This window comes from Mustelus asterias, chromosome 2 (genome assembly GCF_964213995.1).
Source record: "Mustelus asterias chromosome 2, sMusAst1.hap1.1, whole genome shotgun sequence".
In the NCBI taxonomy this organism is placed as follows: domain Eukaryota; kingdom Metazoa; phylum Chordata; class Chondrichthyes; order Carcharhiniformes; family Triakidae; genus Mustelus; species Mustelus asterias.
The window spans coordinates 10,331,387-10,619,744 of record NC_135802.1 but is presented as its reverse complement, the minus strand read 5'-3'; the positions used below and the strand labels follow the sequence as shown (position 1 = coordinate 10,619,744).

The window sequence follows — 288,358 nt, the reverse complement described above, 5'->3', positions numbered from 1 at the left end:
GATCAGTTGCAAGATGTATTTAAAGGGCCAGTAGATTTTGTTTCACAGGATGTGGGAGTCACTGGCTAGGCAAGCATGTGTTGCACATTCCTAATTGCCCAGAGAAGGTGGTGGTGAGCTGCCTTCTTGAACTGCTGCAGTCCATGTGGTGTAGGTACACCCACAGTGCTGTTAGGGAGGGAGTTCCAGAGACCCAGCGATAGTGAAGGAACAGCCAATATATTGCCAAGTTAGGGTGGTGAGTTGTTTTTGATTTGATTTGATTTATTATTGTCACATGTATTGGTGTGCAGTGAAAAGTATTGCTTCTTGCGCGCTATACAGACAAAACATACCGTTCATAGAGTACATGGGGATAAGGAAAGGAGAGGATGCAGAATGTAGTTTTACAGTCATAGCTGGGGTGTAGAGAAAGATCAACTTAATGCGAGGTAGGTCCATTCAAAAGTCTGTGGCAGCAGGGAAGAAGCTGTTCTTGAGTTGGTTGAGTCGGGGCTAAAGGGGTCAAGGGATATGTGGGAAGGTGGGATCAGAATTTGAATTTGATGATCAGCCATGCTCATAATGAATGCTGGAGCAGGCTCGGGGGGGCGAAGTGGCCCACTGCTGCTCCTAGTCTCATTGTTTCTATGTTACGTGACCTCCGACTTTTGTATCTTTTTCCCGACAGAAGAAGGTGGAAGAGAGAATGTCCGGGGTGCGTGGGGTCCTTGATTACGCTGGCTGCTTTTCTGAGGCAGTGGGAAGTGTAGACGGAGTCAATGGATGGGAGGCTGGTTTGAGTGATGGACTGGGCTACGTTCATAACCTTGGAGGGGAACTTACAGGTGATGGTGTCCCCATGAGATGCCCTTGTCCACCTGGATGGTAGAGGTTGCAGGTTTGGAAGGTGCTATCGATGGAGTGTTGGTAAGTATATGAGGGGGAAAGAATACAACATGCTGATCGGGCTAAATGAAGATGGGTGGCAGCAGACTTGTGTGAAGCATAAATAAAGCGTGGGCTGAATTGGATCAAATGACCTTTTTCTGTGCTGTACATTCCGTCTAATTCACAGAGTGGTGAAGAACGCATTCGGCATGCTTGGTTTCATTGATCAGAACATTGAATACAGGAGTTGGGACGTCTTGTTGAAGTTGTACAAGACATTGGTAAGGCCACACTTGGAATACTGTGTGCAGTTCTGGTCACCCTATTACAGAAAGGATATTATTAAACTGGAAAGAGTGCAGAAAAGATTTACGAGGATGCTACCGGGACTTGATGGTTTAAGTTATAGGGACAGGCTGGGTAAACTGGAACTTTTTTCTCTGGAGTGTAGGAGGCTGAGGGGTGATCTTATAGAGGTCTAGAAAATAATGAGGGGCATCGATCAGCTAGATAGTCAATATATTTTCCCAAAGGTAGGGGAGTCTAAAACTAGAGGGCATAGGTTTAAGGTGAGAGGGGAGAGATACAAAAGTGTCCAGAGGGGCAATGTTTTCACACAGAGGGTGGTGAGTGTCTGGAACGAGCTGCCAGAGGCAGTAGTAGAGGCGGGTACAATTTTATCTTTTAAAAAGCATTTAGATAGTTACATGAGTAAGATGGGTATAGAGGGATATGGGCCAAATGCAGGCAATTGGGACTAGCTTAGTGGTTAAAAAACTGGGCAGCATGGACAAGTTGGGCCGAAGGGCCTGTTTCCATGCTGTAAACCTCTATGACTCTAGGTAATTATACTGTGCGGGAAAGAAAAGAGTTAAACAAACATTGTGTACATAAGAAACATTTTTTTATTAAGCTTTCCTTTGTTTACAAAGCTTCTGTGGTGCACAATTCTGTGTAACACCAACATATCAGGTAAACGCCCATAGATACCCATCCGAGGAACAATGCCACATCTAATTCGATCGTTAAGTCCACAGGTGACGGTGGACATCCTCAAACTTCTTATTCCATGGGCTAAGTTTCCACTCTGTCCACTCTAGCTGTCTGACCCAGTCGCTAAAATAAAGGAAAATACCTTGTCATTGTTTTATGTGTATTGTTTTATTAGTAAGCAACGAACTTGGTCAAACTGGAACAGAAGTTATAGATTTGAATATATTCTTCCTGCAGTTTTTCTGCGCATAAACATTATTTTTACAAGTCCTGCCTCTGAGTCTGTGTATTCCATTTCATAGACTCACACCGTTTTAGAACACAGAATTCAGCCATTTTGCCTTCAAGTCCACACTGATTTTCTTCACTGCCGGAGGGGAAAGTAATTCGGGCCAGGATTTTGGGCACCGCCACAGTGTGTCTTCACCACCACTCTCCCCTGCCAACCCCCCACCCAGAGGCCATTCAAATTGCCATTCACTTCAGGGGGACTATAATATCCCACCGGATAAGAACAAACAACAAAGAAGAGTACAGCACAGGAACAGGCCCTTCGGCCCTCCAAGCCTGTGCTGATCATGATGCCCTAACTAAACTTAAAAAAAACCTTCTGCCCTTACTCGGTCCGTATCCCTCTATTCCCTCCCTATTCATGGACCCATCCAGATGCCTCTTAAATGTTGCTAATGTGCCTGCTTCCACCACCTCCTCTGGCAGCGCGTTCCAGGCACCCAACACTCTCTGCGTGAAAAACTACCCCCGCACATCTCCCTTAAACCTTCCCCCTCTCACCTTGAACCTGTGCCCCTTGTAATTGACACTTCCACCCTGGGAAAAAGCCTCTGACCATCCACCCTGTCTGTGCCTCTCATCATTCTGTAGACCTCTATCAGGTCCCCCCTCAGCCTCTGTCTTTCCAGTGAAAACAATCCTAGTTTATTCAACCTCTGGGTTTTCGCCTCTCCCTGGAGATCACATGGTCTGGAATGGGGGGGTGGGGGTAAGTTAATAGGTTGTAATGAACAAAGCATCGTAGCTGTGAGGGACAGCTCGGTGGATAGGATATTGGTATGTAGATAGGCTGGAAAATTGGGCGGGGATCCTGGATTCAGGATTCAATCCTGGACCGGGGAGCGGCGCGGGCTTGGAGGGCCGAAGGGCCTGTTCCTGTGCTGTATTGTTCTTTGTTCTTTGTTCTTGTTCTTGTTCTTTGCTTTGTTCTCTCCTCATAGCCAACACCCTCGAGACCAGACAACATCCTGGTGAACCTTCTTTGCACTCTCTCCAAAGCTTCCATGGTCCTTCTGGCAGTGTGGTGACCAGAACTGCACGCAATACTCCAAATGCGGCCTAACCAAGGTTTTATATAGCTGCAACATGATTTCCCAACTCTTGTACTCAATGCCCCGGCTGATGAAGGCAAGCATGTCATATGCTTTCTTAATCACCTTGGCCCCTTTGTGTGCCACTTTTAGGGAACTGTGAACTTGCACGCCCAGATCCCTCTGTATGTTAATGTTCCTGAGGGTTCTGCCATTTACAGTATAATTCACACCTAAATTTGATCTTCCAAAATGCATCACCACGCATTTGTCTGGATTAAGCTCCACCTGCCATTTCTGTGCCCAAGTCTCCAATCTATCTATATCCTTGTTGCTAATGTGCCTGCTTCCACCACCTCCTCAGGCACCCACCACTCTCTGCATGAAAAACTATCCCCACACATCTCCCTTAAACTTTCCCCCTCTCACCTTTAACTTGTGCCCCCTTGTAATTGTCACTTCCACCCATGGAAAAAGCCTCTGACTATCCACCCTGTCTATGCCTCTCATAATTTCAGGGCTCCCCTCAGCCTCTGTCTTTCCAGTGAAATCCTAGTTTATTCAACTTTCCTCACAGTCAATACCCACGAGACCTTTTCTATCTGTACCCTCTGACAATACCCTGGCACCATTATCTTCCTGCCATCCACAAACTTACTAATCAGACCACCTACATTTTCCTCCAGATCATTTATATATACTAGTTTTTGTACGAGTCTGCCATGTGGAACCTTGTCATATGCCTTTCTAAAGTCCATATAAACTACATCCACAGCCCTTCCTTCATCAATGATCTTTGTCACCTCTTCAAAAAACTCAAGTTGGTGAGACATGACCTTCCCCACACAAAACCACACTGCCTGTCACGAACTAGTCCATTTTCTCCAAATGTGCATACATCCTGTCCCTCAGTATCTTCTCCAAAAGCTTCCCCACCATTGACGTCAGGCTTACCGGCCTATAATTTCCTGAATTATCCCTGGAACATAAAATCCTGGCCCATAAATACTCTTTTTTTTCTACCTTGAACTCAGAAAGCCTATTAGTGAAAATTAAGGTAATATATTGCCATTTAATCATCATCATAGAATCATAGAAACCCTACAGTGCAGAAGGAAGCCATTCGGCCCATCGAGTCTGCACCGGCAACAAGTCCACCCCACCCTATCCCCACAAATCCACACATTTACCCTGCTAATCCCTCTGACCTACACATCCCCTACACTAAGGGGCAATTTAGCATGGCAAATCAACCTAACCCGCACATCTTTGAACTATGGGAGGAAAGCGGAGCACCCGGAGGAAACCCACGCAGATGCAGGGAGAATGTACAAACTCTACATAGACAGTGACCCAAGCCAGGAATTGAACCCAGGTCCCTGGAGCTGTGAGGCAGCAGTACTAAGCGCCGTGCCACTGCACCACCCATATTCTCTTTTTTTTTTGCTTCTGTATAACTTTACTTCTCTTAAGAAATATAAATAAGTAGCCTTTAGCCTGACCTGCACATCAGCCAGTGTGATGGCCACTTTTGATTTAGAGAGGTAATGAAAGAGTGTTGGCATCCTGTACTATTTCCAATGGAAAGCAAAAAAGGTCAGTTACCTCTAGTGAACCAGGTTCCAAACGGCAGATGAGACCAAAGCGGAAACGCATACAATTATCCTCAAAGGTTATTTCTGGAAGAATCTGGAAGGAAACCATACACAGGACCTGATTTTAACTCTGAATGGGTTTTGAGTGAGTTTGAGTGAAGACCCAGAATCTTCCTTCATTAATTTCCAATGACTTGTCTAAGAATTGATCTTTGCCTATTTTAGCTGGACTGGACTTTCTCATTTATTTTTCTGCAGTGTTAAATTCAACTGGTTGCCTCAATATTAATGTCATAGAAATGAAGCCAGGCAGGTTTCCATGGTAATCCAAAGGCAGTCAGAACTGAGCTTTGTCAGCGCTAATGCTGCCAATTTAAGCCGGTTTGTGCAGCTCTAAAGCAATAAGTGACTCCAGCGTTGTCAAACAGATGAAATAACCAATCGTTAATGGGCATCCTAGGAGCATCTGACTTAGGAGCAGGAGTAGGATGGCATGGTGGCACAGTGGTTAGCACTACTACCTCACAGCGCCAGGGGCCCGGGTTCAATTCCTAGCATGGGTCACTGTCGATGTGGAGTTTGCACATTCTCCCGGCATCTGCGTGGGTTTCCTCCTGGTGCTCCAGTTTCCTCCCACAGTCCAAAAGACTGTGGGAAGAAAGTTAGGTGCATTGGCCATGCTAAATTCTGCCTCAGTGTACCCAAACAGGCGCCGGAGTGTGGCAACTGGGGGATTTTCACAGTAACTTCATTGCAGTGTGAATGTAAGCGTTATTTGTGACAATAATAAATAAACTTTAAAAACTTTAAACTTTTAGGCCATTCGGTTCTTCGAGCCTGCTCCACCATTCAACTAAGATTGACTTCACTGGAAAGATGGAAGCTGAGGGGAGACCTGATAGAGGTCTACAGAATGATGAGAGGCAGAGACAGGATGGATGGTCAGAGGTTTTTTCCCAGGGTGGAAGTGTCAATTACAAGGGGGCACAGGCTCAAGGTGAGAGGGGGAAAGTTTAAGGGAGATGTGCGGGGGAGGTTTTTCACGCAGAGAGTGGTGGGTGCCTGGAACGCGCTGCCAGAGGAGGTGGTGGAAGCAGACACATTAGCAACATTTAAGAGGCATCTGGATGAATGCTCGGGTACATGAATAGGGAGGGAATAGAGGGATACGGACCGAGTAAGGGCAGAACGTTTTGTTTAGTTTGGTTAGGGCATCATGATCGGCACAGGCTTGGAGGGCCGAAGGGCCTGTTCCTGTGTGTACCTCTGTTTGTTCTTTATTCAGTAAGATCATGTCTGATCATCTGCCCCAGCTCCACTTTCCCGGACTATCCCCTTATCCCTTCATCCCATTAATATACAAATCTCTGACTTCAACTTGCTCAACAACTGAGCGCCCAGCACACTCTGGGATGGAGAATTCCAAAGTTTCCCAACCACTTGAGTGAAGAAATTTCTCCTAATTTCAGTGCTAAATTGCCGACCCCTTATCCTGAGATCCTGCCCCCTGTGTTCTGGACACTCCAACCAGGGAAACATCAGCCTCCTGTAAAACCCTTTATGAACTTTATATGCTTCAATGAGATTGCCATGTATTCTTCCCAGCTCAAGGGAGTAGGTCCATTCTACTTCATCTCCTCATAGGATAACCTCCTTCTTCCAGGAAAATATCATTCTAAGCTTCAGTACTCCGTCTGAGGTAAATACATCTTTCTTTAGCAAGGAAACCACAATTGGACAAGGCAGGCCAAGTGTGGTTTCTATATAATTGGAGCAATTCTCCTTTACTCTCATATTCCAATCTCTTCGTGAAGGCTAACCGAGTACTGTGTACAATCCTGGGCACCACACTCTAGGAGCCAGATTATTCCAGCCCTTCCCGCCAGTGGGATCTTCCAGTCCCGCCGGTGGCGACTCCTCCCCTCACCACAGTAGATTCCCCGGTGGCGGAATGAGCAAGCCACACCAAAGGCCACAGACATTGACAGGACGGGACACTGGCGAGCCGTCTCCGCCAATGGAAATATGCCGGAGGGGGTGGAATGTTGCCCTGGGAATGAAGCAAAGGCTCCAGAGAAGGTGCAGAGGAGACCCACCAGAAGGGGACTAAGGTCTTCCTTACTCCATGTCGATGGCTAGTTATTCTGGGGTTAACTGAACAATGAAAGATATGTTTGTCTAAAATTTATTTCTGAAGAAACATTCAATGGTGCTCACCATTATTAATTTGGAAAATCATCCAGCACCTTGCCGGGAGGAAGAGAAATATCCCAGGCAGAACAAAGAACAGTACAGCACAGGAAACAGGCCCTTCGGCCCTCCAAACCTGTGCCGCTCCTTGGTCCAACTAGGCCAATCGTTTGTATCCCTCCATTCCCAGGCTGGATTTCTGCTGTTCCATCATTCATCTTGCAATGACAGCATCCAGCCATGGGTTTAAAGATATTGCTGCACATGCGTATCACTTGCGATTAAACTCACAAAGTCAGGGCTATATTTAATGTGTAAGTTTTTTTTTATTCATCCATGGGACATGGGCGTCGCTGGCTGGGCCAGCATTTATTGCCCATCCCTAGTTGCCCTTGGAGGGCAGTTGAGAGTCAACCACATTGCTGTGGTTCTGGAGTCACATGTAGGCCGGACCGGGTAGGGACGGCAGATTTCCTTCCCTAAAGAACATTAGTGAACCAGATGGGTTTTTCCGACAATCGACAATGGTTTCATGGTCATCAGTAGATTCTTAATTCCAGATTTTTTTTATTGAATTCAAATTCCACCATCTGCCGTGGCGGGATTTAGCTGAGTTTCTGGATGAATAGTCTAGTGATAATACCACTAGGCCATCGCCTGCCCTAAAGTGTCGTTTATTTAAAAGGAACTCTATGTCCTGCAATGCTGTTTGATCTCTGGCTCAATTTAAATTGTGAAGTCTCATTCCTACAGGTAATAAATTGTTGGGAACAACACATAAAATGTTAAAGTTACTAATTTCTCATTTTTGTTCTTGTTTCTGTCTCCATTTTTTCTCTCTCCCTCTCTCTCAATCCAATTTTTCTTTCCCTCTAGTTCTTCTTATACCTGATTGGAATCTAACTTGCCCACCTTCTCCTCATCTCAATCCTTAAATTTCATTCGTTAAGGAATTACGCTGCTGGTCCCATCATTCATGAAGTTCCCACATGCCCTGTCATCCTCATTATCAGCCCTCACTTCCAGAAATTTGCCGTGGAACAGGTTTTTGAGCCGAATCTGAGGGAAAGAGTGTAAATTGTGCGGCACTGCATGGATGCCTCATCTCTGTGTTCCTGTTTGTCCACAGATCTAAAGGGGAGACCCAAGTTAAAGGCCTCTGTGATGGACAGTTCAACAGGGCAAACCTCTATCCACACAGACTTAAAACAAGGAGAAGAAGAACTCTCTCTGAAGAAAGGTTTATATTAGAATAATTTAACCCCCCCCCCCCATTATCACGACATTTTTTGCACCACTCTGCAAATTCACTTCAGATTTGAACATCCATACATCTTTCTACATCAATGCAAATTGGCGTGGACTTGAGGCCCTGCTTTTTCCCTATGCTGTCCATTGCACACTGGTGGTACAGTGGTTAGCACTGCTGCCTCACAGCACTAGGGACCCGGGTTCGATTCCCGGCTTGGATCACTGTCTGTGTGAAGTTTGTGCGTTCCGATTCTGGGCGGAGGAGGCTCACAGAATTCTCCGCTGGCCTCGAGCGGGATCTTACGAGCCTCGGGTGGGCGAGGCGGTAAAATTCCGGCACTCATGTCTGCGTGGGTTTCCTCCGGGTGCTCCGGTTTCCTCCCACAGTCCGAAAGACATGCTGGTTAGGTGCATTGGCCGTGCTAAATTCCCCCTCAGTGTACCCGAACAGGCGACGGAGTGTGGCGACGGGGGGATTTTCACAGTAACTTCATTGCAGTGTTAATGTAAGCCTACTTGTGACAATAATAAATAAACTTTAAAACCTTTTTCAGGGCGTTGAACACTCGTGAAGTTTTGTTTGCGATTCTATCCTCTCCCTGTGAAGTCACAGCAGTAGGAAGTGGCTCCTGCTCCACCGGTGGAGTTTTGATAATTGGCACGGCGACCGTTACCATAACTATTCCGGCACTCAGGAGAAGAGTCACCAAGATTTCCATCTTGACCCTCCTGGCTTCCAGCTGCCGTCACTGCCTGATGCACTGGCCCAAATAGAATAACATTCATTATTGATTATACAGGTTAATTATTACAGATTGTAGTTGCACTGGGCCCACTCTATTTTTCTGCAGTGTCAGTTATCTGCAGGACTCACCAGAGATCAGTGTTGTCCTTGAGGACTGCAGTCGTCACTGTTTATTTAATTTTTTAGTGTGCGCAATCATCACCAAGCTAGGTAGCAGCTTCCACAGTGGCTGAGTGGAGCTTTCCGGGTCCTGTGCTGAATTTTATCAGGGTGTCAGTACTCAGTTTCAGTGAAGCTCAGCGCAAACTGGAGGAACAGCGTCTCATCTTCCGGCTAGATACGCTACAGCCTTCCAGTCTCAACATCGAATTCACAGAACCCCTACAATGCAGAAGGAGGCCATTCGGCCCATCAAGTCTGCGCCGACCACAATCCCCTCCCGGCCCTATCCCCATAACCCCATGCATTTACCCTCGCTAGTCCCCCTGACACTAAGGGGCAATTTAGCATGGCCAATCCGCCTAACCTGCATATCTTTGGATTGTGGGAGAAAGCCGGAGCACCCGGAGAAAACCCACGCAGACACGGGGAGTATATGCAGACTCCGCACAGACAGTGACCCAAGCCGGGAATCGAACCAGGATCCCCGGCGCTGTGAGGCAGCAGTGCCCTAAACATTGTGCCACTGTTATTCATTAGAATGTGATCTCACAAAGCATCCAATAATTTGGATATAATTCACACAAATCTACCTGAACTCCAAAAATTCTGGGCCATTTTAAGTTCTCTTTGCTCTCCTGTTCCTCTTACCAGAATTAAATGAGGTCTCTGGATTCATAGAACCATAGAATCCCTACAGTGCAGAAGGACATTCATTATTGATTATACAGGCCCATCGAGTCTGCACCGACCACAATCCCACCCAGGCTATCCCCATAACCCCACATCTTTACCCTGCTAATTCCCCTGACACTGGGGTCAATTTAGCATGGCCAATCAACCTAACCCGCACATCTTTGGACTGTGGGAGGAAACCCACGCAGACACGGGGAGAATGTGCAGACTCCACACAGACAGTGACCCAAGCCGGGAATTGAACTGGGTTCCTGGTGCTGTGAAGCAGCAGTGCTTCACTGTGGCATCATGTTGCCCCAGAGTTGAGTTTCATATTTGACTCAATGGAAAAACATTCATAGTTTATGTATAAACTATTTTTTTTATTCGTTCAATGTATGAGTGTCGCTACTTCCCCATTCTTAATTGCCCTTGAACTGAGTGGCTTGTTAGGCCATTACAGAGGGCATTTAAGAGTCAACTGCATTGCTGTGGGGTCTGGAGTCACATGTAGGCCAGACTGGGTAAGCATGGCGGATTTCCTTCCCTAAAGGGACATTAAGTGAACGAGATGGGTTTTTTACAACAATGGTTTCATTAGACTTTTAATTCCAGATTTTTATTGAATTCAAATTTCATCATCTGCCATGGTGGGATTTGAACCTTGGTCCCCAGAGCGTTACGCTGGTTACTATTCCAGCGACAATACCACTATGCCACCGTCAATTGGCTTCAATCTTTTGGGAAACAACTGATTTACTCAGAACTTGTGATACATTAGAAACACAAGTAAACCGCTTGGTGAGATGCACTGTGGGAACTCACCAAGGTTCCTTCGACAGCACCTTCCAAACCCAAGACTATTTAGAAAGACAAGGGCAGCACACACCTGGGAACACCACCACCTGCAAACTCCCCTCCAAGTCACTCACCATCCTGACTTGGAAATATGTTGACCTTTCCTTCTCTGTCGCCGGGTCAAAATCCTGGAACTCAGTTCCTAACAGCACTGTGGGTGTATCTACACCTCAGGGGACTGCAGCGATTCAAGAAGGCAGCTCACCGCCACCTTCTCAAGGGGCAATTAGGGATGGGCAATAAATGCTGCCCACACCCTGTGAATTAATTGAAAAAAATAGTCAGGCATGTGGCAAATGGAATTTAAGGCAAAGCGGTGTAAAATGATTCATTTGCAAAAAGGCAGAGTACGGGCAATATAAAATTGTGTATATACAATTTAAATAAAGCGCAAGAACAGTGGGAAGTTCACACATTATTATTTACATAATGGGCAAGATAACTTGAAAAGGCTGTTAACAGGATGCTGGGTTTTATGAATAGAGCTATCAACTATACAAGCAAACAAATTATGCTAAACCTTCGTAAATCAATTCTGATCCCAGCTGGAGGCTTCTGAGGAGAACACTCGGGGACAGTGTCAAAGCTTTAGAGAGGATGCAGAGGAGGTTTACGAGAATAGTACCAGTTTATGAAGAGGCTGGAGAAGCCAGTACATTCTCCTCAGAGAATAGAAGATTGAAGGGAGATTAGTGTTCAAAAACCACAGCAAGAAGTCGCACCACACCAGGTTAAAAGTCCAACGGGTTTATTGAATCACGGGCATTCAGAACGCTGCTCCTTCGTCAGGTGAGTGGAGGTTAGTTCACAAACATGGCAAATATAGGCAAATATATAGGTAAAGACACAATAACGAGATAATTACAGATTGGAATGTGAAGAATGGTTGGAATGCGAGTCTTTACAGGTAATCAGGTCTTTACAAGAAGACTTGTCAGACTCCTATTTATTGACTACAGCTCAGCCTTTAACACCATTATTTCCACAAAACTCATCTCCAAACTCCGTGGTCTGGGCCTCGGCACCTCCCTCAGTGACTGGATCCTGAACTTCCCAACCCACAGACCACAATCAGTAAGGTCAGCCAACAACAGCTCCTCCACGATCATCCTCAACACCAGTGCCCCACAAGGCTGTGTTCTCAGCCCCCTACTATACTCCTTATACACCAATGACTCTCCAATTCGATTTTCAGGTTTGCTGATGACACCACCATAATGGGTTGGATCTCAAACAATGACGAGACAGAGTACAGGAATGAGATAGAGAATCTGGTGAACTGGTGCGATGACAATGATCTCTCCCTCAATGTCAACAAAATGATGGAGATTGTCATCGACTTCAGGAAGCGTAGAGGAGAACATGCCCCTGTCTACATCAATGGTGATGAAGTGAAATGGGTGAGAGCTTCAAGCTTTTAGGTGTCCAGATAGAATCATAGAATCATAGAAACCCTGCGGCACAGAAAGAGGCCATTCGACCCATCGAGTCTGCAACGACCACAATCCCACCTAGGCCCTATCCCCATATCCCTACACATTTACCCGCTAATCCCTCTAACCTACGCATCTCAGGACACTAAGGGGCAATTTTAGCATGGCCAATCAACCTAACCCGCACATCTTTGGACTGTGGGAGGAAACCGGAGCACCCGGAGGAAACCCACGCAGACACGAGGAGTAACGGCAGAGGTGCTTAATGAGTATTTTGCCTCGGTTTTCACAGAGGAGAAGGACATGGGTGGGTGTACTGTGGGCTTGCAGTGGACTGAAAAGATTGAATATGTGGACTTTAACAAAGAGGTTGTGCTGGAATCTTTGAATGGCATCAAGATAGATAAGTCGCCGGGTCCGGATGGGATGTACCCCAGGTTACTGTGCGAGATGAGGGAAGAGATTGCAGAGCCTCTGGCGATGATCTTTGCGTCGTCGATGGAGACGGGAGAGGTGCCGGAGGATTGGAGGATTGCGGATGTGGTTCCTATTTTCAAGAAGGGGAATAGGGATAGCCCAGGAAATTACCGACCGGTGAGTCTAACCTCAGTGGTTGGTAAGCTGATGGAGAAGATCCTGAGGGACAAGATTAATGAGCATTTAGAGAGGTTTAGTATGCTCAGGAATACTCAGCATGGCTTTGTCAAGGGCAGATCATGTCTTACGAGCCTGGTGGAGTTCTTCGAAAATGTGACTAAACACATTGATGAAGGGAAAGTGGTAGATGTGGTTTATATGGATCTTAGCAAGGCGTTCGATAAGGTCCCCCATGCAAGGCTTCTAGAAAAAGTGAGAGGGCATGGGATCCTAGGGGCTGCTGCCCTGTGGATCCGGAACTGGCTTGCCCAAAGGAGGCAGAGAGTGGGTATAGATGGGTCTTTTTCTAAATGGGGGTTGGTCACCAGTGGTGTGCCCCAGGGATCTGTTCTGGGACCCTTGCTGTTTGTCATTTTCATAAATGACCTGGATGAGGAAGTGGAGGGATGGGTTGGTAAGTTTGCCGACGACACGAAGGTTGGTGGGGTTGTGGATAGTCTGGAGGGATGTCAGAAGTTACAGAGGGACATAGATAGGATGCAAGACTGGGCGGAGAAGTGGCAGATGGACTTCAACCCAGATAAATGCGTAGTGGTCCATTTTGGCAGGTCGAATGGGATGAAGGAGTACAATATAAAGGGAAAGACTCTTAGCACTGTGGAGGATCAGAAGGACCTTAGGGTCCGGGTCCATAGGATTCTAAAATCAGCCCCGCAGGTGGAGGAGGTGGTTAAGGAGGCGTATGGTGTGCTGGCCTTTATCAATCGAGGGATTGAGTTTAGGAGTCCGGGGATAATGATGCAGCTATATAAGACCCTCGTCAGACCCCACTTGGAGTACTGTGCTCAGTTCTGGTCGCCTCATTACAGGAAGGATGTGGAAAAGATTGAAAGGGTGCGTGCAGAGGCAATTTACAAGGATGTTGCCTGGATTGAGTGGCATGCCTTATGAGGATAGGCTGAGGGAGCTCGGTCTTTTCTCCTTGGAGAGACGTAGGATGAGAGGAGACCTAATAGAGGTATAGAAGATGTTGAGAGGCATAGATCGGGTGGACTCTCAAAGGCTTTTTCCCAGGGTGGAAATGGCTGCTACGAGAGGACACAGGTTTAGGGTGCTGGGGGGTAGGTACAGGGGAAATGTTAGGGGGAAGTTTTTCACACAGAAGGTGGTGAGCGAGTGGAATCGGCTGCCGTCAGTGGTGGTGGAGGCAAACTCAATAGGGTCTTTTAAGAGACTCCTGGATGAGTACATGGGACTTAATAGGATGGAGGGTTATAGGTAAGCCTAAAAGGTAGGGATATGTTCGGCACAACTTGTAGGGCTGAAGGGCCTGTTTTGTGCTGTAGTTTTCTATGTTTCTATGTTTCTAATGTGCAAACTCCACACAGACAGTGACCCAAGCCGGGAATCGAACCCAGGTCCCTGGAGCTGTGAAGCAGCAGTGTTAACCACTGTGCTACCGAGCCGCCCGCAACCTGTCCTGGTCCCTCCATGCCGACACTGTAGTTAAGAAAGCCCATCAATGCCTCTACTTTCTCAGGAGACGAAGGAAATTTGGCATGTCAGCTACGTCTCTCACCAACTTTTACAGATGCACCATAGAAAGCATTCTTTCTGGTTGTATCACAGCTTGGTATGGTTCCTGCTCTGCGCAAGACCGCAAGGAACTACAAAGGTTCGTGAACGAAGTCCAGTCCATCTCACAAACCAGCCTCCCATCCATTGACTCTGTCTACACTTCCCACTGCCTCGGGAAAGCAGGACCCCACGCACCCTGGACATTCTCTCTTCCACCTTCTTCCATCAGGAAAAAGATACAAAAATCTGAGGTCAAGCACCAACCGACTCAAGAACAGCTTCTTCTCTGCTGCTGTTAGGCTTTTAAATGGGGCCACCTTATATTAAACAATCCTTCTCTACACCCTAACTATGACCGAAACATTATATTCTGCACCTTCTCCTTTCCTTCTCTATGAACAGTATGCTTTGTCTATATAGCTCGCAAGAAACAATACTTTTCACTGTAGGCTAATACATGTGACAATAATAAATCAAATCAAGTCAAAATCAGGGATGTTCTGCTGAGGCTTTATAAGGCTCTGGTCAGACCATATTTGGAATATTGTCAACAATTTTGGGCCAGTATCTAAGGAAGGATGTGTTTGCCCTGGAGGATCCAGAGAAGGTTCACGAGAATGATCCCAGGAATGAAAAGCTTGATGTATGAGAAGTGTTTGAGGACTCTGGGTCTGTACTCGATGGAGTTTAGAAGGATGACGGTGGGGGAATCTCATTGAAACTTACAGAATACTGAAAGGCCTGGATAGAGTGGACATGAGGAAGATGTTTCCATTAATAGGAGAGACTAGGATTCGAGGGCACAGCTTCAGAGTAAAGGGATGACCCTTTAGAACCGAGATGTGGAGGAATTTCTTCCAGCCAGAGGGCGGTGAATCTGTGGAATTCATTGCCACAGAAGGTTGTGGAGGTCTGGTCATTGAGTGTATGTAAGAAAGAGACAGATAGGTTCTTGATTGGTAAAGGATCAAAAGTTACAGGGAAAAGGTAAGGGAATGGAGTTGAGAAACACATTAGACATGATTGAATGGCGGAGCAGACTCGATGGGCATGCCCTCCCCAATTCCGGGGGCAAGCGAGGCTCGGAGAACGGCGTTCTCTGTTGGCCTCAGGCAGGATCATACGAACCTTGGGCGGACGTGCCAGTAAAATTCCACCCACTGTGTCTGTTCCCTTTCTAGCAGGTAATAAAAGCTTAAAAGATTTGAGTACTCATCGTGCATTGTCTGGTTAATCCTCAACGCCAATCTATTCAGAGTTAAATTTGAATTGTTCAAAGGAAACATTTGTGAAGATGCAATGGAAACCAGTCGGATTAAATTATTACAATTGAATTTGTCAATTTGTACAGACAGTACTTCACATTATAGTCAGAATGAGCTTGGTCTCTGAGTTGCTCGGGCAACATGTATTTTCCTTGTCAATTAAGCCTAAATGGATTCATCTTGCATTATTTAATTTTTATGATTGATCGAGTTGCCTTGTTATTGTTGCAACACAGGAAACTAGACTGTGTCAGCTGTGACTCACCTCCGAGTAAGTTGATTGTCCCATTTCAGAAACGATAGCGTCAGTGCAGTTCTGTGGGAGTGTTGCACTGTCCCTCCGACAGCACAGTGCTCCTGAGTGCCTACGTTGCACGTCTTATACAATATCAAAATGGCAGTGATCAGCGGGTTAAAGCAAAATGCTGCAGACGCTGGAAATCTGAGGCAAAAATGGAAAGTTCTGGAAATTCTCAGCAGAATGGTGTTAATATCCAGGTCAGAAACTCCAGGGTATTTTATGAAGTTAGCCTAAACCATAGGATTTGCAATTTGAATTTGGCTAGGGTAAGCATGAGATGTTTCACTTCAGGTTGTGATTCAAACGACCCACTAGGGAGCTTTTATCAAACGAAGTTTATTTGAGAATAGAGTTAACATGTATAGAAAGAAAATTAGCAATAACTTGTACCAATTACAAACAAGAAAATAAATAACCATGATATTGTTTAAACCTTAACAACTAAATGCACTGTTCCAAACAAGCAAACCTCCCTATAAACACACACCCATCCCAGGCTTAGCACAGAAAACAAGGATGCTCGCGTGGTTTTGCGGCTCAGCGATACCTGCTGTGAATTAGTCCTTTGGATAGAGAATTGAAAGTCTGGCTTCTCTTTTCTGGAAATCCCAGCACCTCGAAGTTTGATTTGATTTATTATCGTCACATGTATACAGTGAAAAGTATTGTTTCTTGTGCACTTTACAGACAAAACATGCCATTAAGATACAAAAGTCTGAAGTCATGTTACCAACGGACTCAGGAACAGCTTCTTCCCTGCTGCCGTCAGACTTTTGAATGGACCTACCTCGCATTAAGTCGATCTTTCTCTGCACCCTAGCTATGACTGTAACACTACATTCTGCACTCTCTCCTTTCCTTCTCTATGAATGGTATGCCTTGTCTGAATTTCTTCAGCCAGAGGGTGGTGACTCTGTGGAACTCATTGCCACAGGGGGGCTGTGGAGGCCAGGTCTCTGGCTTTAAGACAGAGAAAGATACATTCTTGATCAATAAAGGGATCAAGGGTTATAGGAAGAAGGCAGGAGAGTGGGGATGAGAATCATATCAGCCATGATTGATTGGCAGAGCAGACTTGATGGACCGAATGGCCTAGTCTGCTCCTATATCTTATGGTGTAAATCAAATCAAATCCGAATTGGCTTCCCTTCCTCTTGTTCTTATACGCTGCACAGTCTCATCTTTAAGATGTCAAAGTGTGATACAGATTGATGGACAAGCTGTCGTCATGCTGAGCGATCGTTAGCAAGCTCCTCCTAGTCAATAATGCCACGCCTCAAGGAGAGCTTCCAATTGTCTTTGAAGCATTTTCTTTGTCCTCCCCTGGAATGTTTGAGAGTTGAGAGAGCAGGACCTGGCAGAGATCAGTTATCAGCCTTCTGGACACAACATCCAGTCCTTCTAAGTTGATTTTGCCTGAATGTCTGTGGGTGGACCTGACTTGAATAAAGAGGTTGAATAAACTGGGATTGTTCTCCCTGGAAAGACGGAGGCTGAGGGGCGACCTGATAGAAGTTTATAAAATTATGAGAGGTATAGATAAGGTGAACAGTTGGAAGCTTTTTCCCAGGTTAGAAATGACAATGACAAGGGGGCACAAGTTCAAGATAAGGGGGGAAAGGTTCAGTGGAGATGTGCGGGGGAAGTTTTTTACACAGAGGGTGGTGGGGGCCTGGAATGCACTGCCAAGTGAGGTGGTTGAGGCAGACACGTTAGCAACAGTTAAAACCTATCTGGATAGACACATGAACAGATGGGGAATAGAGGGATACAAAATCCTATCTAGATAGGACAACGTGATCGGCGCAGGCTTGGTGGACCAAAGGGTCTATTCCTGTGCTGTACTGTTCTCTATTGACTTCAAGAAGGCTGTTCTGGTACAGAGGCAGAGAAATGAAGAGGAGAGATAGAACACAAGAAAAGGTCTGAATTAGGGTAGAGGGCAGGAAAGACTAAACAGCAAAATAAATGATAGTGCCAAGGCAAAAGCAGATGGTGATGTGACAATTTTTTCCTTTATTTATTCTTGAGACATTGGCATCGCTGGCTGGGCCAGCATTTATTGCCCATCCATAATTGCTCTTGAAATGGTGAGTCACCTTCTCAAACTGCTGTGGTAAAGAGAAAAACCAGAATGGGTTAGAGGAGATGTAAGTGATGGCTTAAAAACATCATAGAATCCTTACAGTGGAAAAGAAGGCCACTCAGCCCATTGCGTCTGCACTGACCACAATCCTACCCATCCCCTATCCCCGTAGTACCACGTATTAACCCTGCTAGTCCCCCTGACACTAAGTGGCAATTTGGCGTGGCCAATCCACCTGGCCCATGCATCTTTGGACTGTGGGAGGAAGCCGGAGCACCCGGAGGAAACTCACGCAGACACGGGGAGAACGTGCAGACTCCGCACAGACAGTGACCCAAGCCGGGAATCGAACCCGGGTCCCTGATGCTGTGAGGCAGCAGTGCTAACCACTGTGTCACCGTGCCACTCAACAGCATTACTAGTGCCCATCGTTCGACAAAAATGGAAGCAGTAGTTATGATCTGGAGCTGTTGCAATCAATAACTGAAGATGAAAGAGCATCAACCTGAAACAGTAAACTTTTTAAATGTTTATTTATGAGTCACAAGTGAGGCTTACATTAACACTGCAATGAAGCTACTGTGAAAATCCCCTAGTCGCCACACTCCGGCGCCTGTTCAGGTCAATGCACCCTAACCAGCACGTCTTTCAGACTGTGGGAGGAAACCGGAGCACCCGGAGGAAACCCAGGCAGACACGGTGAGAACGTGCAGACTCCACACAGACAGTGACCCAAGCCGGGAATCGAACCCGGGGGTCCCTGGCACTGTGAGGCAGCAGTGCTAACCAGTGTACCACGTCTCTCTCCACTGAAGCTGCCTGCCCTGCTGTGTAGTTCCAGCATTCTTTGTTTTTATTTCAGATTCCCAGCAATGCAGAATTCTGCTTTGGCATTACTGAAATCAATGTTGAGTCCAGAAGATTGTCAAGTGTCTAATTGATGAGGAGCTGTTCCTCAAGCTGTGATTAATGATCACTCGCTGATACTGAGTTAATTTGACATGACTTTAAGTGCCTTTGTAACATTTGTCAATAATATCCATCTAATTACCTTGAATAATTTTATTATTAAGATGCTTCTAATTACGTTATCCTAATTTACGAATGAAGCAATGTAAATTCATGATTTTGTGGTCTGTTTTGTCAGGGGAGGCAATGGCCTAGGGGTATTATCGCTGGACTATTAATCCAGAAACTCAGCTGACGTTCTGGGGACCCGGGTTCGAATCCCGCCACGGCAGATGGTGGAATTTGAATTCAATAAAAAATATCTGGAATTAAGAATCTACTGCTGACCATGAAACCATTGTCGCTTGTTGGAAAAACCCAGCTGGTTCACTAATGTCCTTTAGGGAAGGAAATCTGCCATCCTTATCCGGTCTGGCCTACACGTGACTCCAGAGCCACAGCAACGTGGTTGACTCTCAATTGCCCCTCTGAAAAGGCCGAGCAAGGCACTCATGCCAGGGGCAACTAGGGATGGACAGTAAATGCTGGCCAGCCAGTGACGCCCATGTCCCACGTGTGAATAAAAAAAGGTAAGGTGAGATTAACTCATTTGTCCAAGTTGTTCCCTCGCCCTCATCGATTATAGCCCCTCACACTCTGGCAGTTTTCTCCGGCACTGCAGCTCGCTCGGACAACTGAAGATAGGAACATCAACGGAGGAAGATTCTTGGCCGCCGCTGCCTCCGGCATTGTCCCTCCATGTGCACCCAGGCCCTATCCCCACAACCTCGCTCATTTAGCATGGCCAATCCACCTAACCTGTACATCTTTCAGTCTGTGGGAGGAAACCCACGCAGACACGGGGAGAACGTGAAAACTCCACACAGTGATCCAAGCCTGTGCCGCTCCTTGGTCCAACTAGACCAATCGTTTGTATCCCTCCATTCCCGGGCTGCTCATGTGACTATCCAGGTAAGTCGTAAACGATGTCAGCGTGCCTGCCTCCACCACCCTACTTGGCAGCGCATTCCAGGCCCCCACCACCCTCTGTGTAAAAAAACATCCCTCTAATATCTGAGTTATACTTCGCCCCTCTCACCTTGAGCCCGTGACCCCTCGTGAACGTCACTTCTGATCTGGGAAAAAGCTTCCCACCGTTCACCCTATCTATCCCCTTCATAATCTTGTACACCTCTATTAGATCTCCCCTCATTCTCCGTCTTTCCAGGGAGAACAACCCCAGTTTACCCAATCTCTCCTCATAGCTAAGACCCTCCATACCAGGCAACATCCTGGTAAACCTTCTCTGCACTCTCTCTAACATCTCCACGTCCTTCTGGTAGTGTGGCGACCAGAACTGGATGTAGTATTCCAAATGTGGCCTAACCAGCGTTCTATACAGCTGCATCATCAGACTCCAGCTTTTATATTTTATACCTTGTCCTATAAAGGCAAGCATACCATATGACTTCTTCACCACCTTCTCCACCTGTGTTGCCACCTTCAAGGATTTGTGGACTTGCACACCTAGGTCCCTCTGTGTTTCTATACTCCTGATGACTCTGCCATTTATTGTATAACTCCTCCCTACATTATTTCTTCCAAAATGCATCACTTCGCATTTATCCGGATTAAACTCCATCTGCCACCTCTCCGCCCAATTTTCCAGCCTATCTATATCCTGCTGTATTGCCTGACAATGCTCTTCGCTATCCGCAAGTCCAGCCATCTTCGTGTAATCCGCAAACTTGCTGATTACACCAGTTACACCTTCTTCCAAATCATTTATATATATCACAAATAGCAGAGGTCCCAGTACAGAGCCCTGCGGAACACCACTGGTCACAGACCTCCAGCCGAAAAAAGACCCTTCGACCACTACCCTCTGTCTTCTATGGCCAAGCCAGTTCTCCACCCATCGAGCCACTTCTCCTTGTATCCCATGAGCCTTAACCTTCTTAACCAACCTGCCATGTGGGACTTTGTCAAATGCCTTACTGAAATCCATATAGACGACATCCACGGCCCTTCCTTCGTCAACCGTTTTTGTCACTTCCTCAAAAAACTCCACCAAATTTGTAAGGCACAACCTCCCTCTTACAAAACCATGCTGTCTGTCACTAATGAGATTGTTCCGTTCTAAATGCACATACATCCTGTCTCTAAGAATCCTCTCCAACAACTTCCCTACCACAGACGTCAAGCTCACGGGCCTATAATTTCCTGGGTTATCCCTGCCACCCTTCTTAAACAACGGGACCACATTCGCTATCCTCCAATCCTCAGGGACCTCACCCGTGTCCAAAGAAGCGACAAAGATTTCCGTCAGAGGCCCAGCAATTTCATCTCTCGTCTCCCTGAGCAGTCGAGGATAGATGCCATCAGGCCCTGGGGCTTTGTCAGTTTTAATGTTCCCTAAAAAACCTAACACTTCCTCTCTTGTAATGGAGATTTTCTCTAACGGGTCAACACCTCCCTCCGAGACGCTCCCGGTCAACACGCCCCTCTCCTTCGTGAATACCAATGCAAAGTATTCATTTATTTAGGATCTCCCCTATTCCCTTGGGTTCTAAGCATAAATCCCCTCCTTTGTCGAAGCCGGGTCCCAGGCACTGTGAGGCAGCAGTGTTAACCACTGTGCCGCCCATTTGCCTTTGGATGTAGCACCTGGATAGGTTGTATTTGATTTGATTTATTATCGTCACATCGAATCCCGACAGTGCAGAAGGAGGCCATTCGGCCCATCGAGTCTGTACCGACCACAATCCCACCCAGACCCTATTCCCGTAACCCCACACATTTACCCCGTTAGTCCTCCTGACACGAGGGTTAATTTAGCATGGCCAATCAACCTAACCCGCACATCTTTGGACTGTGGGAGGAAACTGGAACATCTGGAGAAAACCCATGCAGACACGGGGAGAATGTGCAGACTCCACACAGACAGTGACCCAGGCTGGGAATCGAACCCGGGGTCCCTGGCGCTGTGAGGCAGCAGTGCTAATAACTGTGCCACGCCAGGGTGCAGTGAAAAGTATTGTTTCTTGTGCGCTGTACAGACAAAGCAGAGTGTTCATTCCGTACATAGGGGAGAAGGAAAGGAGGGGGTGCAGAATATAATGTTGTAGTGACTGATTGGGTGAAGAGAAACTTCTCAATGACCCTGAGCCACAGAGCTGCTGGGGAGGGAGTTGATGCAGTCAAACCCCTCTGAAGCTCTCCAAAGCAGCACCTGCAACACCGGCGGTCCTCCAGGTTGGCGGCGCTGTGCTTGGAGGAATGGAGCTGCGCGGGGCAAGGGCCTATCGTGTTCCCCAGCACAACTCGTCGGTGTCCACCACAGTGCGCCCGATTGGGCGGTGCCGCCCCACGTGACACTCGGCCCCTGTATAAAAGCGGCTGATAGCGCGGCGCTCACTCTTTCCCCAGGGCGGCTGAGGAGGTGAGGGGGAGGGTGTGGGCCTTGGGGGGGGGGGGGGGGGTGCTGTCAGGGCACGTGGGCCTTGGGGTGCTCTCGGGCCTTGGGGTGCCGTCAGGCCACGCGGGCCGCAGGCTGAGTGTTTTCCTCCGCAGGCGGAGGGGTTTCTCCCTCACGGGGAGGCCGGGGTCGGGGCCTTGTTTCCCTCACGGGGAGGCCGGGGTCGGGGCCTTGTTCCCCCCCCCTCCCCCGCTCGCTGCCCCGGGGAGAGAGGGAGTGCGAGAGGCCGCGGGCCAGACCCCTCCTCCCCATGGCCTGGCGCCGGCTCCCAGCGCTGGGCGCCCTTACAGATTAAACATAGACGATAGGAGTAGACGGAGGCCATTCAGCCCATCGAGCCTGCTACCCCATTCATCACGATCATGGCTGATCGTCCAACTCCTAATCCTGCTTTCTCCCCATAACCTTTAATCCCATTCGCCCAAGTGCTATATCTAGCTGCCTTTTGAATACATTCAATGTTTTGGCATCAACTACTTCCTGTGGTAATGAATTCCACAGGTTCACCACTCTTTGGGTGAAGAAATGTCTCCTCACCTCCTTCCTAAATGGTCTACCCCGAATCCTCGGACTGTGACCCCTGGTTCTGGACTCCCCCACCATCGGGAACATCCTCCCTGTATCCACCCTGTCTAGTCCTGTTAGAATTTTATAAGTCTCTATGAGATCCTCCCTCATTCGTCTGAACTCCAGCGAAAATTATCCTAACCTAGTTAATCATACATTAGTCCCGGAATCAGCCTGGAAAACATCCCTCCTCAGAAAAGACGACCAAAACTGCACACAATACTCTAGGTGTGGCCTCACCAAGGCCCTGTATAATTGTAACAACAGTAAGAAATTTAACAACACCAGGTTAAAGTCCAACAGGTTTATTTGGTAGCAAAAGCCACACAAGCTTTCGGAGCTCTAAGCCCCTTCAGGTGAAGAAGGGGCTTAGAGCTCCGAAAGCTTGTGTGGCTTTTGCTACCAAATAAACCTGTTGGACTTTAACCTGGTGTTGTTAAACCTCTTACTGTGTTTACCCCAGTCCAACGCCGGCATCTCCACATCATAATTGTAACAACACATCCCTTCTCCTGTACTCAAAACCTCTCGCAGTGAAGGCCAACATACCATTTGCCGCCTTTACCGCCTGCTGCACCTGCATGCTCACCTTCAGCGACTGGTGCACAAGGACACCCAGGTCCCGCTGCACACTCCCCTCTCCCAATTTACAGCCATTCAGGTAGTAATCTGCTGCCTTTGGTTTTGCTTCCAAAGTGAATAACCTCTCACTTATCCAAATTACACTGCATCTGCCATTGATTTGCCCACTCACCTGTCCAGATCATTCTGAAGGATCTCTGCATCCTCATCACAGTTCACCCTCCCCCCGAGCGTTCCCCTGTTCGGACGGAATTCCACATTGGCCCAAAGCCTCAACCCCCCCCGTCCTCGGGTGAGGTGCCCCACAGCATGAGCCGCCTCGCAGAAATGTCCTCTGTGCCTTTTTCTGCCGCATGGAGGCGTTTCTTGTGCGTGCTGCTGCGCACCTTCCACTACCACGTCCTCACCTGTCGCTCGGATGCACCTTGGCGGGCCTTGTTGCCGCCGGGCGGTGGAGGTCCCTCTACAGAGGGATCTCCCACAATTACATCGGGGACCTGGGATGGAGGGTGATGCACGCAGCAGTTCCGCACAACCGCAGGATTCACGGGCTCCGAGGAGTGCCCGTGGCCTTTTGGAGTCCGTGGACCATGTCTATGTTGTGTGTCTTAGGCTGCACTCCCTTTTTGTTTTCCTAAAGAACCTTTTATTGATCTGTTTGCACTTCAGTCCCATGCTCCTGATCTACGGGCACCTGGTGCGGAGAGGGGCGGGTCGGGATGCCGACCTCCTCGTGAACCTGCTGGGCCTGGCGAGACGCGCCATCAATAGGTCCAGGCAGCGGGCGATTGACGGGGCCGTCCATCCTGACTGTCTGCCCCTCTATCGCGGCCAGGTGTCCCTGGAGAGGGAGCATGCGGTGTCCACGGGCGCGGTTGACGCCTTCCGTGCCCGTTGGGCGCCGCAGGGGTTGGGGTGCGTTATCGACCCTGATAATCACATTTTAATTTGATGTCTTTAAGTTTCCTTTGTACTTTGATTTTTGTTCGGGCTGTTCCCCCTCCTTTTGGGGAGCTGCCCCTTTTACTTTGTCCTGACTTAATTTGAGTTTGTTTATTTGGTTTGACCTAAAAAGAGGCCCAACTGGTATCATCTGTAAACCTTTTGTTACATTTTGTTCCCTCATCCAAATCATTAATATATATTGTGAATAGCTGGGGTCCCAGCACTGATCCCTGTGGTCCCACTAGTTACTGCCTGCCAATTTGAAAAGCACCCATTAATTCCTACTCTTTGTTTCCTCTCTGCCAACCAGTTTTCTATCCATCTCAATATACTTCCCCCAATCCCATGCACTTTAATCTTGCATGATAATCTTTTGTGCGGGACTTTGTCAAACGCTTTCTGAAAGTCCAAATATACCACATCGACTGACTCCCCCTTGTCAACTCTACGAGTTACATCTTCAAAGAATTCCAACAGATTTGTCAAGCATGATTTCCCCTTCATAAATCCATGCTGACTCTGTCTGATCCTGCCACTGCTTTCTAAATGCTCTGCTATAAACTCCTTGATAATGGATTCGAGAATTTTCCCCACTATCGATGCTTACTGGTCTACAATTCCCTGTTTTCTCTCTACCTCCCTTTTTGAACATTGGAGTGACATTCGCTACCCTCCAATCTGCAGGGACTGTTCCAGAGTATAGAATCCTGGAAGATGATCACCAATGCATCCACTATTTCTAGAGCCACTTCCTTAAGTACTCTGGGATGTCGATTATCAGGCCCTGGGGATTTATCCGCCTTCAATCCCATCAACTTTCCCAGCACCATTTCTCTACTAATATTGATCTCCCTCAGTTCTTCCCTCTGGATTGGCTGTCTGGTTACCCACTCTCTACCCTGATTGGTTGATTGTACATTCCCGCCAGAATGAACCAGCTGTATTTTCGATGCAAGTCACAGCTGGACAGCTCTGTGTGTGAGCTGTCTCTTCCTAACACTTGCTATATTAATGCTGAGGGGTTAGTTTGAGACCTTGTTCAGTTTAAAGAACAAGGTTTGTAGGACCCTCATATAATCATCCTGCTGTGTTTTCTCTATCTATTGAGAGTTTTAATGTTCTGTTTTTACCCATTTATAATTTATAAATTGTACTGTTACAGGGTTAGCTACAATGGAGTCGGCTGCAATGGCTGATTGTGTGGATGTTTCACACCTACGCTCAGAAGGAAACGGCAGGTTTGTATTCAAATCATTTTTGGCAACATTGATTCCACCATGGCGGCACGGTAGCACAGTGGTGAGCACTGCAGCCTCACAGCGCCAGGGATCCGGGTTCAATTCCCTGATTGGGTCACTGTCTGTGGAGTTGCACGTTCTCACCATGTCTGTGGGTTTCTACCAGGTGCTCCGGTTTCCCCTCACAGTCTGAAAGACGTGCTGGTTGGGTGGATTGGCCGTGCTAAATTCTCCCTCGGTGTTACCCAAACAGGTGTCGGAGTGTGGCAACTAGGGGATTTTCACAGTAACTTCATTGCAGTGTTAATGTAAGCCTACTTTGCAACACTGATAAGTAATCTTGAAACTTTCCGGTCCCTTGGGAGCTTTTACCAATTGAGGGGGCGTGCTGGTCCATTTCATGCTGTCTGGGGAATGTTATAATCAGGTACACTTGGTACAAGTCCCCTGGTGGAATGGTTGGGTTTCAGTTACATCCTTCATCGTTTGGTATGTTCATTTGTCTCTCCCCGAGATACTTCACCAATTCCTTAGATACTGAAGCAGTTCATGTACAAATGCAGCAAGACCTGGACAATACCCAGGCTTGGGCTGACAAGTAACATTCATGCCACACAAGTGCTAGGCAATGACATCTCTAACAAGAGAGGATGTAACCATCACCCCTTGATATTCAATGGCATTATCATTGCTAAATCCCCCACTATCAACAAGCTGGGGGGCTTGGTTTATCATTGACCAGCCATATAAATACTGTGGCAACCAGTTCAGGTCGAGGACTTAAGAATCCTGTAGCGAGTAACTTGCTTCCTGACTCCCCAAACCTGTCCACTATCTACAGGACAAGTTGGGAACACTTTCCATTTGCCTGGATGAGTGCAGCTCCAACAACATTTAAATTTGACGCCATCCAGGAGAGAGCTGTCCAATTCGATTGCTGCCCCATCCAGAAACATTCAGTCCCCCACCTCTGATAGGATCAGTGCCAGCCCCGTACCATCTCCAAGATGCACTGCAAGAATTCACCATCTTCCAAACCCATGCACCCACTACCCTCTTCCTTCAGTTATTCCAACCAGCACCTTCCCCCCCCACCCCCACAAAAACTTTTGCCCTCCATCCATTGCCCTGCACAAGAAAAAACTAGTATGAGTAATAATAAACGAAGGAAAAGGCCCAGGGGACAAGAAGACAACAAACCACAGTATTAGGGCAAAGCATCGCAAGGGGCAACAAGGGTTGGGTGCGAGCTGAACATAAAGAGGCAGAGCCAGAGAAGGAGGCATGTCGTCCTCTCTGTATCCAACCCCAAATACTACATTTAGATAGACGAGCAGCGGATAGCAGGGAACACCTCCACCTGGAAGTTCCCCTCCAACTCACTTGTATATTGTCATTCCTTTGCTGTCACTGGGTCCGAATCCTGGAAATGCCTCCCTAACAGCACTGTGGGTGTACCTACACTTGCGGGATTCTAGCGGTTCAAGAAGGTGGCTTGCGACCTCGTTGTTGAAGGCAGTTGGTGATGGGCAATAAATGATGGCCAATGACCCCACCCCCCACCCTCCCGTTAAATCTCGATTTAATGTTATTGCCACAGACGGAGCTGCAGGAAGAGCTGGGGAACGGGCTCTGAAGACCACGGCTTTGGCCTGCCCCTTGTTTGCAGAAAATTCTGCTTCCCCTCTTTTGCTCCCAGCCCACGCACTTCCTGGATGTTGGGCAATTGGGTGGCACTGTAGGGTCAAGCGATGGAGTGCATGGGTTTGGAAGACGGTGAATTCTTGCAGTGCATCTTGTAGATGTTACGGGGTTGGCACTGATCCTATCAGAGGTGGGGGACTGAATGTTTCTGGATGGGGCAGCAAACGAATTGGGCAGCTCTCTCCCGGATGGCGTCAAACTTAAATGTTGTTGGAGCTGCACTCATCCAGGCAAATGGATCCAGTCTAACTGTTGCCTGGCATGCAGATAGCAACAGAAGGAATTCCCACGAGCAAGTATTGGAAAGCACTGAGACCACTCTGTCCTGAGATTGGCTTTTAAAGTTTTGATTAGAGAGCAGTGCTGATGCGTTTAGAATGTGTCCCTATTTGGCTATTGGCATGATTGAAAGTACCAGCTTAAATGGAGAACATTCCTTTCTAAGACTTTTACTGTAACAAAAGCAACATGGATCAAACATTAACCAGCAACTGATGCACCAAATTCAAAAAGGTGTGTTTTGTGTTGTAATGCTTCCAGCAAACATGTAAGCTGGAATTAGATATCAGCTCGAGGGGTGGCAGTGCGGATTGGCTGACTGGGGCCCGGTGTGGAGGGGTGCGGTGTGATTGGACATCAGCCGCCAGTTACAATTGATTGTGTCCCTTTCCTCATGGATTGGTTGGTTCCCTGGGAAGGATACTGCCCATCTATTGGCCTAGATTCCTGCCTTTTCCATTCATTGGCCACCATGTTGCTTGGCTATCTGGGCTCCTGCCCTTTGTGTCTATTGGTTGGCCCCACCGAGAGAGGTGGTTTCATATTGGCTGGTTGGATTCTGGCCGCTCTTGTGGATTGGCTGTCTAGTTACCCACTCTCTACCCTGATTGGTTGATTGTACATTCCCGCCAGAATGAACCAGCTGTATTTTCGATGCAAGTCACAGCTGGACAGCTCTGTGTGTGAGCTGTCTCTTCCTAACACTTGCTATATTAATGCTGAGGGGTTAGTTTGAGACCTTGTTCAGTTTAAAGAACAAGGTTTATAGGACCCTCATACAACGTCCTGCTGTGTTTTATATCGACTGAGTTTTAATGTTCTGTTTTTACCCATTTATAATTTATAAATTGTACTGTTACAGGGTTAGCTACAATGGAGCCGGCTGCAATGGCTGATTGTGTGGATGTTTCACACCTACGCTCAGAAGGAAACGGCAGGTTTGTATTCTGAATCATTTTTGGCTACGTTTATTCCAGTCCCACTGGAGGGTTTTATGCAACAGGTTGGGGTGGGAGCTAGTCCATTTCTGAGCTGTCTGTGTGGAATGTTATAGCCAGGTATACATGGTACAGGTCCCCCATGGAATGGTTGGGTTTCAGTGACATCCTTCATAGTTTGAGATGTCTATTTGTCTCTGTCCCCTGAGTCTGCCGTGTAAACCCACCACTGGAGCTCCTGCAAACAGTAGGAGCAGAGCATGTGGCCAATAAAGCTTGCTCTGCCATGCAGTATGATCGTGGCTGGCCTCGGGTTTCAGCTCTACATTCCTGCTCCCCCTACGGCTTGATTCCCTGAAACCAAAAAACCTTAAATATATTCAACTGTGAAACATCCACAACCATCTGAGGCAGAGAAATCTTGACGATCTGCAGTCCTTTGAGTGAACAATGTCTTCTCATTCATGAATGATCGTCCTGTTGCCGAGACTGTGCCCCCCGCCCCCCGTGTTTAAGATTCACCAGCCAGTGGATAGGAATTGTCTACCCCAGCAAGCCTCTTCCAAACCCTATGTTTCAATGAGATTGTTTCTTATTTTTGGAAAATATGCTCTTATTTTCTCGGCCCCTCATCATAGGACACCTCTCCCCATCATAGGACACCCCCCTTGCCCCCCTCATCATAGGACACCCCCCCTTCCCCATCATAGGACACCCCCCCTCTTCCCCATCATAGGATCCGCCCCCCCATCCCATGGACCAATTCCGTGATCTTTGCAGTGCAGCCTCCGATGGGTTGACTGACCACGGCTCGGTGTGGAGAAGTGCTGTGATTGGACCCCAGCCACCATTTACAATTGACTGTGTCCCTCATGGATTGGCTGGTTGCTCCTGGGAAGAACACTGCCCGCCCAATGGCCTGGATTCCTGCCCTTCCCATTCATAGGCTGCCTGTGTTCCTGCCCATTACATCAATTGGCCGTCTGGGTTCTCACCCTTTGCACCCATTGGTTGGCTCTTCCTGGAGAGAACAAAGAACAATACAGCACAGGAACAGGCCCTTCGGCTCTCCAAGCCCGCGCCGCTCCCCGGTCCAAACTAGACCATTCTTTTGTATCCCTCCATTCCCACTCCGTTCATATGGCTAAATAGATAAGTCTTCAACGTTCCAGTATCTCCGCCTCCTCCACCTTGCCTGGCAGCGCATTCCAGGCCCCCACCACCCTCTGTAAAATACGTCCTTCTGATATCCGTGTTAAACCTCTCCCCCCCCCCCCCCCCCCTTCACCTTGAACCTATGACCCCTCGTGAACGTCACCACCGACCTGGGGAAAAGCTTCCCACCGTTCACCCTATCTATGCCTTTCATAATTTTATACACCTCTATTAAGTCTCCCTTCATCCTCTGTCTTTCCAGGGAGAACAACCCCAGTTTACCCAATCTCTCCTCATAACCAAGCCCCTCCATACCAGGCAACATTCTGGTAAACCTCTGTACTCTCTCCAAAGCCTCCACGTCCTTCTGGTAGTGTGGCGACCAGAACTGGACGCAGTATTCCAAATGCGGCCGAACCAACGTTCTATACATCTGAAACATCAGACCCCAACTTTTATACTCTATGCCCCGTCCTATAAAGGCAAGCATGCCATATGCCTTCTTCACCACCTTCTCCACCTGTGACGTCACCTTCAAGGATCTGTGGACTTGCACACCCAGGTCCCTCTGCGTATCTACACCCTTTATGGTTCTGCCATTTATCGTATAGCTCCTCCCTACATTATTTCTACCAAAATGCATCACTTTGCATTTATCTGGATTGAACTCCATCTGCCATTTCTTTGCCCAAATTTCCAGCCTATCTATATCTATCTGTAGCTTCTGACAATGCTCCTCACTATCTGCAAGTCCTGCCAATTTTGTGTCGTCCGCAAACTTACTGATCACCCCAGTTACACCTTTTTCCAGATCGTTTATATAAATCACAAACAGCAGAGGTCCCAATACAGAGCCCTGCGGAACACCACTAGTCACAGGCCTCCAGCCGGAAAAAGACCCTTCCACTACCACCCTCTGTCTTCTGTGACCAAGCCAGTTCTCCACCCATCTAGCCACCTCCCCTTTTATCCCATGGGATCCAACCTTTTTCACCAGCCTACCATGAGGGACTTTGTCAAACACTTTACTAAAGTCCATATAGACGACATCCACGGCCCTTCCCTCGTCAACCATTCTGGTCACTTCTTCAAAAAACTGCACCAGGTTAGTGAGGCATGACCTCCCTCTCACAAAACCATGCTGACTATCGTTAATGAGTTTATTCCTTTCTAAATGCGCATACATCCTATCTCTAAGAATCTTCAACAACTTGCCCACCACGGACGTCAAGCTCACCGACCTATAATTACTGGGGTTATCCTTCCTCCCTTCTTAAATAACAGGACCACATTAGCTATCCTCCAATCCTCTGGGACCTCACCTGCGTTCAATGACGAGACAAAGAGGGGGTTTCATATTGGCTGGTTGGATGCTGGCCGCTCTTGCGGATTGGCTGTCTGGTTACCCACTCTCTACCCTGATTGGTTGATTGTACATTCCCGCCAGAATGAACCAGCTGTATTTTTGATGCAAGTCACAGCTGGACAGCTCTGTGTGTGAGCTGTCTCTTCCTAACACTTGCTATATTAATGCTGAGGGGTTAGTTTGAGACCTTATTCAGTTTAAAGAACAAGGTTTATAGGACCCTCATACAACGTCCTGCTGTTTTATATCTACTGAGTTTTAATGTTCTGTTTTTACCCATTTATAATTTATAAATTGTACTGTTACAGGGTTATCTACAATGGAGCGGCTGCAATGTCTGATTGTGTGGATGTTTCACACCTACGCTCAGAAGGAAACGGCAGGTTTGTATTCTGAATCATTTTTGGCTACGTTTATTCCAGTCCCCCGGAGCGTTTTATGCAACGGTTGGGGTGGGAGCTAGTCCATTTCTGAGCTGTCTGTGTGGAATGTTATAGCCAGGTATACATGGTATAGGTCCCCCATGGAATGGTTGGGTTTCAGTGACATCCTTCATAGTTTGAGATGTCTATTTGTCTCTGTCCCCTGAGTCTGCCGTGTAAACCCACCACTGGAGCTCCTGCAAACTCAAAGTAGGAGTAGAGCATGTGGCCAGTAAAGCTTGCTCTGCCATTCAGTGTGATCGTGGCTGGCCTCGGGTTTAAGCTCTACATTCCTGCTCTCCCTGCAGCTTGATTCCCTGAAACCAAAAAACCTTAAATATATTCAACTGTGAAACATCCACAACCATCTGAGGCAGAGAAATCTTGACGATCTGCAGTCCTTTGAGTGAACAATGTCTTCTCAGTCATGAATGATCGTCCTGTTGCCCTGAGACTGTGCCCCCCGCCCCCCGTGTTTAAGATTCACCAGCCAGTGGATAGGAATTATCTACCCCAGCAAGCCTCTTCCAAACCCTATGTTTCAATGAGATCGTTTCTTATTTTTGGAAAATATGCTCTTATTTTCTCGGCCCCTCATGATAGGACACCCCCCTCCCCCTTCCCCATCATAGGACACCCCCCTCCCCCTTCCCCATCATAGGACGCCCCCTCCCCCTTCCCCATCATAGGACACCCCCCTCCCCCTTCCCCATCATAGGACAACCCCCTTCCCCCCCTCATCATAGGACACCTCCCTTCCCCATCATAGGACACCCCCCGCCCCCTTCCCCATCATTGGGGACACCCCCCCCCCCCCCCCCCCATCCCATGGACCAATTCTGTGATCTTTGCAGTGCAGCCTCCGATGGGTTGACTGACTGGGGCTCGCTCTGGAGAAGTGCTGTGATTGGACCCCAGCCACCATTTACAATTGACTGTGTCCCTCATGGATTGGCCCGTTGCTCCTGGGAAGAACACTGCCCACCCAATGGCCTGGATTCCTGCCCTTCCCATTCATTGGCTGCCTGTGTTCCTGCCCATTACATCAATTGGCCGTCTGGGTTCTCGCCCTTTGCGCCCATTGGTTGGCTCTGTCCGGAGAGGTGGTTTCATATTGGCTGGTTGGATACTGGCTGCTCTTGCAGATTGGCTGTCTGGTTACCTACTCTCTACCCTGATTGGTTGATTGTACATTCCCGCCAGAATGAACCAGCTGTATTTTCGATGCAAGTCACAGCTGGACAGCTCTGTGTGTGAGCTGTCTCTTCCTAACACTTGCTATATTAATGCTGAGGGGTTAGTTTGAGACCTTGTTCAGTTTAAAGAACAAGGTTTATAGGACCCTCATACATCATCCTGCTGTTTTACATCTACTGAGAGTTTTAATGTTTTGTTTTTACCCATTTATAATTTATAAATTGTATTGTTACAGGGTTAGCTACAATGGAGCCGGCTGCAATGGCTGATTGTGTGGATGTTTCACACCTACGCTCAGAAGGAAACGGCAGGTTTGTATTCCGAGTCATTTTGGCTACGTTTATTCCAGTCCCCCGGAGGGTTTTATGCAACAGGTTGGGGTGGGAGCTAGTCCATTTCACGCTGTCTGTGGAATGTTATAGTCAGGTATACATGGAATACGTCCCTTGTGGGATGGTTGGGTTTCAGTGACATCCTTCATAGTTTGAGATGTCTATTTGTCTCTGTCCCCTGAGTCTGCCGTGTAAACCCACCACTGGAGCTCCTGCGAACTCAAAGTAGGAGTAGAGCATGTGGCCAGTAAAGCTTGCTCTGCCATTCAGCGTGATCGTGGTTGGCCTCGGGTTTCAGCTCTACATTCCTGCTCTCCCTGCAGCTTGATTCCCTGAAACCAAAAAACCTTAAATATATTCTACTGTGAAACATCCACAACCATCTGAGGCAGAGAAATCTTGACGATCTGCAGTCCTTTGAGTGAACAATGTCTTCTCAGTCATGAATGATCGTCCTGTTGCCGAGACTGTGCCCCCCGCCCCCCGTGTTTAAGATTCACCAGCCAGTGGATAGGAATTATCTACCCCAGCAAGCCTCTTCCAAACCCTATGTTTCAATGAGATTGTTTCTTATTTTTGGAAAATATGCTCTTATTTTCTTGGCCCCTCGTCATAGGACCCCCCCCCCCCCCCATCATAGGACTCCCCCCTCCCATCTTAGGATTCTCCCCCCCCCATCATAGGACAGTCCCCCCTTCCCCATCATTAGGACATCCCCCCCATCCCATCATTGGACACCCCCCCCCCCCCCCATGGGCCAATTCCGTGATCTTTGCAGTGCAGCCTCCGATGGGTTGACTGACTGGGGCTCGGTCTGGAGAAGTGCTGTGATTGGACCCCAGCCACCATTTACAATTGACTGTGTCCCTCATGGATTGGCTGGTTGCTCCTGGGAAGAACACTGCCCGCCCAATGGCCTGGATTCCTGCCCTTCCCATTCATTGGCTCCCTGTGTTCCTGCCCATTACACCAATTGGCCGTCTGGGTTCCCGCCCTTTGCACCCATTGGTTGGCTCAGCCTGGAGATTTGGCTTCATATTGGCTGGTTGGATGCTGGCCGCTCTTGCGGATTGGCTGTCTGGTTACCCACTCTCTACCCTGATTGGTTGATTGTACATTCCCGCCAGAATGAACCAGCTGTATTTTCGATGCAAGTCACAGCTGGACAGCTCTGTGTGTGAGCTGTCTCTTCCTAACACTTGCTATATTAATGCTGAGGGGTTAGTTTGAGACCTTGTTCAGTTTAAGGAACAAGGTTTATAGGACCCTCATACAACGTCCTGCTGTTTTATATCTACTGAGTTTTAATGTTCTGTTTTTACCCATCTATAATTTATAAATTGTACTGTTACAGGGTTATCTACAATGGAGCGGCTGCAATGGCTGATTGTGTGGATGTTTCACACCTACGCTCAGAAGGAAACGGCAGGTTTGTATTCTGGATCATTTTTGGCTACACTTATTCTGGTCTCTAGGGGGCTTTTCGCAACTGGGGGAGCATTCTAGTCCATTTCATGCTGTCTGTGTGGAATGTTATAATGTGGAGATGCCGGCGTTGGACTGGGGTAAACACAGTAAGAAGTTTATAACAACACCAGGTTAAAGTCCAACAGGTTTATTTGGTAGCAAAAGCCGCACAAGCTTTCGAAGCTCTAAGCCCCTTCTTCAGGTGAGTGGGAATTCTGTTCACAAACAGAGCTTATAAAGACACAGACTCAATTTACATGAATAATGGTTGGAATGCGAATACTTACAACTAATCAAGTCTTTAAGAAACAAAACAATGGGAGTGGAGAGAGCATCAAGACAGGCTAAAAATATGTGTATTGTCTCCAGACAAGACAGCCAGTGAAACTCTGCAGGTCCACGCAACTGTGGGAGTTACAAATAGTGTGACATGAACCCAATATCCCGGTTGAGGCCGTCCTCGTGTGTGCGGAACTTGGCTATCAGTTTCTGCTCAGCGACTCTGCGCTGTCGTGTGTCGCGAAGGCCGCCTTGGAGAACGCTTACCCGAATATCAGAGGCCGAATGCCCGTGACCGCTGAAGTGCTCCCCAACAGGAAGAGAACAGTCTTGCCTGGTGATTGTCGAGCGGTGTTCATTCATCCGTTGTCGCAGCGTCTGCATAGTTTCCCCAATGTACCATGCCTTGGGATATCCTTTCTTGCAGCGTATCAGGTAGACAACGTTGGCCAAGTTGCAAGAGTATGTACCGTGTACCTGGTGGATGGTGTTCTCACGTGAGATGATGGCATCTGTGTCGATGATCCGGCACGTCTTGCAGAGGTTGCTGTGGCAGCGTTCGAATTGGACTCCTCCGGAAGGCTGCTGCCCTCGACTTGACATGTATGCCCAAGCCGTCAGGAGGTGCGTCAACACCAAATTCATCAGCCGCACTCACAAGACAGCCCCGAACATCACCCAAGCACAACGTAACGCCATCCACGCTCTCAAGACCAACCGCAACATTGTCATCAAACCAGCAGACAAAGGAGGGGCCATCGTCATACTGAACAGAACGGATTACTGCAAAGAAGTGTACCGACAACTAAACAACGAGGAACACTACAGACAGTTACCTGCAGATCCGACCAAAGAACACACCCGTCAACTCAACACTCTGATCAAGACCTTTGATCCGGACCTTCAGAACACCCTCCGTGCTCTCATCCCACGTTCTCCCCGCGTTGGAGATCTCTACTGCCTCCCGAAGATACACAAGGCAAACACACTCGGCCGTCCCATCGTATCGGGCAATGGGACCCCGTGCGAGAACCTCTCCGGCTATGTCGAGGGTATCTTGAAACCCATCGTACAAAGAACCCCCAGCTTTTGTCGTGACACTACAGACTTCCTACAGAAACTCAGCGCACATGGAGCAGTTGAACCAGGAGCACTCCTCCTCACAATGGATGTCTCGGCACTCTACACCAGCATCCCCCACGACGATGACATTGCTGCAACGGCCTCAGTGCTCAGCGCCGAGAACTGCCAGTTTCCAGATGCAATTTTACAACTCATCTGCTTCATCCTGGACCACAATGTCTTCACCTTCAACAACCAGTTCTTCATCCGGACTCACGGAACAGCCATGGGGACCAAATTCGCACCTCAATATGCCAACATCTTCATGCACAGGTTCGAACAAGACTTCTTCACTGCACGGGACCTTCAACCGATGCTATACGCTAGATACATCGATGACATTTTCTTCCTTTGGACTCATGGTGAACAATCACTGAAACAACTCTATGATGACATCAACAAGTTCCATCCCACCATCAGGCTCACCATGGACTACTCTCCGGAATCGGTTGCATTCTTGGACACGCGCATCTCCATTAAGGACGGTCACCTCAGCACCTCACTGTACCGCAAGCCCACGGATAACCTCACGATGCTCCACTTCTCCAGCTTCCACCCTAAACACGTTAAAGAAGCCATCCCCTACGGACAAGCCCTCCGTATACACAGGATCTGCTCGGATGAGGAGGATCGCAACAGACACCTCCAGACGCTGAAAGATGCCCTCATAAGAACAGGATATGGCGCTCGACTCATCGATCGACAGTTCCAACGCGCCACAGCGAAAAACCGCACCGACCTCCTCAGAAGACAAACACGGGACACAGTGGACAGAGTACCCTTCGTTGTCCAGTACTTCCCCGGAGCGGAGAAGCTACGGCATCTCCTCCGGAGCCTTCAACATGTCATTGATGAAGACGAACATCTCGCCAAGGCCATCTCCACACCCCCACTTCTTGCCTTCAAACAACTGCACAACCTCAAACAAACCATTGTCTGCAGCAAACTACCCAGCCTTCAGGAGAACAGTGACCATGACACCACACAACCCTGCCACAGCAACCTCTGCAAGACGTGCCGGATCATCGACACAGATGCCATCATCTCACGTGAGAACACCATCCACCAGGTACACGGTACATACTCTTGCAACTCGGCCAACGTTGTCTACCTGATACGCTGCAAGAAAGGATGTCCCGAGGCATGGTACATTGGGGAAACTATGCAGACGCTGCGACAACGGATGAATGAACACCGCTCGACAATCACCAGGCAAGACTGTTCTCTTCCTGTTGGGGAGCACTTCAGCGGTCACGGGCATTCGGCCTCTGATATTCGGGTAAGCGTTCTCCAAGGCGGCCTTCGCGACACACGACGGCGCAGAGTCGCTGAGCAGAAACTGATAGCCAAGTTCCGCACACATGAGGACGGCCTCAACCGGGATATTGGGTTCATGTCCACTTAGTAAGGAAGTTAAAACTAGAGGACACAGCCTCAAAATAAAGGGGGGTCGGTTTAAGACAGAGTTGAGGAGGAACTTCTTCTCCCAGAGGGTGGTGAATCTCTGGAATTCTCTGCCCACTGAGGTGGTGGAGGCTACCTCGCTGAATATGTTTAAAGCGCGGATGGATGGATTCCTGAGCGGTAAGGGAATTAAGGGTTATGGGGATCAGGCGGGTAAGTGGTACTGATCCACGTCCGATCAGCCATGATCTTATTGAATGGCGGGGCAGGCTCGAGGGGCTAGATGGCCTACTCCTGCTCCTATTTCTTATGTTCTTATGTCACACTATTTGTAACTCCCACAGTTGCGTGGACCTGCAGAGTTTCACTGGCTGTCTTGTCTGGAGACAATACACATATTTTTAGCCTGTCTTGATGCTCTCTCCACTCCCATTGTTTTGTTTCTTAAAGACTTGATTAGTTGTAAGTATTCGCATTCCAACCATTATTCATGTAAATTGAGTCTGTGTCTTTATAAGCTCTGTTTGTGAACAGAATTCCCACTCACCTGAAGAAGGGGCTTAGAGCTTCGAAAGCTTGTGTGGCTTTTGCTACCAAATAAACCTGTTGGACTTTAACCTGGTGTTGTTAAACTTCTTACTGTGGAATGTTATAGCCAGGTATACATGGTATAGGTCCCCCCGTGGAGTGGTTGGGTTTCAGTGACATCCTTCGTAGTTTGAGATGTCTATTTGTCTCTGTCCCCTGAGTCTGCCGTGTAAACCCAGCACTGGAGCTCCTGCAAACTCAACGTAGGATTAGAGCATGTGGCCAGTAAAGCTTGCTCTGCCATTCAGTGTGATCGTGGCTGGCCTCGGGTTTCAGCTCTACATTCCTGCTCTCCCTACAGCCTGTTTCCCTGAGTGGGCCACCAGCCCCTTCACGCCTGTCCCGCCATTCAATATGATCATGGCTGATCTATGCTGGCCTCAACTCCTTTTCTGGGCCATTCCCCCCAGCCCTCTATTCCTCGATCTATCAAATATTTATCCACCTCCACTTGAAATATTTCTGCTGATCCAACCTCCACTACCTTTTGGGACAGAGAATTCCAGAGATTCACCACCCTCTGCGAGAAGAAATTTCTACACACCAAGTTTTAAATGACCGGTCCTTTATTTTGTAGCTATGTCCCAGTGTTCGAGATTCTCCCACTAGTGAAAACATCTCACCATCTACCCTGTCAAACCCCCTCGGGATCTGATATGTTTGAATAAAGTCATCCCTCTTCTGAGCTCCAAGGAATACAGACCCAGACTTTATAGTCTCCTGATCGGACAACCCTCTTATACCAGGAAGCAACCTGATGAATGTTCTTTGGACTGTCTCTAATATTACTATATCCCTTTTTACGTAAGGGGACCAATGGACTACGCAGTATTCCAGCTGAGGCCTCACCCACACCCTGTACAATTAACAACAAAACCTCCCTGTTTTTAAACTCCAACCCCTTTGCAACAAAGACCAAAATGCCATTTGCCTTAACTACTTGTTGGACCTGCCTGCTAGCTTTTTGCGATTCATGCACATGAACACCTAGATCCCTCTGTACTTCACTCACCTGCAGTCTCTGTTTAGATAATCTGCCCATTGATTCCTCCTTGGGAAGTGCATGACCCTCACACTTCCCCATGTTAAACTCCATTTGCCAGGATTTTGCCCAGTCACCCAATCTCTCTCTACCCTTCTGCAGAATGGCAATATCCTCATCACGACATGCCCTTCCACCCATCTTCCCATCATCCTTCCTCCAGCCTGACAAATATCCAATGACCGTTACCATCTGCTTCCTGTTATTCAGCCATTTTGTGTTGACCTTGCTGCTGTCCCTTTTTATTCCGTGCGCTATAACTCGATGGTAGATTGTGAATGCATTCCATAAACCAAGCTCTGACCTGCTGTGGTGGGGCAGTTTATTTTGAGCTTCACTCAGATATGAAGTTGTATCTCCCCAGTGACAGGTTGCACAGATTTATTTTATTTTCTTCTGTTGCAGGTTGTACTGATCCTGACTCTGGAATTCTTCACACAGCATCATCGGACTTGGGAAATAAAATGGAAGAATGTCTGTGTCCGGAGTCATGAGCCCACCTCTGGGCGGGAGTAGAGGAATGGCACGAGATGTGCTCGAGTGTCAGTGAGGCGAACGCTGGGAGGAATCTGAGAATTCTCAGCTGGGAAATTAGGAACCGGAGATTGTATCCCGAGGCTGAATAAGATGAAGCAGAACTGGAAATACTCAGAAGAGCATCTATGGAGCAAGAAACAGTTCACATCGAGTTTATCATTTTTTATCAAAACTGGAAACATTAGGCATAGCAGCCAGAAGGACATTGCAGGGAAGGTTATTTACATTGGGTGGCACAGTGGTTAGCACTGCTGCCTCGCAGCGCCAGGGACCTGGGTTCGATTCCGGGCTCGGGTCACTGTCTAGGTGGAATGCACATTCTCCCCGTGTCTGCGTGGGTTTCCTCCGGGTGCTCCAGTTTCCTCCCACAGTCCAAGGTGTCCGTGTTAGGTGGATTGGCCATGCTAAATTAACCCTTAGTGTCAGGGGGACTAGCAGGGTAAATGCGTGGGGGTGGGGCCTAGGTGGGGTTATGGTTGGTGCAGACTGGATGGGCCGAATGGCCTTGTGCACTATCGGGATTCTATGATCGTTACTGATCTAAACTAACATCACCGCCAAATGCCATAAAGATCATCTTGGATATTGTTGATTTTAATGTGAAACATGTCAAATAAAGCAAACTTTGAATTTTCTACTGGAGTGTTTGTGCCTCTTCACCACGCAGACTGCAATCAGCTCCCCGACACACATACCAGTCATCAAGCAGGAGCCCCGAAGCAAGTAGGTGTTTGTAGCCCCGGGGGTGCTGGTTTTACATGGTTATGAAGAAAACATTTCTGAGCAGGAGCGGGTCAGACACAGTCTGGGGTGGCTGACGTACTGAATGGCTACTTAATAATGTAGACTTGATGAATTGTTAGAAACCTAGAGTACAAGTTCAAGGGGCAGTCTTACTTTGCAATGAGATATCAGTTGGCACAGTGGTTAGCACTGCTGCTTCACAGCGCCAGGGACCTGGGTTCAATTCCGGGCTTGGGTCACTGTGCGGAGTATGCACATTCTCCCCGTGTCTGCGTGGGTTTCCTCCCACAGTCCGAAAGACGTGCTGGTTGGGTGTATTGGCCGTGCTAAATTCTCCCTCAGTGAACCTGAACAGGCGCCGGAGTGCGGCGACTGGGGGGATTTTCACAGTAACTTCATTGCAGTGTCAATAGAACAGCACAGAACAGGCCCTTCGGCCCACGATGTTGTGCCGAGCTTTATCTGAAACCAAGATCAAGCTATCCCACTCCCTATCATCCTGGTGTGCTCCATGTGCCTATCCAATAACCGCTTAAATGTTCCTAAAGTGTCTGACTCCACTATTAATGAAGTCTCCCCTCAGCCTCCTCCGCTCCAGAGAGAACAGCCCTAGCTCCCTCAACCTTTCCTCATAAGACCTACCCTCCAAACCAGGCAGCATCCTGGTAAATCTGCACTCTTTCCAGCGCTTCCACATCCTTATGGTGAGGTGACCAGAACTGCACACAATATTCCAAATGTGGTCTCACCAAGGTCCTGTACAGTTGCAGCATAACCCCACGGCTCTTAAACTCCAACCCCCTGTTAATAAAAGCTAACACACTATAGACCGCCTTCACAGCTCTATCCACTTGAGTGGCAACCTTTAGAGATCTGTGGATATGGACCCCAAGATCTCTCTGTTCCTCCACAGTCTTCAGAACCCTACCTTTGACCCTGTAATCCACATTTAAATTAGTCTACCAAAATGAATCACCTCACATTTATCAGGGTTAAACTCCATTTGCCATTTTTCAGCCCAGCTTTGCATCCTATCTATGTCTCTTTGCAGCCTACAACAGCCCTCCACCTCATCCACTACTCCACCAATCTTGGTGTCATCAGCAATGTAAGCCTACTTGTGACACTAATAAAGGAATTTGGTTCAAGTATCTCAAAGACTCAATAAATGGCCATATAATTAACTTTAAAACCCCAACTGGTTCACTTGTCTCCTTCATGGAATGAAACCTTCCAATCTTGACTCCAAGGAGCTGATTCTGATGGCCTGGTAACTGTCCCAGCCTGTACCCAGAAAATCTGTGGTACTAATGTCCTGAGGGAATATTAATGAAGAGGATTCATAGAACATAGAACAGTACAGCACAGAACAGGCCCTTCGGCCCACGATGTTGTGCCGACCTTCATCTGAAACCAAGATCAAGCTATCCCACTCCCTACCATCCTGGTGTGCTCCATGTGCCTATCCAATAACCGCTTAAATGATCCTAAAGTGTCTGACTCCACTATCACTGCAGGCAGTCCATTCCACACCCCAACCACTCTCTGCGTGAAGAACCTACCTCTGATATCCTTCCTATATCTCCCACCATGAACCCTATAGTTATGCCCCCTTGTAATAGCTCCATCCACCCGAGGAAATAGTCTTTGAACGTTCACTCGATCTATCCCCTTCATCATTTTATAAACCTCTATTAAGTCTCCCCTCAATCTCCTCCGCTCCAGAGAGAACAGCCCCAGCTCCCTCAACCTTTCCTCATAAGACCGACACTCCAAACCAGGCAGCATCCTGGTAAATCTCCTCTGCACTCTTTCCAGCGCTTCCACATCCTTCTTATAGTGAGGTGACCAGAACTGCACGCAATATTCCAAATGCGGTCTCACCAAGGTCCTGTACAGTTGCAGCATAACCCCACGGCTCTTAAACTCCAACCCCCTGTTAATAAAAGCTAACACACTATATGCCTTCTTCACAGCTCTATCCACTTGAGTGGCAACCTTTAGAGATCTGTGGATATGGACCCCAAGATCTCTCTGTTCCTCCACAGTCTTCAGAACCCTACCTTTGACCCTGTAATCCACATTTAAATTAGTCCTACCAAAATGAATCATCTCACATTTATCAGGGTTAAACTCCATTTGCCATTTTTCAGCCCAGCTTTGCATCCTATCTATGTCTCTTTGCAGCCTACAACACCCCTCCACCTCATCCACTACTCCACCAATCTTGGTGTCATCAGCAAATTTACTGATCCACCCTTCAGCCCCCTCCTCTAAGTCATTAATAAAAATCACAAAGAGCAGAGGACCAAGCACCGATCCCTGCGGCACTCCGCTAGCAACCTGCCTCCAGTCCGAAAATTTTCCATCCACCACCACCCTCTGTCTTCGATCAGATAGCCAGTTACCTATCCAATCGGCCAACTTTCCCTCTATCCCACACCTCCTTACTTTCATCATAAGCCGACCATGGGGGACCTTATCAAACGCCTTACTAAAATCCATGTATATGACATCAACCGCCCTACCTTCATCAACACACCTAGTTACCTCCTCAAAAAATTCTATCAAATTTGTGAGGCACGATTTGCCCTTCACAAATCCGTGCTGACTATCCCGGATTAATCCGCATCTTTCTAAATGGTCGTAAATCCCATCCCTAAGGACCTTTTCCATCAATTTACCAACCACTGAAGTCAGACTAACCGGTCTATAATTACCAGGGTCATTTCTATTCCCTTTCTTAAACAGAGGAACAACATTTGCCACTCTCCAGTCCTCTGGCACCATCCCCGTGGACAGTGAGGACCCAAAGATCAAAGCCAAAGGCTCTGCAATCTCATCCCTCGCCTCCCAAAGAATCCTAGGATACATTTCATCAGGCCCAGGGGACTTATCGACCTTCAGTTTATTCAAAACTGCCAGTACATCCTCCCTCCGAACATCTATTTCCTCCAGCCTATTAGCCTGTAACACCTTCTCTTCCTGAAAAACATGGCCCCTCTCCTTGGTGAACACTGAAGAAAAGTATTCATTCATCACCTCGCCTATCTCTACTGATTCCATACACAAGTTCCCACCACTGTCCTTGACCGGCCCTAACCTCACCCTGGTCATTCTTTTATTCCTCACATAAGAGTAAAAAGCCTTGGGGTTTTCCTTGATCCGACCCGCCAAGGACTTCTCATGTCCCCTCCTAGCTCTCCTCAGCCCCTTTTTCAGCTCATTCCTTGCTAACTTGTAACCCTCAATCGAGCCATCTGAACCTTGATTCATGGTAGAGGAAGGTATGAAACCTGGTTAAAAAACACTGGTTCAGTCTTAGCTGGAGTCTTGTGTCCAGTGCAGTGCACCACACCTTGGGAAGGACATGAAGCCAGAGTGGCAATGGTTCACAGGAATGGTTCCTGGGATGAAGATCTTGGGTTAGATTGTGTTCTTGCTGAAGAAAAGATTAGGGTGAGATTTGATTGAGGTGTTCAGAACCATGTAGGGCCTAAGTTGATCTTTCTCTGCACCCTAAACTGTGACTAACATTATTCTGCACCCTCACCTTTCCTTCTCCCCTATGTACTCTGTACAATATGCTTCGTAGAGTGTGCAAGAAACAATACTTTTCGCTGTATCCCAATACACATGACAAATCAAATTAGATGGGGAGAAATTTCCCATTGGTAGAACCAGAGGACACAGATTTATGGTAATTGGCAATAGAATTGGTGAGGTGAGGAATATCTTTTTCACACAGCGAGTGGTTAGGGTCTGGAAGGCACTGGGAGTGTGGTGGAGACGGGTTCAATAGGGAATTGAACAGTTACCTGAAGAAAAGTCAATGGGGAAAGGAGGGAAGCAACACTACATTCTGCACTCCTCTATGAACGGTATACTTTGTGTAGATTTGATTTATTATTGTCACGTATTAACATACAGTGAAAAGTATTGTTTCTTGTGCGCTATACAGACAAAGCATACCGTTCATAGAGAAGGAAAGAGTGCAGAATGTAGTGTTACAGTCATAGCTAGGGTGTAGAGAAAGATCAACTTACTGTGAGGTGGGTCCATTCAAAAGTCTGACAGCAGCAGGGAAGAAGCTGTTGGTATGTGACCTCAGACTTTTGTATCTTTTTCCCCGATGGAAGAAGGTGGAAGAGAGAATGTCCGGGGTGCGTGGGGTCCTTGATTATGCTGGCTGCTTTTCTGAGGCAGCGGGAAATGTAGACATAGAGTCAATGGATGGGAGGCTGGTTTGCGTGATGGATTGGGCTACATTCATGACCTTTTGTAGTTCCTTGCAGTCTTGGGCAGAGCAGGAGCCAGACCAAGCTGTGATACAACCAGGAAGAATGCTTTCTATGGTGCATCTGTAAAAGTTGGTGAGAGTCGTAGATAGCATGCTAATTTAGCTAAGATAGCATACTAATTTCCTTAGTCTTCTGAGAAAGTGGAGATGTTGGTGGGCTTACTTAACAATAGTGTCAGCATGGGGGGACCAGGACAGGTTGTTGGTGATCTGGACACCTAAAAACTTGAAGCTCTCGACCCTTTCTACTTCGTCTCTGTTGATATAGCGTGCAAGGAACAGTACTTTTCACTGTATACTAATACATGTGACAATAATTCGATTCCCACCGCCTGTGTGGAGTTTGCACATTCTCCCCGTGTCTGCGTGGGTTTCCTCTGGGTGCTTTGGTTTCCTCCCACAGTCTGAAAGACATGCAGGTAAGGTGCATTGACCCGGACAGGCACCGGAGTGTGGTGACTGGGGGGAATTTCATTGCAGTGTTAATGTAAGCTTTACTTGTGACTAATAAATAAACTTTGACTTTAGCTTTAATAATAAATCAAATGAAATGTATTCTCTCGAGTTTAGAAGAATGAGAGGGGATATAATTGAAACAAAATTTTGACAGTGCTGGACAGACTGGATGCAGAGATATTGTTTCTGCTGCAGTGTACAGGGATATCTGTGTGTGGACAGTGTTGTACAGGAATATCTCTCTGTGGACAGTGTTGTACAGGGATATCTGTGTGGGGACAGAGGTGCACAGGGATATCTGTGTGTGGACAGTGTTGTACAGGGATATCTGTGTGGGGACAGAGGTGCACAGGGATATCTGTGTGTGGACAGTGTTGCACAGGGATATCTGTGTGGGGACAGAGGTGCACAGGGAGATCTACCTGTGAGGACAGAGTATTTGCCGGACAATTTCCGGATTTGCGCTGACTCTAATTCCGGGGTTGGACTGGAGAAGCTGTCACGTGATGGGAACATGTAGCAAAGTCGGAAGAGACACAGAAACAGAGAGAAATAGAGAATAATAGATACAGAGTGGAGGATATACAGGGAGTGTAAAACTGAGATATAGAGATACACAGAGAAAAAGAGTGAAAAATATATATAGAGTAAAACAGAGAGAGAGAGAGAGACTATTCCACACACAGTGACAGCGAGAGAGAGAGAGCAGGAGACAGATACCCAGCGCAGCAGCTCAACCAGTTTCTGCCTCAATCTCTCCAATTCCCAGTCTCTCCCACAGTCTCAGTCAGACTGTCCCCGGCTCTCCGATGCTGCGGCTCCAGTTGCTGTCCGGCCACCTGGCCCCGGGCTTGGGGCAGTGTCAGCCCCGGGGACAGAGGCAGGGGGAGGCCGGGGGGCCGGAGCAGGAAGTGGTGCTGGTTCATGGAGTGAGGACAGCGATCGGCAAAGCCAAGAGAGGAAGCTTCAAGGTAACAGGAGAGAGAGAGTGTGGAGGGAGAGGGGGAGTGTGGAAGGAGAGAGAGAGTGTGGAGGGAGAGGGAGGGAGAGGGGGAGTGTGGAATGGGATAGAGACAGAGAGGGAGTGTGGAAGGGGTTTGAGTAGGAGGAGAAGGGGAGTGTGCTGGAAATGAATGAATGGAGGAAGGGGTAAGGGGGTTGGGGAGGTTATTGGGAAGTGAGGGAGTGAAAGAGTTAATAATTTTGTGACCTTTAATCAGCAGAATCTAATCTGGATCCTGGCCAGTTTGTGCAGAATCTGAACTTTGGACAACTGAAAATGTTTCTGATCAGATAACCCCCAACCCACACCCCCAGATAACCCCCAACCCACACCCCCAGATAACCCCAATTCCTTCCGCTCTCCCCTAACCCTCATCCCCACCCCCTCAGATAACCCCCAACCCACACCCCCAGATAACTCCCAACCCACACCCCCAGATAACCCCCAACCCACACCCCCAGATAACCCCCAACCCACACCCCCAGATAACCCCCAACCCACACCCCCAGATAACCCCAATTCCCTCCGCTCTCTCCCTAAACCCCAACCCACACCCTCAGATAACCCCAATTCCCTCTGCTCTCTCCCCTAACCCTCATCCCCCACCCCCTCAGATATGCCCCCCAGCCTCTCAGATAACCCCTCCGCTCTGTCCTTATCTCCCTCAGATAACCCCCAGCCTCTCAGATAACCCCAATTCCCTTCGCTCTGTCCCTAACAAAAGGTGTTGAGAGGTCTGGATAGGGTAGACTCTCAGAGGCTATTTCCAAGGGCTGAAATGGTTGCTACGAGAGGACACAGGTTTAAGGTGCTGGGGGGTAGGTACAGAGGAGATGTCAGGGGTAAGTTTTCCACTCAGAGGGTGGTGGGTGAGTGGAATCGGCTGACGTCGGTGGTGGTGGAGGCAAACTCGTTGGGGTCTTTTAAGAGACTTCTGGATGAGTACATGGGATTTAATGGGATTGAGGGCTATAGATAGGCCTAGAGGTAGGGATATGATCAGCGCAACTTGTGGGCTGAAGGGCCTGTTTGTGCTGTGGCTTTCTATGTTCTATGTTCTAACCCCCATTCCCACCCCCTCAGTCTCTAATTCCCATTCCCACCCCCTCAGTCTCTAATTCCCATTCCCACCCCCTCACTCTCTCCTCTCACTGAGTTTATTTGGGTGAGGTCAGACAGAGGGCGGAATTGTCTAACGCGATTTCTCCATTAATCCCCCCTCGCCTCTCTCTGATCTTTTCTGTGGTTCTTACAGGACACAACACCAGATGAGCTGCTGTCCGCTGTTATGTTGGCCGTGTTAACAGATGTCCGACTTGATCCTCATCAACTCGGGGACATATGTGTCGGTAACTGAAACCTATTCTCTCTCCTTTATTGGAAAGCCCCTTTTATTTTTCAGGCATAGAGTGTGCAGCCCTTGTTCCAATATCGCTCATTCGCACACTGCACCACTCAGATAAATGACTAACAGAGCTCTGAACAAGAGCCACATGTTCGAAAGATTGGCTCTATTCTCTCTCCACAGACGCTGCCAGACCCGCTGAGTTTTTCCAGCATTTTCTGTTTTTGTTTCAGATTCCAGCATCCGCAGTATTTTGCTTTTATATTGTATTTGTCATCAATAAATAACTCTCTATGTCGAGGGATATGTGTTAGTTGCGAGACTGGGGGAGACTTTTCCTCCTTGTTATTTTGGAATTGGTTACACAGAGATAAACAGCACGGAAACAGGCCCTTCGGCCCAACTCGTCCATGCCGACCAGGTTTCCTAAACTGAACTAGTCCCATTTGCCTGCGTTTGGCCCATATCCCTCTAAACCGTTCCACCCATGTACCTGTCCAAATGTCTTTTAAATGCTGTAATTGTAACCGCCTCCACCACCTCCTCTGGCAGCTCATTCCGTACACACACCACCCTCTGTGTGAACACATTGCCCCTCAGGTCCCCTTTCCCCTCTCACCTTAAACCTATGCCCTCTCGTTTTGGACTCCCCTACCCTGGGGAAAAGACCTTGGCTATTCACCTTCTCCCAGCCCCTCATGATTTTATAAACCTCTATAAGGTCACCCTTCATCATCCTACACTCCAGGGAAAAAAATCCCAGCCTCTCCCGCCTCCTCTTATAATTCAAACCTTCCAGTCCCGGTAACGTCCTTGTAAATCGTTTTTTGCTCCCTTTCCAGTTTGATAACATCCTTCCTATAGCAGGGTGACCAGAATTATACGCAGTGCTCTAAATGTGGCCTTACCAATGTCTTGTACAGTTGTAACATAACGTCCCAACTCCTGCGCTCAATGTTCTGACTGATGAAGGCCAGTGTGCCAAACACCTTCTTCAACACCCTGTCCACTTTCAAGGAACATTAGTTTTATTTATTAGTGTCACAGGTAGGCTTGAAGGTGAAAACTGTGAAAATCCCCCAGTCACCACACTCCGGCGCCTGTTCGGGTACACTGAGGGATAATTTAGCACGGCCAATGCACCCTAACCAGCGCATTTTTCAGACTGTGGGAGGAAACCGGAGCACCCGGAGGAAACCCACGCAGACACGGGGAGAACGTGCAGACGCCACACAGACAGTGACCCAAGCCGGGGATCGAACCCAGGTCCCTGGCACTGTGAGGCAGCAGTGCTAACCACTGTGCCGCCCCGGGTCCCTGGCGCTGTGAGGCAGCAGTGCTAACCACTGTGCCGCCCCGGGTCCCTGGCGCTGTGAGGCAGCAGCGCTAACCACTGTGCCGCCGTGTGTGCACATTTTCCGTTGTACAGAAATAGCTTCAAAGGAGAGCAAGTTCCGCATTGTAAAGAACATAGAAGAGTACAGGAACAGGCCCTTCGGCCCTCCAAGCCCGTGCTGATCATGATGTCCTAACTAAACAAAATCTTCTGCTCTTACCCAGTCCGTATCCCTCTATTCCCTCCCTATTCATGCACCCATCCAGATGCCTCTTAAATGTTGCTAATGTGCCTGTTTCCACCACCCCCTCTGGCAGCGCGTTCCAGGCACCCACCACTCTCTGCGTGAAAAACTTCCCCCGGACATCTCCCTTAAACCTTCCCCCTCTCACCTTGAACCTGTGCTCCCTAGAGCAGGGGTGAGTGTGTATCACTGGCCTCTCTCTCTCTGCCACTCCTAAGGGGCAGCACTGAGACAGAATGTCTGCGGGGTTGTGAGTCATAGTCAGTGGCCCATGTGGAACAGTTGAAGCTTTTGCACCAGGGACGGGAACTGCAAATCTCCTTGGCCGTCGCACTAATCATTCTTTTGATCTTCTGCCAGGGAATGTCCTGCAGCCGGGTGCCGGAGCGCTGATGGCCAGAGTGGCTCAGTTCCTGAGGTACTGCCTCGAATTCAGTTCCATTTCTCTCCTAATTGCTTTCCCCCTCTCCAGTCGGCCTAATCCGTTTCCTCTTTCTGCCTCGCTAGCGGTATTCCCGAATCCGTCCCCGTGTACTGTGTCAACAGGCAGTGTTCCTCAGGACTTCAGGCGTTCATCAACATCGCAGGTGAGTGTTTTGCCCCCTTGCCGCCATTCTCTTTGGATAGAAACATTCTCGGCCTGTCAGTACCTGGCCTGTGGTGTCGGAACTGTTACCCCATTAATCCAGCCCTACATTTCTATCGCGTTTACACAGCCAGTGGATGTACTTTGTGAAGTACAGTCACTATTCAGGTGGCACGGTGACACAGTGGTTAGCACTGCTGCCTCACAGCGCCAGGGACCCGGGTTCGATTCCTGGCTCGGTTCACTGTCTGTGCGGGGTCTGCACATTCTCCCCGTGTCTGCATGGGTTTCCTCCGGGTGCTCCGGTTTCCTCCCACAGTCCAAAGATGTGCAGGCTAGGTGGATTGGCCGTGCTAAATTGCTCCTTAGTGTTAGGGGAATGTCAGGGGGATGAGCAGGGAAAATATATGGGGATGGGGTCTGGGTGGGATTGTTGTCGGTACAGACTCAATGGGCTGAATGGCCTCCTCCTGCACTGCAGAGATTCTATAAACTGTTTCCAATGACCAAGGCCACAGGATTCAGCTGCTTGCAAAGGAACCCAGGAGGGGGAGATGAGGAAACATTTTCTTTTTTAATGTAGAGTTTGTTAAAATTCATTTGTGGGACATGGGCATCACTGGCTGGCCAGCATTTATTGCCCATCCTTAGTTGCCCAAGGGCAGTTGAGAGGCAGCAGTGCTAACCACTGTGCCGCCCATGATCTTAATGAGTGGCGGGAACAGGCTCGAGGGGTCAAATGGCCTCCTCCTGCTCCTATTTTGTATGTTCGCATGTCTCTGTTTCCAGCGCCCTTGTCGGCAGCAGGTTCCAGGATGGCTCTTTCAAAGACAGAATGATGTCCTGTGCATTTGATGAATTTGAAGGGTTAAAGGGTAGTCACGGGAAGTATAAATTGTGGGGCTTTGTAACAAATGTATTCCCCTTGGGATTTGTACAGTGTGTGTGTGTCACTGACTGAAGCAATGCGTTTCTTCCCAGGTGGCATCAGGAACGGCTCCTACGACATTGGTCTGGCTTGTGGGTAGGTTTACTGTTGGGCGGAGTGTTCTCACGGCTTGATGCCTCTGCCTCACGGTCCCACACTTTTCAGAAGCAGTGACCGTCGCTGGGGGTGGGGCTGGAAGGTTTGCCAGTGTCCCTCAGTAACCCCACCCCCCCACCCCCCCCCCCCCCCCCCACCCCCAGTGCAAGTACAGCTTGTCGCCTGCAATCAGTCCGCCGGTTTTCTTGCTTGTAATTTGAACGGGTTTTGGGCAGAGTTTGCCAATGGGGTTGGTCGCGCGGTATCTGTGGCAGGGATTGACGGGCTGAATGGCCCTTTTGTTTTCTACGTGGGCTCGGCTGCTGGACGTTTGACCCGATGTGGGGGTTGGGGGGGGGGATTGGAGTTGAGCCGAACGGCCCCAGTAGCGAGTCACTGAAACAACCGCTGCGATTGGAGAATTGTTGGGTTTTGCCCAGCGCTAATGAACACGCTTGGCATTGTCCAAGCAGGCTGGCGTTCCGCACTGCATTGAGCCTTCACTGGTGTGTTGGTGGGACAAGTATCTCCCACACTGCCCTGGTGGAAAACTGCCGACTCTACACAGGCCTCTGCCGTGGCCCAACTTCACATAGAGCTTAGAATCATAGAATCCCTACAGTGCAGAAGGGGTCCATTCGGCCCATCGAGTCTGCACCAGCCACAATCCCACCCCAGGCCCTATCTCCGTAAGCCCATGCATTTACCCTAGCTAGTCCCCCTGATACTAAGGTGCAATTTAGCATGGCTAATCCACCTAACCCACACATCTTTGGATTGTGGGAGGAAACCCACACAGACACGGGGAGAATGTGCAGACTCCACACAGACAGTGACCCAAGTCGGACAATGCTAATGGTACCATCTCCAATACACTGGCCAAGATATAACTTCCTTCAGTTTAAAGTTTATTTATTAGTAGGCTTATATTAACACTGCAATGAAGTTACTGTGAAAATCCCTGTGTCGCCACACTCCGGTGCCTGTTTGGGTACACTGAGGGAGAATTTAGCATGGCCAATGCACCTAACCAGCACGTCTTTCAGACTGTGGGAGGAAACCCACGCAGACATGGGTAGAATGTGCCGACTCCACACAGACAGTGACCCAAGCCGAGAATCGAATCCAGGCCCCTGGCGCTGTGAGGCAGCAGTGCTAACCACTGTGCCGCAATTATTAGTCATCTTTCCTTTTGCGCCTGTGCTGTCTCTTTCAAAGAACAATCCATTTAGCGCTCCTCCCGCCTGCCCTTTCTCTGTCGCCCGGCAAATTTAAATCCTTCAATTCCCTTTTGAAGGTTTCTGCCTCCACTGCCCTTCCAGATCGTAACAACTCGCCGCGTGCAGAAAGAAAACCTTCTCTTCCTCTCTCCCTCCGGTCATTCTGCCGTTTGCCATCATTCTGTCCCCTCTGGTTACCGACCCTCCTGCCGCTCAAAGCAGTTTCTCCTTAGTTACTCCCTCAGGATCCTTCATGAGTTTGAAGGCCCCTTATTGAATCTCCCCTTGGTCACCTCAATCAACTGCAAGGCGAACACTCCCAGCTTCTCCCTCCTCCCTGTGTAAACTGAGTAAATCTCGCCATCACCTCCCCTCCCCTCCCCTCCCCCCCAAAGCCTTAACATCCTCCCTAGCGCTGGACACTGGGAACGACATTCCAGGTGGCTCCGAAGTGGAGGATGGTTTGAGTTATTCTGAGGGATGATGTGTTGTTTTGTTTGATGCAGGGTTGAGAGTATGAGTCGAAGGACTGCAGGCGATGCGGACAGCCTTGGGGACATCAGCAGTCGCATGATGGACAACGAGAAGGCCAGGGATTGCCTGATTCCCATGGGGTAACGTACTCTGTCCTCTCCGTACTACAGTGATGGCCTGGTGGTATTATCACAAGACTATTAATCCAGAAACTCAGCTAATGTCAAGGGACCCGGGTTCGAATCCCGCCACGGCAGGTGGTGGAATTTGAATTCAGTAAAAACAAATCTGGAATTAAGAATCTACAGATGACCATGAAACCATTGTCGATTGTCGGGAAAACCCATCTGGTTCACTAATGCCCTTTAGAGAAGGAAATCATAGAATCCCGAGTGCAGAAAGAGGCCATTCGGCCCATCGAGCCTGCACCAACAACCATCCCATCCCAGACCCTATCCTTGTAACCCCAATCTAATCTCTCGAACCAACACATCCCGGGACACTAGGGGGTAATTTAGCACGGCCAATGCACCGAACCAACACGCCTTTTGGACTGTGGGAGGAAACCGGGGCATCCGGAGGAAACCCACGGGGAGAACGTGTAAACTCCACACAGACAGTGACCCAAGCCGGGAATTGAACTGGTTCCCTGGAGCTGTGAGGCAGCAGTGCCAGCCACCGTGCTGCCCAACTCTGCCATCCTTACCCGGTCTGGCCTACGTGTGACTACAGAGCCACAGCAATGTGGCTGACTCTCAACTGCCCACTAGGAATGGGCAATAAATTCTGATGTGGAGATGCCGGTGTTGGACTGGGGTAAACACAGTAAGAAGTCTAACACCAGGTTAAAGTCCAACAGGTTTATTTGGTAGCACGAGCCTCAAGATTTCGGAGTGCTGCTCCTTCGTCAGGTGAGTGGGAGTTCTGTTCACAAACAGGGCATATAAAGACACAAACTCAATTTACAAAATAATGGTTGGAATGCGAGTCTTTACAGGTAATCAAGTCTTAAAGGTACAGACAATGTGAGTGGAGAGAGCGTTAAGCACAGGTTAAAGAGATGTGTATTGTCTCCAGACAGGACAGTTAGGAAGAAAATGTCATCGATGTATCTAGTGTATAGCATCGGTTGAAGGTCCTGTGCGGTGAAGAGGTCTTGTTCGAACCTGTGCATGAAGATGTTGGCATATTGAGGTGTGAATTTGGTCGATGGCATTGCTGCAACTGCCTCAGTACTCAATGCCGACAAGTGCCAGTTTCCAGATGCAATTTTACAACTCATCTGCTTCATCTTGGACCACAATGTCTTCACCTTCAACAACCAGTTCTTCATCCAGACACACGGAACAGCCATGGGGACCAAATTCGCACCTCAATATGCCAACATCTTCATGCACAGGTTCGAACAAGACCTCTTCACCGCACAGGACCTTCAACCGATGCTATACACTAGATACATCGATGACATTTTCTTCCTTTGGACTTATGATGAACAATCACTGAAACAACTATATGACATCAACAAGTTCCATCGCACCATCAGACTCACCATGGACTAGTCTCCGGAATCGGTTGCATTCTTGGACACACGCATCTCCATTAAGGACGGTCACCTCAGCACCTCACTGTACCGCAAGCCCACGGATAACCTCACGATGCTCCACTTCTCCAGCTTCCACCCTAAACACGTTAAAGAAGCCATCCCCTACGGACAAGCCCTCCGTATACACAGGATCTGCTCAGATGTGGAGGATCGCAACAGACACCTCCAGACGCTGAAAGATGCCCTCATAAGAACAGGATATGGCGCTCGACTCATCGATCGACAGTTCCGATGCGTCACAGTGAAAAACCGCACCGACCTCCTCAGAAGACAAACACGGGACACGGTGGATAGAGTATCCTTCGTCGTCCAGTACTTCCCCGGAGCGGAGAAGCTACAACATCTCCTCCGGAGCCTTCAACATGTCATTGATGAAGACGAACATCTCGCCAAGGCCATCCCCACACCCCCACTTCTTGCCTTCAAACAACCGCACAACCTCAAACAGACCATTGTCCGCAGCAAACTACCCAGCCTTCAGGAGAACAGTGACCATGACACCACACAACTCTGCCATAGCAACCTCTGCAAGAAGTGTCGGATCATCGACACGGATGCCATCATCTCACGTGTGAATACCATCCACCAGGTACACGGTACATACTCTTGCAAATCGGCCAACGTTGTCTACCTGATACGCTGCAGGAAAGGATGTCCCGAGGCATGGTACATTGGGGAGACCATGCAGACGCTACGACAACAGATGAATGAACACCGCTCGACAATCACCGGGCAAGACTGTTCTCTTCCTGTTGGGGAGCACTTCAGCGGTCACGGGCATTCGGCCTCTGATCTTCGGGTAAGCATTCTCCAAGGCGGCCTTCACGACACACGACAACGCAGAGTCGCTGAGCAGAGACTGATAGCCAAGTTCCACACACATGAGGACAGCCTCAACCGGGATCTTGGGTTCATGTCACACTATCTGTAACCCCCACGACTTGCCTGGGCTTGCAAAATCTCACTAACTGCCCTGGCTGGAGACAATACACATCTCTTTAACCTGTGCTTAACCCTCTCTCCACTCACATTGTCTGTACCTTTAAGACTTGATTACCTGTAAAGACTCGCATTCCAACCATTATTTTGTAAATTGAGTTTGTGTCTTTATATGCCCTGTTTGTGAACTGAAATCCCACTCACCTGACGAAGGAGCAGCGCTCCGAAAGCTCCTGCTACCAAATAAACCTGTTGGACTTTAACCTGGTGTTGTGAGACTTCTTGCAATAAATGCTTGGCCCAGCCAGCGACGCCCATGTCCCACGAATGAATTAAAAAAAAGCTTTGTATGTCAAACATTACGGAGTGGCTCCTTCCTCAACCACCAGCGTTCTGCTATAACACCCTGCTCGAATTTCCTGTCATTGAACCGACGCTGCACATTCTGGCATGACATCTGCCATCATTTGAATCTGCCTTTTTATTTAAGACAGAGTGTAGAAGGAGGCCATTCGGCCCATCAAGTCTGCACTGACCACAATCCCATCCAGTCCCTATCCCCTTAATCCCGATTTACCCAAGCCAGTCCCCCTGACACTAAGGTTAAAGTTTATGTATTAGTCACAAGTAGGCTTATATTAACACTGCAATGAAGTTACTGTGAAAACCCCCTAGTTGCCACACTCCGGCGCCTGTTCGGGTACACTGAGGGTTAATTTAGCATGGCCAATGCACCTAACCAGCACTTCTTTGGACTGTGGGAGGAAACCAGAGCACCCAGAGGAAACCCACACAGACATGGGGAGAATGTGCAGACTCCACACAGACAGTGACCCGAGGCTGGAATCGGGTCACTGCTGCAAAATCTGCTGCCCCAGTCTTAAGATTCTTGAGGTACCTGCTACTGCAGGCAGATGCGGGAGCTGAAACCCCTTTGAATCACTGATTAGAATTGGCAGTGCCTAATGTGACAGCAATGGGCACTGTCCCAACAATATCAACGCAGTGAACTCATTGTTGAAATGCCGAGCTCCTTTCACCATGTCCCCCAAGCACTCTACAAGCAATGAGGTGTTTCTGAAGTGTGATTATTGTTTGAACACAGGAGTTAGTTCACGTGTCGGTGATCTCTCTGCATCGAGAAGCGTGCTGTGTCCCAGCCTGACCCGAGTGCTGATTTCTTGCAGGATAACGTCGGAGAATGTGGCTGAGAGGTTTGGTATCGCCAGAGAGAAGCAGGACGCTTTCGCCGCTGCGTCCCAGCAGAAGTACGTGACCTCCTCCCCCAAACCCACCGGCTCAGTATGTACGCCAATCAGAGCCGTCAGATTTTACAGCAGTGACCCGAGACCGGAATTGAACCCGGGACCCGCGGCTGTTCGGCCCGTCCCCTTGGTGCTAGAACAATCCAAAGCCTCATCCTGCTGCTTTGTTCCCATTTCCCCCATTGGCGGTGCATCATCTTGCTGATCAGCTGAGCAATGGTCTGTCTCCCAACCACTCGGTGACAAACAGTCCACATTCCAACAATTACAATAAAACTCAGCAAACCTCTTTCTCTCTCCTCTCTGAAACATAGAAACTAGAAGCAGGAGGAGGCCATTCGGCCCTTCGAGCCTGCTCCGCCATTCATCTTGATCATGGCTGATCATCAAATTCAATATCCTGACTCCCCCCTTCCCCCCATATCCCTTGATCCCTTTAGCCCCAAGAACTATATCTAATTTCTTCTTGAAATCAGACAATGTTTTGGCCTCAACTACATTCTATGGGAGTGAATTCCACACATTCACCACCCTCTGGGTGAAGAAATTTCTCCTCACCTCAGTTCTAAAAGGTTTACCCCTTATCCTCAAACTATGACCCCTAGTTCTGGACTCCCCCACCATTGGGAACATTCTTTCTGAATCTACCTTGTCTAACCCTGTTAGAATTTTATAAGTTTCTATGAGATCCCCTCTCACTCTTCTAAATTCCAGTGAATATAACTCTAACCGACTTAGTCTGTCCTCATATTGACAGACCTGCCACCCCAGGAATCAGCCTGGTAAACCTTCGCTGCACTCCCTCTATAGCAAGGACATCATTCCTCAGATAAGGACACCAAAACTGCACACAATACTCCAGGTGTGGCCTCATCAAAACCCTATACAATTGCAGCAAAACATCCCTATGCTCAAATCCTCTCGCTATGGAGGCCAACATACCATTTGCCTTCTTTACTGCCTGCTGTACCTGCATGCTTACTTTCAGCGACTGATGCACGAGGACTTCAAGATTGTGCTAAGTACCCACCGCTCTCAATTTACACCCATTCAAGTAATAATCTGTCTTCCTATTATCGCTACCAAAGTGGATAGCCTGACATTATCTGCTATGCAGATGCCCACACACTCAGCCTGTCCATATCACGCTGAACCATCTCTGCATCCTCCTCACAGCTCACCCTCCCACCCAACTTTGTATCATCTGCAAATTTGGAGATAATACATTCAGCTCCCTCTTCCAAAGCATTAATATATATTGTGAACAGTTGGGGTCCTAGCACAGATCCCTGACTGCCAATCAGAAAAAGACTAATTATACCAACTCTTTGCTTCCTATCTGCTAACCAGATTTCTATCGATGTCAAGACATTACCTGCAATCCCATGTGCTTTAACTTTACACAGTAGTCTGTTATGTGAGACCTTGTCAAAAGCCTTCTGAAAGTCTAAATAAACCACATCCACTGGTTCTCCTCGGTCAACTCGACTCGTTACATCCTCAAAGAATTCCAATAGATTCGTCAAGCATGATTTCTCCTTTGTAAATTTAATTGAATGGGGGGAAGATGGTAGTTATAATGTCACTGGATTAGTAATCCAGAGGCCCAGGCCTCTGGGGACATTGATTCAAATCCCACCACGGTTGCTGGTGGAATTTAAATTCAAATGATGAATCTGGAATCTAAAGCTAGTCTCAGCAATGGTCACTGTGACAACTATCATTCATTGTCTGAAAAACCTATCTTTTTTGCTAATGTCCTTTAGGGAAGGAAATCTGCCATCCTTACCTGGCCTGGCCCACATGTGACTCCAGAGCCACAGCAATGTGGTTGACTCTTAACTTGCTAGGCCATTGCAAAGCTGGTTGCACGATTGCTGAGTTGATGGTGATGTGATTGGGGTGTTTAACAGGCTCCTGTTTTAGTTTTATTATCTTCTCCATACAGGCAATGGCTTCTCAATACACCTTGTCCTTGTTACCTGGAATCTACGTGTGCAAACCACATCTTTTTCTTTTTGTTTAAACCTCACAACCCCTAACATAGTTAGGACATTACAAAAAGCAGAGTTCAGGGTCAACCTCATTGGAGGAGTTAGACACAGGCCAGACCAGCTCAGGACAGCAGATTTCCTTCCCTGGAGGATATTAGAGAATCAGACATGTTGTTCTAAACATTCCAGTAATTTTATGGTCACTATTGCTGATGCTGCCTCCTTATTCCTGATGTTTTATATTTAATTAAATTTGACACGAACGGGATTTGAAACTTGTGTCTCCAGATTATTAATCTGGCTGTCTGGATCCTGAGTCCAGTAACTGTGTCCAGCTGCTGTGTTTTATTTATTAGTGTCACAAGTAGGCTTACATTAACACTGCAATGAAGTTACTGTGAAAATCCCTTCGTCGCCACATTTCAGTGCCTGTTCGGGTACACTGAGGGAGAATTTAGCATGGCCAATGCACCCTAACCAGCACATCTTTCAGACTGTGGGAGGAAACCGGAGCACCCGGAAAAAACCCACGCAGACACGGGGAGAATGTGCCGACTCCACACAGACAGTGACCCAAGTCAGGAATCGAACCTGGACCCCTGGCGCTGTGAGGCAGCAGTGCTAACCACTGTGCCACCGTGCAATATAATGTGCTATACATACCCAACTATCAATCCGATGTCCAAAATCTGGCACCCTCAGGATCGAGACTGCGGGTTTTGGATTTTCCCAGATTTTGGATAACCCGCAGATGAAACAGATAACTTTCCCTCTGGAGAGTTGGAAGGTGGTGGGGGGGGGGGGGGGGGGGGGGGTTAGTAGGCAGATCTTAAAGGGCTGCAGTGGATGTTGGGCTTGTTGTGGTGGGGCTGGAGACTTTCCTTTTCAGTGGGGGAACGGGCTGGAGCTTTGAGCAGCTCAATGCAGCAACAGACACCTCCAGCCGAACGTAAATGTATAATTTGTTGTTTGGGAGAGGCAGGGAGGTTGGGGGCGAGGTTCGTTCTTGAATGCCTTGCTGGCTATTGTGTGGAGTGTTGGTGTCCTCATCTGAGGAAGGATGTTCTTGCTCTCGAGGGAGTGCAGCGAAGGTTTACCAGGCTGATTCCGGGGATGGTGGGACTGACATACGAGGAGAAATTGTACTGTGTGCAATTTTGGTCCCCTTATTTGCGGAAGGATGTATTGGCCTTGGAGGGAGTACAGAGAAGGTTCACCAGGTTGATACCGGAGATGAGGGGGTTAGCTTATGAGGAGAGATTGGGCCTGTACTCGTTGGAGTTTAGAAGGCTGAGGGGAGATCTTATAGAGACATACAAGATAATGAAGGGGCTGGATAGGGTAGAGGCAGAGAGATTCTTTCCACTTAGAAAGGAAACAAGAACTAGAGGACACAGCCTCAAAATAAGGGGGAGTCAATTTAGAACAAAGTTGAGGAGGAACTTCTCTCAGAGGGTAGTGAATCTCTGGAATCCTCTGCCCATTGAAGCAGTGGAGGCTGCCTCGTTAAATATGTTTAAGTCACAGGTAGATAGATTTCTGATCAATAAGGAAATTAAGGTTATGGGGAGCGGGGGGGGGGGTGAGTGGAACTAAACCACTATCAGATCAGCCATGATCTTATTGAATGGCGGGGCAGGCTCGAGGGGCTAAATGGCCTACTCCTGCTCCTATTTCTTATTAAATTGAGTTGGTTAGGGTTATATTTGCTGGAGTTTAGAAGAGTGAGAGGGGATCTGATAGAAACTTATAAAATTCTAACAGGGTTAGACAGGGTAGATTCAGAAAGAATGTTCCCAATGGTGGGGGCGTCCAGAACCAGGGGTCACAGTCTGAGGAGCAGGGTAGACCATTTACGACTGAGATGCAGAGAACTTTCTTCACCAAGTAAAGCCTGTGGAATTCGCTACCACAGAAAGCAGTTGAGACTAAAATATGTTTTCAAGGAGTTTGATATAGTTCTTGGGGCTAAAGAAATCAAAGGATATGGCGGGATGCGGAAATGGGAGCAGATTACTGAGTTGGATGATCAGCCATGAGCATAATAAATGATGGAGCAGCTTGAAGGGCTGAATGGCCTCCTCCTGCTCCTATTTTCCATGTTTCTGTACAGGAAAGATGTGAACGCGTTGGAGAGAGTGCAGGAGAAGTTTATAAGAATGGTTCCAGGGTTGAGAAACTTCAGTGATGAGGATAGATTGGAGAGGTTGGGACTGTTCTCCTTGGAGAGAAGAAGGTTAAGAGGAGACTTGATAGAGATGTTCAAAATCATGAGGGGGCTGAACAGAGTAGAGAGGGAGAAACTGTTCCCGCTCATAAAAGGATCGGGAACGAGAGGGGCACGGATTGAAAGTGATTTGTGAAAGAAGCAGATGTGATGTGAGAAAGAACAGCGAGTGGTTGGGGTCTGGAATGCGCTGCCTGGAAGTGTGGTGGAGGCAGCTTCAATCGAGGCTTTGAGGAGGTTTATTAGATGATTATTGGAATAGAAACAATGTGGAAGGGTACAGGGAAAAGGCAGGGGAATGGCACCAAGTCATAATGCTCATTTGGAGAGCCAGTGCACACAGGATGGGCCGAATGGCCTCGTTCTGCACCGGAACAATGCTGCGATTCCCGTGCTCACTTTGATCTGGCACCCAGATCATAGAAACCATAGAAAATTACAGCTCAGAAACAGGCCTTTTGGCCCTTCTTGTCTGTGCCGAACCATTTTTTGCCTAGTCCCACTGACCTGCACTTGCACCATATCCCTCCACACCCCTCTCATCCATGAACCCGTCCAAGTTTTTCTTAAATGTTAAAAGTGACTCCGCATTTACCACTTTATCCGGCAGCTCATTCCACACTCCCACCACTCTCTGCGTGAAGAAGCCCCCCCTAATATTCCCTTTAAACTTTTCTCCTTTCACCCTTAACCCATGCCCTCTAGTTTTTTTCTCCCCTAGCCTCAGCGGAAAAAGCCTGCTTGCATTCACTCTATCTATACCCATCAAAATCTTATACACCTCTATCAAATCTCCCCTCAATCTTCTACGCTCCAGGGAATAAAGTCCCAACCTATTCAATCTCTCTCTGGAACTCAGCTTCTCAAGTCCCGGCAACATCCTTGTGAACCTTCTCTGCACTCTTTCAATCTTATTTACATCCTTCCTGTAACTAGGTGACCAAAACTGTACAGAATACTCCAAATTCGGCCTCACCAATGCCTTATATAACCTTACCATAACACTCCAACTTTTATACTCGATACTCCGATTTATAAAGGCCAATGTACCAAAGGCACTCTTTACGACCCTATCCACCTGTGACGTCACTTTTAGGGAATTCTGTACCTGTATTCCCAGATCCCTCTGTTCAACTGCACTCTTCAGAGTCCTACCATTTACCCTGTACGTTCTAGTTTGGTTTGTCCTTCCAATGTGCAATATCTCACACTTGTCTGCGTTAAATTCCATTTGCCATTTTTCAGCCCATTTTTCTAGTTGGTCCAAATCCCTCTGCAAGCTTTGAAAACCTTCCTCACTGTCCACTACACCTCCAATCTTTGTATCATCAGCAAACTTGCTGATCCAATTTAACACATTATCATCCAGATCATTGATATAGATGACAAACAACAATGGACCCAACACCGATCCCTGCGGCACACCACTAGTCACAGGCCTCCACTCAGAGAAGCAATCCTCCACAACCACTCTCTGGCTTCTTCCATTGAGCCAGTGTCTAATCCAATTTACTACCTCCCCATGTATACCTAGGGACTGAACCTTCCTAACTAACCTCCCAAGAGGGAACTTGTCAAAGGCCTTGCTGAAATCCAGGTAGACAACATCCACCGCCTTCCCTTCATCCACTTTCCTGGTAACCTCCTCAAAAAACTCTCATACAAAGCCATGTTGACTCTCCCTAATAAGTCCCTGTCTATCCAAATATTTGTAGATCCTATCCCTTGTCACACCTTCCAATAACTTGCCCACCACCGACGTCAAACTTACTGTCCTATAATTTCCCGGATTTCTTTTGGAACCTTTTTTAAACAACGGAACAACATGAGCCACCCTCCAATCATCCGGCACCTCCCCCGTGAATACTGACATTTTAATTATGTCTGCCAGGGCCCCTGCAAGTTCAACACTAGCTTCCCTCAAGGTCCGTGGGAATACCCTGTCTGGTCCTTCCTTCCGGACACCTTCCTCTTGAGGAAGAAAGGTGTCTGGTTTTTGGACAATTCCATGCAGCTGGATTTTGGACATGGCTTGTACCCGTATATTTTATATTGCAGAGCAGCCGAGGCCCAGAGAACGGGCGTGTTTGCCGCCGAGATCACACCGGTTAAAACGACCATCCTCGACCAAGCCGGCAATGAGAAAACCATCACCGTCACCCAGGACGACGGGATCCGAGCCAACACCACCCTGGCCGGACTCGGCAAGCTGCGGCCCGCCTTCAAGGAGAATGGCACCACAACCGCAGGTACAGGCCCCAGCACCACACCACACCAGTATTGACCAACTCCAAGGGCACGGGTTCCTGTCTGTTACTCAACAGAGCTCCCAACACCACACTGACTGGATCTTTTACACAGGTATCACTGGCAAGGCCAGCATTTGTTACCCATCCTAGTTGCCCCTTGAACCAAGTGGCTTCGAGGCTATTTCAGAGGGTAAAGAGCCTGGAGTCACATGTACACCAGACGTGTCCCTGGTAAAGGCGACAGATTTCCTATTATTACTGAATCCGATGTGTGTTTTTACGGCAGTTGGTGGCATTACTGAGATTAGCTTTATATTCCAGATTTTGTTATTTGGATTTAAATTCCACCACCTGCCCCAATGGAATTTGAACCCATGTCCCCTTGGTCTCTCATCACTGGTCCAGTGACACAATGCCATCAGAGGAGAATACTGTATGCACGTCTGGTGTTCAATTTGTTTCATTTATTCACGAGACGTGGGCATCACTGGCTGGCCAGCATTTATTGCCCATCCCTAGTTGCCCCTTGAGAAGGTGGTGGTGAGCTGCCTTCTTGAACCGCTGCAGTCCATGTGGTATAGGTACACCCACAGTGCTGTTAGGGAGGGAATTCCAGGATTTTGACCCAGCGACTGCAAAGGAACGGCGATATATTCCCAAGTCAGGATGGTGAGTGGTTGGGAGGGGAACTTGCAGGTGGTGGTGTTCCCAGGTATCTGCTGCCCTTGTCCTTCTAGATGGAACTGGTCGTGGGTTTGGAAGGTGCTGTCTAAGGATCTTTGGTGAGTTGCTGCAGTGCATCTTGTAGATAGTACACACTGCTGCTACTGAGCGTCGGTGGTGGAGGGAGTGGATGTTTGTGGATGTGGTGCCAATCAAGCGGGGCTGCTTTGTCCTGGATGGTGTTGAGCTTCTTGAGTGTTGGAGCTGCACCATCCAGGCAAGTGGCGAGTATTCCATCACACTCCTGACTTGTGCCTTGTAGATGGTGTTCACTTTGTTTAATTCATTCACGGGACATGGGTGTCACTGGCTGGCCAGCATTTATTGCCCATCCCAATTATCCCGTGAGAAGTCAAGGCTTTGGGGAGTCAAGAGGCGAGTTACTCTATGCAGAATTCCCAGCCTTTGACCTGCTCTGGTCGCCATTGTATTTATTTGGCTAATCCAGTTCAGTTTCTGGTCAATGGGAACCTCCATCCAGGATGTTGATAGTGGGGGATTCAGCAATGGTAATACCACTGAATCTCAAGAGCTGGGTGCTTGGATCCTGTATTCCTATGAAACTGACTGTGGTTAGATTTAGTTATTATGGTTCGGTCCATTATTCCTACGAAACTCATCTCCAAACTTTGTGACCTGGGCCTCGGCTCCTCCCTCTGCGACTGGATCCTGAACTTCCTAACTCACAGACCACAATCAGTAAGGATAGGCAACAACACCTCCTCCACGATCATCCTCAACACCGGTGCCCCACAAGACTGTGTTCTCAGCCCCCTACTATACTCCTTATACACCTATGACTGTGCGGCCAAATTCCCCTCCAATTCGATTTTCAAGTTTGCTGACGACACCACTGTAGTGGGTCGGAGCTCAAACAATGACGAGACAGAGTACAGGAATGAGATAGAGAATCTGGTGAACTGGTGCGGCAACAATAATCTCTCCCTCAATGTCAACAACAGGAAGGAGACAGTCATCGACTTCAGGAAGCGTAAAGGAGAACATGCCCCTGTCTAATTGTAACTTTGCAGCAGGACAGAGTAAAAAGGAAGAGTTTGTCAGACAGGTGTGATAATCATGGGGGATTTTAATCTACATATAGACTTGAAAAGTATTTCAAACTTAAATAGGGGCAGTTACGAGGCATAAATATGGAGCTAGATAAAGTAAATTGGAAAATGTGCTTAAGGAATAGATCAACACAGGTTCAGTAGCAGACATTTGAAGGGATATTTCAGAATATACAAAATAAATATATTCCAATGAGAAAGAAGAATTCCAAAGGGAGGATCCACCAACCATGGTTAACTAAAAAGTTAAAAAGTTTAATTTATTAGTGTCACAAATAGGCTTACATTAACACTGCAGTGAAGTTACTGTGAAAATCCCCTGATTGCCACATTTCCAGTGTCTGTTCGGGTACAGTGAGGGAGAATTTAGCACGACCAATGCATCTAACCTGCATATCTATGGACTGTGGGAGGAAACCAGACCACCCAGAGGAAACCCACGCAGACACGGGGAGAATGTGTAAACTCCACTCAGACAGTGACCCAAACCGGGATTTGAACCTGGGTCCCTGGCGCTGTGAGGCAGCAGCGCTAACCACTGTGCCGCCGTGCTGCCAGAACATATCAAATTTATAAACTATGTATTCGCATAAGGTTCAGTGGCAGATCAGAAGATTGGAAAGCGTATAAAGAATGCAACGAATGACAAAAAGATTAGTAAGAAGGGAAAAGGAGTGCAAGAGGAAGATAGCTAGAAATAGAGAGATGGGTAGGAAGAGTTTCTCTAGATATTAAAAGAGTTAATGAAATGAGCGTCGGTCTTGTAGAAAGTGCTTCTGAGGAATTAATAATGGAAAATAAGGAGATGGCAGATGAATGGAACAGGTATTGTACATTGGTCTTCACTATAGAGGATACAAATAACATCCCAGAATAGCTGTGAATCAGGAACTGGAGGAGAGGGAGAAACTCTGGGAGATTCCAATCACCAGGGAAGGGGTATTGAGCAAGTTATTAGAGTTGTGAGGTGACAGATCTCCAGGTCCTGATGGACCTCATCCTAGGCTCTTAAAAGAAGTGGCTCGTGAGAATTGATTGAAACATTACACTCCTGAGGGGTATTGACAGGGTGAATGGAGAGGATGTTTCCTCTGGATGGAGAACCTAGAACTCGGGGTCACTGTTCAAAAATAAGGGGTCGCCCATTTAAGACAGAGATGAGGAAGAATGTTTTCTCAGAGGGTGGTGAGTCTCTGCAAATCTCTTCCTCAGAAGGCAGTGGGAGCAGAGAGTTTGAATATTTAAAGCGGAGCTGGGTAGATTCTTGATTAACATGGGGGTGAAAGATTATTGGGGGGTTGGCAGGAATGTGGTGTTGAGGTTACAGTCAGATCAGCCACGATCTTATTACAAAGAATATAGAATCATAGAATCCCTACAGTGCACAAGGAGGCCATTCGACCCATCGAGTCTGCACCGACCCCAATCTCACCCAGGCCCTATCCCCATAACCCCAATACATTTACCCCTTGAACGCACACATCCCAGGATACTAAGTGGCAATTTAGCATGGCCATTGCACCTAACCCGCACATCTCTGGACGGAATGGAGGAGCAGGCTTGAGGGGCCGAGTGGCCTACTAATTCATGTGTTTGTAATAAATTGAGGCATAGAGTGCAGGTTAGGCCCCAGTGGAGAAGATTTATTGGAGAGGTACCAGAGATGAGGAAGTTTGGTTGTGTGGAGAGACTGGGGTTGGTTTCCTTTGGGCAGAAAAGATTAAGGCGAGAACAAAGAAATTACAGCACAGGAACAGGCCCTTCGGCCCTCCAAGCCTGCACCGACCATGCTGCCCAACTGAAATAAAACTCCCTACCCTTCCAGGGACCATATCCCTCTATTCCCATCCTATTCATGTGTTTGTCAAGATGCCCCTTAAAAGTCACTACCGTATCCGCTTCCACTACCTCCCCCGGCAGCGAGTTCCAGGCACCAACGACTCTCTGTCTAAAAAATCTGCCTCGTACATCTCCTTTAAACCTTGCCCCTCGCACCTTAAACTTATGCCCCCTAGTAATTGAATCTTCCCCCCTGGGAAAAAGCTTCTGACTATCCACTCTGTCCATGCCTCTCATAATCTTGTAGACTTCTATCAGGTCGCCCCTCAACCTCCGTCGTTCCAGTGAGAACAAACCAAGTTTCTCCAACCTCTCCTCATAGCTAATGCCCTCCATACCAGGCAACATCCTGGTAAATCTTTCCTGCACCCTCTCCAAAGCCTCCACATCCTTCTGGTAGTGTGGCGACCAGAATTGAACACTATATTCCAAGTACGGCCTAACTAAGGTTCTATAAAGTTATTACTGAATCTGCTTCCATCACCATCCTATCAGGCAGCACATTCCAGATCACCACAACCCGCTGCGTAAAAATGACTTGCCAATTTTTAAACTCAATGCCCTGGCCAATGAAGGCAAGCGTGCCGTATGCCTTCTTGACTACCTTCTCCACCTGCGTTGCCACTTTCAGTGACCTGTGTACCTGTACACCCAGATCCCTTTGCCTATCAATACTCTTAAGGGTCCTGCCATTTACTGTAAATTTCCTATCTGTGTTAGACCTTCCAAAATGCATTACCTCACATTTGTCCGGATTAAACTCCATCTGCCATCTCTCCGCCCAAGTCTCCAACTGATCTATATCCTGCTGTATCCTCTGATGGTCCTCATTGCTATCCGCAAATCCTCCAACCTTTGTATTGTCTGCAAGCTTACTAATCAATCCAGTTACATTTTCCTCCAAATCATTTATATATATTACAAACAGCAAAGGTCCCAGCACTGATCCCTGAGGAACGCCACTTGTCACAGCCCTCCATTCAGAAACGCACCCTTCCACTGTTACCCTCTGTCTTCTTTGACCGAGCCAGCATTGTATCCACCTTGCCAGCTCACCTCTGATCCCATGCGACTTCACCTTCTGCACCAGTCTGCCATGAGGGACCTTGTCAAAGGCCTTACTGAAGTCCATGTAGACAACATCCACTGCCCTACCCTCATCAATCATCTTCGCCACTTCCTCGAAAAACTCGATCAAGTTCGGGAGACACGACCTCCCCTTCACAAAACCATGTTGCCTCTCACTAATATGTCCACTTATTTCCAAGTGGGAATAAATCCTGTCTCGAAGAATCCTCTCCAATAATTTCCCTACCACTGCTGTAAGGCTCACCGGCCTGTCATTACCTGGATTATTCTTGCTACCCTTCTTAAGCAAAGGAACAACATTGGCTATTCTCCAATCCTCTGGGACCTCCCCTGTAGCCAGTGGGGATACAAAGATTTCTCTCAAGGCCCCAGATTTAATATTTAATAATATTTAAAATTAAGGGTGGTTTTCAATTGAGTAGATAGGGAGAAAGCATTTCCACAGACAGGACGGGTTAACCAGAGCAGATAGATTTAACATAATCGGCAAAATATAGTGTGGGGGAATTTGAATTTTTACGCAGCGGGTTGTGGTGATCTGGAATGTGCTGCCTGATAGGATGGTGATGGAAGCAGATTCAGTAATAACTTCCGAAAGGGAATTGGATAAAAACTTTACTATAAAATGTTTACAGGGCTATTGGAGAAAGAGCAGGGGAATGGGGCAAACTATGATAGCTCTTTCAAAGGGCTAACATAGGCAGAATGGGCCCAATGGCCTCCTCCTGTTCCCTATCCCTCTCTGGCTGTAACCTTGCAAAGCAATGTGCATCGACTGAGGGATGGAATCGCTCGGAAATAGGGAAACTCTTGATTTATCCCCTCTCTTGCTCTTTGTAACCCTGGGATCCTCCTACAATGTCAGCCCTGAGACTTTTCACCAGGGGTGGCACGGTGGTTAGCGCTGCTGCCTCACAGCACCAGGGACCCGGGTTCAATTCCGGCCTCGGGTCACTGTCTGTGCGGAGTCTGCACGTTCTCCCCGTGTCTGTGTGGGTTTCCTCCGGGTGCTCTGGTTTCCCCCCACAGTCCAAAGACGTGTGGGTTAGGAGGATTGGCAATGCTAAATTGCTCCTTAGTGTCTGGAGGATTAGCAGGGTAAAGATGTGGGGTTATGGGGATAGGGCCTGGGGTGGGATTGTTGTCAGTGCAGACTCGATGGGCTGAATGGCCTCTTTCTGCACTGTAGGGATTCTATGAAATTCTAAGTTGTTGCTAGGAGTTGATCCAGTAAAGGCCCTGGAGGTGTACACTCCCAAGGTGCTCTCTAGATTGTCAAAGTGTGCAGAGTGGGTCGGACTTTCACGGTGGAACACCTGGAATACTGTGAATGGTTTTGGTCCTCTGATCTAAGGAAAGAAATACTGACCTTGGGGACAGTCCAGAGAAGGTTCACTGGGTCGAACCCGGGTATGGATTTTTTAATCAGTAAGGGAATCGAGGGTTGTGGGGATAAGGCGGGAAAGTGGAGTTGAGGATTTTCATATCAGATCAGTCATCAAATCTCATTGAATGGCGAAGCAGACTCGATGGGCCGAATGCCCGACTTCTACACCTATGTCTTATGGTGTCTGTGCTGGCGAGTTCCTCGTGAGGTGTTGATGAGGTTAGAAGGTCACATGTTTCATTGTCCTGGAGTCGTCCTAACCCATTTTGTCTGCGACCAACCTCCCTCCTGTCCTCTGATGTCCCAGGGTTCTCTGTGTATTTTCAATGCAAACACTGACGATGTTCTTCCTGTTGCCAGGTAACTCGAGCCAGGTTAGTGACGGTGCTGCTGCGGTCCTGGTGGCGAGACGTTCCAAGGCCATCGAGCTTGGCCTCCCCATCCTGGGCGTGCTGAGATCCTACGCCGTGGTCGGAGTCCCACCTGACGTCATGGGGATCGGACCCGCCTACGCCATCCCGGCAGCACTGGAGAAAGCTGGTAAGCTGAGCTGGGTGATGGGGACGAGTCAGAGTGCACCTCAACATGGCTGCATGGCCCGAGGTATACAACAACAACTTGCATTCACATAGCCCCCGCAATTTAAATAAATGTGCCGCAGTGCTCCACAGGAACGGTCTCATAAACAAACTTTGACTCCGAGCCGCAGAAGGTATCAGATGAGACGATACAAACGGTCCAAAGCAATCCAAGAGATGTGCGGGTTAGGTTGATTGGCCATGCTAAACTGACCCAAGTGTCAGGGGATTAGCAGGGTAAATATGTGGGGTTACGGGGATAGGGCCTGGGTGGGATTGTGGTCGGTGCAGACTCAATGGGCCGAATGTACTGTCCTTCTGCACTGTAGGGATTCTATTCTATTCTAAAACTCAGGCTCTTCGAAGAGGAGAGCGATAGAAGGCAGAACCCGGGGTCCAGGCAGCTGGAGTTTTGTGTACAGTTCTGGTCACCACATCATGGGAAGGACATAATTGCTCTGGAGAGGGTGCAGAGGAGATTTGCAGGAATGTTGGCAGGGCTGGAAAATTGCAGCTATGGGGAGAAATGGGATAGGCTAGGATTGTTTTTCTTACAACAGAGGATTTTGATTTATTATTATCACATGTATTAACATACAGTGAAAAGTATTGTTTCTTGCGCGCTATACAAAGCATACCGTTCATAGAGAAGGAAAGGAGAGGGTGCAGAATGTAGTGTTACAGTCATAGCTAGGGTGTAGAGAAAGATCAACTTAATGCGAGGTAGGTCCATTCAAAAGTCTGACAGCAGCAGGGAAGAAGCTGTTCTTGAGTCGGTTGGTACGTGACCTCAGACTTTTGTATCTTTTTCCCGGCGGAAGAAGGTGGAAGAGAGAATGTCCGGGGTGCGTGGGGTCCTTAACTATGCTGGCTGCTTTGCCGAGGCAATGGGAAGTGTAGACAGAGTCAATGGATGGGAGGCTGGTTTGCGTGATGGATTGGGCTACATTCACGATCTTTTGTAGTTCCTTGCAGTCTTGGGCAGAGCAAGAGCAAGGAGGCTGAGGGGTGACCTAATTGAGGTGTGCAAAATTATTCCCACCCCCCCTCCCCCGCAACCTAGATCGCCAGTATCAGGACATTGGGGCCCACCTAGTGGGGCTCCCTTCATGACCCCTTTCATTAGAAAGGCAGCATCTCTGATGGTGGAGCGCTCCCTCAGTTCTGCACTCCAGTGATCAGCCTTTATTCTTGCGCTCAAGCTCTGAAGTAGAAATTGAACCCAAAACCTTGTGACCTTGTGACTCAAAGGTGAGACTGCTACCAACTGAGCCATGGGGTGACTCTAAGGGGTAAAATTGGTGAGGCTATGGGGATTAAGCCGGTGGGGGGATTGATGGGACTGTCCTTCCGGACAAATGTGAGGTAATACATTTTGGAAGCTCTAATACAGATAGGAAATACACAGTAAATGGCAGAACCCTTGAGAGTATTGATAGGCAGAGGGATCTGGGTGTACAGATACACAGGTCACTGAAAGTGGCAATGCAGGTGGAGAAGGTAGTCAAGAAGGCATATGGCATGCCTGCCTTCATCGGCCGGGGCATTGAGTTTAAACATTGGCAAGTCATGTTGCAGCTTTATAGAACCTTAGTTAGGCCGCACTTGAATATAGTGTTCAATTCTGGTCACCACACTACCAGAAGGATGTGGAGGCTTTGAAGAGGGTACAGAAAAGATTTACCAGGATGTTGCCTGGTATGGAGGGCATTAGCTATGAGGAGAGGTTGGAGAAACGTGGTTTCTTCTGATGGTTGCGGTCCTGGTGGCAAAACGTTCCAAGGCCTGATAAATGTTCGGGGCGACCTGATAGAAGTCTACAAGATTATGAGAGGTATGGACAGAGTGGTTAGTCGGAAGCTTTTTCCCAGGGTGGAAGAGCAAATTACTAGGGGGCACAGGTTTAAGGTGCGAGGGGCAAGGTTTAAAGGAGATGTACATGGCAGATTTTTTACACAGTGGGTGGTGGGTGCCTGGAACCCATTGCTGGGAGAGATAGTGGGAGCAGATACGATAGTGACTTTTAAGGGGCATCTGGACAAATACATGAATAGGATGGGAATAGAGAGATATGGTCCCCGGAAGGGTAGGGGATTTTAGTTATGTCGGGCAGCATGGTCGATGCAGGCTTGGAGGGCCGAAGGGCCTGTTCCTGTGCTGTAATTGTCTTTGTTCTTTGTTGGTTACATACCGCTAGCACAGACACGATGGGTGGAATGGCTTCTTGTACTCTATTATTCTGTGCACTGATCTCTGTTGACCTACACCATGGTCATGAACATTTGGAAAGCGGTGACAGGATTGGTCCAAGGCAGCATGGATTCACTAAAGGGAAATCGTGCTTGACAAATATTCTGGAATTTTTTGAGGATGTGATCAGTAGAGTGGACAAGGGTGAAGCAGTGGATGTTGTGTATCTGGACTTTCAAAAGGCTTTTGGTCCCACACAAGAGATTAGTGAGCAAAGTTAATGCTCATGGTATTGGGGCTAATCCATTGACGTGGATAGAGAATTCTTTCCTAGGGTAGAAAAGTCAAGTACTTGGGGACATCGGTTTAAGGTGTGTGAGGAAAAGTTTAGAGGAGATGTATGAGGTAAGTTTTCTTTACACAGAGGGTGGTGAGTATCTGGAACGCGCTGCCCGGGGAGGCGGTGGGAGCAGGTACAATAGCGGCATTTAAGGGGCATCTAGATGAATACATGAATAGGATGGGAATGGAAGGATACGGACTCCGGAAGTGCATACGGTTTTAGTTTAGGCAGGTATCATGATCGGGGCAGACTTGGAGGGCCGAAGGACCTGTTCCTGTGCTGTACTGTTCTTTGTTCTTTGGTTGACAGACGGAGCAGAGAGTGGGAATAAATGGGTCCTTTTCAGAGTGGAAGGCAGTAACTAGTGGGGTACCCCAGGGTTCAGTGCTGGGACACCAACTATCCACAATATACATTAATGATTTGGACGAAGGAATTGAATGCAATATCTCCAAATCTGCGGATGACACTAAGCTGGGTGGCAGTGTGTGTTGTGAGGAGGATGCTAAGAGGCTACAGGGTGACTTGGACAGGCTGGCGACATGGACAAATACTTGGCAAATGCAGTATAATGTGGATAAATGTGAGGTTATCCACTTTGGTGGCAAAAACAGGAAGGAAGATTATTATCTGAATGGTGGCAGTTTAGGAAAAGGGGGAAGTGCAACGTGACCTGGGTGTCATGGTGGAACGGTCACTGAAGGTTGGCATACAGGTACTGCAGGCAGAGAGGAAAGCTAATGGCATGCTGGCCTTCATAGCAAGAGGATTTGAGTATAGGAGTAAACATGTCTTGCTGCAGTTATACAGGGCCTTGGTGAGGCCGCACCTTGAGTAGTGTGTGCAGTTTTGGTCTCCTAGTCTGAGGAAGGGCATTCTTGCCATTGAGGGAGTCCAGCGAAGGTTCACCAGACTGAATCCCAGAATGGTAGGACTGACATATTGAAGAGAGACTGGATCGACTGGGCTTGTACTCACTGGAATTTAGAAGAATGAGAGCGGATCTCATAGAAATATAAAAGATCCCAATGGGACTGGACAGGCTAGATGTGGGAAGAATGTTCCCGATGTTGTGGAAGTCTAGAACGAGGGGTCACAGTCTAAGAATAAGGGGTAAACCATTCAGGACTGAGATGAGGAAGAATGTCTTCACTCAGAGAGTTGTGAATCTGTGGAATTCTCTACCACAGAAAGCTGTTGGGGCCAATTCATTCGATATGTTCAAGAGGGAGCTGGATGTGGCCCTTGTGGCCAAAGGGATGAAGGGGTATGGAGAGAAAGCGGGAGTGGGATACTGAGAGTGCATGATCAGCCATGTTCATATTGAATGGTGGAGCAGGATCGAAGGGCCAAATGGCCTACACCTGCTCCGGTTTTCTATGTTTCTCTGTCTTGTGTTCACTGGTATTGAGGGACTCTGTTTGATTTGATTTCTGAGCTTTGGTTTTTGTTCCCCTTCCGCCAGGGCTTACGATCAATGACATTGATGTATTTGAAATAAATGAAGCGTTCGCTAGTCAGGTGAGAAACACTCGTACTCAGCACTGAGAAAGACTGAGAATGTGGGTTGTCTACTGTGGAAACACGGGACGATCACAGCAGGCCTGTGGGTGGTGAAGGAGGAAAGACCAATGAGTTGTGTCTGGGCTTGCCGATGTTTGTTAACATCAACCTACAGAGTATCCAATGCCTTTTCATTTTAATTTCCAAACTTGGTAACTCGTAGTGAATAAATAAATGAGGATTGGAAATGAATGTTGAAAGGAGAACGTCCCTCCATCACACAGTGGCAGCAGTGTGTACAAGATGCACTGCACCAACTCACCGAGGTTCCTTAGACAGCACCTTCCAAACACCAGGCCACTACCACCTAGGACAAGGGTGTAGACACATGGGGCCACCTCACTGGCAATCACCCTAACAGGTCACACACCATCCTAACTTGGAAATATATCGCCATTCCTTCACTGTCGCTGGGTCAAAATCCTGGAACTCCCTCCCTAACGGCACACAGCCTGTAGCAGTTCAAGAGGGCGGCTCACCACCACCTTCTCAAGGGGAACGAGGGATGGGCTGTCCTCGCCAGCGACACCAAATCCTGTGAAAGAATACAAAAAGTATGGAACTGGACTAAACAGTGGCTGACTCCTCGCTCTCTCTCTCTCTCTCTTTCGTTCTCTATTTCCTCCTTTAGGCTCTGTACTGTGTTGAGAAGCTGGGAATTCCCATGGAGAAGGTGAATCCTAATGGTGGCGCTATAGCACTGGGACATCCACTGGGCTGCACTGGGACACGGCAGATTGTTACCCTACTGAATGAGCTGAAACGCAGGGGGAAGAGGTGAGTGTGTCCGTCTGTACAGCGCACCTACCTCCATGCAGCAGAAACACTGGCGTCCTTTAGGACGTTTGATCATGGGGGGAATTTAATGGTTCAATGTCTCAAGTCCCTGCCTCCCATTGGGATCTCCACCATTTTAAACATCATGTGGAGATTGGACTGGGGTGGGCACAGTAAGAAGTCTCACAACACCAGGTTAAAGTCCAACAGGTTTACTTGGAATCACGAGCTTTCAGAGCGCTATTGCTTCATCTGGTAAACATCAACACGATGTGAGAAGTTCAAGAATGGCGAAAGTCGATTCAGGTCAACAAAGCTCATCCGAGTGAGTAGTTTGTCTGGCTATGCTCTTGTGAAACCGCTTGGGATGTTTTACTATGTTAAAGGCGTTACATAAATGCAAGTTATAGTTGGAAGAAAAATAAACGATAGGTCGAGTATCTTTTATCTGAAAACGGAACACATCCAAAACCACACTTTCTTATAACCTCATCGACCTTTAGTCCTTGAACAAGTTGACAACAAAGAACAATACAGCACAGGAACAGGCCCTTCGGCCCTCCAAGCCCGCGCCGCTCCCCGGTCCAGGATTGAATCCTGAATCCAGGATCCCCGCCCAATTTTCCAGCCTATCTACATACCAATATCCTATCCACCGAGCTGTCCCTCACAGCTACGATGCTTTGTTCATTACAACCTATTAACTCACCCCCACCCCCCCATTCCAGACCATGTGATCTCCAGGGAGAGGCGAAAACCCAGAGTGAAAAACCCCAGGGCCAATATGGGGAAAAAAAAATCTGGGAAATTCCTCTCCGACCCCCTGAGGCGATCGAAACGAGTCCAGGAGATCACAATGGCCCTGATCGGAAAATGCTTCCCAACCCTAGTCATTTCCACTTCCACGAGAAACAAGGAACAATTAGCCCGCGCCGCTCCCTGGTCCAAACTAGACCACTCTTTTGTATCCCTCCATTCCCACTCCGTTCATATAGCTGTCTAGATAAGTCTTAAACGTTCCCAGTGTGTCCGCCTCCACCACCTTGCCCGGCAACACATTCCAGGCCCCCACGACCCTCTGTGTGAAATATGTCCTTCTGATATCTGTGTTAAACCTCCCCCCCTTCACCTTGAACCTATGACCCCTCGTGAACGTCACCACCGACCCGGGGAAAAGCTTCCCACCGTTCACCCTATCTATGCCTTTCATAATTTTATACACCTCTATTAAGTCTCCCCTCATCCTCCGTCTTTCCAAGGAGAACAACCCCAGTTTCCCCAATCTCTCCTCATAACCAAGCCCCTCCATACCAGGCAACATCCTGGTAAACCTCCTCTGTACTCTCTCCAAAGCCTCCACGTCCTTCTGGTAGTGTGGCGACCAGAACTGGACGCAGACCTGAACTGACCTGAACCTCACTGACTGCACCCGACCTTTAGTGTAGGTGCTCCATGACTCGAGTCAACAAGACCTTACCTGACAGGAATGTCACTGACCACATTCACATTAACATAGAAAGGAGTAGGCCATTCGGCCCTTCGAGCCTGCTCTGCCATTCATTTTGATCATGGCTGATCATCAAATTCAATATCCTGATTCCCCTTTCCTTCCCATATCCCTTGATCCCTTTAGTCCCAAGAGCTATATCTAATTTCTTCTTGAAATCAGATAACGTTTTGGCCTCAACTACATTCTGTGGGAGTGAATTCCACACATTCACCACCCTCTGGGTGAAGAAATTTCTCCTCACCTCAGTTCTAAAAGGTTTACCCCTTATCTTCAAACTGTGACCCCTAGTTCAGGACTCCCCCACCATCGGGAACATTCTTTCTGAATCTACCCTGTCTAATCCTGTTAGAATTTTATAAGTTTCTATGAGACCCCTGCTCACTCTTCTAAACTCCAGTGAATATAATCCTAACCGACTTAGTCTCTCCTCCGTTTAAGAGATCTTGATTTGAGTCAACATGATCTGAACTGACAGGAACTTCACTGGCCGCATTGACCTTTCGCATGGGCAATCTAGTTCATAGAATCTCCACAGTGCAGAAGGAGGCCATTCGGACCATCAAGTCTGCACCGAAGACAATCCCACCCAGACCCTATTCCCATAACCCCACATATTTACCCTGCTAACCCCCTGACACTAGGGGGAATTTAGCATGGCCAATCAACCTAACCTGCACATCTTTGGGACTGTGGGAGGAAACCGGAGCACCCGGAGGAAACCCACGCAGACACGGGGAGAACGTGCAAACTCCACACAGACAGTGACCCAAGCCGGGAATCGAAACCAGGTCCCTGGTGCTGTGAGGCAGCAGTGCTAACCACTGTGCTGCCCTCTTGTTTGTCTGCACATCATCGCTCTGAACCCTATCCAACTAGCAGAATCACAGATGGTGCTATGGTGGGAGCTTATTACAGCTACAACTATTCATTATTTAGTCACACATCTTGCCTTTCCAGCCACTTTACTGACTTTAGACTGTAGCTACTGTGGCTTCAGCCATTGAAATGTAAATAGGCCGAGTCCTAGAGGCCATATCCAAAAACTGACAACTGAGATCTGAAACAGGTATAGGTTGAGAGGCGGTAGATTTAAAACTGAGATGAGGAGGAACTACTTCTCGCAGAGGGTGGTGAATTTGTGGAACTCGCTGCCCCATCGCGCGGTGGAGTCTGAATCATTGAATGGTTTCAAAAAGGAGATAGATATATTTCTAATTAAAAAAAGGATATGGGGAGCAGGTGGGCAGGCGGATTTGAGACCAGGGAGAGATCAGCCATGATCTGATTGAATGGCGGAGCAGGCTCGAAGGACTGAATTTGCCTACTTCTGCTCAGCCCTGTGGGTTTTGGAAAATGGATACTGTGTGCTTGACATAAATGACATCCCAAAGACATGAGAGAAATATCCTGGGAATTATCTGGATTTTAAAAAAAAAGTAATGTTGGTTGCTTTTGCTACCAAATAAACCTGTTGGACTTTAACCTGGTGTTGTTAAACTTCTTACTGAATAAATATTGGTCAGGAAACCAGTCAGGTCCTTCAACAGGCCCTCCAATCCCGTGCCGATCATGATGCCCTAACTAAACTTAAAAAAAACCTTCTGCCCTTACTCGGTCCGTATCCCTCTATTCCCTCCCTATTCATGTACCCATCCAGATGCCTCTTAAATGTTGCTAATGTGCCTGTTTCCACCACCTCCTCTGGCGGCGCGTTCCAGGCACCCACCACCCTCTGTGTGAAAAACTTCCCCCCAAACATCTCCCTTAAACTTTCCCCCTCTCACCTTGAACCTGTGCCCCCTTGTAATTGACACTTCCACCCTAGGGAAAAAGCCTCTGACCATCCACCCTGTCCACCCTGTTCATGCACGGTGACACAGTGCTGCCTCACAGCGCCAGGGACCCGGGTTTGATCCCCGGCTTGGGTCACTGTCTGTTTGGAGTTTGCACGTTCTCTGTTTTCGTGGGTTTCCTCTGGGTTTTCACTGGTTTTTACAGTGAAAAATGGCAGAGCCATCAAGAGTATAGAAACACAGAGGGACCTAGGTGTGGAAGTCCACAAATCCTTGAAGGTGGCAGCACAGGTGGAGAAGGTGGTGAAGAAGGCATATGGTATGCTTGCCTTTATAGGACGGGGTATAGAGTATAAAAGCTGGAGTCTGATGTTGCGGCTGTATAGAACACTGGTTAGGCCACATTTGGAGTACTGCGTCCAGTTCTGGTCGCCGCACTACCAGAAGGACGTGGAGGCTTTAGAGAGAGTGCAGAGAAGGTTTACCAAGATGTTGCCTGGTTTGGAGGGTCTTAGCTATGAGGAGAGATTGGGTACACTGGGCTTGTTCTCCCTGGGAAGACGGAGAATGAGGGGAGACCTAATAGAAGTGTACAAAATTATGAAGGGTATAGATAGGAGGGACAGTGGGAAGTTTTTTCCCAGGTCGGAGGTGACGATCATGAGGGGTCACGGGCTCAAGGTGAGAGGGGCGAGGTATAACTCCGATATCAGAGGGACGTTTTTTACACAGAGGGTGGTGGGGGCCTGGAATGCGCTGCCAAGTAGGGTGGTGGAGGCAGACACGCTGACATCGTTTAAGACTTACCTGGATAGTCACATGAGCAGTCTGGGAATGGAGGGATACAAACAAATGGTCTAGTTGGACCAATGAGCGGCACAGGCTTGGAGGGCCGAAGGGCCTGTTTCCTGTGCTGTGCTGTTCTTTGTTCTTTGGGTGCTCCAGTTTCCTCCCACAGTCCAAAAGATGTGCTGGTTAGGTGCATCGGCCATGTTAAATTCTCCCTCAGTGAACCAGAACAGGTGCCAGAGTGTGGGGGCGACTAGGGGATTTTCACAGTAACTTCATAGCAGTGTTAATGTAAGCCTACTTGTGACACTAATAAATAAACTTTTTTAAACTTTTAATTCTGTAGACCTCTATCAGGTCTCCCCTCAGCCTCCGTCTTTCCAGCGAAAACAATCCGAGTTTATTCATCCTCTCCTCTGGTTCTTCTTCTTAGTTGGAGACTGCTGTGTTTTGAATGATTTTCTTGCTTGTGTTCCAGGGGCTATGGTGTTGTATCCATGTGCATTGGGACCGGAATGGGAGCTGCCGCTGTGTTCGAATACCCGGCAAACTGAGACCTTCAGCATTAAAGGCCAGAGGTGGAAAAATTACTCTTCAGCAATAATAGTGAGCACTTAACACAAGAATCACTAATTGACTCTCACTTCCTGTGCTATTCCCTGTTTATTCACAAGTATCCATAAAGACTGATACCTTTAAGGAGAAGTTTGAACTTCCAGTTATTAGCTGAAAGGCTGATGTGTTAAACTTTCATCTTTTAAAAATCATTGACTGTATCAAACAGCTAAAAAACACTAAGAACCATTTTCTTGTGCAGACAACTTACTAAATCTTCGCAGTAAACAGTTTCCTGTTACTTGTCACTCTGCCCAGAATGACCAGCCTCATAGCAAACAGTTCACCGTTGAGTCCATTCTACTTGCCCAGTTGAGTAGTTCTAATCCCGGAACTGTGTCTCGATGTGAGGATTACACTGTAGCTCTAGCTCCAAGCTAGGTAAAATGTCCAGCCTCCTTTAACTCTCATGAACTTGGTTTCAAACTGAGTGTGATATCCCATCCATTGTTGTAAGTGATGAACAATAGTCAGCATTTTCTCTTAAACTCAAGGCTTGGTTAATTTTTTTCCCTTGCTCTCTACCCCTCAGTTGGCTGCAGAATGCACAAGACAATTTCTAAGTGCTATCTGTCTGTGATGTGCCTGCATTTGTAGGGAAGCCTGTAACCTGATCTCAAAATGGCTTCATGGCCACAGGAAACACAGTAGCTTCATATTTAACTAGAAATGCTAATCAGTTATCTCTGATTCCAACTCTCCATTCATCTCAGAAGGAAATTTATAGTATCATTGTTTACAACTTAATAGCACCATGTTGGGACTTTGTGAGGCTTAGTTATGGTCTATTCATGGTATAATCAACAATGACCTGTTGGCATTGTCTCCCAACATCTCCCTCTCAACAATCCTAAGTCTTCCTCAGATCTCTACCAATCATATCACCCAGGCTTCCTGTTGGGCAGACTCCAGCATAGGTCACATGACCCCTTTCATCTCTACCCTACATTTAAAGCTACAGACCCAAAATATAGTAATATTATAAACCGAAAGATACAATCCTGAACCATAATTATCTTGTAAACCTCATAACTGTAACCCTCTCCCTAAATCAGGTTCTCCTTTTTGCTGCACTGTTCTCCCGCTCAGCATGGGAAGAGTAACCGCCCAGGTCTAATGTTAATGCTCTGGGAAATGAATGGGCTGAGTTGATTTTTCTATTGATACCCCATCTGGACATTTCCTCTTCAGGGTGGGGTGCTGCCTTGTTGGAATGAAGAACTTTTAGGGAGTTTGGAAGCCAGCGGAATAACAGCCTTCCGTTAGACTGGGATTTCCACTTTGTGACAAGGGGGAAAGTGACATTTATTTTTGTTGCAATGATTAACCTCAGTTGTTTGAAAAGGAGAAGCACAGCAGTGACAGGATGATTGCACGCTGCCCTTTTAAATTCAACAGCCTTGGCCATGTTTCGACCTCTGTTGAGACTGATAACCTTTAAGGAGAAATTTGAACTTCCAGTTATTAGCTGAAAGACCGGCGTGTTAAATTTTCATCTTTTAAAAATCATTTACTGTATCAAATAGCTGAAAAACACTAGTGACTAAAAACCATTTTATTTCTATGACCTATTAAGTCATAGAAATAACAGTTTCCTGTTTCTTGTCACTCTGCCCAGAATGACCAGCCTTATAGCAAACAGTTCATCGTTGATTCCGCTCTACTTGCCCAGTTGAATACTACTAATCCTAGAACTGTGTCACGGTGTGAGAGCCAAGCCCATTAGTCTAGCTGCATGTGCAGTGTTCCAAATAGAATCATAGAATTACACTGTGCAGAAGGAAGCCATTCGGCCCATCGAGTCTGCACCGACCACAGTCCCACCCAGGCCCTATCCTCATAACCCCATGTATTTACCCTAGCCAGTCCCCCTGACACCAAGGGTCAATTTATCATGGCCAATCCGCCTAACCTGCACATCTTTGGACTGTGGGAGGAAACCCACGCAGACACTGGGAGAACGTGCAGACTCCACACAGTCAGTGAGCCAAGCCAGGAATTGAACCCGGGTCCCTGGCGCTGTGAGGCAGCAGTGCTAACCACTGTGCTGCCCCATTGACTTTTGAAGCCTAGTTTTGTTATATTATTTCCTCACTGTGCAACTCTTCAACTGCCTCAGCCTCCCCTTCCTCTCAGTTTGCAGGCTTTGAAAATCAACATTGTCAGACCTCCTACTCAGCCATTGATCCTCCTCCCTCCTCCTCACTTTGATATTGCTGGCCTGCCCCAAGATCCCTCTGGGCAGCATGGTGGCACAGTGGTTAGCACTGCTGCCTCACAGCGCCAGGGACCCGGGTTCAATTCCACCCTTGGATGATCGTCTGTGTGGAGTCTGCACGTTCTCCCCGTGTCTGCGTGGGTTTCCTCCCACAGTCCAAAGATGTGCAGGTTAGGCGGGTTGGCCATGCTAAATTGTCCCTTAGTATCCAAAGATGTGTGTGTAGGTTAGGGGGATTAGCCATGGGAAATGAATGGGTTATGGGGATAAGGTGGAGAAGAGAGTTAAGATACTCTGACAGAGAATCGGTGCAGATGCGATGGGCCAAATGGCCTCCTTCTGCCCTGTAGAGATTGGAGCCCACTCAATGTTGCCAGCCTGGAATGGACGTGTGGGATACTTGGCAAGGCTTCTTTCCTTCCTTCCCTTCTCTTGACCCAATTGCCACATGAAGCAATTATGCCCACTCCTTCCCTGCACCAAAAGGCTGAAGGTCAGGAATGGGAGGCTATGGCCTAGCGGTATAACTGTTAGACTATTAAACCAGAAACTCAGCTACTGTTCTGGGGACCCGGTTTCGAATCCCACCATCGCAGATTGTGGAATTTGAATTTAATTTTTTTAAAATCTGGAATTAAAAGTCTAATGATGACCATGAAACGATTGTCGGAAAAACCCATCTGGTTCACAAATGTCCTTTCGGGAAGGAAATCTGTCGTCCTTACCTGGTCTGGCCGACATGTGACTCCAGAGCCACAGCAATGTGGTTGACTCTTAACTGCGCGAAAGGGCAATAAATGCTGGCCAGCCAGCGATGCCCATGTCCCCTGAATGAATAAACAAAAGTGCAGTAACAAGTTGCAGATCCCCTTCAGACAGAGCAGGAGCTCCGGCTGCTCATTCAATAACAATATGAAGCATGGACCATGAAGCGGTTTGGCCAAGTGTGCTGTAAATCACCATTACTGTCCTCCATTACAGCAACAATTTACACGATAGAGTAGTATATTAAACACAATTAAAACTGGGATATGCTTCATCATGTGTAAATGAGAGGAACATCCATCCCAAGTATTTTCTTGGCACAGAGATGGGATTGTTCTCCTCAGTGTGTTCTGCCTCATGACAAAAATACTTTCTTTTCTTAACATTAGGCTGATCTCAGTCTGCTTTCTAATAAAGATGATATTTTGGAAAATGTTTGTTTGTGTCTCCAGTCAGTGACGTGTTAATTTGTTGACCCCTTAAGTAGGATCGGAAAGTGCTGACCTCCGACTGGCACCTATGTCGACAGAAAACAACAACCCCTATTTGGATGCTCCCGCTAATGTAATGGAACATTCCCATCTGGAACAAGAGGTCATAGATATGGACTGATAGGAGGTAGGTTCAGAGTGGGATGAGGAGGAGCTACTTCTCTCAGAGGGTTGTGAATCTGTGGATCTCACTGCCCCAGAGCGCAGTGGAGGCCGAATCAATCAATAGATGCAAGAAAGAGACAGATATGTTTCTGATTAAACGCAGGATAAAGGGCTCTGGGGAGCAGGTAGGAAAGTGGAGTGGAGACCAGGATAAGATCAGCCATGATCACGTTAAATGGCAGAGCGGGCTCGAAGAGCTGAATTGCCCACTCCCGCTCCTAATTCCTATGTTCCTAAGATGCTTCACAGGACAATTATAAAAAAAAACAAAGAACAGCACAGGAACAGGCCCTTCGGCCCTCCAAGCCTGCGCCGATCATGATGCCTGCCTAAACTAAAACCGTTTGCACTTACAGAGTCCGTATCCTTCCATTCCCATCCTATTCATGTATTCGTCTAATCGCCCCTTAAATGCCGCTATCGTACCTGCTCCCGCCACCTCCCCGACCAGTGCATCCCAGACATTTACCACCCTCTGTGTAAAAAAATCTTACCTCGCACATCTCCTTTAAACTTTTCCCCAAGCACCTTAAACCGACGTCTCCGAGTACTTGACTTTTCTACCCTCGGAAAGAGCATCTGACTATCCACTCTGTCCATGACACTCATAATCTTGTAAACCTCTATCAGGTCGTCCCTCAACCTCCATTGTTCCATTGAGAACAAACCGAGTTTATCCAACCTCTGCTCATAGCTAATACCCTCCAGACCAGGCAACATCCTGGTAAATCTTTTCTGTACCCTCTCCAAAGCCTCCACATCCTTCTGGTAGTGTGGTGACCAGAATTGTAAAACTAAATAATGACACCAAAATCATATAAGGAGATAGTGCAGATGACCAAAAACTTGGTAAAGATGCGGGTTTTGAGAAGGAGGGAGATTAAGGGGGGAGCTTCCTGAGTCGAAGGGCAGCAGAAGACATGGCCACCAATAGTGGAGTGCACAAAAGGCCAGAATTGGATTACCATGGCTATCTCAAAGACTGATGTGACTTGAGGAAAGTACAGAGGTGAGACCATGAACTATGAGAATGTTGCTTAACCTGAAGCTCAGTGTATGTCAGCGTGCACACGGGATTTGGAGCAAGTTAAGTCACAGGCAGCAGAGATGTAAATGACTTTAAATTTGCTGAGGGTAGAATGTGGCAGATCAGATAGGAGTGTGTTGGAATGGACAGGCTTAGGGGTAACAGAGGCAAGTACGTTTCAGCATCAGGTGAGCAGAAACAGGGTTGAAGTTGGGCGATTTATGGAGGTGAACATAGATGGTCTTAGTGGTAACGTGAATAAGTGTTTGGAGGCTTATCTTGGGGTCAGATTTGACACGAAGATTGCAGCAGACTGGTTTGGTCTCAGACTGTTGGCAGGGAGACGGAATGGAGTTAGTAGCTCGAGAATTGAGGAAAAACTAAAAGTAATGGGATCAGTCCTTCTGACATTTAATTGGAGGAAATTTCTGCCCATCCAGTACTGGATTTCGGATGAATAGTTTGATAATTTAGCACCAGTGGTGGTGGTGGTGAAAGAGAGGTGGGTGTCGCCAATGCCCAAGTGAAATTAACGCTGTACTTTTGGAGGAAGTCACTGAGGGGCAGCATGTAGATATGAAATGTAGGTGTTCCGGTTTCCTCCCACAGTCCAAAGATGTGCGGGTTAGGTTGATTGGCCATGCTAAAAAAAAAATTGTCCTGAGATGCGTAGGTTAGAGGGGTTAGCGGGTAAATCTGTAGGGATATGGGGGTGGGGCCTGGGTGGGATTGTGGTCGGTGCAGACTCGATGGGCCGAATGGCCTCTTTCTGTACTGTAGGGTTTCTATGATTTCTATGAAATAAAGGGGGCAAAGCTAGATCCTTTGGGGATACAGGAGGCAATAGTGTGGGAAGAGTTATTAGAGAAGGAACTGGGCAAGAGTAGTCCCACCCAGCTGGATGATGTTGGGGAGCCATTGGATAAGGATGATGCAGACAGATATGTGAAAGGCTGCAGACAGGTTGAGGAGGCTTAGCTTATAGAGTCATAGAGGCTTACAGCATAGAAACAGGCCCTTCGGCCCAATGTGTCCATGCCGCCCCTTTTTTTTTTAACCACTAAACTAGTCCCAATTGCCTCCATTTGGCCCATATCCCTCTGATGAGGGAGCAGTGCTCTGAAAGCTTGTGCTACCAAATAAACCTGTTGGACTTTAACCAGTCACAGTCCAATGTCGGCAACTCCACATCATGGCAATATCAGATAACAGAAAACTGGGAGGTCAGCAGTTTAGTGGGAATAGGGGCGAGAGAGGAGAAGTGGGTTTTACCTCTCTCCCACCCATTCCCCCTCCCACACCTTCATCTGTCACAGCTTACCCTCTGATTTCAGTTTATCTGCCGTTTGCCCATTCACACCTTCTATTCTCTCTATGGACTGCCATTAGCAGTCTTTTCCCCTGGTTTCTGTGGCTATGACTCATCTTTCATTCCCTCACCCTGCAGTATAAATATCTCCCACTTTCTCTGCCTTTCAGCTTTGACAAAGGGTCATCTGGACTCGAAACGTCAGCTTTTTCTCTCCTTACAGATGCTGCCAGACCCGCTGAGATTTTCCAGCGTTTTCTCTTTGGGTTAAAGGGAGAACGATATCGGGCAGACTGTTTGAAATTGATCCTGTGGGTATCTCACCGTGCAAGTGAGAATCAAATAAACCTCCAGTATTATGAGTTAAAGAAGTCACTGCTGCATCCTCTTCACATACAGAAATAGTCTGAGTTGCCAGAAATTTTAGATTTAATAGAAAAATTATTTAAAATGTTAAGAGTTTATGAAGAGAAATTGTTAAAGTTGACAGTGTTATTAATGAGAGAGTGGCAGCGACAGGGTTGTTAGTGAGAGGGGGACAGGGTTGTTAGTGAGAGAGTGGCAGGGACAGGGTTGTTAGTGAGAGGGGGACAGATTTGTTAGTGAGAGAGTGGCAGGGACAGCGTTGTTAGTGAGAGGGGGACAGGGTTGTTAGTGAGAGAGTGGCAGGGACAGGGTTGTTAGTGAGAGAGTGGCAGGGACAGGGTTGTTAGTGAGAGAGTGGCAGGGACAGGGTTGTTAGTGAGAGGGAGGCAGCGACAGGGTTGTTAGTGAGAGAGTGGCAGAGACAGGGTTGTTAGTGAGAGGAAGGCAGAGAGAGGGTTGTTAGAGGGAGAGTGGCAGGGACAGGGTTGTTAGTGAGAGAGAGGCAGGGACAGGGTTGTTAGCGAGAGAGTGGCAGGGACAGGGTTGTTAGTGAGAGAGTGGCAGGGACAGGGTTGTTAGTGAGAGGGAGGCAGCGACAGGGTTGTTAGTGAGAGGGAGGCAGCGACAGGGTTGTTAGTGAGAGAGTGGCAGAGACAGGGTTGTTAGTGAGAGGAAGGCAGAGAGAGGGTTGTTAGAGGGAGAGTGGCAGGGACAGGGTTGTTAGTGAGAGAGTGGCAGGGACAGGGTTGTTAGTGAGAGAGTGGCAGGGACAGGGTTGTTAGTGAGAGAGTGGCAGGGACAGGGTTGTTAGTGAGAGAGTGGCAGGGACAGGGTTGTTAGTGAGAGAGTGGCAGGGACAGGGTTGTTAGTGAGAGAGTGGCAGAGACAGGGTGGTTAATGAGAGGAAGGCAGAAATAGGGTTGTTAGTGAGAGGAAGGCAGAGACAGGGTTGTTAGAGGGAGAGTGGCAGGGACAGGGTTGTTAGTGAGAGAGTGGCAGAGACAGGGTTGTTAGTGAGAGAGTGGCAGGGACAGGGTTGTTAGTGAGCAGGAGGCAGAGACAGGGTGGTTAATGAGAGGAAGGCAGAGATAGGGTTGTTAGTGAGAGAGAGGCAGAGACAGGGTTGTTAGTGAGAGAGAGGCAGAGACAGGGTTGTTAGTGAGAGAGAGGCAGAGACAGGGTTGTTAGTGAGAGAGAGGCAGGGACAGGGTTGTTAGTGAGAGAGAGGCAGAGACAGGGTTGTTAGAGGAAGGCAGAGATAGGGTTGTTAGTGAGAGCGAAGCACCGTGCGTTTCCAGTGTCTGCTATGGGATGAACATGGCTTCGTGCTTTTCATCACGTGATCCTCTTCCCTGGACTGTCAGTTTTAACGGTCTCTCTCCCAATTTTCCTTGGATGGTGATGTTTGTTTGATATGCTTTACAGTCTCTGCGGCAAAGGAAAAGAAAACTGGAGTCACTTCAGCTGCAGGTTGGCGAACCTGTAAGGACTTTTAGCAGCAACAGGAAGTTGTTGGGCTGGAAGAGACCATTCCTTGTCCAGACATTAACCCTTCAATCTCTTCTCTCTCCAAACTCATCCTACTGTTTCTCAGACTCCCAAACCCCATTCCCTTCATCACAAAATCACATCTCAGGATTACGTCACCTTATCTTGACGTTCAATGGCATTACCATCACTGAATCCCCCATTGTCAACACCCTGGGGGTTACCATTGACCAATAACTGACTGGACTAGCCATCTAAATACTGTGAATGCAAAAGCAGGTCAGAGGCTGGAAATTCTGTGGTGAGTAACTCACCTTCTGACTCCCCCAAAGCCTGTCTACCATTTACAAGGCACAAGTTGGGTGTGTAATGGAATAGTCTCCCATTGTCTGGAGGAAAGCAGCTTTAATAGTTCAAAATCACCCAGAAAAAAATGGATCATAGAACATAGAACAGTACAGCACAGAACAGGCCCTTCGGCCCACGATGTTGTGCCGAGCTTTATCTGAAACCAAGATCAAGCTATCCCACTCCCTATCATCCTGGTGTGCTCCGTGTGCCTATCCAATAACCGCTTAAATGTTCCTAAAGTGTCTGACTCCACTATCACTGCAGGCAGTCCATTCCACACCCCAACCACTCTCTGCGTAAAGAACCTACCTCTGATATCCTTCCTATATCTCCCACCATGAACCCTATAGTTATGCCCCCTTGTAATAGAACATAGAACATTACAGCGCAGAACAGGCCCTTCGGCCCACGATGTTGCACCGACCAGTTAAAAAAAAAAACTGTGACCCTCCAACCTAAACCAATTTCTTTTCGTCCATGAACCTATCTACGGATCTCTTAAACGCCCCCAAACTAGGCGCATTTACAACTGATGCTGGCAGGGCATTCCAATCCCTCACCACCCTCTGGGTAAAGAACCTATCCCTGACATCGGTTCTATAACTACCCCCCCTCAATTTAAAGCCATGCCCCCTCGTGCTGGATTTCTCCATCAGAGGAAAAAGGCTATCACTATCCACCCTATCTAAACCTCTAATCATCTTATATGTTTCAATAAGATCCCCTCTTAGCCGCCGCCTTTCCAGCGAAAACAATCCCAAATCCCTCAGCCTCTCCTCATAGGATCTCCCCTCCATACCAGGCAACATCCTGGTAAACCTCCTCTGCACCCTCTCCAAAGCCTCCACATCCTTCCTGTAATGTGGGGACCAGAACTGCACACAGTACTCCAAGTGCGGCCGCACCAGAGTTGTGTACAGTTGCAACATAACGCTACGACTCCTAAATTCAATCCCCCTACCAATAAACGCCAAGACACCATATGCCTTCTTAACAACCTTATCTACTTGATTCCCAACTTTCAGGGATCTATGCACACATACACCTAGATCCCTCTGCTCCTCCACACTATTCAAAGTCCTCCCGTTAGCCCTATACTCAACACATCTGTTATTCCTACCAAAGTGAATTACCTCACACTTCTCCGCATTAAACTCCATCCGCCACCTCTCGGCCCAACTTTGCAACCTGTCTAAGTCTTCCTGCAAACTACGACACCCTTCCCCACTGTCTACCACACCACCGACTTTGGTGTCATCAGCAAATTTGCTAATCCACCCAACTATACCCTCATCCAGATCATTAATAAATATTACAAACAGCAGTGGCCCCAAAACAGATCCCTGAGGTACACCACTTGTAACCGCACTCCATGATGAATATTTACTATCAACCACCACCCTCTGTTTCCTATCCGCTAGCCAATTCCTGATCCAATTTCCTAGATCACCCCCAATCCCATACATCTGCATTTTCTGCAGAAGCCTACCATGGTGAACCTTATCAAACGCCTTACTAAAATCCATATATACCACGTCCACTGCCTTGCCCCCATCCACCTCCTTGGTCACTTTCTCAAAAAACTCAATAAGGTTAGTAAGGCACGACCTACCTGCCACAAAACCATGCTGACTATCACCTATCAATTCATTACTCTCCAAATAACTATAAATCCTATCCCTTATAATTTTTTCCAACATCTTGCCGACAACAGAAGTGAGACTCACCGGTCTATAATTCCCGGGGAAGTCTCTGTTCCCCTTCTTAAACAATGGGACAACATTCGCTAACCTCCAATCTTCTGGTACTATACCAGAGGCCAACGACGACCTGAAGATCAGAGCCAGAGGCTCTGCAATCACTTCTCTTGCCTCCCAGAGAATCCTTGGATAAATCCCATCCGGACCAGGGGATTTATCTATTTTCAGACCCTCCAGAATATCCTGCACATCCTCCTTATCAACTGTAATACTGTCTATTCTACTCCCCTGCAACCCAGTGTCCTCCTCAGCTATATTCATGTCCCCTTGCGTGAACACCGAAGAGAAATATTGGTTCAATGCTTCACCAATCTCCTCCGGTTCCACACATAACTTCCCTCTGCCATCTATAACTGGCCCTAAACTTGCCCTAACCAACCTTCTGTTCTTGACATACCTATAGAACGCCTTAGGATTCTCTTTAACCCTATCCGCCAAAGTCTTCTCATGTCCCCTTTTAGCCCTTCTAAGCTCGCTCTTCAACTCCCTCTTAGCCAATCTAAAGCTTTCTAGTGCACTACCCGAGTGCTCACGTCTCATCCGAACATAAGCCTCCTTTTTCTTTTTAACCAACAAAGAAACTTTTTTGGTGCACCAAAAAAGCTCCATCCACCCGAGGAAATAGTCGTTGAACATTCACTCTATCTATCCCCTTCATCATTTTATAAACCTCTATTAAGTCTCCCCTCAGCCTCCTCCACTCCAGAGAGAACAGCCCTAGCTCCCTCAACCTTTCCTCATAAGACCTACCCTCCAAACCAGGCAGCATTCTGGTAAATCTCCTCTGCACTCTTTCCAGCGCTTCCACATCCTTCTTATAGTGAGGTGACCAGAACTGCACACAATATTCCAAATGTGGTCTCACCAAGGTCCTGTACAGTTGCAGCATAACCCCACGGCTCCTAAACTCCAACCCCCTGTTAATAAAAGCCAACATACCATAGACCTTCTTCACAGCTCTATCCACTTGAGTGGCAACCTTTAGAGATCTGTGGATATGGACCCCAAGATCTCTCTGTTCCTCCACAGCCTTCAGAACCCTACCTTTGACCCTGTAATCCACATTTAAATTAGTCCTACCAAAATGAATCACCTCACATTTATCAGGGTTAAACTCCATCTGCCATTTTTCAGCCCAGCTCTGCATCCTATCTATGTCTCTTTGCAGCCTACAACAGCCCTCCACCTCATCCACTACTCCACCAATCTTGGTGTCATCAGCAAATTTACTGATCCACCCTTCAGCCCCCTCCTCTAAGTCATTAATAATTATCATAACCTGCCCATAACCTGCCCATCTAAGTCATTAATCGCTTGATTGGCACCCCAACTACCACTTTAAACATTCACAGCTTCCATCACCGATGTACAGCAGTGTGGACTATATATAAGACACACATCAGCAACTCACCAAGCTTCCTTCAAAAGCACCTTCCGAACGCATGACCTCTACCTCCTAGAAGGACAAGGGAAGAAGATGCATGGGAGCACCTCCACCTGCGAGTTTCTCTGAACCATTGACATGCTCTTTGCACAGCTCTGAAGCTGTCTAGGACCTAGGCTGACAGTCTAGACTGCAGCTCAGTGCTGGGGGAGCGCTGATTGTACTGATGCCATCTTTCTTTAATCTGAGGACTTGCCCAGATGTTTCACTGGGTGTTACAGACTCTTTGGAACAATTCAGAGGACAGCAGGTACCTTTTCCTTTGCCCTGGGATCTTGCTGTGTAAAACACAGCTGCACAATTGGCTACAAAAACAACAGTGTCACAAACACTCAAAGTAATTCCACACTGTGCATACAAGCTGACTTGTTTGAGGAATGTGATAAGGCATTATATAGAAATACCAAAGTTCTCCTTTTTAATCAAATTAAACCCAGTTATAGAGTTGATGGCACCAGGACGCCACCTGTTACTGAGTGGACACAGTTTTTCTCTTTGCGCACTCTCGTGATGTGGCTCCAAGGTCAACATTTGTTTCCCTTCTCTAATTGTCCTGGAACTCTCTATCTCTTTACTAAGCCACCGCAGAGAGTAAAGAGTCCACTATTTTATTGTGATACTTAAGTTATGTCCAGGGATGGTGAGACTGGCAGGGATTTCTTTCTCGATAGTACATTCGTTGGATATTTAGAACAACCCATCAGTTGTGGAGTCACTTTCACTGAGAGCAGCTGACTTTAAAAACTGAATTCATAGAATAGAATCTCTACAGTGCTGAAGGAGGCCATTCAGCCCCTTGAGTCTGCACCGACTCTCCGACAGAGCATCTTGCCAGGTTCACCCCCCCGCTTTTTACCCGTTTCCCTGCGCATATACCCCAGTAATCTCCCTCACCTACACATTTTGGGACATAAAGGGATAATTTAGCATGGCCAATCCACTTAACCTGCCCATCTTTGGGCACTAAGGGGCAAGTTAGCATGGCCAATCCACCTAACCTGCACATCTTGGGACACTAAGGTGCAATTTAGCTTGGCCTATCCACCTAACCTGCACATCTTTGGGCATTAAGAGGCAATTTAGCATGGCCAATCCACCTAACCTGCCCACCTTGGGTTAGTAAGAAATCTCACAACAACCAGGTTAAAGTTCAACAGGTTTATTCGGTATCACAAGCTTTCATAAGAACTAGGAGCAGGAGTAGGCCATCTGGCCCCTCGAGCCTGTTCCGCCATTCAATAAGATCATGACTGATCTTTTCGTGGACTCAGTTCCACTTACCCGCCCGCTCATTATAACCCTTAATTCCTTTACTGTTCAAAAATTTATCCTTGCCTTAAAAACATTCAATGAGGTAGCCTCAACTGCTCCACTGGGCAGGGAATTCCACAGATTCACAACCCTTTGTGTGAAGAAGTTCCTCCTCAACTCAGTCCTAAATCTGCTTCCCCTTATGTTGAGGCCATGCCCCCTAGTTCTAGTTTCACCCACCAGTGGAAACAACTTCCCTGCTTCTATCTTATCTATTCCCTTCATAATCTTATATGTTTCTATAAGATCTCCCCTCATTCTTCTGAATTCCAATGAGTATAACCCCAGTCTACTCAGTCTCTCCTCATAAGCCAACCCTCTCAACTCCGGAATCAACCTAGTGAATCTCCTCTGCACCCCCTCCAGTGCCAGTATAACCTTTCTCAAGTAAGGAGACCAAATCTGTACACAGTACTCCAGGTGTGGCCTCACCAGCACCTTAAACAGCTGCAACATAATCTCGCTGTTTTCAAACTCCATCCCTCTAGCAATGAAGGACAAAATTCCATTTGCCTTCTTAATTACCTGCTGCACCTGCAAACCAACTCCTTGAGATTCCTGCACAAGGACACCCAGGTCCCTCTGCACAGCAGCATGCTGCAATTTTTTACCATTTAAATAATCGTCCATTTTGCTGTTATTCCTACCAAAATGGATGATCTCACATTTACCAACATTGTACTCCATCTGCCAGACCCTCGCCCACTCACTTAGATTATCTATATCCCTTTGCAGACTTTCAGTGTCCTCTGCACACTTTGTTCTTCCACCATCTTAGTGTCATCTGTGAATTTTGAAACACTACACTTGGTCCCCAACTCCAAATCCTCTTTGTAAATCGTAAACAATTGCGGTCTCAACACTGATCCCTGAGGTACACCACTCGTCACTGATCGCCAACCAGAAAAACACCCATTTATCCCCACTCTTTGCTTTCTGTTAGTTAACCAGTCCTCTATCCATGCTAATACATTACCCGTAACACTATGCACCCATAACACTGCACTGTGCATAGGTGAAGCTGATGAAGGAGCAGCGCTCTGAAAGCTCATGATACCAAATAAACCTGTTGGACTTTAACCTGGTGCTGTGAGATTTTTTACTCTGCCCACCCCAGTCCAATGCCAGCATCTCCATATCATCTTGGTACACTGAGGGAGAATTTAGCACGGCCAATGCACCTAACCAGCACGTCTTTCGGACTGTGGGAGAAAACCGGAGCACCCAGAGGAAACCCTCGCAGACACGGGGAGAACGTGCAGACTCCACACAGACAGTGACGCGAGCTGGGAATTGAACCTGGGTCCCTGGCGCTGTGAGGCAGCAGTGCTCACCACTGTGCCACCATGCCACCCAAATTCACGTTCTTAAATGTGATTTGAACGTGGGAATTGAACCCACCCTCCTCTCCGAGTTACCACACCAGTCCCATAACCACAACATTATTATGCCTGTACCTCTCAGTACAGATGACAGCAGCTTGACAGCTCAGCGCGGTGTAAGAGGAGTTCGAGAGTTACCTGGCGGTGAAGTTGATCTGGATTGCGACCCGGCTGACTGATAAGTAGATGGAGCGAGCCTCCAGAACCCCATGCGTGGGACAAATTTGAATCACACCTTCGTCCTCCGGGCTTTCAGCTGGAGCTGTGGAGAGGCGATAGAAGTTCAACATTGACCGAGACTATCCGTTCAACCAAAGAGGGTTCCTCATTCCTTTCGGATGGGAAGAACCCAATAGTGAGGGAGGGTGGGGAAGCACTTTCACTAATGTTGGTCACAGTGTTACCCACAGGGAAGGTGTAGAGCAGAGTTCCTGTCTGTTGCTTGTGGGGAACAGTCTGCTTTGGGCCATGTAAAAGCTCAGTAACTTCATGCTACTTAGAATCATAGAAATTTCTTTAAATGGAAGGAGACCATTGGGCCCAGTTCCCCCTCTGCTGGTTCTCTCAGCAGGTTTCCCGTTTGTATGTGCAAAGCTGCTTTCTGAACAGCTGAGCTCTTGTTTCAAGATAATGGCCCCTTGTTTGCAGCGAGGTCCAGAGGGAAGCGAGTTGTGATGGAGCCGAACTGAGGTCAGCCCAGGGTCTTGCAGGGGCCATGCTGGCAGGCCCCAGTGAGGAGGAGTGGGAGTCTTCAATGGTCAGGATAGAGGGGGAGGGGAAAATGGTGTTGTGGGGGGGGGGGGGATACCTTGAGGGAGAAGCCTCTGATGGGCACTGAGGACCTGAAAAAGGGATACCCTTCCCTTGCAGCTGGCATGTTGGACACAGGCTTCCTCTGCTGTGGGTTAGATCCCAGCGATGGCAGGAGGAGGCCTTTGAGTGGCAACTAATTGGCCATTTATGGAGATCAATTGGCCCATGGGTTGGGTGGGTCAATTGGCCCATGGATGGGCGAGTCAACTGATGCCTCCCTTACTGCTGCTGGTAGAGTAGCAGCAGATGGTGGGCCATGGTAGTAGGCACTGGGAATGCTGCCATTGGCATGGTGCCCAACTTTATGGCACCATTCCCACAATCCTTTCCTCTGAGGTATGCAAGGTTCCCATCATGAGTCCAAATCGCACTGCAGCAACCGTGAAAGTTAAGAATTTAATTATTTCAATTTTTAATAAATCTGGAGTAAAAAGCAATAATGGCGACCAAGAAATTACAGGTTATGGTAAAAACCCACCTGATTCACTAATGATCATTATGGAAGGGAATCTGCCATCTTTACCCGCTCTGGCCTACATGTGACTCCAGACCCACAGGTTGACTCTTAACTCTCTAAAAGGGAGCCACAAGCCCCATTCAGTTGTGTTCAAGAGGGCGATTCCCCACCACTTTGTTAAAGACAATCAATGTTGGTTTTGCAAGAGACATCCGTATCCAAAAAAAAGAGGTTCAGATTAAACATCTATAAGGAGAGTCACTGACATCAAAGTGGAAAATGCTGGAGAAACTCAGCAGGTCTGGCAGCATCCGTGGAGAGAGAAACAGAGTTGTATGGCTGGATTTTCCCGCCGCGCTTGCCCCAAGACTGGAAAGTCCCACCCAAGGTCAACGGACCTTGGCATGATCCTGTCCCGCTTGCTACGATTCCCATGGTGAGCGGGACAGGAAAATTCCACCCAACGTTCGGAGTCCTCTTTAGAGGAGAGACCTTCCATTGCTTCTGGTAAGTGAAGGAAATAACAAAACCCAGAATATGAACTGATCATGTGGACCATTAGGCCTCAACCACCTAGAGTCTGTGTGCATATCATAGATTTCTCTCCTACTAAACCCTTGGGTCTAATCCAACTGACAAAACTCTACATTTGTCAAGGGGCCAAAGTTTGAAATTACGACGTTCGCTATGAGTCAATGATATACAATATCAAGGTTATAGCCCCACAATATGACGGAGGCTGGGATAACACACAATGCAAAGCACCGTGCCTGGCCCATACAGTTGTAAAGTACATTGTAAAACGCATGGCTATCCTTGACTCAGCGAGTAAGGGATTTCAAGCCTCACCGATGACTGCAGTCCAGTAGCTCTTTGATCCCGTCCTGTTTAGGAGGAAGATCTCTGTTCTCCTGGTTTGTCCAACTAGGCAGGTGTTGAAGTTGACGTTATTGGTGGAGAGCTCAAAGGACGGCAGAGCGAAGGTAGCATGGAGAGGGATGAGCTGTAAGGAGGAATCAAGGTTTTCAATCACAATCTCCTTAATATTCCCTCAAAATAGATTGCAATATTTCAAATAACAAAGGAAAAAAAGTGGCAAAGCTACTTTTCCCCGCCCCAATCCAGTCAGGGATCTGAGGAGTTGGTAAGAAAGTTGGTTTTCAAAGGAGAGGCGTTTGATGGGATATAAATTGAACTCCTCAATATTCACTCCAGATGAATTGATCTAAATGGAAAAGGATTAAGATACCAAGGGCATGGCAAAATGGAAATTAAATAGACAATTCAGTTGCAATACTACATTGAAAAGCAAGTGAAGAGGACACTCAGTAGAGCGCTTACCTTCACTATGCTGTATTAACTCAATGTTATTATAATTACTCAGCTCTTCCTCGAGTCTTTCCCCTTTTCACCGCTCTGGAACTTCACTAAGCTGAAAAGAAAATCTTTTTATTAAGATCTTCGGGTGTCTGGATGTTTCTGGATGTGTTCTGGATGTGTCTGGACGGCCTCAACCGGGATCTTGGGTTCATGTCACACTATCTGTAACCCCCACAACCTGCCTGGACTTGCAAAATCTCACTGTCCTGTCTGGAGAAATACACATCACTTTAATCTGTGCTTAACCCTCTCTCCACTCACATTGTCTGTACCTTTAAGACTTGATTAGCTGTAAAGACTCACATTCCAATCATTATTCATGTAAATTGAGTTTGTGTCTTTGTGCCCTGTTTGTAATCAGAACTCGCACCCACCTGACGAAGGAACAGCCTGTTCCGAAAGCTAGTGGCTTTTGCTATCAAATAAACCTGTTGGACTTTAACCTGGTGTTGTGAGACTTCTTACTGTGTTTCTATCAAACCAGACACCACAGAGACATTTCATCTGTTGAGGTGTGTGTGTGTCTGTGTGTCTGTGTGTGTCTTTTCATTTTGGCATGTTGACAAAGCTGCATCCATTGCCATCGTTGCTCAATGCTTGGCACACTACTAAAGAGTGATAAATGTTGGGGGAGGTGGTAATTATTACAGTAAAGGAGCTACTTCAGGAGTCCTTCTCCCCATTTCCCTGGCCACTATCTCAGGCTGATCCAAACTGTTGGCAGTCTTCGCACAGGGTCAGTCGTGACACAAATGTCCATGAGCTCCCTCCAGTAGGGACGGGTGCCCAGAGTGGAGTTATTCAGAGAAGAGGGCTTAGCAGTTAGCCCCAGGGATACTGCAGAAGTGAAGCTGGGGCTTGTCTCTGTATTTCAGAGGGTTAGTGGAAGGGAGTGAGACCCGATAGCATTTGGTGTGGCCCAGCCAGATCGGGTGACGATTGGTTAAGCCAATTGTGTTGGAGATACGCTCACGTCTACAGCGCTTGGGACTGATTAAGCAAAGACGGGAAAAGACAGGATGAGGTCTTGCATGGAGCACAGTATCTCCATTTTGAAGACCTTATCCCCTGCAAAAATCTGGACAAACATATTGACAGCTCTGGAGGTGCTATGATGATGAAGCTCCAGACCTAATCCCAGGCAACTAGGTGTTTTAAAGTGCAGTTGTAAAGGCCCTGGAACAGTACTTTACTGCTGCAAACACAAAAGAATTGGGGTTGAAAGGATGGCACCATGCAAGTGAGTAGAGATAGCCTTGTCAATGGAAATTGCCTTGTCAGTGATTGAGACTGCGAGTAGTGAAGCCATAAGACCTTAAGAAATAGGAACAAGAGTAGGCCATTCAGCCCCTCGAACCGGCTCCGCCATTTAATAAGCTCTTGGCTGATCTAACACTCACTCAGTCCAATTTCCTGCTTTACCTCAGTAACTGTTAATTCCCCGACTGATTAAAAACCTAACCATCTCAGCCTTGGAAATATTCGGGGACCTGATCTCCACAGCTTCCTGGGGTAAAGAATTCCAAAGATTCACCACTTTTTGAGAGAAGAAATTCTTCCTCAAATCTCTTAAATGAGCGGCCCCTTATTCTGAGACCCTGCCCTCTGGTCCCACACTCTCCCCTGAGTGGAAATGTCCTCCCAACATTTACCCTGCCTAACCCCCGAAAAATCTCAAAAATTACACCATGGTGCAAAACCCACTATGGAAAAGCAGCACAATTCCGCTTTTATTTTTAGAGACTCTAACGAGAGGATAGAAAACGTGACGCAAAGGCTTTGAAAAGGCTCTGTGCGGGAATGCCCCTGACCTTACCTGTGTGGTCTTGTTGTTGTACTCAATCACAAGGTCCTGGTTATACTCCATTTTCTCTTGTCTCTTCAGAGACCAACCCTCCTGGGGCTTCAACAACTCCAAGGAAGTGCAAAATGCAATGGTGACCTGCAAAGACAGGCCTGGAAACATCAGCCACATACAGTACCGAGCACCTGGTAACGCATCAGTGCGCTGCAGTGATACTCGCACACAAAATGCAAAGTGCATAGCAATTCACATGTAAGGGAATAAAGAATAGGCACCCCAGGAAGCTCAAAATGCTTTACTGGAAGAACCTAGGAGGACAAAGTTTCAATTGATGTTCTGCCCGCTATACTAAGATGGACTTTTGGATGTCAATTGTATACTGAACAATGTCTTTACTTCCTCACAGTGTGCAATATTTCCCATTCTGTGGTGTAAAGAATCAGCGCTGGAGTGTGGCGACTCAGGGATTTTCACAGTAACTTCATTGCAGTGTTAACGTAAGCCTACTTGTGACACTGATAAACAAACTTTAAAACTTTACGCTGCTTCACTAGCTCTATGCACTGTTCAACCTGTAAATAAATATTACATTTAGAACATAGAACATAGAACAGTACAGCACAGAACAGGCCCTTCGGCCCACGATGTTGTGCCGAGCTTTGTCTGAAACCCAGATCAAGCTATTTCCTCCCTATCATCCCGAAGTACTCCATGTGCCTATCCAATAGCTTCTTAAATGTTCCTAAAGTTTCTGACTCCACTATCCCAGCAGGCAGTCCATTCCACACCCCAACCACTCTCTGCGTAAAGAACCTACCTCAGACATCCTTCCTATATCTCCCACCATGAACCCTATAGTTATGCCCCCTAGTTACCGCTCCATTCACCCGAGGAAATAGTCTTTGAACGTTCACTCTATCTAGCCCCCTCATCATCTTATAAACCTCTATCAAGTCTCCTCTCAACCTCCTCCGCTCCAATTTCCCTCAACCTTTCCTCATAAGACCTACCCTCCAAACCAGGCAGCATCCTGGTAAATTTATCGCATTATATTTTCAAAGGAGGCCAGGAGAATGTGGTGGGCTAGTACGTTAAATGCTGTAAGGAAGGGTAAGTATTTACCCCGGGTGTACGAATTCACACACACACAACACAAATTCTGGTATGTAGTTGTCACTGCATTTGGTGACCGTGGCTGGGAGTTACACCTATTCCTTTGTCATAATTGTGACAGAAGCTCCTTTGAACGCGTGAACAGGGTTTCTGCGACATTTCTGGTACAGTTACGACAGCAGAGTGGAAGCGAACTCCTTGAATAAAATTCTGCTATGACTTTAACGCAGAGATAATGGGGGGGAGGAAATCCCAACCATATCAGACTCCAGGGAGGGGGCGATTCTCCCAACATTCGCGGGAAAACTGGTGTAGATCACGATTGTTTTTTCAGTGGGAGTTCAGACTCGAATCTCCCACACTCTGTGCAATGCAGAGGTCACAATCGGGAATATCATTAAACGTTTGGGAGGCGGACCTATTCACGATGGAGTCTGACAGTTCCGGGCCTCTGTGCATGTGCGAATCCCGTGAATTGGCACATACGTGATTCTCCCCGCCTGACGTGCTAAACAATTAGTGCGTCGGATGGGAGTAGCGCCCCCCAGATCCTCGTTTCGAGAGAAGGATATACTTAACTCCCATTCCTCCATATCCTCTCCGACACTTACGTGCATGTGCTGTTGTGGGTGTAGCACCAACATCTTCGTATTCTCCTCCCGGTCACTGTTTGAAGATTTAAGGCTGTCTTTGGGGTCCACATTCAAAATACAGAATGGTTTATGAAGCAAAAACTGAAAGTAGAGAGGGGTCTCAGTGAAGTTCTTCAGCCTCAAGCCATGTGTTGTCAGGATTTCCCTTTGGATCTGAGTGGAGGTAAGAATGGGAAAAGAAAAGCTTTATGTAGCCAAGCCATCCAGAGGTTAAAGATAAGTATTAAATTGATATTTAAAAAACCATATTATTCTGCAAAGGTAAGGCAGTGGCTTAGTGGTATTGTCACTGGACGAGTAATCCAGAGACCCAGGGTAATGCTCTGGTGACCCAGGTTCGAATCCCACCAATTTGAATTGGAAATCAATGAAAAAAGTCTGGATTTAAAAGTCGAACGGTGACCATGAAACGATTGTCCCTTGTTGTATAACCCATCTGGTTCACTAATGCCCTTTAGGGAAGGGAATCTGCCGTCCTTCCTTGACTACATGTGACTCAGTTCCACAGCAATGTGGTTGGCTCTTAAACGTCCCCTCAAGGGCAATTAGGGATGGGCAATAAATGCTGGCCCAGCCAGCGATGCCCACAGAGAAGATTGGACAGAATATAAAGAACAGCAAAGATGAGTAAGCTTGCTCGAAATGTAGTACAGGTAGTAAATGGGTGGGATTTTCCAGCTGCGCTCACCCCAAAACTGGAGAATCCTGCCCGGGGTCAGTGGACCTTTGCATGTTCTACCCCCCGCCCACCACGATACCCATGGTGGGTGGGACGGGAGAATTCCCCCCAGAAGTTTTCACGTGTTTAATAAGGAAATAGGTTAAAAAGTAAGTGTTCATAATATAGAGTTCTACAGTGCAGAAGGAGGCCATTTGGCCCATCGAGCCTGCACTGACAACAATCCCACCCAGGCCCTATCCCCATAACCCCACATATTTACAATCCTAATCCCCCTGACACTAAGGGGCAGTTTAGCATGGCCAATCCACCTAACCTGCACATAGAACATTACAGCACAGAAACAGGCTTTGTGGCCCTTCTTGGCTGTGCCGAACCATTTTTCTGCCTAGTCCCACTGACCTGCACCTGGACCATATCCCTCCACACCCCTCTCATCCATGAACCCGTCCAAGTTTTTCTTAAATGTTAAAAGTGAACCCGCATTCACATCTTTGGACTGTGGGAGGGAACCGGAGCACCCGGAGGAAACCCACGCAAACACGGGGAGAATGTGCAAACTCCACACAGACAGTGACCCGAGGCTGGAATTGAACCCAGGTCCCTGGCACTGTGAGGCTGCAGTGCTAACCACTGTGCCACCGCGCCGTGTTGGTTCTTTAGAGAGTGAGAATGGGGAATTAATAATGGAAAATTATTACACCTCCTGCGTAGCACAGCCATTCAGAATAAATATGGATGGTGGCAGCCTCGGCTTGTCACCTCCACATCATTGGGGCCCACAACATCAGAGCTGCAGCCTCAGATTGGATCGGGATATTCAACTAAAGGAATTATGCAGAAGGAGCAAATGTCGAGGAGTGAGGTGTTGAAGGAGGTTATAATTGTGTTTTGAGATTTTGAATCTTGAGAGGCTGGTAAAGCGAGAGGGATGGATGGAGTTCATAACGGGAAAAACATGGACACTGGTATGCTAGAAGCTGAGCTATGGGAGGAGGTGACTAAAGTATGCTCCAGAGATGGACAGTCTGCTGGGTTAACTGGATAAAGCTGAGGGAAAAGTTCAGCCAAGGTTCTTCTTCTGGGAAGTGCAGGAGTCAGGATCATCTTGGCTGGTTGGCTTGGTTAAAACGGCCAATCAGTCTGGCGCCACAGAGTTTTACACGAGGCATGAGTCACAGAAAAACACTTGGCGAAGATCGTAGAGACCTTCTCCAATCATCACTCATCCCAGCAAGCAATCAGGGGATTCGATAGGAAGGGTACCAGAAGAGACTCACCCAGAGATCTGATCCATGTTGGATTACTCACCTCGCCTTCCAGTCCATCTGGGATCAGGTCACTTGCAGCTGCATAAAACGAAAGGTCTTCATCGTCATCATCCATCTCCACACTTAACCTGGACACAGAAAGCTTGTGAGTACAAGGGCCAATCCTATTATTTTCTGCAGCCCTTTAATCCCCTTCTCTGGGGCCCTTGTGTTCTGAGCTCCCTTCAAACATTGAACATCCCTCATATCCGCGTAGCCACTCCTAGTTTCAGTATTCCTTACCTTTGGTTTGATTTATTATTGTCACATGTATTAACATACAGTGAAAAGTATTGTTTCTTGCGCACTGTACAGACAAAGCATACTGTTCATAGAGAAGGAAATGAGAGTGCAGAATGTAGTGTTACAGTCATAGCTAGGGTGTAGAGAAAGATCAACTTAATGCAAGGTAGGTCCATTCAAAAGTCTGACAGCAGCAGGGAAGAAGCTGTTCTTGAGTTTGGTTGGTACGTGACCTCAAACTTTTGTATCTTTTTCCTGACGGAAGAAGGTGGAAGAGAGAATGTCCGGGGTGAGTGGGGTCCTTAATTATGCTGGCTGCTTTGCCGAGGCAGCGGGAAGTGTAGACAGAGTCAATGGATGGGAGGCTGGTTTGCGTGATGGATTGGGCTACATTCACGACCTTTTGTAGTTCCTTGCGGTCTTGAGCAGAGCAGGAGCCATACCAAGCTGTGATACAACCAGAAAGAATGCTTTCTATGGTGCAAAAAATTGGTGAGAGTCGTAGCCAAATTTCCTCCTGTGTGCCACTTGTGTTCTGTGCACCCATCCCCTTGTAATGTGTGTGTATTTTACATTCTACAACTTAAAGGGCACGCCACACACACCAAGCTTCCGATTGAAGATGCACCATTGAGTGTCAGACAGGGGCATTACTGGAAGTGAAGAGATAACAAAAAGGTCTCAACCCTACAGTTGGAGTGTTATTGAATGTGATTCTCTGTTGATGGGCTCCAGAGTTAGGGTTACAGTCAATTGAGTCAATTTGAGATGTTACCCTCAAGGACTCAGTGGTAAAGACACCAGGTGACACTGAGCCATATAGAGCATGGAGATACAAGGTCTGGGCTACCTTTATTGATCCCAGCAAGACATGAAAGGTATTTATTTTTGTATAACGTTGTGTTGTGGTTATAATTAATTTCAGTGTCCTAGGTTGGGAAGGGGAAAGGTTGGCCAAGATACCATTCCTGATCACTAACCAGGAACCTTGACTAGAGATTGAACATCAGGTGGGGAGAGGGTGCTGCTGTGATATCCCCCTGCCTTTAGCGCTCAGACATAAAGAATGGTCACCTCAGCATGGTTATACAGGAAGCTCCTACTAACTGAGGAAATAACCAGGCTAGGAGAGGAAATGGGAGATACATAGGGTGGGCTGAGGAGAAGGGAGACAGGCAAAGCTTATCCTCAGGCTCTTCACATAGGCCTCCTGAGAAGCAGATTTGGCATTCTGCCCTCTCGCCCACAGATGCTGAAAAGTTGAGGAAGACTCAATAAGCAATAGTGAAGAAGAAAGTTGGGAAAAGCCAGGTTGTTAGTACTCACAAAGCGGGCTTTACAACTGCCCTGAAGTCGAGACGCAAAGGTTCTGTGTCATATCCTCGAACACGAGAAACCTTTCCAGGTACTCCACATGCCGTCTGGGGAAAGTGCACAAGAAATATGGTAAAGTTACTTAACTGACCGAAAATGACAATCATATTTGGCGCTTTTACACTTGGGGCGATTTACTAAACTGGTCGGAGATACGTGGCACTGAGCAACAAAAGGAGATTTTAGGACAAGCGGAAGAAGAGGTAAGTTTCAAGGGGTGTAGAACAGAATTCCTACTGAGCAGAAGAGGCCAATCAGCCCATCGAGCCTGCACTGACTCTCTGACAGAGTATCTTACCCAGGCCCTCCGCCCCATTCCCGTAACACCACGCATTTACCATGGCTAATCCCCCTAACTTACACATTCTTAGACACGAAGGGGCAATTTATCATGGCCAATGCACCCTAACCAGCACATCTTTGGACTGTGGGAGGAAACCGGAGCACCCAGAGGAAACCCACGCAGACACGGGGAGAACGTGCAGACTCCGCACAGACAGTGACCCAAGGCTGGAATCCAACCTGGGTCCCTGGTGCTGTGCCACCGTGCCTAAAGGAAGAGAGAATGTTGAATTGGTTTAGGAGGAATTTGCAAGGCTAATGTCTGAAGCTGTTGAAGGCATGGCTGCCAATGATGCAGCTGTTAAAAGAAGGGTAGTATTGGATGAACGCAGCTACTTTGGAAGATTGCAAAGATAGGGAAGGGCAAGGTCAGGTGTGCATATAAGTAGTTGAATCTGAAGGTAACAAAGGTATGGATGAGGGTTTTGTTCAACCGTCCATTCCACACATGTGCTAACCTGGAGCGAGTCTTTAGCTTAGGGATAGTATTGGTACCTCTGAGCCAGAACGTGCAGCACCAGAACCTTTGTCCAGGCAGTCTAGGGAAGTGAGGAGCACAGTTTTGGCTCTGAAGTCTAGGTTAGTAGCCAACAAGATTTGTCAGGCAGCATGGTCAGTGGAGGCTTGGAGGGCTGAAGGGCCTGTTCCTGTGCTGTAATTTTCTTTATTCTTTGATACTTGCATCTGGCAGAAGTGGGTTGCAGCACCACACCCCCAACCCCAGCCACGCAACATCCAACCTCATCATGTCTGCCAGTATGCAACTGATCCTTATTCTAGGGTAGCTCCACATCTGGTTTTGTACTGGACAGTGCGGCTTTTAACTGGTCTGGCCACAGTCCAGTACTGGATGTCTCCACATCCAATTCTTTGACCCTTAGTCCGCTTACCTCCGTAGAGCACTGGCAGAGGCGTGTGCTTGATCCCACACCGTCTGCAGCACCCTCGAAGTGATGGAGAGCGCAAAAAAATAGATTTGCACTTAAACTTTATTCCTCTGCCCCAGTGTTTGCCCAACAGCACGGAATCCACAAACATAATGATGTCACTCCTACGCATTGTGGCAGTGTCTGGTTGGGTGATCTCCATCCCTGATCACCCTAACTGACTGGCTGGTGTGAGGATTACCGCCATGGAAGGAATTGCACCTGTCAGACTGTTAATCAGCCTGTGAATCCCTTGCTCGATTTAACATTATCCAGGAGAAGAGCGACCTGCTAATCGATGGGAAGAAATGTTTTTCTAGTCTTTTATACTGTCTCATAGAATCATAGAAACCCTACAGCGCAGAAAGAGGCCATTGGGCCCATCGAGTCTGCACCGACCACAATCCCACCCAGGCCCTACCCCCATATCCCTACATATTTACCCACTAATCCCTCTAACCTACGCATCTCAGGATACTAAGGGGCAATTTTAGCATGGCCAATCAACCTAACCCGCACATCTTTAGACTGTGGGAGGAAACCGGAGCACCCGGAGGAAACACACGCAGACACAAGGAGAATGTGCAAATTCTGCACAGACAGTGTGCCAAGCCGGGAATCGAACCCAGGTCCCTGGAGCTGTGAAGTAGCAGTGCTAACCACTGTGCTACCATGTTGCCCTGTGTCTCAAGTCTGAATTTTATATAAAAACAGAAAATGTTGGAACCACTCAGCAGTTTAAGTTCATTTATTAGTGTCACAAGTAGACTTACTTTAACACTGCAATGAAGTTACTGTGAAAATCCCCATGTCACCACACTCTGGCACCTGGCTTGCCTGCAGAAGGCAGAGAGTGGCTGTGGAGGGGTCTTTCTCTGCGTGGAGGTCAGTGACCAGTGGAGTGCCCCAGGGATCTGTTCTGGGACCCTTGCTGTTTGTCATTTTCATAAATGACCTGGATGAGGAAGTGGAGGGATGGGTTGGTAAGTTTGCTGACGACACCAAGGTAGGTGGTGTTGTGGATAGTTTGGAGGGATGTCAGAAGTTGCAGCGAGACATAGATAGAATGCAAGACTGGGCGGAGAAGTGGCAGATGGACTTCAACCCGGATAAGTGTGTGGTGATCCATTTTGGCAGATCCAATGGGATGAAGCAGCAGTATAATATGAAGGGTACCATTCTTAGCAGTGTAGAGGATCAGAAGGACCTTGGGGTCCGGGTCCATAGGACTCTTAAATCGGCCTCGCAGGTGGAGGATGCGGTCAAGAAGGCGTACGGCGTACTGGCCTTCATTAATCGAGGGATTGAGTTTAGGAGTCGGGAGATAATGCTGCAGCTTTATAGGACCCTGGTTAGACCCCACTTGGAGTACTGCGCGCAGTTCTGGTCACCTCATTACAGGAAAGATGTTGAAGCCATTGAAAGGGTGCAGAGGAGATTTACAAGGATGTTGCCTGGATTGGGGGGCATGCCTTATGAGGATAGGTTGAGGGAGCTTGGTCTCTTCTCCCTGGAGAGACGAAGGATGAGAGGTGACCTGATAGAGGTTTACAAGATGTTGAGAGGTCTGGATAGGGTAGACTCTCAGAGGCTATTTCCAAGGGCTGAAATGGTTGCTACGAGAGGACACAGGTTTAAGGTGCTGGGGGGTAGGTACAGAGGAGATGTCAGGGGTAAGTTTTTCACTCAGAGGGTGGTGGGTGAGTGGAATCGGCTGACGTCGGTGGTGGTGGAGGCAAACTCGTTGGGGTCTTTTAAGAGACTTCTGGATGAGTACATGGGATTTAATGGGATTGAGGGCTATAGATAGGCCTAGAGGTGGGGATGTGATCGGCGCAACTTGTGGGCCGAAGGGCCTGTTTGTGCTGTGGCTTTCTATGTTCTATGTTCTATGTACACTGAGGGAGAATTTAGCATGATCAATGCACTTAACCAGCACATCTTTCGGACCGTGGGTGGAAACCGGAGCACCCGGAGGAAACCCACGCAGGCGTGGGGAGAACGTGCAGACTCCGCACAGACGGTGACCCAAGCCGGGAATCGAACCTGGGTCCCTGGCACTCTGAGGCAGCAGTGCTAACCACTGTGCTGCCGTGCCATCAGGTGGTATTTGTAGAGATAGGAACAAAGGTAAGGTTTCAGGTTGATGACCTTTCATCAGAACTGGGAACAGTTACAAATGTACATGTTTTAAGCAAGTAAAAGAGGGAGGATCAGGGGGAAAGAATAACCTGGAAAATGTGTGATAGGGTGGAAGACAAGAGAGATGAAATAACAAAAGGGTTGGCTTATCAAAGGGAGCGGGAATGGCACTATATAAACAAAGGATGTGTCTAGAGGAGGTGTGAACGGTAGAGAAATGAACAGCTGTTTCCCAAACACAAAGAAAAAAATCATGATATAAAATCAACACCTGCAAAAAAAAGGGACACAAAAAACCCCCCGGAAGACTGCAAAATACTCAATCGAAAGATGTTGTGGAGATGCCGGCGTTGGACTGGACTGTACGAAGTCTCACAACACCAGGTTAAAGTCCAACAGGTTTATTTGGGATCACGAGCTTTCGGAGCACTGCTCCTTCCTCGGGTGAGTGAATCGAAAGATGAGGGGTGAGATTCTCCGGCTTCCCAGCCGCGTCTTTCCTGCTGGCGGGAGGTGGCGTGTTGTTTGCCAGCAGCGGGATTCTCTGGTCCCGCCGCTGTCAATGGGAATTCCCTTTGATGTCACCCCACGCCGGGGGGAAACCTGCAAGGGGGGTCGGAGGGAGGGGGCTGCCGGCAGGACTGGAGAATCTCGCCGGCATGAACGGCCAGAGAATTCCAGCCTAGGTATTGATTATGCGGCCTACATTGAACGTTAACCGAAGACTGCAAAGATCCAAATGAGAACAATGTGGAGAATTAAAATGACAGTGTCTGTAATAGGTTGGAAGAGAGGAGAGATTAACTGGCATCAGGGTTGGTGAAACGGGAGTGGGAATGGGACAAGTAAGGAAGGGATGTGAGGTAATGCATTTTGGAAGGTCTAATACAGATAGGCAGTAAATGGCAGAACCCTTAAGAGTATTGATAGGCAGAGGGATCTGGGTGTGCAGGTACACTGGTCACTGAAAGTGGCAACGCAGGTGGAGAAGGTAGTCAAGAAGGCAGACGGCATGCTTGCCTTCATCGGCCGGGGCAAGTCATGTTGCAGCTTTATAGAACCTTAGTTAGGCCGAACTTGGAATATAGTGTTCAATTCTGGTTGCCACACTACCAGAAGGATGTGGAGGCTTTGGAGAGGGTACAGAACAGATTTACCAGGATGTTGCCTGGTATGGAGGGCATTTGCTATGAGGAGAGGTTGGAAAAACTTGGTTTGTTCTCACTGGAACGACGGAGGTTGAGGGGGGACCTGATAGAAGTCTACAAGATTATGAGGGGCCTGGACAGAGTGGGTAGTCAGAAGCTTTTTCCCAGGGTGGAAGAGTCAATTACTAAGGGGCACAGGTTTAAGGTGCGAGGGGCAAGGTTTAAAGGAGATGTTCGAGGCAAGTTTTTTACACAGAGGGTGGTGGGTGCCTGGAACTCGCTGCCGGGGGTGGTAGTGGAAGTGGATACGGTAGTGAGTTTTAAAGGGCATCTGAACAAATACATGCATGGGATGGGAATAGAGGAATATGGTCCCCGGAAGGGTAGGGGGTTTTAGTTCAGTCAGGCAGCATGGTTGGTGCAGGCTTGGAGGGCCGAAGGGCCTGTTCCTGTGCTGTAATTTTCTTTGTCCTTTGTTTTGGAAGGATGTGTCTAGAGGAGGTGTGAATGGCAGAAGAATGAACAGCTGCCACCCAAAACCAAGGAAAAAGAAAAACATGGCAGTAAAGGCACAACCTGCAAAGGAAAAGGACAACCTTTACATTAGTATTCAAATTTAAATGAATGGCGCTTCCTTTCTCTGGGCAGATGTTGCCAGAGCTGCTGTGGATTCCATTATTTGCACCAGTCTTGAGATTGTATTATTGGGAGAAGACAGAACTCAGGACTCACAATGCCCAAATATCACCCCACAGATGCTCCACACTCAGTTATTTTTGAAGTGTTAAACGGGCAAAAAAAATTAGCGGCAAAAATGATTTTGCCACAAACTCTGGGAACTAATCCCGACACTGGAGGATTTCAGGCACTGTTATTCTCTCTGTTATTGTTACCGTAATTCTCGTATCTTAACAAAGATGGTACATCACCTGGTCGTCTAGACTGAGGTGTCCAAAGGCGAAGCCCTCACAATCAACATTTGTTGTCACTCCACTCAGTGTGAGTGGGGTGAAGGAGACATTGATGGTGACAAACCCGCCAGCAGGAACTACCTGCGAACCAAGACAATGAATCATTATCCTCCACAAAGATGAGCAGTCAGAGAGTCATAAGAGTTTTACAGCATGGAAACAGACCCTTCAGCCCAACCTGTCCATGCTGCCCAGTTTTTACCACTAAGCTAGTCCCAAATGCCTGCGTTTGGCCCATATCCCTCTATACCCATGGAACTGTCTAAATGTTTTTTAAAAGACAAAATTGTACCCGACACTACTACTACCTCTGGCAGCTTGTTCCAGACACTCACCACCCTCTGTGTGAAAAAACTGCCCCTCTGGACCCTTTTGTATCTCTCCCCTCTCACCCTAAACCTATGCCCTCTAGTTTTAGACTCCCCTAGCTTTGGGAAAAGATATTGACTATCTACCTTAACTATGTCCCTTATTATTTTATAGACCTCTATAAGATCACCCCTAAGCCTCCTACGCTCCAGGGAAAAAAGTCCCAGTCTATTCAGCCTCTCCTTATAACTCAAACCATCAAGTCTCGGTAGCATCCTAGTAAATCTTTCCTGCACTCTTTCTAGTTTAATAATATCCTTTCTATAATAGGGTGACCAGAACTGTACATAGTCAGTAAATCAGGCTAGCACTCTGTCTATCAGCTAACGTTCTTCCCTGTTGCTGCATTTCCTCATATACCATCGGTAAGATAGGAACATAGAAACATAGAATCTTATAGTGCAGAAGGAGGCCATTCGGCCCATCGAGTCTGCACTGACCACAATCCCACCCAGCCCCTATCCCCACAACCCCATGCATTTACCCTAGCTAGTCCCCCTGACATTAAGGGGCAAATTAGCATGGCCAATACACCTAACCTGCACATCTTCGGACTGTGGGGTAACAACTGGAGCACCTGGAGGAAACCCACACAGACACGGGGAGAATGTGCAGATTCCACACAGACAGTGACCCAAGCCGGGAATCGAATCCAGGTCATCTTGCATACCTCAATTTGATCTCCCCTCATTCGTCTAAATTCCAGAGAGTATAGGCCTAAACTGGTGAGGGTTGGGTGGTGCTTGCTGGGGAGATAGAACATATAGAACATAGAAAGCCACAGCACAAACAGGCCCTTCGGCCCACAAGTTGCGCCGATCATATCCCTACCTCTAGGCCTATCTATAGCCCTCAATCCCATTAAATCCCATGTACTCATCCAGAAGTCTCTTAAAAGACCCCAACGAGTTTGCCTCCACCACCACCGACGTCAGCCGATTCCACTCACCCACCACCCTCTGAGTGAAAAACTTACCCCTGACATCTCCTCTGTACCTACAGAGACAATGTGGCAGTTCAGGTCAGATGCCTGGTTTACACCCTCCCTGATTTCACAAACCTTATGTAGGATGTAAAATGAGCGTCACCTCCACTCCCACTGGGCGAGTTAGGTTAAAATCAGGAGTTGCTGAACGAATTGGATTAAAGTTACCCCTTTCATTCTCTCTCCCTTCTGGAGGAAGGAGTATGTTACATTGGCTACTTTCCTGTCCAAAAGCACAAGCAGTAAATTTAAGGAGTGTTGAGGAAACTGGAGCGTGAGGCCTCTGCTGTCACCTACCTGACGTCTTTCGACAGCCTCAGATGGGCGAGCAGGGCCGGTGGTGGCGGATGGAGGTCTGCTCATTTAATTTCAGAACCAGTTTCCTTTCCTGCCCCAGGTCACCTACATTCTCACTTCCAGTATCATTTGTCTTTAAGGGTGGTATGGTGGCACAGTGGTTAGCACTGCTGCCTCATAGTGCCAGGGACCTGGGTTCGATTCCCGGCTTGGGTCACTGTCTGTGTGGAGTCTGCACGTTCTCCCCGTGTCTGCGTGGGTTTCCTCCGGGTGCTCCGGTTTCCTCCCACACTCCGAAAGATGTGTGGGTTAGGTCATGCTAAATTGACCTTTAGTGTCCCGGGATGCGTAGGTTAGAGGGATTAGTGGGGTAGATATGTGGGGTTACGGGGATACGGCCTAGGTGGGATTGTTGTCAGTGCAGACTCAATGGGCCGAATGGCCTCCTTCTATAGGGATTCTTTGGTCTCTATGACTGAGGTGAGGAATCCTGAGGGGTGGGGGAATGGAGTCTCATGTGGAACCCATTACTGACAGGACACTGATGCTGCCTCCCCACCCTACGCACTGTGCCGCTCTCTTTGATGGGCCAGTAAGCCACTCACCACTTGTTTTGGGGTCACGTAATATGGATAGTCTGCCACAATGCCCTCGTGGACCCGTAGGGCCACGGAAATCAGAGCACTCGCTGGAAGCTCTTTTTCTTCTTCCTCTGATTCCTCCTCTACCACTTCCACATCCTAAAAATGTAGACAATTAAAGAAAGGAAACCATTTATTTTGGGAATTGTCCTGAAATGTAACGTTCCTACCGTATATTTGAATCAAAAGCTCCCGGCTCAGCGAAAGGAGGGCTTGGTTTCCAAGTGAAATTCTTCTGACTGTAACACGGCCATTAAGTTCAATCAAACCCCGTTTAGGAACAGGAAAAGAAAATAAAGTCAAATCTGACATAACCCAGCTCTGAAACAATGCCGCGCTGTAGTTGCCACTCAAACTGCCACCAACGCCTCTACTTTCTCAGAAGACGAAGGAAATTTGGCATGTCAGCGACAACTCTCACCAACTTTTACAGATGCACCATAGAAAACATTCTTTCTGGTTGTATCACAGCTTGGTATGGCTCCTGCTCTGACCAAGACCTCGAGGAATTACAAAAGGTCATGGATGTAGCCCAATCCATCACGCAAACCAGCCTCCCATCCATTGACTCTGTCTACACTTCCCGATGCCTCGGCAAAGCAGCCAGTATAATTAAGGACCCCACGCATCCCGGACATTCTCTCTTCCACCTTCTTCCGTCAGGAAAAAGATACAAAAGTCTGAGGTCACGTACCAACCGACTCAAGAACAGCTTCTTTTGTCAGACTTTTGAATGGACCTACGTTATATTAAGTTGATCTTTTTCTACACCCTAGCTATGACTGTAACACTACATTCTGCACTCTCTCCTTTCCTTCTCTATGAACGGTATGTTTTGTCTGTATAGAGCGCGAGAAACAATACTTTTCACTGTATGTTAATACATGTGACAATAATAAATCAAATCAAAATGGAATCTGAAACTGAGCTCGAGTTCAGAAAGGACACCAAAGATGCACACAATCTGCAGACGATGGGCCAGAAAGAGAGATCAAAGCTAAAATTTGCAAAGATTCTGTCTGGAGCAGGTGAGGATGAGTTCAGTCTTGCCAGTTATGATGCGTGATAGCATTGGTGATAGAAACAAAGAAACTAGAAACAAAGAAACTGGTTAAAGAGGAAATTAACACAATAGTGAGAAAGGATATTAGCTCTGGCAACGTGGAGTCTGTATGGGTAGAGTTGAGAAATACCAAGGGGCAAAAAACATTAGTGGGTGTCATATACAGACCCCCAAACTGCAGTGGTGATGTTGGGAATGGCATTAACCATGAAATTAGAGATGCATGTGATAAGAGAATATCGGTGATCATGGGTGATTTTAATCTGCACAAAGATTGGGCAAATCAAATTAGCCACAATGCCGTAGAGGAGGAATTCCTGGAGTGTATACGGACGGGATGGTTTTCTTGACCAATAGGTGGAGGAACCAACTAGAGAGCAGGCCATCTTAGACTGGGTACTGTGTAATGAGAAGGGAATCATTGCCAATGTAGCTGTACGAGACCCCTTGGGGATGAGCGACCATAACATGATAGAATTTTTGATCAAGATGGGGAGTGAAGTAGTTGATTCGGAGAATAGGGTGCTGAATCTTAATAAAGGAAACTGTGAGGATATGAGGCGCGAGTTGGCTTTGATAGATTGGGGAAAGTTACTTAAAGGGATGACAGTGGACAGGCAATGGCAAACATTCAAGGAACGCATGAGGGAACTGCAGTAACTGTTTATTCCTGTCTGGTACGAAAGCAAAATGGGTAAGAGGGCCAATTCACGGCTTGCAAAGGAAATTAGAGAGAGAATCCAATCTGAGGAAGAAGCATACAGATTGGCCAAGAAAAATAATAGGTCTGAGGATTGGGAGCAGTTTAGAATTCAGCAAAGGACCAAGGGATTGATTAAGAAGGAGAAAATACAGTTCGAAAGTAAGCTTGCAGGGAACATAAAGACTGACACTGAATTTCTATAGATACATGAAGAGAGAGTTTGGTGAAGACAAATGTAAGTCCCCTACAGACAGAAACGGGAGAATGTATAATAGGGGACAAAGAAACGGCTGAGCAACTGAATACACACTTTGGTTCTGTCTTCACAGAAGACGACACAAATCAGATGCCAGAAATGTTGGAGAATGCAAGATTTAGTGAGAGGGAAGAACTGAGGGAGATCAATATTAGTAGAGAAATGGAACTGGGAAAGTTGATGGGATTGAAGGCGGATAAATCTCCAGGGCCTGAAAATCTACATCCCAGAGTACTTAAGGAATTGGCTCTAAAAATAGTGGATGCATTGGTGGTCATCTTCCAGGATTCTATAGACTCTGGAACAGTCCCTGCAGATTGGAGGGTAGCCAATGTCACTCCAATATTCAGAAAGTGGGGTAGAGAGAAAACAGGGAATTGTAGACCAGTAAACTTAACATCGATAGTGGGGAAAATTCTCAAATCCATTATCAAGGACTTTACAGTGGAGCATTTAGAAAGCAGTGGCAGGATCAGACAGAGTCAGCATGGATTTATGAAGGGGGAAATCATGCTTGACAAATCTGTTGGAATTCTTTGAAGATGTAACTAGTAGAGTTGACAAGGGGGAGCCAGTCGATGTGGTATATTTGGACTTTCAAAAAGCGTTTGACAAAATCCCACATAAGAGATTATTATGCAAAATTAAAGCGCATAGGATTGGGGGAAGTGTATTGAGATGGATAGAAAACTGATCGACAGAGAGGAAACAAAGAGTAGGAATTAATGGGTCATTTTCAAATTGGTAGGCAGTAACTAGTGGGACCACAGGGATCGGTGCTGGGACCCCAGCTATTCACAATATATATTAATGATTTGGATGAGGGAACAAAACGTAACATCTCAAAGTTTGCAGATGATACCAAGTTGGGTGGGAGGGTGAACTGTGACGAGGATGCAGAGATCCTTCAGAATGATCTGGACAAGTTGAGTGAGTGGGCTAATCAATGGCAGATGCAGTATAATTTGGATGAATGTGAGGTTATTCACTTTGGAAGCAAAAACAAGGAGGCAGATTACGACCTGAATGGCTGTAAATTGGGAGAGGGGAGTGTGGCGGGACCTGGGTGTCCTTGTGCACCAGTCACTGAAGGTAAGCATGCAGGTGCATGCAGTTGTCTGAGTGTGACAGTGTCGGCACTGTGTGCTGTCTGAGTGTGAGAGTGTTGGCACTGTGTGCTGTCTGAGTGTGAGAGTGTTGGCACTGTGTGCTGTCTGAGTGTGAGAGTGTTGGCACTGTGTGCTGTCTGAGTGTGAGAGTGTTGGCACTCTGTGTTGTCTGAGTGTGAGAGTGTTGGCACTGTGTGCTGTCTGAGTGTGACAGTGTCGGCACTGTGTGTTGTCTGAGTGTGAGAGTGTTGGCACTGTGTGCTGTCTGAGTGTGACAGTGTTGGCACTGTGTGTTGTCTGAGTGTGAGAGTGTTGGCACTGTGTGCTGTCTGAGTGTGAGAGTGTTGGCACTGTGTGCTGTCTGAGTGTGAGAGTGTTGACACTGTGTGTTGTCTGAGTGTGAGAGTGTCGGCACTGTGTGTTGTCTGAGTGTGAGAGTGTCGGCACTGTGTGCTGTCTGAATGCAGCATGTCTTCCAGCATGGGTGGCATGAGAATGTACAAGATAACCCCAGGGTTGCTGCCAGCAGGGATAAGAACCAAATGTTGTGAGGCAGTGGCACCAATACCCCATTAAACCAAAAGAAAGCATCACACCACTCAGTCGAACTCATCGCAGGGATCCAGTGACTGAGCTCCAGGTAGTGAATGATCAGACGCTTACACACTCTGCTGTCTGCAGTGCCACGGAACTGCTCTCTCGACTGTTAGGAATAGCATCCCAGTCGAAGCTGTGTTCGCTCTCACTGGATGCAATGCTGGTCCCAATGACCTCGTCACCGCTCTCATCCCTCAATGGGAATTGCTGCCCGTATGAAATGATCAGATCCACCAGCTGCAAGTCATCCTTCTCGTGGTTGTACGTCTCCCAGTCCAAGCGAATGTCTGGAATATTGAAGTGAAAGAAGCATCTTTTAACCTCGAGAGAGACTTCAGTTAATTGGTCAAAAACACATCGCTCCTAATTATAAAGTTTATTTATTAGTGTCACTGTAGGGTCCATTCATTCCTTTGAATAGACAAAGACGGCACTGGTACGGAGTTTAAATTAATTTCCTTTATTGAACAGAACTTAAAATCAAATCATTACAAAAACAAAAAGAAAGGGAAAAGCTGGAGTAAGGGGCTGTCTTTTTCTGCCAGGCCCCTGTACCGATCGTGAACACAGAACTCGAAAACAGAGCAGAACTGAACTGCAAACACAGAGCTGGAACTGCAATATATGTCATTGTCGATTGTCTAAGTCTCGCCCTCCTCTTTACATGATCCTTAACGAACTGGAGCACTGGTACCACGGCTCGAGGCCCCACTCAGAAATATCTCACTTCGGCAGCATCTGTGATAAGTGAAATGGTTTGGCACGTGCTGTCTCCAACTTGGAAAGCTACCAAATAAACCTGTTGGACTTTAACCTAGTGTTGTGAGACTTCTTACTGTGTCCAACTTGGAAACACAGGCCTTGCGGATGTTGTTTGTGAAAAGCCTGTTTTGCTGGCATTGTACTTTTCAAAAATGCAGCCAATTTCCAGCTAACCCAGCATGCCCTCTGAGTTTTAAAATGTAGTCAAGTGTTAGTTAACTTTTTAAGCTTAGCATTTAAATGTAATTACATAGGCAGAAATATCTTAAATATGAAGTCTTTGCATAAATTAAACAAACCACACACAGGATCCCTCAACAATCCCTCCTTTGATTCTATATAACCATTCTGAATCAAATATATGAAACCTCTTTCAGGTGCAGGAATGGTTTATTTCCCTTTCCCTTTGCAGTCATTATCATGAGTGAGTGCCATGGAGCTGCTCACTAGACTGTTGGAAAAGCATCGCAGTCTCTCTCCAGCTTTTCCCTTTCCTTTTGTTTTTGTAATGATTTGATTTTAAGCTCTGTCCAATAAAATTAATTAATTTAAACTCCGTACCAGTGCCGTCTACGTCTATCCAAAGGAATGAATGGACCCTACATTTTCTGGCAGGATTGCTAAAGGCCTACTGGACTGTATCTACGATATCTAACCTACGTCACGACCCGCAGGTAAGGACTCCTCTTGATTAAAAGTCCTCAGTCGATTGTCTAAGTCTCGCCCTCCTCTTTACATGATCCTTAACGAACTGGTACCACGGCTCGAGGCCCCACTCAGAGATATCTCACTTCGGCAGCATCTGTGATAAGTGACTCCGACCCGGCTAGAATACCCTACGGCGCGAGGCCCATTAACCCCTTAACGGCCATCACCATGACAGAAGTGGAAAGTCAGACCAAAACTCCTCTACAGAATCAGTTCCCGATCACAGTAAAAGGAGGGCAGGCCCCACCTAATGTGTTGGAGGATGAAATTCTGCAGCAACTGAGAGTATATAGAACGGCAATTTGACTTGCCCAAAACCTGTACTGAGATTGAACAGAAGTACGGTACCTCCAAGGGACAGTGGTCCTTGGATGTGATAAAGAGATTCTGGAGTAAAACTACACGTATGAAGAATAAGGAACACATGAGATGGCTCTTAGCCGTCATGCGCCAGATCCAACAATGGAATGAAATCATAAAGAATCCCCAACATGACCGTAATCTGACCAATGCACAGAACCAACTGAAAGTGGTACACCAACAGTTGGAAAATAAAAAGCAGGAGTTAGAAAGGTTACAAACGGAAAATAAGGGACTTAAGACCGAAAACAAAAACCCTTAAAGCTGAGAACTGAGATGTGAAAAACCCATCTTGTAAAGAACCAACGCCGTCTAAAGGAGTATGTACTGGGTCCTGGCCAGGTTACCCTAGCATGCGGTAGATAGGAAAGGAACAGCGAGACGCACAGGGGCGCGAGGCTGGATTAGATGCAGACTCAGGGTCCTCTAGCGACTCTAGTGAGTGCAGAAGGGACTTCTGACATGAGACACACACCGTTAAAGAAAAAAACAGGTCAAGATCAAACCTGAGGCAACTACGGCAGGCGGTAAAACCATTAATGAAAGCCAGTAAGCCTACCATCTACTGCACCAGGCGGCAGACCCAGAGAAAAGTATGTATAAAACAATCACACCCTAAGAAAGAGGGCATGAACACCTGGAATCAATTAAACTGTCTCAAAGCTATCTACCAACTCCACCCATGAGACAGAGTTCAGATTATAACCGTAATGGTGCCCGGATGAGTGGCAAGGAGACTACAAAGGGAGGTGGAAACGGCTCTGCAACTAGTCCTGCAACTAGATGCAGGATGGGATGCCATCAAGTGGTGGCTACAGATATTCGATCCCTCCAAAGCAGACTAGGGAAAAATAGCAGTGTGTGAACAGAGAGGTACAGAAGAGGTATGGGAATATGATGAGCGGTTTAGGGCTGTGTGGACGGATAGTCAACAACGGACCCAAAGGAATGGGTGCCAGTACTATTGGGTGCCAGTACTTTACCAGACTGGGACAAAGTTAGGACAACATTCGCAATGTTGGTGGAGCGGTGAAACCAAATAGATCGGGACATGGGAGCCAAAGTCCATGCCCTGCAAGCAGGAGAGAAACCCGAGGATTCGGATGGGCCCCGCAAAGGGAGGTTACCGGGAAAATGGCACTACTGCGGAAAGGAAGGTCACTGGGCAAAAACATGCTGAGCCAAGCAACGGGCTAGTGAACATCAGGGACATCATCCGTCTCAGCATCGGACTGAAGATGAAGAATGTTTGGAGAGGTTTAAGCAGCTCACAGCACAGCAACAAGATGTGTTGCTAGACGCAGCAAAAAACCAGAAGAGCCGCCCTCGCCCTCACAGCCCTCCTTCGGATGCTGAGGGGAGATGGGATACATATATAATGATGAGAGTGGGCGATCAAGACATAGACTGTCTCCTGGACACCGGAGCGGAATTAACCTGTCTACCACTGAAATTCTTCATGGGAGACCGATTGATAACAGCACAAGGGATAAGTGAAAGGAATATAAAACTCCAGCGGACTAAACCCACTACAATTCACCTCGGTCCTCATGAAGTGACCACTCGCATTTGGGTGGGACCGGTACAACAGACCTTACTTGGAATGGACATCCTGATTCAGTTAAACTCCTCTTTGGATTTTACAGAGGTATGGTAACATGGTCTATCAATCCCTTGAAAAGGGAAGGCTGGACGAACCACCCGATATGGGCCTGAGATAAGAATGATTGCGGCCTATTCCAGATGGGACCAGCCTCATTCACCGGAACACCACCACCCTGTGGCAGACAATGCCCTATCAGCCCAACATCTATCGTCAGCATTCTATCAGTTATTCAACAACTGCAGAAACAAGACATGCTAGTCAAGACACATAGCTCGTCTAACAGCCCTGTGTGGCCAGTAAAGAAATCAAATGGAACTTAATTTTTGACCATCGACTGCAGAAAGGCCAATCAGTGTATTGATCAAAAGGCCCCTCTAGTCGCAGACCCCTCCACCATTTTGAATATCTTAACCCCAGAGCATAAGTACTTCTCAGTCCTCGACACGGCTAATGAATTTTGGTCTGTGCCGCCAGCACCTGAGGTTGAACCATGGTTTGTCTTTATGGTCCGGCAGCAACAGCATACCTGGACCCGGCTACCACAGGGGTTTCACAATGGCCCTGCGGTATTTCACATGGCCTTACAATGCCACTTGTGAGAACTCCTGACAAAAGCCTCCACAGTTATCCAATGTGTGGATGATGTGCTGTTAGCTTCCAACACTGAAGAACAAACAGCAAATGCAGGACTTAGGCACCCTGTTGGATCACCTTCACCTGGAAGGACACAAGGCTAACATCAACAAAGCACAGCTAGTCCAAAGGGACGTTGTATACGTGGGACAGAGAATTTCAGAGGGAAAAAGAGAACCTACCCAGGACAGGGCCACAGCCATTCGGACCGCTAAGCAGCCCACTACGGTCCAAGAACTGGAATCCTTTGTGGCTCTGTGCAACTTTAACAGAGGTTAGGTGGACTCTTACAGCTTACCCAGCCACTGAATAACCTTTTAATGGGAAAGCGGGACTCAAAGGAAGCTATTACTTTCATGGAAGAACAGAGAGAGGCTTTCAGGAATCTCAAAGATGCTTTGTGCTCCGCACCAGCACTAGGAATCCCCAACAACGGGAAGCCTTTCACCTGGTTTGTCCATGAACAGGAAGGGTTTATGACAGCTATATTGACACAGGAACATGGGGACCGGCAAAGGCCTATTGGCTACTATTCGGAGAAATTGGATACGGTAACCCTCGGATGGGGAAGTTGCCTGAGGGCCATAGACGCCACCTGTCGAGGTAATGGCCACTGCACCTGTTGTTCTGGATCAGAAGCTAACTGTCTTGTAACGATTTTAACCAGGCAATTGAGGTGGGCCTGCTTGAATATGAATTCCCTGATTAAGGGCCAAATTGATGGTCCAATCGGGGAGCCCCATGCTCTGTAATTAAACAAGAGTGTCAGTTCCTCTGGCACTCCAGATGTAAACTGCACATTGAGAGTGCTCTGTATACTGAGAGCACTCTGTATACTGAGAGCGCTCTGTACACTGAGAGTGCTCTGTATACTGAGAGCGCTCTGTATACTGAGAGCGCTCTGTACACTGAGAGCGCTCTGTATACTGAGAGCACTCTGTATACTGAGAGCGCTCTGTATACTGAGAGCACTCTGTATACTGAGAGCGCTCTGTATACTGAGAGCGCTCTGTATACTGAGAGCGCGCTCTGTATACTGAGAGCACTTTGTACACTGAGAGCACTTTGTATACTGAGAGCGCGCTGTATACTGAGAGCGCGCTGTATACGGAGAGCGCTCTGTATACTGAGAGCACTCTGTATACTGAGAGCGCTCTGTACACTGAGAGCGCTCTGTACACTGAGAGCACTCTGTACACTGAGAGCACTCTGTATACTGAGAGCGCTCTGTACACTGAGAGCGCTCTGTACACTGAGAGCACTCTGTACATTGAGAGCACTCTGTATACTGAGAGCACTCTGTATACTGAGAGCGCTCTGTACACTGAGAGCGCTCTGTACACTGAGAGCACTCTGTACACTGAGAGCACTCTGTACACTGAGAGCGCTCTGTACACTGAGAGCGCTCTGTACACTGAGAGCACTCTGTACACTGAGAGCACTCTGTACACTGAGAGCACTCTGTACACTGAGAGCACTCTGTACACTGAGAGCACTCTGTACACTGAGAGCACTCTGTATACGGAGAGCGCTCTGTATACGGAGAGCGCTCTGTATACTGAGAGCGCTCTGTACACTGAGAGCGCTCTGTACACTGAGAGCACTCTGTACACTGAGAGCACTCTGTACACTGAGAGCACTCTGTACACTGAGAGCGCTTTGTATACTGAGAGCGCTCTGTACACTGAGAGCACTCTGCATACTGAGAGCACTCTGTACACTGAGAGCGCTCTGTACACTGAGAGCGCTCTGCGTACTGAGAGCACTCTGCACACTGAGAGCACTCTGCACACTGAGAGCACTCTGCACACTGAGAGCACTCTGCACACTGAGAGCACTCTGCACACTGAGAGCACTCTGCACACTGAGAGCACTCTGCACACTGAGAGCACTCTGCACACTGAGAGCAATCTGTACACTGAGAGCACTCTGCACACTGAGAGCACTCTGCACACTGAGAGCACTCTGCACACTGAGAGCGCTCTGCACACTGAGAGCGCTCTGTACACTGAGAGCACTCTGTACACTGAGAGCACTCTGCACACTGAGAGCACTCTGCACACTGAGAGCACTCTGTACACTGAGAGCACTCTGTACACTGAGAGCGCTTTGTATACTGAGAGCGCTCTGTACACTGAGAGCACTCTGCATACTGAGAGCACTCTGTACACTGAGAGCGCTCTGTACACTGAGAGCGCTCTGCGTACTGAGAGCACTCTGTACACTGAGAGCAGTCTGCATACTGAGAGCACTCTGTACACTGAGAGCACTCTGTACACTGAGAGCACTCTGTACACTGAGAGCACTCTGTACACTGAGAGCACTCTGCACACTGAGAGCACTCTGCACACTGAGAGCACTCTGCACACTGAGAGCACTCTGCATACTGAGAGCACTCTGCATACTGAGAGCACTCTGCATACTGAGAGCACTCTGCATACTGAGAGCACTCTGTACAGTGATGTTGGATCTTGTACATAAAGGAGTTCTGGTGAAGGGACTTCCGCCTCCCAGGACTTATTACAGTGGCGACGAGGAAAAAGGAACGACCTGAAGGAACTTGCTTACTGTCAACCGCTACACGTTGAGGGTAAGCCATTGACTGGTAAACATGCCTCTATTCGGGGAATTGGATTCTTTTGACCCTGCCGTGGAAGACTGGACCCAATCTGTAGAATGGATGAAGTATTTCTTCAGAGCTAACGACATCGTCTCAGACAAAAACGGGTCATTCTGCTGATCGCTTGTGGACCAGCAGCTTTCGCTGGTATGCGCAGTTTAACTTTTCCGGAGGCACCGGACACAAAAACCTTTCAGGAATTGACGGACTTTGTAAAAGAATACTGTGACCCTAAGCCACCTCTGATCCTGCGAAGGTATCGGTTTTACTCAGCATTCCGAGAGACGGGGGAGTCAATCACTAATTTCCTGACGAGATTAAGACGATTATTTGCGGAAGGATGTATTGGCCTTGGAGGGAGTACAGAGAAGATTCACCAGGTTGATACCGGAGATGAGGGGTGTAGCTTATGAGGAGAGATTGAGCAGATTGGGCCTGTACTCGTTGGAGTTTAGAAGGCTGAGGGGAGATCTTATAGAGACATAGAAGATAATGAAGGGGCTAGACAGAGTAGAGGCAGAGAGATTCTTTCCACTTAGAAAGGAAACAAGAACTAGAGAACACAGCCTCAAAATAAGGGGGAGTCAGTTTAGAACAAAGTTGAGGAAGAACTTCTTCTCTCAGAGGGTAGTGAATCTCTGGAATTCTCTGCCCACTGAAGCAGTGGAGGCTACCTTGTTAAATATGTTTAAGTCACAGGTAGATAGATTTCTGATCAATAAGGGAATTAAGGGTTATGGGGAGCGGGCGGGTAAGTGGAACTAAACTACTATCAGATCAGCCATGATCTTATTGAATGGCGGGGCAGGCTCGAGGGGCTAGATGGCCTACTCCTGCTCCTAGTTTTTATGTTCTTATGTTCTTAGCAGAGGCTTGTGAATTCGGATTGACATTAAACGAGATGCTCCGAGACCAATTGGTGTGCGGAATCAATATCATGAACCATACAAAAATGGCTGTTGGCGGAGAACCAGCTGGACTGCAAACAAGCTTTAAAGCTGGCTTTGTCTTTAGAAAAAGCGGCGAGCGGAGCACATGAGTTACAGGACATTCTGATGGAGGTAGATGACCACACCAGTGCAACTGAGTTAAGGGACTACCGTTATGGGGCAGGCAACTATATAGCCACCCTCAGGAAGGATTCGGATACAAGGGAACCCAGGTCTTCCCACAGAACCGCTCCTAAACAAGGCTGGGTTAGGTCTAGAAAAGGCAGGAGAATGGGGATGAGAAAAATATCAGCCATGATTGAATGGTGGAGCAGACTCGATGGGCTGAGTGGCCTAATTCTGCTCCTATGTTTTATAGTTTTATGGTCTTAATTCCAGATTCTCACGCCTAATGGATGTTCCAGATTCATGCAACTGACTCTGTGGAAAAAACATAGCAAGTTGCAAGACTTACTGTAGGGACCGGTATTGATGAGCCGCAGGGAACGAGAGACTGTGTCACCTCCAGAAATATGGGTACCAAACCTGGAAAATGAAGCGTTAGGTCAAGACCATTGCATGATGAGGTATGAGCAGCAATGTCATAGAGAAGACACTACAGCAACACAACAGTTTATATTTATATAGTACCTTGAGCGTAACGAACTGTCTCAAAGAACTTCATAGGAGCATTGTAAATCCAAGTATGACACTGAGCCACATTTGGGCAGAGCGTGCTCAGAGAGGGGGGTGGAATCGCACCTCTTGAAGCCACTTGTGTATTTATATATCAATGATAAAATGAACTAAATAACTCTGTTAACAACCACCATGCTGTATAAGTGAGTGATTTGGTCTGGAAAGATATAACAGTGGGTTTTATGAAGTGTCCGAAGAGTAGAAAGTGAGGAAGAAGCATGGGAAGGTCGATGGAGTGTATTCCATCATGGTTGTGGAGCTGGAGGAGATTACAGAGATAGGGAGGGATGAGTCAACGGAGAGGTTTGAAAAGAGGAATTTGAATTAGCATTCAAATAATTTATCAACAATGGAGGAATTGGGAGAGGACGGAGAGCTGGTTGTTGTCAGTCTACCTGTGAAAGCTAGGACTGTGTTTTTGGATGATGTTGTCAAGAGACAGCATGTAGATGAGAAATATGGATGGGCCAAGGATAGCTCCTTGAGGGACACCAGAGCGTGGGAGCAGCAACAGAAGCCATTGTGTTACAGTTATATAAAACGTTGGTTCGGCCACATTTGGAACTCTGTGTCCAATTCTGGTCACCACACTACCAGAAGGACGTGGAGGCTTTGAAGAGTGTATAGGAAGGACGAGTGAGGAGGTTCTGAAGAGTGAGTATAGAGAGCTTGGTAGGAAGTTAAAAAGCAGGACCCCGAGGGTAGTAATCTCAGAATTGCTACCTGTGCCACGTGCCAGTGAGGGTAAGAGTAGGATGAACACGTGGCTGAGGAACTGGTGTAGGGGGCAGGGTCTTTTAAGAGACTTCTGGATGAAGTCCTGGAACTTAATAGGATTGAGGGTTATAGGCAAGCCTATATATAAGCCTAGGTAGGTAGGGACATGACCGGCGCAACCTGTGGGCCAAAGGGCCTGTTTATGCTGTATTTTTTCTATGTTCTATACCCCTCATAATTTTATAAACTTCTATCAGGTCGCCCCTCAGCCTCTGTCTTTCCAAGGAGAACAATCCCAGTTTATTCAATCTCTCCTCATAGCTAATACCCTCCATACCAGGCAACATCCTGGTAAAAAGTTCATAGAACCATAGAACATTACAGCACAGAAACAGGCCTTTTGGCCCTTCTTGGCTGTGCCGAACCATTTTTCTGCCTAGTCCCACTGACCTGCACCTGGACCATATCCCTCCACACCCATTTCTATGACCCCTCTCATCCATGTACCTGTCCAAGTTTTTCTTAAATGTTAAAAGTGAGCCCACATTCACCACTTCATCTGGCAGCATAGATAGGGTGAACAGTTGGAAGCTTTTCGCCAGGACACAAATGACAATTACAAGGGGGCACAAGTTCAAGATAAGGGGGGGAAGGTTCAGTGGAGATGTGCGGGGGAGTTTTTTACACAGAGGGTGGTGGGGGTCTGGAATGCACTGCCAAGTGAGGTGGTTCAGGCACTCACGTCAGCAACATTTAAGACTTATCTGGATAGATACATGAACAAACGGGGAATAGAGGGATACAGGCGGTTGGTTGGATAGGTAAACGTGATCATAGAATCATAGAATCCTATCGTGCAGAAGGAGGCCATTTGGCCCATTGAGTCTGCACCGACCACAATCCCACCCAGGCCCTATCCCCATAACCCCACACATTTACCCTAACTAGTCCCTCTGACACTAAGGGGCAATTTAGCATAGCCAATCCACCTAACCTGCACATCATTGGAGTGTGGGAGGAAACCGGAGCACCCGGAGGAAACCCACGCAGACACAGGGAGAATGCGCAAACTCTACACAGACAGTGACTCAAACCGGGAATTGAACCTGGGTCCCTGGCGCTGTGAGGCAGCAGTGCTAACCACTGTGCCGCCGTGATCAGCGCAGGCTTGGTGGGCCGAAGGGCCTGTTCCTATGCTGTACTGTTCTTTGTTCATTGCAATTCGTTCTGATTAGATTTTTAAGGAGGCAACCAGCTGAGAACAGTCCCATCCAGCTAAACAACAGTGGGGAGGCTTTGGAGCAAGATGGCATGGTCAAACAGGAGAGAGGTTCAGGAGGAAAAGATTACCTTTGTCACAGCCACATTGGAGAGATGGTGGTTTTAGATAATGTCACTGGACTAGTAACCCAGGGTCCAGGCTAATCCTCTGTGAATACTGGTTCAAATCCCACCACAGCAGCTGGTGAATTGAAATTAATTTTATAACATCTGGAAACTAAAGCTAGTCTCAGTATTGGTGACCATGAAACTATCATCGATTGTCGTAAAAACCCATCTGGTTCACTACTGTCCTTTTGAGAAGGAAATCTGCTGTCCTTACCCGGTCTGGCCTACATGTGACTCCAGAGCCACAACAATGTGGTTGATTCTTAATTGCTCTCTGAAATGGCCTAGCAAGCCACCCAGTTCAAAGGCAATTAGAGCTGGGAAACCAATGCCAGCCTTGCCAACGATGTCCGCATCCCATGAAAGAACATTTTATAAAATCATCAGGTGCTTCACTCTTCCCTATTTTACTATCCATTGGTGTAGTGTGAGCCAAGAAGTACCTGAAAGTTACAACACAGAGGTTGGCCATTTGGTTTAATCAGCTCATGTCAGGTTATTCCCTCCCTGTGAACGAATTAGTGTGATCACATTTACCCTCCTTATGCCTAAGGCCCTCCAGCTCCATCCACCTATCCAATATAACTTTGAATATTGGCATAGTTTTTGCCTCACTGTGAATGTGAGTTCTTGTGCCTACGGCCCTATGAGTGGGTTTCGGTCAATGAACGTGGGGCTAGGGTACTGGTAGATGAGCCATAGTCTGTCTCTGTTGCAGCCTGGCCCATCTGACAGAACCTCCATTGCTCTTTTCCTCTTCTTCCAAGAAAGAGGCAAAGGGAAATCACCATTGGAAAATCCATCGTACCAATTTAATGGAAGTACCAGAATAATACATTCAAGAACCCTTGTACCTGATCACAGGGCCTTGTGTTTGGTTGTCCTTCTGGGGTCCTAAAACCTTGAAGTAGAGTGGAACGCCTTTGACAGACAATTTCATGGGGATATAGTTCGACTCGAGTTTTCCAACCTAACAGAACAATGGATATCAATGGTACGCAGGTACATGGGATAGAAATACAAAACATATAGAAAACTCACAGTGTATCCCCCTGGATAACCATGGAGGAAAACAACCAAAGTATTAGTTAATAATAATAAAAGAAAATACACTTAAAACACAAAAGATCAAGGTTGACATTCCAGTGTGGTACCGAGGGTGTATTGCTTTGGAGCTGCTGTCTTTCTGATGGGACCCCATCTGTCAAGTGAATGTAAAAGACCCCGTGGTACTACTTTAAGAAGGGCTAGGGAATCAGCCTGGTAAACTTTCACTGTACTCTCTCTCTAGCAAGTCTATTCTTTCTTAGATAAGGAGACCAAAACTGCACACAATACTCCAGGTTTTCTCTCACTAAGGCGCTGTACAACTGCAGTAAGACATCCTTGCTCCTGTATTCAAATCTTCTTGCAACGAAGGCCAACATACCATTTTCCTTCCTAACTACTTGTTATACCGGCATGTTTGCTTTCAGTGTCTGGTGTACAAGGACACCCAGGTCCCTTTGTACATCAACATTTCCCAATCTATCACCATTTAAATAACACTCTGCCATTCTGCTTCTCCATCCAAAGTGGATAATTCCACACTCATCTGCATTACACTGCATCTACCATGCATTTGCCCACTCGTTCAACTTGTTTAAATCTCCTGAAGCCTCTTAACATCCTCCTCAGCTCTCTCGTTCCCACCAACATTTCCATCAACAAACTTGGAAACATTACTTTTGCTTCCCTCATCCAAATCATTGGTGTATATTGGGAGTAGCTGAGGTCCAAGCACTGATCCCTGTGGGACCCCACTAGTTGCTGCCTGCCACTTTGAAAAATACCCACTTATCCTACTCTCTGCTTTTTGTCTACTAACCAATTCGCAATCCATGCCAATATATTACCCCCAATAACAAGCGCTTTAATTTTGTACACTAACCTCTTATATGGGACTTTATCAAAAACTTTCTGAAGCTATAGTCTAGCAGTTATATCCTTTAGGACCCGACCAGCTCAATCAGTAGTGCTGCTGCCGAGCCACTCTTTGTGGTGGACATTGAGATCCCCCACATAGGGTACATTTTGTATTATAAGAAATATCTATAAAAGCTTTTACAGTCCACTTTTATGTTACTTGCAAGTTTACTCTCATTTTTCCATTCTTTTTCCTCCTTTGCTGAATTCTGAACTTCTCCCAATCTTCAGGCTTGCTACTTTTTCCAGCAACTTTACATGTCTTCTCTTTGGATCTAATACTATCTGCAATTTCTTTTGTGAGCCACCTTTCTTGTTGTGTTTTTGCGCTGGAAAGGAATTTATTTATTAGTCACAAGTAAGCTTGCATTAACAGTGCAATGAAGTTACTGTGAAAATCCCCTAGTCACCACGCTCCGCCGTCTGTTCAGGTACACTGAGGGAGAACTTAGCATGGCCAATGCACCTAACCTGCACATCTTTGGAGTGTGGGAGGAAACTGGAGCACCCGGAGGAAACCCACACAGACATGGGGAGAATGTGCAGACTCCACACAGGCAGTGACCCAAGCCAGGAATCGAACCCGGGTCCCTGGCGCAGTGAAGCAGCTGTGCGAACAACTGTGCCACGGTGCCGCCCTATATAACCGTTGTAATGCATTCATCCATTCCTTAAATATTAGCCAAAGATTGTCTTGACAGGATAGATATAGAGAAGATGTTTCTCTTTCTGGGAGACCAAAACTACAGACCATAAATATATGATAACGCAATTCAGGAGAAAGTTCTGTTCTCAAGAGATTGGGTAGAAAACGTGACTACAGTGATTGAGGTGAATAGCATTGGTGTACTTGAAGGGGAAGTTAGGTAAGTGCATGAGGAAGATAGGGATAGAAGGATGTTGAAGAGGCTCAAGTGAAGTGTCAAGACCAACACTGACATGTTGGGCCAAATGGCTCATTTCTGTTCTGTAAATTCAACCTAAAGGACAATAGAGAAAGGAAACACAAACTCTGCAAATGAGATGATCGCTGTAGTCTCCCCACATGTTGGCAAAGGCAGAGATTTCAATTGCCTGCCGTTGAAATGGCCCCAGGGCCCCCGCATTCGGCTGGACAACAAACGCTGCACCCTTCTTGTGACAGAGCAGTGCGTCCGCAAACTCTGTGAGAAGAGAAGAGGTGGAGAAGGAAAAGATAAAAGATCTGGTAGGAGTGTGTAACAAATTCTTTCACAACTGAGATCCATTCCAGGACCCCAACACATAATTTAGAATGGCATTCCACAGAAGCCAAATGCGGGCAACTGGGACTAGCTTACTGGTTAAAAAAAGGGGCGGAATGGACAAGTTGGGCCGAAGGGCCTGTTTCCATGCTGTAAACCTCTGTGACTCTGTAACAACTGAATCCCTACAGTACAGAAGGAGGCCATTGGGCCCATTGATCCTGCACCGACTACAATCCCACCAGGCCCTATCCCCGTACCTCCACGCATTTACCCTGCTAATCCCCCTAATTTACACATCTTGGGACACTAAGGGGCAATTTAGTATGGCCAATCCATCTAATCCGCACATCTTTGGAGTGTGGGAGGAAACCGGAGCACCCGGAGGAAACCCACGCAGACATGGGGAGAATGTGCAAACACCACACAGTGGCCCAAGGCCGGGATTGAACCCGGGTCCCTGGCACTGCGAGGCAGCAGTGCTAACCATTGTGCCACAGTGCCGCCCCGTTCCCTGTACAGGAGGGAGTGCTGCACTGTTGGAAGTGCAGTTATTCAGATAAAGCTTTGCACTGAAGGCGCAACTGTCAGCTCAGGTGGATGTAGAAGATCCCACAGTACTATATTGAGGAGAGCAGGGTTTAAAGCCTCATCTGAAAGATGGCATCTCCAGCACTACAGAACTCCCCAAGTACTTCACTGAAGTGTTGGCCCAGCTTTTTATGCTCAAGACTGTGTGGCACTTGAACCCATGAACTTCTGATCAGATAAGAGTCTGGCAGCAAGCCGTGAGACCATCAGAGCTAGGGGCTGGCTGCATGTCCCAACAAAGGAGCTGAGAGACCATCAGAGCCACAGCTCCTTCCCAATGATGGAGCCACCAGGATGAGTGATCACGACAGGGCGGCACGGTAGCACAGTGGTTAGCACTGCTGCTTCACAGCTCCAGGGACCTGGGTTCGATTCCCGGCTCGGGTCACTGTCTGTGTGGAGTTTGCACATTCTCCTCGTGTCTGCGTGGGTTTCCTCCGGGTGCTCCGGTTTCCTCCCACAGTCCAAAGATGTGCGGGTTAGGTTGATTGGCCATTCTAAAATTGCCCCTTAGTGTCCTGAGATGCGTAGGTTAGAGGGATTAGCGGGTAAATGTGTAGGGATATGGGAGTAGGGGCTGGGTGGGATTGTGGTCGGTGCAGACTCAATGGGCCGAATGGCCTGTTTCTGCACTGTAGGGTTTCTATGTCTAAAACTGACTACGCCCCCACCCTTCCACACCAATGGCCCCATCACTGACCACATACTCCCCCCACCCCCAGCACTTTGTCCAACACTTTCTGTTTTCATACACTTGAACGTATAAACTGGGCCGACACTTCAGCACAAAAATGAAGGAATCCTGCTTCACAGAAGCTGCCAAATTGAGGGTCAGTCTGCCTGTTCAGAGTTTTAAGTTTTAAATTTATTTATTAGTTCCACAAGTAGGCTTACATTAACACTGCAATGAAGTTACTGTGAAAATCCCCTCACTCCGGCGCCTGTTTGGGTACACATTTAGCGTGGCCAATGCTCATAACCAACAAGTCTTTCAGACTGTGGGAGGAAACCGGAGCACCCGGAGGAAACCCACGCAGACACGGGGAGAATGTGCAGACTCCACACAGACAGCGACCCAAGCCGGGAATCGAACCCGGGTCCCTGGCGCTGTGAGGCAGCAGTGAAGCAAGTCACAATATAAAACATTTATTTATTTTCCTATTTACAGTCTGTGGTATTTTTCTGAGCCTGGGAAGCAGGCTTTACCCCGAGACACTAATGGGCTCCTGATACTGTTTAATTGGCATGTTTGCAGTGAGGGTATAACGTCCTGTGTTCTTACCTCGCTTCAGTTGGTTCTGTGACTTGCTTGGACCTTCTGTAAGGCTCACCGTTTTCTTAAGAAGGGGTGCTCTGGAGCTTTAATAGGAGAACAGAGTACAGAGTTATCTTTCCGGTATGCTATAAATAATACACGATTGTTGGGAAATAAGTGGGAATATCTTGGTCAGTTGTCCTCATGTGGTTCAGCATCAAATTCTGTTTGATAATTGCTCATGTGAAGCATCAGGGGAGGCATTAACTCGGTTGGATAAATTCGGTTTGTTCTCTCTGGAACAATGGAGGTTGAGGGGTGACCTGATAGAGGTTTACAAGATTATGAGGGCCATGGACAGAGTGGATAGTCAGATGCTCTTTCCGAGGGTAGAAAAGTCAAGTACTCAGGGACATAGGGTTAAGGTGCGTGGGGAGAAGTTTAGAGGAGATGTGCGAGGCAAGTTTTTACTCAGTGGGTGGTGAATGTCTGGAACGCGCTGCCTGGGGAGGTGGTGGGAGCAGGTACGATAGCGACATGAATAGGATGGGAATGGAAGGATACGGACTCTGTAAGTGCATTCAGTTTTAGTTTAGGCAGGCATCATGGTCGGTGCAGGCTTGGAGGGCCGAAGGGCCTGTTCCTGTGCTGTACTGTTCTTTGTTCTTTGTAAAGGCACTATATAAATGCAAGTTGTTGTTTTTAGAGTTTGAGTCAGGAGTGGGTTTTGAAGAAGGTTCTTTAACGGAGATATAGATGGGAGATAGCTTTGGAAGGGAGCACATAGGCAGCTACTGGTATGGTTGTCACTGGTGAGGGGAAATAGAGGGTGGGTACACAAGAAGATGGAATCATAGAAAGGGAGGGTTCCAGGCAGCTAATTGTAGAACTAGAGGAGATTAGAGAGATAGGAAGCAGCGAGGCCATCAAACCATGCGATGCTGGAGGAGTAAGAGCCAATATAGGGCAGCAAGCATAAAGATAATGAGTGAGTGGGATACGGTATGCTGGCCAGTTTTGGATGAGCTAAGAAAATGGGAAGTCTGAGAATCATACAATGGTTACTGCACAGAAAGAGGCCATTCGGCCTGTCATCTCTGTGCTGGCTCTCTGTAAAAGCCTCTCAACTAGTCCCACTCCCCTGCCTTTCCCGATAGCCCTGCAATGTCATTCTCTTCAGGTAACGACCCAATGAAAGCCAAGGTAAAATCTGCCTTCACCACAGTCTCAGAGAGTGTGTTCCGGATTCACTTCATAAAAAAGCTTTTCCTCGTGTCTTCACTGCTGCTTTTGCCAAACAAATCTGTATCCTCCGTTTTAAGTCCGTAGAGTCGTATGGACCTGAAAGGTTGACTCTCTGTTTCCGCAGATACTCATGATGTGGAGATGCCGGCGTTGGACTGGGGTAAACACAGTAAGAAGTCTCACAACACCAGGTTAAAGTCCAACAGGTTTATTTGGTAGCAAATACCATAAGCTTTCGGAGAGCTGCCCCTTCGTCAGATGGAGTGCTGTATCCATCTGACGAAGGAGCTGTGCTCCGAAAGCTTATGGTATTTGCTACCAAATAAACCTGTTGGACTTTAACCTGGTGTTGTGAGACTTCTTACTCCACAGATACTGCCAGACCTGCTGCGTTTTCCAGCATTTTCTGTTTTTACTTCAGAAACTTCCAGCATTCAGGAATTTAGTGGGAATGGGGCAAGGAAACAGAGGTCTCAAAACTGATGTGAATTCGGAAAGGGCATGCATGGTTGATATTGACCCTTGACAATGGTCCTGGAATTTAAGAAATCAAAACATTAATCCGCTGTAGATGTGTTACAGGATTGGAGCAATGGAAATTGGGAATGCACAAGAATGCATTATATCGGAGGTGATAGACGAGTGCTGGAAACTCAGCTAATATTCTGGGGACCTGAGTTCAAATCCTGCCACAGCAGCTGGTGGAATTTGAATTCACTAAAATAATCTGGAATTAAGAATCTAACGATGACCATGAAACCATTGTTGGAAAAGTCCATCTGGTTCACTCATGTCCTTTAGGGAAGGAAATCTGTTGTCCTTACCCGGTCTGGCCTACATGTGACTCCAGAGCCATAGCAGTGTGGTTGACTCTCAACTGCTGGCCAGCCGGCAACACCCATGTCCCACGAATGAATATTTTAAAAAAACAAGAGACCAGGAACAAAGAGATCTTGGAGGATTATCGAAGATTTATATAAATTAAAATGTAAGAGATTTAGCATAGACAGCAGGGAATTTTATTTTTACAGCGGTGGCTTTCATCCTCAACACTGATGCCCCATCCATTGACTCTGTATACACTCCCTGCTGCCTCAGAAAAGCAGCCAACATAATTAAGGACCCCACGCACCCCGGACATTCTCTCTTCCACCTTCTTCCATCGGGAAAAAGATACAAAAATCTGAAGTCATGTTACCAACCGACTCAAGAACAGCTTCTTCCCTGCTGCTGTCAGACTTTTGAATGGACCTACCTCATATTAAGTTGATCTTTCTCTACACCCGAGCTATGACTGTAACACTACATTCTGCACTCTCTCATTTCCTTCTCTATGTACATTGTGCTTTGTCTGTATAGTGCGCAACAATACTTTTCACTGTATACTAATACAAGGGACAATAAGCAATCAAATCAAATCAATGTTGATGTTACTGCTCATGTGGAGAATAAGGACCAGCACAGGGTGACTGGGCAGGAATCTGTGTTGTGATTTCTATGCGATTCTATTTCACTAAGTAGATGTTTCCCATTCTGGATGATGTGGAGATGCCGGCGTTGGACTGGGAATGGGCACAGTAAGATTCTGGATGAGCATTGCTGGAAATATGAGCACCTTAGGGCCTGGTTCTGTGCCTGTGCTACTTTCTGACTGCTCGCCTGACTGGGCATCAGCCTGCTGCCTGTAGGAGGCACTGGAGGGCAGCTGCTGAAGTATTCCACCTCCAGGTTGAATGATGCTGGAATGGCGGTATCGTTGGTGATCAGCAACTGCCTCTTCACCGTGCCGTTCACCATCATGTCAGCGAAGTCCAGAAGCAGCTTCTCACTGTGTAAAGAAGACACTGTGGGGTTAAGATTGAAATGTACGAAAACTACACCAGTTTGGCAAACAATGGACAAAAGAGCAGTGGTTGTGGTCATGTGTATAGCGCTTACCTCTCCTGGTAGCTGTCAGCAGGAAGGCTGTACGTGACGCTCAGGTCCTTTGGTTTAGCCAATATCTCCAGTAGAAGTGGCTCTTTCATCTCCTCCACTGTGCATGGCAGCATCACACCGCACAGTTCATGCTGAAAGGAAGCATCACATAACACACAAAGGCAATGGCATTTGGTCAGATACCTGGAAACTGAACACATACTCCAGAAAAATCCACAATTGCATTAAAGCCTGACTCAATCCAATTATATATCTACCTGAAGAAGAGCAAATTGAAATCAGATTATAGAAGACCTTCATTTTAGCTTCACTATAATAAGTAGACTAGGTTAAGGGCGGCACGGTAGCACAGTGGTTAGCACTGCTGCTTCACAGCTCCAGGGTCCCAGGTTCGATTCCCGGCTCGGGTCACTGTCTGTGTGGAGTTTGCACATTCTCCTCGTGTCTGCGTGGGTTTTCTCCGGGTGATCCGGTTTCCTCCCACAGTCCAAAGATGTGCGGGTTAGGTTGATTGGCCAGGTTAAAAATTGCCCCTTAGAGTCCTAGGATGCGTAGGTTAAAGGGATTAGCGGGTAAAATATGTGGGGGTAGGGCCTGGGTGGGATTGTGGTCGGTGCAGACTCGATGGGCCGAATGGCCTCCTTCTGCACTGTAGCGTTTCTATGATAAGGTAAGTATAAAGTGCCTTATATTTAGCGAGAATTCACAATGTGCTTGGAACAATGTATGCAAAGGTATTATAAACTGTATAACCACAGTTTAACAAGGCATTACGAAATTAAACTGTATTAACATAGAAACATAGAAACCCTACAGTGCAGAAGGAGGCCATTCGGCCCATCGAGTCTGCACCGACCACAATCCCACCCAGGCCCTACCCCCACACATTTTACCCGCTAATCCCTCTAACCTACACATCCCAGGACTCTAAGGGACAATTTTTAACCTGGCCAATCAACCTAACCCACACATCTTTGGACTGTGGGAGGAAACCAGAGCACCTGGAGGAAACCCACGCAGACACGAGGAGAATGTGCAAACTCCACACAGACAGTGACCCGAGCCGGGAATCGAACCCGGGACCCTGGAGCTGTGAAGCAGCAGTGCTAACCACTGTGCTACCGTGCCGTTTTGTAAACCTTGGCCAATGGGCGATCTAGCTGCTCAGCATGATGGGAAACACAGTGGTATGCAGACCAAATTCGTTTAACGCAATGGAGTACAGAAAGGCAGCTTTTCTTGTCGGCTTGGGCTACGCGGGAGCGAGTTTAATTAGAAGTCCTGAATGTATGGTCGTATATTCACTCCTGGGTTAGCGAGGCTGGTGCAAGCTGATGAGAGAGGCCGGGTTCGGGCAAAAGAATGACTCCTTTCGCCAATTAAAATTCGCAGATGTTAGCTGTGGTCTTGGATATACTGGATGTATGTGGGTTAGGTCTCCTAGGTAACGGGTTGGGAACCTTGGGTGCAATGAGCTTATGGTCTCCTAATCCTGTTGACAGGTTAATCGAAGGTAATACTGTGTAATATTGTAACTGGACCCTCCAGTTTGAAAGACAGGCTAGGCAGGATATTGAAGTGCTCAGGACAGTATATCAATTCTACGTTTGTAATGTTAAGTCAGAGAGGATAGTCGACCCTCATTGGCTGTCTCTTTCTCCTGATGCATGCATTAGCAAATAAATTCCTTTTCATTCTTTAACTACATGCTGACTTTCGTAGTCTAGGTATTGGTTGAGTGAGATCAACTGAGTACAAGACACGCTTCCGAAGATTCCTCTGACAGGACCCTAACACCCAACAGATAGGTTGCTGTCCATCGGGGGTTTTTGGAGCCCATGAACCTGAGGTTATAAATAGGCTTGCCAATCTTCCTGGAGTCTTCAAGAATTGGAGATTATTCTCCAGGACAGTACTGGGAGCAACACCCAGGAGAAAAATCATAAAAGGTTTTAAAAAATGTCTTTCAACACATTTGGTTATTAGTTATAAAGATGACGGGAAACAAGGTTGTGAGACTAACATTCAAGAACTCCCCAATCGGCTAATGAAGAGGCTGTTGATTTTACAAGTAAAGTTTATTTATCAGTGACACAGGTAGGCTTACATTAACACTGCAATGAAGTTACTGTGAAAATCCCCTAGTCGCCACACTTCAGCGCCTGTTCGGAGGGAGGGAGAATTTAGCACGGCCAATGCACCTAACCAGCACGTCTTTCAGACTGTGGGAGAAAACCAGAGCACCCGGGGGAAACCCACGCTGACACGGGGAGAACGTACATAGAACACAGAACATTACAGCGCAGTACAGGCCCTTCGACCCTCGAAGTACAGATGCCGCACAGGCAGTGACACAAGGAATTGAACCCGGGTCCCTGGTGCTGTGAGGCAGCAGTGCCAACCACTGTGCCACCATGCCGCCCCAATTGGCTGTGGGAAGCTATGGCATTGTGTGATTGGACATGTCGGGCGACCAATGGGGGAAGTGTGAAGGGCCGAGACCATTGGAGGAAGAAGGTCATGTGGGGTTCATTGGATTGCTCTTTCAAAGAGTTAAAACAGGCATGATGGCAACATCATAAACCTCTTATCGGAACACCGCAACCTAATGGCATTTGCTAATGCTGACTCCATCATGTTCTTGTACACTCACCAAGCTAAAAGTTGTCAATTCCACACACACCTCCGCCTCTTCATTTGGTCCCAAAATGCAACTTGCTGGGTTGGCGGTGACTCTACATTGATGTGCTTCAGTTTCATGCAGCTTATTAACAAAGATAGACACACAAAATCAAACGGGTATTACTGAGGCAACAGCTAGCATTTATACCACGCCTCCCATGTTGAAGAAGATTTCAGAGTGGCTCGCTGGAAATTGCAGGGATATTGGTTGGACTGAAAATTCGGGTCAAAGAGATAGGCTGTTAAGCAAGGGAATGAGGTAATAAAGGTAACATGGTTGTGGAAAACGGTTCCAAGAAATAGGGGCTCAAACTGGCACAGACGGTGCAACCTGGAATGTAGGGTTCGGTGAAGAGTGGACAAGAAGGACGGAAACAAAGAAAGAGATCTTAAAACGAGGCAGCGAGTGGTGCTTAAAAAGGACAATTACGGGTATGTGGAAGTTTGTAAGATGTCCAAGGGTGTTTCACAGGAGTGTTATCAAACAAACATAGACCCTGAGTGGGTGTTGCTGGCTGGCCAGCATTATTGCCCATCCCTAGTTGCCCGAGGGCAGTTGAGAATCAACCACATTGCTGTGGCTCTGGAGTCACATGTCGGCCAGACCAGGTAAGGACGGCAGATTTCCTTCCCTAAAGGACATCAGTGAACCAGGTGGGTTTTTCTGACAATCGACAATGGTTTCATGGTCATCAGTAGATTCTTAATTCCAGATATTTTTTTTAATTGAACTCAAATTCCACCATCTGCCGTGGTGGGATTCGAACCCGGGCCCCCAGAGCATCAGCTGAGTTTCTAGATTAATGTAGCAACAATACCACAAAGCCATTGTTTCCCCTCGAGGCCACACATTTTAGGAGGAAAATTTGGTGATAATATGTATGATAATTGATAGCAGTGACGTGATTTAGTTTGTGTGTGAGATGGCTCAAGTCTATCAAACAGCCTCCCATAAACATGCACTGTGTAATCAATAAATGCATTGAGACATCACAAAGTATATAAGTATGGGTGCATTTTCCCAAGGATTGCACTGTTGGATTGATACTGCAATTGTTTGCCTGTCGGACCTACCTCTCCCCAGGTGTATTTTGCTGGCAGCAGTGTCTGGTTGAAGAGTTTCACCGTTTCCCGAGCTGGGATCCCAATGTAGACTTCTTTGAAAGTGACAGCACAGGACAGCAAACACACCCGTACCTCCTGGACTTCAGCTTGCACTGCAATGTAACTAGTGAGAGAAACAGTATTTATCAAACCTTTCACTGCGTATGACCACATTTCCAAATGCTGTGGTTTGGTTAGGATATTATGGCACAGTGGCACAGTGGTTAGCACTGCTGCCTTCGATTCCCACTTGGGTCACGGTCTGTTTGCACATTCTCCCCGTGTCTGCGTGGGTTTCCTCCGGGTGCTCCTGTTTCCTCCCACAGTCTAAAGATTAGGTGGAAAGGTTAGGTGGATTGGCTATGCTAAATTGCCCCCTAGTGTCAGGGGGGTTAGTAGGGTAAATAAGTAGGATTATGGGGATAAGGGCTGGGTGGGATTGTGGTCGGTGCGGACGCGATGGGCTGAATGGCCTCCTTCTGCACTGTAGAGATTCTATGATTAAACCGATATCGTGCCTGCCCTCCCAGGTGGATGTAGAAGGTCCCGTGGCTCTATCCTGAAGAAGGATAGGGCTCGGTTTCCTGGCCAATATTTATCTCTCAATCAACATCATTATCACATTGCTGTTTGTGGGAGCTTGCTGTGTACAAATTGACTGCCACATTTCCAACATTACAATAGTGACTACACGGCACAATGGCAAAATGATTAGCACTGCTATCTCACAGCACCAGGGACCCAGGTTCGATTCCAGCCTTAGGTCACTGTCTGTGCAGAATTTGCATGTTCTTCCCGTGTCTGCGTGGGTTTCCTGAACAGGCGCCGGAGTGTGGCGACTCGGGGATTTTCAGTTACTTCATTGCAGTGTTAATGTAAACCTACTTGTGACTAATAAACAAACTAAAAAAATACAACAGGCTTCACTGTCCTCTGGGTCAAGATCCCGGCGCTCCCTCTCTAACAGCACTGTGGCTGTACCTATGCCACGTGGACTGCAGTGGTTCAAGAAGGTGGCTCACTACAACCTTCTCAAGGACAATTATGGATGGGCAATAAATTCTGGTTTAGCCAATGTTGCCCCCAACCAATGAATGAATTTTTAAAAAGCGTTCCCTGGGCGGCACGGTAGCACAGTGGTTAGCACTGCTGCTTCACAGCTCCAGGGTCCCGGGTTCGATTCCGGGCTCGGGTCACTGTCTGTGTGGAGTTTGCACATTCTCCTCGTGTCTGCGTGGGTTTCCTCCGGGTGCTCCGGTTTCCTCCCACAGTCTGAAGATGTGCGGGTTAGGTTGATTGGCCAGGTTAAAAATTGCCCCTTAGAGTCCTGGGATGCATAGGTTAGAGGGATTAGCGGGTAAATATGTGGGGGTAGGGATTGTGGTCGGTGCAGACTCGATGGGCCGAATGGCCTCTTTCTATACTGTAGGGTTTCTATGGTTTCTATGATTTCTATGAGAGAGAGGCAATGGGAGGTTTTCTTGCCGGTTCTCCTGCCGACTTGCAATATCTTTGTCGCCTCCATTAAATACCACCTTTATGCCCTCCTCACAACTTGTTTTCCCACCTACCATCAACATTTTTGACACAATACAGTCATTAATGTAGATTGTAAATAGTTGAGGCCCCAGTCCCGATTCCTCTTTGCCAATGTGAAAATAACCTATTTATCTCAACTGTCTATGTGCTGTCACTTAGCAAATCCTCCATCCATGCTCACATATTACCCCCAACACCCTGAGCTCTTATGGTTACCTTTTGTGTGGCACCTTTCTGAAAGCCTTTTGGAAGTTCAAATCCACCACACCTACTGGTTCTCCTTTACCCATGCTGGAAACCGTGGAGGAAGCTGACTGGCCCTGTTTACCTTGTACTTCCATTTTCTACTTTCAACTCGAGAACGGTCTTCAGGCTTTGACACTTGGTCGGTGTAAACACGACGGTCACATGTTCCTCGGCTAGTGGCGGCAGTTCCCCACTAGATGGGTCAAAGGTAAACTGCGAGACCTGCAATCAGACAATGGGCTGTGTCACACATCTCTCAAGAAGGTTCAAGAAGGCGCCTCACCATCATCTTCTCGAGGATAATTGGGGATGGGTAACAATAGCTGGTCTCGTCAGCGACACCCACATTCCGTGAAAGATTAACAAACAGTTAGCCCCCAAACACCCTAACGGCTTGCCAGGCCACTTCAGGGAGCATTAAGAAAGAAATGAAAGATTTGAATTGATAAGAACAAAGAACAAAGAACAGTACAGCACAGGAAACAGGCCCTTCGGCCCTCCAAGCCTGTGCCGCTCCATGGTCCAACTAGATATGGCATTTTTCACGACTTCGGAATGTCCCAATACACTTCACAGCCAGTTAAGTACTTTTGCAGTTGTTACGATCCCAGTTGGTGTTACTACTGAACAGGAAGATCCCAGAATGGAACCCTGGCTCAAAAGATCGTAACTTTTACTTTTTTAGAATGCGTGGAGGATTGCCAATAGTTTTAAACAACAAGAAAAAAACATTTATTAAAGATGAAGTTTATTATAATATAATACTCCTTCACTCCACCCCTGGCTTCATAAATGTACAGAGATTTCAAGGATAACACCCCACTCTGAAACCAAATGGCTGACGCCACTCACTTGATCTTTGTGGATTACTCCTCACATTCCCCTCAGAGGATTGTCATATGAATGTTTCTAAACACCACTTGAAAGAAAACACACTTTAAAATCTTCTTTCAAACAGTGCTTTCCATCAGCTATTTTCATCAAGAATCCAGTTCCAGATTTTCCAACTATCCTTTCATACAAAGCTTCCTCTTTTCTGTTTTAATGAGGGTCCATCTTCAGGTTTTCCAATTCTCTTTCCAGGATTCCTATGTCTGGAATGCTTTTACCCAAACTCTGAGATCCAACCACCGATTGCTCCACAATTATAGTTAAGAAAGCGTTCCACTATAGCTAAGAAAACCCACTAGTGCCTCTATTTTTTAAAAGGCTAAGGAAATTGGGCATATCAGCTATGACTCTCACCAACCTTTACAGATGCACCATAGAAAGCATTCTTTCAGGTTGTATCACAGCTTGGTATGGCTCCTGCTCTGCCCAAGACTGCAAGGAACTACAAAAGGTCGTGAATGTAGCCCAATCCATTATGCAAACCAGCCTCCCATCCATTGACTCTGTCTACACTTCCCGATGCCTCGGCAAAGCAGCCAGCATAATTAAGGATTCACTCACTCCGGACATTCTCTCTTCCACCTTCTGTCGGGAAAAAGGTACAAAAGTCTGAGGTCACATACCAACCGACTCAAGAACAGCTTCTTCCCTGCTGCTGTCAGACTTTTGAATGGACCTACCTTGCATTAAATTGATCTTTCTCTACACCCTAGCTATGACTGTAACATTACATTCTGCACTCTCCTTTCCTTCTCTATGAACGGTATATGTTGTCTGTATAGCACGCAAGAAATAATATTTTTCACTGTATGCTAATACATGTGACAATATTAAATCAAATCAGATCAAATCAAATTATTTCAATAACATCTTACAAACTGTGGTCAGATATCACGAACCTTAGAGCCATTTCAGATATCTTTCTGGTTTCTGACTAGCCAACTCTTTTTCAGGTGTCTTCACTGCACGGTATCCTATTTCCTCTGTTCTTTCAACTTCAGGCTTCCTGGAAACTCCTTTTCATTTCTGTCACCAGCTTTCTTAACCATTATTCCATTGTATGGCTTTTCTTCTAGCAAAGCTGAGAGAGATGTTTCCTCTCCAGCTGGCTGTCATCAATTATTATGAATTCAGTTTTAAAAAACCCACAAGAAGCCTTCCTACCCTAAAGGTGCCCCTGGTTGCTAAGCAACCACTCTTTCTTTCTCCAAGCTTTTCAGGTTGATAGAGGCTTTTGTAATTGTAATTCATGCCTGTGGTGTTTCACACCCCATCACTTCAACCACTTTCAGATTTGCTGACCGCGTGGGATATTCACTGCTTGCTGAAGTCCAGGTCTGAGGCATTCAAGTCAGACGACCTGACCTATACAAGAAATGATGTGGAGATGCCGGCGTTGGACTGGGGTAAACACAGTAAGAAGTTTAACAACACCAGGTTAAAGTCCAACAGGTTTATTTGGTAGCAAAAGCCACACAAGCTTTCGGAGCGGCAAGCCCCTTCTTCAGGTGAGTGGGAATTCTGTTCACAAACAGAGCATATAAAGACACAACCTCAATTTACATGAATAATGGTTGGAATGCGAATACTTACAACTAATCAAGTCTTTAAGTCTTGGTGTGCATGTAGATGGTGTAGTTCCTTTGTCTCGTCTGCTTGGCAGAGTTTCGCAGCCGGTCTGCATCCTGAGCGCAAGTTGAGAATATGGACTTAAAGACTTGATTAGTTGTAAGTATTCGCATTCCAACCATTATTCATGTAAATTGAGGTTGTGTCTTTATATGCCCTGTTTGTGAACAGAATTCCCACTCACCTGAAGAAGGGGCTTGGGGCTCCGAATGCTTGTGTGGCTTTTGCTACCAACTAAACCTGTTGGACTTTAACCTGGTGTTGTTAAACTTCTTACTATACAAGAAAGCCAGATATGATCTAAGGAGATCTATCAAAGATGCCAAAAGACAGTACCAGACCAAGCTAAAGTCCCAGGCTAGTCACGCGAACCCCCGCCGACTATGGCAAGGTCTGCAAGACATAACAGGCTACAAGATGAAGGCATGCAAAATCGCCAACTCCAACGCACCCCTCCCTGATGAGCTCAATGCATTCTATGAGCAAGAGGTCAGTGAGAACACGCTCCCCACCCTTGGGTGAACCTGTCTCTGAGGTCACCATTGCCAATGTCAGAGCAGCTTTCTCGAAGGTCAACCCATGGAAAGCGACTGGCCCAGGTGCGGTACCCGGATGAGCACTCAGATCCTGCGCGGATCAGCTGGCGGGGGTATTCACAGATATCTTCAGCCTCTCTTTACAACAATCTGAGGTCCCTATCTGCTTCAAGAAGACGACCATCATCCCGGTACCTAAGAAAAGCCAAGCAGCATGCCTTAATGACTATCGGCCGGTGGCTCTGACATCCATCATTATGAAGTGCTTCGAAAGGTTAGTCATGGCACAAATCGATTCCGGCCTCCCTGATCCACTACAGTTCGCCTACCGCCGCAACAGGTCCATAGCAGACGCCATCTCCCTGGCCCTGCACTCAACCCTGGAACACCTAGATAACAAGGACACCTATATCAGACTCCTATTTATCGACTACAGCTCAGCCTTCAACACCATTATTCTTACGAAACTCATCTTCAAACTCCATGGCCTGGGGCTCGGTTCCTCCCTCTCGGACTAGATCCTGAACTTCCTAACTCACAGACCACAATCTGTAAGGATAGGCAACAACACCTCCTCCATGATCATCCTCAACACCGGTGCCCCACAAGGCTGTGTTCTCAGCCTCCAACTATACTCCTTATACACCTATTACTGTGCGGCCAAATTCCCCTCCAACTCGATTTTCAAGTTTGTTGATGACACCACCGTAGTGGGTCAGATCTCAAACAATGATGAGACAGAGTACAGGAATGAGATAGAGAATCTGGGGAACTGGTGTGGCAATAATAATCTCTCCCTCAATTTTAACAAGATGAAGGAGATTGTCATCGACTTCAGGAAACGTAGTGAAGTACATGCCCCTGTCTACATTAGGGATGAAGTGGAAATGGTTGAGTATTTCAAGTTTTTAGGTGTCCAGATCACCAACAACCTGTCCTGGTTCCCCCATGCTGACATTATAGTTAAGAAAGCCCGCCAACTTTCTCAGAAGACTAAGGAAATTTAGCATGTCGGCTACGACTCTCGCCAACTTTTACAGACGCACCATTGAAAACATTCTTTCTGGTTGTATCACAGCTTGGTCTGGCTCCTGCTCTGACCAAGACCGCAAGAAACTACAAAGGGTTGTGAACGAAGACCAGTCCATCACGCAAACCAGCCTCCCATCCATTGACTCTGTCTACACTTCCCACTGCCTCGGCAAAGCAGCCAGCATAATTAAGGACCACACGCACCCCGGACATTCTCTCTTCCACTTTCTTCCGTCAGGGAAAAAGATACAAAAGTTTGAGGTCACGTATCAACTGACTCAAGAACAGCTTCTTCCCTGCTGCTGTCAGACTTTTGAATCGACTCTACCTCGCATTAGGTTGATCTTTCTCTACACCCTAGCTATGACTGTAACACTACATTCTGCACCCTCTCCCTTCCTTCTCTATGCACGGTATGCTTTGTCTGTATAACGTGCAAGAAATAATACTTTTCACTGTATACTAATACATGTAACAATAATAAATTAAATCAAATCCTACCAGCGAAAATGGGATATGCCAGAAATGGGGATGGGACTTTGGATTTGAATCCCACCTTCCACTTTTTGAGGTCCATTGAGTTTACACAAGTACCTTACATTCCATAGCTGTTCTCACCTCTTCATCCTGTTCCCTCAGACACTCTGGACTCTCCTGGAAATGCCACAAAGCTGAAAGCTGGCAAGTGTTCTTGATCTGGATGGTGGCAATAGCCCTGGTTCCCAGCCTTGTCAGGCAAAAATCCAGAGATGGATGTTCAATGCACACCTGGGGACCCTGAAACAGCAACACAAGCATTAAATAGCAGAGTAATGCTGAAATGAAGGTGTAAATTGAAAGAGCATCAAATGGTTCAAGTGATGGGTATATTACCATCAGTCAGTCGTGACCAGCTGTGGAGCCCCGCGGTAGAAGGGAAGGGGGTCTGGGCTTGGTCACGAAGGCTGGCTGTTGGCAGCAAAGGCGGTGACAGGTCTTTGCTGCTCGCAGCACCAAAACCTGCACACGCACAATTGTGCCCTCTGCTTCTATCAGCCAGCTTTCGGGCAATTTAGGCCCACTCCCCCTGCTGGCGAATTTCAAGGTTGTTAATTTTATTTTGCCAGAGTGTAGTGAGATTCAACTTTTAAGTCACCCAAAAGAAGGCACAGATTTCTCCCATTTACACGCTTATTTGGCATTCCGAGTTTTTTGGTAAGGTTGCCCCCTACTGTTACTGCATATTCTCAGGCTTGGCCTTACCAGTGATGCCCACATCCTAATTAGAGCAGGAGGAGGTTATAGAGATTTTAAAAAATATTCATTTATGGGATGCGGGTGTCGCTGGCCGGCCAGCATTTATTGCCCTGCCCTAGTTGCCCTTGAGAAGGTGGTGGTGAGCTGCCTTGAACAACTGCAGTCCATGTGGTGTAGACACACCTACAGTGCTGTTAGGGTGGGAAATCCAGGATTTTGACCCAGCGACAGTGAAGGAACGGCGAGATAGTTCCAAGTCTTGGATGGAGAGGAGTTTGTTAGGTGTGTTCAGGAGAGTTTCCTGACACAGTATGTGGATAAGCCTACTAGAGGAGAGGCTGTACTTGATCTGGTGCTGGCTAATGAACCTGGACAGGTGGAGGATCTCTCGGTGGGTGAGCATCTTGGGGATAGCGATCATAATTCTATCTCCTTCACGATAGCATTGGAAAGAGATAGGATCAGGCAGGCTAGGAAAGTGTTTCTCTGGAGTAAAGGGAAATACAGTGTCATCAGGGAGGAAATTAGACGGGTAAATTGGAAGGAGGCATTCTTGGGGAAAAGTACCGAAGGAAAGTGGAGGATTTTCAAGGAATGTTTGTCTGGAGCTCTGCATGACAACGTTCCGATGAGACAGGGGGGTGTTGGTAGGGTACGGGAACCGTGGTGCACGAAGGTTGTGATGAACCTGGTGAATAAGAAAAGAGAGGCGTACAGAAGGTTCAGAGAGCTAGGAGGTGTTAAGGATTTAGAGGAGTATACGGGATGTAGGAAGGAGCTTAAGAAGGAAATTAGGAGAGCGAGAAGGGGTCATGAGAAGGCCTTGGCGGGTAAGATTAAGGAGAATCCCAAGGCTTTCTACAAATATGTCAAGAGTAAAAGGATGAGATGTGAAGGCATAGGACCCTTAAAAGGTGAAGGGGGAAAAGTTTGTGCGGAACCGTTAGAAATGGCGGAGCTGCTTAATGAATACTTTACCTCGGTATTCACGGTGGAAAGGGATCTGGGTGGTTGTACTGCTGGTTTGCGGTGGACAGAAAGGATCGAGCATGTGGACATAAAGAAAGAGGATGTGTTGGAACTATTGAATGGCATCAAGGTTGGTAAGTCGCCGGGACCGGATGGGATGTACCCCAGGTTACTGTGGGAGACGAGGGAGGAGATTGCGGAGCCTTTGGCGATGATCTTTGCATCGTCGATGGAGACGGGAGAGGTTCCGGAGGATTGGAGGATTGCAGATGTGGTCCCTATATTCAAGAAAGGGAACAGGGACAGCCCGGGAAATTACCGACCGGTGAGTCTAACCTCAGTGGTTGGTAAGTTGATGGAGAGGATCCTGAGAGACAGGATTTATGATCATCTAGAGAAGTTTAGTATGATCAAAAGTAGTCAGCACGGCTTTGTCAAGGGCAGGTCGTGCCTTACGAGCCTGGTTGAGTTCTTTGAAAATGTGACCAAACACATTGACGAAGGAAGAGCGGTGGATGTGGTCTATATGGACTTCAGCAAGGCGTTCGATAAGGTCCCCCATGCAAGACTTCTTGAGAAAGTGAGAGGGCATGGGATCCAAGGGGCTGTTGCCTTGTGGATCCAGAACTGGCTTGCCTGCAGAAGGCAGAGAGTGGCTGTGGAGGGGTCTTTCTCTGCATGGAGGTCAGTGACCAGTGGAGTGCCCCAGGGATCTGTTCTGGGACCCTTGCTGTTTGTCATTTTCATAAATGACCTGGATGAGGAAGTGGAGGGATGGGTTGGTAAGTTTGCTGACGACACCAAGGTAGGTGGTGTTGTGGATAGTTTGGAGGGATGTCAGAAGTTGCAGCGAGACATAGATAGAATGCAAGACTGGGCGGAGAAGTGGCAGATGGACTTCAACCCGGATAAGTGTGTGGTGATCCATTTTGGCAGATCCAATGGGATGAAGCAGCAGTATAATATGAAGGGTACCATTCTTAGCAGTGTAGAGGATCAGAAGGACCTTGGGGTCCGGGTCCATAGGACTCTTAAATCGGCCTCGCAGGTGGAGGATGCGGTCAAGAAGGCGTACGGCGTACTAGCCTTCATTAATCGAGGGATTGAGTTTAGGAGTCGGGAGATAATGCTGCAGCTTTATAGGACCCTGGTTAGACCCCACTTGGAGTACTGCGCGCAGTTCTGGTCACCTCATTACAGGAAAGATGTTGAAGCCATTGAAAGGGTGCAGAGGAGATTTACAAGGATGTTGCCTGGATTGGGGGGCATGCCTTATGAGGATAGGTTGAGGGAGCTTGGTCTCTTCTCCCTGGAGAGACGAAGGATGAGAGGTGACCTGATAGAGGTTTACAAGATGTTGAGAGGTCTGGATAGGGTAGACTCTCAGAGGCTATTTCCAAGGGCTGAAATGGTTGCTACGAGAGGACACAGGTTTAAGGTGCTGGGGGGTAGATACAGAGGAGATGTCAGGGGTAAGTTTTTCACTCAGAGGGTGGTGGGTGAGTGGAATCGGCTGACGTCGGTGGTGGTGGAGGCAAACTCGTTGGGGTCTTTTAAGAGACTTCTGGATGAGTACATGGGATTTAATGGGATTGAGGGCTATAGATAGGCCTAGAGGTGGGGATGGTGATCGGCGCAACTTGTGGGCCGAAGGGCCTGTTTGTGCTGTGGCTTTCTATGTTCTATGTTCTATGTTCTAAGTCAGGATGGTGAATGACTTGGAGGGGAACCTCCAGGTGGTGGTGTTCCCAGGTATCTGCGGCTCTCGTCCTTCTAGTTGGTAGTGGCCATGGATTTGGAAGGTGCTGCCTAAGGAACATTGGAGTTCCTGCAGTGCATCTTGTAGATGGTACACACGGCTGCCATGGCGCGTTGGTGGTGGAGGGATTGAATGTTTGTGGAAGGGTAGCAATCAAGCGGGGCTGCTTTGTCCTGGATGGTGTCGAGCTTCTTGAGTGTTGTTGGAGCTGCACCCATCCAGGCAAGTGAAGAGTATTCCATCACACTCCTGACTTGTGCCTTGTAGATGGTGGACAGACTTTGGGGAGTCAGGAGGTGAGTTACTTGTCACAGGATTCCACAGTATTTATATGGCTGGTCCAGTTCAGTTTCTGGTCAATGGTGGCCGTAAGGATGTTGATAGTGGGGGATTCAGTGATAGTAATGCCATTGAATGTCAAGGGGTGATGGTTATAAAGTTAAAGTGTATTTATTAGTCACAATTAAGGCTTATATTAACATTGCAATGAAGTTACTGTGAAATTCCCCTAGTCGCCACAGTCTGGCGCCTGTTTGGGTCAACGCACCTAACCATCACGTCTTTCAGACGAAGGAGGAAACCAGAGCACCCGGAGGAAACCCACGCAGACATGGGGAGAGCATGCAAGCTCCACACAGTGACCCAAGCCGGGTCCTCTCTTGTTGGAGATGGTCATTGCCTGGCACTTGTGTGGCGTGAATGTTACTTGCCACTTGTTAACCCAAGCCTGGTTATTGTCCAGGTCTTGCTGCATTTGGACATGGGCTGCTTCAGCATCTGAGGAGTCGCGAATGGTGCTGAACATTGTGCGGTCATCAGCGAACATCCCCACCTCTGATAAGAGAGGGAACCAGGGCATTGGAGAAATTTTAACACAAAGTTGGGAATTTTAAAGTTGAGATGTTAGGGGAACAGGAGGCAATGTAGGACAGCTGGCATAGGATGATGAGCAAGCGGAAATTGAATTAGTAAGAGTAAAAAGCTTCAGCTCATTGAGTTGGAAATACTACTGAGTGCCCCAACTTGCTTGGTGCTAAGCCCTCCTCTCCTGATAATAGTGTCTCCTGCTGTGAGAGGGTGACAGCACCACCTTGGGTTGAAACTTGGCCCATCCTTGACTGCATGGTTGAAGAACAACCATTTGCATTTATATAGCACCATTAACATGGGAACAGGGTCCCACAGGTACGATTCTCAGAACAAAGTTTACCACTGAGATACATTGAAAATATTAGGATAGACGGCCAAAGTGGTCGGCTTTAAGATGTGTCTTAGAAGAGAAAGAGAGAGGTGAAGGTGTGCAGAGCTGCCAGGGGGGGCATTCCAGAGCCTCGACAGCTAAGGCAAGAACCACCAATGGAGGGATGCGCAAGAGGCCAGCACACCAGTTCCTTCTGGTTCCACACTCAAGTAAATAAAATATCTTTAGCTCATCTCTACCTGATATGCTGCAGGAAAGGATGTCCCGAGGCATGGTACATTGGGGAGACTATGCAGACGCTACAACAACGGATGAATGAACACCGCTCGACAATCACCAGGCAGGAGTGTTCCCTTCCTGTTGGGGAACACTTCAGCAGTCGCGGGCATTCGGCCTCTGACCTTTGGGTAAGCGTTCTCCAAGGCGGCCTTCAAGACACACGACAGCGCAGAGTCGCTGAGCAGAAACTGATAACCAAGTTCCGCACACATGAGGACGGCCTCAACCGGGATCTTGGGTTCATGTCACACTATCTGTAACCCCCACAATTTGCCTGGGCTTGCAAAATCTCACTAACTGTCCTGGCTGGAGACAATACACATCTCTTTAACCTGTGCTTAACCCTCTCTCCACTCACATTGTCTGTACTTTTAAGACTTGATTACCTGTAAAGACTCACATTCCAACCATTATCTTGTAATTGAGTTTGTGTCTATATATGCCCTGTTTGTGAACCAAACTCTTCACTCACCTGATGAAGGAGCAGTGCTCCGAAAGCTCGTTCTACCAAATAAACCTGTTGGAATTTAACCTGGTGTTGTGAGACTTCTTACTGTGCTCATCTCTTGGGCATCAACCTCAAGAGCTTCCCTACTGTGACCATGGAGAAAACTGTGGCCATGTGCCAATCAACCTTGAGAATGGCCCTGAAATAGATGACATTTTTGGAACAGGCCTTTGTTCCTTCTAGACTTGATTATTCAAACTTCCAGCCGGTCTCCCACATTCGACCCCTTTTAACACGAGATCACCCAAAATTCTGCTGGTGTATCTGAGCTCACGCCAAGCTCCTTTCCCTGTACTTGCTGATCTATATTGGCCCTGATCAGGCATTGTCTTGATTTTAAAATACGCATCCTTGTTTTCAAATCCCTGCCTGGTCTCGCCCACCACCAGCTCTGCAATCTGCTCCAGCCCCACAACCCTGCGACTCCTCTGTGCTTCTCCAATTCTGGCCACTTATGCATCCCTTATTCTAATTGCTCCATCATTGGTGGCTGTGTTTTTGGTTGCTTAGGGCCTAAGCTCCGGAATACCCTCCCTAGACCTCTTTGCCTCCTCTCCACCGGGCTTCAAGAAACTCCTTAAAGCCTACCTCTTTGACCAACCCTCTGGTCAACTGATCCAATATTTGGGCTAGGTGTTGTATTTTGTTTTATAATGTGAGGAGTCTTGGAACGTTCTATTACATGAGGAATATGATATAAATATAAGCTGCTGTTATTGTGCCCCACAACACTCAGATTCTTTTGCCAATGGGGGAACGTAGAGCGTTCATCATTTGGTAACACACTGACCACAAAAGTTGCCTCCACATAAAGGACCACTGGCTCTTCCTGATATCTGATGTGGCACTGTAGACGGCAGTTCATTTTCTCGGGTTTGCCTCCAGTAAGCAACAGTTCCAGGTCAATGTAATCATTGGGCTCTGTAAAGGATGCAGGAAGCAGTCAGACATTTTGTTACAAAAAGCAGAATATTGGAACTAACAAAGAACACAGGAACAGGCCCTTCGGCCCACCAAGCCTGCGCCGATACATGGGTTCTATTCCTCTGTTTGCCTCCCGTTCATGTGTCTAGCCAGATACACCTTGAACGTTGCTAATGTGCCTACTTCCACCACCTCCACTGGTACTGTGTTCCAGGCACCCACCATCACCTGTATGAAAAACATTCCCCGCACATCTCCCCTAAACTTATCCCCTCTCACCTTAAACCTGTGCTCTCTTGTAGCTGACCCTCCCACCCTGGGAAAAAGCCTCTGACTATCCCCCTCATAATTTTGTAGACCTCTATCAGGTCAAAGTCAAAGTTTATTTATTAGTGGCAAGTAGGCTTACATTAACACTGCAGTGACGTTTCTGTGAAAATCCCCTAGTCGCCACACTCCGGCGCCTGTTCGGGTACACTGAGGGAGAATTGAGCATGGTCAATGCACCTAACTAGCACGTCTTTCAGACTATGGGAGGAAACTGGGGAGAACGTGCAAACTCCACACAAGCCGGGAATCGAACCCGGGTCCCTGGCGCTGTGAGGCAGCAGTGCTAACCACTGTGCCACCGGGCAGTGTGTAAATGATTGAGGATTTAATTGACTCAACTTAACGACATGATGTTTGAACTTTAATAAAAAATGCAAAGTGCAGCAGACATTCTGCCTAAATCTTGCTGCCGTTTATGCCGGTGATATCTTACAGTCCTGCTGACAATGCATCCCCAGGTTTCCTGGAGACGAGGGGTGTGTTTAATGGGAAACCTTGTTGACAACGGCGACAATGTAAGGTCTTACCGCCAGCGAGCGTCACGCTGTCTCCCACGAAACACGCTGCAGAGAGGGAGAAAAAACCCACCCTTGCTGCTTCACAGCACCAGGGACCCGGGTTCGATTCCCGGCTTGGGTCACTGTCTGTGGGGAGTTTGCACATTCTCCCCGTGTCCACGTGGGTTTCCTCCATAGAACCATAGAAAATTACAGCTCAGAAACAGGCCTTTTGGCCCTTCTTGTCTGTGCCGAACCATTTTATGCCTAGTCCCACTGACCTGCACTTGGACCATATCCCTCCACACCCCTCTCATCCATGAACCCGTCCAAGTGTTTTTTTAATGTTAAAAGTGACCCCGCATTTACCACTTTATCCGGCAGCTCATTCCACACTCCCACCACTCTCTCCGGGTGCTCCGGTTTCCTCCCACAGTCCGAAAGACATGCTGGTTAGGTGCATTGACCTGAACAGATGCCGGAGTGTGGCGACTAGGGGAATTTCACAGTAACTTCATTGCAGTGTTAATGTAAGTCTACTTGTGACTAATAAATAAATTTTACTTTAACTTTATTTTTGCAAATTCCGTAAATTAAGGAGACCTGCATTTTGCAACATAGTGTAATAATTTGCACACTAGTATGTTCATAATCCTCTTATCATTTTATAACTTATTTTTATTTTAATGTTTGTCTATATCTTGAACCATGATTGCTTGTTTTATCCGTATCGCCATTTGCCATAAATTAAATCAAACCAGTTACCTATTGTTCCACAAGGTGGCAGTACCTCCAAGATATGAGAATCGTGCACACTCTCCCACTCATAGTTAATGACGGACTTGCTGTTATTCCACAACTGCAGATAACAGAAAATGATTGCATTTGTTGTGAATTACATCGTACGGTATGAATAGGATTGCGTCAAGTCACTTGTGCCTTTCCTTCCAAAACACTGGCTGGGTGAACTGATGGACCATTTAGGTTACACTCAAAGCTCAGAGCTTTAAACGGCACAGAGGAGGCAACTTAATCCCATTTCTGAACTTGTCCCATGGTTACAGCACTTCAAGTTTATTTCTTCAATGCGATGAGGGATTCTACCACCCTTTCAAGCAGTGAGTTTCTGTCCCCACCACCCGTGCCTCGGCGAACAAGTTTCTCCTCAAGTCAACTCAATCTATGTCCATGTCTGTGACCTCACTGCTAAGGGAAATAAGTGCGTCCTATCCCCTTGTGCTCCTAAGACACAGAATCATAGAAACCCTACAGTGCAGAAAGAGGCCATTCGGCCCATCAAGTCTGCACCAACAACAACCCCACCCAGGCCCTATCCCCGTATCCCTACATATTTACCTGCTAATCCCTCTAACCCTCATATTTACCCACTAATCCCTCTAATCTACGCATCCCGGGACACTAAGGGGCAATTTAGCTCGGCCAATCAACCTAACAGGTTCTGTTCTCACCACTGCATGGGGGGAGATAAGTAAATCGATGAATAAAATCTGGAATAAAATGCCAGTTTCATTAACAATGACCAAGAAATTACTGGATTGTTGTAAAAACCTAGCTGGTTCACTAGTGTCCTTCAGCGGGGGAAATCATAGAATCCCTACACTGCAGAAGGAGGCCATTCAGCCCATCGAGTCTGAACCGACCACAATCCCACTCAGGCCCTACCCCATTACCCCATGCATTTACCCGAGCTAGTCCCCCTGACACTAAGGGGCAATTCAGCATGGCCAATCCACCTAACCCGCACATCTTTGGACTGTGGGAGGAAACTGGAGCACCCGGAGGAAACCCACGCAGACACGGGGAGAACGTGCAGACTCCACACAGAGAGTGACCCAAGCCGGGAATCGAACCCGGGTCTCTGGCGCTGTGAGGCAGCAGTGCTAACCACTGTGCCATCGTGCCGCCCTCAATCTGCTGTCCTTATCTGGTCTGGCCTATACGTGACCCCAGACCTATGGAGTTGACTCTTAGCAAGCAAAGAACAAAGAATAAAGAAAATTACAGCACAGGAACAGGCCCTTCGGCCCTCCAAGGCTGCACCGACCATGCTGCCCGACTGAACTAAAACCCCCTACCCTTCCGGGGACCATATCCCTCTATTCCCATCCTAAACCAAGCCTCTCCGTTGTATCTTAAGTTCTTATATTCTTACATTACACCTTTTTCCTCCTGGCTGACTTGCTGAGTTTTCCAGCATTTTCTGTTTTACCCTCACCACCAGTGGTATAACAACCACCAAGATTCTCATAAATATTTATTGCAATGCTTTATATTACATTATTTATATTATACTTTGTCCTGCACTGATCTTCAGTCCTGATCTTCAGAAGCTTCCAAAGGCAGCTCAAGTGAAAGGGTTTAAGGTTCTTAGAATGACACTGGTCACACAGTCCAAGCTTCGCATGCAGAGAGTGGGCTGCGCACTATTGCCCCACAGACTTTCAGTTTGTTGTGAATTAGCGTGGTATGAAGGGTAGACCTACCCTTCTCCATTCCCAACCTGATGTTCAAAGTCCACTGAAGGCTACACTTGCTTTGGTAATTCTTGCATGTCTCATCCTTAACGTAGACAGCTTCAGAGAGTGAGCCACCAAGATGAGTGAACTTATCCAATGCTGACAGATTCTGTTCATGGACTGAGAATGTGGACTCAAAATAGGGCTTTCCTGGAATGGGCTGATACATTAGAATCATAGGATCCTACAGTGCAGAAGGAGGCCATTCGGCCCATCGAGTCTGCATCGACCACAATCCCATGCATTTACCATAGCTAGTCCCCCTGTCACTAAAGGGCAATTTACCATGGCCAATGCACCTGACCCGCACATCTTTGGACTGCGGGAGGAAACGGAGCACCCCGAGGAAACCCATGCAGACACGGGGAGAACGTGCAAACTCCACACAGACAGTGACCCAAGCCGGGAATCGAACCTGGGTCCCTGGTGCGTGAGGCAGCAGTGCTAACCACTGTGCCATCGTGCCGCCCCTACGTCAATGCCCTTTGAACCTTGTACTGATCATAATGGTCCACCTCTGTGCGTGTACCCTGCGAACCACTTGATTTTAAAAGTCTTCATCGTAGAAACAGAGAAGCTAGGAGCAGGAGTAGGCCATTCGGCCTACGAGCCTGTTCCACCATTCAACATGATGATGGCGGCCCCTCTATCTCAACACCATTCTCCCACACTCTCCCCATAACCCTTACACCTTTAGTCGAGAAATCTATTTCACTCTTAAATATATTCAGTGACTTGGTCTCCACGGCCTTCTGCAATTCCACAGGTTCACAACCCTCTGAGCGAGGATATTTCTCCTCATCACTGCCCTAAATAGTCTAACTAATATCCTGAGGCTGTGTCCACTTGATCTGGATCCTCAGCCAGAGGAAACAACATCACTGCGTCCAGTCTGTGCGGCCCTGTCAGAATTCTATACATTTCAATGAGATCCCCTCTCATTCTTCTAAATTCCAGTCAATACAGGCCCCGTTGACCCAGCCTCTCCTCATGACAATCCTGCCATCCCAGGATTCAGTCTGCTATTAGGTTACCCTGTGCAGTTTTGGTGTCCTTATCTGAGGAAGGATGTCCTTGCTATAGAGGGAGTACTGTGAAGGTTTATCAGGCTGATTCCTGGGATGGCAGGTCTGTCATATGAGGAGAGACTAAGTCGGTTCGGATTATATTCACTGGAGTTTAGAAGAGTGAGAGGGGATCTCATGGAAACTTATAAAATTCTAACAGGGTTAGACAGGGAAGATTCAGAAAGAATGTTCCCGATGGTGGGGGAGTCCAGAACTAGGAAACAACATCCCTGCGTCCAGTCTGTGCGGCCCTGTCAGAATTCTATACCTTTCAATGAGATCCCCTCTCATTCTTCTAAATTCCAGTCAATACAGGCCCCGTTAACCCAGCCTCTCCTCATGACAGGGGCGGCACGGTAGCACAGTGGTTAGCGCTGCTGCTTCACAGCTCCAGGGACCTGGGTTCGATTCCTGGCTTGGGTCACTGTCTGTGTGGAGTTTGCACATTCTCCTCGTGTCTGCGTGGGTTTCCTCCGGGTGCTCCGGTTTCCTCCCACAGTCCAAAGATGCGCGAGTTAGGTTGATTGGCTATGCTAAAATTGCCCCTTAGTGTCCTGGGATGCGTGGATTCGCGGGTAACAAAAATATGTAGGGGGAGGGCCTGGGTGGTATTGTGGTCGGTGCAGACTCGATGGGCCGAATGGCCTCTTTCTGTACTGTAGGGTTTCTATGATTCTATGATTCTATGACAATCCTGCCATCCCAGGATTCAGTCTGCTATTAAGTTACCCTGTGCAGTTTTGGTGTCCTTATCTGAGGAAGGATGTCCTTGCTATAGAGGGAGTACTGTGAAGGTTTACCAGGCTGATTCCTGGGATGGCAGGGCTGTCATATGAGGAGAGACTAAGTCAGTTAGGATTATATTCACTGGAGTTTAGAAGAGTGAGAGGGGATCTCATAGAAACTTATAAATTTCTAACAGGATTAGACAGGGTAGATTCAGAAAGAATGTTCCCGATGGTGGGGGGAGTCCAGAACTAGGGGTCATAGTTTGAGGATAAGGGGTAAACCTTTTAGAACTGAGGTGAGGAGAAATTTCTTCACCCAGAGGGTGGTGAATGTATGGAATTCATTACCACAGAATGTAGCTGAGGCCAAAACGTTGTGTGATTTCAAGAAGAAATTAGATATAGCTCTTGGGGCTAAAGGGATCAAGGGATATGGGGGAAGGGGGGGATCAGGATATTGAATTCGATGATCAGCCATGATCAAAATGAATGGTGGAGCAGGCTGGAAGGGCCGAATGGCCTACTCCTGCTTCTAGTTTCTATGTTTGCCCCTCCTTTGTGAAAAGAGCCCCATCTTGTTAAGCCTCTCCTGACAATTATAACCACTCAGTGCTAGTATCATTCAGGAAAATTGTTTGTCCACCTTCTCCAGTGTCTTCACATCCATTTATGATCTGGGAGAGCAGAAGTGTGTACAACACTCCAGGCGTGGTCAATCCAAGTTTCTAAAGGTGTTTATTATAACTTCACGAGTTTTTAATCCTATCCCTCTAGAAATTAACCCTCGTGCATGTTTGCCTTTTCTATACATTGCCATTTAAATTCAGACCTCAAAATACTTTTTCAGAGTTGTGCCCATGTAGTTCTCGCCCGGGATGAGAATGGCATAAGGCTTCAACAATACTTGAAATGGTTCAGTGTAACCCTTGACTTCCAACTCCATGCCAATGATGTTAGTAATTGCCGTAGAAGCTGTTTTCATTGCTCTTTCCAAGCTACTTCTCCTAAAATTCATGAGGAAAGAAAAGGATTTAGTTTGGGGAGAATGTACCTTGGCACATCACAGTTTTACAGAATCCCTACAGTGCAGAAGGAGGCCATTCAGCCCATCGGGTCTGCACTGACACTCTGACAGAGTATCTTAATCAGGCCCACCTCCCTGACCTATTCCTGTAACCTCACGTATTTACCCAGCTAATCCCCCTAACCTACACATCTTGGGACACTAAGGGACAATTTAGCATGGCTAATCCACCTAATCTACACATCTTTGGACTGTGGAGCACCCGGAGGAAACCCTCGCAGACATGTTTGGTAGCACGAGCTTTCGGAGCACTGCTCTTTCATCAGGTGAAGCTAAGGTGTGCCCTACAGAGGTATTGGTGGGCCCTCTTGCAATCAATAGCTTTTGCAAGGCTACTTTTAAAGTTTATTTATTAGTGTCACAAGTAGGCTTACATTAACACTGCAATGAAGTTACTGTGAAAATCCCATAGCTGCCACACTCCGGCACCTGTTTGGGTACACTGAGGGAGAATTTAGCATGGCAAAATTCTGATCACCCTATTATAGAAAGGATATTATTAAACTGGAAAGAGTACAGAAAACATTTACTAGGATGCTATTGGGACTTGATGGTTTGAGTTATAAGGAGAGGCTGGATAGACTGGGACCTTTTTCCCTGAAGCGTAGAAGGCTGAGGGATGACCTTATAGAGGTCTATAAAATAATGAGGGGCACAGATCAGCTAGATAGTCAATATCTTTTCCCAAAGGTAGGGGAGTCTAAAACTAGAGGGCATAGGTTTAAGATGAGAGGGGAGAGATACAAAAGGATCCAGAGGGGCAATTTTTTCACACAGAGGGTGGTGAGTGGCTGGAACGAGCTGCCAGAGGTAGTAGTAGAGGCGGATACAATTTTGTCTTTTATAAAGCATTTAGATAGTTACATGGGTAAGATGGGTATAGAGGGATATGGGCCAAATGCAGGCCATTGGGATTACAAAGAACAATACAGCACAGGAACAGGCCCTTTGGCCCTCCAAGCCCATGCCGCTCCCTGGTCCAAACTAGACCATTCTTTTGTACCCCTCCATTCCCACTCCGTTCATATGGCTATCTAGATAAGTCTTAAACGTTCCCAGTGTGTCCGCCTCCACCACCTTGCCTGGCAGCGCATTCCAGGTCCCCACCACCCTCTGTGTAAAATATGTCCTTCTGATATCTGTGTTAAACCTCCCCCGCTTCACCTTGAACCTATGACCCCTCGTGAACGTCACCACCAACCTGGGGAAAAGCTTCCCACCGTTCACCCTATCTATGCCTTTCATAATTTTATACACCTCTATTAAGTCTCCCCTCATCCTCCGTCTTTCCAGGGAGAACAACCCCAGTTTACCCAATCTCTCCTCATAACTAAGCCCCTCCATACCAGGCAACATCCTGGTAAACCTCCTCTGTACTCTCTCCAAAGCCTCCACGTCCTTCTGGTAGTGTGGCGACCAGAACTGGACGCAGTATTCCAAATGCGGCCGAACCAACGTTCTATACATCTGCAACATCAGACCCCAACTTTTATACTCTATGCCCCGTCCTATAAAGGCAAGCATGCCATATGCCTTCTTCACTACCTTCTCCACCTGTGACGTCACCTTCAAGGATCTGTGGACTTGCACACCCAGGTCCTTCTGCATATCTACACTCTTTATGGTTCTGCTATTTATCGTATAGCTCCTCCCTACATTATTTCTACCAAAATGCATCACTTGGCATTTATCTGGATTGAACTCCATCTGCCATTTCCTTGCCCAAATTTCCAGCCTATCTATATCCTTCTGTAGCTTCTGACAATGCTCCTCACTATCTGCAAGTCCTGCCAATTTTGGGTCGTTCGCAAACTTACTGATCACCCCAGTTACACCTTCTTCCAGATCGTTTATATAAATCACAAACAGCAGAGGTCCCAATACAGAGCCCTGCGGAACACCACTAGTCACAGGCCTCCAGCTGGAAAAAGACCCTTCCACTACCACCCTCTGTCTTCTGTGACCAAGCCAGTTCTCCACCCATCTAGCCACCTCCCCCTTTATCCCATGAGATCCAACCTTTTTCACCAGCCTACCATGAGGGACTTTGTCAAACGCTTTACTGAAGTCCATATAGACGACATCCACAGCCCTTCCCTCGTCAACCATTCCGGTCACTTCTTCAAAAAACTCCACCAGGTTAGTGAGGCATGACCTCCCTCTCACTAAACCATGCTGACTATCGTTAATGAGTTTAGTCCTTTCTAAATGCGCATACATCCTATCTCTAAGAATCTTCTCCAACAACTTCCCCACCACGGACGTCAAGCTCACCGGCCTATAATTACCCGGGTTATCCTTCCTACCCTTCTTAAATAACGGGACCACATTAGCTATCCTCCAATCCTCTGGGACCTCACCTTAGCTTTGGGGTTTAAAAAAAAGGGCGGCATGGACAAGTTGGGCCGAAGAGCCTGTTTCCATGCTGTAAACCTCTATGACTCTATAACTCTAATGCACCTAACCAGCATGTCTTTCAGACTGTGGGAGGAAACCGGAGCACCCAGAGGAAACCCATGCAGACACGGGGAGAACATGCAAACTCCACACAGACAGGGCGGCACGGTAGCACAGTGGTTAGCGCTGCTGCTTCACAGCTCCAGCGACCTGGGTTCGATTCCCGGCTTGGGGCACTGTCTGTGTGGAGTTTGCACATTCTCCTCGTGTCTGCGTGGGTTTCCTCCGGGTGCTCCAGTTTCCTCCCACAGTCCAAAGATGTGCGGGTTAGGTTGATTGGCCATGCTAAAAAAAAATTGCCCCTTACTGTCCTGAGATGCGTAGGTTAGAGGGATTAGTGGGTAAATCTGTGGGGGTTATGGGGGTCGGGCCTGGGTGGGATTGTGGTCGGTGCAGACTCGATGGGCAGAATGGCCTCTTTCTGTACTGTATGGTTTCTATGATTTCTATGATTTCTATAACCCGAGGCCGGAATTGAACCTGGGTCCCTGGCGCTGTGAAGTAATATTGCTAACCACTGTGCCACTGTGACACCCAGCGAGTACGAAAAATGATGTGGTGTAAGTCCCAGATTCTCATTTCCAAAGACCGTTCAGTGGGTTCTTGGCAATAATCCTGCTGCTTCCGCAGTTGTCGTTTTTTTGATTCTGGTGGCATCTTGCAGAAAGGTACTTACAGCCAGAAAGGGTGGCTGAGTTCAAAAGGAACATGCACTTTAACACCCACATTGAATCGACGCCAACTCTGTCTCTCAGCCAGTGGGTGAGTGCAGCCGGTTTTGCTGGGTCTCCAGATTGTGCTGAGCCCCAGCTTCTTGATAGCCACTGCACTGTCCGATTCAGTGCAGCTGTGGTCTAACATTCTGACAAGGAGCTCTGCTGCCTGTCTTGGCCCTTCCATCCAAGAAAGACCCGATGCCCCACATGGTGGTCAGGACACAGTAGGCTGGAACTTACTGAGATGGGTCTCTGCACCCTTTGTGTGCTACAGGATTTATTGGGTGCGGATATGATTATAGGGTCTGGACTTGTGCCTGCAATACATGCACTGCCACGGTAATGAGGCAAAGGAGAGTGTTTCCAGCTACACATCACCATCTCCTGTTTGCAGCAGCCAGGCTCAGGGGGTTTCCCAGAATGCTGACAGCAGGCCTCACACTTTGGAAGGTCGAAGGGATTCCATAGCAGACTAAACACAGGCCTGAAAGTCAGTGCAACTGGCATTTTCTCTATAACTTTCAGGTCACTTATTCTTAAGGACCGGGCGTCGTCTGATGCTTCTATCTGACCCAAATCTCCTCCCACACATCACACCGTATCACCGTAGATGGTGCAGTGGCACAATGGTTGGCACTGCTGCCTCACAGAGCCAGGGATCCGGGTTCGATTCCCGGCTTGGGTCACTGTCTGTGTGGAGTTTGCACGTTCTCCCCGTGTCTGCGTGGGTTTCCTCCGGGTGCTTCGGTCTCCTCCCACAGTGTGGTGAACCATCGTTGGTTACCACTGTGGGGTTATTCCAATGTTACTGTTGGGTTAGGGTGTTGACACTGTGGGGTTGTTATAATGTTGTTGTTGGGTTAGGGTGTTTGCACTGTGGGATTAATATACCTGTGGTGGATGCTGTTATGGCACATCCCGGTCGGGCCCCGCCTCCTGGGGAGAGGTATAAGACCCTCTGCTCAGGCGGGACCCCTCCAGTCTGGAATGGTGTACTCGTGTTTAAATAGTTCCATTGTTTGTCAATAAAAGCCTTCAATCGCTGAAGCCTTGTACCTCGTGCTTGATTGTCGCGCATCACACAGTCTGAAAGATGTGCCGGTTAGGGTGCATTTACCCGAACAGGTGCCACAGTGTGGCAACTAGGGGAATTTCATAGTAATTTCATTGAAGTGTAATTGTAAGTGTTACTTGTGACTAATAAATAAACTTTAATCAGTGTAAACCTTCTCATCTTTTGCCCTCACGTGCTTATCTTGTATCCCTTTAAATACTGGAAAGATCTAGGTCATTCTTCTGAGCATCTAAGAGATGGAGATGGAAATCCACCTCGCCACCTGTCCGTTGGCAGTACGAGTACAGAAAGAGTGGCGTGAGATGGGGCAACAGCGCGTGTGTACGTTACCTGCTGATGTTACACTCATTCACATTCAGAGGTTCTGGAATATCCCGCAATACAAGGTAAAACACGCTGTGATAGTCCTTCAGCTGGAAAGGAAAACAAAGATGTCATTCAAAATGAGAAAACATCATCAGTATAAGCTTCTACAAGCTTCTGTGATAGTCGTTCAAAGTTGCTGCTTCACGTGCTTTGCGTGACTGTTGGTCTTTTCTTTCAAGATGTTGATGGGCCTGTTTGTTATTCTTACATTTTTTTAATGCCTTATCTAAACAGGCAGGCAGACAGCTCCTCAGTTTGACATCTCATCTGAAAGGGGACACTCCCTGGACTTTCCACCTCGATCATATGTCCGAGGGCTGAATGAGGCGAGCATAAAGGTAGGCTCCAATGGAACTGTGAGCCGCAGGTCAGCATTTTCCCAGAGGTGGAATGGGCAGGGCCCTCTGCCCACAAGTAGCGGTTGGCCAATTGAGCTAATTAATGGCCTATTGTCAGAGGCCATTTGGAATTTTCCAGTCAGCCTCAAAGTTGTAGGAGGCACTGGGAAACAGGCCAACTGCTTGGAGGCGGCTTCTGATGACAGACTTGGGGAGCCGGCACTCCAGGCAGGTTCAAACCCCCCCTGCCCTTCTGGCTTCACCTGCAAATACAGGCCATCGTATAGAGAGGAACCCTCTCTACAATGTTGGCCTGGCTCCTGAGTGGATTCCCTATTCAACGCTTTAAGAAGTTGCAGAGAGGTTGCCTCAATGTATGAACATATGAAATAGGAGCAGAAATAGGCCATTCAGCCCCTCAAGCCTATTCCTTTATTCAATGAGATGATGGTTAATCCATTTGTGTTTCATGTTCTACGTTCCCATCTACCCCCGATAACCTTTGATTCTCTTGTCTGTCAAGAATCTATTTACCTCCACCTTAAAATACTCAGTGATCCTGCCTCCACCAACTTCTGAGGCAGAGAGTTCCAAGTTCACCCTCTGACAGCTCTCCTCATCTCTGTCCTGAAAGGGCGAGCCCCAAACTGTCCCTAGGTTCTGGACTCACTCACAAGGGGAAATATCCTTTTCACGTCCACTTTGTCAAGACCGTTGAGGATTTTGCATACTTCAATCAAGTCACCCTCATTCTTCCAAACTCCAATGGAGCCTAACCTTTCCTCATCAGACCACCCGCTCATTCCAGGTATCAGTCTAGTAAACCTCCTCTGAACCACCTCCAACGCATTTACATCCTTCTTTCAATAAGGGGACTAATAGTGCACACAACATTCAGGATGTGGTCCCATCAATACCCTCACTTCGCTGAAAACGCATGCTGCTGCTTCTTCAGGGCTCAATAGCCTCCTGTATTTTTTTGAGTTTTTGATTTATTATTGTCACATGTATACAGTGAGAAGTATTGTTTCTCGTGTGCTATACAGACAAAACATACCAATCATAGAGTACATAGGGAGGAAGGAAAGGAGAGAGTGCAGAATGTAGTGTTACAGTCATAGCTCGGGTATAGAGAAAGATCAACTTGATATAAGGCAAGTCCATTCAAAAGTCTGATGGCAGCAGGAAAGAAACTGTTCGTGAGTCGGTTGGTACGTGATTTCAGACTTTTGTATCTTTTTCCCGACGGAAGAAGGTGGAAGAGAGAATGTCCGGGGTGCGTGGGGTCCTTGATTATGCTGGTTGCTTTTCCAAGGCAGTGGGAAGTGTAAACGGGGAGGCGATGGATGGGAGGTTGGTTTTGCGTGATGGACTGGGCTACATTCAGGACGCTTTGTAGCTTCTTGATTTGGTTTGACTTGATTTGATTTGATTTGATTTGATTTGGTTTTATTTGATTTGATTTGATTTGGTTTGATTTGGTTTTATTTGATTTGGTTTTATTTGATTTGATTTGATTTGATTTGGTTTTATTTGATTTGATTTGATTTGGTTTTATTTGATTTGATTTGATTTGATTTGATTTGGTTCGATTTGATTTGGTTTGATTTGGAAGGCCCGTTGGCTCTCCAGCTTCAAAAGCCCACTGACCATCTTTAATTGGGCAACATGCCCACCCTCTGGCCATTAATTGACCAATTTGGGGAAAATCACTGTCGAGGTAACTGTTTCCCCCCCCCCGCCCCCCCCCACTCCCCCACATGCAGGCACCAGCATTACAATACAACACAATCTTATGCTTTGACAGCTCATTCACAACCTTGGTCTGTTATCTGTGAAGAAAATAGTCGTGGTAGTCGATTTCTGGTACTGTTTATCATGTTGCTTCTTGTGCTTTTCCATCAGTGTGACCAATTCAGCAATCTTGTGCTGACATGTAGGGCGGAATTTTCCTGTCCCGCCTGTCTGCGATTCGTAGCAGGCGGGACGCGTTTTCAGAGAACTGCCGCGTTCCTCTTGTTGTGAAGTTGGGTTTGTGAAGTGTGGTCCCTTTAAACGCTAGTTTTGTGTCAGGGTATGGATGTTTGAAACACAGGGTACACAGATTGCAACAGTTGTAACAAGTACCAAGCATCGGGCTTGCCTTGGTAACAGGCTTTGCAGGCTTTTGAATTTTGACAGCCTATCAGTTGAAAGAAGACACTCAGCTATCAGGAACCTATCAAATTTGAATTTGCTGTTGTCAACAACATCAGACCAATCCTGGTGTAGGAAAATTGATAGGTCATCACAGTGATAAAGAGGAACTCAACTGCCTGCCTGCAACTGAAGGGCTGCCACCTCTCAACAAGCTAGAGAGGGAAACACAGCTCCCGGCCAGCTAAAAAATATCTCTTAACAGAACTCTCCATCTATCTAAGGGTACCAAATCAGAAAGAGCTTAAAAACAGCGGAATCGACAGAAGAACTCCAAAGGTTTTCAAAAGCCAAAACTCCTGGTTGCATAGTTTTTTGAGAGTGACCAAATTCTGTTATTATTTATTTTGGTAATGAATGATCCTTGTATTTATTTGAACAGCATTCCAGTAGTATCTTACTTTAATCTATATATTACTTGTTTAGTTAAACTTCCGGATTGGTTAAATAAATAACTTGTTAATTATTCACTTAAAGCGAGTGTCAGGTATTTCTGTTAATGAACCTCTAAACGTTCATGAAGAACAGTTCACATCTTTCCAAACACTTTTAACAGATTACGAAGCAAGTATTCCTCTTTGGGGGATTCGGCATAGCTTCTCAAAAGGGGATCGACCTCTGCGCCGTAACACTTCTGTTGTAGTTGCATCAAACTCTACTTCTACTTTTAATGGTTCTTCCTTCTTCTTGTTATACTTAATAGACAATTTTCCTGAATTGCTAACTTGTTCCATGAGTGGTGTTCTCTCTTTTGGTTTGTCTGTTGCTAAGTCCTCCTCAGCACTCTCAAACACCAGCCAGTTTCTGCCTCTCTGCAGAATGCCAATTTTGAACGTAGAATAGTACAGCACAGATGTGGAGATGCCGGTGTTGGACTGGGGCGGGCACAGTAAGAAGTCTCACAACACCAGGTTAAAGTCCAACAGGTTTATTTGTGGTGTCGGTGGTAGCCGAAAGCTCGTGCTACCAAATAAACCTGTTGGACTTCAACCTGGTGTTGTGAGACTACTTACTGTGCCCACCCCAGTCCAATGCCGGCATCTCCACAACATGGCTACCACTGACACCGCAAACTGCTGGCTCAAAGTGGAGTGGATCTCCAAGCAGATCGCACATATCGACACAGACATCAAGTTTCTCCAAAGATGCAAGAAAGCAGCCAACCATTATCTTATCATTGAGTTTGTGTCTATATATGTCCTGTTTGTGGACCAAACTCTTCACGCACCTGATGAAGGGGCAATGCTCCAAAAGCTCGTGCTACCAAATAAACCTGTTGGACTTTAAACTGGTGTTGTGAGACTACTTACTGTGTATAGCACAGAAACAGAACCTTCCGCCCGCAATGTTGTGCCGAACATGATGCCAAATTAAACTAATCCCTTCTGCCTGCCCTTGGTCCACATCCCTCTATTCCTTGCATATTCATGTGCTTATCTAAAAGCCTCTCTTTTGAACTTTCCTTCTCTCAACTAAATGCATGCCCCCTAGTATTAGACATTTCAACTCTGGGAAAAAGATTCGGACTGTCAACCCTATCCACGTCTCTCATAATTTTATAGACTTCTATTAGGTCTCCCCTCACCATCCGCCGCTCCAGAGAAAACAACCCTAGTTTGTCCAGCCTCTCCTTAATAGCTCACACCCTCTAATCCAGGCAGCATCCTGGTAAACCTCTAATGCACCCTCTCCAAAGCCTCCACATCCTTCCTGTGATGTGACGACCAGAATTGAAGGCAACACTCTCAGTGCGGTTTAGCTGCAAACCAGCTCATGTGTGTTTTCCACATGACTGGCAATTTGATCATTCAATTGGGTCTCTAAAGAATTCCTAATAATAGCTGCGGTCTAATTTCTGCTTCTACAGGATGGTGAGGCTTGCAGCAGATGATCAGGATGTTGTACATGAGCGCCTTGGATCAAATCTTTGATGCATTTCACTCTGAGAGTAGCAATTCTCTCACCCATCACAAAGCCGAGAGCATCCATTCCATGGCATTTCTATGGCTGTTCTCCAGTTCCACGCTATGACCTCTGTTGCTGAGTTCCGCTTGTGCTTTTTGTTTATACCTTCAAGCTTCCAAAACTCCAGATCTTTTACCGCTTGCTGATGAATGTTGTACTTTTTCTTACTGGCCCTAATACACTTCCTCACTATTTCCACCTTTTTCATGATACTTGTTTTTATTCTCTTAGCTATGATATAGCTGGGCCACATCTCATTTAGATCACAGGTCACAAATTCTTACCTAATTTTCTATTTACTGTGGTTCTCAGTGAAGTTTATCCAACTCTTTTCTTTTCTTCACTCTTACTTCTTCTTTTCCTGTGGCTTGTCTTACTTGGCCTGATTACGGCTTTATTGTTTGCCTGTAGTTTATTGGTAAAACTTTCAAGGAATTTCGCATTATAATAGAAACTGAGTCTTGCTTGCTTTCAGTTCTTTCCTCCTGGGGTCTTCTGTTGTCTCCTCAAGTCTTGTGGTGCCCTTCTTTTGAGATCTTGCATTGCTCCCCTGGATCTTTCATTGCCCTCCTTCTGACTCCCCCTCTCCGGGGTTTCTCAGTATTCCCTCTCAGGGAACTTTTACTGTCTAATCTGAGTTCGATGTTGCCTCTTGCTTGAGGTTTTATTATCTCCTGAGCTCCAGTGTTGCCTCTCTCTTGAGGTCTTACCTCCTCCTTTGAGGCGTTGAGTCGCTTCTGGGTCCCTTTTTAGAGCTGCCCTCTTTCAGGGGTCTTTCCTGATTTTTCTGTCCCTTGTCCTTTCTTCCTTCTTGTGGTTATTTCATTAAATATTTGTACGACTTTCAATGCATTACCGCTTTAAGACTGTCAACTTTTTAAAAAACTGCTGCAGCTGCTGTTTCTCTCTCTGAGCTTTCCCCCGTGCTTTTGGAGTTCTGGTAGGAAACTACAGCTCCTATTTTTGGAACCTTTTTAAACTGTTTTAACATCTCTCTTTATTTGGTGGGAGACTTCTTCAACGATTTCTGCAGTGTTTTTATGTTTCTTAGCGACCTACATACTCCTTGTTTTTCTTGAAGTACCGTCCTTTTGTTAATTTTGCTTACAGTTGACACTGTCCATTTCAGACCCATTATCTTCTTTTAACTTTTTAACTTATTTTCTTTTTTTTTAATAGGTAGAGGACTTCTTTCGTTCCCAAAACTATCAATCTTCACTGCCTGTAGCCCCTTAGTACAGGGATGCTTCCCTGCTGGTTCTGTTCCGGTCGGGAGATCAGCAATTTCAGCTTTTCACTTTCCTGCATTTTTGGGACAAGCTTTGCAATTCCCTGAGACTTTTTCTCTTTTCACTTCTGAACTTTTTAAACTGCAGACGAACTTTGCCTTTTTTCCAGCTTTCTCCTTTTTAAATCTGAAACACAGCTTCCTTCTCGCTGGGTATATCTTCCTTTTATTTCAAAAACTCCTGTTCCTTTTTTTTCTGTCGTGGGGCGGTACGGTGGCACAGTGGTTAGCACTGCTGCCTCACAGTGCCAGGGACCCGGGTTCGGTGCAGGTGTTGCAGCTCTAGGCTGCCCTAGAATCAGGCCCCAGTCTTTATGATGTTAACCACATGGCTGCGAGATATATTCTGCCCGAGGGACTCCACCCTGTGAGGTGATCACTCATTCTCAGTTCCCATCAGTCCCTCAAGTCTGGTGGCCCACTTATGCTATGCTGTCTTAAAGAGACAGACAGCACAGTCACAACAACCCACAGTTCGGAAAGGAGTACCAGGCTTTTGACCCAGTGACTGTGAAGGAATGGCGATGTATTTCCAAGTCAGAGTGGTCTGGAGGGGTAATTGCAGGTGGTGGTGTTCCCATGTATCTGCTGCCCTCGCCCTTCTGGGTGGTAGAACTCGAAAGTTTGGAAGGTGCTTTTGAAGAAGTCTTTTTGAGTTCCTGCGGTTCATCTTGTAGATGGTACACACTGCTGCCACTTTGATGGTCTACCCGCCAACCAGAGATGCGCAGCCAATTAAAGTATTAATTGGCTCCTTGATGGCCATTTTATGCTTTAACACGGTGAGTCTGCCAGCTATACTGTGGCAGCCTCCTAGTTAGACTGAAAGTGACCTCCTCATCCAAACTGATTGTGTGAGATAGAAACCAGAATGATAACAGATAGGGGGTGAAATGTGTGCATCTTCCATCCAGTTAGAACCAGGAGACAGTTTGATTATGGGATAAAATCCTTGGCTGGAATTATACCTCAAATGATGCAAATCCAACCGCTGGGTCCGAAAGCTCCCGCTGACAGACTACCGGGACCACTGTCCCCTTGAGGAGAGCAGACTGCCTCTCACAGCTGCCAGCCCAATCAGAGGGTCAGCCTCGTCAGCACCACCCGGTAGAGGTGGCCACTGCTCAGACTGCAAAGAGGAGAGGCCACCATGCTGAGGCAGCACGGTGACACAGTGGCTAGCGCTGCTGCCTCACAGCGCCAGGGACCCGGGTTCGATTCCCGGCTTGGGTCACCGTCTGTGTGGAGTTTGTCTTTCTCTCCGTGTCTGCGTGGGTTTCCTCCGGGTGCTCCGGTTTCCTCCCACAGTCCAAAGATGTGCGGGTTAGGTGGATTGGCCATGCTAAATTGCCCCTTAGTGTCAGGGGGATTTGCAGGGTAAATGTGTGGGGTTAAGGGAATAGGGCCTGTGTGAGATTGTGGTCGTTACAGACTCAATGGGCTGAATAGCCTCCTTCTGTGCTGTAGGGATTCTGTGATTTTCTGTTATCCATTTGTGGGACGTGGGCGTCGCTGGCTGGCCAGCGTTTATTGCCCATCCCTCGATGCCCTTTTTCAGAGGGTAGATGAGGGTCAACCACATTGCTGTGGCTCTGGAGTCACATGTAGGCCAGACCAGGTAAGGACGGCAGATTTCCTTCCCTAAAGGAGATTAGTGAACCAGATGGGTTTTTCCAACAATCAATGGTTTCATGATCATGATTCTTAATTCTAGAAAATTTTTATTGAATTCAAATTCCACCACCTGTCGTGACGGGATTCGAATCTGAGTCTGTCGAGCATTAGCTGAGTTTCTGGGTTCGCTGTCCAGTGATAATACCACTAGCCCATCATCTCTCTTAGGTTACGTGATTTGCAACTATTTCTTGATAGCGTTCCATCCCAATGGGCTGACAGGGGGAAAGGGACAATCACTGGAAAAATCTAACAAGGTGCGGTATTGTCACTGCGAGAGGTGTTCAAATTCATGAGGGGTCTGGACAGAGTAGATAGGAAAAACTGTTCCCATTGGTGGAAGGATTGGGAACGAGAGGGCAGATTGAAGGTAGTCGGCAAAAGAAGCGACGCAGACACTTGGAAAAGTGTTTTCACGCAGCAAGTGCCTAAGATCTCGACTGCAGATCACGAGAGCACGACCGGCGATTTAGAAATCTCAGCACCACAGACAGACAAACACTTCTGACCTCTTGCGGGAAGTAAGTGAGGACGAACTCGTGATCCCGGTGCGCTTCGAAAACTCCGTTATCCGGGCAGATGTGAAAGGCCGATTTCAAATCCTGATCATAGTCCAGGTTGGTGGGTTGGATAGGCTCTCCAGGAATAGCACATACCAGGTTAGGTTTTAGTATCTGCCAGCAAAAGGGAAGCTCCACGTGCCTAGAAACGAGGGCAAAAATTACAGAAATTCTCTTCACATTAGTAAACAGGACTTACTGCAGCAAGATAATTTCACTGCACCTCATGAGCCAAACATAAAAACAAATCTTTCCTCCCCTTTGGAGTTAGAATCCAAAGGCCCTGCATGAACCAGTCATACCTCACAACGTTCATTCTTTCTATATTCATTACTGGGATGTGGGCATCATTGACTAGAGCAGCATTTATTGCCCATCCCTAATTGCCCTTGAGAAGATGGTGGTGAGCTGAACCACTGTTGTTGTTAGGGAGGGAGTCCCAGGGTTTTGACCCAGTGACAATGAATTTAGAAATCCTGGGGGAATTTCACGGTAACTTCATTGCAGCGTTAATGTAAGCCCTACTTGTGACTAATAAATGGCAGGCGATATATTTCTAATTCAGGATGATGAGTGAGTTGGAGGAGATATTCCAGGTGGTGGTGTTCCCATGTATCTGTTGCCCTTGTCCCTCTAGATGGTAGTAATTGTGGATTTGGAATGTGCTGCCAAAGGAACCTTGGTGAGTTTCTGCAGTGCATCTTGTAGATGTTACACACACGGTTGCCATTTTCCATCAGTGATGGAGAAGTGAATGCGGAAGGGGTAGCAATCAAGCGGGCTGCTTTGTCCTGGATGGTGTCGAGCTTCTTGAGTGTTGTTGGAGCTGCACCCATCCAGGCAAGTGGGGAGTATTCCATCACACTCCTGAGTTGTGCCTTGTAGATGGTGGACAGGCTTTGGGGAGTCAGGAGGTGAGTTACTCGCCGCAGTATTCTTCGCCTCTGACCTGCTCTTACATAAGAAATAGGAGCAGGAGTAGGCCATCTAGCCCCTCGAGCCTGCCCCGCCATTCAATAAGATCATGGCTGATCTGACGTGGATCAGTACCACTTACCCGCCTGATCCCCATAACCCCTAATTCCCTTACCGATCAGGAATCCATCCATCCGCGCTTTAAACATATTCAGCGAGGTAGCCTCCACCACCTCAGTGGGCAGAGAATTCCAGAGATTCACCACCCTCAGGGAGAAGAAGTTCCTCCTCAACTCTGTCTTAAACCGACCCCCCTTTATTTTGAGGCTGTGTCCTCTAGTTTTAACTTCCTTACTAAGTGGAAAGAATCTCTCCGCCTCCACCCTATCCAGCCCCCGCATTATCTTATAAGTCTCCATAAGATCCCCCCTCATCCTTCTAAACTCCAACGAGTACAAACCCAATCTCCTCAGCCTCTCCTCATAATCCAAACCCCTCATCTCCGGTATCAACCTGGTGAACCTTCTCTGCACTCCCTCCAATGCCAATATATCCTTCCTCATATAAGAGGACCAATACTGCACACAGTATTCCAGCTGTGGCCTCACCAATGCCCTGTACAGGTGCATCAAGACATCCCTGCTTTTATATTCTATCCCCCTCGCGATATAGGCCAACATCCCATTTGCCTTCTTGATCACCTGTTGTACCTGCAGACTGGGCTTTTGCGTCTCATGCACAAGGACCCCCAGGTCCCTTTGCACGGTAGCATGTTTTAATTTGTTTCCATTGAGATAGTAATCCCATTTGTTATTATTTCCTCCAAAGTGTATAACCTCGCATTTCTCAACGTTATACTCCATTTGCCATATCCTCGCCCACTCACTCAGCCTGTCCAAATCTCTCTGCAGATCTTCTCCGTCCTCCACACGATTCACTTTTCCACTTATCTTTGTGTCGTCTGCAAACTTCGTTACCCTACACTCCGTCCCCTCCTCCAGATCATCTATATAAATGGTAAATAGTTGCGGCCCGAGTACCGATCCCTGCGGCACGCCACTAGTTACCTTCCTCCAACCGGAAAAACACCCATTTATTCCGACTCTTTGCTTCCTGTCGGATAGCCAGTCCCCAATCCACTTTAACACACTACCCCCAACTCCGTGTGCCCTAATCTTCTTCAGCAGCCTTTTATGGGGCACCTTATCAAACGCCTTTTGGAAATCCAAAAACACCGCATCCACCGGTTCTCCTCCATCAACCGCCCTAGTCACATCTTCATAAAAATCCAACATGTTCGTCAAGCACGACTTTCCCCTCATGAATCCATGCTGCGTCTGATTGATCGAACCATTTCTATCCAGATGCCCTGCTATCTCCTCTTTAATAATGGATTCCAGCATTTTCCCTACTACAGACGTTAAGCTGACCGGCCTATAGTTACCCGCCTTTTGTCTCCTTCCTTTTTTAAACAGCGGCGTAACATTAGCCGTTTTCCAATCAACCGGCACTACCCCAGAATGCAACGAGTTTTGATAAATAATCACTAACGCATCCACTATTACCTCTGACATTTCTTTCAATACCCTGGGATGCATTCCATCCGGACCCGGGGACTTGTCCACCTTCAGTCCCATTAGTCTACCCAGCACTGCCTCTCTGGTAACATTAATTGTATTAAGTATTTCTCCTGCTGCCAACCCTCTTGTAGTCATTGTATTTTCAGTAACCCCCAGGATGTTGGTAGTGGGAAATTCAGTGATGGTAATGCCATTGAATGTCAAAGGGCAATGTTTAGATTCCTTCTTGTGGGAGATGGCTATTGCCTGGCACTTATGTGGCACAAATGTTTCTTGCCACTTGTCAGTCCAAGCCTGGATATTGTCCAGATCTTGCTGTATTGGACATGGATTGCTTCAATATCTGAGGAGTCATGAATGGTGCTGAACATTGTGCAATCATCGGCGAACATCCCCACTTCTGACCTTATGATGGAAGGTCACCGATGAAGCAGCTGAAGGTGGTTGGGCCAGAGAATAACTCACTGCTTGACTCCCCAAAGTCTGTCCACCATCTACAAGACACAGGTCAGGAGTGAGATGGAATACTCTGCATTTGCCTGGAAGAGTGCAACTCCAACAACACTCAAGAAGTTCAGACAGACTCAACATGATTTTGTGAAGGTTTAATCAATTTGTTGGTGTTCTATGAAGGAGTCACATATGGATAAAGGGGAACCAGTGGATGTAGTGTACTTAGATTTTCAGAAGGCATTTGATAAGGTTCCACTTCCAAGGTAATTCTCAACTTGTCATAGTAACCAACACTTTCCCTGTAATAACTTGACAACCCACATGGAATTTCCTCGATTATGCTTGCTTAGAAATCATGCTGAAATTCCAGTCATTTTACAGCCAATCTTGGCAACAGGAACACGTGCCCTGGTTTATTTATCGACTCCAGAAACCCATAGCCACAAACGCAATGTTATCGAAAAGAGTAATCAATCAGGATGGTGTTTCTCGCCATAGCATTTTTCAGAGGAAATTTGTGCAAAGCACTGATACACCCACTTTACACCAAAACATGGTTACGCATTCAAATAGGCGCACCTGACAAGACGTTCAACCGCTCACTTACATAACACACCCTCAGTCCCCACCACCCCATGCAAAATGCCGGCTCTCTCTGAGCTTCTTGCCTCTGTTGCTCCTTATCGTCTCCCATTATTACGTGTTCATTGGGGAGGCAGTTCCAGCTACTTAGTCGTAGAATCCTACAGTGCAGAAGGAGGCCATGCGGGCCCATCGAGTCTGCACCGACCACAATCCCACCCAGGGCCCTATCCCCGTAACCCCAGCTCGTCTCCCTGACACTAAGGGGCAATTTATCATGGCCAACCCACCTAACCCGCACATCTTTGGACTGGGGGAGGAAAACGGAGCACCCGGAGGAAACCCACACAGACACGGGGGCAAACTCCACACAGATAGTGGCCCAAGGCCGGGAATCGAACCCGGGTCCCTGGGCCGTGAGGCAGCAGTGCTAACCAGTGTGTCACACGGGAGGTGCAATAATTTTCCATTCTTAATTCCCCATTCTAACTCATTTTATATACCTGTTTCCTGGTGCTGGCGCTGTGAGGCAGCAGTGCCAACCACTGTGCCACTCCCTTTAGACCAAACCAGTACACTTAGACTGACTGTACTTAAGAGGTTTAAGTAAGTGCTGGTCTCACAGTGACATCGCTCTCCTTAAATCACTAAGAAAATTACTATCAAGCTCCAGTTACACCACTGGGCCTAAACTTAGGGAGGTCACGTTGCTCTCGCACAGGACAATGTGGGAGCTGGTCTTTCGCACAGCTGAAGAGTTCTGTAAATGAATGGACAGAAAGTTTCTGGTGAATCTGCCTCAAAAGATGTGCAAATGATCAAGCAAGGTAGTTAATGTGCAAACTCCTCAGAATAATTCCACAATGGACCAAGCATCCAGCAATATCAGCTTCTTGCTTCTGACGTGAAGTCGCTGATAACTCAGAGGCCTTAGGGCCCAACTTTTAATTGTTTTCTTAATGAGGCTGTAGAAAAACAGAGGCCACTGTGCTTACGTTACATTGCGAAGGATGAGTATCTTTTGAGAACAAACATAAGGATTGGTAGCATCAAAGCACACAAAGTGTTCCGCTGTTATATCCCTGCATTCCCCTGGGGCAGTGACACTCTCTCCGCCAGAGATAGAGATGAAATCCAGAGCAACGTGTTGGCCAGTGCCTGGGATAATAGAGGGAAAGAAACAGAGAAGCCGTATGTTTAATTTTAATATCCACCATTGTGGCACAATGACTCAGACAAACAGCTCACTTTGACCTCCAAGTTCTACCTCTTACTGAAATAGTACCTCAATCCAGTTGCAAAGGTTGTGGAGGAGCCGTGCAAGTCATGGATTAAGATCAAATTGTCTTTCCCCTGCTTGGGGTGCTAAGCTGCACAAGTTTAATTCCACCAGTCCATTCCAAGTACTGATTTCTCCCCTTGTGACAAAGACCAACTACTGCAACTCATTACAAACGAACTAATCCACTCTTCCTTAGACCATGTACAATCAAACTCACTCCTCTATCGACTGTGTACAATCTAACCCACTCCTCTATCGACCGTGTACAATGAATCCCACTCCTCTATCGACTGTGTACAATCAAACCCACTCCTCTATCGACTGTGTACAATCAATCCCACTCCTCTATCGACTGTGTACAATCAAACCCACTCCTCTATCGACTGTGTACAATCAATCCCACTCCTCTATCGACTGTGTACAATCAAACTCACTCCTCTATCGACTGTGTACAATCAAACTCACTCCTCTATCGACTGTGTACAATCAATCCCACTCCTCTATCGACTGTGTACAATCAATCCCACTCCTCTATCGACTGTGTACAATCAAACCCACTCCTCTATCGACTGTGTACAATCAAACCCACTCCTCTATCGACTGTGTACAATCAAACTCACTCCTCTATCGACTGTGTACAATCAAACTCACTCCTCTATCGACTGTGTACAATCAAACTCACTCCTCTATCGACTGTGTACAATCAAACTCACTCCTCTATCGACTGTGTACAATCGAATCCACTCCTCTATCGACTGTGTACAATCAATCCCACTCCTCTATCGACTGTACAATCAATCCCACTCCTCTACCGACTGTACAATCAAACTCACTCCTCTATCGACTGTGTACAATCAAACCCACTCCTCTATCGACTGTGTACAATCGAACCCACTCCTCTATCGACTGTGTACAATCAAACTCACTCCTCTATCGACTGTGTACAATCAATCCCACTCCTCTATCGACTGTGTACAATCAAACCCACTCCTCTATCGACTGTGTACAATCAAACTCACTCCTCTATCGACTGTGTACAATCAAACCCACTCCTCTATCGACTGTGTACAATCAAACCCACTCCTCTATCGACTGTGTACAATCAAACTCACTCCTCTATCGACTGTGTACAATCGAACCCACTCCTCTATCAACTGTGTACAATCTAACTCACTCCTCTATCGACTGTGTACAATCAATCCCACTCCTCTATCAACTGTGTACAATCGAACCCACTCCTCTATCGACTGTGTACAATAAAACTCACTCCTCTATCGACTGTGTACAATCAATCCCACTCCTCTATCGACTGTGTACAATCAAACCCACTCCTCTATCGACTGTGTACAATCAAACCCACTCCTCTATCGACTGTGTACAATCAAACCCACTCCTCTATCGACTGTGTACAATCAAACCCACTCCTCTATCGACTGTGTACAATCAAACTCACTCCTCTATCGACTGTGTACAATCGCACCCACTCCTCTATCGACTGTGTACAATCAAACTCACTCCTCTATCGACTGTGTACAATCAATCCCACTCCTCTATCGACTGTGTACAATCGAACCCACTCCCCTATCAACTGTGTACAATCGAACCCACTCCCCTATCGACTGTGTACAATCAAATCCACTCCTCTATCGACTGTGTACAATCAAACCCACTCCTCTATCGACTGTGTACAATCAAACCCACTCCTCTATCGACTGTGTACAATCGAACCCACTCCTCTATCGACTGTGTACAATCAAACCCACTCCTCTATCGACTGTGTACAATCTAACCCATTCCTCTATCGGCTGTGTACAATCAAACCCACTCCTCTATCAACTGTGTACAATCAAACTCACTCCTCTATCGACTGTGTACAATCGAACCCACTCCTCTATCGACTGTGTACAATCGAACCCACTCCTCTATCGACTGTGTACAATCGAACCCACTCCTCTATCGGCTGTGTACAATCGAACCCACTCCTCTATCGACTGTGTACAATCGAACCCACCCCTCTATCGACTGTGTACAATCAAACCCACTCCTCTATCGACTGTGTACAATCTAACCCATTCCTCTATCGACTGTGTACAATTGAACCCACTCCTCTATTGACTGTGTACAATCGAACCCACTCCTCTATCGACTGTGTACAATCTAACCCATTCCTCTATCGACTGTGTACAATCGAACCCACTCCTCTATCGACTGTGTACAATCTAACTCACTCCTCTATCGACTGTGTACAATCTAGCTCACTCCTCTATCGACTGTGTACAATCAAACCCACTCCTCTATCGACTGTGTACAATCGAACCCACTCCTCTATCGACTGTGTACAATCGAACCCACTCCTCTATCGACTGTGTACAATTGAACTCACCCCTCTAAACACCCTGATGATACACATTATCCACTGGCACTCTCTTGTGTTTGAACATATTGGATGGTGGATTTGGAGGCTGACACATAAGCAGGTAATGTTACAGTTCACAAACTCTGATGGATTTTCAGCTTGTTACCTGTTAGTACAAAGTCTTTCACTTGACAGTTGTCACAAACCATGGTAACAGTCTGGGAGAAGGTTTCTGCAGAGGGTGGAAGGAAGGCAACCTGTGAATTTAGAAAGGAATCATATTATCAAAATGTATTTATGAAATTCTCCCCAAGAAATAAGTGAGATAAAAGCCCGTATTAGTCTCAGGCAAATAAGATAAAACTAATTTAAAATAGGACATGTGGGGTGTTAACTACTGCGGACTGAGTTATTTGATGCAGTCTCGGTCACACAACAACTTGCAATTATACAGCAATCTTTAAAATGTAATATGAACATTCCAAAGCATTTCATAGGAGGTATTTTCAAACAGGTTTGACACTGAGCCACATTACAAGAGTCCCAAAGTCAGCTGTCCAAAAGCTTGTACAATGTGCCATGCATCAACTTTAATTGAGTAGAATCATAGAATCCCTACAATGCAGAAGGAGGCCATTCAGCCCATCGAGCCTGCACCAACAACAATCCCACCCCAGGCGCTATTCCCATAACCCCATATATTTACCATACTCATGGACAATTTATCAATGCCAATCCACCTAACTCGCACATCTTTGGACTGTGGGAGGAAACCGGAGCACCCGGAGGAAACCCGGAGAATGTGCAAACTCCACACAGACAGTGACCCAAGTCGGGAATCGAACCCGGGTCCCTGGCGCTGTGAGGTAGCAATGCTAACCACTGTGCCGCCGAGCCACCCCCTTCAATCCCTTATATCTGTCTTTTCCTGAATGCTTTTGCATTGAATATATCACCTGCCAGTTTAAGTGGCTGTAATTTAATCAGCCAGTTCAAAGTGAGTGAGATTTTATTCACTGACCTCCAGGATCAGGGCCTGGCCTGGATTCAGCTCAAACACGGCCGGTCTGATTGCAAAAGGAGTTACGTCCAGAAAGCCAGCAGCTGCCACACTCTGTGGAATATAACAAAAAAGCACAAGTGAAAATCTGAGTGCAAGTAGCATGTGCTTATATCAAGTAATAATTTCTGTTTAATTTTCATACAGACAGTTGGCGACCATGATTATATCATTTCATTTGAACATGCAACTAAATCCAAGCAATGACGCGCAGTTTTACAATTGCTCATTGCAGGACTTGGGGGCATCAAGGACTCACCGGCATTACACAGTCACAGCTCAGCGTATAGGATGACATAAATAATTAGTAGAGTCACAGAGGTTTACAGCATGGAAAAGAGTCCTTCGACCCAACTTGTCCATGCCGCCCGGTTTTTACCACTAAGCTAGTCCCAATTGCCCGCATTTGGCCCATATCCCTCTATACCCATCTTACCCATGTAACTGTCTAAATGCTTTTTAAAAGACAAAATTGTACCCGCCTCTACTACTGCCTCTGGCAGCTCATTCCAGACACTCACCACCCTCTGTGCGAAAAAATTGCCCCTCTGGACACTTTTGTATCTCTCCCCTCTCACCTTAAACCCGTGCCCTCTAGTTTTAGACTTCCCTACCTTTGGGAAAAGATATTGACTATCTAGCTGATCTGTGCCCCTCATTATTTTATAGACCTCTATAAGATCACCCCTCAGCCTCCTACACTCCAGAGAAAAAAGTTCCAATCTATCCAGCCTCTCCTTATAACTCAAACCATCAAGTCCCGGTAACATCCTAGTAAATCCTTTCCGCACTCTTTCTGGTTTAATAATATCCTTTCTATAATAGGGTGACCAGAACTGCACACAGTATTCCGAGTGTGCAGTTGTGGTAACACTCTCTTTCATTGTTCATTGAAATCTGTAAGGCTCACCGTCAGTATGTAGACAGGCCAACTAGAGGTGAGGCTATATTGGATCTGGTGCTGGGAAATGAGCCAGACCAGGTGCTAGACTTGGAAGTTGGTGTGCATTTTGGTGATAGTGACCACAATTCGGTTACGTTCACCTTAGTGATGGAAAGGGATAGGCATGAACCTCGGGCCAGTGGTTTTAGCTGGGGGAAGGGTAATTATGAGGCTATTAGGAGAGAATTAGGAAACATAGGTTGGACTAGGAGATTACAGGGACTGGGAACGTCCGACATGTGGAGTTTTTTCAAGGAGCAGCTACTGCGAGTCTGTGATAGGTATGTCCCTGTCAGGCAAGGAGGAATTGGTAGGGCTAGGGAACCGTGGTGCACCAAAAAAGTTTCTTTGTTGGTTAAAAAGAAAAAGGAGGCTTATGTTCGGATGAGACGTGAGCACTCGGGTAGTGCACTAGAAAGCTTTAGATTGGCTAAGAGGGAGTTGAAGAGCGAGCTTAGAAGGGCTAAAAGGGGACATGAGAAGACTTTGGCGGATAGGGTTAAAGAGAATCCTAAGGCGTTCTATAGGTATGTCAAGAACAGAAGGTTGGTTAGGGCAAGTTTAGGGCCAGTTATAGATGGCAGAGGGAAGTTATGTGTGGAACCGGAGGAGATTGGTGAAGCATTGAACCAATATTTCTCTTCGGTGTTCACGCAAGGGGACATGAATATAGCTGAGGAGGACACTGGGTTGCAAGGGAGTAGAATAGACAGTATTACAGTTGATAAGGAGGATGTGCAGGATATTCTGGAGGGTCTGAAAATAGATAAATCCCCTGGTCCGGATGGGATTTATCCAAGGATTCTCTGGGAGGCAAGAGAAGTGATTGCAGAGCCTCTGGCTCTGATCTTCAGGTCGTCGTTGGCCTCTGGTATAGTACCAGAAGATTGGAGGTTAGCGAATGTTGTCCCATTGTTTAAGAAGGGGAACAGAGACTTCCCCGGGAATTATAGACCGGTGAGTCTCACTTCTGTTGTCGGTAAGATGTTGGAAAAAATTATAAGGGATAGGATTTATAGTTATTTGGAGAGTAATGAATTGATAGGTGATAGTCAGCATGGTTTTGTGGCAGGTAGGTCGTGCCTTACTAACCTTATTGAGTTTTTTGAGAAAGTGACCAAGGAGGTGGATGGGGGCAAGGCAGTGGACGTGGTATATATGGATTTTAGTAAGGCGTTTGATAAGGTTCACCATGGTAGGCTTCTGCAGAAAATGCAGATGTATGGGATTGGGGGTGATCTAGGAAATTGGATCAGGAATTGGCTAGCGGATAGGAAACAGAGGGTGGTGGTTGATAGTAAATATTCATCATGGAGTGCGGTTACAAGTGGTGTACCTCAGGGATCTGTTTTGGGGCCACTGCTGTTTGTAATATTTATTAATGATCTGGATGAGGGTATAGTTGGGTGGATTAGCAAATTTGCTGATGACACCAAAGTCGGTGGTGTGGTAGACAGTGAGGAAGGGTGTCGTAGTTTGCAGGAAGACTTAGACAGGTTGCAAAGTTGGGCCGAGAGGTGGCGGATGGAGTTTAATGCGGAGAAGTGTGAGGTAATTCACTTTGGTAGGAATAACAGATGTGTTGAGTATAGGGCTAACGGGAGGACTTTGAATAGTGTGGAGGAGCAGAGGGATCTAGGTGTATGTGTGCATAGATCCCTGAAAGTTGGGAATCAAGTAGATAAGGTTGTTAAGAAGGCATATGGTGTCTTGGCGTTTATTGGTAGGGGGATTGAATTTAGGAGTCGTAGCGTTATGTTGCAACTGTACACAACTCTGGTGCGGCCGCACTTGGAGTACTGTGTGCAGTTCTGGTCCCCACATTACAGGAAGGATGTGGAGGCTTTGGAGAGGGTGCAGAGGAGGTTTACCAGGATGTTGCCTGGTATGGAGGGGAGATCCTATGAGGAGAGGCTGAGGGATTTGGGATTGTTTTCGCTGGAAAGGCGGCGGCTAAGAGGGGATCTTATTGAAACATATAAGATGATTAGAGGTTTAGATAGGGTGGATAGTGATAGCCTTTTTCCTCTGATGGAGAAATCCAGCACGAGGGGGCATGGCTTTAAATTGAGGGGGGGTAGTTATAGAACCGATGTCAGGGGTAGGTTCTTTACCCAGAGGGTGGTGAGGGATTGGAATGCCCTGCCAGCATCAGTAGTAAATGCGCCTAGTTTGGGGGCGTTTAAGAGATCCGTAGATAGGTTCATGGACGAAAAGAAATTGGTTTAGGTTGGAGGGTCACAGTTTTTTTTTTAACTGGTCGGTGCAACATCGTGGGCCGAAGGGCCTGTTCTGCGCTGTAATGTTCTATGTTCTATGTTCTATAAGGATGGTTCTACTTATCACACGCAGCATCATAAGGAATTCCAATGTGTGCGGTGGGCTCGTACCCACTACAGACTGGGCAAAGCTTCTCTTCAAAATCATTTAATCAGGAACCCTGACAATCAGATTATCATAGAATCCCCTCGCTCTGGACCATGGGTACTTTCAGCCTCTCCTGGCTCTTTGAAAGAGTTATCCGATCCATCATACTTTCCTGGTCTTTCCCAATAATCCTACAATATTTTCCCCTTCATGTATTTATCCAATTCACTTTTGAAAGTCACTACTAAGTTGACTTCTAATGCTTCCCAGATCTTAACAACTTACTGTCCGAAACATCTAATCTCCATGGATGATCTTGTCTACATCAATGGGGACGAAGTAGAAATGGTTGAAGGCTTCAGGTTTTTAGGTGTCCAGATCACCAACACCTTGTCCTGGTCCCTCCACGCTGACGTTATAGTTAAGAAAGCCCACCAACGCCTCTACTTTCTCAGGAGGCTAAGGAAATTTGTCATGTCCGCTACGACTCTCACCAACTTTTACAGATGCACCATAGAAAACATTCTTTCTGGTTGTATCACAGCGTGGTATGGCTCCTGCTCTGTCCAAGACCACAAGAAACTACAAAATGTAGCCCAATCCAAAACGCAAACCAGCCTCCCATCCATTGACTCTGTCTATACTTCCTGCTGCCTCGGAAAAGCAGCCAGCATAATCAAGGATCCCACGCACCCCAACATATTCTCTTCCACCTTCTTCCGTTGGGAAAAAGATACAAAAGTCTGAGGTCACATGCCAGCCGACTCAAGAACAGCTTCTTCCCTGCTGCCATTTGAATGGACCTACCTCGCATTAAGTTGATCTCTCTCTCTACACCCTAGCTATGACTATAACACTACATTCTGCACTCTCTCCTTTCCTTCTCCCCTATGTACTCTATGAATGGTATGCTTTGTCTGTATAGCGTGCAAGAAACAATACTTTTCACTGTATCCCAATACATGTGACAATAAAAATAAATCAAATCCCCTCTGGTCTTTCTTGAAAGGCTGCATTTGAGGCCAGTGTGGAGCAGCGCTCCGAAAGCTAGTGGCGTTTGCTACCAAATAAACCTGTTGGACTTTAACCTGGTGTTGTGAGACTTCTTACTTTGCTGCCAGTGCCATACATGCATTCCAGGCTGATGGTAGAACATAGCTAATGGCCTCCATCCTTATAGGGGGCAATTTCCAACAGGGTGCACGCATTGCCCCCATTATATAGTGGCAATAAGCAGCAGGGCTCATTCACGGTCATCTCGCTTACTCTGTATTCCACCCTTTTTCCCCTTTTGCTTGTTTGCCTTTCAGCATGGTGCTCAGTTTTTATCTTTAGTTGTGTTTTGCTAACTTTGAGTAAAGCAAACCTGAGAAATCAGCAGACTAATCAACTGCCACACTAATTATTGGAAAATAACATTGGGCAACTGGAGAGCTGACACAGACTAAAAAAAAAAATCCTGCAAGAATACGTATTGCGAAATGCCACAGCTTTTCTCTTTAAGTCGCTGGTGGATCCAATGCGAGGAAGCTCACAACACAGTCAGGGTTTGCTGACACTGTGTCTCCTGCAAAGGCCACCATTGGTTTCTGTGCATGCGCGGACAAGTGCACATAACAGACTGGTATCAGCAACTATCTCGCATTGGCAGGAGACAGTGGGTGTAACTTTTCCAAAGGATGGCAAACAATCAGGTTCTGACTGAAAACCTGTGTGTTTTTCCCCAGAGAAACAGCCAGGTTTTCTCTCCAGGTCTTCGGAAACTTTGGGTGGAATTTTACCGGCACGTCCGCCCGAGGTTCGTACGATCCCACCCGAGGCCAACAGAGAATGCCGTCCTCCGAGCATCTTGTAAATTGAGTTTGTGTCTTTATATGCCCTGTTTGTGAACTGAAATCCCACTCAGCTGACGAAGGAGCGGCGCTCCAAAAGCTAGTGGCTTTTGCTACCAAATAAACCTGTTGGACTTTAACCTGGTGTTGTGAGACTTCTTACTGTGTTTACCCCAGTCCAACGCCGACATCTCCACATCAGGGTTTCCCAGGAGCAAGTTCCACTGATTGAGGAAGACAGGAAGCAGGGTAATTAAGGCCTCCAATCGAGGGCCAATTTCTGACATCAATGGAATTTTCTCACAGGTCCCTCACTGCGTCTGGGCCCCGCCACTGCTTTGGAGGTAGCCTCACAGTGGGGGGGGGGGTCAGAGGCTGAAAGAAATGCCAGAGCTGCAAGACTGAAGGTGGCCAGTTGCCTCCACAGCCAATTTTGTGGTAGGTTACACCTCTACTCTTGTTTTTCAAACAGAATTTGGAGCCGTTTCTCAGCAAATTTTTGAGGCTTCTGCGTCTCTCCCTGCTTCAGCCGCGCTCACCACTCCTGGTGAGGTTGCCAACCAGACATTCCTGCTGGCCATCCCATGTCCCTGCTCCACCTACCACTCTTAATTGAAGATCTCCCTTGCCGTTGACCTGAGTGAGGACGGGGCCTGGAAATAGTCTTGGCTCCCAAAAATGTGATGTATAGAAGATTCCACAGAGTTTCTCCCAATTAACTTTATCACACCTATGACAGTGCGGCCAAATCCCCCTCCAACTCGATTTTCAAGTTTGCTGACGACACCACCGTAGTGGGTCGGATCTCAAACAATGACGAGACAGAGTACAGGAATGAGATAGAGAATCTGGTGAACTGGTGCGGCAAAAATAACCTCTCCCTCAATGTCAACAAAACGAAAGAGATTGTCATCAACTTCAGGAAGTGTAGAGGAGAACATGCCCCTGTCTACATCAATGGGGACGAAGTAGAAATGGTCGAGAGCTTCAAGTTTTCAGGTGTCCAGATCACCAACAACCTGTCCTGGTCCCTCCATGCGGACACTATAGTTAAGAAAGCCCACCAACGCTTCTACTTTCTCAGAAGGCTAAGGAAATTTGGCATGTCAGCTACAACTCTCACCAACTTTTACAGATGCACCATAGAAAGCATTCTTTCTGGTTGTATCACAGCTTGGTCTGGCTCCTGCTCTGTCCAAGACCGCAAGAAACTACGTGAATGTAGCCCAGTCCATCACGCAAACCAGCCTCCCATCCATTGACTCTGTCTACACTTCCCGCTGCCTCGGCAAAGCAGCCAGCATAATTAAGGACCCCACTCACCCCGGACATTCTCTCTTCCACCTTCTTCCGTCGGGAAAAAGATACAAAAGTCTGAGGTCACATACCAACTGACTCAAGAACAGCTTCTTCCCTGCTGCTGTCAGACTTTTGAATGGACCTACCTCGCATTAAGTTGATCTTTCTCTACACCCTAGCTATGACTGTAACACTACATTCTGCATTCTCTCGTTTCCTTCTCTATGAATGGTATGTATTGTCTGTATAGCGCACAAGGAACAATACTTTTCACTATATGTTAATACATGTGACAATAATAAATCAAATCAAATCAAATAGTTGTCTGTAGATACTTGAAGTTAACATAAAAACAAAGAAGATAGGAGCAGGAGGAGGCCATTTGGCCCTTCGAGCCTGCTCCCCCAGTCATCACAATCATGGCTGATCCAACTCAATAGCCTATTTCTGCTTTCTCTCCATAACCTTTGATCCCATTCACCCAAGTGCTATATCCAGCCGCCTCTTGAATACATTAAAAGGGATTAATTATGTAACAGAGGAAAAGGAAGTGCTTAACACAATAGGCAGAGTACTTTAACAGAGCTCCCTGAATGTTAGACAAAGATAGATGTGGGCTAATTCCCCTGCATAATCCTAGACTTCCATCAAGACATGGATACGGAAATTATAATTTCTTGCATTATTAAAAAGTTTTGTTGACAATCACAAAAAGCTTTGGATCTTTAAACTACTTGCTGGGAATCATGGAATCATAGAACACCCACAGTGCAGAAAGAGGCCATTTGGCCCATCGAGTCTGCACCGACCACAGTCCCACACAGGCCCCACTCCTGCAATCCCACATATTTACCTTGCTAATCCCCTGACACTAAGGCACAATTTTAGCACGGCCAATCATCCCAACCCGCACATCTTTGGACTGTGGGAGGAAACCCACGCAGACACGGGGAGAATGCGCAAACTCCACACAGACGGTGACCCAATCCGGGAATCGAACCCGGGTCCCTGGCGCTGTGAGGCATGCTAAATTGCCCCTTAGTGTCAGGGGGACTAGTTAGGGTAAATGCATGGGGTTACGGGGATAGGGCCTGGGCATGATTGTGGTCGGTGCAGACTCGATGGGCTGAATGGCCTCCTTCTGCACTGTAGGATTCTATGATTCTGTGTACCCGTTCCCATTACCTCCCCGGGCAGCGGGTTCCAGACATTCACCACCCTCTGTGTAAAAACCCTGCCTCGCACATCTCCTCTAAACTTTTCCCCATATATTCAATAGTAACCTTCAAAAGGGAATTAGATAAATACTAGAAAAACAAAAATATTGCAGAAAGAACCATCAAGAGGCACTAACTGGATTGTTATTTGAAAGAGCACAGAGTGGGGGGGTGCTGACTGGCCTCCTTCTGTGCTGTTTTGTTGTACGCCACCACACAGTGTGATCATCAGTGCCTGTAACTCATCACACACTAAGGTTCGAATTCAGTTGAATTTTATAGGGTGGGGTCTTTGTCCCCAGGTCAAAAAGTCAGTCGGTCTTGCCAAATCTGCCTGCCCCACAGCAATAATATGCTGGGAGTGGCCTAAATGATTTGAGAGTGACCCTTCGAGTTAGGAAGCTCCATCCTCAAGAGTTGCTGGCCAATCAGGAGGGTGGGGTGGTGTGTGGGGGGAAGGGGGTGGTCAGGTTTTAGAGGCTGGGGGAAGGCACAAAGGAAGAGTACCGTTTTGGAAGGTGTGACCCTGGGGGCACAGGGGACTGCCTTCCTCCAAAAAAGATATCCTCCACACCCTGCACCTTCACAATCCCCCCAGACCCTTCTTCATTCTCATCTTTAACCCGTGAAGTGAAATCGGCTGGGCTGATCGTCCTTCTTCTGCTTTCCCCCAATTATACACTTCATAGTGGTAGGAGTGGAATGAGATCCTTAGGTGGCTATTGATTGGACACTGAAGGCTCTCAACAGAACTAAGGTTGGGCGGTCGGAGACCTTACCCCCCATCACAATACGGGCGACAGTCTACAGAACACCAAGAGTTTCAGTCACTTGCCTTTGCAAAGAAGTTTCCCCTCGCATTAGCTATGATGAGAGGTTGGAGAAACTTGGTTTGTTCTCACTGAAACGACAGAGGTTGAGGGGGTGACCTGATAGAAGTCTACAAGATTATGAGGGGCATGGACAGAGTGGATAGTCAGAAGCTTTTTCCCAGGGTGGAAGAGTCAATTACTGGGGGCACAGGAGGGGCAAAGTTTAAAGGAGATGTACAAGGCAGGTTTTTTTTACACAGAGGGTTATGGGTGCCTGGAACCCGTTGCCGGGGGAGGTAGTGGAGGCAGATACAATAGTGACTTTTAAGGGGCATCTTGACAAATACATGAATAGGATGGGAATAGAGGGATACGGTCCCCAGAAGGGTAGGGGGTTTTAGTTCAGTCGGGCAGCATGGTCGGTGCAGGCTTGGAGGGCCGAAGGGCCTGTTCCTGTGCTGTAATTTTCTTTGTTCTTTGGTCTAGACAGGGCAGAGTTCCTTTCGATTATTCGTGGAACAGCATGGAGTGCCTCATCCCGTGCCCTCATCCTGCGATTCCAAGCTCCTGGTTCACTGAGACCAGACACAATTCTCACCCTGAAATTTGTAGTTGGCCACATTTTCTGAGGCATCACGCAAAAACAGCCAGCGTTGTAGCCATCGTTTCTGCACAGGAATTCGGTAATCTTCACTCCACCCACCAGGCAGTGTCTGCAGTCTAAAGTGCCAGGTACTGTGGGTCACAGACAGGAAACAGCAACTTACTCTTTACGTTCATTCATCATCTGACAAAACTTTTCAATATTTATGACTTTGGGTGCGTCGTTAAAAAGGTGGGGTTTTTTTTGACTGCATCAAATCCAGGTTCTTCCTTTTCCTTGTGTTTGTGCCGTGTCTCAGAAACTTCCCAAAGCATTTCACACATACATTTAATAGTTTTGAAAAGCTGCGACTGTTTTGTAATTGGAATAGAGAAGACGGGGCGGCGCGGTGGCTCAGTGGGTTAGCTCCGCTGCCTCACAAAGCCAGGGACCCGGGTTCGATTCCCGGCTTGGGTCACTGTCTGTGCGGAGTCTGCACGTTCTCCCCGTGTCTGAGTGGGTTTCCTCCGGGTGCTCCGGTTTCCTCCCACAGTCTGAAAGATGTGCTGGTTAGGGTGCATTGGCCGTGCTAAATTCTCCCTCAGTGTACCTGAACAAGCGCCGGAGTGTGGCGACTAGGGTTTTTTTACAGTAACTTCATTGCAGTGTTAATGTAAGCCTACTTGTGGTTAATAAATAAACTTTATGTAGTGCTGGAAGACCGGTACAATGAATGCTACCCGTGTAACACTGAGTCAAATCACCATTGAAGAAAGCTTATATGACACAAATTTATCATGCAAAACATCAAACTGTTCGTGGTGTTCTGCTCTCGTGTTCGTGTGAGGTTCTTACAAGGGAAGATTAGCTGGTTGTTTCCTGTTGCCCTCCCAAAGGATTTTAACTTCAGCGTACCTGCTGCTAGGTGTACTGCAACTGAGGTCAAAGAGTCCCAATTCCTCCCAATGATGGAGGTCGGCCTGTCACATCCTAAATTGAAGTCTTCCTGCTGGACATTAATCCGGTATTAAGAGCTGGCGTTCTAGTGCCTACTACAGATGTGCGACTCCAAACCAGCCTCCTAACACAGAGCCAGACTGAGCCTTACCCAGAGACAATCCCCGCTGGATGTCAAAGCCAGCAATTGGCCAGTGTGGGTTGGATTTTTCCCTGTGGGATTCAAGCCCCCACAGTCAGGATCGAGTCAGTCAGCGGTCTGCACTGTCACCCAGTTGTGATTTTCCCTGAATTGGTCAGTTCACAACCAAAGGACAGGCTCACTTTCCAAGTAGGGACGGTGGGCGGGCAGCCTCTCAAAGCTGGAGGGCTGATTGGAGGCCTTCCAGCACTGAAGAAGCAGCATGTTGTCTTTTCAGGTCAGTGAAGCAGAAGGTGCCCCGAAGAGGGAAGCGCCCTCGCTCCAACATTTTTAACTTCAACTTAAAAACTGTACTCAGCTCCCGGGCCACCACTTGTGGAGGGGAGGAACTTCCAACTTACTGCAGCTGAAGCCAGGAACTTATACAATTCTCTAATACCCAACAGAGCAGCCTTGTGACTAGGCCAGCATTTCTCTGACAGCCAATACACTTAGAAATAGCAATTCATCTCACATGCATTTATGTGGTATTAACAGTGGCATTAACAGTGTAGAATGTTGGTAAGCTTACCTACACGATGGCAGGCACCAACCCTCAAAACAAATACAATTGTGTCAAAGAACATTGAAGTATTGCTAAGACCCTGATGAAGCTACAACTTACTGGAAAAAGGATTGAGAGCAGTGAACCTGCCTCTTGGTCATGATTAACATGGAAGAAACGAGAAAGAGGATGGGACAAAAGCCAGGATTATTAAAACAACAAGAAGTTATTTTTATTCATTCATGGGATATGGGCGTCCCTGGCTGGGCCAACATTTATTGCCCAACCCTAATTACCCCTTGTGAAGGCAATTAAGAGTCAACCTGTGGGTCTGGAGTTACATGTAGGCCAGACCAGATGAAGATGGAAGATTTCCTTCCTTAAAGGACGTTAAATGAACTAGATGGATTTTTACAATTGACAATGGAATTGGTATTTCTAAATGTATTGGTTGACCGAGAAATGCTGGCCTAGTCACAAGGCTGCCATGTTGGGTGTTAGCGAATTCTGTAAGTTCCTGGCTTCAGCTGCAGTAAGTTGGAAGTTCCTCCCCTCCACAAGTGGTGGTCCGGGAGCTGAGTACAGTCTTTAAGTTGAAGTTAAAAATGTTGGAGCGAGGACGCTTCCCTCTTCGGGGCACCTTCTGCTTCACTGACCTGAAAAGGCAACATGCTGCTTCTTCAGTGCTGGAAGGCCGTCAATCAGCCCTCCAGCTTTGAGAGGCTGCCCACTCATCATCCCTACTTGGAAAGTGAGCCTGTCCTCTGGCTGCGAACTGGCCAATTTGGGGAAAATCACAACTGGGTGACAGTGCAGACCGCTGACTGACTCGATCCTGACTGTGGGGGCTTGAATCCCACAGGGAAAAATCCAACCCACGCTGGCCAATTGCTGGCTTTGACATCCAGCGGGGATTGTCTCTGGGTAAGGCTCAGTCTGGCTCTGTGTTAGGAGGCTGGTTTGGAGGCGCACATCTGTAGTAGGCACTAGAACGCCAGCTCTTAATACCGGATTAATATCCAGCAGGAAGACTTCAATTTGATGGATGTGACAGGCCGACCTCCATCATTGGGAGGAATTGGGGCTCTTCGACCTCAGTTTCAGTACACCTAGCAGCAGGTACGCTCAAGTTAAAACCCTCTGGGAGGGCAACAGGAAACAACCAGCTAATCTTCCCTTGTAAGAACCTCACACGAACACTAGAGCAGAACACCACAAACAGTTTGATGTTTTGCATGATAAATTTGTGTCATATAATCTTTCTTCAATGGTGATTTGACTCAGTGTTACACGAGTAGCATTCATTGCACCTGTCTTCCAGCACGACATAAAATTTATTTATTAGTCACAAGTAGGCTTACATTAACACTGCAATAAAGTTATTGTGAAAATCCCCTGGTCGTCACACTCCGGCGCCTGTTCGGGTACACTGAGGGGGAATTTAGCAGGGCCAATGCGCCTAATCAGCACAGCTTTGGACTGTGGGAGGAAACCGGAGCACCCGGAGGAAACTCACACAGACACGGGGAGAGCGTGCAGACTCCACACAGACAGTGACCCGAGCTGGGAATCGAACCTGGCCCCTGGAGCTGTGAGGGAGCAATGCTAACCACTGTGCCACCCTGCCGCCCTGGGGCTGGGGGGTGGTTTTGTGGTCATCAGTAGACTTTTGATTCCAAATTAGCATTGGATTCAGACTTCACTATCGGCCTTGGTGGGATTTGAACCCGGATCCCCAGAGCGTTACCCTGGGTCTCTGGATTACTAGTCCAGTGACAATACAGCTACACCACAGCCTCCCCAGTCTTGCTTGTGAAATGAAGGGGGAAATTTCCACCAAGGTTTTCCCACCTGTCCGCTGCAACAACCACTCGGGCTGTTTTCCCGGGGTTTCTTGACAAAGTTACTGCAGAACTTCACCCACAAAGTTTTTTGTTTTTTGTTGATAGTGAATTTCCTCATATTTATCCCCCAACCCCCTCCATGCACACACACACACACGGACATGGGCACACGGGCACGGACGCACATGGACACGGACGCACACGGGCACACACGGACACACATACGGACACTCGGACATGCACACGGACACACGCAGACACACTCACACACACACACACACACACACACACACACACACACAGACACACACACACGGACACACACACACGGACACACGGACACACACACACAGACACGGACACACAGACACGGACACACAGACACGGACACACAGACACGGACACACAGACACGGACACACAGACACGGACACACAGACACGGACACACAACCACCTCAGAAAAAAGTCAATTGCGCACAGGTCAGAATAGGAGGAGATCTCCTGGCTTCGATGGGGACCACGAGTGGATATGGCGTCTGTGTCTCCACTATTAGGAAGTCCTCGTATTCAGCTGGAGAATCAGGAGCAAACCGGACTGTGTACTGGCAACTCATCCCCGGAGCGACAATTCCTCCCTCTCCTGGGAATTTACCTGTTTGGTGAAACAGAGCGAGAAACAGTGAAAGCAATGAAACTGGTGCTCCGACATAACCTATCATCACAAGGGGAAAGCTAATCGTAGAGTAATACAGCACAGGAGCAGGCTCTTTGGCCCATCATATCCCTGCTGCCTCTCTGAAAGGGCTGCCGATTAGTCCTATTGGCTGGATATTTCTTCACAAACCTTCAATCCTTTTCCTTCTCGAGTAACTTACCACTTTCTTTCTGGAAGTTATTACTAACTCTGTTTCCACCATCTTTTCAGACAATGAGCAGCAGATCATAACTCATTGAATGAAACATTTTCCTGGCCTCCCACCCTGGCTTTTTGCTAATTATTTCAGTATCTGCTCCTTGATTACCAAGCTGCCTGCGAGTGGAAACTGTTTCTCCTTCCTTACGCTATTCAATACTCGTCATGATAGTGGTGGGTCTTCTCCTAGCAATCGATTACAACAATAATAAAAACAGAAAATGCTGGAAAAACTCTGCAGGTTTGGCTGGCATCATCTGTGATGAGAGAAACAGAGTTCAGGTTTCGAGCCCGGATGACACTTCTTCTGACGCTGCTTTCAAGTTATATGGATTCGAAATATTAACCCGCTTTGTCTCTCCACAGATGCTGCCGGACCTGCTGAGCTTTTCCAGCATTTTCTGTCTCCATTTCAGACTTCCAGCACCTGCAGTATTTTGCTTTTATTATATTGATTACAGCTAAATGGTTTGCTGACAATGTTCGCTCTAAGCTCCTCGGGCCGCACAGCAACACCTGAGTTCCAGTGCTGGCTTAGAACAAGTTGGTCCCTTTAAGTTTACCACGTGACTGCAAAAGAATTTAGAAGTACTACATGCTTAAGTGAATAGGCTGCACATAACAAAAATAAACTAGAGGGGTGTTGCTTGCGAGGCCATTTCAGTCAAGCGTATAGCGTGTGCTGAAGTCACATGTCGGCCTGATTAGATGAGGTGTCAGCTTTCTTGTCCTGAGGGATGTTAATAAAGTAATTTTTTTTTTAACAATGATTCAATATCTTTCATTGCAATTATCCTGCTTCCAACCCACACAGTGCCAAACATGTTCATTAAACAATTTCATCACTTACCACAGTGCGATTCAAACCCACAACCTCCAGGTTTAAAGTCTACTAACATAGAGTCATAGAAGTTTACAGGATGGAAACAGGCCCTTTGGACCAACTTGTCCGTGCCGCCCAGTTTTTACCACTAAGCTAGTCCCAATTGTCCGTGTTTGGTCCATATCCCTTTATACCCATCTTACCCATGTAGCTGTCTAAATGCTTTTTTAAAGATAAAATTGTACCCGCCTCTACTACTACCTCTGGCAGCTTGTTCCAGACACTCACCACCCTCTGTGTGAAAAAGTTATCCCCGGGCCCTTTTGTATCTCTCCCTTCTCACCTTAAGCCTATGCCCTCTAGTTTTAGTCTCCCCTACCTTTGGGAAAAGATATTGACTATCTAGCTGATCTATGCCCCTCATTATTTTATAGACCGCGATAAGATCACCCCTCAGCCTCCTACGCTCCAGGGAAAAAAGTCCCAGTCTATCCAGCCTCTCCTTATAATTCAAACCATCAAGTCCTGGTAGCATCCTAATAAATCTTTCCTGCACTCTTTCTAGTTTAATAATATCCTTTCTATAATAAGGTGACCAGAACTGTACACAGTATTCCGAGTGTGGCCTTACCAATATCTTGTACAACTTCAACAAAACATTCCAACTCCTGTATTCAATGTTCTGACCGATGAAACCAAGCATACCTTCTTCACCACTCTGTCCATCTGTGACTCCACTTTCAAGGAGCTATGAACCAGTACCCCTAGAACTCTTTGTTCTATAATTCTCCCCAACGTCCTACCATTAACTGAGTAAGTCCTGCCCCGATTTGATCTACCAAAATGCATCACCTCACATTTATCTAAGTTAAACTCCATCTGCCATTCATCAGCCCACTGGCCCAATTGACCAGGATCCCGTTGCAATCCTGGATAACCTTCTTCACTGTCCATTATGCCACCAATCTTGGTGTCACCTGCAAACTTACTAACCAGGCTTCCTAAATTCTCATTCAACTCATTAATATAAATGACCATAACCAGTACACTACTGTACCATTTTAGGGAACATGAAAATCATTGGCTGCACATGATTTCCCTAACCGTGGGCCCACTGCTGATAAGTGGGAATGTTGGTTGTAACCATTCCAATCTGCTTTGGATAGTTTAATGGGATAGTGTTGTTACAGCACTGTGCTACTGAATTAAAATGCAGTAAATTACAATTGAATATGCTATTTGTCAGTGTTTATTGCAAGCTGTAACCAAACACTACTTAGAGGGGATTAAGTGCTCAAAATACAATAATTGGGTTTAATAAGGTATTATCTACTTACGGTTGTTCTCTATTTAGACCACCTATAGAGGTGCAAACTAGTAAGAAGTCTCAAAACACCAGGTTAAATCCAACAGGTTTATTTGGTATCACGAGCTTTCGGAGCGCTGCCCCTTCATCAGGTGAGTCTCATCAGGTAATTCACCTGATGAAGGAGCAGCGCTCCGAAAGCTCGTGATACCAAATAAACCTGTTGGACTTTAACCTGATGTTGTGAGACTTCTTATTGTGCCCACCCCAGTCCAACGCTGGCATCTCCACATCATGGCAAACTAGCAAGTGAGCGCAAGTGTGGTTGTCTAAAATTCACAGAGCACTCAGTACACTGTGGGTGACAACTTTGAAATTGGCTCAAATGCAAAAAACTTGCATTTAGATAGCATCTTTAATGCAGCGAAATGTCCCGACATAGTCATTAGAGTAATCAAACAAAGACTGAGAATGTTGGAAATACTCATCTAGTCTGGCAGCACCTGAGGTGAGAGAAACGGTTAACCTTTCAGTTGCTGTATTGGGTATTTCCAGCATTTTCTGTTTCTCTTTCAGATTTCCAGCATCTGCGGTGTTTTGCTTTGGTTTGGTCAGAGAGGTAGGTTTGAAGGAGCATCTTACAGGAGGAGGAGAGCGAGAGTGGTGGCGATGGTTAGGGGTGGGATTCGGGGCTCAACCAACTGAACATGTGGCTGTTAATAGCAGAGCAATTAAAATCATCGATTCGTAAATGGTCAGAATTGAAGGAATGCAGTGAAGTGAGAAGGGGATAGGGCTGATAATCATTAGTGATTTAAACACGGGCTTGATAATACATTGGCAAGCAAGGCTCCACAGAGTGAAGATTTTCCTTTAATTGGTAGTTTATTTTATAAATCATTCTTAAATCAGGAACAGTGAGAAACAGAGTCAGCAATTGATAAATTTATCCTCTGAGCGACTTTCTGGTTCAAGTAGTGCTTCACATCCCTGCGGGGTATCTCAACTCATCCAGATTTATAATAGGTGATAAGGTGTTAACTTCACAGCTTAACTTAGTTGAGATACAATTGTCAAAACAGCCAGTCAAGGCTCAACTTTTTGCTCAGTGCTAAGTGTGAAGCTGAGCTGCACACACCAGTACGGTCCCAGGCAGAGCCGGGTAGGACTTATGCTTCCCATGACTTTGCATGGGGTTTCGATAGCATAGCATAGAATCCCTACAGTACAGAAGGAGGCCATTAGGCCCATCGAGTCTGCACCGACCATAATCCCACCCAGGCCCTATTCCCGTAACCTCACACATTTACCCTGCTAATCCCCCTGACATTAGGGTCAATTTAGCACGGCCAATGCACCTAACCAGCACGTCTTTCAGACTGTGGGAGGAAACCGGAGCACCCAGAGGAAACCCACGCAGACACGGGGAGAACGTGCAGACATAGAAACATGGAAACATAGAAAAACTACAGCACAAACTGGCCCTTCGGCCCACAAGTTGTGCCGAACACATCCCTACCTTCTAGACCTACCTATAACCCTCCATCCTATTAAGCTCCATGTACTCATCCAGGAGTCTCTTAAAAGACCCTATTGAGTTCACCTCCACCACCACTGACGGCAGCCGATTCCACTCGCCCACCACCCTCTGTGTGAAAAACTTACCCCTAACATCTCCCCTGTACCTACCCCCCAGCACCTTAAACCTGTGTCCTCTTGTAGCAGCCATTTCCACCCCGGGAAAAAGCCTCTGAGAGTCCACCCGATCTATGCCTCTCAACATCTTATACACCTCTATTAGGTCTCCTCTCATCCTTCGTCTCCCCAAGGAGAAAAGACTGAGCTCCCTCAGCCTATCCTCATAAGGCATGCCACTCAATCCAGGCAACATCCTTGTAAATCTCTTCTGCACCCTTTCAATCTTTTCCACATCCTTCCTATAGTGAGGCGACCAGAACTGGGCACAGTACTCCAAGTGGGGTGTGACGAGGGTCTTATATAGCTGCATCATTATCCCTGGACTCCTAAACTCAATCCCTTGATTGATAAAGGCCAGCACACCATACGCCTTCTTAACCACCTCCTCCACCTGCGGGGCCGATTTCAGAGTCCTATGGACCCGGACCCCAAGGTCCTTCTGATCCTCTACAGTACTAAGAGTCTTTCCCTTTATATTGTACTCCTTCATCCCATTTGACCTCGGCACAGATAGTGACCTGAGGCCGGAATTGAATCCGGGTCCCTGGCGCTGTGAGGCAGCAGCGCTAACACTGTGCCACCGTGCTGCGGTGTTCTGGGTTTTTTGAAGACCTCAAAGATTTTTGGCTCAGATAGAGTTTCGACTAAATCATGGCTGTGAATTTGACATTTCAGAATCTGTGATGCAACAATCAACTGTGACTCAGCTGTACCAAACCTGCTGCGACTCAGAGTGAACGATACTCCAGCTCCGAGCGCCCCGCGCAAATCACATTACGGGCCAAAGAATCCCCCGAGGCGAGCCAAACACGATTCGCCTCAGCGAGGATCCCTTTTGGGATTCCCGGCATTCACCAACCTGCTGGCAGAAGCCGACGGGAATCAATACTGGTCTCCACAAATGGCACCCTGGCAGTGCAGGTCAAGGGTCGGGGGTGATTGCCATGTCAGCAGGGGGTTGCAATGTCATGGTGGGGGGGTGGGTGTGGGGGAGTTAGAATCATAGAGTCATAGAATCCCTACAGTGCAGAAGGAGGCTATTTGGCCCATCGAGTCTGCACCAACCACAATCCCACCCAGACCCTATTCCCGTAACATCACATATTTACCCTGCTAATCCTACTGATACTGGGGTCAATTTAGCTCGGCCAATCAACCTAATTCGCACATCTTTGGACTGTGGGAGGAAACCAGAGCAGCCGGAGGAAACCCACGCAGACACGGGGAGAACATGCAGACTGTGCACAGACATTGACCCGAGGCTGGAATTGAACCCGGGTCCCTGGCGCTGCGAGGCAGCTTTGCTAACCACTGTGCCACCGTAATGGGGACCTTCAACTTAACTTTGATATCGGGATATCATGATCTCTCAGCAGCTGGTCTTGCCGGTTTCTTCGACTTCTCCAGTCCCGCACATCTCTTTGCCGGTGGGAATGCCCTCAAGCTCCAAAAAAGCGGATGAATTGTGACCTGGGAATTCTCACTGCTTTTCCCACCAGAGATAACACTGAGTCTGTTTTTGAGAGAATTGCACCCACAAAGGAGGCCGTTGATTATCTTGTTTAGGGAAACTACAAATGGGAAATAAATACTGCTCTTGTTTGACAGTGCTGATTTCCCAGGCTTCTGATTGTAAGAAACAGCCGAGGGTGACCTTTGGCACAGCTCACTGCAGCATGGCTAGAATCTGCACAAGAAGAAGCTATTCGGCCCATCATGAGTCCTTGAGTTTGACTCCTCAACCCGAGGGAAACAGCTTTCCCGACTCATTCTGTCCATACCCCTCATAATCTTGTACATCTCCATCATGTCCCCCATTATGGGTGGTTATGGGCGTCACGGTGGCACGGTGGTCAGCACTGCTGCCTCACTGCGCCAGGGACCAAGGTTCAATTCCTGGCTTGGGTCACTGTCTGTGCGGAGTCTGCACGTTCTCCCCGTGTCTGCGTGGGTTTCCTCTGAGTGCTCCAGCTTCCTCCCACATTCTGAAAGACGTGCTGGTTAGGTGCATTGACCCGAACAAGCGCTGGAGTGTGGCGACTAGGGGAATTTCACAGCAACTTCATTCAAGTGTTCATAGAAAGAATCATAGAATCCTACAGTGCAGAAAGAGGCCATTCTGCCCATCGAGTCTGCACCGACCACAATCCCACCCAGGCCCTACCCCCATATCCCTACACATTTACCCACTAATCCCTCTAACCTACACATCTCAGGACACTAAGGGCAATTTTAGCATGGCCAATCAACCTAACCCGCACATCTTTGGACTGTGGGAGGAAACCGGAGTACCCGGAGAAAACCCACGCAGAACAAAGAAGAACAAAGAACAGTACAGCACAGGAAACAGGCCCTTCGGCCCTCCAAGCCTGTGCCGCTCCTTGGTCCAACTAGACCAATTGTTTGTATCCCTCCATTCCCAGGCTGCTCATGTGACTATCCAGGTAAGTCTTAAACGATGTCAGCGTGCCTGCCTCCACCACCCTACTTGGCAGCGCATTCCAGGCCCCCACCACCCTCTGTGTAAAAAACGTCCCTCTGATGTCTGAGTTATACTTCGCCCCTCTCAGCTTGAGCCCGTGACCCCTCGTGATCGTCACCTCCAACCTGGGAAAAAGCTTCCCACTGTTCACCCTATCTATACCCTTCATAATCTTGTATACCTCTATTAGATCTCCCCTCATTCTCCGTCTTTCCAAGGAGAACAACCCCAGTCTACCCAATCTCTCCTCATAGCTAAGACCCTCCATACCAGGCAACATCCTGGTAAACCTTCTCTGCACTCTCTCCAATGCCTCCACGTCCTTCTGGTAGTGCGGCGACCAGAACTGGACGCAGTACTCCAAATGTGGCCTAACCAGCGTTCTATACAGCTGCATCATCAGACTCCAGCTTTTATACTCTATACCCTGTCCTATAAAGGTAAGACACGAGGAGAATGTGCAAACTCCACACAGACAGTGACCCAAGCCGGGAATCGAACCCAGGTCCCTGGAGCTGTGAAGCAGCAGTGCTAACCACTGTGCTACCGTGCCGCCCTGTTAATGTAAGTCTTACTTGTGATTAATAAGTAAACTTTAAAACTTTACTTTATGCTGATTACTTTGGAAGAGTTTTCTAGTTAACCCTATTCCCGCCTGCTCTTTTCCCGTAAGCCCCGAAATTTTCCGTTTCAAGTTTCTGTCCGACTTGTTTGTAAGTGAATCTGATTCCACAACCCAATGCTTTCAGAGTGAAACATAATGGTTCTTGAAAAGTCATAACCGCATCCACTATGATTTTGACGGGGTCTTAACACATCATAGCAATGCCCATCAATTTGGTTTAACTTTGGAAAGGTCTAGCAGGAAAAAACTTTACTTGTCCATTAAGTTCAAATGCAACCAGCTGGAGTACGGTGTACAGTTCTGGTCACCTCACTATAGGAAGGATGTGATTGCACTAGAAGGGGTACAGAGGAGATTCACCAGGATGTTGCCTGGGATGGAGCATTTGAGCTATAAGGATAGGCTTGGATTGTTTTCTTTAGAGCAGAGAAAGGCTGAGGGGGGACATGATTGAGGTGTATAAGATTATGAGGGGTATGGACGGAGTGAGTAGGGAACAGCTGTTCCCCTTAGTTAAGAAGTCAATCACGAGGGGGCAGAGTTTTAGGGTGAGGGACAGGAGATTCAGAGGGGAATTCGAGAAAACATTTTTTCACATAGAGGGTGGTGGGAATCTGGAATGCACTGCCTGGGAAGGTAGTGGAGGCTGGAAACCTTACAACCTTTAAAGAGTATTTGGACGAGCGCTTGAAACATCGTCACATTCAAGGATATGGGACAAGGGCTAGAAAATAGGATTAGTGTAACTTTAGTGGTCGTTACTGTTGGTGCCGACTCAATGGGCCAAAGGACCCTTTCTGCGCTGTATTATTCCATGACTCTATGACAAGACATCTGGCACAAAGAAGCTTACAGGGTACAGAGTCTACTCGGTCTTGGGTTCAATGACTAGCCTGTTGTGAGTGAATTGATCTCAGGCTGGGAGTCAAACCTGCCTCTGAGCTAGGGAGTGGAGAAATCAACCACCTTTACTTGTTATGCAGTGACTTCAGCTGGCAGGTATGTGAGTCTTGGGCTCAACTTGATCTAATCGCAAGCACCAAGGTATGATATTCATATCCAACCATAATGCCAGTGATCTGATCAAAATACAAACTGTACCGATCCCCATCTGAGACTGACCACCCCAGCCAAAGTCTTGAATATCCTCCTTCCAAATCAGATTACCACTTTTACATGGAACTCGGTTACATTTGGTCAGGTCCTGAAGCCTGCAAGATGAGTGTAAAAATATCTCTGGCATCTATTTCTCGCCTGATGGATGCTCCGGCGTCTATTGCTATTATGTTTACAGTAAATAGCACCTTCTGAGGCTAATAAACAGCAAGTCTCAGCATATCAGCAGAAAAATATTTAGCATCTGATATGCCCCGTACATTGTGTCCTTGTTCCATATTCATTACATTCCTGTGCATCTTGAAGGATGATGATGAGAATGTATAACCGAGCATTCTTTCTACGTGACAGGACTTGTTTTACGGAGGTTTAGCACAGGAACACATTTACCCATTCCATAGCCTCTCACTGAGGCATCGTAAGGCTTTGTGTAACAGAATGTGCTATAATACATAGAGCAGCCATTCCTCTGTAAGCCAGGGCTGGTTGCAATATTTTACTGCTGTCATACCTCCGCAAAAGAGGACTTATGAGTGTCAAAATAAAATACTGCAAGTGCTGGAAATCTGAAATATTAGACATGCTCAAAATGCTCAGCAGGTGTGGCAGAGTGGAGAGTGAAACAGTTAGCAGCTAAAGCGACTGCCCTTTCATAGACGATCCATATACATATGCCCAACTGCCCATATACATAGACGATCTGGAGGAGGGGACCGAGTGTAGGGTAACAAAGTTTGCGGATGACACAAAGATGAGTGGGAAAGCGAATTGCGTGGAGGATGCGGAAAGTCTGCAGAGAGATTTGGATAGGCTAAGTGAGTGGGCGAGGATCTGGCAGATGGAGTATAACGTTGACAAGTGTGAGGTTATCCACTTTGGAAGGAATAATAGTAAAATGGACTATTATTTAAATGGTGAAAAATTACAACATGCTACTGTGCAGAGGGACCTGGGGGTCCTTGTGCATGAATCGCTGAAACTCAGTTTGCAGGTGCAGCAGGTGATCAAGAAGGCAAATGGAATGTTGGCCTTTATCGCGAAGGGGATGGAGTATAAAAGCAGGGAGGTCTTGCTGCAATTGTACAAGGTACTGGTGAGGCTGCAACTGGAGTACTGTGTGCAATTTTGGTCCCCTTATTTGCGGAAGGATGTATTGGCCTTGGAGGGAGTACAGAGAAGATTCACCAGGTTGATACCGGAGATGAGGGGGCTAGCTTATGAGGAGAGATTGAGTAGATTGGGCCTGTACTCGTTGGAGTTTAGAAGGCTGAGGGGAGATCTTATAGAGACATATAAGATAATGAAGGGGCTAGACAGGGTAGAGGCAGAGAGATTCTTTCCACTTAGAAAGGAAACAAGAACTAAAGGACACAGCCTCAAAATAAGGGGGAGTCAGTTTAGGACAGAGTTGAGGAAGAACTTCTTCTCTCAGAGGGTAGTGGATCTCTGGAATTCTCTGCCCATTGAAGCAGTGGAGGCTACCTCATTAAATATGTTTAAGTCACAGGTAGATAGATTTCTGATCAATAAGGGAATTAAGGGTTATGGGGACGGGGCGGGTAAGTGGAACTAAACCACTATCAGATCAGCCATGATCTTATTGAATGGTGGGGCAGGCTCGAGGGGCTAGATGGCCTACTCCTGCTCCTATTTCTTATGTTCTTATGTTCAGCAGAAGGTCGGGGAAGGTGTTACAGCTGAACAGCTATAAAGCGAGTGCAAGGTTGAGGAATGAGGGCAGTCAGGGAAAGGTGATAGGATAGGGTGGAGGAGAGCGGGAGTGATTAAATGACAAAGGTGATGGTGATAGACCTGAGGGAAGGATCGAATGTTTTTTAAAAGAAGGGATTGTTCACAGACTGAGAATAAAGCCACCCAGTGGATGAATATGTAATTACAGCGTGACATGTTTACAAAGGCATTTCCCATATTAAATACGGACACAAGAATTTATAATGGAAAAGGTGACACTAAAGAGCTGGGCGGGAATTCTCCGGCCGTCCATGCCAGGGGATTCTCCATTGGTTGCGCACCCCCCACCCATGGGTTTCCCGCCGGCGTGGGGTGACATAGAAACATGGAAGATAGGAGCAGGAGGAGGCCATTCGGCCCTTCGAGCCTGCTCCGCCATTCATCACAATCATGGCTGATCATCCAACTCAACAGCCTAATCCTCCTAATCCCCATAACCTTTGATCCCATTCGCCCCAAGTGCTATATCCAGCCACCTCTTGAATATAGGAATATAAATCTCTGCAGCGTATCCTAACCCACACGAAGCCCCATTGCCCAATCACCTCTGTTATATTCATTTGTGGGACAATGGCGTTGCAGGCTGGGCCAACATTTATTGCCCTTCCCTAATTGCCCTTGAACTGAGTGACTTGTGCGGCCATTTCAGAAGGTCCCACTCCTGTCAGTGGGAATTCCCATTGACAACGACGGGACCAGAGAATCCCACCACTAGCAAACAACGCGCCTCCTCCTGCTGGCGGGAAACATGCGGCTGGGAGGCCGGAGAATCTCGCCCCTGATATTTAACCCTGGCCACCTGGTAAAAACCATGCAGAAGGGACATATCCCCTCTCTGACCCTGCTATCTTCCAGAGGGCTACAATTTAATCCAGGTTTTTGAGACGGCAAGTAAGTAAACCCTCAGAAAAACAGTGGACACTTCTTTAAATATGCTGATTGTCAACTAGAATCTTAACCCAAACTCTGGAATCAGTTGCGCCCCGGGATGATAAATTAACTTGATCTTTTGCTTGGCATGCTTGCAGGCCTGGAGGAGCAGAAGTGCAGGCAGTGGGGGAGCTTGGTGATGACAGTGCTGATGAAGCTCGGGGAGAGGTGGTTAAGCTCTCTCTTGTGGAGATACTTTATTGCCTCTGCACTTAGGTGGCACAGCTGCTACCTTGTCGCTTGTCGTTTAAATCTTGGGCATTGTTCAAATCCTGCTAAAAGCTCAGGATTAACAAAAAAAACATTAAAACGCTGCTTAAGGTAAACGTTGTAAGAACAAACTTGCGGTCAGTTCATTCCATATACTTTAATACGTTTTATATTTGAATGGTATAGACACTCCAAGTGAGTGGTCCTGTGTGATGAATTTCATTGATGTGAAAGAACAAAGAACAAAGAAAATTACAGCACAGGAACAGGCCCTTCGGCCCTCCAAGCCTGCACCGACCATGCTGCCCGACTTAACTAAAACCCCCTACCCTTCCGGAGACCATATCCCTCTATTCCCATCCTATTATGTATTTATGTATTTGTCAAGATGCCCCTTAAAAGTCACTATCGTATCTGCTTCCACTACCTCCTCCGGCAGCGAGTTCCAGGCACCCACCACCCTCTGTGTAAAACACTTGCCTTGTACATCTCCTTTAAACCTTGCCCCACACACCTTAAACCTGTGCCCCTTAGTAATTGACTCTTCCACCCTGGGAAAAAGCTTCTGACTATCCACTCTGTCCATGCCTCTCATAATCTTGTAGACTTCTATCAGGTCGCCCCTCAACCTCCGTTGTTCCAGTGAGAACAAACCAAGTTTCTCCAACCTCTCCTCATAGCTAATGCCCTCCATACCAGGCAACATCCTGGTAAATCTTTTCTGTACCTCTCTAAAGCCTCCACATCCTTCTGGTAGTGTGGCAACCAGAATTGAACACTATATTCCAGGTGCGGCCTAACTAAGGTTCTATAAAGCGGCAACATGACTTGCCAATTTTTAAACTCAATACCCCAGCCGATGAAGGTAAGCATGCCGTATGCCTTCTTGACTATCTTCTCCACCTGCATTGCCACTTTCAGTGACCTGTGTACCTGTACACCCAGATCCCTCTGCCTTTCAATACTCTTAAGGGTTCTGCCATTTACTGTATAAAGGTGCCTTGAAAAAAGTTAGAGCTTCCTGAAGTCAAAACAGGCTCTCAGCTTGCCAGGTCTTGAAACGTTAAAACCTGTCTGTAATTTGGAGGTTACGATAATGGAAAGGCTGCATTCATTATTATCCATCCCCAGTTGCTCTGAGCTTATTCAGAATCAAGTCACATCATATTGGATAAACTTCCAATATCACACTGGCTTCCTGTAAGTTTCCTCTCAAACTTTGTAATGAACATTAGTCAACATTTTTAGCCAGCGCATATGGCAATGGCACTGACATTGAGTAACACAGCCAAACTCCACACAGACAGTGACCCAAGCCGGGAATCGAACCCGGGTCCCTGGCACTGTGAGGCAGCAGTGCTAACCACTGTGCCACCGTGCTGTCCCCAGTGTCAATGACGCTGACATTGAGTGACACAGCCAAACTGCACTATTGGAAGAAACAGCATAACCTCCAACTGATATCAGCAACACCATGGAAAATGGCTTGGAAGCAGACTTGTTTGGATCAATTAGTAAACAGGTAAGATCCTTGTTTCTCATCTGCTAAGAGCGACACGGTGGCACAGTGGGTTAGCACTGTTGCCTCACAGCGCCAGAGCCCCGGGTTCGATTTTCAGCTTGGGTCACTGTCTGTGTGGAGTCTGCACATTCTCCCCACATCTGCGTGGGTTTCCTCCGGGTGCACCGGTTTCCTCCCACAGTCCAAAGATGTGCGGGTTAGGTGGATTGGCCAGGCTAAATTGCCCCTTAGTATCAGGGGAACTAGCTAGGGTAAATAACAAAGAACAACAAAGAACAAAGAACAGTACAGCACAGGAAACAGGCCCTTCGGCCCTCCAAGCCTGTGCCGCTCCTTGGTCCAACTAGACCAATCGTTTGTATCCCTCCATTCCCAGGCTGCTCATGTGACTATCCAGGTAAGTCTTAAACGATGTCAGCGTGCCTGCCTCCACCACCCTACTTGGCAGCGCATTCCAGGCCCCCACCACCCTCTGTGTAAAAAACGTCCCTCTGATGTCTGAGTTATACTTCGCCCCTCTCAGCTTGAGCCCGTGACCCCTCGTGATCGTCACCTCCGACCTGGGAAAAAGCTTCCCACTGTTCACCCTATCTATACCCTTCATAATCTTGTATACAAGATGGGCCATTTGGCCCATCAAGTATACATGGGGTTATGGGGCTAGGACCTGGGTGGGATTGTGGTCAGTGCAGACTTGATGGGCCAAATGGCCTATGATTCTCATTTGACTTGCCCCCAGCATTCATAAAATTACCTTATTATACAACATTTAATAATACTTTCAATATAGTAAGAAATATATCAAGGACCTTCACAGGAGTTGAATTTTGACACCAATTCACACCAGCAAATAATAAATAAGCAGGTGACCAAAATCTTGGTTGAAGACATGATTTTAAGGCAGGGATTGCGGGGGTGGGTGGGGGAGGGTGGGGGGCGGGGGGGCAGAGTGGGGGAAGGCAGGGGGAGGAATGAAAGAAAGGGCAATGGAGACGTTGAGGAAGGAAGTTTAGAACTTAGGGCCTTGGCAGCATAGCCACCAGTAGTGGGAGACAAAGTGTAGTGAGGCCTGCACAAGAGGTTCATAGCTGTAATATGACTGTGTGTAAATTGACAATCACTAAAACATTAAGTAAAAGGGTCTACTTACCCAGACCAATGGAAAAAAACGAAGTACTCGGTGGGATAACTCGGAGGTGGCGACTGCTGGAAGTCAGATTCCGCAACTCAACATTGGTCTGGAACAAAATAATGGAACGTAACATGATGTACTGTTTAACCAAATATGAGAACGATAAAGAGTAAAGAAAAATAATCAAAAGTCCCCAAAAACCCATCTACCACCCACAGGTCACAAGTGTGATGGAATACTCTCCACTTGCCTGGATGAGTGCAGCTCCAACAACACTCAGGAATCACACTGATAATAAGCTCGCTTGATTGGCACCCCGTCAACCATCTTCAACATTTACCCCCTCCACCACCGACAGAAAGTGGCAGCAGTGTGTACCATCTGCAAGATGCACCACAGCAACTCACCAATGCACCTTCCACAGCATCTTCCAAACCAGTGACCTCCACCATCAAGTCAAGGGCAGCAGATGCAGTGGGAACTCCACCACCACATGCAAATTACACAACATCCTGACTTGAAACCATATCACCGTTTCACCACTGCGTCAAAATTCTGGAACCCCCTCCAAACAGCACTGTGGGTGTACTGACACCACATGGACTGCAGCGGATCAAGAAGGCGTAGACATCAGTGGTTCAAGAAGGCGGCTCACCACCACTTTCTCAGGGGCGATTAGCATTGGCCAACAAATGCTGACCTTGCCAATGATGCCCACATCCTGTGAAAGAGTAAAAGTATTTAATTGTACATTTAATGTATAGAAATTGCTATCTGCTATTGATGTGAAGGTATATTTAATGTGTTTGTCCCTTTAAGGTTTTTTTTATTCATGGGCATCGCTGGCCAACATTTATTGCCCATCCCTAGTTGCCTTTGTTCAGAGGGCAGTTGAGAGTCAACCACATTGCTGCCGCTCTGGAGTCACATGTAGGCCAGACTGGGCAGGGACAGCAGATTTCCTTCCCTAAAGGACATTAGTGACCCAGATGTGGGTTTTTCCAACAATCAACAATGGTTTCATGGTCATCAGTGGATTCTTAATTCCTGATATTTTATGTCAAATTCAAATTCATGGTGGGATTCGAACCCGGGTCCCCAGAACATTGGCTGAGTTTCTATATTAATAGTTTAGCGATAATACCACTAGGCCATCGCCTCCCCGTACAATTGTAACAAGCTGTAAGTAGATCAAGGATACTTTACACTACTGGGCAAGTTTCTCTGCAGATTGCCAGCAAGTTAAAATCCGTACTGCTGCCCGAATTGTTGTCTACTTGAGAAACCTGGTCATGGAGTTACACAGAATAAGTTGTTTGATGTTCTGGTTTCAAGGTTTGCTCAGCATTCCCAAGAGTGTTTGCAGGCATTGTACTAGAGCTTGGGTGTGGCGACTGTACAGGTAGTCTATTTGGAGAATACGTTTGAACATAGGTTGGTGGAATGCAGGGAAGTGCAAAGTGATTTCATTTTGGTAGAGAGAACATGGAGAGATAATGTAAGATAATGGGTATAATTCTAAAGGGTATGCAGGAGCAGAAAGACCAGAAGATGTCAGGACAAGTTGAGAGAGCAGTTAAGACTTTATTGTAGAGTACAAAAGCATTAAGTTTATATGTTATGATCTGCCAGGTGTTAAGCGCTGTATGAACCAAATCCCAAAAGGAAAACTTACGCATTATCACAACTATTGCAGGCCCATTTTTAACATTTAAGAAAAACTTGGACAGGTACATGGATGAGAGGGGTGTGGAGGGATATGGTCCAGGTGCAGGTCAGTGGGACTAGGCAGAAAAATGGTTCGGCACAGCCAAGAAGGGCCAAAAGGCCCGTTTCTGTGCTGTAATGTTCTATGGTTCTACTTCCTATCTGTATTTTGCCATGGGAAAATACATGTACTGAAGCCAGGAGTCACAAATTCCGGCTATGCTTTTGGATATTTTATATGTTAAGTTAAAACATTCATTGAGAAAAGAAAACTTAAACACACAAGATTACATTTACACAGTTAAAAATAATCTTACAGAACATTTCTCCATTAGGTTCTTACTTGGTTAGACTTATAAATAAACACCCCTTTAGGCAACAGTCCTTACAGATACTTAATCTATAAAACATCCAGTAATAACACCACAGTGCACAACCCACAGTTGCTGTAGTGGAGATATTTCACAGGGCTTATCTATCGCTCTCTCACACACTTGGCAGTGGAAATCCAAGGTTTTAAACAAAACACTTTTCTGGAACAAACAGACACTTCTCTGATGTGGCTGAAGGCGACTCACTCCACTTCTTCACAGCTCTGTCCCAGCACAGTACTCTAGTCAGGAGATCGTAGATGGCCATCCCAGGATAGCTTCCAATCCCTCTTTAAATATGTTTTCTCTCTTTCATTGTCTATTTCCTTCGAAATTTACCTTTCCCAGAATATAAAAACCTTTTATGTTCTCCTTATGGTCACTACTTTCCAGTAAAAATAAAATTTGATAACTTTGCCTTATCCATTTATGACCTTTTCTAAATTGTAAAGTCCTTCTTACCCCCCTTTGAAATTCAACAGTTAAAAATCCAAATCCTCACTTATTCTCTAATGCAAATTTCTACCCATGTTGTGCTTACTTGTAGAACGGGTGCTTACTTGGACGGGTTCATGGATGAGAGGGGTGTGGAGGGATATAGTCCAAGTGCAGGTCAGTGGGACTAGGCATAAAATGGTTCGGCACAGACAAGAAGGGCCAAAAGGCCTGCTTCTGAGCTGTAATTTTCTATGGTTCTATGGTTCTAACATCTAAGTTGGTTTTACTCACCTCAAATGTCTACTTTTCACATCTGGGCACTTTGATGGTCTCAATTCCATAGACACTCAATCCCAGCTTAACTAAATTAGTCACACACACAGACACATACACAGACACATACACAGACACACACACACAGACACACACAGACACACACAGACACACACAGACACACACACAGACACACATACAGACACACACACAGACACGTACACAGTCACACGCACAGTCACACACACAGTCACACACACAGACACACACACAGACACATACACAGACACATACACAGACACACACACAGACACATACACAGACACATACACAGACACAGACACATACACAGACACATATACAGACACATACACAGACACAGACACACACACAGACACATACACAGACACATACACAGACACATACACAGACACACACACAGACACACATACAGACACACACACAGACACGTACACAGTCACACGCACAGTCACACACACAGTCACACACACAGACACATACACAGACACATACACAGACACACACACAGACACATACACATACACAGACACAGACACATACTCAGACACATATACAGACACATACACAGACACAGACACACACACAGACACATACACAGACACATACACAGACACATACCCCCCACAAGGTTACTTCATTGAATATCACAGTAAACGTGGAAATATTTTTTTTAAATTCTTCACCATGTTAAACTTCTTTAAAACACTAATTTGGCCTCGACTGGAACATTGCGGCAGCACGGTAGCACAATGGTTAGCACTGCTGCCTCACAGCGCCGGGGACCCGGGTTCGATTCCTGGGAGCACGGTGGCACAATGGTTAGCACTGCTGCCTCACAGCGCCGGGGACTCGGGTTCAATTCCCGTCTTGGGGTCACTATCTGTGTGGAGTCTGCACATTCTCCCCGTGTCTGCATGGGTTTGCCCCGGGTGCTCCGGTTTCCTCCCACAGTCCAATGATGTGCGGGTTAGGTGGATTGGCCATGTTACATTGCCCCTTAGTGTCAGGGGGACTAGCTAGGGTAAATTCATGGGGTTATGGGGAGAAGACCTGGGTGGGATTGTGGTCGGTGCAGGCTCGATGGGCCGAATGGCCTCCTTCTGCACTGTAGGATTTTATGATTCTGTGATTGCGTCCAATCTTGGCACCACAGTTTAGGAAAGATGAAGGCATTAGAGAGTGCAGAAAAGATTCACAAGAACGGTTCGAGGAATGAGGAACTTCAGTTCCGTATAAAATTTGGAAAAGGTGGGATGGTTCTCCTTGGAGAAGAGAAGATGGAGAGGAGATTTGATATAGGGAGTCAAGGCCTTGAGGGGTGTGGACAATGTAGATAGGGAGAAATTTTTCCCATTGGTGGAAGGATTTAGAACTAGTGGGCTAGTGGATTTAAGTAGTATTAATGCGTTCGGGTTAATGTGGGACTTGGGAAACAGTACTGTCCACATCTTGAATCTCAAGAAAGGTAACGATATGAGGGATGAGGGATGAATTGGCCACGATGGACTGGGAAACATTACTGAAAGGAAAGACAGTGGACAGCCAATGGCAGGCATTTAAAGAACAAATAGGTGAACTGCAGAAGTTGTTTATTTTTGTTTGGTGCAAGAGTGGTAAGGGAACTGTGGCCAAATCATGGCTCACAAGGGAAATTAGAGAGAGTATCAGATTCAAGGGTCAAAACATTGTCTGATTTCAAGAAGAAATTGGAAAAAGCTCTTGAGGCTAAAGGGATGTGGGATGAAAGCGGGGGAATCAGAATATTGAATTCGATGATCAGCCATGATCAAGATGAATGGTGGTGCAGGTTTGAAGGGCCGAATGGCCTCCTCTTGCTCCTAGTTTCTATGGGGGCGATTCTCCCAAAAGTGCTGAATTGGTGGGAAAACTGGTCAAGATCACAACTGTTTTTTCAGTGCAGCTTCAGACCTGAATCTCCCACACTCCGTGCAATGCAGAGGTCACAATCGAGAATCTCATTAAAAACCTGGGGAATGGGGCCTATTTGCGCCAGAGACTGACAGTTCTGGAACTCTGCGTATGCGCAGTGGTCCCAATCTGTCAGTCTCCCTGTCTGCTGGCCAGCTCGATCGCGAGTCAGCCCGGGACCCCCGCAGTGCTGCCCCTCCAGCCCCACCCCCCACAGCCCGATTGCCACCCCCTCAACAATTCACGGGCCAGCCCTGACCACCCCCCCACCCTGGAGCACCCCGATGTCCAGCCCACGCCCCTCCCAGCCCCCTCATCCCAGCAGACCCCCCCGCTGACCCCCATCCCCAGGGTCAGACTCCCCCCCGTGGGAGACAGGCCCCCCCCCGGCAGACCACCTCCCCCAGCTCGCCCTGATCGCTGCCCTCCCTCCATCCCAGACAGGTCCCAATGCAGAGTGGCAGCGGGACCCCCCAACCCCGTCAATCGCACCTAGGCCCCGCCTAAAATAGGTCCGGCCCCCTTGGTACTGCCCGATGCCCGATGAGCAGTGCCAAGGTGCCCCCTGGGCATGGGCACTTTGCCCCTTGGGCAGTGCCAGGGTACCCATGCCATGGGGCACCATCTCCCGCTGGCCTGACCCCTGGGGGGCCCTGATTGCCCCCCTTCACTCCAGCAGGGTGTCCCGCTCGTTTCCCGAACATGGGGAGCTACTCTAAAGCCCGCCGGAATGATGGGGTGGGAGATGCTATCGGGCTCGGCAAGTTCCATGCCAGGCAATAATCGCATTTAAAATACATTTAAAATATATGTAAAACATATTCAAATAACTTACCTCTCTTCCCGCTGGACTTCTGTGCATTCCCGGCGGTGCCATTTTCTTCCGGTTGGGAGATGCGCGGGTCGTAAAAGCTTGCAGGGAACCCACAAAATGGCCGACACGCGCATCTCCTGACCTAACCCGCCAGAAAAGTTGCAGGTCACAACGGGAGAATCGGGCCCTATGTTTCTATGTTTTATCAAGATGCACAGAATCAAATTGGAGTAGTGGAATGTAGTAGTGAGTTTGGGAGAAGTCAGCATGGAAGTTGTACCTAGACAGGACTGTATCCTATATATATATGTATATAGTAATGTGTTATTAATTAAGTTATTGTTCAACCATACAAGCCTTCAGACCTCTTCATGAGACAACATGCAATCTTAGTAATTGGGGGAGGCAATGGCCTTGTATTGTCACAGGACTGGTAATCCAACAACCTAGGGTACTGCTCTGGAAACCTGGATTCAAATTCAATAAAAATCTGGAACTAAAAGTCTAATGATAACCATGAAACAATTATCGATTGATGTGAAAGTCAATCTGGTTCACGAATGTCCTTGCTGGGTCTGGCTTACATGTGACTTCAGATCCACAGCAACGTGGTTGACTCTTAAATGCCCCCTGAAATGGTCTAGCACATGCTGGCCTAGCCAGCGATACCCACACGAAAGAACAAAAAAACAAGGCAATAGCAACATGAGGAAAACCATTTAAAGGCAGTGAGTGGTTCGGATCTGGAATGCACTGACTGAGTGTGATGGAGACAAGTTCAATCAAAGCGTTCAAGAGGAAATTGGGTTATTATCTGAAAAGGAAGAGTATGCAAGTCTATGGAGAGAAGGTGGGATAGCGTCTCTGGGTGAATTGTTCCTTCAGGGTTCCAGCAAAGACATAACGGGCCGAATGGTCTCCTTCTGTACCTTAACTGTTCTACGATTTTATGATTCTAAGTTGAATCACCAAGTTCTGATGACAGGTCATCATTATTACTGTTCTCTCTGTACCAATGCTGCCTGGCTTGCTGAGTGCTTCCGCATTTTACATTTTTTGTCTCACCAAGTTCATTTTTGGGCATTGAATATGATTGATATAGATTACTGTTATCATCAGGGTTCACTCATAGTAATAAAATGCTGTGTTTGGTCATGTTTACATTTGTGTTGAAATTGTGAATCACTGACTGTCACAACCTCATGATGCATCTTTTACTTATGTAATCAATTTTTTAACCTTGATTAAGTTGTTTACCGGGGTGTAGGGCGTGGGAACATGGGGGGAGAACTATGTGCTAAAATTGAACGGTGGAGTCTCTGTAATAATTTTAAGGGGAGTGAATGAAGGAGAATTAATTCTTTCTGAATCCAGCTCCTCATCCAGGAATTTTAGAGATTTCGTCAGTCCTTGAGTCATATTCCCTGCTTTGGGTCCTTCGCAAAGATGATCAAATATTCCAGCAAAATACTTTGACTACTTTGTCATTTGTGGAATGCAACTGAGCAGGACTGAGTCATTGCTTCCAATGTTTGACTGACGCCAGTCTTTCTGGCCTCCTTAACTATTTCACAAAAGCACCTTTCAAGTTTCAGTTGTGGATTTTAATTTCCCTCGAGAGTCTAAATAGTTTGCAGTCAGCTGAAACGAGTTGGTTTGATGAGCTGAGTGGCCTCGATTAGGCACCACATTTTCTTACAAGTACCTACCTTCGACCTGAACTTCAATGTGTGGGAGAGATGGAACTGCCAAATGAATCTTTAAAATTATTTTGTGGGACTGCGCTGTAGGAATGCTTAGTATGCGTACTTGAAATTCTCAAAGAGCAAAGAAAAGTACAGCACAGGAACAGGCCCTTTGGCCCTCCAAGCCCGTGCTGGTCTAGGTGTGGTCTCACTGAGGCCCTGTATAACTGCAGTAAGACATCTCTACTTGTTTGCTGCACTTGCTTCTCCACTTTCACTGACTGGTGTACAAGGACACCCAGATCCCTCTGTACATCCACACTTCCCAATCTATCACCATTTAAATCACCATTTTCCTCACTAACGTATATAACTTCACATTTAGTTGCATTGTACAGCACCTGCCAAATGTTTGCCCACTCACTCAACTTGTCTAAAGCACCTTGCATCCTCCTCACAACTCACAATTCCGCCTAGTTTTTTGTTGTCAGAAAATTTGGAAATGTTACATTTGGTTCACTCATTCAGGTCATTTATATGTATCATGAAGAGTTGGGGCTCAAGCACTGATCAGTGTGGTACCCCACCAGTAACTGCTTGTGTTACCCCAGCAGTAACTGCCTGCGTTACCCCGTCAGTCACTGCCTGCCATTTGGAAAAAGACCCATTTATCCCCACTCTGTTTCCTGTCTGTCAACCAATTCTTGATCCATGCTAAAACATTACCCCCTATGAGGGGTATTGATAGAGTGGATTCTCAGAGGCTTTTACCCAAGGCTGAAATGGTTGCCACAAGAAGTCACAGGTTTAGGGTGCTGGGGAGTAGGTACAGAGGAGATGTTAAGGGTAAGTTTTTCACTCAGAGGGTGGTGGGTGCGTGTAATCGGCTGCCGGTAGTGGTGGTGGAGGCGGATTCGATAGGGTTTTTTAAGAGACTTTTGGATAAGTTCATGGAAGTTAGTAAGATAGAGGGTTATAGGTAAGCCTAGTAGGTAGGGACATGTTCGACACAACTTGTGGGCTGAAGGGCCTGTTTGTGCTGTAGCTTTTCTATGTTCTATGTTCTATCCTTTGTGCTTTAATTTTCACTACTAACCTCTTATCAAAAGTCCAAATACACCAGACATTGGTTCTCCCTTATCTATTCCACTAGTTACATCCTCAAAAAACTCCAGTAGATTTGTTAAGCATGATTTGCCTTTCATTAACCCATGCTGGCTTTGTCCAATCCAATGCCTCTCAAATGTTCTGTTATTACCTCTTCCATAATAGATCCAGTATCATCCCCATTTACTGATGTCAGATTCACTGGTCTGGAATTCTCCATTTTTTTCTCTCTCTCTCTTTTTAAATAGTGGGATTACATTTACCACCCTCCAATCTGTGGGGACTCCTAGAGTCTAGAGAATTTTTGATGACTACCAATGCATCCAATATTTCCAGGGCCACTTCCTTTAATACTCTGGGATATAGATTATCAGGCTCTGGTGATTTGTCAGCCTTTAACCCCATTAATTTCCTCAGCACCATTTTCTTACTAATACTGATTTCCCTCAATTTACCCTCTCACGAGATCCTTGGTTTCCTAACATTTCTGGGAAGTTATTTCTGCTCTTTTTGTGAGGACATAACCAAAGTATGTGTTCAAATCTTCTGCCATTTCTTTGCAGGACAGCCAACGTGGTACTTCTTTTTCATTCATTTGTGGGACATGGGCGTCGCTGGCTGGCCAGCATTTATTGCCCATCCCTAGTTGCCCTTGAGAAGGTGGTGATGAGCTGCTTTCTTGAATCGCTGCAGTCCCTGTGCTGTGGATTGACCCACAGTGCTGTTAGGGAGGGGGTTGTAGGATTTTGACCCAGCGACTGCGAAGGAACAGCGATATATTTCCAAGTCAGGATGGCGAATGGCTTGGAGAGGAACTTGCAGGATGGTGGTGTTCCCAGGTGTCTGCTGCCCTTGTCCTTCTAGATGGAAGTGGTCGTGGGTTTGAAAGGTTCTGTCTAAGGATCTTTGGTGAATTGCTGCAGTGCATCTTGTAGATTGTACACACTGCTGCTACTGAGCGTCGGTGGTGGAGGGATTGAATGTTTGTAGATATGGTGCCAATCAAGTGGGCTGCTTTGTCCTGGATGGTGTCAAGCTTCTTGTGTTGTTGGAGCTGCACCCATCCAGGCAAGTGGGGAATATTCCATCACACTCCTGACTTGTGCCTTGTAGATGGTGGATAGGCTCTGGGGAGTCAGGAGATGAGTTACTCGCCGCAGTATTCCGAGCCTCTGACCTGCTGTTGTAGCCACTGTGTTTATGTGGGGAGTCCAGTTGAGTTTCTGGTCAATGATAACCCCAAGGATGTTGACAGTGGGGGATTCAGTGATGGTAACACCATTGAATATCAAGGGGTGGTGGTTAGAGTGTCTCTTATTGGTGATGGTCATTGCCTGGCATTTGTATGGCCTGAATGTTATTTGCCACTTGTCAGCCCAAGCCTAGATATTGTCAGATCTTGCTGCGTTTGAACATGGACTGTTTCAGTATCTGAGGAGTTGCAAATGGTGCTGAACATTGTGCAATCATCGGCAAATATCCCCACTTCTGACCTTATGATGGAGGGAAGGCCATTGATGAAGCAGCTGAAGATGGTTGGGCCTAGGGCACTACCCTGAGGGACTCCTGCAGAGATGTCCTGGAGCTGAGATGACTGATCCTCCACAACCACAGCCATCTTCCTATGTACCAGGTATGACTCCAACCAGCAGAATGTTTGCCCCCTGATACCCATTAATTCCAGTTTGGCTAGAGCTCCTTGATGCCACACTCAGTCGAATGTGGCTTTGATGTCAAGGGCTGTCACTCTCATCTCACCTCTGGAATTCAGCTCTTTTGTCCATGTTTGAACCAAGGCTGTAATGAGGTCAGGAGCTGAGTGACCCTGGCGACACCCAAACTGGGCGTCACTGAGCAGGTTATTGCTGAGCAGGTGCTGCATGATAGCACTGTTAATAACCCCTTCCATCACTTTGCTGATGACCAAGAGTAGACTGATTGGGCGATAATTGGCTGGGTTGGATTTGTCCTGCTTTTTGTGTACAGGACATATCTAAGCAATTTTCCACATTGTTGGGTAGATGCCAGTGTTGTAACTGTACTGGAGGAGCTTGGCTAGGGGGGTGGCAAGTTCTGGAGCACAAGTCTTCAGTACTGTTGCGGAATGTTATCAGGACCCATTGCCTTTGCAGTATCCAGTGCTTCCAACCATTTCTTGATATCACGTGGAGTGAATCGAATTGGCTGGAGACTGGCATCTGAGATTCTGGGGACCACTGGAGGAGGCCGAGATGGATCATCCACTCGGCACTTCTGGCTGAAGATTGTTGCGATTGTACTGATGGGCTGGGCTCCTTCATCATTGAGGATGGGGATATTTGTGGAGCCTCCTCCTCCAGCGAGTTGTTTAATTGTCCACCACCATTCACAATTGGATGCGGAAGGACTACAGAGCTTAGATCTGATCCATTGGTGGTTGGATCGCTTAGCTCTGTCTATCACACCATAATGCAGGTGTCCTAAGGCGAGCTCAGGGAGGACAGAAATCTCCCGTGGAGCAGAAGGGCAAAAGCTCGCTTGATCTTGATTTTCAGTACGAATACAGACCGTGAAAGCGGGGCCTCACGATCCTTCTGACCTTTTGGGTTTTAAGCAGGAGATGTCTTTGACTGGTGCAGCCTGTATGAGATCGACCGTGCTCTATGTGACTTAGGCTTATTTTTCAATGGTGCCCCATGTCTGTACAGCCAGTCTTGAGGATCAGAGATCTCAGCCTTTGAAACAGGATAGATCTGTTTCTGTTTTGGTTGGGAGTGAGCAGGGAGAGGGAGGAGGGAAATAATCAACAAATTTAACTGAAGCATTTTCAAACCCTTTTGAAATGTTCTGACACCACTCGCACTTACCTCATAAACTTGTCCCACTTTGTAGTCCGTAAAGAGAATGATGGGTGGATTTGCCAGAAAAACGGGAATCGGTTCATTGGGGTCACTGCATCACAAAAATAAATAATATTATACACCCAGAAAACATGTAGATTTTTCTTCCCAATGTTATGCTTTTTGATATTGAGGGAAGGGCGGCATTTAAAATCTTAGCCCCCCTCCAGCCACTGACCTCTGTGCTAAAATAAACAGGTCCTTCCCATCCACTCTCTCCAGGCCCCTCACTGTTTTGTAAAACTCAATCTAATCTCCCCTCAGCCTCCTCTGTTCCAAGGAGAACAATCCCAGCCTCTCCAATCTTCCCTCATAACTGCAATTTTCCAGTCCTGGCAACATCCTTGTAAATCTCCTCTGAGCCCTCGCTAACACAGTGACATCCTTTCTGTAATGAGGTGACCAGAACTACACACAGTGCTCAAGTTGTGGCCTAACTAATGTTTTATACATTTCCAGCATAACCTCCCTGCTCTTCTAGTCTATTCCTTGGCTAATAAATGAAAGGATTCTCTTTGCCTTCTCAACCACCTTACCCACCTGTCCTGCTACCTTCAGGGATTTGTGGACATTCACTCCAAGGTCCCTCACTTCCTCTACACCTCTCAGTCTCCTCCCATTTATCATATAATCATTTGCCGTGTTTGACTTCCCCAAATGTACTACCTTACACTTCTCTGGATTGAATGCCAATTGCCACTTTTCTGCCCAACTAATGAGTCCATTGACGTGGATGTATTAGTAACTATTTTATATTTATGACTCCAGTACCTGTCTCGCAGCACCCACTCTACTGAATGCATTTAAAATCTTTAAAACCTCTATTCCTGAGACTCTTTTCCTGAGGAGAGAGACCCAAACTTTTCTGGTGGGTAAAAGTAAAGTTTATTTATTAGTCACAAGTAAGACTTACATTAACACTGCAATGAAGTTACTGTGAAATTCCCCGAGTCACCACACTCCGGCTCCTTTTTGGGTCAATGTACCTAACCAGCACGTCTTTCAGACTGTGGGAGGAAACCGGAGCACCCGGAGGAAACCCACACAGACACGAGGAGAATGTGCAAACTCCACACAGACAGTGACCCAAGCCGGGAATCGAATCCAGGTTCCTGGCGCTGTGTTGCAGCAGTGCTAACCACTGTGCCACCCTCTCAGGTATTCCCTCTCAGTTCTATCATCATCCTAATTTTCTCCTGAGCCTTTCAGGCTTTTTATTATATGGAAACCAAAAGGTCCTGCAGTTCTCCATGTGTAGTGTAATAAAGATTCAATATAAATTTGACATTACTTTCTGCTTCTCAGTTCTATCCCTCTAGAAATGACCCCCAGTGCTAAAATGGGCACACGTTATACCTTTGGTCTACAAATATGTGCCTTCCCGCCACTTTCTTCGGGATCTTCTTCTTTGGAATGATGAGAGATTTCCCTCCTTGCTGAGGCGGCAGGTAGCGTGGGTTTTTCAGGAAGTTATGGCATCTCTCGAACTTCTCCATATCCTGCCGTGCCTGGATTCGATCGGTCACAGGGAGGTCGTCCCTCCAGAGGTTTTTCTTGGACGCTACTTCCTTTCAAATGAATTTAAAATTGGGTAAAGATTTAGAAACTGATATCCTTGCCTGCTTACTCTACCATCATGCCGTGCCTATTGAAACTGATGGAGTTTTAACTGAGAAGGAACTGCCCACACAAGGATATCAGAAAGTATAACGTTGAAGCATGGTGTCAAAGGGTCATTCTCAGATAAGGGGGTCAGACTTCCTTCGATTAGCTAAAATGATGAAAGCAGAGCTGGTAAAACCTGATCACTTTAACTACCTGGTCTGTGAATGAGACATTGCATGTTCTTCTGAGCTACCATGTAGGATAGTCCAAAGATGTGCGGGTGAGGTTGATTGGCCAGGTTAAAAATTGCCCCTTAGAGTCCTGGGATGCGTAGGTTAGAGGGATTAGCGGGTAAATATGTGGGGGTAGGGCCTGGGTGGGATTGTGGTCGGTGCAGACTCGATGGGCCGAATGGCCTCCTTCTGCACTGTAGGGTTTCTATGATTTCTATGATTTCTATGATAGCAATCCAACTTACGCTGCAGCCAAATAAGAAAGCAGACAGCATACACTATCTGATGAGGGAAGATGAAGCTAGGAAGGTTTTGATGGTTCACAGTTTGTGTCTATGAAAGATGTTGGTCAACACATGAAGCAACATCAATAACAGGGCAGCATAGTGACACAGTGGCATAGTGGCACTGTTGCCTCACAGCGCCAGGGACCCGGGTTCGATTCCCGGTTTGGGTCACTGTTTGTGTGGAGTCTGCACGTTCTCCCCGTGTCTGTGTGGGTTTCCTCCGGGTGCTCCGGTTTCCTCCCACACTCCAAAGATTTTGATTTTATTTATTATTGATGTGGAGATGCCGGCATTGGACTGGCTGGGCACAGTACGAAGTCTCACAACACCAGAAGGAAGCCATTCGGCCCATCGAGCCTGCACCGACCACAATCCCACCCAGGCCCTATCCCCATAACCCCATGCATTTACCCTAGCTAGTCCCCCTGACACTAAGGGGCAATTTTAACATGGCCAATCCACCTAACCCACACATGTTGAGACTGTGAGAGGAAACCGGAGCACCCGGAGGAAACTCACGCAGACACGGGAAGAATGTGCAAACTCCACACAGACAGTGACCCCCAAGCCGGGGATTGAACCCGGGTCCCTGGCGCTGAGAGGCAGCAGTGCTAACCACTGTGCCGCCCCGTTATGAGGGGGATTGACAAAATAGACGTGGCGAGGATGTTTCCTCTTGTAGGGCAATCTAGAACAAGAGATCATAGTTTTAAGATGAGGGGTAGCAGATTTAAAACAGGGATGAGGAGAAGTTACTTCTCTCAAAGGGTTGAGAGTCTGTGGAATTCACTACCCCAGAGTGTGTTGGATGCTGGGGTCATTGAGTAAATTTAAGGGAGAGATGGACAGATTTTTAATTCGTAATGGTTAGAAGGACTATGGTGAACGGGCAGGTAAGAGTTAGGAGGGCTATGGTGAATGGGCAAGTAAGAGTTAGGAGGGCTATGGTGAATGGGCAAGTAAGTGGGGCCAAGACCGAGATGAGATCAGCCATGGTCGTATTAAATGGAGGACAGGCTCGAAGGGCCAAATTGCCTACTTCCGCTCCTAGTTCTTATGATTCTTACGAAGTCTTGCTGCAACTCTACAAGATACTGGTGTTGTCACATCTGGAGCATTGTGAGCAGTTTTGGTCTCCTTATTTAGGGGAAGATATTATTTCATTGGAGGCAGTTCAGAGAAGGTTCACTGGGATGATCCCTGGTTGGAGGGAATAAGCAAAGGTTAAACAGGTTGAGACTCTACTCATTGGAACTTAGAACAATGAGAGGTGATCAGATTGAAATATATCGGATTCTTAAGGGGCTTGACAGGGTTTTGTATTGAATTAATTTATTATTGTTTCTTGTGAGCTACACAGACAAAAGTACCGTTTATAGAATACATAAGGGAGAAGGAAAGGAGAGGGTGCAGAATATAGTGTTGCAGTTACAGATAGGGTAAGGAGGAAGATCAGCTTAATACGTGATAGGGCCATTCAAAAGTCTGACAGCAGCAGGGAAGAAGCTGCTCTTGAGTCGGTTGGTACGTGACCTCAGACTTTTGTATCTTTTTCCCGACGGAAGAAAGTGGAAGAGAGAATGTCCGGGGTGCGTGGGATCCTTAATTATGCTGGCTGCTTTGTCGAGGCAGCGGAAAGTGTAGGCAGAGTCAATGGATGGGAGGCTGGTTTGATTGTTGGACTGGGCTTCATTCACTACTTTTGTAATTTCTTGCGATCTTGGACTGAGCAGGAGCCATACCAAGCTGTGATACAACCAGAGAGAATGCTTTCTATGGTACATTTGTGAAAATTGGTGAGAGTCGTAGCGGACATCCAAATTTCCTTAGTCTCCTGAGAAAGTAGAGACATTAGTGGGCTTTCTTAACTATATCATTGGTGTGGAGGTTTGTTGGTGATCTGAACACCTAGAAACTTGAAGCTCTCGACCATTTCCATTTCATCAGCTTTGATAGAAGTCTCACAACACCAGGTTAAAGTCCAACAGGTGTATTTGGAATCACGAGCTTTCGGAGTGCTGCTCCTTCATCAGGTGAGTGGAGGATTGGGTTCACAAACAGGGCATATATAGACAGTCTCAATTTACAAGATAATACAAGGTTGAAATGCGAGGCTTAACAGGTAATCAAGTCTTTCCAGGTGCAGACAATGCGAGTGGAGGGAGGGTTAAGCACAGGTTAAAGAAGTGTGAACAGCATTGATGTAGACAGGAGCATGTTCTCCTCTACGCTTCCTGAAGTCGGTGACTATCCCCTTTGTTTTGTTGACATTGAGGGAGAGATTATTGTTGCCGCACCAGTTCACCAGATTCTATATCTCATTCCTGTACTCTGTCTCATCATTGTTTGAGCTCTGACCCATTCCAGTGGTGTCATCAGCAAACTTGAAAATCGAATTGGAGGGGAATTTGGCCACATATAGGTGTATAAGGAGTACAGTAGGGGCTCAGAACACAGCCTTCTGGGGCACCGGTGTTGAGGATGATCATGGAGGAGATGTTGCCTATCCTAACTGATTGTGGTTTGTGTATTAAGAAGTCTAGGATCCAATCGCAGAGGGAGGAGCCAAACCCTAGGCCATGGAGTTTAGAACATAGAACATTACAGCACAGTACAGGCCCTTCGGCCCTCGATGTTGCGCCGATCAGTGAAACCAATCTAAAGCCCATCTAACCTACACTATTCCAATGTCATCCATATGTTTATCCAATAACCATTTGAATGCTCTTAATGTTGATGAGTCCACTACTGCTGCAGGCAGGGCATTCCACGCCCTTACTACTCTCTGAGTAAAGAACCTACCTCTAACATCATGGAGATGAATTTTGTGGGAATAATGGTGTTGAAGGCTGAACTGTAGTCAATAAATAAGAGTCTGACATAGGTGACCTTGTTATCTAGGTGTTCCAGGGTTGAGTGCAGGGCCAGGGAAATGGCATCTGCTGTGGACCTGTTGCGGCAATAGGCAAACTGTAGTGGATCCAGGCCGGAATTGATGTGTGCCATGACTAACTTTTCGAAGCACTTCATAATGATGGATGTCAGAGCCACCGGCCGATAGTCATTAAGGCACGCTGCTTGGCTTTTCTTTGGTACAGAGATGATGGTCATCTTCTTGAAGCAGGTAGGGACCTCAAATTGTAGTAAGCGTAAATGCTGAGAGGATGATTCGCCTCATGGGAGAGTCTAGGAACAGAGGGCATCATCTCAGAGTAAAGGGATGAGAATTTGAGACTGAGGTGAGGAGTGTAGTAACTGGAAGCAACTCCAAGAGCAAGAAGGATTTATTAAACTATAATAACTATTTATGCCCCAAGGGTCTGATAGAACGTATGCAAGTCTACTCTCTGTTCCTCCCTGCTCCAACTGAAGTCCTCCCAGTCCCAGGACTCGGGCCCTCACTCAGGAATGGCCCACTTCCCACACCTCTGCTCCATACGGTCCAGCCCGATCACGTGATACACAAAGGGAACGCCCCTTAAAGGAGGCGTTCCCACACTCCTTCCCCCCAACTCTTGAGTCCACCTATGAGTGAAAACAAAACAGAAACATCATTATACATTGGCATACAGACACTATATCACATTAAGGATACCAAAGGAAAATCCATTCACAAAATCAGTCAGTACGGAGATTTCCAGAATGCTGCAACTCCATACAGGGTCCTTCGGCAAACAATGAATCAAGTCCTGCAGAAGCAAAAGGCAAACTCATCAGTTCAGGGTCAACATCTTCCCCGGTGGCTTCTTTCTCCTCGGCTACAGAAGCCAGAGACTGCCTTGGCTCCACAAAGGTCACGGGTATTCCTGGTTCCATAGCTGGTAGACTTGCATCTGTAGCAGAACACATCTGTTGGTCTCCTGGGTCAGGCCCAGCTCTCTTCCTCGAATGATCCACGTGTTTTTTCACACGCCGACCTTGCGCTTCTACGACGTATGAAACTGGTCCCGTTCTCTCCACAATTCTTCCTTCCACCCAGGCTGGTCAAAAGGCCAAGGTTTCTCACCGTGACTAGGTCATCAACCTCAAACGTTCTATCTCCTTTCTTCGAGTCATGGTTTTCTTTCTGGGAGGCTTGCCTACCCTCCACCCTCCCCAACAAATCTGGAAACAGCAAATCCAAGCGGGTTCATAGGCGGCAGCCCATTAATAATTCAGCTGGCATAATCCCGGCAGTAGTGTAAGGCACAGTGTTATACAATAACAAGGTACTTGCCAAACATAAAGTCAGAGGCCTCTGAGTTTGTTTCTTCATAGGAGCTTTAAATGTTTGTACAGCTCACTCTGCCAAGGGTGGGTGGTAACAATGGTGAACAAACATGGTGCATACCATTTAACCTGACAAACTGGCAGAACTCTTCAGCTGTGAATGCTGTGCCATTGTCGACACTAAGACCTCAGGGATGTCATAGGTGGCAAAGATCTGCTTCAACTTCTCAGTTGTGGCTGTGGCCATGGTAGACTTCATTAGCTGGACATCCAATCATCCAATGTGCATCAAACAGGATGAGGAACATATGTCCCATGGACGATTCTGTGAATCTATGTGAATCGTGTCCACAGCCAAGCCGGTCACTCCCATGGATGTATATTTGCCGATGGCGGAGATAACTGCTTGGTCTGACAATTCGGGTGCCGGCTGACCATTCTTTCATTCTCCTTCTCAATACCAGTATCTCCAAGCTGCTCTGCCCGGGGTCTGCATCATGCAGCTCCTGTAATAAAAGCTGTCATCCCTGGGATGACATTATACCACAAGCTCCCCCACAATAACACACCGTCCTCACATGTAATCTCCATCCAACGCTGTAGGTAGGGTCTGATTTGCTCTGACTTTAGGAGAGGCGCCAAATGAATATTTTTCGTCAGTATTCACACAGGAAAGAGACAATGTTGTCGAGGAGAATACTGAGATACAGGCTATTAGACTAGACGGGATTGAGGTTCATAAGGAGGAGGTGTTAGCAATTCTGGAAAGCGTAAAAATAGATAAGTCCCCTGGGCCGGATGGGATTTATCCTAGGATTCTCTGGGAAGCTAGGGAGGAGATTGCAGAGCCTTTGGCTTTGATGTTATGTCGTCATTGTCTACAGGAATAGTGCCAGAAGACTGGAGGATAGCAAATGTTGTCCCCTTGTTCAAGAAGGGGAGGAGAGACAACCCTGGTAATTATAGACCAGTGAGCCTTACTTCTGTTGTGGGCAAAGTTTTGGAAAGGATTATAAGAGATAGGATTTATAATCATCTAGAAAGGAATAATTTGATTAGGGATAGTCAGCACGGCTTTGTGAAGGGTAGGTCGTGCCTCACAAACCTTATTGGGTTCTTTGAGAAGGTGACCAAAGAGGTGGATGAGGGTAAAGCAGTTGATGTGGTGTATATGGATTTCAGTAAAGCATTTGATAAGGTTCCCCACGGTAGGCTATGTTGCCGGCACACTCACCCGTAAGGTCTCACCCGAGACCAACGGAGAATGCCATTCTGTGAGCCTCGCCCGCCCCGAAATGGGGGCGGGCGCGCTGGTAAAATTCCAGCCGTAGTCTCCACACACAGTGCGATCTGGGTGCAGCCCAGTCAGAAAACTGCATTGGTTTTATGACATCCAAGTCTTCCAATCTTTTTAACTCCACTTCCACTTTTTGGTGAAGTGCATAAGACACTGAGTGGGGTCCAAAGAATTTAGGCGCAGCTTCAATATTTCCCACAATAGGATTGGTCCGAGGTTGTCAAAACCATCAGATTTAAATTTGACAGGTTCTTGGTATCTAAGTGCCTGATTCAAATTGATTGGCTAAATTCAAAAGCCTGTTGTCTTGGTAAAAACTGCTGCTTGGCCTTTCGATACTAATGTTTCAGTTTGGGCTCTCTGTGTACTGGTGTTTTAAAACTCTAAGCACAAAAAGCACCACGCAATGCTTTCCCCCTTAGCATTTTTCGAGGAAGTGACGAAGATGATTGATGAGGGTAGGGCAGTGGATGTTGCCTACATGGACTTCAGTAAGGCCTTTGACAAGGTCCCTCATGGCAGACTGGTGCAGAAGATGAAGTCACATGGGATCAGAGGTGAGCTGGCAAGGTGGATACAAAACTGGCTCGGTCAAAGAAGACAGAGGGTAACAGTGGAAGGGTGCATTTCTGAATGGAGGGCTGTGACAAGTGGTGTTCCTCAGGGATCAGTGCTGGGACCTTTGCTGTTTGTAATATATATAAATGATTTGGAAGAAAATGTAACTGGTTTGATTGGTAAGTTTGCGGACGACACAAAAGTTGGTGGATTTGCGAATAGCGATGAGGACCATCAGAGGATACAGCAGGATATAGATCAGTTGGAGACTTGGGCGGATGGAGTTTAATCCAGACAAACGTGAGGGAAGGCATTTTGGAAGGTCTAATGCAGATAGGAAATATACAGTAAATGGCAGAACCCTTAAGAGTATTGATAGGGTATCAAAGGGATCTTGGTGTACTGGTACACAGGTCATTGAAAGTGGCAACGCAGGTGGAGAAGGTAGTCAAGAAGACATACGGCATGCTTGCCTTCATCAGCCGGGGCATTGAGTTTAAAAATTGGCAAGTCATGTTGCAGCTTTATAGAACCTTAGTTAGGCCGCACGTGGAATATAGTGTTCAATTCTGGTCACCACGCTACCAGAAGGATGTGGAGGCTTTGGAGAGGGTGCAGAAAAGATTTACCAGGATGTTGCCTGGTATGGAGGGCATTAGCTATGAGGAGAGGTTGGAGAAACTTGGTTTGTTCTCACTGGAGCGACGGAGGTTGAGGGGCGACCTGATGGACGTCTATAAGATTATGAGGGGCATGGACCGAGTGGATCGTCAGAAACTTTTTCCCAGGGTGGAAGAGTCAATTACTAGGGGGCACAGGTATAAGTTATGAGGGGCAAGGTTTAAAGGAGATGTACGAGGCAGATTTTTTACACAGAGAGTGGTGGGTGCCTGGAACTCGCTGCCGGGGGAGGTAGTGGAAGCGGATACGGTAGTGACTTTTAAGGGGTGTCTTGACAAATACATGAATAGGATGGGAATTGAGGGATATGGTCCCCGGAAGGGTCGGGGGTTTTAGTTAAGTCGGGCAGCATGGTCGGTGCAGGCTTGGAGGGCCGAAGGGCCTGTTCCTGCGCTGTAATTTTCTTTGTTCTTTGAAAGAGTGAGAAAGACTCAGGAAGAGTTCCCTAACACTTTGATTAGAGAGCAGAATTCTGCCACCACAGGGAACTGTATGATCCAAGATAGCACCAGAGCAAGGCAAATTCTTGCAAGTTGTGCCCAGCGTACCCTGTATTTCTATCTTTTACTCTCATTCTGTGCTTTTAAACTCTAACTCTTTTAAACTCTGTAACAATGCTTTAATTCAATCTCTTACAGATTTGGCAATCCTCAGGATTAAGTTGATCTTTCTCTGCATCCTAATTATGACTACATTCTACACCCTCTCCTTTCCTTCTTTATGTATGGTATGCTTTGCCTGTATAGCGAGCCAGAAACAATACTTTTCACTGTATCCCAATACGTCTGACAATAATGAATCAAATCAATTTACTGTCAACCATCCGTTCAAGCTCTGAGATCAGTGAATGTCACAGGTCAAATTCATTCCTTGTCTATTTAAAATGTATTTATTAGTGTCACAAGTAGGCTTACATTAACGGTGCAATGAAGTTACTGTGAAAATCTCGTCGCCTCACTCTGGTGCCACACTTTGGGTACAATAAGGGAGAATTTAGCATGGCCAAGGCACCCAAACAGCACATCTTTTGGACTGTGGGAGGAACCCAGAGCACCTGAAGGAAACCCATGCAGACACGGGGAGAACGTGCAGACTTCGCTCAGACAGTGACCCATGCCGGAAATCAAACCTGGGTCCCTGGCGCTGTGAGACAGCAGTGCTATCCACTGTGCCACCTCTACTTTAGCTAATGTATTATATCTAAACATTTATTTCTTAATAAACTGTCTTAAAATTACTTACAAATACCCAACTGCCAATCTTGGGTATACCATGGCACCCAATCGCAAAATCTTACAGCATCCATGTACATGGGCTGGGCGACATACCTGGGGTTTGGATACTTTTGGTTCCATGGATTCCTGAGAAGATGACAGTAAAGTTAAAGATGATCTGCACTCCAGCAAACCGCAGGAAGCCTTGGGTTGGCTCATATCTGTATATCCATCATCTATTGGGCTATGGGAAATCCGTGTCTTGTAGTTCTCTGTCAGTTCGGGAAGGTAGACCTGAGGTTTTCCTGAACAGAAAGAAGGGACGAAACACAAGAGAAATCATAAGCCAGTCAGTTCAACCTCTGTGGTGGGGAAGTTACGAGAAATAATGGAGGGGCATAATATGCCTGCGCCTTGATAGATACAGATTAACCAGGGATGGTCAGCATGGATTTGTCAAGGGAGGATCATCTTTGACAAAGTTAGTCAAATTTTTTGAGGGAGTAACCAGAAGTACCGATAAGGGTGGTGTACTTGATGTAGTCTATATGGACTTTCGCAAAGTTTCTAATAAGGTCCATCAGGCCAGACTGGTAAAGAAAGTAAGGGCCTATGGGGATTCATTGGATCCAAAATTGGCTGAGAGGCAGGAAACAGAAGGTCTTGGTTAAGGGATGTGCCTATGACTGGAAGTCTGTTCCAGTGGGGTTTCGCAGGGCTCGGTGCTGGGGCACTTGCTATTTGCACATTAATGATTTGGACTTAAACGTAAAGGGGTATGATCAAGAGTTCATGGCTGACATGAGAAGTTGAAGGGTGGTAGATAGCGAGGAAGATAGCCATATACTGCAGGAGGATGAACTGGTCAGGTGGGCAGAGCAATGGCACATGGAATTCAACCCAAAAACGTGGGAGGTAATGCACTTGTGAGAGGGGGCTAACAAAGCAAAGGATTACACTGTTAATGATAGGAGCCTGGATAAGTACTAAAGATCAGAGTGCATATCCACAGATCCCTAAAGGTGGCAGGGCAGGTAGATAAGGTGGTCAAGAAAGCAGATGGGATATTTGTCTTTATTAACTGAGGCATAGAATACAAAAACAGGGAGATTATGCTGGAACGTGCAGAACATCCAAAGAAGTGTGGGTTAGGTTGATTGGCCATGCTAATGTCAGGGGATTAGCAGGGTAAATATGTGGGGTTACAGGAACAGGGCCTGCATGGGATTGTGGTCGGTGCAGACTCGATGGGCCGAATGGCCTCCTTCTGCACTGTAGGGATTCGATGATTCTATGAACTGTGTAAAATGCTGGTGGTGGACAATTAAACAACTCACTGGAGGAGGAGGCTCCGCAAACATCTCCACCCTCAATGACGGAGGAGCTCAGCACATCAGTGTAAAAGATAAGGCTGAAGCATTCACAACAAGCATTCAGCCAGAAGTGCCAAGTGGATGATCCATCTCGGCCTCCCCTGGAGGTCTCCAGCATCACAAATGCCAGCCTTCAGCCAATTTGATTCACTTCACGTAATATGAAGAAATGGCTGAAGGCACTGGATACTGCAAAGACGATCGGCCCTGACAGTGTTCCAGCAATAGTACTGAAAACCTGTGTTCCAGGAACTTGTCGCGCCCCTAGCCATCATGTTCCAGTACAGCTACAACTCTGGCATCTACCCGGCAATGTGGAAAATTGCCGAGCTACGTTCTGTACACAAGAAACAGGACAAACCCAACCCGGCCAATTACCGCCCCATCAGCCGACTCTCCCATCAGTAGAATGATGGACAGGCCATCAACAGTGCTATCAAACAACACTTGCTTACCAACACTGCTCACTGACGCTCAGTTTGGATTCCACCAGGGCCACTTAGCTCCTGACCTCATTACAGCTTTAGTTCAAACATGGACAAAAAGGCTAAACGCCAGAAGTGAGATGAGAGTGACCGCCCTTGACATCACGGCAGCATTTATAATCAGATTGCAGAAGAGGCCCATCGGCTCTGCACCAGCTCACAAAAAACACCTAAACTCCCACCTAATCCCATTTACCAGTACTTGGCCCGTAGCCTTGAATGTTTTGACGTGCCAAGTGCTCATCCAGGAACTTTTTAAAGGATGTGAGGCAACCCAGGCAGCACAGTGGTTAGCACTGCTGCCTCACAGCACCAGGGACCCGGGTTGGATTCCCGGCTTGGGAAATTCCCTGTGCAGAGTTTGCATGTTCTCCCCGTGCCTGCGTGGGTTTCCTCCGGGTGCTCCAGTTTCTTCCAACAGTCCGAAAGACGTGCTGGTTAGGGTGCATTGGCCATGCTAAATTCTCCCTCAGTGTACCCGAACAGGCACCAGAGTGTGGGGACTAGGGGATTTTCACAGTAACTTCATTGCAGTGTTAATGTAAGCCTACTTGTGACAATAATAAATAATCTTTTAAACCGCCCCCCCCCCCCCCCCCCCCCCCCCCCCCCCCACACACACACACACACACACACACACACACAAAGGCAGCGCATTCCAGATCGTCACCACCCTCTGGGTAAGAAATTTGACACCATCCAGAACAAAGCAGTCCACTTAATTGGCATCCCATCCACAAACAATTAATTCCCTCCATCGCTGATGCATAGTGTGTACCTACGCACACGGACTGTAGCACTTCAAGAAAGCAGCTCACCACCACCTTCTCAAGGGGCAATTAGTGATTGGGCACATCCCTTGAATGAATAAAAAAAGTTGTTCAAACATAGTTCCCTTTTGGAATTTGCTCAAACTACTCTTTCTTCTATTTTAAGTTTCCATGTATTTTTCTATTATATCTTGTGAAAGATTCCACTATCTCTCCTACCACTGACATTAAGCTAATTGGTTTTCATTCATAGGATGTGGGCATTGCTGGCTCGGCCAGCATTTATTGTCCAGCCCTAATTACCCTCAAAGATGATGATGAGCTGCCTCCTTGAACTGCTGCGGGAGAGGCGGTGGTGCAGTGGTATTGTCACTGCACAAGTAATCGAGAGACCCTGAGAACCTGGGTTCCAAACCCAACCATGGCAGACGGTGAAATTTGAATTCAACAGATTAAAAGTTTAATGATGACAATGAAACCATTTTGTAAAAGCCCATCTGGTTCACTAATGTCCTTTGGGGAAGGAAATCTGCCATCCTTACCTACTTGTGACACTAACATGGCCTACATGTGACTCCAGAGTCACAGCAATGTTGTTGACTCTGAAATGGTTAGGTTGTATCAAACTGCTATAGAAAATTGGTCTCAGTTTCCTGAGCTTGTTCTGTCTATGGACTGCACGGTGGCACTGCTGCCTCACAGCGCCAGGGACCCAGGTTCGATTCCTGGCTTGCGTTACTGAATGTGCAGAGTCTGCACGTTCTCCCCGTGTCTGTGTGGGTTTCCTCCGGGTGCTCCAGTTTCCTCCCACAGTCCGAAAGACATGCTGGTTAGGTCGATTGGCCATGCTAAATTCTCCCTCAGTGTACCCGAACAGGCATCGGAGTGTGGCGACTAGGGGATTTTCACAGTAACTTCATTGCAGTGTGAATGCAAGCCTACTTGTGACACTAACAAAATAAACAATCTCACTTTTTATCCATAGGAGCTCTTCCCCAGTCTTGGGACTTTACCTGCAGGTAGTGGTGCTTTGGTGTTCACAGGTTTCTTAGTGATATAATCCTCGGGAACGATTAAGTTGTGCTTCTTAAGTAGCTCATTATCTATGCAGTCCCTGAAGGTAGACTTCACTGCAAGGAGATAAATGGATAAGAAAGATTATCAGCAATATATATCATGGCAACACGACTATAGAATCACAGCCAATTAAGTACTTTTGAATTATTATAGTGTAAGAAACACAGCATTCCAAATCATGCACAGCAATCTCCCACAAACAGTAAAGTAACAATCAGTTTTACTGCTGTTAATTGAGGGATAAAACATGGGCCAAGATATTGGGAAGAACTCTCCTGCTCTTGATAATAGTGCCAAGGGATCCCTTATGTCTTCAGACATGGTCTCGGTTAAATATTCTGACCCACAGATGGAATTTCCATCAGTGCAGCACTCTCTCAGTGCTGCACTGGAAGGAAAATAGTGGAATTTGTTGGACAACGGATCTCACTCCCAATAACCTTCATTTGCAACCATGCTCTTGAGGTGCGAGCATCTTCAGCCAGCATCCGGGGCTACAACAAGTCAATATGTATTGGAGAATGAGTGTAATCCTGCCGATTCTGATGCACATTCCATTCCCCAATGCCAGAACTTGCACCCAAATAGAAAAATCAGAACCTCAAACCCTTACTGGCTAGGGCGACAGATGGAGTTCTAGAGAGTTCTAGAACTTTGCAAGCATTATTACACTGCATATAATAGGGGAATTTCACAGTAACTTAATTGCAATGTTAATGTAAGCCTTACATGTGCCTAATAAATAAACTTTACTTTTATAATAGTTGCTGGCTGTGGCTCAGTGGGTAGTATTGCGACTGCAGGTGATTGACAATGAGGACATGTCTGTCTGTATCAACAGGGATGAAGTGAAAGGGTCGAGAGCTTCAAGTTTCTGGGTGTCCAGATCACCAACAACAAGTGAAAGGGTCGAGAGCTTCAAGTTTCTAGGTGTCCAGATCACCAACCACCTCTCCTGGTCCCCCTATGCCGACACTATAGTTAAGAAAGCCCACCAATGCCTCTACTTTCTCAGAAGACTAAGGAAATTTGGCATGTCAGCTACAACTCTTACCAACTTTTACAGATGCACCATAGAAAGCATTCTTTCTGGTTCTATCACAGCTTGGTATGGCTCCTGCTCTGCCCAAGACCGCAAGGAACTACAAAGGGTCGTGAATGTAGCCCAATCCATGACACAAACCAGCCTCCCATCCATTGACTCTGTCTACACTTCCCACTGCCTCGGAAAAGCAGCCGGCTTAATTAAGGACCACACGCACCTCAGACATTCTCTCTTCCACCTTCTTCCTTCGGGAAAAAGATACAAAAGTCTGAGGTCACGTACCAACCGACTCAAGAACAGCTTCTTCCCTGCTGCCATCAGACTTTTGAACGGACCTACCTCACATTAAGTTGATCTTTCTCTACACCCTAGCTATGACTGTAACACTACATTCTGCACTCTCTCCTTTCCTTCTCTATGAACGGTATGCTTTGTCTGTATAGCGCGCAAGAAACAATACTTTTCACTGTATACTAATACATGTGACAATAATAAATCAAATCTATACCTTTCTTCTCCAGTTATTTCCTGAGCCAAACCCCTCTCCTGCCTAAGAGAGATAGGGAGATAATTGTGAAGCAAAAAAAAAATCCCTTTACAGTTGGTTGCGTCACCTTGTCACCATGGTCGCTTGGTTTGATCACCTTTAAGGAGACAGAGAAGAGTTCCTGATGTTTACTTTTCCTAAACTCTGGATTTTTGCCTCCCGCAGGAATTTGTGGGGCTGCAGAGATGGGGAGCAGGCAGGTCAGGGGGCCTGGTGTGCTGAAGTTACTGCCTGTATAGGGCAGGTTTGATGAACCAGCTGATCTTTGCCTGTCCTTTTTCACACGTTGAGTGCACCCACAGTGCTGTTTTATTTCTTAGAGCAGCTTCTGAGGTTGAAATCAGTGTGGTTGTGGTTTCAATTCTATTTGAAGTTCTGATGTGGAGTTGCCGGCACTGGACTGGGATGGGCACAGTGAGTAATCTCACAACACCAGGTTAAAGTCCAACAGGTTTATTTGATAGCACAAGCTTTCAGAGTGTCGCTCCTTCTTCAGGTGAGCGAGGAGTTGTGTTCACAAACAGGGCATATACAGACACAAACTCAATTTACAAGATAATGGTTGGAATGCAAGTCTTAACAGCTTAACAGCTTCTTCCCTGCTGCTGTCAGACTTTTGAATGGACCTACCTCACATTAAGTTGATCTTTCTCTACACCCTAGCTATGACTGTAACACTACATTCTGCACTCTCTCCTTTCCTTCTCTATGAACTGTATGCTTTGTCTGTATAGCGCACAAGAAGCAATACTTTTCACTGTATACTAATACATGTGACAATAATAAATCAAATCAAATCAAACTGTTATATCTGGAAGTCAGCAGGGTCATGTCAGGTTTCGATGTCCTTCTACCCCTAATCACCCACCCCATTCCATGATCTCTAGGCACAGCTCCATATGAACTGTAGCCAAATAAACACAGAAAATACCAAGATAAAAGCCACTAACAATAGAACAGTAGAACCACAGAAATGTTACAACACAGGAGGCCATTTGGCCCATCTTGTCCATGCCAGCCAGAGGACACCCTTTCTAATCCCACCTTCCTGTACCCGGCCCATAGCCCTAAAAGAGTTTAGGGTCTCTGCCTGCACAACCAACTCAGGCAGCAAATTCCATATTATTATAGTATAAGAAACACAGCATTCCAAATTGTGCCCAGCAGTCTCCCACAAATAGCAAAGTCACAATAGCAGCGAATTCCAGACACCTGCCACCCTTTATATAAAGAAATTCTTCCTCCTGTCCCCTCTACACCTACTGCCACTTATCTTGAATCTATGTCCCCTGGTTCTAGAATTCTCCACCAAGGGGAACAATTTTATCCTGTCCACTCTAGCTCTTCCCCTCAAAACTGTGTACACCTTTACCAAGTCACCCCCTCAGCCTTCTGTGTTCCAATGTTTGATTTGTATCGCAACGTCCTTCACGGACAATCCACCAACATTCACTCCCTGGAAGAAGAAATGTTTGGTGAAGGAGCAGAAGATGATCAAAACCAATGGCATCAGTCTCGGCAAGAGTCAATCTACTGAGGGTGAGAAGGGAAGATTACGAGGCTGGGGCCAAAAGAGAAAATGCTGGAAAATCTCAGCAGGTCTGGCAGCATCTGTGAGGAGAGAAAAGAGCTGAGGTTTCAAGTTCAGATGACCCCTCGGCAAAGCTGGACCTGTCAGCTCTTTCCTCTCCTTACAGATGCTGCCAGACCTGCTGAGATTTTCCAGCATTTTCTCTTTTGGTTACAGATTCCGGCATCTGTGGTGATTTGCTTTTACAAGACTGGGGTCCTCGTTTCTGATCCCCTCCTGATTATAAAGATTCCAGCGTTATGAACTATTTCTTCCCGAACAGCACTAACGTTATGCGACCAGTGGGTTTACCTGATGGCATTCCCAGTGACTTATGATCCTGGGACTGATCGCTTCCATAACCCTTTTCCCTGTTCACGGCCTTCTCCTCTGCTGCTGTGGCTCGTGCCCGGGCCTGGATAATGTGCTTTTCCACTGTGTCAGCTTCTGTGGTTCGTTTGTCGGACTCTGTGTGAATCTATTTAGTGATCATCAAAATTCATGGATTTCAAATTGATAGCCACATTTAAAACAAACATGTCTTTAAACTGCTCTAGCAGCTGACTGTTGATGGAAGATCATTGTGTAAAATGTTAGCCTGGCTTTCTCCTTCAGGTGCCGAATGACCCATCGTGCCTTCTGTTCTAAACTGACCACGTGTGACTTATAGTTTGAGTGTAATCCACTGGCTTTGAGCGAATACTGAGCCTGTGTACACTGAGGTGCAGCGGCTTTGTGGTGGATCTTAGATATAAATTTACATCCCAGCCTTTCCCCACATTGAAATCCTCCATCTTAGAGTTCCCTAAGGAATGAGGGAAGTGTGGAATCTGCTGCTGTGAGCTCTCTTTTGATCCTTTGGTTAGATACTCGGAGACAAAATGAGTACAAGAGAAAAACTCCAAAATAGAGAGGGGAATGACTCATAATATTCAGCTTGCCAAGCCAATCTATAGCTTTAAAAAAACAACAAAAGCAAACTACTACACGCACTGGAAGTCTGAAGCAAAAACAGAACAGCTACCGGGACTTGATGGATTGAGTTATAAGGAGAGGCTGGATAGGCTGGGACTTTTTTCTCTGGAGCGTAGGAGGCTGAGGGGTGATCTTATAGAGGTCGATAAAATAATGAGGGGCACAGATCAGCTAGATAGTCAATATCTTTTCCCAAAGGTAGGGGAGTCTAAAACTAGAGGGCATAGGTTTAAGGTGAGAGGGGAGAGATACAAAAGGGTCCAGAGGGGTAATTTTCTCATACAGTGGGTGGTGGAATACAAAAGATTCTACATTTTTTTGTAGAATATAATCCCTACAGTGCAGAAGAGGCCATTCAGCCTATGGAATCTGCATCGACTCTCTGACAGAGCTTCCATCCCCTTAACCATACACGTTTCCTACCTCTGGAACAAGCTGCCAGAGGTAGTAGTAGAGGCAGGTACAATTTTGTCTTTTAAAAAGCATTTAGACAGTTACAGGTCTGATGTTGCAGATGTATAGAACGTTGGTTCGGCCGCATTTGGAATACTGCGTCCAGTTCTGGTCGCCACACTACCAGAAGGACGTGGAGGCTTTGGAGAGAGTACAGAGGAGGTTTACCAGGATGTTGCCTGGTATGGAGGGGCTTGGTTATGAGGAGAGATTGGGGAAACTGGGGTTGTTCTCCTTGGAAAGACGGAGGATGAGGGGAGACTTAATAGAGGTGTATAAAATTATGAAAGGCATGGATAGGGTGAACGGTGGGAAGCTTTTCCCCGGGTCGGTGGTGACGTTCACGAGGGGTCATAGGTTCAAGGTGAAGGGGGGGAGGTTTAACACAGATATCAGAAGGACATATTTCACACAGAGGGTCGTGGGGGCCTGGAATGTGTTGCCGGGCAAGGTGGTGGAGGCGGACACACTGGGAACGTTTAAGACTTATCTAGACAGCTATATGAACGGAGTGGGAATGGAGGGATACAAAAGAGTGGTCTAGTTTGGACCAGGGAGCGGCGCGGGCTAATTGTTCCTGGTTTCTCGTTTCAAGGCTTCATTCTATGATCATCTTGCTGGTGCCAGTACAGAGTGAGACTGCGGATAGTTGGGAACCTGTCTCGGGGGCAGGGAATTCATATGGTGTTCGTGGAAGTGGAAATGACTAGGGTTGGGAAGCATTTTCCGATCAGGGCCATTGTGATCTCCTGGACTCGTTTCGATCGCCTCAGGGGGTCGGAGAGGAATTTCCCAGATTTTTTTCCCCCATATTGGCCCTGGGGTTTTTCACTCTGGGTTTTCGCCTCTCCCTGGAGATCACATGGTCTGGAATGGGGGGGTGGGGGTGAGTTAATAGGTTGTAATGAACAAAGCATCGTAGCTGTGAGGGACAGCTCGGTGGATAGGATATTGGTATGTAGATAGGCTGGAAAATTGGGCGGGGATCCTGGATTCAGGATTCAATCCTGGACCGGGGAGCGGCGCGGGCTTGGAGGGCCGAAGGGCCTGTTCCTGTGCTGTATTGTTCTTTGTTCTTTGTACATGGGTAAGATGGGTATAGAGGGATATGGGCCAGACATGGGCAATTGGGACTACCTTAGTGGTAAAAACTGGGCATGGACAAGTTGGGCCGAAGGGTCTGTTTCCATGCTGTAAACCTCGATGACTCTATGAGCCCTGAAACACACAGCACTGCAACATCTGTTGGAGCAAGGAACAGAGTCAATGTGTCATGTCAATGACTTTCCATCAGTATTGGAAGTACAAACTCTGGGGAAAGCCAGAGCAGGAAAGCAACGAAAAGGGAATTCTCAGTGATAAAGTGGAGGGTAGGAGTGATGAATTGACCCGAGTGATTATGGTGCCAGGCAGGATTAGTTAATAATGAGACAGAAACAAAAGATGTGTCCAGAGGACGTGTAAATGGAAGAACAGCAGATGGAAAGGGAAGCGTGGCTGAGAGGAAAGTGCTTCCACAGCCCAATATTGTGGCAGAGGTAAGGTAGGTAAGACCCCTGGGGTGGGGCCACTCTCTCAGCTGTGTATCAATAATGAATCCCCAACCAGGGCGCAGCACACACCACCTTCCCTCATGGTGCATCCTTATTATTAAGCTATGCAGGCCCAGTTTTGACCCCCCATTCTCTGTTCACAGGCACACTGGGAGCCCAGGCTTCATAAAGGGCATCAGTCTCCAGGGTAAAGAGTTGGCAATTAGCCAGGGTTCCTGCTCCAGCGAATATCCAGTGACTCATGTCTGGGAAAGTATGAGATTTTTGGAGATCAAGGAGAGCAGCCTGGGCTCACCTGTGAAACCTCTCGCTTTTGGTTATCCTGCAGACATTCATAACCTCTGTTCAGGCCCCAGAAATGGCCATGTGGTCAAGAATGCAGTGTGAATGGCACCTAATGACCAGCACTGAGGGAAGAATGAACACCTTCAGGAGATGGTAGCCATGATGTTGGGGCGACACGGTGGCACAGTGGTTAGTACTGCTGCCTCACAGCGCCATGAACCCAGGTTCGATTCCCGGCTTGGGTCACTATCTGTGTGGAGTCTGCACACATTCTCCCCATGTCTGCATGAGTTTCCTCCGAGTGCTCCAGTTTCCTCCCACAAGATGTGCAGGTTAGGTGCATTGGCCTTGCTAAATTGCCGCTTATTGTCAGGGGGACTAGCTAGGGTAAAAGCATGGGGTTACGGGGATAGGGCCTGGGTGGGATTGTGGTCAGTGCAGACTCGATAGGCTGAATGGCCTCCTTCTGCACTGTAGGATTCTATGTGGAGATGCCAGTGTTGGACTGGGATGGGCACAGCAAGAAGTCTCACAACACCAGGTTAAAGTCCAACAGGTTTATTTGGAATCAGGAGCTTTCGGAGCGCTGCTCCTTCCTCAGGTGAGTGGAGAGGTCGGTTTCACAAACACAGCACTGTCCTACCTCTCCACTCACCTGATGATGGAGCAGCGCTCTGAAAGCTCCTGATTCCAAATAAACCTGTTGAACTTTAACCTGGTGTTGTGAGACTTCTTGCCGTGCCCACCCCAGTCCAACAATGGCATCTACACACAGAATCCTGGTGTTGTGAGACTTCTTACTGTACCTTAGAATCCCTACAGTACAGAAAGAGGCCATTCGGCCCATCAAGTCTGCATCCCACCCAAGCCCTACCCCCATATCCACCCACTAATCCCTCTAGCCTACGCATCTCAGGACACTAAGGGCAATTTTTAGCATAGCCAATCAACCTAACCTGCACATCTTTGGACTGTGGGAGGAAACCGGAGCACCCGGAGGAAACCCACGCAGACACGGGGAGAATGTGCAGACTCCACACAGACAGTGACCCAAGCTGGGAATCGAACCCAGGTCCTTGGAGCTGTGAAGCAGCAGTACTAACTACTGTGCTACCGTGCCGCCCTCTTCCCTCCTGAAGGAAGAGGGGAGAAAAGGAGTGAAACCAGGGGGAGGGGGGAAAAAATGTCTGTAAAAGGAACAGCTTCAAGCACAATCTACATCTTGGATAATTGTCAACACTAAAATGAGGCAAAGCAAGGAAGCAGGAAAAGAAAAAGAAGGTCGTACCTCTTGTAGCTGTTGCACAAATCTCTCATGATACTCATTATCTCCACCACGTGATCTCAGAAGGTTCTTTATTACATCCTTGCCAATAACTTTTCCAGTGTAAAGTTCTTTGAAGACACCAGCCAACAAAAATGATATATCCTATTTGACAAAAAAAATTGCCAGATTCCATCTTTGTTCAGCAATTTGTGGTGAATTAATTGAACTCAGCCAAGGTGGCAATAGAGGTGTTACAATTGGGTATCAGCATTCCTGGGTTGGAGAGGAGGTAATCTGCCAGGGTTTCCACTCCTGTTCACTGTCCAGAATCCCTCTGCTCAATATCCACTTGTTTGGGTTTTGGGTGGGGGCAAAATTCATCTCACCTGCGGTGTCAATCCTAAAAGTGTCTACTGCCATCACGCTGTCAGCCAATGAGTTGGAGGTGGGACAGGTTATCACCAAGGCTGTTTACAAAGCTTATCGAAACAACGCACTCAGGCCCAACAGTCTACAGAGTCTACTTAACCAGTCTCTCTGTGAACCCAAGGAAACAGAACACACGACTAAAACTACAGCAACCTCTCTGATTAACAGAGGATTATTTCTCCAGCAAAGTGCAGTCAGTGGAGGCTAATTACAGAATAAAGATCGATTATACTTCCAGTAAAATACAGTGAGTGAGGAACAGTTACAAGGCACAAATTGAATATTTCTCCATCTCGGCCTTTTGACTAAGATCAAGTGTAGTATGGATTGGATGCTGCGCTTGGTTGAGGCCATTAGGTTACATTTAAGCTTCATATGTTTCATATGGAGCAATTTTTAAAAGCGGCATCTCGGCCTTTTGGCTAAGATGCAAATGAGATCCAGCCTTGGAGGAGGAACCCTGCCCCTCTTCCAATCAGCTGGGCTCATGTAGATCAGGTCCAAGACAGGTGTGTAGGCCCTGTCTTGTCAGCCTGGATCGGAAATGTCTCAACTTGTTGAGACTCTGAATTGGACTTGATTTGATTGAATTGGAAAAGTATTTTTTTTTAAATTTCTCCATCAAATACAGTTCTTGGAGGAACTGGAAGTGTGACATTATGGTAGTACCGCAGCGAGGTGATTGGAAAGCTGAATCCAAGCTCAGCGAGAAATGCTACGAGAGCTGTGGTACACTTTGGCAAATTGGTCACCCCGCTTGCTGATAACAAGATTTCACACAAGTTTCAGCATGTAGACCTAAAGTTCTAATGAGTAGTTGGTGCATTAGTGGAATATTAGCAAATGCTGCTCTGGTTCTTGGCATCAAAAACATCTTTAGATAGCCATTACTCAATATAATTAATGTCAGATTCACCACATCCGATGTAGTTTTACATTTAAAAGAAAGGCTCCAACTAACTCGGTTGAGTGTAATGACTTGACGTCTTCTTACCTGTGTTCTCCCTGATGTTGGACGGTGCCTGTACATAAATGGTTCGGAAGAAGCAGTCTGGTCATTGTCGTTTTCATACAGTTCACACTCATCCTGACAGGAATAATAATAAAAAATCAAGGAGAAAAAAGCTTTCAGTCACTCAATAATTTAAGCTCCAACACGTGTAAAAGAAACTTTGGGGGCGAATCGGTTGACATTTTTTGTTTACAAAGGGAATGTTCAAACCTGTGAGTAAATGTTCCAATTCATTGGATGTAAAGTACTTTGAGGTGTCCTGGGGTCTTGAATGTCATAACAACAATGTGACTGTCAAGCCATTGTCTATTGTCTGTCTTGTTACAGTTGTAAGTCTCACAACACCAGGTTAAAGTCCAACAGGTTTATTTGGAATCATGAGCTTTCGGAGCGCTGCTCCTTCATCAGGTGAGTGAGCAGCGCTCTGAAAGCTCGTGATTCCAAGTAAACCTATTGGACTTTAACCTGGTGTTGTGAGATTTCGTACTGTGCCCACACCAGTCCAATGCCGGCATCTCCACATCACTGTTACAGTTGAACCATGTTTCTGCTTTCTTGTTGACTAAGGGTTAGGGTGCAGCACCTTTTCTAGTTATAGGTTCCTCTGGCTGCATCCCATACTATGCACGGCGGCACGGCGGCACAGGGGCAGCACGGTGGCACAGTGGTTAGCACTGCTGCCTCACAGGGCCAGGGACCCGGGTTCGATTCCCGGCTTGGGTCACTGTCTGTGTGGAGTTTGCACGTTCTCCCTGTGTCTGCGTGGGTTTCCTCTGGGCACTCCGGTTTCCTCCCACAGTCCAAAGATGTGCAGATTAGGTGTATGCTAAATTGCCCCTTAGTGTCAGGGGGACTAGCTAGGGTAAATGCATGGGGTTATGGGATAGGGCCTGGGTGGGATCGCGGTCGGTGCAGACTCGATGGGCCTAATGGCCTCCTTCTGCACTGTAGCATTCTATGGTTCTATGTGCTTTCACATATTAACACACCCAATGTATGCTATCAAGTGCTATTAAGTCTCTCTTACTTCCCAATAATGTGTTCAACATGGCTTCTGCCAAATCCACTGAGCTCCAGGCCACTTTACGGCCTTTGCCCAAACATTGAAACAGCTGAGCTGAATTCCAGAGATGTGAGAGTGACTGCCCTTGACATCAAGGCAGCATTGGGCCAAATGTGGCAGCACTCATTTAAAATGATGTCAATGAGGATGAGAGTGAGAACTCACCAGAGGCTTCAGTCATACGAGGCTTGATGACGGAAGACAGGGGAGGGTAGTTGTAGAGGGTTGTTTTTCAAACTGGAGGCCTGTGACCAGCGGTGCCTCAGGGATCGGTGCTGGGTCCACTGTTATTTGTCATTTATATTAATAATTTGGATGAGAATTTAGCAGGCATGGTTAGTAAGTTTGGACAGAGTGTTGAAGAAGTCATTCAGCATGCTTGGTTTCATTGGTCAGAACATTGAATACAGGAGTTGGGATGTCTTGTGAAGTTGTACAAGACATTGGTAAGGCCACACTTGGAATACTGTGTGCAATTCTGGTCACCCTATTATAGAAAGGATATTATTAAACGAGAAAGAGTGCAGAAAAGATTTACTCGGAAGCTACCGGGACTTGATGGTTTGAGTTATAAGGAGAGATTGGGTAGACTGGGACTTTTGTTTCCTGGAGCATAGGAGGCTTAGGGATGATCTTATAGAGGTCTATAAAATAATGAGGGGCATAGACAAGGTAGATAGTCAACATCTTTTCCCAAAGGTAGGGGAGTCTAAAATTATGACTTTTCTCACATGTCTGTTGTGTGGCACTGTACCGAACGCCTTCTGAAATTCCAAGTTGCAGGACCCCATCTCCCTTCCTTCCTAAGTCATTGGTACCAATGTGACCACAACTTCAGGCTGTTCACCCTCATTCAAGAAAACCGTCCTGCAGCCTAGCCACTCTGTGATTCCTTGACCCTGAGACAAGGGAGGCAACGTACCATCCTGGAGTCACGTCCACGGCCTCAGAAATGCCTGCCTGCTCCCCCTGACTATTGAATCCTCTATCACTATCCCGCGTTCTTCCTCACCTCCTGTATAGTCGAGCCACTCTTGGTGCCACAAACCCAGTTCTGGCTGCACTCCTCTGAGGAACCAGTGCCCTCACCAGCTTTCAAAACAAAAAACTGATTTCTGAGCGGGGACTCCTGCCGCATCTGCCTAGTTCTCTTGGAATGCCCGGTGGTCACCCATATCATTAAGCTGCGATGTAACCATCCCTCTGGACGTGCTATTGACGTAGCTCTCAGCCTCGTGAATGCACCACAATGACTGCAGCCACCACTCAGGCACTGAAACGCGGAGCTCAGGTTTCTGCAGCTGGCAGCACTTCCTGCACACATGGTCATCTTGGACACCGGCTCCATGACGTTGCACATAGTACAGGACACACATTTCACTTGACTGAGCTGCCCTGCCATGTCGTAACTTTACTTCCCTTGTGTTAACTCTATTGTATTTCGGATTACTTGTATTTCCTTTCTAAGTAGGCCCTAACTTTCCCTTATTCGAGATGCTAGTTTTTCACACAGTGACCAGTACACTGAGCACTTACCGGCCAATCCACCTATCAGTCAAGGTTAGAGCCATTGTAAAGTTACAGCACAGGAGGGGGCCTATTGGCCCATCTTGTTCATGCCAGCGCAAGGACACCCAGGTGCCCTTTCTAATCCCACTTCCCTGCACCCGGCTCACAGCCCTGTAGCTTACAGCACTTAAGGTGCAGATCCAGGTACCTTTTAAGAGTTTAGGGTCTCTGCCTCCACCACCAACTCGGGCAGCGAATTCCAGACGCTCACCACCCTCTGAGCAAAACAAGTCTTCCTCATGCCCCCTCTACACCTACTGCCACTTATCTTGAGCCTATGTCCCCTGGTTCTAGAATTCTCCACCAAGGGAAACAATTTTATTCTGCCTACTTTATCTCTTCCCTTCATAATTTTGTGCACCTTTATGAAGTCACCCCTCAGCCTTCTTTGTTCCAAGGAAAATAACCCCAATCTGTAAGACCATAAGACATCGGAGCAGAATTAGGCCACTCGGCCCATCGAATCTGCTCCACCATTCAATCATGGCTGATATTTTTCTCATTCCCATTCTCTTGCTTTTTCCCCATAACCCCCGATCCCCTTGTCAATCAAGATCCTATCTATCTCTGTCTTAAAGACACTCAATGACCCGGCCTCCACAGCCTTCTGTGGCAAAGAGTTTCACACATTCACCACTCACTAGCTGAAGAAATTCCTCCTCATCTCTGTTTTAAAGGATCGTCCCTTTAGCCTGAGGTTGTGCCCTCTGGTTCTAGTTTTTCCTACTAGTGGAAACATCCTCTCCACTTCCACTCTATCTAAACCTCGCAGTATCCTGTAAGTTTCAATAAGAACCTCCCCTCATCCTTCTGAACTTCAACGAGTACAGACCCAGAGTCCTCAACCGTTCCTCATACGACAAGCTCTTCATTCAACCTATCCAATCTCTCCTCATAGTTACACTTTTCCAGCCCTGACAACATTCTAGTAAACCTCCTCTGCGCTCTCTCCAGAACAATCATGTCCTTCCTGTAATGTGGTGACCAGAACGGCACACAATACTCCAGTTGTGGCCTCACTAGTGTTTGATACGAATAAACATAGAAACTAGAAGCAGGAGTAGGCCATTCGGCCCTTCGAGCCTGCTCCGCCATTCATTTTATATCCTTCCCTTTATATTCTATACCTCTACCTATGAAGGAGAGCATTCCAAATGACTTCTTTACAGCCTTGTCTACTTGAACTGCTGCCTTTAGGGACCTGTGTACTTGTCCACCAAGTTCTCTCACTTCATCTTCTCAGTATATTTCCATTTATTGTGTACTCCCTATCACTGTTTGACCAACCTATATGCTTTACCTCACACTTCTCTATGTCAAAATCCATCTGCCACTTTACCACCCACTCCACCAACCCATCTATATCATTTTGTGGATTACAGTTATCCGCTACACGATCCACTACTCGGCCAATCTTTGTGTCGTCTGCAAATCTTCCAAACATATCCTCCATTTCTCTTCCGTTGCTTCCTCACAGCAGCCGAAACGCTCAGCAAATAACTGGCCTCTGCTCCTGCAACAGGGCAAGACCACTTTCTGAAGATATAAAAGTTAGAAAGCAAAAGAGCACCTCTTCCCCCTCGGCACCAAATTCCCAGTTTACTCCAAATTCCCAAATATACTCACTCCAACTGTGTCTCACTCAGGTGATGCCCCACCCAGTGCTCCTGCGCCCACATACTGATGATATGTTACGGATGTCTTGGTGAAGGGAACAGAAGTATTTACTCATTTATTGCGGTCGGAAATTATTTTCCAGGAACCAACAAATAAACAAGATTTCTGACAGGATCTCTGACAAATCTCTTTCCAAAGGGCGGCACGGTGGCACAGTGGTTAGCGCTGCTGCCTCACCGCGCCAAGGGCCCGGGTTTGATTCCCGGCTTGGGTCACTGTCTGTGTAGAGTCTGCACGTTCTCCCCATGTCTGCGCGGGTGTCATCCGGGTGCTCCAGTTTCCTCCCACACTTCAAAGATGGGATAGATTAGGTGGATTGGCCGTGCTAAATTGCTCCTTAGTGTCCCAAGCTGTGTAGGTTAGCGGGTTAGTGGAGTAAATGCCTGGGGTTATGGGGATGGGCTTGGGTGGGATGCTCTTTCGCAAAATCAGTGTAGACTCAATGGGCCGAATGGCCTCCTTCCATACTGTAAGGATTCTATATGCTACTAAATAGTATACAGATGAGAGGGGGGAAGTTTAAGGGAGATGTGCGGGGGAAGTTTTCACGCAGAGAGTGGTGGGTGCCAGAGGAGGTGGTGGAAGCAGGCACCCACATGCATTTTGGTGGGAATAATGTAGGGAGGAGCTACACGATAAATGGAAGAACCATAAAGGGTGTAGAGACGCAGAGGGACCTGGGTGTGCAAGTCCACAGATCTTTGAAGGTGACGTCCCAGGTGGAGAAGGTGGTGAAGAAGGCATATGGCATGCTTGCCTTTATAGGACGGGGCATAGAGTATAAGAGTTGGGGTCTGATGTTGCAGATGTATAGAACGTTGGTTCGGCCGCATTTGGAATACTGCGTCCAGTTCTGGTCGCCACACTACCAGAAGGACGTGGAGGCTTTGGAGAGAGTACAGAGGAGGTTTACCAGGATGTTGCCTGGTATGGAGGGGCTTGGTTATGAGGAGAGATTGGGGAAACTGGGGTTGTTCTCCTTGGAAAGACGGAGGATGAGGGGAGACTTAATAGAGGTGTATAAAATTATGAAAGGCATAGATAGGGTGAACGGTGGGAAGCTTTTCCCCGGGTCGGTGGTGACGTTCACGAGGGGTCATAGGTTCAAGGTGAAGGGAGGGAGGTTTAACACAGATATCAGAAGGACATATTTCACACAGAGGGTCGTGGGGGCCTGGAATGTGTTGCCGGGCAAGGTGGTGGAGGCGGACACACTGGGAACGTTTAAGACTTATCTAGACAGCTATATGAACGGAGTGGGAATGGAGGGATACAAAAGAGTGGTCTAGTTTGGACCAGGGAGCGGCACGGGCTAATTGTTCCTTGTTTCTCGTTTCAAGGCTTCATTCTATGATCATCTTGCTGGCGCCAGTACAGAGCGAGACTCTCGGGGGCAGGGAATTCAGATGGTGTTCGTGGAAGTGGAAATGACTAGGGTTGGGAAGCATTTTCCGATCAGGGCCATTGTGATCTCCTGGACTCGTTTCGATCGCCTCAGGGGGTCGGAGAGGAATTTCCCAGATTTTTTTTCCCCATATTGGCCCTGGGGTTTTTCACTCTGGGTTTTCGCCTCTCCCTGGAGATCACATGGTCTGGAATGGGGGGGGTGGGGGTGAGTTAATAGGTTGTAATGAACAAAGCATCGTAGCTGTGAGGGACAGCTCGGTGGATAGGATATTGGTATGTAGATAGGCTGGAAAATTGGGCGGGGATCCTGGATTCAGGATTCAATCCTGGACCGGGGAGCGGCGCGGGCTTGGAGGGCCGAAGGGCCTGTTCCTGTGCTGTATTGTTCTTTGTTCTTTGTTCATTTGCAACATTTAAGAGGCATCTGGATGGGTGCATGAATAGGGAGGGAATAGAGGGATGCGGACCGAGTAAGGGCATGAGGTGTTTTTTTAGTTTAGTTAGAGCATCATGATCAGCACGGGCTTGGAGGGCCGAAGGGCCTGTTTCTGTGCTGTACTCTTTGTTCTAAATATTTGCAGTGGAAATGTGTACTGTATGCCCTTCCACTCCCCGGCATCAGCAATTCCACAATGGTCAAGGGGTTAAGGAAATAATCTATAGGGTACACCTCCCCTATTTTATATAAACTGCAGACACTGTCAGACTAAAGTCTGGAGCCATTTTACCTTTATTATTTCCTCTTGTGGAGATGGCGTGAGCAGAAGAGACTTATTGGTTCCCGTTGGAGAAGAGATGCTCTTTTCCACAGATTCAGCTGCACTCATTTCACAAATATTCGGTCAAAAACCTAATCAAATAAAAGCAAATCATTAAGGAAAGGAGGAGTAATAGGAAAAGAGGGAAGGCCGCTGACTGGGCCTGGACTTGATGGGTTGTCTGGCCTGCTTCTGTGCTGCAATGACTCTCCTGTTCCATTTCCTCCCATCATTATGCAGCCTCCCCAGGCTGTGAATATCCCTGAATAAGACTTTCCTGGTCTTCAGACTGTGCTGTACGAATTGTTTCAGTGTTGAGAGACTTTCAGTGATGTTTGTTTCTTTAAAAAATATATTTCTTCTTAAGTTGTGGGTGATGCAAGCAATCCCATCCCTGGCTAACACTTTACTATCACTGGGTTAGAACTGGAGCAAGGGTAAGTGGGCCTCCCCTAGCCTCATCCTCAATGTAAATTTACACACAGGTCAGGGTGGGATGGCCACCAGGGAAATTTTACAAGTCTTCTGCCTGCAAACACACTGGTAGTGGATCATAAAATTATGCCCATAGAAAATATATGGCACAGAGGTTCATGTCAGCCAAAAAGGTTTTACCCTGTTTAATCCCACCTTCTAACTCAGGGTCCCCAACCCTGCAGTTCACGGCACCTCAAGTGCATATCCAAGTAAGTTTCTAAATGCAATTAGGGTTTCTGTCTCCACCTCTCTTTCAACTGGTGAGTTTCCAATCTACTCTTGTCAAACCACATAGTACTTTGGCCTTGCGCCAATTTAAAATTTAATTCCAGTCTATCTTTGTCCTTTTTCGATGCAAAATCCAGCTGGTCACCATCTTCCAACTGCCCTTCTCTCGTTGGGCTGGTCATTTACTTGCTTAAAATGTTCTCCTGAATTTATGTCTTCTCTATCTTATACACTGAACTTATTATACAGTTATAATAGCGGAGTGTCCCCTCCTATCCCACACCCATTATTTTTGCCTTCTCAGCAATTTGTCAACATATTTGCTCTTCTGTCCGCCTCTGACAGTTTGGAGAGTGTATGGTATACCCTGTACTTCCAGAAGTGTGAGTTCTGTTCTTTTTGATCCTCTATGGCCACTCATTTGATGCTCCTTCTAGTATTTCACCCCTTTTTTTGCTACAGTCGTTTAATTAGCCAATGATCTAAGCATGACATCAGGGTCAGATGACCAACAGAGCAAGACACAAACAGTCTTGTGTCCAGAGAACAATGTACTTAGCACCAGGTCTTTGTAAATGGTTCTAAGTAAATAGTTTCAAAAAAAACTATATACTATCTCCAAGTCACTCATAGAGGAAGTGAAACCTCATCAAAATACATACTTCCTTTTTGAATCTATTGTTTTCCCCCATCTCAAAACCCTGTAGGTTAATAAACCCTGCATCATTAGATAAAAAATTGTCACAATGTTCAGAGAATCATAGAATCCCGACAGGGCAGAAGGAAGCCATTCAGCCCATCGAGTCTGCACCGACTCTCCAACAAAGCATCTTATCCAGGCCCACTCAGGCCCCATCCCCATATCCCCACATATTTATCCCATTAATCCCCCCAACCTACACATCTTGGGACACAAAGGGATAATTTAGCATGGCACATCTGTGGATGTACATAGAATCATAGAAACCCTATATTTAGTCCGTTGAGCCTTCACTAACAACAATCTCGCCCAGGCTCTATCATGGTAACCTCACATATTTATTTACCCTTCTATTTCCCCTGACACTGAGGGGCAATTTAGCATGGCAAAGCAACCTTACCCATACATCTTTGGAGAGTGGGAGGAAATTGGAGGGAACCCACACAAATACGGGGATAACGTGCAAACTCCACACAGTCACTCAAGGTTGAATTGAACCTGGGTCCCTGGTGTTGTGAGGCAGTAGTGCTAACCACTGTGCCACCCTTTTTTTTCCATCTGCGTGACCCCACGTATTTACTCCCAAATACCCCAAACTGCACAAAGAATCCCTACAGTGCAGAAGAAGGTCATTTGGCCTATCGAGTCTGACAAATCCCTATCCCTGTAACCCATTAATCCCACTAATCCCCCTAACCTACACATCCTGAGAAACTAAGGGGCAATCTAGCATGGCCAATCCACCAAACCTGCACATCTTTCGGATTGTGGGAGGAAGTCTGGAGGAAACCCATGCAGACACGGGGGGAACATGCAAACTCCACAGTCATCCAAGACAGGAATTGAACCTGGGTACCTGGCGCTATGAAGCAGCAGTGCTAACCACTGAGCCACCGTGCCACCCACATCTAATTTTATAATTATCTATTTAATCATTTTTGACTTTGAACTCTGCGTCTTTACAACTGCTGCTACACAGTGCACGATGCTGGAGGTGGATAGAGCATATTGGATCCACACAGTGATGGCCATTCTCTACAACACCAACTGGTTAGGTGCATTGGCCGTGCTAAATTCTCCCTCAGTGTACCCGAACAGGCACCGGAGTGTGGCGACTCGGGGATTTTCACAGTAACTTCATTGCAGTGTTAATGTAAGCCTTCTTGACAATAATAAATAAACTTTAAAACTGTTAACGTATAAAGAGATGATAAGTGATGTCCAATACACACAGTTTACAGAGTGAGAGGCCTGGCTCTCTCTCAGGCCGCCACCTCCAGGGACAACACCTCACTCCAACTGCCCGCCGCCATCTTGTCTGTTTGACAGCGGTTGCCGCAGCAACCAGTCCCTAGCGACGGGACGGCCAATCAGCATGAGGGACTGGAGGACGCCGCCGTCTCATTGGATCACCGAATGGCCAATGAGAGAGCGTAGGGAAGACCGCCTTTGCCATTGCATGCCACTTCACCCCGTCCTGACCAATGGGAAGGACGGGGCCGAAGACGCCGTCTTGTCATTGGATGTCCAGCCGCCCTGACGGAGTTCTGAGCAATGGGAATGAGGACGCGTCGGAATTCGTCTTCGCATTGGATGAAGTGGGGAGACGGCCCTGCCCAATGGGAATGAGGGAGTGTCGGATTCCGTCCTCTCATTGGATGTCGGGGCGCAAGCGCAGTGTGGACCAATGAAAGCAGAGCAATGTGAAGGAGGAGGCCGCCATCTTGGGAAAGGAGAGCCGGCATTGAGGAGCCGGGGGGAGGGGCCGGGGAAGGAGGGGGGCCGGGGAAGGAGGGGGAGGGGCCGGAGGGGGAGGGGGAGGGGCCGGAGGGGGAGGGGGGAGGGGCTGGGGAGGGAGGGGGAGGGGCTGGGGAGGGAGGGGGAGGGGCTGGGGAGGGAGGGGGAGGGGCTGGGGAGGGAGGGGGAGGGGCTAGGGAGGGAGGGGGGAGGGGCTGGGAGGGAGGGGGGAGGGGCTGGGAGGGAGGGGGGAGGGGCTGGGAGGGTGGGGCTGGGGGAGGGAGGGAGGGGGAGGGGGCAGGGGAGGGGGCAGGGGATGGGGTGGGGGGAGGGGCCGGTGGAGGGGGGAGTGGCCGGCCGGGATTGAGGGGCCGGGGAGGGGGTGGGGGAGGGGGTGGGTGTCAGGCCAGGAATGAGGGGCCGGGAGGGGGTGTGGGGAGGGGCCGGGGAGGGAGGGGGGAGGGGCTAGGAGGGTGGGGGGAGGGGCTGGGAGGGTGGGGGGCTGGGAGGGAGGGGCTGGGGGAGGGAGGGAGGGGGAGGGGGCAGGGGATGGGGTGGGGGGAGGGGCCGGTGGAGGTGGGAGTGACCGGCCGGGATTGAGGGGCCGGGGAGGGGGTGGGTGTCAGGCCAGGAATGAGGGGCCGGGAGGGGGTGTGGGGAGGGGCCGGGGAGGGAGGGGGGAGGGGCTGGGGAGGGGGGAAGGGGCCGGCCGGGATTGAGGAGCTGTGGTGGGGGCAGGGTGTGGGGGGAGGGGGTCGGGTGAGGGGCCGGGGAGGGCGTGGGGGAAGGGGTGGGGGTGGGGCCGGGGAGGGAGTGGGTGTCCGGCCGGGACTGAGGGGCCGGGAGGGGGTGGGGAAGGGGCCGGACACTTGGAGGTTATCACTGCAATTGCGACGAATGTTTATCCTGGGGAATCGAGCGGCGAGACTCCTGCTGTGAGGGTGTGAGTGAAACCGGAGTGATGGAGCCACCCTGGTGATTCCCCTCCACTGGTTAAAGGCAACGTCTGTCAGCACATTACACCCGCCGATCAAAAATAACAGCACTTGGATCTTAAACTACGTTATCCTCAGTAAGAAGTCTCACAACACCAGGTTAAAGTCCAACAGGTGTATCTGGAATCACGAGCTTTCGGAGCGCTGCTCCTTCATCAGGTGAGTGGGGAGTTGGGTTCACAAACACGGCAAATATAGACACAGACTCAATTACAGGATAATGGTTGGAATGGAAGCCTTTACAGGTAATCAAGTCTTTACAGGTGCAGACAGTGCGAGTGGAGAGAGGGATAATCACAGGTTAAAGAGGTGTGAATTGTCTCAAACTAGGACAGTTCTCAGGATTTGCCTTGGGGCAATTCACACCTCTTTAACCTGTGATTATCCCTCTCTCCACTCGCACTGTCTCTACCTGTAAAGACTTGATTACCTGTAAAAACTCGCATTCCAACCATTATCTTGGAATTGTGTCTTTGCCGTGTTTGTGAACCCGCCTCTCCACTCACCTGATGAAGGAGCAGCGCTCCGAAAGCCCGTGATTCCAGATACACCTGTTGGACTTTAACCTGGTGTTGTGAGACTTCTTACTGAGGATAACTTAGTTTAAGATCCCAGTGTTGGTATTTTTGATCGGTGGGTGTGCCCACCCCAGTCCAACACTGGCATCTCCACATCTAAGTTATTCTCATTCGCCTCTCTAAACAAAAACACCCCAGATCCAGTGTTGCCCTTTCTCTCAAGTTATTCCTCAGGAAGTCACGAGATTGACCGGTGTAAACAAAAACATAGAAAATTTACAGCAGAGGACAAAGCCTGTGAAGTTCAGCCCATCTTGTCTGTACCAACTGAAGGCCGCCAATACAGCTCCACTTGCCAGCTAGTTAAAAGCAGATTACTTCAGATGCTGGAATCTGAAACTCAAAGAGAAAATGCTGGAAAATCTCAGCAGGCCTGGCAGCATCTGTGAGAGAAAAGAGCTGATGTTTCGAGTCCAGGTGACCCTTTGTCAAAGCGTTTCCAGCATTTTCTCTTATGGTTCCACTTTCCAGCTCTTGGTTTGTTGCTCTAAGGCCATGGCACTCCCAAGTGCATATCTAATATATTTGGGGCGACCTCACTGGCTCACCACACCAGTCAATCGGCATGACGAGCTGGTAAGATCGGGTGAGAGGCATAAAATCGCACTTGTGCCTGGTTTCTCACCTCTGGCGATGTTACCGGCCACGTTGTACTGGCAAAACCAGTACCCGGGAAGGGTGCAAGGCTGATTTAAGTATTCAGTGAGTCATAGAGAGTGACAGCATACTTGTCCATGCCATAGTAGTTCACTGAGATGTTATTAGTGAGTCCTGGATGCAATTGTACACAGTGCACTGGAAGACCGGGTGCCTGCGCAATGGTGCCCCTAGACTGCAGCGGCCGGTTTCCTGCCTTGAATAAGCTTGACCCACTCCCCCTTCTGGCAAGAATCACACTTTGCCTCTTTTTTTTCTAAGTGCCGTACGATTACATAATCGAAGTGGGAGCTTGCCCAAAAAATGGGCGTGATTTTCCCCCGTTTCCACACTCATTTGGCACTTATAAATTTTTTGGTAAAATTTGCCCCATTATATTTAACAATTATGAAGGTTCCTGCCTATCCAAGTGGTGGATTTGACACATTATCCTCTTGGCAAACAGGTTTCTCCTCAACTCCCTTCTAAATCTATGGCTCCCAGTTATTGGCCCCTCTAGTAAGGGCAAAAGGTCTTTCTTGTCAATAACTAGCCCCCTCATAACTTTGAGCACTTCAATTTAATACCATCTCAGTTTCCAGCCATGGACATCGATTGAGGGATAAATATTGGCCAGATAACTCCGTAAAACTAACCTACTGTTCTTCAAAATAGTACCACTGGGTTTGGATCTTCTACATCCATCTGAGTGGGGCCTGTCATCCAAAACAAGGGAACACCAGGACATGGAAGTTCCCCTCCAAGTCACTCACTGTCCTGAATTGGAAATATATAACTGTTCCTTCACTGGGTCAAAACCCTGAAACTCTCTGCCTAACAGCACTGTGGGTGTACCTACACCACATGCACTGCAATGCTTCAAGATGGCAGCTCACCACCACCTTCTCAAGGGCCAATTATGGATGGGCAATAAACGCTGGCCTAGCCAGCGACGCCCACATCCCTGGCTGAATAAAAAAAGTGCCCCACCCAGAGTACATTCTGCACCCTTCCCAGTGCTTCTTTGATTGTTGTCCAACATGGAGGAGTACTGATGCATCAGCTGAGGACCGGGGGAATTCTGGAACTTTCTCCTGCAAAAAGTTGTTAAAAATTCCAAACTGAGAGTGATTAATGGAGCTAAGAGACAAATCAGCCATTATTGCATAAAATGGAGGGACCGGCTTGAAGGCTGAAAGGCCCAGTCCTGTCATAGGTTCCTAAACCATCAAAGAACAAAGAAAATTACAGCACAGGAACAGGCCCTTTGGCCCTCCAAGCCTGCACCGACCATGCTGCCCGACTGAACTAAAACCCCCTACCCTTCCTTCACTGGGTCAAAACCCTGAAACTCCCTGCCTAACAGCACTGTGGGTGTACCTACACCACATGCACTGCAATGCTTCAAGATGGCAGCTCACCACCACCTTCTCAAGGGCCAATTATGGATGGGCAATAAACGCTGGCCGAGCCAGCGACGCCCACATCCCTGGCTGAATAAAAAAAGTGCCCCACCCAGAGTACATTCTGCACCCTTCCCAGTGCTTCTTTGATTGTAGTTCATGTATTTGTCAAGACGCCCCTTAAAAGCCACTACCGTATCCGCTTCCACTACCTCCCCTGGCAACGGGTTCCAGGCACCCACCGCTCTCTGTGTAAAACAACTTGCCTTGTACATCTCCTTTAAACCTTGCCCCTCGCACCTTAAACCTTTGCCCCCCATTAGGATGAATAAACAAGAATGTGGGAAGGAACTTGGAGAAGATGACTAACAGAGAATAGAAATGGGTGTAAAATGGTGCAACAAAGCTCCAGAATGGCCGCTGCAAAACTCAAACTGCTTTGTTTATTTTCCCATGACACATACAGTAAAATATCCACACCAAACAGCGATTAACTGATTGCCTAAACCAATCAAATACTTATCTCATTACAGGATACCCCACACCTTCCCTTAAAATCAACACAAATTATCAGCCTTCTTTATTAGAACATGATAAACCCACTCACTTTACCTTCAGTAAGTGTTGGGTTTTATTCCTAATCTTTTATTCTAATACTGCCCCGGGGGTTGGGTGGCACAGTCGGTTAGCCCAATATTCTCTTCCACTCTTAGATGCATGTTCGTGTCTAGCCCACATTAATTGTACCAACGTATCCTGTTGTCAGTATTTTAAGGTGGGGGGTAGCATGGTTGGGCAATGGTTAGCACTGCTGCCTCACAGCTTCAGGGACAAAGAACAAAGAATATTACAGCACAGGAAGAGGTTCTCCAGCCCTCCAACCCTGCACCGACCAGGCTGCCCGTCTGAACTAAAACCCCCTATCATTCGGGGGGCCAAATCATAGAGATTCATAGAAACCCTACAGTGCAGAAGGAGGCCATTCGGCCCATCGAGTCTACACCGACCCACAATCCCACCCAGGCCCTACCCAGGCCCTACCCCCACTAATCCCTCTATTCCCACCCTATTCATGTATTTGTCCAGACGCCCCTTAAAAGTCACTATTGTATCTGCTTCCACTACCTCCCCCGGCAGCGAGTTCCAGGCACCCACCACCCTCTGTGTAAAAAAACTTGCCCCATACATCTCCTTTAAACCTTGCCCCTCGCACCTTAAACCTCTGCCCCCTAGTAATTGACTCTTCCACCCTGGGAAAAAGCTGCTGACTATCCACTCTGTCCATGCCCCTCATAATCTTGTAGACTTCTATCAGGTCGCCCCTCAACCTCCGTCGTTCCAGTGAGAACAAACCAAGTTTCTCCAACCTCTCCTCATAGCTAATGCCCTCCAGACCAGGCAACATCCTGGTAAATCTTTTCTGTACCCTCTCCAAAGCCTCCACGTCCTTTTGGTAGTGTGGCGACCAGAACTGAACACTATATTCGATTCTGTGCTCGATTCTGACCTTGGGTGACTGTGTGGAGTTTGCACGTTCTCCCTGTGTCTGTATGTTTTCACCGGGTGCTCTGGTTTCCTCCCACAGTCCAAAGATATGCAGGTTAAGTAAATTGGCCATGCTAAATTGCCCCTCAGACTGTGTATATGTGTGGGTGTGTGTATGTGTGTGTGTGTATGTGTGTGTATATGTGTGGGTGTGTGTATGTGTGTGTGTATGTGTGTGTACATGTGTGGGTGTGTGTATGTGTGTGTGTATGTGTGTGTACATGTGTGGGTGTGTGTATGTGTGTGTGTGGGTGTGTGTATGTGTCTGTGTATGTGTGTGTATATGTGTGGGTGTGTGTATGTGTCTGTGTATGTGTGTGTATATGTGTGTGTGTGTGTATATGTGGGTGTGTGTATGTGTGTGTGTATGTGTGTGTATATGTGTGGGTGTGTGTATGTATGTGTGTGGGTGTGTGTATGTGTGTGTGTATGTGTGTGTATATGTGTGGGTGTGTGTATGTGTGTGTGTGGGTGTGTGTATGTGTGGGTGTGTGTGTGTGTATATGTGTGGGTGTGTGTATGTGTGTGTGTGGGTGTGTGTATGTGTGTGTGTGGGTGTGTGTATGTGTAGGTGTGTGTGTGTGTGGGTGTGTGTCTGTGTATGTGCGTGTATATGTGTGGGTGTGTGTATGTGTCTGTGTATGTGTGTGTATATGTGTGTGTGTGTGTATGTGTGGGTGTGTGTGTGTGTATGTGTGTGGGTGTGTGTATGTGTCTGTGTATGTGTGTGTATATGTGTGGGTGTGTGTATGTGTCTGTGTATGTGTGTGTATATGTGTGGGTGTGTGTGGGTGTGTGTATGTGTCTGTGTATGTGTGTGTATATGTGTGGGTGTGTGTATGTGTGTGTGTGGGTGTGTGTATGTGTGGGTGTGTGTGTGTGTGGGTGTGTGTCTGTGTATGTGCGTGTATATGTGTGGGTGTGTGTATGTGTGTGTGTGGGTGTGTGTATGTGTGTGTATGTGTGTGTGTGGGTGTGTGTATGTGTCTGTGTATGTGTGTGTGTGGGTGTGTGTGTGTGTATATGTGTGGGTGTGTGTATGTGTCTGTGTATGTGTGTGTATGTGTGTGGGTGTGTGTATGTGTCTGTGTATGTGTGTGTATATGTGTGTGTTATTGTGGCGAAACGTTGTGCTGAAACCTTCTGAGTGTCACCGATATGGGTGATTTGTTTAGTGTGTTTCCCCTAAAGAAGTTACACGTAACAGGTAAGTTGCTACAATACAGCTTTAATTTAAATATATTTTCCTTAAGCTATTTTTTTGGAAATCTGATCAGCTGCTGTCTTTTGAAAGGGTTAGTTGTTCGCTGCAGGTTGTAATTACTTTTCTGGGGAAGAAATTTGAGATGGTCATCATGGCCAGTGGGTGAACAGAGGCAAAACATGTGAAAGCCCTCCATATTTCTGCCAGGATTTGGCGACAACCCTGAAATAAGTTTCATAACCTCACCTGGAGTGCAACCCAGGGTAAGCGACTGGCCCGCATGGGGTACCCAGGCGAGCACTCAGATCCTGCGCGGATCAGCTGGCGGGGGTATTCACAGACATCTTCACCCTCTCTTTACAACAATCTGAGGTCCCTACCTGCTTCAAGAAGACGACCATCATCCCGGTACCAAGGAAAAGCCAAGCAGCGTGCCTTAATGTCTATCGTCCGGTGGCTCTGACATCCATCGTTATGAAGCGTGAATAATAAATCAAATCAAAATCAAAAGTTTGAGGATTACAAAGGATGTCTTATTTTGATTTGATTTATTCTTGTCACATGTATACAGTGAAAAGTATTATTTCCTGCGTACTTTACAGGCAAAGCATACCATTCATAGAGAAGGAAAAGAGAGAGCGCAGAATGCAGTGTTACAGTCAGGTAGAGTGTAGAGAAAGATCAACGTAGCGCAAGGTAGGTCCATTCAAAAGTCTGACGGCAGCAGGGAAGAAGCTGTTCTTGAGTCGGTTGGTACCTGCCCTCAGACTTTTATATCTTTTTCCCGACGGAAGAAGGTGGAAGAGAGAATGTCCGGGGTGCGTGGGGTCCTTAATTATGCTGGCTGTTTTTCCAAGACAGCGGGAAATGTAGACAGAGTCAATGGATGGGAGGCTGGTTTGTGTGATGGATTGGGCTTCATTCACAACCCTTTGTAGTTTCTTGCGGTCTTGGGCAGAGCAGGAGCCCATACCAAGCTGTGATACAACCAGAAAGAATGCTTTCTATGGTGCATCTGTAAAAGTTGGTGAGAGTCGTAGCTGACATGCCAAATTTCCTTAGTCTTCTGAGAAAGTAGAGGCGTTGGTGGGCTTTCTTAACTATAGTGTCGGCATGGGGAGACCAGGACAGGTTGATGGTGATCTGGACACCTAAAAACGTGAAGCTCTCGACCATTTCTACTTTGACCCCGTTGATGTAGACAGGGGCATGTCCTCCATTACACTTCCTGAAGTCGATGACTGTCTCCTTCATTTTGTTGACATTGAGAGAGAGATTATTGTCATCGCATTAGTTCACTAGATTCTCTATCTCTTTCCTGTACTCTGTCTCGTTTGAGATCCGACCCACTCTGGTGGTGTCATCAGCAAACTTGAAAATCAAGTTGGAAGGGAATTTGGCCGCACAGTCATAGTATAGGAGTATAGTAGGGGGTTGAGAACACAGCCTTGTGGGGCACTGGTGTTGAGGGTGATCGTGGAGGAGGTGTTGTTGCCTATCCTTACTGATTGTGGCCTGTGAGTTAGGAAGAAGGGCCTGTTTCCATGCTGTAAACCTCTTTGACTCTATGATTCTATAAGTTCAGGATGCAGTCGCAGAGGGAGGCGCCGAGGCCCAGGCCATGGAGTTTTGAGATGAGTTTCATGGGAATAATGGTGTTGAAGGCTGAGGTGTAGTCAATAAATAGGAGTCTGACATCGGTGTCCTTGTTATCTCGGTGTTCCAGGGTTGAGTGTAGGGCCAGGGAGATGGTGTCTGCTGTGGACCTGTTGCGGCAGTAGGTGAACTGTAGTGGACCTAGGCAATCTGGGAAACCAGAATTGATTCGTGCCATGACTAATCTTTCAAAGCACTTCATAATGATGGATGTTAGAGCCACTAGATGATAGTCATTGAGGCACGCTGCTTGGCTTTTCTTAGGTACCAGGATGATGGTCGTCTTCTTGAAGCAGATGGGGACCTCAGATTGTTGTAAAGGGAGGTTGAAGATGTCTGTGAATACCCCCGCCAGCTGATTCGCGCAGGATCTGAGTGCTCGTCCGGGTACCCCATCCGGGCCAGTCGCTTTCCGTGGGTTGACCTTCGAGAAAGCTGCTCTGACATCTGCAATGATGACCCCAGATACAGGTTCATCCAGGGCTTCCAGGGTGGAGGACATGCTCTCGCAGACCTCTTGTTCAAAACGGGCGTAGAATGCATTGAGCTCATCAGGGAGGGGTGCGTTGGAGCCGGCGATTTTACATGCCTTCATCTTGTAGCCTGTTATATCTTGCAGACTTTGCCACAGTCGGCAGGGGTCTGTGTGGCTCGCCTGGGACTCTAGCTTGGTCCGGTATTGTCTTTTGGCATCTTTGATGGATCTCCTTAGATCATATCTGGCTTTCTTATAGGTCAGGGTTGCAAGGTCTACAAAGACCATCAAGAACCCACCCTTTATCTCAGCACTATCACTCCCCTCGTTCCTTCCTCACTTGCCAAGGTTCTTCATAAGTCAGCAGGGAGCTTTATCATGACTTGTATCCTAAGCAGTTGCAATTGCCCTTGCTCTTGGCGACAGTTATACAATAAATGGCAGAGTCATCAGGAGTATAGAAACACAGAGGGACCTAGGTGTGCAAGTCCACAAATCCTTGAAGGTGGCAACACAGGTGGAGAAGGTGGTGAAGAAGGCATATGGTATGCTTGCCTTTATAGGATGGGGTATAGAGTGTGTTGATGAAGGTAGGGCAGTTGATGTCATATACATGGATTTTAGTAAGGCGTTTGATAAGGTCCCCCATGGTCGGCTTATGATGAAAGTGAGGAGGTGTGGGATAGAGGGAAAGTTGGCCGATTGGATAGGTAACTGGCTGTCTGACCGAATGACAGAGGGTGGTGGTCGATGGAAAATATTCGGATTGGAGGCAGGTTGCTAGCGGTGTGCCGCAGGGATCGGTGCTTGGTCCTCTGCTCTTTGTGATTTTTATTAATGACTTAGAGGAGGGGGCTGAAGGGTGGATCAGTAAATTTGCTGATGACACCAAGATTGGTGGAGTAGTGGATGAGGTGGAGGGCTGTTGTAGGCTGCAAAGAGACATAGATAGGATGCAAAGCTGGGCTGAAAAATGGCAAATGGAGTTTAACCCTGATAAATGTGAGGTGATTCATTTTGGTAGGACAAATTTAAATGTGGATTACAGGGTCAAAGGTAGGGTTCTGAAGACTGTGGAGGAACAGAGAGATCTTGGGGTCCATATCCACAGATCTCTAAAGGTTGCCAGTCAAGTGGATAGAGCTGTGAAGAAGGCCTATAGTGTGTTAGCTTTTATTAACAGGGGGTTGGAGTTTAAGAGCCCTGGGGTTATGCTGCAACTGTACAGGACCTTGGTGAGACCACATTTGGAATATTGTGTGCAGTTCTGGTCACCTCACTATAGGAAGGATGTGGAAGCGCTGGAAGGAGTGCAGAGGAGATTTACCAGGATGTTGCCTGGTTTGGAGGGTAGGTCATATGAGGAAAGGTTGAGGGAGCTAGGGCTGTTCTCTCTGGAGTGGAGGAGGCTGAGGGGAGACTTAATAGAGGTGTATAAAATGATGAAGGGGATAGATAGAGTGAACGTTCAAAGACTATTTCCTCGGGTGGATGGAGCTATTACAAGGGGGCATAACTATAGGGTTCGTGGTGGGAGATACAGGATGGATATCAGAGGTAGGTTCTTTACGCAGAGAGTGGTTGGGGTGTGGAATGGACTGCCTGCAGTGATAGTGGAGTCAGACACTTTAGAAACATTTAAGCGGTTATTGGATAGGCACATGGAGCACACCAGGATGATAGGGAGTGGGATAGCTTGATCTTGGTTTCAGATAAAGCTCGGCACAACATCGTGGGCCGAAGGGCCTGTTCTGTGCTGTACTGTTCTATGTTCTATAAAAGCTGGTGTCTGATGATGCAGCTGTATAGAACGCTGGTTAGGCCACATTTGGAGTACTGCGTCCAGTTCTGGTCGCTGCACTACCAGAAGGACGTGGAGGCTTTAGAGAGAGTGCAGAGAAGGTTTACCAGGATGTTGCCTGGTATGGAGGGTCTTAGCTATGAGGAGAGATTGGGTAGACTGGGGTTGTTCTCCTTGGAAAGACGGAGAATGAGGGGAGATCTAATAGAGGTATACAAGATTATGAAGGGTATAGATAGGGTGAACAGTGGGAAGCTTTTTCCCAGGTCGGAGGTGACGATCACGAGGGGTCACGGGCTCAAGCTGAGAGGGGCGAAGTATAACTCAGACATCAGAGGGACGTTTTTTACACAGAGGGGTGGTGGGGGCCTGGAATGCGCTGCCAAGTAAGGTGGTGGAGGCAGGCACGCTGACATCGTTTAAGACTTACCTGGATAGTCACATGAGCAGCCTGGGAATGGAGGGATACAAATGATTGGTCTAGTTGGACCAAGGAGCGGCACAGGCTTGGAGGGCCGAAGGGCCTGTTTCCTGTGCTGTACTGTTCTTTGTTCTTTGTTCTTTAGTTGTTGCTTCTTCTTTTTCATGCATACAGTACTAAACCGTCTGGTACATGTTATACACTCTCGTCTGGGTCAGTCTTTACTCTCTCCTACTCTTCCAGGCGAAGATGCTGGTATACAACAAGCAGGAGAGACCAACACAGCAGGGTGAGGTTCAGCTACTCTGCAAAACCTGACACCTCTGGAAGAGACTGCCATCCATTTGGTCAGAAGACAGAGTCAGCATTAGAGATGGCAAGGTTGTAAGCCAGGCACAGCGTGATGTATAGGAATCTTTCATTCCTGGTCTCTGTCTACTTAACTGCTTCAGGCACCTCACAATAGCGTCATTTTTCTGCTGATCAGTTACTGATCTTCCACAGAGTCTCTCAGCTTACCTATCCGACTCTGGCAACAGGCAAGCTATGTACCTTTAATCAGGCTGGGCTGAGAAATACATTTTGTTTCCAGACGTTGTATCCGATTTTCTCACTTAATATTTATTTTTTAAATTTCATTTTCTCCTCAGTCATTAATGGACGGCACGATGGCACTGAGATTAGCACTGTGCCTGGGTTCAATTCCCGGCTTGGGCCACTGTCTGTGTGGAGTTTGCACGTTCTCCCCGTGTCTGCGTGGGTTTCCTCCGGGTGCTCCGGTTTCCTCCCACAGTCCGAAAGACGTGCTGGTTAGGTGGATTGACCCGAATAGGCGCCGGACTGTGGCGACTGGGGGAACTTCACAGTAACTGCATTGCAGTGTTCATGTAAGCCTCACTTGTGACTAATAAATAAACTTTACTTTGTCCTCCTATTCTACATAAGCATTTTTGTCACCTGCTCCTTCGTCTTTTTGGTAGCTAAATACATAAAGGTATTCCTGAAGCCTCATTTAGATCGATAATTAATTAGAAGACTGAAAGGATAAGTCATCTCTGAAGAACAGAGAGAGTATATTATATAGGATTTATAAGGATGTATGACATAGCTTTCCAACTTCAGTTAGAACATGCACCTCTTTTTACATGTTTTTTTTATACACAAATTTTAGACAAATTTATGTGTTAACCAGCTTCTACATTTTCAGTCAAAAGACTAAGATCACTGAATCCAGTCGTGAAACAAATACTTGCAAAGCACTGACTTTGGATTTGATAACTGCAAGAAGTTTATTTATTAGTAAGCTTACAATAACTGTGTGGAGTTTGCACGTTCTCCTCGTGTCTGCGTGGGTTTCCTCCGGGTGCTCCGGTTTCCTCCCACAGTCCAAAGATGTGCGGGTTAGGTTGATTGGCCATGCTAAAATTGCCCCTTAGTGTCCTGAGATGCGTAGGTTAGAGGGATTAGTGGGTAAATATGTAGGGATAAGGGGGTAGGGCCCGGGTGGGATTGTAGCCGGTGCAGACTCGATGGGCCTAATGGCCTCTTTCTGCACTGTAGGGTTTCTATGATTCTATGAACACTGCACTGAAGTTACACTCCGGCGCCTGTTCGGGTACACTGAGAGAGAATTTAGCACGGCCAACGCACCTAACCAGCACGTCTTTCGGACTGTGGGAGGAAACCGGAGCATCTGGAGGAAACCCACGCAGACACGGGGAGAATGTGCAGACTCCGCACAGTGACCCAAGCCGGGAATCGAACTCGGGTCCCTGGTTCTGTGAGGCAGCGCTGCTAACCACTGAGCCACCGTGCCGCCCAATGCGGCAATTGTGGATTTGTTGACGACTGTCGCTAAGCAAGAGTTTCCTGATGCTCACACAATTAAATGCCATCAAATCAGAGAGGTTCAGGACCTTTAGCCCATTTTCCTACAGAAAAGGTTTCAAATACAAAGCACTTTTAATTGTTGCGTTTCAAAGAGTAGCTTATTCACGCAAGTTTATATAAAGCCAATGTGACAATAGTTGGCTGAAACGATAATGAGCTACTTTTGTTTAAATAGATTGTTGGATGGTAATTGTGACGCAGTGTTATCTCCTTCACCTCAGAGTTAAACAGTCATGGGTCAAGACCCAAACCAGAGACTTGAAGCACACAAGTTATGCTGTCAGCCATGTCAGGAGGTGCAGTCTTTTAGATGAGAATTACATTGAATTTACAGTACAGAAATAGGTCATTCATCCCAGCTGGACAGTGCCAATCTTTATGCTCCACACAGACCTCATGGCACCTTACTTTACCGAACCATGTTTGCTGTTGTTCTGTTCCTTCTCACTCACTCACTTGTCCAGCTTCCCTTCAAATGCTTCCTTGCTATTTGTCCCAGCTACTCCATGGCCTCCAGCAGGTATTTAGGCGACGGGGAGAGGGGATTCCCTCTGGTTTCCTGGCCTCCCCGGTCACACAGCAATTTTATGCTGGGCTGGGCAAGGCCGTGGATGGGGAGCCTGCCCTTGCCCCAGTTGTCTCCTACACAGCCTCTTGAACCTCCACGGGGCAAGGCCGGAAAGAATCCAAGTTTCAAAGTTAGATCTTGAGTGGAAGGCACCTCCATCAAAAGCCCCCTTCAGACTGGGGGCACCCTCCCCTTAAGGCTCAGTGACTTCCAGACCTCCATCCCCGCGTCCACACCCAGCTCCAGCAGTTCAGCTCAGGCAGGCTGGTGTAGTTCCTCCTCTGTCCACTGCATGGTCTCGCCTCGGGACATCCTTTCCTGCAGCGTATGAAGTAGACAACGTTAGCTGAGTCATAGAGGTATGTACAGTGTACCCGGTGGGTTGTGTTCTCATGTGTGATGGTGGTATCCATGTCGATGATCCGGCACATCTTGCAGAGGTTGCCGGTACATCGGGGAGGCCATGCAGACACTACAACAATGGGTGAACAGACACCGCGTGACAATCACCACGCAGGAATGTTCCCTTCCAGTTGGGGAACACTTCAGCAGTCAAGGGCATTCAGCCTCCAATCTTCAAGAAAGCGTTCTCCAAGGCAGCCTTCAAGACACACAACAATACAGAATCGCTGAGCAGAAACTGATAGTCAAGTTCTGCACTGTGGTAATATAATCAGGGCCGAGTTTTAAGGCTGATTAAATTGGATATCCTAAATTAAAGAATTGGGCATTTTAAAATCAAACACAGTCAAACCTCAGGCAGGCCAATTATACAAATACACAAACATGTCTGGGCCTGGCTCATCAAAGATCATTGCACTCTACTAAGACCCAGCAGGACATCATCGCACCCCAATGCACTGGCCTATTGTTAGCGGTCACAGGCTTTCGGCCTCTGATCTTCAGGTAAGCGTTCTCCAAGGCGGCCTTCACGATACACGACAGCGCAGAGTCGCTGAGCACAGACTGATAGCCAAGTTCCGCACACATGAGGACGGCCTCAACCGGGATCTTGGGTTCATGTCACACTATCTGTAACCCCCACGACTTGCCTGGGCTTGCAAAATCTCACTAACTGCCCTGGCTGGAGACAATACACATCTCTTTAACCTGCGCTTAACCCTCTCTCCACTCACATTGTCTGTACCTTTAAGACTTGATTACCTGTAAAGACTCGCATTCCAACCATTATTTTACAAATTGAGTTTGTGTCTTTATATGCCCTGTTTGTGAACAGAACTCCCTCTCACCTGATGAAGGGGCAGCGCTCTGAAAGCTTGTGGCTTGTGCTACCAAATAAACCTGTTGGACTTTAACCTGGTGTTGTGAGACTTCTTACTCTCATTGGAAGCCCAGATCGGGCCAGACTTTCTGTCACCGAGAGTTTCTGCAGTTACCTTATCTGGCAAGGTCACATTGTTAATGCTGATATGCCAACACACATTTTTTATTCATTCATGGGACATGTGCGTCGCTGGCTGGGCCAGCATTTATTGCCCATCCCTAGTTGCACTTGAACTGAGTGTCTTGCTCGGCCATTTCAGAGGATGGTTGAAAGTCAACCACATTGATCTGGGTCTGGAGTCACATGTAGACCAGACCGGGTAAGGACGGCAGATTTCCTTCCCTGAAGGGCATTAGTGAACCAGATGGGTTTTTCCAACAATCGACAACGGTTTCATGGTCATCAGTAGATTCTTAATTCCAGATATTTTTTATTGAATTCAAATTCCACCATCTGCCATGGAACCTGGGTCCCCAGAACATTAGCTGAGTTTGTGGATGAATAATCTAGCGATAATACCACTAGGCCATCGCCTCCGGTTTCCTCCCACAGTCCAAAGATGTGCGGGTTTAGGTTGATTGGCCATGCTAAAATTGCCCCTTAGTGTCCTGGGATGCGTAGATTAGAGGGATTAGTGGGTAGAATATGTAGGGATATGGGGGTAGGGCCTGGGTGGGATTGTGGTCGGTGCAGACTCGATGGGCCGAATGGCCTCTTTCTGTTCTGTAGGGTTTCTATGATTTCCCCTGATGGTCAAACCAAAATCTATCCAGGTGTGGGAATCTGTCCTTGTTACCACAGCAGACGTTCCTCAGTATGGAATGTTAGTGCAGCATCATCAGTGTAGAGCTACTCCATGATGAAGACTTGGCTTCCTGAAGACCAAACAGATTTCTTATCAGTTCTGGGATGGAACTAGACACCCTGCATAGATGACCAGAAGAAGCAAAGAGAAGAATATGCCAAAGAGTGTCAATGCCAGAACACAATCCTGTTTGACTCCAGTGCCAATCTCAAAGGGGTTCTGATGTTGTCCCGTCATTACTGACCTCACCCATCATGTGTGTCATGGTGAGGGGAGATCACACATTGCACAGCTTTGGCAGGCAGCCAATTTTCTTCAATAGCTTGAAGAGACTGCCTCAGCCCCACATACTCAGGTGCCTTGGTGAGATTAATGAAGGAAACAGATAGTGGTCTCCTATGTTCACAGCATTTCTCTTGCAGACTGAGAGGACCATGCCAATTGTAGATATTCCAGTTCTGAAACCACACTAGGATTTGGTGTAGATGTGAACAGATCAGAATAAAATTACCGATTAATCATAGATTCCCTACAGTGCAGAAGGAGGCCATTCGGCCCATCGAGTCTGCACCGACCACAATCCCACCCAGGTCCTATCCTCATAATCCCATGAATTTATCCCAGCTAGTCACTAAGGGGCAATTTAGCATGGCCAATCCACCTAATCTTTGGACTGTGGGAGGAAACCGGAGCACCCGGAGGAAACCCATGCAGACACGGGGAGAATGTGCAAACTCCACACAGACAGTGACCCGAGCCGGGAATCGAACCCGGGTCCCTGGCGCTGTGAGGCAGCAGTGTGAACGATTGTGCCACCGTGCCGCCCTGGTTGTTAGTCAACTCGTTGATGATCTCTTTAATTCGCACTATTGGGTTTTCTTTCCTGCTGTTTAACATGAGTTTAGCTGTGGAGGTTTGAAAAGAGGTTGGCTGGAGCATTGACTTCCAAAGTGGCGCTGCTGGCACCAAATCAGCCTCACACACTGATTGGCATCATGATCTTCTGCATACATTGAATCAATGTTAGCCTAAGTGCTTGCACTTGTCAGGATGACATGCGGTCAATACATGACAGATGTACATGAGTGCATTGGATGGTCCCTTGAGTGCCCAAACAACATCGACATCCCAAAAAACAGCCATCATGCCCAGTTAATTTGATTGCTTAGGTAGTGATAGTTGATGGGGGAAATGCTGGCCAGTCCCTGATGACAAAGCATCTTCATTTCGACTGGACTTGCAGTTTAACATCTCATTTGAAGAGTAGCATATCCGATAATGCAGCCGGTCTTCAACACTGCTCTGGATTGTCAACCTAGATAATGAGATGAGAATACCAGTTACTAATTCAAACAACATTCAAAAGAACAAAGAACAATACAGCACAGGAACAGGCCCTTCAGCCCACCAAGCCTGTGCCAATCATGTTGTCCTACCTAGACCAACTGCTTGTATCCCCCTATTCCCCATCTGTTCATGTGTCTATCCGGATAAGTCTTAACTGTCGTTAACATATCTGCCTCAACCACCTCACTTGCAGTCATGATGTGGAGATGCCAGCGTTGGACTGGGGTAGGCACAGTAAGAAGTCTCACAATGCCAGGTTAAAGTCCAACAGGTTTATCTGACAGCACAAGCTTACGGAGAGTTGCCCTTTCATCAGGTGAGCAATGAATGGGCAACACTCCAAAATGCTCGTGCTACCAAATAAACCTGTTGGACTTTAACCTGGTGTTGTGAGACTACTTACTGTACTCACTTGGCAGCGCATTCCAGGCCCCCACCACCCTCTGTGTAAAAATCTTCCCCCGCACATCTCCACTGAACCTCTCCCTCCTTACCTTGAACTTGTGCCCCCTTGTAATTGTCATTTCTGCCCTGGGAAAAAGCTTCCAACTGTTCACCCTATCAATACCCCTCATAATTTTATAAACTTTTATCAGGTCGCTCTCTCAGCCTCCGTCTTTCCAGGGTGAACAATCCCAGTTTATTCAATCTCTCCTCATAGCTAATACCAGGCAACATCGTGGTAAACCTTTTCTGTACTCTCTCCAAAATCGCTATGTCCTTCTGGTAGTGTGGTGACCAGAATTGGACACTATATTCCAAATGTGGCCCAACCAATGTTTTATATAACTGTAACATAATTTGCCAACTTTTATACTCGATGCCCCGTCCGATGAAGGCAAGCATGTCTTATGCTTTCTTCACCACCTTTTCCACCTGTGCTGCCACTTGTATGGATCTGTGGACCTGTACTCCCAGATCTCTCTGTGCGTCTATGGTTGTTATGTTGTGGAGATGCCGGCGTTGGACTGGGGTAAACACAGTAAGAAGTTTAACAACACCAGGTTAAAGTCCAACAGGTTTATTTGGTAGCAAAAGCCACACAAGCTTTCGGAGCTCCAAGCCCCTTCTTCAGGTGAGTGGGAATTCTGTTCACAAACGGGGCATATAAAGACACAGACTCAATTTACATGAATAATGGTTGGAATGCGAATACTTACAGCTAATCTACATTACAGCTTAGTTCTATTGGACTGCCTGCGGTGATAGTGGAGTCAGACACTTTAGGAACATTTAAGCGGTTATTGGATAGGCACATGGAGCACACCAGGATGATAGGGAGTGGGATAGCTTGATCGTGGTTTCAGATAAAGCTCGGCACAACATCGTGGGCCGAAGGGCCTGTTCTGTGCTGTACTGTTCTATGTTCTATGTTCTAATCAAGTCTTTGAGATACAAACAATGTGAGTGGAGAGAGCACCAAGACAGGTTAAACCACCTCACTTGGTCATGATGTGGAGTTGCCGGCGTTGGACTGGGGTAGGCACAGTGAGTAGTCTCACGACACCAGGTTAAAGTCTACGTCTATGGTGCTGCCATTTATTTTATAACTCCCACCTGAATTGGATCTGCCAAATGCATCACCTCGCACTCAGACCAAGCACCAAGCCAAGCTGACACCCAGTTATTCTTAAGGTGGCCTAGAAAAGCTTATGGTATCACTGACTGTCCTATTTTGAGATCATTTTCAACATAATAAGAGTTGATCTGTCCTTGTTGGAATCTTGACGTGGGAGTTTATTTGGCAACAACAGATATCTTTGACTCAATGTGACGTCATTTCCAATACTCTGCCACACCCCACCTACCTGACCGCGGATAATGCTACCAGCTTGCTCAGTAGCTCGTTAGTGTTATAACCAGCACACATACCTCTCTCCAGGACCTTTATCCCACACTCAGAAGAGTGTTCAAAAGTGCGAGTGAGCAGAGGATTTGTTGACGGTGCAGACTGACTGTAGTGTGATTTCTGGGGGTTTCGATGGGCAGGTGCAATGTGGAGCTGCTTAGCATCAGGATTTGTGTGGGCAGGTAGAGGAGAAATAAGTTTTGCAATAGACAACATTTTCTGCAATTTTTGGCAATAAAAAGTACTGTGAAAGTAACTTGCTTTTCAGCATCAGTTCCAGTTAATATATACAAAAATTGCAGTGCTGGGCATCATAAGATCTCGTGTTTCATTAAATGAAATTCATTAATTGGGCGGCACGGTGGCACTGCTGCCTCACAGCGCCAGGGACCCGGGTTCAATTCCCGGCTTGGGTCACTGTCTGTGCAGAGTCTGCACGTTCTCCCCGTGCCTGCGTGGGTTTCCTCCGGATGCTCCAGTTTCCTTCCGCAGTCCAAATGACGTGCTGGTTAGGTGCATTGGCCATGCTAAAGTCTCCCTCAGTGTACCCGAACAGGCGCTGGACTGTGGCGACTCGGGGATTTTCACAGTAACTTCATTGCAATGTTAATATAAGTCTACTTGTGACACTAATAAATAAACTTTAAACTGAAGGAAGTTATATCTTGGCCAGTGTATTGGAGATGGTACCATTAGCATTTCCTAAAATCCCTGGCTGTCCTTCAGCATTTCACTGTAATCTAAAGTCAGGTCATCAAATTGAAGAAGTTTTTAAAATAAAGATGATAGCCAGTAAATCATTGGGGAACTGTGGGCATGATGGGGCGGCACAGTGGTTAGCACTGCTGCCTCACAGCTCCAGGGACCTGGGTTCGATTCCCGGCTTGGGTCACTGTCTGTGTGGAGTCTGCACGTTCTCCTCGTGTCTACGTGGGTTTCCTCCCACAGTCCAAAGATGTGCGGGTTAGGTGCATTGGCCGTGCTAAATTGCCCCTTAGTGTCCCGGGATGCATAGGTTAGAGGGATTAGTGGGGTAAATGTGTGGGGTTATGGGGATAGGGCCTAGAGTGGGATTGTTGTCAGTGTAGACTCGATGGGCCGAATGGCCTCCTTCTGCACTGTAGGGTTGCTATAATTTGACATTGGGGGGTGAGGGCTGTGGGCAGTAGCATTGTGGTAATGATGCTGGACGAGTAAGCCAGACGTCCCGGCTAATGTTCCTGAGACGTGAATTCAGATTCTACCATATGTGCAGGTGAAACTCGAGTGTAATGAATAAATCTGAAATTAAAATGCACATAAATCCAGAAGAGTCTCATTAATAAAGATCACAGAACCACTGGATTAATGTACAAACCCAGCTGCCCCTTTCGGGAAGCAACGGGGCGGCACAGTGGCACAGTGGTTAGCATTGCTGCCTCACAGCGCCAGGGACCCGGGTTCGAATCCCACCTCGGGTCACTGTCTGTGCGGAGTTTGCACATTCTCCCCGTGTCTGCGTGGGTTTCCTCCGGGTGCTCCGGTTTCCTCCCACTCCAAAGATGTGTGGTTTAGGTGGATTGGCCATGCTAAATTGCCCCTTAGGGTCAGGAGGACTAGCTAGGGTAATAAAAGGGGTTATGGGGATAGGGCCTGGGTGGGATTGTTGTCGGTGCAGACTCGATGGGCTGAGTGGCCTCCCTTCGGCACTGTAGGATTCTATGAAACCTGCTATCCTTACACAAAACCAGAGACCCACGGTAATTGGCTTGATTCTAAACTGCCCTCTGAAATGGCCTTACAAGCTATTTATTTATTAAAACAGAAAACATTGTGGGTGTATCCACACCACATGGACTGCAACGGTTCAAGCAGGCAACTCACCACCACCTCCTCAGGACAATTAGGTTACTCACATTCCAAGTATGAGCTTTTTTTAAAAAAGCAAACTGGGGATTCCCAATCCAGCTCGAAGGACCTTTTGTCATCCAGACGCGAAAGGTTGGCTCTATTCTCTCTCCACAGATGCTGTCAGGCCTGTTGAGATTTCTGTTTCTCTTTCAGATTCCAGCAGGCGCAGTAATTTATTTTTATCAGAGGATTAAGATGAGCCAATATTCAAGGAGTGTTCTGATTGGCGCCTTTAGGATTTTAAAAAGAATTAGAGTCATCAGAACGAACCGTTATTTCCACTGGGAGGTGAATTTCTGATAAAAGGATAAGCCTGAAAATCAGAGCCAAGGCATTGAGGAGATGCTGGGAAACACCTCTTCACTCTAAGGAAGATGTCTCACAGAAATATATTATCTTAGTCAATAATATTAAGTCTGAGATTGAAAGATTTTTTTTGCTGGACAAGGGTTTAAGAAGAAATGGAGCCAAGGCAGAGGGATGGAATTAGGATTAGATTCAGCCACGATCTATACCTCATCATAGAATCTCTACAGTGCAGGAGGAGGACATTCGGCCCATCCAGTCTGCACTGACCACAATCCCACCCAGGCCCTATTCCTGTAACCCCACACATTTACCCTGATAATCCCCCTGACACTAGGGCCAATTTAGCATGATCAATCAACCTAGTAAGAAGTCTCACAACACCAGGTTAAAGTCCAACAGGTTTATTTGGTAGCACAAGCCACTCGCTTTCGGAGCGCTGCTCCTTCATCAGGTGAGGACTTCATCAGGTGAGGTGTTGGACTTTAACCCGGTGCTGTGAGACTTCTTACTGTGCCCACCCCAGTCCAACGCCGGCATCTCCACATCAATCAACCTAACCAGCACGTCTTTCGGGATGTGGGAGGAAACCGGAGCACCCGGAGGAAATCCATGCAGACAAGGGGAGAATGTGCAAACTCCACGCAGACAGTGACCCAAACTGGGAATCGAACCCGGATCCCCGGCGCTGTGAGGCAGCAGTGCTAACCACTGTGCCACTGTACTGCCTGTGTGGTGGACCGTGATCAAGGGGCTGAATGGCCTACTCCTGCTCCTACCTGCTCCCAGGCCACCATGCAGGTAAATCACAGGAGGTATTGCCAATGAGGGCAGCTCCTAAAGCAGCAGTGACAATATTTTTATTGCTGCTTCTGCAAGCCCCACTAAAATCATCTCATACCGACCTTTGCTGGGTTTCTTCAGCTTTGTCACCCACGGAACTAATCAAAGATTGCACAGTCTGACTCAATTAGGCAATCAAGGTTCTCGGACCTTAATTAGTATGGTGAAAGGGATCTACCACCTGAAACAGGCAGGTATTTTGGCACAAACTGAAAGGTCATTTTCAAAGCATCACCAGCTACATCTTTGGCAATATAAGAAGGAAGAGTAAAGCCTGTTCCAAGGCCCAGTCTGTCTGTTTATATCAGACAAAGCAAGTTAGAATCAATCCTAAATCCTGTGCACCTGTTTAATTTTAGGCAAGGTAGATTGCTTCAGTTTATTTATTTATTAATGTCACATGTAGGCTTACATTGACACTGCAATGAAGTTACTGTGAAAATCCCCTAGTCGCCACACTCCGGCGCCTGTTCGGGTACACTGAGTTGCGCTGCTTTAGCTAAAGGGTATTGAGGGAGGGTACATGTCCACCGGGCATTGGGCAGTGCTGGGAGGGGGGAGCGGAGCCAGAGGGGGCGAGGCCTATTCTGGGGGCCTCTGTGGGGTGCAATCGGTGGGACCGGGGGGTAGTCCCACTGCCACTCTGCATTGGGTTCAGTGTTAGAGGGAGGGAGACCAGCGATCAGGGCTGGCCATCGGGGTGGGGGGGAGGGGGTGTTCGGCCTGCCGGGGGGATCGGGGCTGCAGGGGGGGTTTGGAATTGGGTGGGGGGTGCTCGGGGATGCCGGTGGGGTGCGGGTGCGGGGGGGGGGGGGGGAGATCAGGACTGCAGGCGGGGGTGGGGGGAGATCGGGACTGCCGGTGGTCAGGGCTGGCCCAGACACATCAGGGGGGGGGGGGGGCCAGTGATCGGGGTTGGGGAGGTTCAGAGGAGCAGCAATGGGGGGGGGGGGGGGGGGGGGGTTGCTGTGCTGGCCAGCGATCGGGAGGCTGGCAGTGCGGGGCTACTGCGCACGCGCCGATCTCCGCTCTGACAGATCAGCGCATGCATCGTGGCCCACTCAGGCCTCTCCAGCGGGAATAGGCCTCGTCCACTGATTTTTTGCGTGATTCACACTCGGGCTCTCCGCGATGCACAGAGTGTGCGAGATTCATTTTGAAAATCCCGCTGAAAAAAAACCAGTGGGATTTACTCCAGTTTTTACACAAATTTGACTCTTAGATTTTTTGGGGGGAGAATCCCACCCGTGGAGTTTGGACGGCCCCCGTATCCCCCGGTAACACGACAGGATTACTCACCTGGCGCTGGGGAAATGTGGCCTCGTTGCAGCAGAAACGTGGCATGAACGGAAGGTAAGATCGCGCACAACGTGTTTTTTCTCGGGATTTGTTTGGGCAGACAAACCACACGGAGAAAGTGGGAGTCAGACGGAGAGCATAGCTGACCGGGCTCTGACTGCAGTAGCAAATCCCTCTGAAGGCACTACTGCAGCGAGGAAGAGTTTTAGAAATCCCTGCAAGTTGCAAGGATTTTGTGTCAGAAGGAAGAGTGGCCACATTTCCCCAGCGCAATGTGACTAAGCCTGTAGTGATACGACAGAAAAACGACACAGGACACAAAAATTGCAGACGATACAAAAATTGGTGGAGTTGCGGATAGTGAAGAGGATTGTCAGAGGATACAGCAAGATGTAGACCAGTTGGAGACTTGGGCAGAGAAATGGCAGATGGATTTAATCCAGACAAGGTAATGCATTTTGGAAGGCCCAATGCATGCAGGAATTATACAGTAAATGGTAGAACCCTTCGGAGTATTGATAGGCAGAGGGACCTGGGGATACATGTCCACCGATCACTGAAAGTGGCGACGCAGGTGGATAAGATAGTCAAGAAGACATTGAGTATAAAAATTGGCAGGCCAAGCTGTATAGAACCTTAGTTAGGCCTCATTTGGAATATTGTGTACAATTCTGGTCGCCACACTACCAGAAGGATGTGGATGCTTTGGAGAGGGTACAGAAGAGATTTACCAGGATGCTGCCTGGTCTGGAGGGTATTAGTTATGAGGAAAGGTTGGATAAACTCGGTTTGTTTTCACTGGAACGACGGAGGTTGAGGGACGACCTGATAGAGGTCTACAAGATTACGAATGGCATGGACAGAGTGGATAATCAGATGCTCTTTCCTAGGGTAGAAAAGTCAAGTACTCGGGGACATAGGTTTAAGGTGCGTGGGGAAAAGTTTAGAGGAGATGTGCGAGGTAAGTTTTTTACACAGAGGGTGGTGAATGTCTGGAACGCGCTGCCCGGGGAGGTGGTGGGAGCAGGTTCGATAGCGGCATTTAAGGAGCAACTAGATAAATACACGAATAGGATGGGAATGGAAGGATACGGACTCCATAAGTGCAAACGGTTTTAGTTTAGACAGGCATCATGATCGGCGCAGACTTGGAGGGGCCGAAGGGCCTGTTTCTGTGCTGTACTGTTCTTTGTTCTTTGTCTACTGCTGGGAAAATCGCATGACCACTCCACCGGAGAGTGCAGTAAATGTAACATGTTGGTAAAGGATATTGAAGGAGGGTACATGCCCATCCCCTTATACCAGCTACACCTGGAATGCAACCTCATGTCGGGACTGGTGACTCTGGGTGTCTTCTACAGTTTGCCTGTGGATGAGGTTGACCGCCCCTTGGTAATGATTTGGCCGCATCCCCAACAGTCTCAGGGAAGTCCACCGAGGTCAGGCAGATGGAGCAGCTGCAGGAGAAAGTGCCTGGTATTTTCCCTGACTGTATGGTAACCTGACCTATGGCCAGACAAACTCTTATTAGAGGAGGCTAAAGTGGCATTGCAAACAGATAGCCCTACTGGCTATCAGAGAACTTTTTCAGGATCTAGAGAATCCTAGAAGGTCATAGAATCCCTATACTGCAGAAGAGGTCATTCGGCCCATCAAGTCGGTGCAGATTCTCTGGCAGAGCATCTTACCAAGGCCACCAACCCCGTAACCCCATGCATTTACCATGGCTAATCCACCTAACCTACACATCTCAGGACACTAAGGGGCAATTTAGCCTGGCCATACCGCTAATCCGCACATCTTTGGAGTGTGGGAGGAAACCGGAGCACCCGGAGGAAACCCACGCAGACACAGGGAGAACGTGCAAACTCCACACAGACAGTGACCCGAGGCCAGAATTGAACCCGGGTCCCTGGAGCTGTGAGGCAGCAGTGCTGACCACTGTGCCACCGGGCCGCCCTAAGAAGTAATGGTTGGAGCTCAGTAAGCCAAGATCAGCCATCATCGTGTTGAATGGTGGAGCAGGCTCGATGGGCCGTGTGGGCCACTTCTAGTTCTTATGTTCTAAACTGACCCTAAAAGCATTACCTGAGGCTGCTCAAACTGAGGCAGAGGCAGAGGCAGAGGCAGTCTCTGAAGGCTACTAGATTGTAAATGAAGAGGCTCCCTCCCAGACCTGTAAATGAGGAATGGACTGTGATCCACTGCGTTGGGTGCCGCTGAGGTACTGTAAGGGAATATTAAAGCTAGCATATGAATTCCTGATCAGTGGGCATGTTGGTATATGAAAAACCCCAGCCCACATCGGCCAGCACTCTTCCTGGCCACACCTCCACAAGGGTGTAGTAAGTTTTTGCAGAATCTGCCACACCTGTCAGGTTGTAGGAAAACCCCAGCCTGCAATAAAACCTGCACCTATGATTCTATTTAGAGTCACAGAGTCATACAGTGCAGAAAAGGCCCTCCGGCCCATCGAGTCTGCACCAACAATAACTACCACTAAAGTCACACTAATCCCAGTTTCCAGCGCTTGTCCCATATCCTTGAATGTGACGATGTTTCAAGCGCTCGTCCAAATACTCTTTAAAGGTTGTAAGGTTTTCAAACCTCCACTACCTTCCCAGGCAGCGCATTCCAGATTCACACCATCCTCTGAGTGAAAAAATGTTTTCTCGAATTCCCCTCTGAATCTCCTGCCCCTCACCCTAAAACTCTGCCCCCTCATGATTGACCTCTCAACCCAGGGGAACAGCTGCTTCCTACTCACTCTGTCCATATCCCTCATAATCTTATACACCTCAATCATGTCCACCCTCAGCCTTCTCTGCTCTAAAGTCATAGAATCATAGAGGTTTACAGCATGGAAACAGGCCCTTCGGCCCAACTTGTCCATGCTGCCCTTTTTTTAACCACTAAGCTAGTCCCAATTGCCCGCATTTGGCCCATATCCCTCTATACCCATCTTACCCATGTAACTGTATAAGTGCTTTTTAAATGGCAAAATTGTACCCGCCTCTACTTCTGCCTCTGGCAGCTTGTTCCAGACACTCACCACCCTCTGTGTGAAAAACTATCCCTCTGGGCCCTATTGTATCTCTCCCCTTTCACCTTAACCTATGCCCTCTAGTTTTAGACTCCCCTACCTTTGGGAAAAGATGTTGACTATCTACCTTATCTCTGCCCCTCATTATTTTATAGACCTCGATAAGATCACCCCTGAAGAAAACAATCCAAGCCAATCCAGTCTCTCAAATGCTCCATGCCTGGCAACACTCTTTACAAAATCATTTACATTTCTGCGGTATTTTGCCTTATGTGAGGATATAATTCCCTGGCTGAAGGGATAGAGTTGCAAATCCAAGTTTGCAGACAACACGAAGTAATGAGACTCAGAAAAAGCTTTTGGTGAACCATTCAGCAAGGTGCTGGTGTGGGACCCCCGCTCTAAACAATAAAGGGGCTTCCAGTACATCCTTACCAACATGGAGGTAGCTACACATTTCCCAGAGACCGTTACCCTGGGAACCATATCCACCAAATTGGGGTGAGGAATTAACACAATTCCTGACCCAGCTGACTGCCCACTGAGATCCAATCGCATCCTGACACCCACCCGCTGCCAAGTTGGTGTTGGTGGGCAGCACGGTGGCACAGTGGTTAGCACTGCTGCCTCACAGCGCCAGGGACCCGGGTTCAATTCCTGGCTTGAGTCGCTGTCTGTGCAGAGTCTGCATGTTCTCTCCATGTCTGCGTGGGTTTCCTCCGGGTGCTCCGGTTTCCTCCCACAGTCTGAATGACGTGCTGGTTAGGTGCATTGGCCATGCTATATTCTCCCTCGATATACCCAAACAGGCGCCGGAGTTTGGCGACTAGGGGATTTTCACAGTAACTTCATTGCAGTGTTAATGTAAGCCTACTTGTGACTAATAAATAAACTTTAACTTTAATCAGCTCAGGACCCAAATTCCACGTGCTGAATATTCCTGGAGGTAACCTGGGCCTAATCAAACTAAAGGGTTCAGCGTATCACTTGCAGTCACAGGGGACTAAAACAGTACCACTAGGCCATAAAATAGTGATCAGGGCACATTCATTTATTCATTAGTGGGACACGGGCGTCGCTGGCTGACCAGCATTTATTGCCCATCCCTAGTTGCCCTTGTTCAGAAGGCAGTTGAGAGTCAACCACATTGCTGTATGGCTCTGGAGTCACATGTAGGCCAGACCAGGTAGGGACAGTGCCAGGGACCCAGGTTCGATTCCCGGTTTGGGTCACTGCGGAGTCTACACGTTCTCCCCGTGTCTCCGTGGGTTTCCTCCGGGTGCTCAGGTTTCCTCCCCCAGTCTGAAAGACGTGCTGGTTGGCCGTGCTAAATTCTCCCTCAGTGCACCCAAACAGGCACTGGAGTGTGGCGACAGTAACTTCATTGCAGTGTTAATGTAAGCCTTACTTGTGACACTAATAAATAAACTTTTTTTTGAACTGAAAAAACCAGGCTGTGTGAAATGCTCTCCATGCTGTTCACCAGATGGGCTAAAGCAGTTCGACATGATGTTTATTTATTGCCCATCCCTAAGTGCCCCCATATAGTTTGCTGAGCCATTTCAGAGGGCAGTTAAGAATCAACCACATGTCACATGTCAACCTGACCAGCTGGGGCAGGAAGGGCATGAGTGTAGCAGATGGTGACAATCAGTGATAGTTTCATGGTCACCATTACTGAGAATAGCTTAGAATTCCAGATTTAGTGAACTGAATTTAAATTCCATCAGCTGTCTTGGTGGGATTTGAGCCGGTGTCCCCCAGAGCATTAGCCTGGATTACTAGTCCAGTAACATTACCTTACTGGGGTTCGATTCCCGGCTCGGGTCTGTGTGGAGTTTGCACATTCTCCTCGTGTCTGTGTGGGTTTCCTCCGGGTGCTCCGGTTTCCTCCCACAGTCCGAAAGATGTGCGGGTTAGGTTGATTGGCCAGGTTAAAATTGCCCCTTAGTGTCTTGAGATGCGTAGGTTAGAGGGATTAATGGGTAAAATATGTAGGGATATGGGGGTAGGGCCAGGGTGGGATTGTGGTCGGTGCAGACTCGATGGGCCGAATGGCCTCTTTCTGTACTGTAGGGTTTCTATGATTTCTATGATCACTATGCCACCATCTCTCTCAATTAGGGGTGGCCAACAGATGTAGGCCTTGCCAGGGATTCACATTCTATGAAAGGATGCTGTTCGGGTCACAGATTTTGGTTGCCAGGGCTGTGTAGTTTAGCTATGTTTCAGAAGCCCCACCTGACTGATGACAAGCAACTCAGTACATGATCACTAATCCCCCCCCCCCCTGACAGAAAGCAAAATAAAAGCCTCTAATCTGCCTTCTTCAGCAGTCCTGAGAGTTATTCAGCTGCCAGTGGGATGTTAAGTGGCACTGTGCACAAAAAGCATCTTGGATCAGATAGCTACATGCACAGTTGCTTGGCTAAGGTAAGGTGAACAAGTTAGTGATCTACCAGCACGTCCACCGTGAAAACAAAACCAAAGACGTCTTGCTCTAACATAACATTGATATTTAGTCCAGGCGAGTAACAAGAAGGAATGCAGATGAGGCAATCTGTAATTGGATGGGTTCTGACGGAATGTGGAAAATCTAGTTCGTGTGGAAGCCTGCAGAATTTAGGAAGGTGGAGATTAGGTTTTACACGAAGGATACATGTTTCCTTTCAAAGTGGCATTGTCTTTGCTCCTGTGAAAGTGGCATAGTGTTTACTCGGCTTCAGTTAGTTCACTCGAGTTTACTTTCATGACTCCATCTTTTAGAAAAAAACAAACCCCTCTTTCCCGGTTCCTTTTCCCTTTTACCAGAAGGACGCGGAGGCTTTGGAGAGAGTGCAGAAAAGGTTTACCAGGATGTTGCCTGGGTATGGAGGGTATTAGCTATGAGGAGAGATTGAGTAAACTAGGGTTGTTCTCCCTGGAAAGACGGAGGTTGAGGGGCGACCTAATAGAAGTTTATAAAATTATGAAGGGCATAGATAGGGTGAACATTTGGAAGCTTTTTCCCAGGTCAGAAATGACAAACACAAGGGGTCACAAGTCCAAGGTAAGGGGGGGCAAGGTTCAATACAGATATGCGGGGGACGTATTTTACACAGAGGGTGGTGGGGGCCTGGAATGCACTACCAAGCAAGGTGGTTGAGGCAGACACGCGAGGATCATTTAAGGCTTATCTAGATAGCCACATGGACAGACTGGGAATAGAGGGATACAAACAGACGGTCTAGTTAGGAACACATGATCGGTGCGGGCTTGGAGGGCCGAAGGGCCTGTTCCTGTGCTGTATTGTTCTTTGTTTCTTTGTTTTGTCCCTCTCTGTCCTTCAAGTAGCCAACCCTGGTCGGACATATGCCTGGAGGTTCAGACCTCCCCACGCCAACTGCCCTACACTCCACATGGCCATGCCTTCCTCCCGAGTCCAAAATGAACAGATTGGGGGGTTCTTGAATGCCAGTTTTCTTTTCACCATATCCAGCATTTTTAACAAGTTCACTGGAAAGACAGAGGCTGAGGGGAGACCTGATAGAGGTCTACAGAATGATGAGAGGCATCGACAGGGTGGATAGTCAGAGGCTTTTTCCCAGGTTGGAAGTGTCACATTACACAGGGGCACAGGTTCAAGGTAAGTGGGGGAAGGTTTAAGAGAGGTGTATGGGGCACGTTTTCCACTCAGAGAGTGGTGGGTGCCTGGAACGCGTTGCCAGAGGAGGTGGTGGAAGCAGGCTCATTAGCAACATTTAAGAGGCATCTGGATGGGTTCGTGAATAGGGAGGGAATAGACTGAATAAAGGCAGAAGACTTTTTTTTAGTTTAGGCAGGCATCATGATCTTGGAGGGCTGAAGGGCCTGTTCCTGTGCTGTACCTTTCTTTGTTCTTTAAATAAAACTTGTCAATTCTTTTTAAAGAAACATATAATTTTTTTAATGCTCCAATTCTTATTTTCTCCTGGATGACTTGCAGCAGTGTCCTGGGGATTAATCTTCAATTCCTGGATAGTGCAGAGTAATTCTGGCTTGGCAGTTGTCGGCAACACCACTGATGCTGAGGGTGACTTGGTGAGGTTCAGTTCCATTAGCTCTCAACCTTCAAGTGTGAGCCCAGATGCCTAAGTGCTGAATTTCTGAATTGTATTCTCCTTGTGTCCAGGCTTACTTGGATCGTGGGCATTCTTCTTGCAACTCACTGTACATCGAGGAATGTATTTCACAAGGTGTGCTCCTGGTAAGGGATTGTTGCAGGCTCGATAGGCCCAATGGCCTCCTGCATTGGAGGGATTCTATGATTAAGCTTTCGGTAGTCCATGCAGAGCCTTGTGGAGCTATCCAGCTTGGGCACAAGCACAACTGAAGAGCTCCAGCTACAGCTACTGGGTTCTATTAGTTGGTGCCCCAGCATGTAGTTAATCTCCTCCCAAACTTGGGCCAAATTTTTGGGACCTAGAAATAGGGATGTTCCCTTACGGGATGGGCTTCTTCCAAATCCGCAGCATGCAGAGCTAATGTAGTGCGGCTTGTCTCCACTGATGTTTTTAAATCCAGTGAGTAGCCTTGTCAGGTCTCCTTGCTGGGCGGCATGGTGGCACAGTGGTTAGCACTGCTGTTTCACAGCGTCAGGGACCAGGGTTCGATTCCCGACTTGGGTCACTGTCTGAGTGGAGTTTGCACGTTCTCCCCATGTCTGTGTGCGTTTCCTCCGGGTGCTCCAGTTTCCTCCCACAGTCTGAAAGACGTGCTGGTTAGATGCATTGACCCGAACAGGCACCGGACTGTGGCAACTAGGGAAATTTCACAGTAACTTCATTGCAGTGTTAATGTAAGTCTTACTTGTGTCTAATAAATAAACTTTTTAGCAGTTGGGTGAATACGATGTTCTAAAAATCTCTCCTTTGTTAGTTTCAGGGGATGTCTGTCTGTGTGGAGTTTGCACATTCTCCTCGTGTCTGCGTGGGTTTCCTCTGGGTGCTCCGGTTTCCTCCCACAGTCTGAAAGACGGGCTGATTAGATGCATTGACCCGAACAGGCACCGGACTGTGGCAACTAGGGAAATTTCACAGTAACTTCATTGCAGTGTTAATGTAAGTCTTACTTGTGTCTAATAAATAAACTTTTTAGCAGTTGGGTGAATACGATGTTCTAAAAATCTCTCCTTTGTTAGTTTCAGGGGACGTCTGTCTGTGTGGAGTTTGCACATTCTCCTCGTGTCTGCGTGGGTTTCCTCCGGGTGCTCCGGTTTCCTCCCACGGTCCAAAGATGTGCGGGTTAGGTTGATTGGCCAGGTTAAAAATTGTCCCTTAGAGTCGTGGGATGCGTAGGTTAGAGGGATTAGCGGGTAAATATGTGGGGGTAGGGCCTGGGTGGGATTGTGGTCGGTGCAGACTCGATGGGCCGAATGGCCTCCTTCTGCACTGTAGGGTTTCTATGTCTATGTTTATGTCTCACTTGATGTCTGTGAACCAATTCAAATGGAGTAAAACTGATGGACCCATTGGGTGAATCTCTGGTAGAGAACAGAAAAAAGTGTAATCCTTTATCCCAGTCATGGGAGTAGTGTCAACAATATATAGGGGAGGCGATGGCCTAGTGGTATTATCGCTAGACTATTAATTGACAAGCTCAGTTAACGTTCTGGGGACCTGGGTTCGAACCCTGCCACGGCAGATGGTGAAATTTGAATTCAATTTAAAAAATCTGAAATTAAGAATCTACTGATGACCATGAAACCATTGTTGATTGTCGGAAAAACCCATCTGGTTCACCGAAGTCCTGACCTGGTCTGGCCTACATGTGACTCCAGAACCAGAGCAGTGTGGTTGACTCTCAACTGCCCTCTGAACAAGGGCAACTAGGGATGGGCAATAGATGCTGGCCAGCCAGTGACACCCATGTCCCACGATTGAATTAAAAAAAATTAGGAATGGGCAACAAATGCTGGCCTAGTCAACAACGCCCTCATCCTGGCATCCTGTTAAAGAATTTTTAGAAAGGGAGATAATTTGATAGGTGACAAAAAGTTTGGTCAAAACATTGTTTGAAAAAGGAGAGAGAGAGATGGAAAGAGGCAGTAAGGTTTAGGGAAGAAAGCTTCCAAAGTTTAGGGCCAAGGCAGCTGGAAGCACAGTGTTTGAGTGAATGAAGTGGGGGCGATGTACTGGGCCAGAATTGGAGGGGAATGCAGAATTCCTTGAGGTTTGTAGGGAGTGACAGAAGTGGGAAGGGTGAGGCAATGGAGGGATTTAACAACAACATGGGTATCTGAAAATCGACGTGTTACTGGGCTGGAAGCAAATCTAGACCAGTGGGAATAGATGATGGATGAAGCAGACTTTGTGAGTCAGAGTAGAGGTTTGGACGAACCTGTTTCGGGAGTACGGCCAAGTTGAGTACAAGCCAACAATGTACTTTGTGAATTGTTACCCTTTGATTGTTCCTATCAAACAAGACCTGAAATTTGAACCTCATCTCTTCCTCTCTCCATAGATCGCGCCTGACTCATTGAACGTTCCTTCCTTGATTTAGCCGGTTGTCCGTCCTGCACCCAATCTTCTCCCATGAACCTTGACCCTGTATCTACGTACGTTTGAGAGTGGGGGGGGGGGAAATATATTCAACATTTTTGGACTCTCCTGCTCCTTTGGGGCAAAATCTGCTCCCAAAAACTCTGAGTGTTTACTTTCGAACTACCCTGCCTCTACACTCGTTTCACCGTTGTTGTCACTGCTAAGGAAGTGGAGTAACTGGGCCGATTCCAGGCGACCCGCAGCCTCACATAATGCACAAGCTAAAGCTGACCCTGGCTTAGACAGGAGACAAATGGCCATGGGGTCAGTGCACACAAACAGTTATGCTGCAACATAGGCAAAATTCTCCTCATTCAGACAAGAGTTGTCCCACTGCGTAAATGATTGTGCAACGTACAGCACACAGTGCCAGGAAACAAAGGAACCATCCCTCCAAATGAATGGCACTTTTGTCATCAGGATTCAATGCACTCGCTTCCGAAGAGTGAAACATAAAGTTAGAGTTTATTTATTAGTCACAAGTAAGGCTTACATTAACGCTGCAATGACGTTACTGTGAAAATCCCCCAGTCCGGCCCCTGTTCGGGTCAATGCACCTTAACCAGCACGCCTTTCAGACTGTGGGAGGAAACCGGAGCACCCGGAGGAAACCCACGCAGACACGGGGAGAACGTGCAGACTCCACACAGACAGTGACCCAAGCCGGGAATCGAACCCGGGTCCCTGGCGCTGTGAAGCAGCAGTGCTAACCGTTGTGCCACCGTGCCGCCCCACCAAAAGGCCAGCCCATGTTGAGGGTGAGGAACCGAAACATGCTGAGCAAGACTAGACCACCATCAAAGAGACAGATCTCTTTATTCTTAACTCATGCGCATGAGACCAGAATTGGAGGAACACAGAAATCTCTTGAAGCTTATGGGGCTGGAGGCGGTTACAGACATAGGGAGGTAAGGCAATGCTGGGATTGAAAATGAAAGGTTTGAACAGAAACATGCAGAGATACAGTTGCACAGTGGCACTGTTGAAGCAGCAGTGCCAACCACAGTGCCAGGGACCCGGGTCCTGTCAGAATTTCCCTGCATCTACCCTATCTAGTCTTGTTCCCCCTTCATTCATCTGAACTAGGACACTACCTTGAGGGGCCTCTAGTGATGTTAACGTAAGAAGTGTAATTAATGCACTGCACCAAGGTTCCTTAGGCAGCAGCCTCCATGCCTCTCGATCACAAACATCTCGAAGGAAAGGAGTAGCAGATACCTGGGAACACCACAACCTGGAGCTTACCCTCCAAGTCACTCACCATCCTGACTTGGAAACATATCGCCATTCCCGAACTGTCACTGGGTCAAAATCCTGGAACTCCCTCCCTATCAGCACTGTGGGTGTGCGTACATCTCAGGGACTGCAGCGGCTCAAGAAGGCAGCTCACCAGCACCTTCTCAAGGGGCAATAAATGCTGCCTTGGCCAGTGATGCCCACATCCTGTAAATTAATTTTTAAAAAATTATTGAGGGGAGAGGTGGGATGGGCAGAATGGCCATTATGCCAGTGTACATCTGCTGGACAACCGATAGACGGTTACGGGGAAAGTCTTGAAATAATGGTTTTACTGCCACTGAAAATCAAAAATTGTCAAAAGAATGAATGGATGATCTCAAAATTATGAAGATTTTTGATGGAGAAATTGAACAGTTTAGGCCGATACTCTCTGGAATTTAGAAGAATGAGGGGAGATCAAATTGAGGTATACAAGATGATAAAAGGTGTGGATAAAGTAGACGTGGAGCGGATGCTTCCTCTTGTGGGGCATTCTAGGACGAGAGGTCTTAGGATAAGGAGTAGCAAATTTAAAACAGAGTTGAGGAGAAACTACTTCTCCCAAAGGGTTGTGAATCTGTGGAATTCGCTGCCCCAAAGTGCGGTGGATGCTGGGACAGAGAGTAAATTTAAGGAGGAGTTAGACAGATTTTTAATTGGGAATGGGTTGAAGGGTTATGGGGAGAAGGCAGGAAAATAGGGATGAGGAGCATGTCAGCCATGATCGAATGGCGGAGCGGACTCGATGGGCCAAATGGCCTAATTCTACTCCTATATCTGATGAACTTAAGAAAAGACTACTTCCTCCAGTTTGGAAGTCATCATGCAACGATCATCAAGTTAAAATAATTGTCACGAGAGTGAGGAGAAATGTCTTTACACAGAGGGTATTGTTGGAGCATGAAATGCTTGCTCACAGAGCCAGGCTGTGGCAGAGAAATTCCGAGGAAAATGTTGATAAATATTTGTAAAAGGGGAGGACGGAGAACTGTGGGAGGAGAGGTGGAGAGTTGATGGTTGGTGTGGTGTGGGGGAGAGGGGTCAGTGGGGTTCAGTTTCAGATACTTTAGCCAGCATAGATAGAATGGGACAAACACATCTGCCTCCTAAAATAATACTCCTTAAAAGGAAAATTGTGACATTTGTATGTTTGCTGGTCAAAATGGAATTGACAAAAGACTTTCGCTCTTTCAATCTGGCAAAACAACTGTTGTGAATTCCTCTAACAGATAAGATAATCTCTGAATTCTTAATCATAAATTCTAATTGTTCTTTCTTTCCTTGCGACAGTCACCCAGCTATTTATGAATCACGCGTTTCTAAATCCGTCAGAGTTTTTTAACAGTGAATCATAGTTGTTGAGTTTGGCGCAGTTACACCCCTTTTCAAATTGAGGCCATCCTTTCAGGAAAATGAATGAACATTTCAATCATACTGACCTGTGGGGATGGAACATAAGGCAAATAACACAAACTACATAAAGCCAAGACCGCAGGAAACTACAAAAGGTCGTGGATGTAGCCCAATCCATCACGCAAACCCAGCCTCCCATCCATTGACTCTGTCTATACTTCCCGCTGCCTCGGCAAAGCAGCAGCATAATTAAGGACCCCACGCACCCCGGACATTCTCTCTTCCACCTTCTTCTGTCGGGAAAAAGATACAAAAGTCTGAGGTCACGTACCAACCGACTCAAGAGCAGCTTCTTCCCTGCTGCTGTCAGACTTTTGAATGGACCTACCTCGCATTAAGCTGATCTTTCTCTACCCCCTAGCTATGATTGTAACACTACAATCTGCACTCTCTCCTTTCCTTCTCTGTGAATGGTATGCTTTGTCTGTACAGCGCGCAAGAAACAATACTTTTCACTCTAGACGAATATACGTGACAATAATAAATCAAATCAAAACTCTAATACTTCAATGAGCTACCAGCCTGGTTTTCAGCTAAAGCAAGGGGTGCACTGCTGCATTAACCTGAGTTGATGAGGTGCTGGGGAGTAGGGCATTAACCCAGTAATTTGCCATTCACAATGACACATGTCTTCTGCCTGTCACTAATTCAGAATAGCACAATTATGAAAAGAAAATTTGTTTGTATCATGGGGAACCTGAGTTCACTCGAGCCTGAAACCACTCTGAGTAATGACCTTTCTTACCTGTCTATATTTATTGATACTACAGTAGCCATTGGGGGCTCTTGTGATGCAGTGGGCAGCCACTGCCTTGGAATCACAAGCTCCAGTTTCAAGTCCAGCCCCAGGACTTGATGGTTGTAATAAGTCCTCGGAGGCGGAAGTCCCTTCACCAGAATTCCTTTATTTACAAGATCCAACAACACTATACAGAGCGCTCTCAGTATACAGAGTGCTCTCAGTGTACAGAGTGCTCTCAGTGTACAGAGCGCTCTCAGTGTACAGAGCGCTCTCAGTATACAGAGTGCTCTCAGTGTACAGAGTGCTCTCAGTGTACAGAGCGCTCTCAGTATACAGAGTGCTCTCAGTATACAGAGTGCTCTCAGTGTACAGAGTGCTCTCAGTGTACAGAGTGCTCTCAGTGTACAGAGTGCTCTCAGTGTACAGAGCGCTCTCAGTGTACAGAGCGCTCTCAGTGTACAGAGCGCTCTCAGTGTACAGAGCGCTCTCAGTGTACAGAGCGCTCTCAGTATACAGCGTGCTCTCAGTGTACAGAGCGCTCTCAGTGTACAGAGCGCTCTCAGTGTACAGAGTGCTCTCAGTATACAGAGCGCTCTCAGTATACAGAGTGCTCTCAGTAGACAGAGAGCTCTCAGTAGACAGAGAGCTCTCAGTGTACAGAGTGCTCTCAGTATACAGAGTGCTCTCAGTGTACAGAGTGCTCTCAGTGTACAGAGTGCTCTCAGTATACCGGGTGCTCTCAGTATACAGACTGCTCTCAGTATACAGAGTGCTCTCAGTGTACAGAGTGCTCTCAGTGTACAGAGTGCTCTCAGTATACAGAGTGCTCTTAGTATACAGAGTGCTCTCAGTGTACAGAGTGCTCTCAGTGTACAGAGTGCTCTCAGTATACAGAGTGCTCTCAGTATACAGAGTGCTCTCAGTATACAGAGTGCTCTTAGTATACAGAGTGCTCTCAGTGTGCTGTCTACACCCAGAGTAAGAAGTCTCACAACACCAGGTTAAAATCCAACAGGTTTATTTGGCAGCAAAATCCACTAGCTTTCGGAACAGGCTGTCCCTTTGTCAGGTGGGTGGGAGTTCTGATTACGAACAGGGCACAAAAACACAAACTCAATTTACATGAATAATGATTGGAATGTGAGTCTTTACAGCTAATCAAGTCTTAAAGGTACAGACAATGTGAGTGGAGAGAGTGTACACCCAGAGTGCCAGAGGAACTGACACTCCAGTTTCAGTTCAGAACATGGGACTTCTTGATTGGACCATCAATTTGGCCCTTAATCAGGGAGTTCATATTCAATTGCCCGATTAAAATCATTACAATGGCCAAAGAGGGTTCACAATGTGGCTCAACAGGTTAGCCGGAATTTTATCACCGTTCATGACGATAGGATCTTCCCATCCCACTGCAGTGAATGGAGATTTGGCTGGATGCTAAATTCTCTGAGCTTGTTGCAGTGGGAGCATGGTGTGGACAAAAGGTAAGATCACTCTCGTTCAGTATCAACCTGCAAATCCTTCCAACACAGACCAATGACAGGGCGGAGGAGCAGGAGAGATTCCTGGTCAGCCATGCGATGGAGAGAAAGTTGGAGCCTCTACCATCACCATCCATAGCTCCAGACTACAACATACCTGGACAAGTGCACTTTGGGCTCCATGAGGGAACTGAATGCGCCACCACCACCGTGGCCATGACTTTGCTAACCTTTCCTCTCTTGTTCTCCTGAAGCTACAGTTTCCTCCCTCCAGCCTCATGGTGGTAAATTTAAGTTTCATCCAGCTTTTAACTCGATCTATTTCTGAGCAGCGATGGTGACTCACATCCTCCAGCTCTCCTAATCTCCCCAAACCTGCAACTTTTTAAAATATAAATTTGCTGAATAATATGTTCATCTCCACAATCCCTAATCACATTGAAACAGCTGCCTAACCCTTTTTCCAAATGAGCAATCTACCCAAGTAGTACCTTACCCCAATGGCACGGTGGCACAGTGGTTAGCACTGCTGCCTCACAGCGCCAGGGACCTGGGTTCAATTCCCGGCTTGGGTCACTGTCTGTGTGGAGGTTGCACATTCTCCCCGTGTCTGCGTGGGTTTCCTCCGGGTGCTCCGGTTTCCTCCCACAGTCTGAAGACGGTGCATTGGCCGTGCTAAATTCTCCCTCAGTGTACCCGAACAGACGCCAGAGTGTGGCGACCAGGGAATTTTCATAGTAACTTCATTGCAGTGTTAATGAGGGGGAAGTCGTGCTTGACGAACATGTTGGATTTTTATGAAGATGTGACTAGGGCGGTTGATGGAGGAGAACCAGTGGATGCGGTGTTTTTGGATTTCCAAAAGGCGTTTGATAAGGTGCCCCATAAAAGGCTACTGAAGAAGATTAGGGCACACGGAGTTGGGGGTAGTGTGTTAAAGTGGATTGGGGACTGGCTATCCGACAGGAAGCAAAGAGTCGGAATAAATGGGTGTTTTTCCGGTTGGAGGAAGGTAACTAGTGGCGTGCCGCAGGGATCGGTACTCGGGCCGCAACTGTTTACCATTTATATAGATGATCTGGAGGAGGGGACGGAGTGTAGGGTAACGAAGTTTGCAGACGACACAAAAATAAGTGGAAAAGTGAATCGTGTGGAGGACGGAGAAGATCTGCAGAGAGATTTGGACAGGCTGAGTGAGTGGGCGAAGATATGGCAAATGGAGTATAACGTTGATAAATGCGAGGTTATACACTTTGGAGGAAATAATAACAAATGGGATTACTATCTCAATGGAAACAAATTAAAACATGCTACCGTGCAAAGGGACCTGGGGGTCCTTGTGCATGAGACGCAAAAGCCCAGTCTGCAGGTACAACAGGTGATCAAGAAGGCAAATGGGATGTTGGCCTATATCGCGAGGGGGATAGAATATAAAAGCAGGATGTCTTGATGCACCTGTACAGGGCATTGGTGAGGCCGCAGCTGGAATACTGTGTGCAGTATTGGTCCCCTTATATGAGGAAGGATATATTGGCATTGGAGGGAGTGCAGAGAAGGTTCACCAGGTTGATACCGGAGATGAGGGGTTTGGATTATGAGGAGAGGCTGAGGAGATTGGGTTTGTACTCGTTGGAGTTTAGAAGGATGAGGGGGGATCTTATGGAGACTTATAAGATAATGCGGGGGCTGGATAGGGTGGAGGCGGAGAGATTCTTTCCACTTAGTAAGGAAGTTAAAACTAGAGGACACAGCCTCAAAATAAAGGGGGGTCGGTTTAAGACAGAGTTGAGGAGGAACTTCTTCTCCCAGAGGGTGGTGAATCTCTGGAATTCTCTGCCCACTGAGGTTGTGGAGGCTACCTCGCTGAATATGTTTAAAGCGCGGATGGATGGATTCCTGATCGGTAAGGGAATTAAGGGTTATGGGGATCAGGCGGGTAAGTGGGACTGATCCACGTCAGATCAGCCATGATCTTATTGAATGGCGGGGCAGGCTCGAGGGGCTAGATGGCCTACTCCTGCTCCTATTTCTTATGTTCTTATGATCTTATGTTCTTAATGTAAGCCTACTTGTGACATTAATAAATAAACTTAGAAACTTTAAAGTACTCCTTCTTGATTTGTCTCCCTTCCTTACCCAATCATTTCAAGTTATTTTGACTCAGTGGGCCCGATTTTACCATTTTGATTCTAAGTGCCGAATCTGGGTGTAGTACAGATCCGACCTCGAAATCCGCTTTCCAGTGCGCCCAAACGCTCTGTTTGGGGGGGGGAGGAGAGGGGCAGGATGGATCTCTGGTTGGGGGGGAGGGGGGAGGATGGATCTCTGGTTGGGGGCGGGAGGAGGGGGGGAGGATGGATCTCTGGTTGTGGGGGAGGACGGGGGGTGGATGGATCTCTGGTTGGGGGGGAGGAGGGGGGGAGGATGGATCTCTGGTTGCGGGGTGAGGGGGGAGGATGGATCTCTGGTTGGGGGGGAGGAGGGGGGACGATGGATCTCTGGTTGGGGAGGGAGGACGGGGGGTGGATGGATCTCTGGTTGGGGGGGAGGAGGGGGGGAGGATGGATCTCTGGTTGCGGGGTGAGGGGGGAGGATGGCTCTCTGGTTGGGGGGGAGGAGGGGGGAGGATGGATCTCTGGTTGGGGAGGGAGGAGGGAGGGAGGATGGATCTCTGGTTGGAGGGGGAGGAGGGAGGGAGGATGGATCTCTGGTTGGAGGGGGAGGAGGGAGGGAGGATGGATCTCTGGTTGGAGGGGGAGGAGGGAGGGAGGATGGATCTCTGGTTGGAGGGGGAGGAGGGAGGGAGGATGGATCTCTGGTTGCGGGGGGGAGGAGGGGGTAGGAGGGGGGGAGGATGGATCTCTGGTTGGGGGGAGGAGGGAGGGAGGATGGATCTCTGGATGGGGTGGAGGAGGAGGGGAGGATGGATCTCTGGATGGGGGGGAGATAGGGGGGTGGATGGATCTCTGGATGGGGGGGAGGAGGGAGGGAGGATGGATCTCTGGTTGGGGGGGAAGTGGGGGGGAGGATGGATCTCTGGTTGGGGGGGAGGAGGGGAGGAGGATGGATCTCTGGTTGGGGGGGAGGAGGGGGGAGGATGGATCTCTGGTTGGGGGAGAGGAGGGGGGAGGATGGATCTCTGGTTGGGGGGAGGATGGATCTCTGGTTGGGGGGGAGGAGCGGGGGAGGATGGATCTCTGGTTGGGGGGGAGGAGGAGGACGTAAACCATTCATTATCTTTATTGTGAATGGATAGGAATTGAAACATTTGAATGTTTTAATTCCTATCCTTTAACAGTAAAAAGTATCCCTTTTCAAAATATTGTTACACTTTAGAAAGTTAATAAACTAATTTTTCTGCATATACTACCATTACATTCATTTGATCTAAAAGAGGTATTGATTGAGTGGACAGTCAGAGGCTTTTCCTGGTTGGGGGGGGGGGGGGGGGGGGGGAGGAGGGCCACAAGAGGACACAGGTTGAAGGTGCTGGGGAATAGGTACAGAGGAGATGTGAGTGGTAAGGTGTTCACTCAGAGGCTGAAGTGCTCCCCCACAGGAAGAGAACAGGAGCACTTCAGCGGTCACGGGCATTCGGCCTCTGATCTTCAGGTAAGCGTTCTCCAAGGCGGCCTTCACGACACACGACAGCGCAGAGTCGCTGAGCAGAGACTGATAGCCAAGTTCCGCACA

General features: G+C 47.3%; 2 protein-coding genes and 2 long non-coding RNA genes across 6 annotated transcripts in view; 3 read left to right on the top strand and 1 right to left on the bottom strand.

The window, feature by feature from the left end:
* Positions 1-9,785, top strand: part of LOC144504374 (uncharacterized) — a 58,911-nt gene extending 49,126 nt beyond the window's left edge. Inside the window, exons 3-4 of the long non-coding RNA XR_013499616.1 lie at positions 8,100-8,151; positions 9,780-9,785. This is a non-coding gene — a long non-coding RNA (uncharacterized LOC144504374). The remainder of the gene's footprint in view (positions 1-8,099; positions 8,152-9,779) is intronic.
* Positions 9,786-25,391: 15,606 nt separating this feature from the next.
* On the top strand, positions 25,392-40,143 carry LOC144505133 (uncharacterized). 2 transcript variants are annotated; one of them, XR_013499779.1, is made up of 6 exons: positions 25,392-25,676; positions 28,522-28,597; positions 31,427-31,501; positions 32,973-33,048; positions 34,424-34,498; positions 39,377-40,143. It is a non-coding gene; the product is annotated as an uncharacterized LOC144505133 (long non-coding RNA). The 2 variants fall into 2 exon arrangements; XR_013499781.1 differs by lacking the exon at positions 28,522-28,597 and having other exon boundaries at positions 25,583-25,676.
* A 5,349-nt stretch (positions 40,144-45,492) lies between these two features.
* Positions 45,493-82,189, top strand: acaa1 (acetyl-CoA acyltransferase 1). Of its 2 annotated transcripts, XR_013499796.1 has the most exons (13): positions 45,493-45,979; positions 47,267-47,360; positions 49,297-49,354; positions 49,444-49,523; positions 50,504-50,546; positions 52,273-52,380; positions 55,970-56,050; positions 62,327-62,517; positions 68,986-69,165; positions 73,202-73,257; positions 73,931-74,076; positions 78,647-80,203; positions 80,495-82,189. XR_013499796.1 is itself a non-coding variant. In XM_078231209.1 (12 exons), exons 1-12 carry the CDS (start codon positions 45,818-45,820, stop codon positions 78,720-78,722), a joined length of 1,275 nt encoding a protein of 424 aa, XP_078087335.1. In that variant the 5' UTR covers positions 45,493-45,817; the 3' UTR covers positions 78,723-80,322. The 2 variants fall into 2 exon arrangements, 1 of the variants encoding a protein (XP_078087335.1); XM_078231209.1 differs by lacking the exon at positions 80,495-82,189 and having other exon boundaries at positions 78,647-80,322.
* A 4,239-nt stretch (positions 82,190-86,428) lies between these two features.
* On the bottom strand, positions 86,429-246,950 carry dlec1 (DLEC1 cilia and flagella associated protein). The gene is made up of 41 exons (XM_078231113.1): positions 246,848-246,950; positions 244,181-244,302; positions 237,719-237,811; positions 236,317-236,457; positions 232,075-232,240; positions 228,537-228,653; positions 225,010-225,200; positions 216,168-216,379; positions 214,779-214,863; positions 203,585-203,672; positions 189,536-189,709; positions 185,585-185,721; positions 176,478-176,570; positions 175,623-175,713; positions 172,814-172,976; positions 168,238-168,430; positions 160,232-160,314; positions 155,399-155,573; positions 151,003-151,096; positions 149,277-149,407; positions 143,153-143,311; positions 138,529-138,668; positions 136,632-136,785; positions 135,529-135,639; positions 132,876-133,006; positions 132,582-132,765; positions 131,266-131,273; positions 129,720-129,796; positions 127,635-127,786; positions 125,513-125,628; positions 122,329-122,399; positions 114,302-114,522; positions 110,472-110,606; positions 108,174-108,296; positions 102,639-102,733; positions 101,071-101,158; positions 99,039-99,233; positions 97,327-97,452; positions 94,980-95,133; positions 92,999-93,122; positions 86,429-86,552 (listed from the first exon to the last, which is right to left on the bottom strand). The coding sequence occupies exons 2-41, from the start codon at positions 244,277-244,279 to the stop codon at positions 86,429-86,431; spliced, it is 5,214 nt and encodes a 1,737-aa protein (XP_078087239.1). The 5' UTR covers positions 244,280-244,302; positions 246,848-246,950.
* Positions 246,951-288,358: the final 41,408 nt, after the last annotated feature.

What these genes read in the sequence shown, in the direction of transcription:
- acaa1 (XM_078231209.1), top strand. Translation starts at nt 45,818, where the DNA reads ATGCTGCGGCTCCAGTTGCTGTCCGGCCACCTGGCCCCGGGCTTGGGG. An exon ending in CCAAGAGAGGAAGCTTCAAG is followed by an intron (nt 45,980 to 47,266) that starts GTAACAGGAGAG and finishes TGGTTCTTACAG; the next exon opens with GACACAACACCAGATGAGCT. An exon ending in GATTGCCTGATTCCCATGGG is followed by an intron (nt 52,381 to 55,969) that starts GTAACGTACTCT and finishes GATTTCTTGCAG; the next exon opens with GATAACGTCGGAGAATGTGG.
- dlec1 (XM_078231113.1), bottom strand. Translation starts at nt 244,279, where the DNA reads ATGAGTGCAGCTGAATCTGTGGAAAAGAGCATCTCTTCTCCAACGGGA. An exon ending in GTTTTTTTCCATTGGTCTGG is followed by an intron (nt 189,710 to 203,584) that starts GTAAGTAGACCC and finishes TTCACCAAACAG; the next exon opens with GTAAATTCCCAGGAGAGGGA. An exon ending in ACAGAACCAACTGAAGCGAG is followed by an intron (nt 127,787 to 129,719) that starts GTAAGAACACAG and finishes CTCTTCTCACAG; the next exon opens with AGTTTGCGGACGCACTGCTC.